Source organism: Salvelinus alpinus, chromosome 16 (assembly GCF_045679555.1).
Source record: "Salvelinus alpinus chromosome 16, SLU_Salpinus.1, whole genome shotgun sequence".
NCBI lineage: Eukaryota > Metazoa > Chordata > Actinopteri > Salmoniformes > Salmonidae > Salvelinus > Salvelinus alpinus.
This window is the reverse complement of record NC_092101.1, coordinates 9,866,156-10,124,313: the sequence shown is the minus strand read 5'-3', so window position 1 is coordinate 10,124,313 and position 258,158 is coordinate 9,866,156. Positions and strand designations below refer to the sequence as shown.

Below are 258,158 nucleotides of genomic sequence, written 5' to 3'. Positions count from 1 at the left end.
TTCCGTCAATGTCAATTTTGTCTGTGGGGGGCGGGTCGTCTGATAGAGCCGCAATATTAAAGCCCCCGACATAAAAACGCTCGAGATGGACAGTGAGGGCTTCGCTATATTAAAGTGTGTGACCCCCACAGCGGGAACTTGTCTCACACACACCCTCACACACACACACACCCAACACTCGGCTCCTAGTTTCAAAACCTCCCCGCGGCTCCGGGGACAAAAGTTACCCATGGCGGCCATTGTAGAGAGAGAGAAAGGGATAGAGGGAAGGAGGGATTGATGGAGGGAGAGTGAGAGAGAGAGATGTGACTGTAACAGTAAACATTCCCAGTCCGCTCGCCATGGAAACGGAAAGGGGGGTAGAGTCGGGACGGTTGATTGAGGGGCCGTTGTTTGTGTGCCTGTGCCCACTCTCCATACCTCCTACCCCCCTTTCCCCCTCTCTCATTGGCAGCTTTTTGGGAGAGTGAGTTTGGGGTGATGAAGGCAATGCCAATGAAAGAAGGGGGATAGGTGTTAAAGCAAAGCCAAATAAAGAGTGTGTGTGTGTGTGTGTGTTTGATGGGCACAGTGCCCGCGGGTCAGTGCAGTGTAGGGGGGTGGGTGGAGGCTACCATGGGAGCCCTGAGACCGCGGGGCTTAGTACCACACTGAGGACCCCGTGATGCCCTGCTCTCTGCCCGTCTATCATACCGTTCTCACACACCAGACACACACGGCCCGCCCCTTGTCATCCTGGGTAGACATATACGCCCCCTATATACAACATACATACACACACACACACACAGACTTGTCCTCCTCTCCTCACCCTCTTACCCCCAGGCTAATCCAACAAAGACATTGGTACACACACACAGCCCCAGTCCCATAGTAACGCCACTCCTCAGACAAGTCACACAGCCCTGCAAAGGAGAGACAAAGGGTTAAGTAAACTTCACGTACGTTTCACGCTGGCTAAAATTCACAAACACACACACACACATATCCGTCGTCTACAGTTGGATAGACTGCAGTGGCTTGATGAAGTGCCTCATGTATAGTGTCAATAGGTCTGGGATGAAGTTCAGATTCATAAGCAATGTTTCCAGTCAGAGAAGGAGTTTTATAGTTTTAGATATAGGAGTGTGTAGCGGGATGTAGAGCGTATGCATGCAAGTACGTGTGTGCGTTTCTGTGCGGACCTCTTTCCGTGGTGTGTATGTGTTTGCCAAGCCTAGCCCTTTTGTCTTTGCCGTGTGTGTGTGTGTGTGTGTGTGTGTGTGTGTGTGTGTGTGTGTGTGTGTGTGTGTGTGTGTGTGTGTGTGTGTGTGTGTGTGTGTGTGTGTGTGTGTGTGTGTGTGTGTGTGTGTGTGTGTGCATCTGCTTTTGTGTGTGTGCATCTGCTTTTGTGTGTGTGTGTGTGTGTGTGTGTGTGTGTGTGTGTGTGTGTGTGTGTGTGTGTGTGTGGGGTCAGTAAATTGGAGCAGCGGAGACCGTAGCCCTGGCTGCCCAGTCCTTTAATTCCCTCTATATAAAGGGCAAGCAGAACAGAACAGACAGATAAGACCTTTAATAGGCTCTTGTACTCTGTGTCAATTTGTCTACTGCGATGGCCCACAAACACCAGCCAGCATCATTATGGTGGCACACACACACACACAGACAGTCACCTCACAGCCACTTCTCTCTGAATATAGGACATTAGTACACGTTTGGGAGGGACGAATTAAAGGTGCAATCTGTAGCTTTTTGTTTTCCGGTCTTAAGGGCTGCCCCTACAATTAAACTGAGGGGATAAATGTGTATGAAAGTTACAGGTTTGCGCCCTTTAAATTGTTTATTTTGGGGCTACCATAAACATAATCAGCGTGTCATGTGTAAAGTCATGTTAGGGGTCACTATTTAAATATTTCGATTTTTTGGGGGGGATGCTCTGACCTGTCTACTCTCCCACAGTAATTATGATGCGTATTCTTATAAGCAGACCTGATAGGGTTGTCTAAGACAGCCACCTATCACTCATCAATGCAACTGTAGGGGCATTAATATTACAGCATCCACAGACCAGAAATAGCTAACGCTGCTAATAATGCTAATGACGAAGCATTACAACACTAGTCATTTCACTGATAGTCAGCTAGTTTGAGGTGTTGGTTCTAGCGTGCACTGAACGAGACCCACAGGATACTCTGGTAGTGTATCATAGGTCCAAAGTAGTGCCCTATAAAGGGAACAGGGTGCCATTTGGAACGCAGGCATAGTGTAAGGTGTAGTGTGTTGTAGTATGCTGATAGGTGTGCGTGTAAATAAGTCAGCAGGGTGAGTGTCTGCTCATCCCTCAGGGAGCTGTACATGATGGAGGGAGAGGAAAGGACAGAGACGGGAAGAGCGAGTGGGGAGGGGAGACCGAGGGGAGATGAATGGGTAGAGGGAGATGTGGAGGCTGGGGGGGGGGGGCAGAGAAGGGATGAGATGGAGAGAGGGGAAGACGGAGGTAGAATGAGTGAGATGGAAACAGTGGTGGAAAGAATGGCGGGGCTGGCAGAGAAGAGGCTGGTGGCGGAGAGGGTAGAGGGGGAATAGAGGGGTAGAGGGAAGGGATGTGGGGCGCGAGGGAGAGGTGGAATAGAGGGGTAGAGGGAAGGGATGTGGGGCGCGAGGGAGAGGGGGAATAGAGGGGTAGAGGGAAGGGATGTGGGGCGCGAGGGAGAGGTGGGGTAGAGGGAAGGGATGTGGGGCGCGAGGGAGAGGTGGAATAGAGGGGTAGAGGGAAGGGATGTGGGGCGCGAGGGAGAGGTGGAATAGAGGGGTAGAGGGAAGGGATGTGGGGCGCGAGGGAGAGGTGGAATAGAGGGGTAGAGGGAAGGGATGTGGGGCGCGAGGGAGAGGTGGAATAGAGGGGTAGAGGGAAGGGATGTGGGGCGCGAGGGAGAGGTGGAATAGAGGGGTAGAGGGAAGGGATGTGGGGCGCGAGGGAGAGGTGGTTTCATCAGCGCACCACTCTGGGTGCTGGGAGCTGGTTTGCATTACATGAGGCTGAACTCCTCTGAGATGACACTCATCTGCAGGCACTTTACCCGGCGGCCTGAGTCAGCACTTCTCCACGTGATGAGATTACTGGTTCCATTGAAAGGGAGTTTAAAGGAACAGGCCAAGATCCCACACCACACTCTTTCCCCGGGTGTGTGTCCTTCCTCCTAACTCCCCCTCTCTCCTCTGCTTCTCTCTCGCTCCACACTGCGCCATGCTTGACTCAATGACTCAAGTGTGAAGTGTGTGTGTGTCTGTCAGTCTGTGTGTGTGTGTGTGCACCAACCCATCCATATAAAACCAGCTTCACCTTGAAGGCGTTCAGATAGGACACCCAGACAGATGAGCGCAGAGCGGCTGTCTGTTACCTGCTGCTAGCGTCGTACTGTGCACACGCTCACGCACACCGATACGCGCGCACACACACAGACAGCCCCAGAGCAAACAGCTGCAGAGCTAGAGTGTGAGGGTTGGAATCCCCACCTTTCTCTCTCCCTGGGCCTGTGTGTTATTTACTGTTCCAACCCTGGGACTCTAGGTCTCCCTCTCTCTCTTTTTAATTTTTTTCTTTTTCTTTCTGTCGTCCCTTCTCGCTGTCTCTCGTATTAAATAGTTGCCCTCACCACCACCACCACTTTTACTGGTCTGGTTGTGTGATGTCTATCTATCTAGCCCCAGATTGGAGGTAGAAAGAATGTCCTGAAAAAAAGAGCAGGGCATAGATTCACAAAAACCTTCTTAAGAAGAAATCTCTTCTTAACTGCCATTCTTTCCTTAACTACAGACTTAAGAAGGAAGTTAAGCAAAGTTGCTATTCCTCAAAAAGGTTCTTGGAAATGTTCTCGTGCTATTTCTTATGTTTCTCCTTAAGCAAAACGTTAAGAAGAAGTCAGAAAATAAAGGTATTGCAAATGTTCTTAAGTCCAAGACAGCTAAACCTTTATCTTAAACTGGGCTCCCGAGTGGCGCAGTGGTCTAAGGCACTGCATCCCAGTTCAAGAGGCGTCACTCTCAGTCTCTGGTTCGAATCCAGGCTGTATCACATCCGGCTGTGATTGGGAGTCCCATTGGGCGGTGCACGATTGGCCCAGCGTCGTCCGGGTTTGGCCGGGGTAGGCCGTCATTGTAAATAAGAATTTGTTCTTAACTGACTTGCCTGGTTAAATAATAAGACCAAAAAATTCAAACTAAGGGCAGTGAGAGAAAAAGCTCATGAAAGCAATTTAACATGTTTAAATTCACTCACAAAATGAATCAGAAAGTTTCAGTATTGATTATTTTAAACCCAAGAACATGTTTTAGAACAGTAATCTCAGTAAGAAATATGCTAACACGATTGCCATTGCTAGCTAGATAACTAGCTAAAACGGTTGCCTAGCAACACACATCTTAAGAAGATTTGTAAGAATATATTTCAGAAGTTCGTAGGAAAATCATTCAAACTTAAGATATTGTTAAGGAATTGCACATTTTTTCATTAGAAGCTTCTTACGTTTTTTGCATAAGAAGTTTTTTTGTGAATCTGGGCCCAGGCTGTAACCACACAACATACCTGTAGGTCTCCAAACACTCTCTGTGTCTGAGTGGCAGAAACACCCAGGTCTGTGTCTTTACAGTCTTATGTCTCATTCAGGGAGAGAAAGACGGAAGGGAGAAAGAGAGGGGCATGGATTGAGTGAAAGAGAGAGGGCGAAGGATGGAGGGGAAGAGAGAATGACTGAAGTATGGTCTTGCCTGCGGTGGAGCTCCTCACCAGTTTGTGTTCCGTCAGACCACCGAATAAAAACAACGTTGCTTTTATTCGCCTCCCTCACGACGGACAGCGGGCACAGAGGAGTCTCTCCCTCTTTCTCTATCTCTGTGTGTGTACGTACATGCCTACGTGTGTGTTTGCCCATGTGTGTGCGGTCACTAGTGGCACATGGGGGGGTCACAAAGGGCCATTTCTCGCCCCACCTCCCTGTGCCCGCTCGGGCCCCACAACACATGGCATTGTTCATCCCCGACCGGGCATCTGGTGGGCATTCCTGTGGGCACTGGAACACACCACAGTGTAATGGTTAGAGTTATAGTGGAGCCCTGAGGCACCAGTTCCAGCTCCAACCACCCCAGTCTAGCCTAACAGAGCAACACATGTCCCCAATAACATCTTCCTCTGGTTCTACTAACAAGACACACACTGGTAATCAATTGAACGTGTCCGTCTGCTACTTGTGTGTGTGTGTGTTTCTTGCTTTCTTTCGTCATCCTTCGCTCTCTCACCCCCCCCCCCTCTCTCTCTCGTCCCCATTTTTATTCAATCATTCTGTGCTTGTAGTACTGTGCCCTGACAGTGTCTGAGTATTTGTATTCTAAATCACAAGTACCAGCACCAGTCCACTGTGTGGTAACACTACCCCACTGTCCACACACACACACACACTGTCTGGTCTGCAAGAGCCCGTCTCCCCAGGACAGGGGGAAGAAGGGGGGCGGGAGGGAAGTAGTGAAGGAGGGATGAGATGAAAAAGGAGTCCGGGGGGGGGGGGGGGGGGGGTGAAAGTTACTAGTAGACAAGGATGGGGGGAGGGAAGGAGCTGCACTGCAGAGAGAGAGAGAGAGAGAGAGAGAGAGTGAGCGAGGCAGAAAGTCCTAGCGTCAGCAACTTGTATTGATTAAAAACTAACCTTCCAGTCTTCTCTGCCGCCGAGCAGCAGCGTGCGCGGGCCCGGCAGTAGAATTTCAACGAGTCACGAGCCAGCACACTCACAGGCCTGGGCGGGCAGGAAAAGAGCGGCTAGCAACGTGCAGGAGCACACACACAACGCACAGGACAGACACCACACACATAATATACATAACGCACAAGCAGACACTCAAACAATACCTTCATTTGAAACACCAGGCCTTTCGTTTTAGCCTTGGGTCCTTTCACCCCTCTAGTCTCATGACTTAGTTTGATGCTTCTTTCCTCTATATGGAATACTTCATGTTCAAGATGATTTCATTCATTGTGTTTTGAGTACACGTGTAAGTGAACCAAAAAGGAGAGACGCTAGTCTGTTATTTGCTCATATTGTTTGCTTTCGTGCATGTGTATCAGAGTGCATGTGTGTGTGTGTTTTCACGTTGTGTGTGTGTGTGTGTGTGTGTGTGTGTGTGTGTGTGTGTGTGTGTGTGTGTGTGTGTGTGTGTGTGTGTCTGAGCTCCCTCTGAATCAGTAGCACAGTGTCTGCGGCAGCGTCTGGCTGCTCCGAACTCACGGAACAGTGACAAGGGAGAACACAGCGGGACAGGGGAGGAGGAGTGAGGAGAAAAGAGAGAGAGGGAGAAAGAGGCCGAGTGAGGGAAGAGAGGGAGAAAGAGGCCGAGTGAGGGAAGAGAGGGAGAAAGAGACCTAGTGAGGGAAGAGAGGGAGAAAGAGGCCGAGTGAGGGAAGAGAGGGAGAAAGAGGCCTAGTGCGGGAAGAGAGGGAGAAAGAGACCTAGTGAGGGAAGAGAGGGAGAAAGAGGCCGAGTGAGGGAAGAGAGGGAGAAAGAGGCCTAGTGCGGGAAGAGAGGGAGAAAGAGGCCTAGTGCGGGAAGAGAGGGAGAAAGAGGCCTAGTGCGGGAAGAGAGGGAGAAAGAGGCCCATTGAGGGAAGAGAGGGAGAAAGAGGCCCATTGAGGGAAGAGAGGGAGAAAGAGGCCGAGTGAGGGAAGAGAGGGAGAAAGAGGCCTAGTGAGGGAAGAGAGGGAGAAAGAGGCCGAGTGAGGGAAGAGAGGGAGAAAGAGGCCGAGTGAGGGAAGTGAGGGAAGAGAGGGAGAAAGAGGCCGAGTGAGGGAAGAGAGGGAGAAAGAGGCCGAGTGAGGGAAGAGAGGGAGAAAGAGGCCTAGTGAGGGAAGAGAGGGAGAAAGAGGCCTAGTGAGGGAGGAGAGGGAGAAAGAGGCCGAGTGAGGGAAGAGAGGGAGAAAGAGGCCTAGTGAGGGAAGAGAGGGAGAAAGAGGCCGAGTGAGGGAAGAGAGGGAGAAAGAGGCCTAGTGAGGGAAGAGAGGGAGAAAGAGGCCGAGTGAGGGAAGAGAGGGAGAAAGCGGGATACACAGGGAGGTATCCATGGGCCGGGTCTTGCTAATGGTGCATGAACTTCAACTTGGGGCAGGGAGGAGGGAAGTTGAGAAGAGGGGGAGGAGGGAAAGAGAGAGAGAGAGGAACGGAGGGAGAGGTGTCAGGGCGCTTGCTCACTGGAAACGTGAACAATGGAGAGAGCAATAAATATGGCATTTCACTGAAGGATGTAAACACCACCACTACACACACTCAATTCAATGTAAGGGGCTTTATTGGCATGGGGAATATATGTTTACATTGCCAAAGCAAGTGAAATAGATAATAAACAAAAGTAGAATAAACAATAAAACATTTCAAATGTCATATTATGTCTATATACAGTGTTGTGAGGATGTGCATATAGTTCAAGTACAAAAGTGAAAATAAATAAATATAGGTTGTATTTACAATGGTGTTTTGTTCTTCACTGGTTACCATTTTCTTGTGACAACAGGTCACAAATGTTGCTGCTGTGATTGCACACTGTGGTATTTCACCTAATAGATATGGGAGTTTATCAAAATTGGATTTGTTTTCGTGTTCTTTGTGGGTCTGTGTAATCTGAGAGAAATATGTGTCTCTAATATGGTCATACATTTGGCAGGAGGTTATGAGCACACTGCCCACAAAATGACTAGGGTGCACATAGCCTGTCTTCTCTTGAGAGTCAGGTCTGCCTTCGGCTGCCTTTCTCAATAGCAAGGTTATGCTCACTGAGTCTGTACATAGTCAAAGATTTCCTTAATTTTGGGTCAGTCGCAGTGGTCAGGTATTCTGCCACTGTGTACTCTCTGTTTAGGGCCAAATAGCATTCTAGTTTGCTCTTTTTTTGTACATTTTTTACAATGTGTTAAGTCATTATATTTTTGTTTTCTCATGATTTGGTTGGGTCTAATTGTGTTGCTGTCCTGGGACTCTGTGGGGTCTGTTTGTGTTTTTGAACAGAGCCCCAGGACCAGCTTGCTTAGGGGGCTCTTCTCCAGGTTAATTTCTCTGTAGGTAATGGCTTTGTTATGGAAGGTTTGGGAATCGTTTCCTTTCGTTTCCTTCCTTCACACCTGTGTTAACGAGAGAATCACTGACATGATGTCAGCTGGTCCTTTTGTGGCAGGACTGAAATGCAGTGGAAATGTTTTTGGGGGATTCAGTTCATTAATTGCAATTCATCTGATCACTCTTCATAACATTCTGGAGTATATGCAAATTACCATCATACAAACTGAGGCAGCAGACTTTGTGAAAATTAATATTTGTGTCATTCTCAAAACTTTTGGCCACAACTGTATAGTTTTTTGTGTGTTCTAGGGCAACGGTGTCGAGATGATGGAATTTGTATTCGTGGACCTTTTTTGGAACACCCATTATTTTTGTATTACTAAGATTTACTGTCAGGGCCCAGGTCTGACAGAATATGTGCAGAAGATCTAGGTGCAGGCCCTCCTTGGTTGGGGACAGAAGCACCAGATCATCAGCAAACAGTAGACATTTGATTTCAGTTTCTAGTAGGGTGCTGCTGACTGTTGTAGTGCCCTTGCCAATTCGTTGATATATATATATATATTGAAGAGGGTGGGGCTTAAGATGCATCCCTGTCTCACCCCCCCGGCCCTGTGGAAAGAAATGTTGTTTGTGTACATGGATTTTATAATGTTGTATGTTTTTCCCCCAACACCACTTTCCATCAATTTGTATAGCAGGCCTTCATGCCAAATTGAGTCGAAAGCTTTTTTTAAATCAACAAAGCATGAGAAGACTTTGCCTCTGTTTTAGTTTGTTTGTTTGTCAATTAGTGTGTGCGTGGTGAATACGTGGTCTGGCGTACAGTAATTTGGTAAAAAGCCAATTTGACATTTGTTCAGTACATTGTTTGCACCGAGGAAATGTACGAGTCGACTGTTAATGATGATGCAGAGGATTTTCCCAAGGTTGCTGTTGACGCATATCCCATGGTAGTTATTTGGGTCAAATTTGTCTCCAATTTTGTGGATTGGGGTGATCAGTCCTTTGTTCCAAATATTGGGGAATATGCCATAGTTGAGGATGATGTTAAAGAGTTTAAGTATAGCCAATTGGGATTTGTGGTCTGTATATTTTATCATTTCATTTAGGATACTATCAACCCCATAGGTATTTTGGGGTTGGAGGGTTTGTATTTTGTCCTGTAGTTCATTTGATGTAATTGGAGAATCCAGTGGGTGTTGCTATTTGATCATGTAGGGCTGAATTTCATGGCTGAAATTGTTCAGAGAAGAAGGCACAATGTGACTGGCTGGCTGGAGAGTATAGGAACACCATGGCAACTAGGTACTAAGTAGAGAGAGAGCAACGACTCTTGACAAAAAGGAACTGCGCGGGCTGGCGTATCAGACTCGGACATAACAATAGGACGTACTGTCTGCTTAAATGAACTTAATCTGAAATGTATGCTCTTCTTCTCTCCCTCTGTCCTTCTCGCTGTTTTGCAGTGGTACCTGGGATAAGGACTCCAGACCCCCTCGCCGCCCGCTGGACAGATCGCTGGACCCCCTACTTTCTCCCCTGAGTGCGACCCGACCTGAACCGACCAACACCCCGCAAACGTGCCCACGCATCTGACAGAGAGAAGCCCAACAGCCCGCCCCCCCCCAATCTGTCGCCGTCTCCTCACCCCCAGCGCCTGAGAGACTAGAGCATCAGCATGGCTACAACAACACCCCCCCCCCCCAGAAAACAAGAGGAGAGCTACTCACCGCTAGATACACTATATATCTATATAGCCCATATATATCCCCCATTCACATGGTTGGTTTATATGCCTATATTCATATATAGTACCAGTCACCTCAACTGTTTATTGGAAGAGAGCTAGCAGCCTATATATCCTGGGAAAGTGCACGTCGTCTTGTTCCTTTTCTTTCTTCTCGTCCACCCCACTTTGCCGCGGAGGGGGCATGATCATGTGACTAAATCAAAGAGCTTCCCTATACCTTTCGTCGTCGCAGCCGAACTTTGAAGAGGGTCCGGCGGGCGAGAAAGGCACAGAGAGCTATGCGTCCTGTGTACGTGTATGTGCCGAAACGAGGGGAAGATCAAAGCTCTTGTTTCCTCTCCGTCTTTGCCCTCTTTCCCCCTCTCTCTTGTTGTTTCCGGACTCTGTTGAGTTTGTTGGGGGTTATTGCCCCTGGTTGGGTGGCTCGCGGATGTGGAGGTTTTAGCTGGCTCGGATACCAACCAGTTAATACCTCTCACCCACCACCATCACCTCTCCCCCCCCCACCATCTCTCCACACCCCACCCTATCCCACACTCAACCCTGAGGAGGGACTCTCCCCCCACAGCCATACCAAGAGGCTGAAGGCCTTCACCCAGCCACATGGCTTTTCCAGGGACATCTAGCAGTGCAAATGGAACCCCATGCAGAGGAGAACAACCTACCAACCATCACACCGTGAACTCATAGGGCAGGGGACGAGGGAGGGGATGGGGTATTGATGTTTAATATCGGTCAATCGGGTGACATATTGAAGCTGGGAAATAGGCTGCAACGAGAAGAGAAGTATTTCAACGAGAGGCTTGTGAGAAAATAACTTCTGTCTGGGAGGCTTGTTCATGTTTCATTTTTGTATAAAGGTAATTTCAGTTCTTTCCGATCAACCCACAAACTAATGGTCTGTACGATGCTATACAATGCAAAGGGCAGGTAGAAGGTCTGTAATTCTACAAACTGACTAGACAGGAGACATCCGTGACTTACGTGAACAGTGGAATATTGAATTGAGGAAAGTGCAATTTCGTTGGATAGCGGTTGGATAGTTAAATGTCTTTGTAAGATAGGTCGTTGAAACAATTGGTGAAAAGTATATATATTTTTCTTCCTAGTCCTTTCACACCTCCGGGACTCTAAAATATCGGGGTACAAAAATAAACGTCAATTAGAACGATAGCCTTGTGAGAAAATAAGGGGAGCTGTATTTTTTGTTTGTTCATCTTGTAAATTTGTTAGTATTGTCGAACGAAAAATCCCTTTAAGAAATATAATTTTAAAGCATCTCTTGCAGCTTTAGACTGCGATTAATTTTTTTTTTTAAACGCAAAGTGATTCACTTATTTTAAGAAAGCACATGATTTTAAATCAAGAAGTAGCGCCTTAAATTTCTCACGAGGAAAAATCCGGAACAACTTTGTTGTAAAAATTATATTATATGGGCGTCCAAGTTCTGGTTTGATTGGCTAGACCTTCTCTAAGCCTTGTCCAATCGGAAGCACTTATTCCTGCAGTTGGCTTATGGGCTGGGGGTGGAAGTTCAGTGAGAAAGAGAAAAAGCAGAGGGACCCTCTGTGAGCATTTGTGTTGCGAACACGTTGATATCTACATGAAGGCAAGATCGCAACCAGACGGCGAAGCTTTTCAGTCGCTTCGCATGCAAATTACCATTTTATTAAAGTTTTGTTTTGTTTTTGTTTCCTATACTATACATACTATATATATACACTCTTATGACCGACTCATCCACTGTCGATCAAAAACGTATTAAAACTATTTAAAAAATCAACAACAAAAAAAATCTGCATGTTCTAGTGTTAGTGACAAATTTTTACATAGATTATGTAGAGTTAGTGAATAAAGACACTATTGTAATCCCAACATCAGGCACTTGCCAATAGTCTATATTTGTTTGGCCCCTCGAGGCTTTTTTTTTACTGCTGTCCTTCACAATCAACCAGCTGAACATCTTTAAGACTCTTATTCGCTTCTCATCATTTCTGAGTCGTTTTTCCTATTTCGTTCCCTCTTGAAATTATCAGTTCTCGTTTTTTTCTTAAAGTATATATATTTTGTTTGTATGTTCTCAAATTGCACGAAACAATTGTTCCTCATCAATGTGCCTTGAGCGATGGTCTAGTCCCGAGTTGTTGCACAATGTTCCAATGTGGAGAGTTACATTTTTTTTCCCCCTTTGGATTTATTTGTTTCATCCCCCACCTCCCATTGTGTAGGAGTGATCACAGTTGTAATACTGATAAGGAACATGAAATACAATGAAATTGCTGGTTATAATACGCAGTATTACATCTGCTATTTGAAGACCTCTCAGGCCCGTACAACAGTGCTTTTTCTCTCTATGATGCAACATGGAAGTGCTGTGTGAGTACAGGTTCTGACATACTATCTCTGTCTTGTACTGCTGTTAAACTAGGCCAGAGTCAATCACCCTGGTATGGCCCCATTTTTAGTCGTTCAGTGAGTAGGAATAGAGCTCTTAGCTTTGTATCTTGTAGATAGTTTAGTTAACCCCTAAGCCACCCCCTACCTGTAACCCATTTTTTTTGTGTGTTGAGAATACTAGTCTATTGATATTTATGGATGTTGCTGCAATTTCTAAATGGAAACTACTTTTTGTTTTGGAGTCTTCCTGTTTTTTTTTTGTTTTTGTTTTTTTCTCCCAGAAGTGAATAATGAGAAAGATATATGCAATACCTGCTTGCACTCATGTAGACATACACTAGTCCTTTTACTTAGTCGTTTTTTTGGTGATCTTTTTATTTGATTTTTTATAAAGTTAGCCTGCACTTGACTGGCTGCATGGTTGGGGGTCGGTCCATTTGGCAGACCCACTCATGGAGAACAAAGGTTTTGCAAAGCCTAGTCAGCCTCGCTCGGGTATTTTACTTTATTTGTATTCGACACGTACAAGATGACCGCAAAATATATTAGGGTTCTCCTTTTTGTATATTTCTGGTCACAAGCAAGCCTTTCAACAAGTCAAAGTTCCTCTCCATCACAAAATCCATTTTTCGACAGACTAAGAAATATGACGTCCAACAATAACAAAAGTCCCACTTTCTATATCCTTTACTTCAAACGGACTTCCAAGTTGCATATATATGAATTGTTTATCTGTCTATTACATAAATCATTTTAAAAACGACATTTTGAGTATTGGGAAGCCTTTCCCAAGGTGTCCAACGTGATGGTTGAGTAGTAACACTTGCGTGGGTTGTGTGTTTCATTTAGTAGGACCGTTTTGTTTTGTCTTTGTTCTTGCCTACCCTTTAGCGATGAGTTGGGCATTACTTTCTTAATTATCTGCACTAAAATATGAATTAAATGACAATAGTGAGAATTATTGAAAAACTGCTTCCAGTGCTTAAAAGAGCGAAGGGGGAAAAAAACAATTGCACGGACATTTTTGTCACAAAACCTTGTTGTGGACAGCCTAGCATCTAATCAGCAAGATTTGGCTGTGTGTAAAATACGACAAAATTGCACCCTTTTTAAAGAAAGAAAGAAAAAAAGAAAGACTAAAAGCAATAGTTTGGGCAGTTTTTGTTCTTGTGTTGTGTGTGTCATTTAGTTATGGGTACAGAAGTGGACAAAAGATGTGGTGATGATGAGAAAGAGAGTAAAAAGCTATGGAGCAAGCAGGGCCGAAAGGCCTGACTGTGGGAGACGTGGTGTTTGTATGTTGTATAGTTTTATTAATTACACTGATTTTAAAGCTGCCCTATTTTATAATGCAGGACTTTTGTAACATTAATTAAATGAGGAAAAAACTAGTGTTGTGAATTCTCTGATTGTTTGTATTAAGGCCACATTAATAGAACTGGTTTTGTTTGTTCCATGGGAACTGGATTTAAGTTGAAAACTTTCCTGTTTCCTTATCTTTTTCTTTTTTTTCTTTCCTTTTTGTATGTATTTAAGGACTTGTTCTTCTTTTGATGGTATACCGTATTCCTATACTTAAAAAGTATAGGGTATTGAGGTGAAAAGCCCATTGTAAATGGATGTTACAGTATGCTGTATGTTGAAGGTTATTTGTTGCATCAGTGTTGATGAAGCTAAATCTAGGTAATTCTGAGGAAATTGGTAAGAAGAGTGTTTTTTTTTATGCATTTAAAAATTAGTTTAGGCAGAAGACAATGACATAGACAGCCAAAGGATGCCCCTATTATAAATGCATCTCGGCATCTTTTTTTGTGTTCACCATTCCATGCAGGAAAATAAACAGCTTGATATGCAACATGGTTCTTTTTCACATATTTCTTTCCCTGTCCCACTCTCACCCACTTCCTCACCAAATGGTCCTCAGAAACCGTGGGTCCTCTCAAACCACTTCCCATTCACACACTCACGTGCGGTTCTTCATGGCATTTGCAAAACACAGACACAGTCAACACACACACAGCTCTTGCCTAGATAGAGGTGAGTTGTTCATCTATTGTCCAACTTTTGTGTAACTTTTCATCAAGGCTATGAACAGCCTATAAACTGGCGCTGCATGGGAAGGTGTTTGGCATAACCTGTACATCACTTATCTGCAGTCAACCTCTGCGCCCTGTAAAACAAACTGGGGACCTCGAAAGGTTATGACACTGAGGCGCTTGATGCTTAACTGAATCAGCAAAATGTCATTCACATTTGTGCTAAAAGAGAACCTTTTTTGAAAATCACATCCACAAATGGGAGTTTACAACAACCCACAGGGGCCTCGAACACTACTGACATTTTCCGTTATGCTACTTGGCTTCCCTCTCCTTGCGTTACCATATCCTAACCATTATCACACCATTCACCAGACCCACGGGCATTAACCACAAACATACACGCCTTTAACTCACTCAAGATGGCATGGCGAAGAGGAGGTTTTCCTTTTACATACCCACATCTTATTTTGAGCTTCTTATTCTCAACATTTTGCCAAATACTCCTCTGGAGTGTCTCAAATCTAGTTAATGAAAGATATAACTGGTCAATATCATCCAGTGCAGGGTGGAGTACCAAAACATGCCTGGCAATTGTCAACGGACGCACTCGATCTTTGCAATCATTGGACAGACCACCTTAAACCACACCTGAATGGTAGCCCTATGTGTAAAGTGCCATACAGAGTCTCATTTGTTAGCCCACATAGTCCAATAGTTAGGACCCCTAGCACTCTTTAAAAAGTATTCCCATATGAATATGCTGCTCAAGTTGGAGAAGTGGGGCAATCCAAGAGAAATAGAGGGGGACCAAACGGCTCATTTTGACTATCTGTCTAATCTGAGGCTCACATCGCCCCACTCCCTCCCTTTCCATCCACTCACATCGGCCCACTCCCTCCCTTTTCATCCACTCACATCGCCCCACTCCCTCCCTTTTCATCCACTCACATCGCCCCACTCCCTCCCTTTCCATCCACTCCCATCGGCCCACTCCCTCCCTTTTCATCGACTCACATCGGCCCACTCCCTCCCTTTTCCATCCACTCCCATCGGCCCACTCCCTCCCTTTTCATCGACTCACATCGGCCCACTCCCTCCCTTTTCCATCCACTCACATCGGCCCACTCCCTCCCTTTTCCATCCACTCACATCGGCCCACTCCCTCCCTTTTCCATCCACTCACATCGGCCCACTCCCTCCCTTTTCCATCGACTCACATCGGCCCACTCCCTCCCTTTTCCATCCACTCACATCGGCCCACTCCCTCCCTTTTCCATCCACTCACATCGGCCCACTCCCTCCCTTTTCCATCCACTCACATCAGTTAGGTTCTTAGTTCCATCCTCACGGAACGTTGATATCTGTTATGACCGGTGGTGGGGTCGTTACAAGAAAAATATTATATATTACCTTATATATTACCTAACACAAGTAGCCCAATAATGACAGACACAAGCATTTCCTGTACTACATTCCCAGTTACAAGCTTGTTCAGCTCTCCCTGGGGTACAGCCTGTTCTCCTGATTGATTAAAATCCAGCCTTGGTTGTTTGGATGAGGTTGGCTTACAGTCATCTTCAGCAGCAGTGGTCAGGCCTCGGGGGTCTTTTGCTGCGAGTTTTGTCTTGGCGTGTTTCAAGTGATTTGAAGTTGCGTTTTCAGCAGTGGAGAGGTGTTTCTCGCCTTGGCACAGTTTACATTTTGACCGTTATATTCTTATAATTTTGTCCCTTACCTAATCAATGTAATGGGAGTACTTCCACGCTGAGAAACTCTATGTTTAAGACACTTCTGCCATTTTTCATCTCCCTGACTGAAGCAGTTAGTCGTAGTGCATGCGAAGCTGGAATTTGGTGAGAGGATGTCAGACTCAGGATGAAAACAATTAGATTCTGGGACGGGGATTTTGAAATATTGCGCCCACAGAGGGAAGGAAAAAGAATCATCTGAAATATTTATTTGGATCAAAAACTGTAAAAGGAAAGGAATGATATCAAAAGTAACTAAAGTAACAACGACCTATCTTTGATCAGTAGCTGTAATATTATTACTCAAGTCGAACAGCACTCCGTTAGATTACTCGTTACCACCAAAAAAAAGTAATCTTATTGTAATGCGTTACTCCCAACACTGATTACACCTAACACGTTTCACTACACCTGTTGTTACTTTGATTTCTTGAAAGGGGGATTATGACCACTATTGAAGCTGTTCTTGAGGAATTCTACCACGCGATTAGGAAACGGTAGAATAAAGGCCTGGCTTTGCAAATGTACATCAAAGGCCTTTTGTTGTCGTTCGTCGGTCCAAATTATTGTGGGCATTGTTGCTGTATTGATTTCCCCTCAAATCCACTGTACTTGTAGAGTCTTTGGTTCAGGACCGAAGAAGCCTAATAGAATGTGGAAATGGCAGAATTTTTCAAGCTGCCACCACGGTATTTCTAAAATACACAACAAATAATACTTTCAATCAATTTAGAGACCTAAATATGTGAAATATACCAATGGGAGCGGTACATACAGCGAATGGTACTCGCTAACGGCGTTACAATCTGAGATACTTGAGATACTTGAGATACTTCTGTTCAGAGCTGAGCTCTTTTCTGTCTGACATTGAATCCAGATCGAAAAAGTCTGGCCATTCCTGTTATACCTGTGCCATTTCCCCTTTTGCTTTACTCCTTTGGCATAGTTTAGGGGTCGATAATATTTAGAAAAGGACAATTCAACTATTCAAAGAAAGGAACACATGTACACACTGTTGCCTGTTGATAGAACCAAATTCATTGGAAAACAGCATGGGACATATACTGTATGTTACGTTCTCTTTGAAGGGATAGAGGAAAGTAATTTGACGCGAAGAGTGGTAACATGGAAGATGTTCACTAGCGCTCCACTGTAACGAGTAAATACATTGTCGCTAATCCTTTGCAAAGATATTTATGTATCCTCTTGCAAAACCATTACATGGTGCTAAGTACTAAATCAAGCCGGGGCGAGGGGGGAGAGAAACGATAAAAGGGGACAATTTGAACTTACTATCATGCTTTCTGACAACGTATAAAGCATAGCAGTTTAATCTGCATGAGAACTATGCACTGATGAAATATATATCCATAAAGTATATATACACATATTATCCATGTGTATGTATATTTGAAATGGTGAACTTTGGTATCTACTTTGTTCAATTCAGCCTTTGCCTTCTTTTATGATCAATTCTTTTGTTTCGAGATCCCAGCTCAAGGACTGAACTAGTTATATGAAACTCAAAAAGAAAAATCAAAACAAACCAGCATATTACATGATATATGAAAAAGATCAAATGTAGTGCCTGTGAAAACTGTATATTGCTCTTCTGAATACAATAATTGTTTGTAATTGTTTAAATCTCTGAACACCAGTAGCCTTTGCTGTCTGTCAGACCCCTCTGATTATAGCTAATGTACAATAACCATAAATATATAACTGCATGATCTTCCATAATCGCCTAGTAAGATGTTATGAATATAACTAAAAAAAATCAACACACATCTGAATGCTATGTCTTTCTTTTTCCCCCCTTCCTGTCACTTCTACCCCCTTTTACCCCTTCTCTTTCTCACCACGCCCTAAGTATAACGTGTTTTCTTTATTTCTACACTTTGACTTTATTGAACCATCCTGACTCCATCCTCATCCGACGGAGTTTTTTGGAGGGTATTTGGCCTCTTGTGTTAGGTTGTGTTTTTGTTGGACTCCCTCCAATCAACCTCATTGACTTTAGCGATGGTTGTGGTACCATGATGACTGGGCCCCTGCACTCCTATACTGACTGACCATCGGCACTCCGCTCTCTCTCTGCTCTTCTCATGTCTGGGAGTACCATTGATGAGAACCATGAGAAGCGCAGCAGCTCCAGTGTGAATCTCCCATAAAGGCCCTTCCTACGGGTGGGAGGAATCAATGGCCGCAGTCATTTCTGCTCTGTTCGGCACTATCGACGACAGAATCCCTCATTGAGCTGCCAGGAGCCCCGAAGTTGGGCTTTCTGAGCGAGGCCTGCTCAGGCTCCCAGGGTAACACTTCAAAAGAGCTGTGAAACAGTGCGAAGGTGAATGGGTAAGGTCCATAAAGACGGCTTCGCACACCTAAGAGACTCTCAGCTAAACAATGCTAAGCCCCAATCCTGTTAGCTCGATTGGCTCATCTAACTCACCCGAGGATAGACTTCCCAATGTCTTAAAGCCCCATGTTCCAAACTGGTCAGCCCGTTAATGTGGGAAGCGGCTATCTTTGAAACCCAAAATTTAGGCAGTAGGCTATTTCAATCAGACGTGACTTACTTTCATAATAAAAGTGGACCTTAGTAGACTAGTGTTTTACTTTTTGGACGTCAAACTAGGAAGTTGAACGGCTGTAGATACTTGTTCATACGGTGTGTTAGTGAATATGGCAACTTCCCCCAGCCTTCAGTCTCAAATCTCCACCATGGTCAAACTAGTCGTAATGAAGACAATCTTGACAAAAGTCAGCTTGAGAGAAACTGAGTGACCGAGGGAGGAGATCAGTGAACTCCTGGTTCAGTCTGAGTCACACATCCCCATCACGGAGTCCTCCATTATCCCAGAATCCCGTCACTGCCTCCCCGCGTCCTCATAAACCACCATCAGACGTTTTATGATTCAACAGATAAGTGAAACTGACGAAAACCTTGTGCCTCTACTATGCTTTTATGGAACAGAAAACGATAAACCACTAAGCACCTATTGTTTGTTGGATGTTACTAGCTCCATTGTTGGTTGACTGTCATTGTATCCATCCTATGTTACGATGGGAGTTGTTGTTACCACTCAGTTGTCCTGGAAACGCTTTGTGACTGTTTTTCCATTTCCCTTTCTACTGTTGTTTCTTATTAAACTGGTGTAGAACCATCCCTCTCGGTCCGTTAGTGAAACCATCACATCCACGCAGACTCAATTACTGGGAGCAAGATGTGCATTTCCTATGCAACAACAACAAAAACATGAAATAAAGACGCTAATGCTGTATTTCACTGGCCTTGTTACTTATTTCACAAATGCACTGATTGTGATGGTCTGTAACGTGTCAAGTGTTTGTGTGAAACTGCTACTATTCACTCACTGAGATATTAAAGGGATGGAAAGGATCACAGATAGACAAAAATGATTCATTCAGGCTGATGTGCAGAGTAATGAAAGGTAGTTCAAACATAAACAGTATCACGCCTCTCTTACAAATGCGGAACTTCATAGATGTTGGTAAAATGAGTCTGCTTGATCACAACTTACTTTCTATCGCAATTGTGTAAGAGATCACCTGATGTTTGGTGGATATGTGCAGCATTAAAGGGCCTCTATGACTAATCCCAGCACTTAGTGGTTTGAAGTGCTGATGCCAGCTGTCTGAGAGGAGATGAAGCCTGCGCTCTGTTGAACGCTGCATGGCTGCTTCATACTGGTGTCTTACTCTCACGCCTCATTTCAGCCACAAGTGTTTCTTGGCTCAATCTCACTTTGGTGGTTAACCCCCCCCCCCCCTCCAAAAAAATGTGAAAGAGTTGCACATGTGCATAGTGATGGCATGAACTCTTTGACACACTCCTACTTTAAATCCCTTACTGTGCTTTTTTTCCCCCACGTTGGTTAACCACTTGAATAAATGTCCTGTGCAGGTATGGTGAGGTGAAACTTTTTGTATTGTGAGACAACCGTGAAGGAATACATTGAAATTCAAGTAGATGATTATACAGCGTTAATACATAAACTACCCAATGTCGAAAGGCTCATTTTATCACAGGGCTTCAAGAGACACCAACAATTTCCACTATGGGCACTCATGAGTATCAAAAAGGTCCCCGAATCTTAGACATCGTTGGACAGAAAAGGGCACACTTCTCCACCACACCCACAAGCAAAAGGTTGTGAATTTAGTTGAAGGTTTGTTAACCTAAAACTGAGGATTGTGTCGGATTTCGTTGATACAGCACATACATTTTGTTGTGATACAGTGCATCAGGTATTATATAGTATAAGACTACAGTTTGTCTGTCTTCAGAGATTCAGGAAGTTGATGGAAATATTTTGGACTAAGATCAAAGATGGAGAATAAATGAACATAGTTCACTCAGGCCTTTTACCATTGAAAAAAAATTGTAAATTCCGATCTACTCAGCTGGGTGTGTCTCCCACAGCCACCATTGCAGTAGGAGCTGGGTCTGGTCTACTTAGTTCATTCACTTTCATTGAACTAGAAAAAGACAGTGGGTGGGGTGTCTCTGCTAACCTCAATTTATTTTTTATTTTTTTTACAGCTATAAGACTCGGCAGGAAAGTATAATTTTGTTGTTGTCTATGGTCATCTACTTTAAGTGCTGCCTGTCTTCACAGTAGCCTACTTGGTGTGTGAACTGCTGACTGCTATTAACTTGCAGATGATTGTTGACACATCAAGCAGGATTAAGGGGCAAGGCAATTTGTGACTGTTGTTTTGGTAATCAGTGCCTGTTTTGGAGGGGGAGTGGTTTCTCCTCTTTTCTGGGTATGTAACCAGGTTCTCACGTTCCCGGGGAAGGCCTGCCCGCTCAAAGATCTCTCCTTCACGGTTGACAACTTCACGGTGTCCCCCTCCCAGAGTGCAAAGAAACTTGGCGTGATCCTGGACAACACCTTGTCATTCACTGCAAACATCAAAGCATTTACTCCTTTTATTTACATTTACATTTACATTTAAGTCATTTAGCAGACGCTCTTATCCAGAGCGACTTACAAATTGGTGCATTCACCTTATGATATCCAGTGGAACAACCACTTTACAATAGTGCATCTAACTCTTTTAAGGGGGGGGGGGTTAGAAGGATTACTTTATCCTATCCTAGGTATTCCTTAAAGAGGTGGGGTTTCAGGTGTCTCCGGAAGGTGGTGATTGACTCCGCTGACCTGGCGTCGTGAGGGAGTTTGTTCCACCATTGGGGTGCCAGAGCAGCGAACAGTTTTGACTGGGCTGAGCGGGAACTGTACTTCCTCAGAGGTAGGGAGGCGAGCAGGCCAGAGGTGGATGAACGCAGTGCCCTTGTTTGGGTGTAGGGCCTGATCAGAGCCTGAAGGTACGGAGGTGCCGTTCCCCTCACAGCTCCGTAGGCAAGCACCATGGTCTTGTAGCGGATGCGAGCTTCAACTGGAAGCCAGTGGAGAGAGCGGAGGAGCGGGGTGACGTGAGAGAACTTGGGAAAGTTGAACACCAGACGGGCTGCGGCGTTCTGGATGAGTTGTAGGGGTTTAATGGCACAGGCAGGGAGCCCAGCCAACAGCGAGTTGCAGTAATCCAGACGGGAGATGACAAGTGCCTGGATTAGGACCTGCGCCGCTTCCTGCGTGAGGCAGGGTCGTACTCTGCGAATGTATTTATTTTTATTTCACCTTTATTTATCCAGGTAGGCCAGTTGAGAACAAGTTCTCATTTACAACTGCGACCTGGCCAAGATAAAGCAAAGCAGTGCGGCAAAAACAACAACACATGGGATAAACAAACGTACAGTCAATAACACAATAGAACAATCTGTATGCAGTGTGTGCAAATGAAGTAAGGAAGGAGGTAAGGCAATAAATAGGCCAATAGTGGCGAAGTAATTACAATTGAGCAATTTACACTGGAGTGACATATGTGCAGATGAGGATGTGCAAGTAGAAATACTGGTGTGCAAAAGAGCACAAAAACAAGTATGGGGATGAGGTAGGTAGTTGGTTGGATGGGCTATGTACAGCTGCAGCGATCGGTAAGCTATTCTGACAGCTGACGCTTAAAGTTAGTGAGGGAAATGATGATGATCAGTGAAATATACCTGCTGGAGAGTGTGCTACGGTTGGGTGATGCTATGGTGACCAGTGAGCTGAGATAAGGCGGAGCTTTACCTAGCAAAGACTTATAGAAACAGATGGCACTGTGATAGACTGCATCCAATTTGCTGAGTAGAGTGTTGGAGGCTATTTTGTAAATGACATCGCCGAAGTCAAGGATCGGTAGGATAGTCAGTTTTACGAGGTTATGTTTGGCAGCGTGAGTGAAGGAGGCTTTGTTGCGAAATAGGAAGCCGATTCTAGATTTAACTTTGGATTGGAGATGCTTAATGTGAGTCTGGAAGAAGAGTTTACAGTCTAGCCAGACACCTAGGTATTTATAGTTGTCCACATATTCTAAGTTAGAACCGCCCAGAGTAGTGATGCTAGTCGGGCGGGCGGGTGCGGGCAGCGATCGGTTGAAGAGCCTGCATTTTGTTTTACTAGCATTTAAGAGCAGTTGGAGGCCACGGAAGGAGTGTTGTATGGCGTTGAAGCTCATTTGGAGGTTTGTTAACACAGTGTCCAAAGAGGGGCCAGATATATACAGAATGGTGTCGTCTGTGTAGAGGTGGATCAAAGAATCACCAGCAGCAAGAGCGACATCATTGATATATACAGAGAAAAGAGTCGGCCCGAGAATTGAACCCAGTGGCACCCCCATAGAGACTGCCAGAGGTCCAGACACCAGGGCCTCTGATTTGACACACTGAACTCTATCTGAGAAGTAGTTAGTGAACCAGGCGAGGCAGTCATTAGAGAAACCAAGGTTGTTGAGTCTGCCGATAAGAATACGGTGATTGGCAGAGTCGAAAGCCTTGGCCAGGTCGATGAAGACGGCTGCACAGTACTGTCTTTTATCGATGGTGGTTATGATATCGTTTAGGACCTTGAGCGTGGCTGAGGCGCACCCGTGACCAACTCGGAAACCAGATTGTATAGCTGAGAAGGTACGGTGGGATTCTAAATGGTTGGTGATCTGTTTGTTCACTTGGCTTTCGAAGACTTTAGAAAGGCAGGGCAGGATGGATATAGTTCTGTAACAGTTTGGGTCTAGAGTGTCTCCCCCTTTGAAGAGGGGGATGACCACGGCCGCTTTCCAATCTTTAGGAATCTCAGACGATACGAAAGAGAGGTTGAACAGACTAGTAATAGGGGTTGCAAAAATGGCGGCGGATCATTTTAGGAAGAGAGGGTCCAGATTGTCTAGCCCAGCTGATTTGTAGGGATCCATATTTTGCAGCTCTTTCAGAACATCAGCTATCTGGATTTGGGTGAAGGAGAAGTGGGGGGGGGCTGTTGGCCTGGGGTTGGGGTAGCCAGGTGGAAAGCATGGCCAGCCGTAGAGAAATGCTACACCACAACCCAAGCACTCCATTCTTGGCCCTCCCAGCTGCCGCTCAGCCCCGTCCAAGCTCCTCTCTGTCCTGACACCACAATGGTGGAACCAGCTTCCCCCTGAAACTAGGACAGCAGAGTCCCTGCCCATCTTCCCCAAAACATCTGAAACCCTACCTCTTCATAGAGTATCTTAAATAATCTCACAGTCCCGCCCCATAGTACTTTCTATGCCTATGATATGTGGTTGTCCCACCTAGCTATCTTAAGATGAATGCACTAACTAAGTCGCTCTGGATAAGAGCATCTGCTAAATGATTAAAATGTCAAATGTGAGAAGTATTCTTCCTATTTTAAAGGTGGCAGTGCGGCATGGTGAAGTCTTACGAGTCTTTTATATATATTTCCACACTATGAGGTTGGAATAATACTGTGAAATTGTAAAAATTATGAAAAGGGCGTTATCACTAAAAGGGCTATTTGAAAAGACTGTTTTGGTGAGATGGAGTTTTGGCCTGCCTGGTGACATCACCATGTGGTTAATTAGTTAATAGACCAATAAGAAAGAGAGTTCCAAACTACTCTGCCAATAACAGCTAGTTTTCCTCTCCCCACTCAGACCTCCCAGACAGTCCTTTAACTCTTTGCTAAGAAGCTATTTTTGTTTATTTTTAACCATTTTAATTGAAAATAATCCCAATAAACTACTTAATTGTTACCCAAAAAGAATGTAATATTGAGATAAAACAGCTGCATTGGGCATTTACGTGATCTGTCTGTTTCTGGACCTGCTTTGTCATGAACTTCACTTGATTGCCAATTATGCTAACTGTGTCAACCTCTTAGGACGTCAACCCTGAGGAGTGCAGTCTCTCTCTCCATCCCTCTCTCTTTCTCTTTCTCTCTCTCTCCCCCCCTTCCCTCTCTCTCTTGCTCTCTCTCTCTCTCCATCCCTTTATCTCTCTCTCTCCTTCCCTCTATCTCTCTCTCTCGCTCTCTCTCTCTCTCTCTCTCTCCGTAGGCACTTTCTCCGAGACGCGGTGCGGTGGGGAGTGAACTTGGATTCTCCTGGGGGAGCAGTGCAGACTAAGCGTTGGGTTTCAGGACGAGAGACAATCCTGAGACGAAACCGCAAGAGGTGCTGTGAATAATTCACCAGTAACAAAGGGCATCACGTTTCCCCCCCACGGTGACCTCACACGCCCCCCTCTCAGAGGTGCCCGTAAGTAAGCATTTCACTGTTAGTCTAAACCTGTTGTTTATGAAGAAAGTGACAAATAACATTTGATTTGATTCGACAAAAGGTCAGAGGTCATGTGTCCTGTTTGAAGACTTTGGAAATGCTTCCTTTCTCCCTTTGTTCCTTTATTCCTTCCTTCCTGCTTTACTACCTAAAAGTAATCTCTTAAGCCTGGCATGGATACACACACAGACCCTTTCACAAGTCCCATAGTGACAGATCTGCAGCACCATCAAGGATCGAAGGACAGATGGATCCCTTTTCAAAGAAAGTTTTAGCCCACACTTTACAAACTTTATCAATAGAAAAAATAATTTATGGATTCCATTGACTGATAGTCAGTCACTTGAGTTAGGAGCCAGATGCAGAGCAATCCCTCATTAAAACATAGATCATAAATTGAGGAGGATCTGGAGGGGGCTAATCTGGGATGTAAAGCCCTCCTGGCAAAATGATAATTAATTTCCCTTCATTTGCTTAGCCGATCTCACACAGAGACAAAGCCTCTCCAATGTGGGCATGACTTGTGGCAAGGTTTTTAATTCTTTAACAAACCGCTTAGAGACTAGATCCACACCTACTGTAGCTAAATGAGTTGTTAAAACGTATTTTCTTAAGATTGATTTATTTGAAAGGCTTAGTAAAGGCACCTGTGTCCTATATCCGTGTATATAGCCAAGTTATCATTACTCATTGTGTATCTATTCCTCGTGTTATTATTTGTTCTATATGGTTCTCTCTGCATTGATGGGAAGGGCCGTAAGTAAGCATTTCACTGTTAGTCTACACCTGTTGTTTACGAAGCATGTGACAAATCAAATTTGATTTGATAATCCCCATTGCCGCTACATTGATATTGGCTTGACCATTACTTTAGTTCCATGGCATCAAATGTTTCTCGAGGTAGGACCTTTTCTTAGCATATGTGTGATGTGTCTACAACGTGGTCTCAGGGAAATTCGTATTATTCTGTACGAAAACCTGTGATACCTTTTGGTATGATAGATTAAGTTACATTACGAATCGAATAGCGGTTGTACAATATCATACGAATTATAGGACGTATAGTATCATATGTCTTACCCGGTCATACAATAGCATACGAATTGGATGAAGTACCTTATCATATGTATAGTATTATATGTCTTTCTCTGAGACCAGGTTGTGCTGTAACAACAAAGGAGAATTAAAGCCAATTTATGCTTGATCTGTTTATGTGGTCGGAGGCTTCGTTTGGAGGGTGTGATGCAATTGAGGAGTCTCCCCGGAGACATGCAGATGGCCAAATCAGGCTCTGTACCGCATCGCCGCGCGCCTCTCAAATTTTGTAACAATGCGGGGGGCTCCATATTAGCTCCACATTGACATGATTGGTTGATGGTAGGTGGGGGCGTCATGTATAAACTTCCTGTACAAATACAAATGTACTTCTTTGACGACTTACTTCACAATAGATCTGCTCCGCTAAGCGCAAGAAGTATGAAATCCCTGAAATCTGCGTAGGCTGCATCGCAGTAAATAATGTACGGCCTCTTCAGACGTCGATTGACCATGCAAAGCCTTTTACGTGGAGAATTTACGTTGGTGGTTAGGGGAATTAATGACAAAGGTCAGGATAATTTATGTCAAAGGTTAGGAGAACTAAAACGACAAAGGTGAGGAGAATTTACGTAGCAGGTTAGGTGAAATCAGTTAAGTTTAGCTAACATGCTACTGTTGTCCCCGAAGCGACTCAAACTTTTGGATTGCTAGACGTCGCGGATTACGCCCACCCATCCTTCCTGACCAACCTCACTGCTTTAATTTCTGTCTAACAACATAACTACACCATTAGTAAGTACCATGCATTTTGGAGGTGCTCAGAAATACAGAAAGTATATTTTAGTATGGCTCTGAGGCCAGGCTGGTGTCTGTCTGTAAACACACAACAAATAAATAGCCCAAGGGGTCTGAATCATCAGTGTTCCTCATACCCAGCACCTGGTTGGTGATGCGGGTCCACACACGGGATGTGTTCTTACCTCAGGCTAAACTGGGCGTCAGCGTTAACGAACTAACCCCCTCATTAGAGATCAGACGTTGTTCAGACGTTGTTCAGGTATTGTTCAGACGTCAGAGTTGTGATCAGACATTGTTCAGACATTGTTCAGGTATTGTTCAGACGTCAGAGTTGTGATCAAATGTTGTTTAGACTTTATTCAGACATTGTTTAGGCGTTGATCAGACGTTGTTCAGGCGTTGTTCAGACGCTGTTCAGTTGTGGGGCATAGAGATCCTATAATTCACAGTGATTCTATTTGTAATTGAATGCGATGGGGCCTGTTTTAAACCTGCACATTCCAACGCCTCTGACTAAGTGGTGCTACAGTACAGTCACTCATTTGCCTTTCACTGAGTGTAATCAGAGCATGAGATTACAATCCCATAGAGTAATCAGAGGAGAGTTTGAACGCCTTATAATTGTATTACCACAATAGGCCATCAGTGTAGGCTTGAAGTGTAATTTTCTAGCTTCTTCCACAACTCAAAACAGATGTTACTTATTATGGCCTGACGAGTGGTTGTGGTCCAATAATCATATAGTTCTCTCTCATACAGCAGTCTGTTTCAATATGATTTCTAGTGTGGTGGTGTTGGAGGGAAACGGAATACAGAATCTCAACATAAAGGAGTGGGAAAGCGGGGAATGAAAGAAACAAATGGTCTGAGAGAGGTTGTAAGGAAGAGATGTGAGGAAAAGAAACTCCGTGGTTCCATTTTTCTTTATTTGACTACTGTGGTTGTATCGGTTTTAACAGCTTGTGCCACGACAGGACAGACACAGAACCCTGTGTTATGGGGCCATTGCTGTGTATGTGTGTGTGTGCTTGTGTGTACATGTATTGCACGTGCACATGCACCGGTGTGTGTGTGTGTGGCTAACGAGTGGTGGTGGGGAGAGCTACACCGGGGTTGCACCGTTTTTAATTATCGGATGTAAAGCGTCTGTAATTCCACCTGTGCCTTTTGTTGCAGAGCGCTCCACAAACGAGAGGGATTCCGTCTGTGGCCTGTCCCGCGCGCTCAGGATTACCACGCATCGTTAATCAAAGGCAACGCTGCAGGACCGAGTAGGGACTCTGCGCCGCAGAGAAAAGTTCGCCCCAGGTGATAGCAAGCTCATTATCATATTATCGCCTCAGGCACAACCATTAGAGTGGAAATTGCAGACAAGCGTTTTTTGAGAAACGGGGAGATTCATGCGGAGATCAGAGGAATGACTTGGAACCCCCCTCGAACCCTCTCTCTCCCTCTCTCTCTCGAGTGCTCTGTGTCCTCTGTTTCTCTCTCTTGCTCTATTTCTCTCTCCCAGTTGTCTCTTTTCTTTTCCACTTTCTTCCTGGTTTCTTGTACACTTTTCCAACTATTGAGCTAAGGTGAGCTGTACTGCCCTGGTTTGGTTATGCTGTACTGCTACAACCATGCTGGACATGACAACGTGAACCAGCATAGTCTTTCTGTGTCCTTGATTTATTCTACTTCAGTTTGGTTCAATTCAAACAAAATGTGCCTTATTGGCACAACAGGTGATACGCTTCATCTCAGTACATTTGACATTTTAGTCATTTAACAGACGCTCTTATCCAGAGTGACTTACAGTATTGTATACATTTCAGTACACTGTAACGGAAAACTGTAAATTCTACTGTAATTTGGGGCATTATCAACAGTAAAATACTATTTTTTGCTGCAGTATACTGTAAATGATGGTGCATTGTGAGAAAATGTTGTGGGCCGGGCAAATAATTGCTGTATTTCGATTGGTACTGTAATTCCACCCCACAGAATACAGTACCCTACCATATATTTGGAGTGCCAAAAAACGTTTGACCACTCGTGGTTTCACTACATGGTATTGTTGTTTCTGGCCCATTAACATATTTTCAGGCGTGCCTTGTAAAAGGCTATTTGAGTTGCACCCGTGATTGAGAATTAACTCCTATGTGGTTATAATGCCCCATCAATTTGTATAGGGGACAGATTGGAGTGGTCTTAACCTTAAGTCTTAACCTTTAAATGGTTGAGCATTTTCTCATGTCCTTTTGGGTCTGTTTTACCCTGTAGTCGCTGCCAGTTTGGAAGCCTTTGTTAAGGCCTCTAGAAGTGCAACTGACATATAACACCAAATATTCATTAATATATAGTAATGTGTAAACACTTTACCTAGCAGCCAACCTGCTTTCACCAATCCCTTGCAATTACAGTAAAATACTGTGAAATACAAACTCCTTTCCAATAAAGAATGGTTGCTAAAATAAAAATTGGGCCCACGCTGCAGACGGCTACATCGGTCAGTTAATACAGGACTATTAAAGGCCCAGTGCACTACTGTAGATGATTTCATATGTGTTATTTCATAGTTGTGATGTCTTCACTATTATTCTACAATGTAGAAACAAGTAAAAAATAAAGAAAAACCCTTGAATGAGTAGGTGTGTCCAAACCATATATTTTTCAATTCAGATTCAATACAGGGGGTACCCTCAGCACCCCTACCTTCCGCGGCTATGTTCAATCATCCATGAATTTATTCCGATTATGGTTAGCATTTACTTCTTTACAGTATAATAGTCCCATTTTACAATATCGTACTGTGTGTTATTACACAGTACTTGCTTTGATACCGTATTTATATTACAGTAGCTGTACTGTAATATGAAATACAGAATTTTACTTGCCACCGAGCTGCCTGTAAGCTACAGTCAAAGTCACAGTAACCCCTTTACAGTGTGTATATATCGAAATATCTACAGTATACTGCAATATCACATGTTCTCCCTGCCTGTCTCAATTTAAACTGTGGGCTTTATTGCGGTGGCAGTTTTCGTGAAGAAGTCCAGCCTACATCAGCCTATGGATACACTGGATTTGACGTCCTTGCGCGACATGTGAGATGTATTTCCAGTCACTTTGCATCTTAACTGGAACTTCCAGCCAAACCCCTCAGTGAGATAGCTATGGCACCATGGGCCCCTGTCCCCAAAATGAGCATTGTGTGGTTTGGCCCGCCCCTTGGACCTTTCTGGCCTCATCCATTCAAGATGGGGGGGATACCCCACAGTGATGGAGGGCCCTGGCCACGCCTGGACCCCTAATGAACGGGCAATTAGAGAGGAGACCTATTGCTCCTGGTGTAAACAAAGAAATTAACATTAATCAAAGACTAGGGCTGGGTGGGGTGTTGCGTGTGTGTGTGTGTGTGTGTGTGTGTGTGTGTGCAGGCGCTTGTCGTATGTGCACGTGTGTGTGGCAGGGGGGCCATGACACAGGCGCTGGTCACATCAGGGGCCAGCGGTCAGGCCGACACATTGAATAGCAATGAGAGGCTTAGGAGAGGCCAGCGCCCAGCTTGAAACCCCTTAATTGCTATTATTGTTTTTGGAAAGAGGGAGAAGATCAATAGCTAACCCAGCACGTAATAACATAGAGTCTGTGTCGACAATGGGACCCTATTCCCCATGTAGTGCATTACTTTTGACCAGGACCCAAAGGGTATCCCATAGGGCTCTGGTTAAAAGTAGTGCACTATATAGGTAGTAGGGTGCCATGTGGGACTCAGACGGACTGGGAGGGGTAATGACTGGACACGCTAGCAGGTGCGGAGAGACAGAGAACATGGGCTTTGAACTGCTGCACCGCAGTTTAAAACCAATCAACTCATGGCTTGTACAACGTGCGCCATCATCGTTTCAGAACTCACTCAGACGTTTTTTATCTGAGGCCTGAGCGATTGAGTAAAAAGAAATGTCACATTTTGGCCCAAAGTTGCTTTTATGACCGTGATTGTTATTATATTTCATGCTCATTCTTGGTGCGTTCGTGAGGCTCCATCTGTATGTAATGTAGAAAGTGGTGCTATTAAAATATCTAATATAGAGATGATCAGAGTGGGGTGGAGGTGGTGAGAGTGAAGGATGGGGTAGTTTCCCCTCACTGTCTTCTTGGGATGAACAACATCATGATTATGGCCTACACACATGTGGGCATACACACGCACACACACAAAGCCCCCCCCCCCCCCCACACACAAACACACACACCACCTCTCTTACTTTTATGTCACATAGGAGTTGGGTTCAAGTATGACCGACTAGTTCCTAGAGTCCAGGTTCAGTGAGTTCTCTATGTGGTGTCTCAGGTTATAACTCACCAATAGGGGGCCTTCTAAATACCTTCAGACACTGCAAAGAGTATAGCGTTTCAAACGAATGACAAGCTGGACACTTTGAGAAGAAAAAAAAGGGGGGGGGGGGGGAAATCACACTTTTCAATCTTACCCTTGCTCCTTCAAACAACGAGCCGAGTATGAAAAGTCCTCGTCTTTAACTTTAAGACAAGTCTTAGTTAAATAGGAATTATTTCCCCCTGGTGTAGCCTATACGTCTGACATTTACACTTTGGGTCAATGTGTCCCAGAGGGGCATAATTCAGTCCACTGTGAGTGTGTGTGTGTGCGTGCATGTTTGCCTATGCGTGTGCGTGTGTCTGTGTGCGCGCTCACTGCCCAGGCCTCCTGTGGCTAGCCCTCAATATGATTTATGGCTAGCTGACTCACTAACCGCCAGACTCACTGAGGTACTGTGTACTGTACCGTTTAGCCTAGTGTGGAGTGGAGTCACTGCATGTGTACTGTGGACTGTAGGTTTAGTGTGTAGTGTGTGTGTGTGTTTCTAAGGTGTATTTGTCATATTTTCATTTGCGATTAGGGATATGTATTCTGTCTGTAGGTAGTTTTTATCTACTGTGTATTTAGTATGTATCTAGAGTGTTAGTGTGTATTAAACATGTATTAGGGTGTGTCTAGAGTGAAGTAAGCATATGTGTTTTCTAATGTGTATTTAGTGTGTATAGAGTGTTTTGTGTATCTAGAGTGTGTTAGTGTGTATCTATGCTGTATGTGTATCTAATGTGTATTGTGTATCTAGGGTGTTTTAGTGTGTATCTATGCTGTATGTGTATCTAATGTGTATTGTGTATCTAGGGTGTTTTAGTGTGTATCTATGCTGTATGTGTATCTAATGTGTATTGTGTATCTAGGATGTTTTAGTGTGTATCTATGCTGTATGTGTATCTAATGTGTATTTCATGTATTAAAAGCCTCAGCTAGCTGGCCAGTGTTCAGAGGCTGTTCCACCAGGGAAGGAAAGTGGGCAGTGTGGTTTGAGAACTGTCTGCTTTCTATGATCTGAACAGCAGGAGAGAGCCAGTGTGGTCACCCAGCCAGCACATAACGTTCCGAGAACCATATGTTTCTTAGAGCTTGGTGAGTTCTGGTTATTTTGGTGAGTTATGGTTATTTTGGTGAGTTCTGGTTATTTTGGTGAGTTCTGGTTATTTTGGTGAGTTATGGTTATTTTGGTGAGTTATGGTTATTTTGCATACAACCTTCCCATAACGTTCTGGGAATGGTGCAGAATAGTTTCTTGTCTTTGGAACATTCTCAGCACATTTAAGGAACTTGACAAAATAATGTTATTTTCTTGGTACAGTATTTCATTACTTTAACAGAGTGTTTCCTAAAAGTTCAAACATTGTTCCATTTAATTACATTTTTGGTAATGTTCTACGAAACTGGGATAGTTTAGAGAGCGTTAAGAAACAACGTTCTTCTGTGGGAATTTCAGTACTTCAGCATAATGGTTTCTACAGGTTTTCTCATGGTTCTATTTAAAGTCATATTCTCAGAACATTAAGACAACTTTTCTATTAAAAAAAGCACAAGAAAACAGTAGTAAAGTTCAAAGAACGCTGTTTAGAATGATATTTAGAAACATACATTCCGTTCTCAGCGTTAACGAGACAGAGGATAGTGAGTTTTAAGCTGTGTTGGCTGCGCCCACTAACTGGCCACACCTGATCTTAATGAGTGTTTGTTTCCTTTGAAATGGGGTCTGTTTGAATAGACTAAAATGAACAGCTTTGTATGTGTTGTTAACATGGCATGCTAGTGTAACGGATGTGAAATGGCTATCTAGTTAGCGGTGGTGCACGCTAATAGCCTTTCAATCGGTGACGTCACTTGCTCTGAGACCTTGAAGTAGTGGTTCCCCTTGCTCTGCAAGGGCCGCGGCTTTTGTGGAGCGATGGGTAACGATGCTTCGTGGGTGACTGTTGTTGATGTGTGCAGAGGGTCCCTGGTTTGCGCCCGGGTCGGGGCGAGGGGACGGACTAAAGTTAAACTGTTACACTAGCTCCATCCTGGTGGCGCAGTGGACTAATTCCATGGATAGAGAACAGAAGATCATAAGTATGAATCTCACTGACGCTGTGCCACAATAAAAAATACATTTGTTTGCATGATTAATGTGCCCTGTCTGTGTTTGGAGTTCAGAACAGTTAACTCAAACTAAGCCCAGCAGTGTTATTGAAACATTCAGAGAAAGTTTTAAGGAAGTTATTCAAAAACCTCCAAATAAACTATAATTTCAGTTCTCAGAACGTTAATAAAAACTCCCAGGAAAACTTTCAGGGAACCATAGTAAAACGTTCTCAGAACCTCCCTGCAACTTAAAAAATGTATGTTCCCAGAACAGGCTAAATGTTCACTTCCTTCTCAGGAATATATTTTTTTTCTAAATTTTACCGCTCAGGAAACATATGGCTTCGTTCCCAGAACCAATGGGAAGCCAAAAACGTACGTTCCTACAACTTCCAAGGAACATAATGTGCTAGCGGGGCACAGAGAATAGGTGGGAGGTGTAGAGGTGGAATGGGAGTGAGAGAGCAGGACAGAGCGAGAGGGAAAGGAAGGGTGTGTGTTTGCCTGTGTGTGTGTCAGAGAGCGGGAGAAAGTGTGAGGAGAGAGAGCATGTCCAACATACACTGTGCATTTCACCAAGTAATCCACAAACAAATCCAAACATCTCAAACCGTCAACCATGCTTCAGTACGGTTACCCACAGAGTTTTACCCACAGAGTTTTACCAGGACACTGACGAAGTGCAGATCGTCTCACCGCGACCCAGACACAGTGAAACTCAATGGCAGTCACTCTGGGCCTAAACCGAAGCCGGGGTGTGGGATACAGTGTGTCATTGGCGTGTTGTTTTCTCTCGTCAGGGTCCATGGGTTCTTGCATGACATTTACCATTCAGGCTTACTCAGTGTTAATGACACACCGGAAGCAGAACTTGCCCTTGAACAATTCTCTAGGAAACACGGTCCATGCTCTGATAAACATGGTCCAATTGAAGAGATTAAGAATTAAAGAGATAGCCAACCCTTGGTTCACGCCCGAACTTGCTGAGTTAATTCAGCTAAGGAACAAAGGCTTGGTCTGAAGCTAGACACACTGGTAGCACTGCTAACTGGCTCACCTTCAGACGACTTAAAAAGATTTACTGCTTCCATGAAAAAAAGGTTTCATTGGAATTATTTCATAAATTCCATTTCTGATCCTCGTAGCGATCCAGCTAAGTTTTGGAAGGCTATGACGTTTGTAAAAAGAAGCAGACACACTTCTCTGCCCAATGAGGTTCTACTTAACTCCAATACTATAACAGACAAAACTGAAATAACTGACACGTTTAACCAACATTTTATTGCAGCAGGCCGTTTCTTTGAAAGGGGAAATAGCATCAATATGGACAACTTTGAAAAGACTGTTCATGATCAACGCTCATCTCTGATGTACCCCTGTTTAGTCACAGACTTGCCTGCTACTATAAATGATGACCCATTGTTCTCTCTTCTGCAAGTCATTACTAGGGACGTTCTGGGCGCTCTCTTAGTTATTGATGTAAAAAAAATCCGCTGGGGCAGACATGCTTGCTTTTAAGGCTCTCTGATTGTAGAGCCCATGACACATACTTTTTATCTATCCATTCTTTTGGGTATTATTCCTAAGGTGTGGAAAGCGGCCCTCATTCTCCCGCTCCACAAAGGTGGTGAACCCTGCGATCATTATAATTATCGGCCAATTTCAAAACGTTCATGTCTAGCGACAATATTGGATCACTACTGGCTATAAGCGAATGAGTGATGCGCGTTTGGAGCAATACTGGCTGTATCCAAGTCTCAGCCAATCGTTCACATAACAACAGAATGCAGCAAGCGACTGAAGAGAGACGAGACCACCGATTTGCTAGTTACAGCATCAGCGCACGCTCTGGAAAGACAGCAGAGAGTGGAAAGGCAGTTTGCCAGTTACAGCAGCGCGTCCCCTGAACGATAACGAAGAGGTAGGTGAGAAGCCTGACCACGGAGACGGGGGTGAGGTGATGAAGCGTACTTCATGAGCTGTAACCAAAAAACAACTGGCATTTGGATCGTTTGAGGTGAGGGAGAAGTGTGGTGGAACAAGAATTGTTAGCATTGTTAAGTATCTTGCTACAGTAGGTGGATCGAATTCTCCGTTAGCTAGCCAGAGAAATGTTGAGCAACATTAGCCAATTTAGCTGATCAAATAATTGAGTTTATGGTGTGAAAATTTGCTGGCTAATAAAGTCAGACCGCTAGCTAGCTAACGTTACAACATCAGATGAGCTAACACTAGTAACCTAACCAATTCGCTATATTATTAACTGGTATACGACTCCTTGCCATTCCTCAAGCTATAACGTTAGTTTCTTACTGGACCCTGGCAATGTTAACTAGTTAGCAAACTAACTAATATCTATGAACTAGTGTTTTCCCTCTACAGTAATAATTTTCAGAATGAGAAAATGTATTGAAAATGAGGCGTTGCTTGTTAAACAAGTGTAGCTGTAGCTGGGCCTGGCTTAAACTGGATGCCACTATAGAGGTGAAAGGAACACCACATAAGTTACTTTCCTTCTTTCAATACAGTGGATAAAAAGAGGTATGCCAGGAGTACTCTCTGCCTGAAAGAGATATATTTTGCCAACAAAGGGTCTCATGCTCTGCTGGCACGTTGTATAACAGATGTCCACAGCAGGCAGAAAGTGTACAATGTAATAATGTGCAGTGTAGCCCAAAGATATTGCTTTTGTTGTGTTGAACTTGACAGTAACACGTGTCTGTGTGAGTGAGGGGGGGTTATTACATGTTTTACTCGGTGAATGTTATTTTTGCACACATGTAGCCTTGTACACTTGATCGATGTCTACTATAGTGGCCACTATAATAGAGCAAAAATAGAATGCCTGTTTGTTTCATTCTATTTCTACTTAAGATGTTTTTTTCCTAAGTGCAATATTTAGATGTGTGTGTGTGTGGTCACAAGCGTTCTATTATAAAGGCTGTCATGTCTAACTGCAATATTAGTGCATTGTTTTTTCTCAAGACTTGAGTGTCATTTCCATTCAAGTCTAGGCAACAAATAACATTGGTTTGCTTTCCTTACATTTTTTTTTAGCTTTGAGTTAGGCTCACACTAACCACTTTTATGGTTAGTGTTTAATTAGTGTTTAATTAGTGTCACCTTTTTGGACCCTCACCAGTTTGCATCCCTGGACCCGAATGACCTACAGGTCACTCTAAAACTTGATTCCTTGGTCCCAAAGGGGGAATTTAGGGCTCTGATAAAAATGTGACCGATGAAAACTGCACTTGTTTTCATTGATTGTATCTACTTCTACTGCTCTTTTGAATGTAACGTCAATTTATTTGAAATGTTGTAACTGTCATTTTGTAGGGATCCTTCTTAAATGTGTTGCTCACGTTCCTTGAACTGTTGTGCTCAGGGCACCATTGGAGATTAGACCCAGGTCTCCACCGGTTCTCTTGGTTTAATAAAGTTGAATGACCAAAGAATAAGAGCTGGAAATAGCGTTTACTCACGCCATGCCGCAGGGTCCAGGAGAGTATTGCACCGCTTCATGACCGTGTAGATATATATATATATGAATGAGAGAGAGTGAATATATATATATATATATATATATACATACATTGTTGGTCATGACCTGTGAATCTGAATTTGAATAAGAGCCAAACTGTAAAGGCCTACAACCAGACAGCTTCTTCAGACTCATTGAGTGATGTAACACAGTGCCTTGTTTTAATGTCGGTTGACCAAATGTCTTTACCCTGGTGCTATGCTTGTGTGTGTGTGCGCCATGCTCGTGCTCATGCATGTGCATGCATGTCTGTTTCTGTGCATGCGTGCCTGTGTGAGTGTGTGTGTGCACCTGTGCGTGTGTATGTGTGTGCAGTGCGGCTGAGGCAGTTGAGGGGAAGCTGTGTCCCTGTCACTGTCCCCTCTGGTTCAGCTCCATTAGCTCTCCCTGTGGCCTTGGCTCTTAACCCTCCTCCATGCCTCCTCACTGGGCCGTGACCACACCCCGACAGCCCAGAGCAAGGTGTGGGGCGTCCCCTCCACACACACACACACTCTGCATTCACACACACTGTCACACTCCACTGGAGCTCTCCCCGTCTGACAAATGACTCCTCTCCCCTCCTGTCGCTACACAAACACACACACACAAACACACACACACCCATCCGGAACCTGAGTTTACATTCCTGTATGGATTGAGTTACTCTGAGCTGTCTTGGTGTTTGTGCGTGTGCATATGTGTGTGTGTGTGTGTGTGTGTGTGTGTGTGTGTGTGTGTGTGTGTGTGTGTGTGTGTGTGTGTGTGTGTGTGTGTGTGTGTGTGTGTGTGTGTGTGTGTGTGTGTGTGTGTGTGTGTGTGTGTGTGTGTGTGTGTGTGTGTGTGTGTGTGTGTGTGTGTGTGTGTGTGTGTGTGTGTGTGTGTGTGTGTGTGTGTGAGTGTGTGAGTGAGTGAGTGCACCTGCCTGCTTGCCTGCAGCCCTTACAGGCCCAGGTCTGGTAAGTTTTTATAGGGATACACTTGTCACTGTTTGTCTTCCTCTTCTTCTTTCCCTATTTTCTGTCAGCGTGGAAGGTGGAAAAAGGTGTTGTTTTTTCATCAGTTGCCTGCTGTATTTTTCTTTCCTTATAATAAATCTGTATCCTGTGATAGGCAATGGAGAGGACTGGAGAGTCCATTGGAGGTGGGATACACTGCCCCCCGTAGGTAGACTGTATTACTTCAATTGTTGAGACAACATAATACTGTGGTGTATGTAGTCCGTCTGTTCATCCATCCCAGGGCAGCCTTGTCTATTAAAGTCACAGAAACCCCCAATATTTGTTAACAATGATTTCTATTCCCTCCTATCTACTAACATTTTGAGAGAGACATTACGACAAGGGGAAGTATTTTAGTAAGGTGTTATTTATGACGGTCCAAAGAGAACTCACAAGACGATTAAAATGGCCTGTGCGAACACTGTGAGAAAGGAGGAGGCATTCGACAACAGAACTCTGTTTCACATGTCGAGCTAGGTTGCGTACCAAATGGCATCCTATTCCCTATATAGTGCACAACTTTTAACCAGGGCCCATTGGGCTCTGGTCAAAAGTAGTGTACTATGTAGGGAATAGGGTGCCATTTGGGACGAAACACTGAAAGAGGTGTATTTCCCTTAGTCATTACTCTTCATTGGAATCCAATAACTCTCCTTTTAGTGGGGTCGAGTGAGGTCAGTTCACCAGTCTGTGGTAAAATGGATGACGCACTCACGGGCACACACACACACACATACACACTTATCTGCAGCCGCTTAGTTGAAGTTCTGTGCCTTTAAACTTGTGCTCTCTATCGCTCTCGCTCTCTCCCACCCTCCCACTCTGGTGAGAGGTAAGACCCAGGAATTCATTAGTCCCATTTCATAATTTGTCTTCTTAACAGTGACCATTCACATCTTTTGCAGGCTCAGTGAATTTTTTATTTCCATTTCTACCGGACCGAGGTCCTGAAGGTTAGCCCTCTTGTTGCCAAAGGTAGAAGTATGCAACGTATTAATGCAAGGGCCCGGCTTGTTATTATTCTCCCAGAGTCCAGACCCAGACATAGCGAGAGAGTAAAAAAGAGCTAGCAATCCATTTCTTTGTAAAGTAGTGCTGTCACAGCTGGAATTAATGTCCAGTCCCGTATGTTGGTAAGAAGAGAGAGGTGCTGCAGATCTGGCTGGAAAGATATGCACAGCAGCAAGCATGCAAGCAAGAACACACACACATGAAACACACACACAAGAAACAACACAAACACGTGAGGCGCAAGTATGTGTATGTGTGCGTGCGTGCGTGTGTGTCTGTGTATGAGCCGCCCCCAAAACAGGTGCTGCTTATTTCACGCCCGCTGCCTGTTTTTAAGTGGCTTGGCGGTCACGGGAAGGGATTAAATGGAAGACTTTGATAAAACCCACGTGTTATAGGTTTTCTGTATTCACTCTCTTGTTCTTCATATTGTGTCATTGAGCTATTGTTAATATCCCAGCCCACTTACCCCATGTGCATTATAGTCTTATTGATGAACTTATGGATGCACATGTGGTAGCAAAAAGATTGACTCAGATTGACTGAGATCAGGGCTAGGATGAGTCTTTGCGCCCCCCCCCCCCCCCCTTTTGAGGGGGGCCGTTACAGCACACACCCCTACTGCAGTTTGAACCATTACCATGTATCCTGCTCAAAACTGCCTCCCTGCTACCATCAGAGACTAGGGTGATCACATTTCAAATATAAAAATGCATGACAACGGGTTGTTGTAGCCGCATTCTATTTTTTGGACTATTCAGCTAAGCGTCCTAAAATCTGATATGTGAGGTGGTGTTTTCGGTGGAACAGTAATGTTATACTACGCTATTATATTTGGTTATGTTATATAGAATACTGATGATCATCCAAGACATTGATTCAGCTTTGATCTAACTTTAAACGAGCGCCATTGTGAGAAGTGGCGGAGCGACGCTCCGTGGGCTCCGGACCCCCTGCTGTCTGCTGCAACGAATAAGCAATTGAAGCGCACCTAACCGACTGTTTTTGCCTCGCACAAAATTTGGTGATGCAGAAAGGAGAGACGACGTGTGACCGTTTTCATGAAAATCTGTGAATATTCGGCCAAGAAAACATCGAGTGAAGTAGCAAATATGTTGAATGAGTTACTAATGAGCATGGAGATCCTCACAAGTTTGACCAAATGACCTTATCTTTCAGTCTAATACGGCTATTTACTTACTGTTGTAGCTCTTCATCAGAAACACGCTTGTTGTAAGTAGTTAGGCCTACACTGTCGTCTTCAAGTTTTGCTGGAATTCAGGACGAAAGCATTTGAGAAATATGATTGGTTGACGATGGGCCTATGACATTGGCCCACATCTCATCTTGCGTTAGGCAGAAAATCAGATCTCAACAATGATTGGATTAAAGAAGTGTTTAACAACATCACCAGCAGGCTTAGGCTACCACATCCTCATGATATATAAACTCAGCAAAAAAAGAAACGTCCTCTCACTGTCAACTGCGTTTATTTTCAGCAAACTTAACATGTGTAAATATTTGTATGAACTTAACAAGATTCAACAACTGAGACATAAGCTGAACAAGTTCCACAGACATGTGACTAACAGAAATTGAATAATGTGTCCCTGAACAAAGGGGGGGGGTGTCAAAATCAAAAGTTACAGTCAGTATCTGGTGTGGCCACCAGCTTCACTAAGTTCTGCAGTGCATCTCCTCCGCATGGACTGCACCAGTTTTGACAGTTCTTGCTGTGAGATGTTACCCCACTCTTCCACCAAGGCACCTGCAAGTTCCCGGACATTTCTGGGGGGAATGGCCCTAGCCCTCACCCTCCGATCCAACAGGTCCCAGACGTGCTCAAAAGGATTGAGATCCGGGCTCTTCGCTTGCCATGGCAGAACACTGATATTCCGGTCTTGCAGGAAATCACGCACAGAACGAGCAGTATGGCTGGTGGCATTGTCATGCTGGAGGGTCATGTCAGGATGAGCCTGCAGGAAGGGTACCACATGAGGGAGGAGGATGTCTTCCCTGTAACGCACAACGTTGAGATTGCCTGCAATGACAACAAGCTCAGTCCGATGATGCTGTGACACACCGCCCCAGACCATGATGGACCCTCCACCTCCAAATCGATCCCGCTCCAGAGAACAGGCCTCGGTGTAACGCTCATTCCTTCAACAATAAACACGAATCCGACCATCACCCCTGGTGAGACAAAACCGCGACTCGTCAGCGAAGAGCACTTTTTGCCAGTCCTGTCTGGTCCCGCGACGGTGGGTTTGTGCTCATAGCCTCTCTCAGCCTATTGAGGACAGTCTGAGCACTGATGGAGGGATTGTGCGTTCCTGATGTAACTCGGGCAGTTGTTGTTTCCATCCTGTACCTGTCCCGCAGGTGTGATGTTCAGATGTACCGATCCTGTGCAGGTGTTGTTACACGGGGTCTGCCACTGCGAGGACGATCAGCTGTCCGTCCTGTCTCCCTGTAGTGCTGTCTTAGGCGTCTCACTGTACAGACATTGTAATTTATTGCCCTGGCCACATCTGCAGTCCTCATGCCTCCTTGCAACATGCCGAAGGCACGTTGACACAGATGAGCCGGGACCCTGGGCATCTTTCTTTAGGTGTTTTTCAGAGTCAGTAGAAAGGCCTCTTTAGTGTCCTAAGTTTTCATAACTGTGACCTTAATTGCCTACCGTCTGTAAGCTGTTAGTGTCTTAATGACCGTTCCATAGGTGCATGTTCATTAATTGTTTATGGTTCATTGAACAAGCATGGGAAACAGTGTTTAAACCCTTTACAATGAAGATCTGTGAAGTTGTTTGGATTTTTACGAATTATCTTCGAAAGACAGGGTCCTGAAAAAGGGCCGTTTCTTTTTTTGCTGAGTTTACGTATCTTATCATTAGCGCAACGTGACTGCAAGAGACAGGTTGGAATGTCTGGCTGAAATGAGACAAAATCAACCTTTTTTTCTAGATCAGTTGTGCTTGAATTTTTTGATAAAATGTGGGACATGATTGTTTGGTTGCAGGACAAAGTGGCAAAAGGCGGGACTGTCCCTCACAATCCAGGACATGTGGTCACCCTATCAGAGACCTGACTGGACTTGAAGACACATATGTTTCCATCGTGGTTTAGCTGGACACATCCCTTAAGACCAGATCCAGATGAATTTTCTCTCTTTTATTACATCTAAATGTTACCTCATTTGAAAAGAGAGGGTTGAGGTATAGGCAAAACAGATTGGGAGATCTGCATATAAGGAGAGGGGGCAACCTCTGCCCAAAGCTATACGGGCTTCATAATAACAATAAACCATAAGTCACCCACAGGCGAACAGTCACCCACCCACCCGTTGTGACATTGTGCCTGCGGCGCCACTCTCATGCCAGCCTCCGCCAGCACCAGCTTCCTGCTGGCAGGGAAGCCAAGCATCAGCTGAGACGCCATGCCATGCCTGAGCCCATGTGTTAATATTGAACTGGCTTATCTGGTGCCACGCCAGCCCGAAATGGGAAAATTAAAAGAATGGGATTAGGGAGAGAGGCCCGAGGATTTCTTTATTTATTAGCTCCCTCGATCAACACTTCGTGAAGCCTGTCACCTTATCGGCAAATTCCTCTCCCGCACTCGGTCACGAGCGATGTAACTGTAATTTCATGGCTTCTGTAACCCACGCAAATGTGCCAGTGATTGGTATTACGGGTAAGGGGGGGGGGGGGGGGGTTGTGCCCTGGGGAGGGTGTGCCCCCAGTTCCCAGTTTTCTTTAAAAAAACAAATACGAGATCAAAATGTGGGTGTTGTTGCTTTGCTTTTTCCCCCTACCCCACCAACCAACAAACAAACATCCAAACGAAGAAATTAATTCTTGTTTCAGTGATTAAACATCTCGTCTGCCTGGCGGATGACATTGTCATTCTTAAAAGGTTTAATCCCTGACCAATGTAGTCGAGTGGTGGAGTCATTCTTTTTTAAATCCATCCTAAACAGATTCTTATTGAATAGCAGATTCCATTAGGCCCAGTGAGGGATGCTTCCCTCTATGATAAGTAATGGAGTCGAGAAGAACAGACAGCCATGTGGGTGTAAAATAAAGGACCGAGCCTAGATGAGGAGGAGAGAGGGAGTGTGTGTATGAGAGGGAGATGAGGAGGGTATTGGATGCAGTGTTTCTAAACTACGGTCCTCAACTAGCCTATCCCCAAGATTGAACATTTTTGTTCAAGTGTGTAAGAGGAGAAAAAGACTGTGTGTGTAGAAGTGCATGCAGGGAAGAAGTGGCGTATGGAGCTGTTTCAGACCACACCCTTATCGCTGTGCACAAGGCCAAGATCCAATGAGACTGCAACATGACCTCCAACCCTCCAATCAGGACATGATCAGGAAGTAGAAATTAGTTGTGACAGAGTCAACGATCAGCTCTCACAAGGGTTGGCTATTCACATGCATCAGTCCTGACCTGCACTTACCAAACTGAACAGGGATAATGGAACTCCTCCCTAGGGCAGCTATACAGGCTGTGTGTGCGCTTACGTCGGTATGCATATGCGTTTGGTATGTGTTTCTGTGCATGTATGCTGTGTGTGTACACTACAGTACGCCCCTGAGTCGGAGGCTGTGGTCGGGACAGTGTGCTCACATACCTCGGAAAACCTTTAACACAGGAAGCAATTCATCATAACATGTATGTGGGAGATATTGTCTCCATATTGAACCAATTTGGGCCTGGCCGGTTTCATCATCCTCTATAACCTGGTTTACGTCCCAAATGGCACCCTATTCCCTACATAGTGCAATACTTTTGACCAGGGCCCTATGGATTGTTCCAAGCCCTGGTCAAAAGTAATGCACTACATGCACTAATAGGATGCAATTTGGGACGCAGTCCTGGTGCTGGTCTAAGAGGAGCTGAGGGGCTGAGGGGGCTCTGGAGCGTGGTACAGTGTAATAATTGAATTTTGATTAAACACACATGGCCCGTGACCCTGCATGGATATACAGAAAGCTGCGACCTACCCACTACGAGATTTCTCTCTCTCTCTCTCTCTCTCTCTGTCTCTCTCTTTTTTTCAGAGCTGAGAACTTGGCAGAAAACAGGATGTACTTAAGGAGTGAGGGAGGGATAGAGGGATGTAGGGAAGAGGTGAAGATGTATGAAATATATGAAAATCAGGGACAGCTGGGGAACAAAGATTTCTTTATGTCCGACTGGCCACCGCAGCTGTTTTGCTGCATTAGTGAATATGATGAGGTCTGATGTGGAGATCTTCACTGGTGTTCTACTGGAGCTGGAGAGTATGTCTGCATCCCAAATGGCACCCTGTTTCCTACATAATGCACTCCTTTTGACCAGGGCCCATAGGGGCACATGGGCAAGTGTACTATGTAGGGAATAGAGTGCTATTTGAGACTCATGCTACACTCACAACGAACCTGGATGATTTGGGGATGTCGATGGGATGGGGGGTTAAGTTAATGCGTCCTCACACACACACACACACACACACACACACACACACACACACACACACACACACACACACACACACACACACACACACACACACACACACACACACACACACACACACACACACACACACACACACACACACACACACACACACACACACACACACACATAGATCGGCTTACCACCAGCATGAAGGTCAAACCCAGTCAGTCTGGACATCAAAAGACTGACACCAAATCCCAGTAATGGTGCACGCCTTTACGCCACAGGTCCAATCCGGAGGTTCCATGTTGAGGTTGGAACCCAGAAGGAGGTCCTTAGGAATTTGATGTAGGTATGCATCCAAAATGGCACCCCATTTCCTTTATATTGCACTACTTTGGCCAAAGGTAGTGCACTTTATAGGTCAGTAGGGTGCCATATGGGACAGACAGCTGTAGATGTCCGTGTATCTGCTGCTGGTGTGTTGGTTAGGGGTAGTCATGAAACGTACCAATGTCTTCAAATGATGTATATAACGCCAAACACATTTACATAGAAAGATCCTAAATGTCCCTTGTCTGTCACAAACGTTGAATAAAATTATATTTAAACTTTGCTGATTGTCCGTGGTGTTCGTCCCTCAGCTGGTAGAAATTTTAGACAAAATAACCACAGGAAAGTATTATAAAACCAACTTCAAAATGCAGGTCTGTGTGTGGCAATTTAGCTGTGTTTTGCTCATGACCGAAGGCACGTGCACAAGTCGCAAGTAGACGCACGCGAACCATGCATACTAACTAAAGTCTTGTCGGTGTTTACATGGTTTTGCACAGAGGTGGAAAAAGTACCCAATTGTCATACTTGAGCAAAAGTATAGATTTCTTAAAAGAAAGTTACTCAAGTCACCAAGTCACCCAAGTGAAAGTCACCCAGTAAAATACTACTTGAGTAAAAGTCGAAAAGTATTTGGATTTAAATATACTTAAGTATCAAAAGTAAAAGTATAAATCATTTCAAAATCCTTATATTAAGCACAGTGAACGGCACCATGTTCTTGATTTTAAAATGTATCGATAGCCAGGGGTGCACTCCAACACTCCAACATTATTTACAAAAGATGCATTTCTATTTAGTGAGTCCGTCAGAACATAGGCAGTAGGGATGACCACGTGTTCTCTTGATAAGTGCCTGAATTTCACAATTTTCCTGTTCTGCTAAGTATTCAAAATGTAAGGAGGACTTTGGGTTGTCAGGGAAAATTGTATGGAATAAAAAGCACAATATTTTCTTTAGGAATGTAGTGAAGTAAAAGTGAAAGTTGTCAATAATATAAATAGTAAAGTACAGATACCCCCAAAAAACAACATAAGTACTTTAAAGTATTTTTACTAAATACTTTACACCACTGGTTTTGCGCCAGTGCCAAATGATAGAAATGTCAACTTCAATACCGGTGCTCTAAAAAGTCAGGTCAACAATACTTTCCTGTGGATATTTAGTGAAACATTTTGATCATTTGAAGGACCAACACCACAGACAATTGGCAGAGTAAGTTCAAATATAATTTTATTCAACATTCCGGCTTGTAGAGGACCTGAGAGGACCATTTCCAGAATCAACACTGTCATGTTCCAGAAGTTGAATTGAGAAATTCACCGTCTGGTCCCCAGGCAAGTTTAGGGGCTGGTTGTGTTTTGTTAAGTGAAACATTATTCTCCACTCTTTCTTAGCCACAGTGTTCGGTGTCCTTTTATAGTTGCCTAGTGAATTATGGTAGACCTACAGTACAGTTAACATTGGGTAAGTGCAAATGGGAATAGTGCAAACACTTAAGTTTGGCTCACCAGTCCCTTTTCAAATACTGTACTTGGAGAACAGCAAAAACGACCCCAGCCATTATCACATTGCTTGCTGTAACTTCATTCACCTCAGTCGATCTACAAACTCATAGCCTATTAGCCATATAATTAGCTGCTACACATTAAATGCCCAATGCACTCAAATGTGATTTTTGTATACAGTTGAAGTCTGAAGTTTACATATACCTTGACCAAATACATTTAAACTCAGTTTTTCACAATTCCTGACATTTAATCCTAGTAAAAATTCCTTGTCTTATGTCAGTTAGGATCACCACTTTATTTTAAGAATGTGAAATGTCCGAATAATAGTAGAGAGAATGATTTACTTTAGCTTTTATTTCTTTCATCACATTCCCAGTGGGTCAGAAGTTTACATACACTCAATTCGTATTTGGTAGCATTGCCTTTCAATTGTTTAACTTGGGTCAAACGTTTCGGGTAGCCTTCCACAAGCTTCCCACAATAAGTTGGGTGAATTTTGGCCCATTCCTCCTGACAGAGCTGGTGTAACTGAGTCAGGTTTGTAGGCCTCCTTGCTCGCACAAGCTTTTTCAGTTCTGCCCACAAATGTTCTATGGGATTGAGGTCAGGGCTTTGTGATGGACACTCCAATAACTTGACTTTGTTGTCCTTAAGCCATTTTGCCTTTGGAAGTCAAACTTTGGAAGTATGCTTGGTGTCATTGTCCATTTGGAAGATCCATTTGCGACCAAGCTTTAACTTCCTGACTGATGTCTTAAGATGTGGCTTCAATATATCCACATAATTTTCTTTCCTCATGATGCCATCAATTTTGTGAAGTGCACCAGTCCCTCCTGCAGCAAAGCACTCCCACAACATGATGCTGCCACCCCCCCATCACGGGTGGGATGGTGTTCTTCGGCTTGCAAGCTTCCTACCTTTTTCCTCCAAACATAACGATGGTCATGATGGCGAAACAGTTCTATTTTTGTTTCATCAGACCAGAGGACATTTCTCCAAAAAGTAAAATTTTTGTCCCCATGTGCAGTTGAAAACCGTAGTCTGGCATTTTTATGGCGGGTTTTGGAGCATTGGTACGTCTTTGCTGAGCAGCCTTTCAGGTTATGTCGATTTAGGACTCGTTTTACTCTGGATATAGATACCGTTGTACCTGTTTCCTCCAGCATCTTCACAAGGTCCTTTGCGGTTGTTCTGGGATTGATTTGCACTTTCCGCACCAGAGTACGTTAATCTCTAGGAGACGGAACGCGTCTCCTTCCTGAGCGGTATGACGACTGCGTGGTCCCATGGTGTTTATACTTGCATACTATTGTATGTACAGATGAACGGGGTACCTTCAGCTATTTGGAAATTGCTTCCAAGGATGAACCAGACTTGTGGAGGTCTACAATCTTTTTTTCTGAGGTCTTGGCTGATTTCTTTTGATTTTCCCATGATATCAAGCAAAGAAGCACAGAGTTTGAAGGTAGGCCTTGAAATACATCCACAGGTACACCTCCATTTGATTCAAATTATGTCAATTAGCCTATCAGAAGCTTCCAAAGCCATGACATCTGTTAAAAGGCACAGTCAACTTAGTGTATGTAAACTTCTGACCCACTGCAATTGTGATATAGTGAATTATAAGTGAAATAATCTGTCTGTAAACAATTGTTGGAAAAATTACTTGTGTCATGCACAAAGTAGATGTCCTAACCGACTTGCCAAAACTATAGTTTGATAACAAGAAATGTATGGAGTGGTTGAAAAACGAGTTTTAATGACTCCAAACTAAGTGTATGTAAACTTCCGACTTCAACTGTATTTCCACACTATGAGGTTGGAATAATACTGTGAATTGATGATAATGCCCTCTTAGTATAAGAGCTGTTTGAAAAGACCTGACATTTCTGTATGTTTTGGTAACATGGAGTTTTGGCCTGCCTAGTGACATCACCAAGCAGTAAATGAGTTAATAGACCAATAAGAAAGAGTTACAAACCTCTCTGCCAATAACATCTCATTTTCAATTTTCCCCTCCCCACTCAGACCACTCCCAGTTTCGAAATTGCACCTTGTTGATTCTACAATTCTAACTTTCATCAGTAAATTGAGACCCCGATGAGTTCCTAAAAATGTATTTTATTTTTTTATATTCCAAAAAATGTCAGAAGTACGGACTTCAGTGTCCTCATATGTAACTACGGCCCTGGTTGCATGAACATTCATGTTTCGCACAAAACACACACAGAACATGTTCTGAGAATATAAGATATTAATGGTCGAGACAAGTTCCATGGGAACACTGCAAAACACATTCCTGTGTCCAATGACACTTAAAACATAGAACGCTCTGTCATTGTCCCCTGTTTTTTTTTTGACTAGTTCCCAGTTTGTTCCGGGACGTACCTAAATACATGTTTAGGACGCCGCCTGATGGTCCCAAATAATCGTTCTCCAAATAAACCACACTACCCATTGTACTGTTGCGGAGCCCATCAAGGCCCTGATTGGTGAACCACTGATCTATTTACAGCTCTTTGCCTGTTGGCAAGGTTCGGGACACCCATAGACACAAACAGTGCTTTTAACATACAATGTTTTCAATCAAACATTTCTTGAACAATTCAGCGATACAGATTTAATATAGCCCTCCCATTGGGCACACACTGGTTGAATCAACGTTGTTTCCACGTCATTTCAATGAAATTAAGTTGAACCAATGTGGAATGGACGTTGAATTGACGTCTGTGCCCAGTGGGCTAACCAAAACGCCTAAATATGTTCTCAGGGGGTGTTTGCTAACATACATGAAATGTTCCTGTAACTAACTGGTCACTCAAATATCAGGGGAACATTACGGGTAACGTTACACAGCAGCAGTTTGGTTTAAACGTAGGGCTCTAATCAATCCGCATCGCAGAAGTTCAGCTGTACAGCGTGAATGAAATGTAAAGCCGACGTTCCCACTTTAGCGTAGACTGCATTCACAGTGAACGCTGCATAGGTCGGCTGCATATGTCGGATCGATCAGAAATGACCGTTACTTTTCTATCGTGGAATCTGTAACATGCTGATCAAACTGACTCTGCGCGTGTATCTGCGTGCGCATGTTGATTTTTGATCTATCCCCACCAGGGACCTCGTTTCTAAAAATGTTCTTAGATTTATACTTGAACTTAGTCGTAAAATCATTTCCGACGGTGTGCTTACGTTCGATTCATAAAAGACACTGAGCATAAAAATCTAGTTTACGCAGGTTTTAAGAAGCCCGTTTGTAATTTACGCACCTGTGATCTATAAATCTCAAATTAACACTAAACTTGACGGCACCTGACCGTGCCTTACAATCAGAGATTTCCCCTTATAGAATGCTAGCACAAATGAGGGTTTAGTCAGGAATAGCCATGGATCATCATGTGCAAAAAAGTCATTCCGGTCTCTGAAAACTCTCACCTTCTAAAAGCACGGTTTTCAATGTCTCCTAATAACGCAAGAACAGCCATGGTTACTTTTTTCTAATTTGACACACTATTTATAGAACATCGCATCCTGTTTTTAATTCAAAACGCCGTGCGTCTGGCAATTAAATCCTCACACCTTTACACATCCTCACACATTTATAATTCCTAACAAATTGTTCATAAACCTAATGCAAATTTCACCACAGGCTTGGACGCATTTGCGTCCCAAACGGCATTAACCCTACATCATCAGCAGGAAAATCCCTTACGGCAAGTCTAGACTTTGCGTAGAGATAAGATCATTTCCATGTCAAAGCAAGGTTTTATAAATAACTACTTATATGTGGTTTTCTGCGTGAGTCATACTTAAGATCAAAATGTATCGTAAATCCATTTTAGAAATGAGGCCCCAGATGCATTTATGACAGGCAGGTTAAAATCCCGAAACCAACTGTGAATTCATTAATTTGAAGACAAGTCGAAACACACATGAAACATTCATGGACATTTAGCTAGCTTGTTGTTGCCTGCTAATTTGTCCTGGGAGATAAACATTGGGTTGTTATTTTACCTAAAATGCACATGGTCCTTTTTTTTTGCTGGATCTTTGTCAAATTTTGACCCATTTTGAGGTCACACAAAATCCTGTGTTATCTACTCCGGTAATTAATCCACAGATAAAAAGGGGAAACCTAGTTCGTTTTGAGTTAGTTTGCTTTGATTAATCTCTCCTCGTTCATCTTTCTTCTTCTTTTGTGGATTTTATATGGCGGTTGGCAACCAACTTTAAGGTGCATTACCGCCACCAACCAATGAGTAGATGGGAGAGAGGGGACTTACGTGTCAAGCGTCTAAAATAGAACCAAGTTCTAAAATAGAACTGACCACGCAGACGCCCGCAAGCAGTTTGGATGAAATTATTGAATGACATCTGTGTAAATGTATTTTGCAACGTGGCTGGTTTGGTCAGCGTGTAACGCTTCAGGTTTACAGGTTGAATAGAGCCCTTAATGTTGAAGGCAGTGTTCAGTCTGGTTTAACCACTGTAACCCAATCAGCTGGGAGACTCCCTGTGTCACTTTATGATTTCACTCACTCGACTTCTATAAAGACAAGCAAACGTTACTGCCCAGGGGCCGGTGACCTCACCCCAGCCTTCCTGTTATTCCAGTTTAGGCTTTTCTCACAGACCATAGCAGAGGTGCCTATAGGGGACAAGTTTCTGTAGGGCCTCTCTGATATTGTGTGTGTGTGTGTGTGTGTGTGTGTGTGTGTGTGTGTGTGTGTGTGTGTGTGTGTGTGTGTGTGTGTGTGTGTGTGTGTGTGTGTGTGTGTGTGTGTGTGTGTGTGTGTGTGTGTGTGTGTGTGTGTGTAAAAAAGAGAGATAAGGGATGCAGAGTCTGGGGAGTGGAGAGGTTTTGTGTCTGAACTCCTTGACACCAGGGTTTGCTTGGGCGTCTGAGTGTGTAAATCAGTGTGCCTAATAATGGAGCAGCTAAATCCTCCCTAGTCTGATCCAGCTAACACACACACACACGCACACGCACACACACACACACACACACACACACACACACAACTATTCTTCTCATCTCTCCCCCCTCTCCACTCTCCCTTGTCGGGCTGTGGGTGCAATCAATGGAGGCTGCAATGCAGGATTATTTATCCAAAGGGGTTGAGATTGTTTTCGGTGGAGCAGTAGAGGGTCCGCAGTGGACGCAGGAAAAGACTGTCGCTCCCCTCTTCTAAACTGTGTGTGTGTGTTTGTGAAAGAGAAAGATAGAGAGCGAGAGTGTGAGCATATTTGTTTGAGTGTATCTGAGTTTGTGTGTGTGTGTGTGTGTGTGTATATATATGTGTGTGTTCCGTAATATCAGTGCTCCACACTTGTGGAGTTAGTGGCTATAAAGCACTCGGCCATATGAGGAATGGCCTCCTCTCTGTCGGGTGAGTGGAGGGAAGGTTAGGCCCAGCTCAGCCTCTACTCTGCAGCTCTCCTGGGAAGTGCCCTATAAATCTCCCAACTCTTATCCTTGTGCTGTATTGATAAGCCCTGCTAAGACAAAATACGAGGAATTGTGACAAAATGGGGGCTTGTCCGGCATACTGTTTCCCATGAGTATGGTAGTCGCTCTAGTCAGCTACTAGGAAGCTCTGCTGTGCCCAGATATGAGTTTTCAAAATACACTTTTGGGTGGAGCTTCTGTCACTGACATCCACCTTGAGAGGTTATAAGTTGGTGGCATAATTTAAGTTGGACTTTAAGTTGGAAGCATTTGTGGAAAACCCTACATGTGAGATAGATAAATGTACAAAGGCGAATCTGTCTGTTGTTGCAAAGCATTTATGACCTCAAAGTGCCATCTAGCGATCCAAAAGCAGTAGTCAAAGAGTTGATCAGTGCTGCTTTGGTGGAGGAGGAAATCCTTCTGCAACTACAAGAGTTAGAACGAAAGGCAAAATTTGGAACATAAATTTGTTAGAGCACAGGGGAAGACAAGAGCATGCCGCCAGACAATAAGAACAGGAACGTGAACACGCCATGCGACTATGATAGATAGATCTGCGAACACTCCGAATCCAGTCAGGGCATCCTTCACCCTCAATAGACTCTGATCTTGGTCGGAACAGCCAGGTTGTACCGCCTTTCAATGAAAAAGAGGTGGATGTACACTACCAGTCAAAAGTTTGGACAACTATTCATTCAAGGGTTTTCTTCATTCTTACTATTTTCTGCATTGTAGAATAATAGTGAAGACATCAAAACTAACATATGGAATCACGTAGTAACCAAAAAAGTGTTAAACAAATCTACAGTTGACGTCGGAAGTTTACATACATTTTAGCCAAATACATTTAAACTCAGTTTATCATAATTCCTGACATTTAATCCTAGTAAAAATTCCCTGTTTTAGGTCAGTTAGGATCACCACTTTATTTTAAGAATGTGAAATGTCCGAATAATAGTAGAGAGAATGAATTATTTCAGCTTTTATTTCTTTCATCACATTCCCAGTGGGTCAGAAGTTTACATACACTCAATTAGTATTTTGGTAGCATTGCCTTTATATTGTTTAACTTAGGTCAAACGCTTTGGGTAGCCTTCCACAAGCTTCCCAAAATAAGTTGGGTGGATTTTGGCCCATTCCTCCTGACAGAGATGGTGTAACGGAGTCAGGTTTTGTAGGCCTCCTTGCTCGCACACGCTTTTTCAGTTCTGCCCACATATTTCATATTTCATAGTTCATTTACATAACTATTCAGCCCCTTTGCTATGAGACTCCAAATTGAGATCAGCCTCATCCTGTTTCCATTGATCCTCCTTGAGATGTTTCTACAACTTGATTGGACATGATTTGGAAAGGCACACACCTGTCTATATAAGGTCCCACAGCTGACAGTGCATGTCAGAGCAAAAACCAAGCCATTAGGTTGAAGGAATTGTCCATAGAGCTCCGAGACAGGATTGTGTAGAAGAACAGATCTGGGGAAGGGTAACAAAAACTGTCTATAGCATTGAAGGTCCCCAAGACAGTGGCCTCAACCATTCTTAAATGGAAGAAGTTTGGAACCACCAAGAGTCTTTCTAGAGCTGGCCGCCTGGCAATCGGGGGAGAAGGGCCTTGGTCAGGGAGGTTACCAAGAACCTGATGGTCACTCTGACAGAGCGCTAGAGTTGCTCCATGGAGATGGGAGAACCTTTCAGAAGGACAACCATCTCTGCAGCACTCCACCAATCAGACCTTTATGGTAGAGTGGCCAGACGGAAGCCACTCCTCAGTAAAAGGCACATGACAGCACGCTTGGAGTTTGTCAAAAGGCGCCTAAAGGAGCCTGATCACAAGAAACAAGATTCTCTGGTCTGATAAAACCAAGATTGAACTCTTTGGCCTGAATGCCAAGCGTCACATCTGGAGGAAACCTGACATCATCCCTACGGTGAAGCATGGTGGTGGCAGCATCATGCTGTGGGGATGTTTTTCAGCGGCAGGGACTGGGAGAATAGTCAGGATAGAGGGAAAGATGAACGGAGCAAAGTACAGAGAGATCCTTGATGAAAACCTGCTTCAAACCACTCAGGACCTCAGACTGGGGCGAAGGTTCACTTTTCAACAGGACAACAACCCTAAATACATAGCCAAGACAACACAGGAGTGGCTTAAATGACAAGTCTCTGAATGTCCTTGAGTGGCCCAGCCAGAGCCTGGACTTGAACACGATCGAACATCTCTGGAGACCTGAAAATAGCTGTGCAGCGACGTCCCCCATCCAACCTGACAAAGCTTGAGAGGATCTGCAGAGAAGAATAGGAGAAACTCCCAAAATACAGGTGTGCCAAGCTCGTAGCGTAATACCCAAGAAGACTTGAGGCTGTAATCGCTGCCAAAGGTGCTTCAACAAAGTACTGAACAAAGGGTCTGAATACTTATGTTAATGTAATATCAGTTTTGTTGTTATATAAATTTGCCAATATTTCTAAAAACCTGTTTTTGCTTTGTCATTAAAGGGTATTGTGTGTAGATTGAGAGAATAATATATATTTTTTAATATATTTTAGAATAAAGCTCTAACATTGCTGCCTCATTCTAAAATGGAGGATTATTATTTTTTTTTTTTACACACAATACCCATTAATGACAAAGCAAAAACAGTTTTGAAGAGTTGCAATGAAAAAGCCATATCTCAGACTGGCCAATAAAAAGAAAAGATTAAGATGGGGAAAAGAACACAGACACTGGACAGATGAACTCTGCCTAGAAGGCCAGCATCCCGGAGTCGCCTCTTCACTGTTGAGACTGGTGTTTTGCGGGTACTATTTAATGAAGCTGCCAGTTGAGGACTTGTGAGGCATCTGTTTCTCAAACTTGACACTCTAATGTACTTGTCCTCTTGCTCAGTTGTGCACCGGGGTCTCCCACTCCTCTTTCTATTCTGGTTAGAGCCAGTTTGTGCCGTTCTGTGAAGGTAGTAGTACACAGCGCTGTGCGAGATCTTCAGTTTCTTGGCATTTTCTCGCATGGAATAGCCTTCATTTCTCAGAACAAGAATAGACTGACGAGTTTCAGAAGAAAGTTCTTTGTTTCTGGACATTTTGAGCCTGTAATCGAACCCACAAATGCTGATGCTCCAGATTCTCTGTACGCCTATGTAGATATTCCATTAAAAATGAGCCGTTTCCAGCTACATAAGTAATTTACAACATTAACAATGTCTACACTGTATTTCTGATCAATTGGTATTATTTTAATGGACCAATTTTTTTTGCTTTTCTTTCAAAAACAAGGACATTTCGAAGTGACCCCCAACTTTTGGATGGTAGTGTACATATATATCAGTTAAGAACTAATTCTTATTTACAATGACAGCCTTCTGGGGAACAGTGGGTTAACTGCCTTGTTCAGAGGCAGAACGACAGGCTACACACACACACACACACACACACACACACACACACACACACACACACACACACACACACACACACACACACACACACACACACACACACACACACACACACACACACACACACACACACACACACACACACACACACACACACACACACACACACACACACTTTAAATTGTTTTTATTATTACCTAAAACTGAAGTTTGAGAAACGGGTAAAATAAAGTATGTTTCTATAACTTTCATTCTCTTGGAACGAGACCAAACAAAACTCATCTCCAAAATGTGCAGTCAAAGTAAATTGTGAGCCAGGGCAACACATTGGCTAAACATAAAACTTATTGACTGCCCACCCTTGAGAGAAACAGCAATGAAGTTGTCCTTACCACTAACATGTCTGATTTCAAGGGGCAACTCCTGCAATATCCATAGTAATTTTCCTCTCATGATTTTCCAAAGTGACACGAGTGTTAACCATTATGGTTAAGAGAAACTGGTTACCACTCTTGGCTTTGGGCAAAGGACCAACACAGTCCACCAGAAACCTGCTGCTGAAACATTTGTCAAAAGCAGGAATACGCTGCAAAGTTGCAACCGGAACAGCTTGGTTTGGTTTACCGTTCCGCTGGCAAACGGAACAGGATTTACAGTTAGACACGACATCCTGTTTCAGACCAAGCCAAATTAAGTTACGCAAGATACAGTCATACATCTTGTTGACCCCAAGATGGCCTGTCATACTACCATCGTGAGCCAACCTCAGTATCTCTTGTCGAAGCGTAACTGGAATGACAATTTGAGATACAGTGGGCCAATCGTCTTGCCTGGAAGTGACGCAAGAACACCATTTCCTTATTTAAACACCATCTCTGTCAAAGTAACGCACACGAACTTAATCAAACTCCGCTTTTGGACGTATCTCAGCAAAAAGAGGGGAGAGGGAAACATCATTACTCTGATCAGTAATCTGCTGGACATCCTAGACATCGAAGTGTCAACTGTAGGGACCCTCTCTTCCTTCAGCGGTCCTACGAACCTTTTGGGTTTTCAAAGGAGAGGTCAACTCAGGAGGTTTAGCGAAGTCAAGATCACCCATAAATGTCTCAGACAGAACGACCATGGCGGGATCGCTGACATCCTCAACACTAGACTTTCTCCCGGCGACTTTCTTAGACATTGCACTTGTAGCACAAAATGGGAACATGCTAGGCTACTTTTCCGATAACCCATCAGGTTCCTCTACTTTGGGTTCCTTACAAACGACAGGATTTGGCACGACCTTCCCACCAGCCAAATCGTTTACCAAAATGAATGAGACCACCTTCACCGGTAGGCTAGGTCTCACTCCATCGACAAATAAGATCTGACTCGAGTTCCACATTAAACAAAAAGGATCTTCCACGCAACACATATCCACGCCTTGTACTAACACACTGTAACCAGTTGCTGAAGTGTCAGAGGCAAAATACCCTCAAATATTTAGGAGATACAGCAGTCCCAACCAGAGACTTAATGGGCTGGAGTGCTCCCACAAGAAGAAACAGCATTTTCACATTCTCAATGTTCTGTTTCAACGTAGGACACTAAGAGCTCATGTGTCCTTTCTCTACAGCAGTAATGACAAACTGGTGGATACGAAAAACAGTTTTCTGCCGATCTTTATATTTGGGCACTGTAGAAATGGACTGAAACCTCAGAGTAGCAGTTAATTTCTCTGGATTGCTTTTTGAGTAGGGATAACTACTGGGTGCTTTGTTTGTGAAGGTAGTTGTATGTGTCAACACAAACTCATCTGCAAGAACTGCAGCTTTCGCAAGAGTGAGATCCTTGTGCTCATAAATGTAGGTCGCAACCTTTTTGTGAAGGCAATTCTTGAACTGCTCGAGAAGTACGAGTCTTTAAATCCTCAAGGTCCTCGACCTCTTGAGAACGACACCACCGATCAAAAAGACATGCGGACTCAGTGGCTTTGTGATTCTGTCTTTTGTAATTTACATCAATGTTGTCGGTATGCTTCTGGGACTAACTCATAACCCCGAAGGAGAGCAGCATTAACAGTGTCATAATCTGAACTCTGGTCAAGAGATAAAGCGGCATACACTTTCTGAGCCTATCCCACAAGAACACTTTGGAGGAACAGTGACCAAATATCTCGCGGCCATTTTAGGGATGTGGCAATCCGCTCAAACAGAGTCAAATATACATCCACCTCGTTTTCATTGAAAGGCGGTACAAGCCGGCTGTTCCGACCAAAATCAAACTATTGAGGGTACAGGATGGCCTGACTGGATTCGAGTGTTTCCAGATCTATCGCTCTCTTATCCCTCTTTGTCTTCTTTGCCTCTCATCTTTAGTCCACAGAAGTGAAAAAGACGTTTGGCCTTCTTTATGATTTACGTAATATATAGTATATTGTCTAGCTCGGAAACTAGTTGTGTTGAAACTTGCCGTTCAATCTGACACGGAGTACACTATCAGCAGTTCAACGGCAAACGTTGAGCCCATTGGAGGAACTATGTGTGCAGGGATGGAACTATGTGTGACCATCCCTGCATGATGATTGGCAGTGACCAATCATCCTGCGGGGATTTCAGAGGTCAGGGAAATGACACGCTAGGTCTCAGCATCCATCCTGCAGATGAAGACAGATCTTCTCCCCCTGAAGTATCCCTACTGTCATCTTTATTACAAAGGCTGCAGCAGGGGTGCTTGGGAAAAGTCACAAGGCAGAGCCATCTCAGCTTTCTGCTGAGGTCTGGGGTGTGTTGCCCTGCTGTGCGTCTGCGCGATGGGGGACCCGGTGTACTCTCACTGGCCTGATAGATGAGCTACATGAGCCTGAAAGCCATCTTTAAAACATATGGGTGTGACACTCCTAATCTACACAGTGCAACAGAAAGTGACGGGGAGAATGTGTTGTACAGTAGGTGGGCGGGCTGGATATTCTAGATGTGGTATCAGTATGGATATCCGACACTGCTACGGTGAATACAGCGGTTCATCGATTTGTTATAGCCAGAGTTGTGTTGCAGCGGGAGGTTGCTTGCTGTGGAGGGGGTTCGTTGTGAGGACTGTTTGAGGGCATAGGAGCGGAGTGTGTTCCTTTATGAAAGTCATTTTAATGGAGGGATAACGTCATTTACAAAAGGCGGCCATGTTCATTAAATGATCACTTTATTTACAAAAATCTCAAATGACAAATGAAAGCAAAAAGACAGTCATACAGTACAATTAGTTCCCTTGCTGCCAGACATACTCAAAAACCACAGATTACATTATATTTACAGTACACCGTTCTCAGTGCAGATTCTAGATTCTCATAGGAGTATAACAACGATGACTTGAAGCACTATGGTGGTGGTCATCAACCCACTGGTACTGGAGAGCTACACAGAGTGGGAAATGTTGTGTTGGAACAAATGCCTGTAATGTAACCCTCTGGGACCTGAGCTTGTGACCACGGGTGAATCTCAAGTCTTTCCTTGTTTCCTTGTATCCTCATCTCCTCAGATTTGATCTTCAAATGCATTTTGAGGAGAAGACAAGGAATGAGGGACAAAGAAGCAAGGAGAGACTAAGTCTCGCTTCACAGGCTCTACTCCTGACATTGGGGGTACATGCAGACAGGAGAAGTGGACTCGGAATAGTTCGTATGTACTGGTCGGGTGAAAAATAGGATGCCAAGAGGGGCATAATTTAAAAACGACAGCATTCAGACAGCATGTTGTTGTTTTTCACTTTCGCCCTGAAACGACAGAAAAGAGGTTGCATGCAGTATTTTGTTGTTGTTGAACTTATATATTTGATAGAGTCCATGTTAAATTCCCATGTGATGCCTAGCAGACTGTACAGTGTGGGCTCATGTACATGTCATTTTGAATGTCATACAGATGTAATAAGTGGACATCAAAATGACACACAATATATACAAAAGTATGTGGACACCCCTTCAAATTAGTGGAATCGGATCACGCCCTTTCCTGTTTCAGCAGGACAATGCCCCCGTGCAAAAAGCAAGGTCCATACAGAAATGGTTTGTCGCGATCGGTGTGGAAGATCTTGACTGGCCTGCACAAAACCCTGACCTCAACCCCATCGAATAACTTTGGGATGAATTGGAATGCCGACTGCGAGCCAGGCCTAATCGCCCAACATCAGTGCCCGACCTCACTAATGCTCTTGTGGCTGAATGGAAGCAAGTCCACGCAGCAATGTTCCAACATCTCGTAGAAAGCCTTCCCAGAAGAGTGGAGCAAAAGGGGGACCAACTCCATATTAATGCCCATGATTTTAGAATGAGATGTTCGACGAACAAGTGTCCACATACTTTTCGATATGTAGTGTATGTACACCGTTAGGTGAAAAGACGTGCAAACTGTTATAAAGAGATCTCTCGTGGACAGACTTCATAACATGAAAATGGTAGCTGATGCAGTTACATGACATGTTTGTTCTGGGTTTCCACAATTACACCACGAATGACTCACCAAAGCCTGTTGTCTCTAACATGCTACTAGTGTACCCCGGTGCGGCGTGTCTAACATGCTATACTCGTGTACACACCCTCAGGGTGAGATCTGGGTTCTTCTATAGGTGTCGTTGGTAATGGAGAGGCGTGTGAGTCTGGCACCGTAGTGGTCCACTATGTAGTCAGACTTATCCGATGGACCCACTATCTAAAAGGAAGGAACAGAGGAAAGACATCAGGTTACACACGGTGAAAACCTGGGTCCAGCAGATAATACACTTCTGATTTGGTACTCAGGAATCGCAGCGGAGTGGGACCAGTGAACTTACACACACACCTGAGTGTGTAAAGGGCGCAGAAGCTGAGTCCAGCTACAGCTGGGCTACTGGTTAACCCTCTGATAATGAGTTTGTGACTAGAGTGTGTTGTATCCAAGTAGATCAACATTGGCGAGGCATTCCAGCCTTTTAAGGGACTTTGGCCAGATAGAGGCTTTCTGAAGTGTTAAATCAGACTGGCAGATTTAGAAATGGGCAGGCCGGTGGCATGACCGATTCAGTTCAGACAGCACCCACAACCGGACTGACAATTTCCATGTCAAGTGTCAACTCCCTCAATCCAAGACTCTCTGCTGTACAAACCAAACACACCTCAGAAGGCTCTACATGGAAATCCAAGACCTTCAATTGCTTGAATCCCTGTCTGATACCCATTTAAAAAACACACTGCTCCAACAATCCACGTCCCATCTATCTATCACCTGTGTCCGTCTCTGCTCTACCTAGTTTGCAAATTGGAAGTTATCAGACATAATTCATCTGGCGTGGACCTCTGTATTTCGAGAGAGAGAGGTCCCAAACCAACCACGTACAGCTTCCTCCTCTCCCCCAGTCATAATCAATGAATATAAATTATCACATGTCCCAGGTGTTTACTCATTACTTCTCAAAGATGCATTTGCCCGCTCTGACGTTGCTTTTAGTCGAGGTAGTTAGCCGTTAAAATATGGGGCTTTAGCGTGACGTCTAAATGGGCTGTCCGGGGACGCGGAACTCTTTATCAAAATTGTCACTCTTTAAAAAGGCGGAGAACGAGAGAACCTGGACGCAGCCTATACAGCTAATTGAGAATGTAAGTGTTTTGCTGTGCGCGACAGCCGAAGCCGCTTAAAAGCATTGCTCTCTTAGGGCCTTCAATAAGAAATTAGGAGAACAATAAACAGTGCGCCCGTCGCCTCGCTTAATCAAAGTGGCCGAACGCACGCCAACGCCCCTTTCTAAGGAAATAGCGGCTTTATAAAGGCCTGGGGAGGACGAGAAAAAGAGGTAGGTAACTAGCGAGAGAAAGGGTATACTGTTTCTCTATCACGGTTTGTGTTTTTGTCTCAGATGTGATACAGGGAACTGTTATGGTAAAATTCTGGAAAGTCGCATTCATGACGCACAGTTCTAAAATGACACACCACTACTATTCTATACGGTAAAAACATATTTTTAAGTATAAGGACACGGGTTTCATTCAACATGTTTAACTATAATGAACAAACCAAACAAATAAGTGTGCTTTTCGTTCTAAAACATCCGGCCATGTTGACAATGAGTTAAAGCTAAAGGCTTGCTCTGTCCACGTGGACCGTGGTCTTATTTACAACCCTAAGTGTATACCGTAGCAAAAGTGTTTGCAACAGAAAGCGGAAAAAATAGTTACTTTCCCCCCCCCCAAGTAGTCCTTCCCTGTTTTGGCCGACTTGCTTCCATTTGGTTCCTAGTGAACATGAACCATGTATGGCATCCTGCAAACACTGGTTCCTTAATGGAGACGGTGAAGGTAAAGAGGGGTGAGCTGAGGCCCTAACAGGATGACAAATGGACTGGCCTCTCTTTGTCAGGCTCGGGGGCCATAAATGGGGGGTTAGGGGGGACCGAGGAGGAGGGGAGGATGGGGCTAGAGAAGCCCCTTTGCGAAAACACACCACAGTCTCATTAACCCCCATTCATAGAGAGGTTAGTGCTGAGCAGAGGGCCACACAGACACAGGTGCTCTTCTGAATACAAACAGACACACACACACACACACAGCGTCTTCCTGACTGGCTTGGCTATGCTTCTGTTCAGTGTTACGTGGCCTGCTCTGATTAGTGTGTGTGTGTTGCGTGACCATTGCATCAAAGCCCAGGCTGTTCTGTAAAGACCAACTTTGCTCCACTCGTTTGATTACCATCACTGTTAGGGTTCAGACACACCAGCGCGCTGAACTATCGCCAGACAAACGCTACATCCCACATTCGGTGCGACTTGTGCGAGCATTTAGCGGAAGAGAGCGACTGTTTATTGACGGGGGTGCGCTCAAATTGAGAAACTTCTTTTGAAATCGTAGAAATAGCTTTGTAAAACATACAATTATCATACTGATAACACCACAGTGGTTTCCTAAATTCTGTTTGCAGTGTGACCCAACAAGTATTTTAATGTTTCTTGTGGCCAACCAATGTAGTCATCTGCTGTGACCCAAAAGGAACCAGCTTCTACCCACAATTAGGGATCACTGACCTAACACACCCTTGTCACCGCCGCATTGGATGCATAAACAATTACTTTCAATGTCACTGTGAGAAGACCATGGATTTTCACACACATAACCAACAGATAGAGGGATTACTTAGCAGCTCTGTGTTCCACAGCTGTTCCCTGAATGCCACTTACCTGCATTGAGATCAACATGAAATCCACCAAGCTCCCAATCCCACAGAAGCCCACAGTGCAGAACTTGAGCAGCCCTAGAGAGAGGGAAAGAGAGAAGCAGAGAGAGACAGAGAACGAAAGGGAGACACATAGTCAAAGTGGGATGAAGCTTAAAGGGGCACACCATGTCTCTTTAAAGTAGGCATAAATAAAAATCCTGCCTGGCCCCTAATCACAATTTGCTACCTATTGTGTGAGCAACGCTTCGTTGTTTACATGAAAACTCTCCCATCCAGGCGACTGGGCAACGTTTCAGTTTATCCCCCGTGTTCCGTTCCAACTTTGCCCGTGTGTCGCTGAATGGGAAATTAACTTGCGAGGCGAAGGTGAACAATTTGGAACGCTTTCAGTGCTGGGTGAATATGTGTCTGAGTGGAAAGGGTGTATGTGTGAGCGTGTGTTTTTTTTTGCTGCCTGCTTTGCTTTGAGAGAGAAATGGTGCTAAGTCAACTTTGTTTCCAAAACAACGGAGGATTGTGAACAACAGGTCTTTATCGGTGAGAGGGGCAGTGAAGTGGAGTATGAGTGTGTGCAGGTTGTGCTTTAACTGTGCAGTGAGTGTGAATTGGATGCATGAAAGCCCAGAGCAAGGGCGGTCATTCAACTAGACACATTCTCCTTTCAACATTCAAATATCACTAGCCTACAACATAGTCAAATCACCACACTACCCATTTCTTAGGGGGGGGGGGGGGGGTGACATCCCTGGGCAAAGGCTACTGGTGCTCACTAGCCCCACATCTTCCACACGCACACAGCTAAATGATGAGAATCTTAAATTACAGGCAAATTCTGGAAACGGCAACTCTTGTGATTAAAACACAATTACTCCAAATCATTATTAACAACATTGTACATTTCTCTATTGGGGGGGGGGGGGGTTACATAGGTAGCTTTGTTGATTTTTAAAATGATGGCCATCAGGTGTCTGCTCTACAAAACCACGGCCCATCTTGCCAGCTTAATATGCCACTGTTCCATGGTGATGCCCACGCCAACCGTGCCAACCCACGCGCTGCTAAGTGCAGCCTGTAAAGCTTGCTCATGCCTGTCCACAGTGTGGCTCTGCGATGCCTACGTACCCCATACTAGTAGGAAAAACAAAAAAGACCCTAAAATGTGGAGAATCTTGGATGTATTTTTACAGCAAATAAGCCTTGCAAATACTTGAATAGAATATATAATAGATACATAGCACACCAATACTCATCCTGAACTTTACAGCAGGGCTCTCCAACCCTGTTCCTGGAGCTCTACCGTCCTGTAGGTTCACTTCAACCCTAATGTTACGTTCCCCAGTTTCTGTGTTGTAGTTTGTGTATTTGAGTGTGTGTGTTTCAGGAGATGGCTTCCTGAATTCTCCCCAAGCAGCTGATTGGTCAGCCCCATTGATGATTGGAGCTGACCCCGCCCCCTCGTCAAATTACAGCTGTATCCGATTAGACTCCTTCTGAAGCTATATAAAAGCCAGTGTTCTATTCAGGAGAGAGATGATTGCTGAGAGAAGAGGCTGATGGCTGTGGGTTATTTACTGTGTTGGTTGTTCTCAGCGGGAGATGATTAGTATGTCCTGTGATTTCTTTGTTGCCAGTATATTTGTAGCCGGTCCTACTAAGGTATGTCTATAACAAAAGGACTGTGTTTTTGATTGTGAAATGGTGTTTTGTTTGTTCCCAGGGGGGATGGGGAAGGCACCTAGGGAGTGCTTAGTCAAGAGGCCCGCGGGCATACATATACCCGTAGTACATTCACTGTCTAGGCACACTAGGTAAGACCTGGGCGGACCACCCCCTGTATTTTGGTTAGCGCACCAGGTGGTGCTAAGTTAGGTAAGTAGTGGGTGGGTAAGCAGGTAAGGTAGGAGAGGGGGCTTTGATATTTACTTTTTTTTCTTTGGTTCCGTCCAGCACCTTTTCCCCAAAATTACTGTGTGACGGAATAAAATCCTTGTAAACGGTACAATTCTCTGCCTTTTGTCATCCTTACTCACACCTACAGTCCATACCTCTTTCACTTCAAGGAGAGTTGAGTTGTAGCAGGGTGTTGCGTTCCCTCTTCATATAGGCGTGCGTAACACCTAATAATTACCTGGTTGATAAGCTGAATTAGGTTAGTTACAACTGGGGTTGGAATGAAAACCTACAGGAGTGTAGCTCTGCTTTACAGCAATGATAAGTCAAAGGTCATACTGTAAACCAGGGGTATTCAAATCTTACCCTACGAGGTCCGGCACCTGCTGTTTTCTGTTCTGATATTGAATTGCACCCACCTGATGTCCCAGGTCTAAATCAGTCCCTGATTAAAGGGGAACAATGAAAAAACGCAGGGGAACTGGCTTCGAAGTCCAGAGTTGAGTTAGAGGCCTACCTAAAGCTGGGTATCCCAGGTAGAAGCGATCAGCTCCTAACCACCCCAGGAAGAGGGACAAGGCCACTGCTATTTTGTAGGAGTAACCGCTCCTGCAAAGAAATCCCATTTTAGTTTGAAGCAGCTCACTAACGCTTTACATGTGTAGACATCACATACGATGGGGTATTATTTAGGCTAATCAATATTAAAAAATACTTTCAGGGTCATATTCACTAGGCATGAAACAGGAAGGTACTATCTGGTGTGTATTAACTTGGAACAAAATGAAAGCAAACAGAACAAGGAGGGACCTACCTGACTTTTCCCAATATAAATATTTTGCTACGGTGTGCACTAATGAATACACCCGACCATGTCCAAATAAGAAATGTTTGTTTCGGTTTTCCGTTGCAAAACGTTTTGCTATGTTGTGCCCTTATAAGTATTCAACATTTCCACAGTGCCGAATGTCTGGTAATATAGATACATACACATTCCTGCAGGGGATGCTCTGGTTGAAGCCCACTTCCTCTCCGCTGAACCGAAACTCTGTCCCGTTGGACAAGCGGCAGCTGACATTCGGAGCAGGTAGGCATTCCACTAAAGAGAACAGATAGGCTAGGCTAAATCAACACAAAAAAACACGTATGCACACAGGAAAAACATGTGTCGATTGATTGTGAGTTTGGGTACTTACACACAGACACAGATTCAGAGCTGTCATATATTATATAGATTTTTGTATAGATTTTATATACAGTGCTTTCCACATTTTGTAACGTTACAGCCTTATTCTAAAATGTATTGAATTGTTTTTTTCTCATCAATCTACACACACTAACCCAAAATGATGAAGCAAAAACAGGTTTAGACATTTTTGCTGATTTATATAAAAAAAACTGATATGACATTTACATAAGTATTCAGACCCTTTATTCAGTACTTTTGTTGAAGCACCTTTGGCAGCGATTACAGCCTTGAGTCTTCTTGGGTATTACGCTAAGCTAGGCACACCAGTATTTTGGGAGTTTCTCCCATTCTTATCTGCAGATCCTCTCAGGCTTTGTCAGGTTGGATGGGGGAGCATCACTGCACAGCTATTTTCAGGTCTATCCAGAGATGTTCGATCGGGTTCAAGTCCGAGCTTTGGCTGGGCCACTCAAGGACATTCAGAGACTTGTCCCGAAGCCACTCCTGCATTGTCTTGGCTGTATGCTTAGGGTCGTTGTCCTGTTGGAAAGTGAACCTTCGCCCCAGTCTGAGGTCCTGAGCTCCCTGGAGCAGGTTTTCATCAAGCATCTCTCTGTACTTTGCTCAGGTCATCTTTCCCTCAATCCTGACTAGTCTCTCAGTCCTTGCCGCTGAAAAACATCCCCACAGCATGATGCTGCCACCATGCTTCACCGTAGGGATGGTGCCAGGTTTCCTCCAGCTGTGACACTTGGCATTCAGGCCAAAGAGTTCAATCTTGGTTTCATCAGACCAGAGAATCTTGTTTCCCATGGTCTGAGAGTCCTTTAGGCGCCTTATGGCAAACTCCAAGCTGGCTGTCATGTGCCTTTTACTGAGGAGTGGCTTCCGTCTTCCCACTCTACCATTAAGGCCTGATTGGTGGAGTGCTGCAGAGCTGGTTGTCCTTCTGGAAGGCTCTCCCATATATATCCACAGAGGAACTCTGGAGCTCTGTCAGTGACCATCGGGTTCTTGGTCACCTCCCTGACCAAGGCCTTTCTCCCCGATTTCTCAGTTTGGCCAAGCGGCCAGCTCTAGGAAGAGTCTTGGTGGTTCCAACCTTCTTCCATTGAAGAATGATGGCGGGCACTGTGTTCTTGGGGACCTTCAATGCTGCATACATTTTTTGTGCCCTTCCCCAGATCTGTGCCTCGACACAATCCTGTCTTGGAGCTCTACGGACAATTCCTTTGACCTCGTGGCTTGGTTTTTGCTCTGACATGCACTGTCACCTGTGGTGTGTGTCTTTCCAAATCATGTCCAATCAATTAAATTTACCACAAGTGGACTCCAGTCAAGTTGTAGATACATCTCAAGGATGATCAATGGAAACAGGATGCACCTGAGCTCAATTTCGAGTCTCATAGGAAAGGGTGTGAATAGTTATGAAAATAAGGTATTTCTGTTTAAACCTGTATTTGTCATTATGGGGTACTGTGTGTAGATTGATGAGGGAAAAATGAATTTAAGCAATTTTAGAATAAGGCTGTAACGTAACAAAATGTGGAAAAAGTCAATGGGTCTGAATACTTTCTGAATGCACTGTATAGCCTATGTATTTCAGTATGCATTTTGAAAATGAAGGACATATTAAAAATGATGTGTCCTACCTAATCAGCAACCATAACAATTCAGTTTTAAAAACAATATTTCAACTCTTATAGGGAGGACCTTGGGTCACCCAAAGACAATTCATGTTACCCACAAAATACCACATACATTGAAATGCATAACCACTCACCCCAAGCTATCATGTCCTTGCAGTTCGCAGGTTCTTGAGTGGCATCATCTATCCGTGGTTCTTTGCAAAGATACTTGAACAGCATTAAGGCAATGACCAAATAGGAACGATCACTCATATTAATATCGCATATTAAATAATACAACATATCAAACAAGTTGTGCTTGTGTCATGATGTTGATATGCTGCACCCATTCAGTCAGTCATTATCATCAGCATTCTGAGGAACACTACATTACACAACAATAATGTATAGAGGTAACTAGTTATCTAGCTAGCTTTTAGAGCAAGATGTACTCTTAAGGAGCCTACTGTTACTCCTTAAGGTCCAAGGACCATATGTTATTTTCAGAGAGACTGGCTCTGGCAGCCATAACAGCCAAATACTCCATCTAAACGTGAATCGATTCTCAATTGCAATATGGTTCTAGAAACATAAAGCCCTTTACTTTCATATCACATTAAAATAAATCAACAAATGCAAAATGTACACTGTTTTAACCGGCTCTATCACAGTTGCAGCCAACAGTATTTTTCAGTGAAAAAATATTTCTGGCGGCCTTCTTCCGTTACACACTAGATCATTGCTGCGGAATAGATACATTGAAATAATTTTGCCAAATTAGGCTAAAAAAATAAATAATGTCCACTAAATATTACTCATGTCTATACAGACATAAATAAAATAATTCAAAATAGGCTACCACACTAAAGAGCATAATTTATCTACAGAGATCAATGGCGCCTAAAACTAGCTATGGATTAAGTTATATCACAAGCACTTAAAGTCGGGAAGGCTGTAATTTGGGCAGTGTGCTTACAAACTGGTGTAAACGTTCACAAGTTTTGAACAGGCTATATTTCAGAAATTACCAAGAGAGACTAGCGTCTACCATACCCAACAATTGACAGCAATAGGCTTATGATATTTATTTTACAAAAGCCTACTTACAGGCCTAACCTATCTTAAACTAAATACGGAGCACACAATTAAAGACTGATCAAACTTAATTTAGCCAACGAAAATGTCTCAACAGAATGAAACAAAACACGTTTTATATATTTAAAGAACTGGTTTAGATAAGTAAATAGGCCTACATTAATAACAATGACATGCAATAATAACAATGATAAAACAAATGATTATGAATATGAACAAATTAATAAAGTTCCAAAATTGTATCCTACCTGAATAGCAAGTTGCACAGTAGCCTGCATTTGGCAATTTGTGTGGTATAAAAATAAATTCTGCTCATGTCTTCTATCATGTAAATGACGTAGAACTGCATGACATTTGTTTTTATGTAATGCCAATGTTTTTCCAGATCATGCAAAAATAATAATAATGGAAATCCTAAATAAGTATCTGCTCAACTGTATGCCACTACGTCAATGTGATTATAGATGCATGCAATGCTTTATTACAGATGTTTTTTTTCTCTCTCGCTGTAACGTGGAGATATGGCTTGTGGGAACAGAGCAGTACACTAACCCTGTTAAAGATGTGTATCAATTTAAACTTTTTTATTTTCCCCTGGTATTAAAGATCCGCGTATGCTTCCAAAACCGTACCGCAAGCAATGCATGTTAATGTTCAGATCCGAGACCGTTTCACAATTTGATTAGTTAGCTATATTGTTTCCCAAAAGTACACACTATGCAGGCTTATGTAGTCAGCTATCCAAGCAAAATCATGTTAACAGATAGAGCTAGACAGATAACGTTAGCTAGCGAACTTGAATAAAAACCCTGTCATCATTGTCGTGATTTGCTAAAAATTCAATGTAAAAAGATATTGTCCCAAGCGTAGACTTTTACAGCTATCGACATCATTTCCGAGAACAAGTTGAAAATGGCAATACGTGCAGTAAAAGAAGATGCTCAACGATAGAGTCCGTAAACAAAACAGCCGACTCCTGTGAGACGCCATGTTGAATGTTGACAACACGCCCACACTTCGTCACGTGACATCAGAAGTTTTTAAAGCCACACATCTGAGTACTGTATCGTCCAAGACCCAACTCCTGTGATTTCGTACCAGTAAGACTTGTTTTCATCTTTAAAAGTAGTTGAACTGATAACTTTGAACTTAAGCATTCTTACCATTCAAGTGAAAAACTAATTTAGTGTTGTAATATGCAAAAAACAACATGCTAATGCTATGCTAGCAAATACGTTTATGAATCGCAACAGCTTACGTTATTAGCTAGCTAACAACAAGTATAGTACTACTGACAGTAGGTAGCTGACTCACTGAAGTTGGCTAGCTATCTAACGTTAGCTGAATATTTCGAGAAGCTCTGGTAGCATTTATCGTTACAAGTTGTTTTATGGGGTTATATTATCGCCCGACAAAAGGCAAAGCTGTGTTGTTTTAAGAACCTAGCTAGTTAACCGTACTTACTCAAACAAACGTTTTTTTTAAACTTCATGCTTTGAATTAGTTATTCAACTAACGCTACAGCTACGCACGACCAATAGAAACAGATGATGATTCTGTGCACCTGTTGCATGTAAAGCAAAACAGGCGTTACTCCTTTAGCTAGCTAACGCTACGTCTCTAAAGTTATTAGGCCTTTACAGTATAACGTTAAACCTTTCTGATTTTGTGGATCCTTTTTGCCAGTACTGTACTTTATTTATCTTTCGCTTGACTTTGCTGCTCAGCTGATTTAAAAATAAATAAATTACTTCCTGCTTCAGGTAAGGTGCGGATTCGGTGATAAACTTCCGCCGTACAGGTAGGGTGTGAAAGAAAATATATCGCTAACTGTTACAAGATAACTTTAAGCTTATGTTGCTTCATCGTCTTTTGATTTTAGCTAATATAGTAGCCTAACTTCCTCGAGGTTTGTCAACATAATATATTGCCACAAAAGCTAGCCTGTGTCTGTCGAAACTTGTTCACTGGCAATGTAAATAACCCATGGTGTTGCTAACAAAAGGACGATTGTGTATTTGACAAAGGCACATTGACCCACTTTTAGTTGCCACCAAACTAGAGTTTGAATTGAACATAGAAGACTTACAGTACTTTTGTATAGTGTTCAAGACATGTTGTTTAGGCCTAGACTATTTGATTGACCGAGCTCAAAATCAGTTCCACTTTGCCCCTACTACATAATCAGTTGTATTGTTCTTGATGGGCCTTTTATTTTATGTATTGTCAACTGCCTAAAGGTGATTCATTGTTCTATGTTGTGTGTTTCATGTTTGCACCTCTCCTCTTAATTCCTTACAGGTTGCATCACAAAATATACCCAGACAGAGGGAGGACAATGTATGAAAATGTTCCAACAGGTACATTTATCTGCTCTCATTATTGAACTGTTTAATGAACAAAAACGATGTGCAAAAACGATGCTTTTCACAATTATCAAAAATGTTGTGTATGTGTACATGCATGTTTCCATGGGCCTGTGTGTGTGCCTCAGTCTCCACAGTGGAGCGCCAGCAGGTGCTGCAGGCCTTGGAGCGGCTCCAGGCAAAGATGGCCCAGAGGGAGGAGTGGACCCACAGTGAGAGGCTGGGGGTGCTGAGGGACGCCCTACAGAGCCCACTGCTAGGACACATCCTCACGCTGCAGCACTCCATCAAACAACTCAAAGACCAGGTAATAATCAGAGAATTACGTGCAATCTGTCTTTGAGGACCCATGGCTTCGGAATGGAGCATAATGATGATGGAGTGAGATATGGACATTTTAATTTGTTATGTGGCCCATTTATGATCAAGGCTTTGTCGGATTATTTGAGTTTGTAACCCAACTTATAATAGCCGACATTTATCCCAAGTTAATATATCCCAAGAGAAAGTTGATTGTTAATGCCTTGTAACATTTCTGATTTGTATAAAAATGTTGAAACCCCTCAATGTCAGTGTTTGTTCAGTCTACAGAACACAGCATTCTGAACCTTTTTCTTTAGCTGAAAAGGAGGCGTCAAAAAAAGCAGCCTGGCACTTTCATTCATTTGTATTCTGATCACGTTTTTATTGATGTAAAAAAAAACGCCTTACTAACAATAAACAATCCACATGCCAAATTAAGATAATGGCAATAACCGATGCCTGCCTTCATATTCTAAGTGCTGCGAAGGTCAGCCGAGTGTCTATGAATGCGTCAGGTGAAAACCTATAGCGGGATAGAGAGGCGGAGGTGGTGGCACTGGTGGGTCGGCTCTTTTGTGGATCTATCAAGCTTTAATATCTACTGTCTGGGTTTGAGTAACTGCCTTGTCGGAGATGTATTGATGAATTGGCGGGGGAAAGCTGCTCCGTCAGCCTGGGCTAAATAAACAGGAGACTGATAACTTTCCACAATGTGAGTCTAAAGGTCATTAATACATTACCTGTTTGGGACCGGCCAGAGCTGCTACTGCTGCAGAGGAATCTATTGATTTTGTTACCCCCCCCTTTCTCCCCCCTTTATTTTTCTTCTTTTAGTTTGCAGACGTTGTCTCCACATGTAAAGGCACCATTGTTTCTCTTGCTCTTGTATCTACTGCAACGCTAATCTGCGGCCCTTTTTCCTATCGTGGGAAAATTGGATGTGAAAGAATGCAGCTTACGGTTGCATTTTGGTTGAAGAAAGCAGCCTAGAATGGCAGCATATCCTTTTTTTGTGTGGCTTTATCCAATTAGATATCTCTCAACTTGTATTTTTAGTCACATAATCACATTACCCCCCTAGAGTCGATTGACTCACCTGTATGTCAGTCTAAGTAACATTATAAAAAAAGCAAAATCCACATCAAAATCCACCAGTTTAAGCAAGAGAGATGTTTTTTTTGCATTGCCTGCGTCTCAATCCACCGCATCTGCCGATGTAGCGCTCCCACATCTGCTGTGAAAGGTGGCAGAGCTAGACCGGTGATTGTCAGACCGTGAGACATCCCGAAAATCCGTCTTCTCACAAAAAAGTCAGTAGCGTCCAAACAGTTTAGCCCACTTTGGAAAGGGGTGACTCCCACCCCAAACATATTTGGCTGTCCTTTTTGCCAATTATGAATGTGTTATTCAATGCTTTTCTATGGGCTATAGAGTAGTAAAGGCCAAAATCAATATTTTATCAATACATGTTTTTATATATACCTAAAGGGGTTCTAAAATTCAAATTCAAATAGCTAATTGATCTGTAGTATGACCATCTTTAAACAATTCCATGTGTCAGCTAAGCACCCCCTCACCCAACGTCTTAGACTCTAAAGAATTAACAACAATTATTTTACTATATCTTTTTTGTAAACAAAGTGGCGCTACCATAGCTTCCTCCTCATTATCCGCCACAGTGAAAAAACCCACCAAACCTCTCTTCTCCTCCTCTCCCCCCCAGCTGAACTGCATGCCTCCCGACACCTGCAGTGAGTTCAGCTTCTCCAGGAAGGGCCAGCTGATCGTCAGTGCCAGCCGCGTGGCCAGCAGCCTGTGCACATCCGGCCCCGGCTCGGTGCTGTCCAACGGCTCAGCCCTCTCCTCAGTGGGCCTCCGCTCCCCCGACCAGCTCCAGGGATGGCTCGGCGCTGCCGCCAAGGTTCTGCACCTGTTCTGCCCACGCACACGCCCACCTGATGCTGTTGTCACAGCTAGCTATGATACTACCACGGTTATGGCCATGTGTACTAGGTCTGGTGGTGGATAGATGGTGGTTTTAGACTGTGTCACCTGTGTATTGGTGTGCAGTATTCAGTGGAGAATTAAGATACTGTGGTTTTAAACAGTTTTACCTGGGTATTTAATTTATTGTTTTCAGTGGAGTTATAGCTTTAAACATTTACCTTTTGTATTTTATGTACTGACTTGAGTTTTAAAGGGATACTTGGGGATTTTGGCAATGAGGCCCTTTATCTACTTCCCCAGAGTTAGATGAACTTGTGGATATGGTTTTTGTGTCTCTGTGTCCAGTATGAAGAAAGTAAGAGGTAGTTTTATCTGACTCTGGGGAAGTAGATAAAGGGCCTCATTGCCAAAATCCCCAAGTATCCCTTTAAATTGATGTATTTGAGACGTCTTCTGTACATTTAGAATATTTATGACCTGACCTATGTAGTAATTGTGTCTTGTGTTGTAGGGGAGGCCAACTGAGCACATCAGCCTGCCCAAGCCCCTGTCTGGAAGCCTGGGCTTCAGTGTGGTAGGCCTGAGGCCCGAGGGGACTGGGGGCCACGGGGTCTTCATCAGACAGGTCCAGCCTGGGAGCATCGCACACAGGTACGCCCTCCTTCTCTTTTACTACCCCTAGTGTTCATTTGGTTCTGGTTAGAGTTTCAACATTCTGGTAATTTCCCTAAAATTCCTGGAATCAGGATGGAATAAGCAGGAAATGTGGAATCTTCCAACCAGGATTTCTGGAAAACCTGAGATTTTTCGGAGAGTTATTGGAATCTTGCAACTCTAGTTCAGACCAACTCTACGACAACATTCTGCAATATTACCAGATAATCTAGTCAAGGACACCTTAATATACGCATATTAGAAGGTTGCCAACTCTTATTAGGCCCCCTTCCAAGGATAACATTACACAGTCATAAACAATGCATAATATGCTTGTATCAGCTTATGTCAACAACAAAGGGTATGTAGAGACATTTGTAGTTAATTTAACACTGCTTGTAAAGGGCACTGCCAAAAATGGGAAACACAGACTACGGACAGGTCACTGTGCTGTTATAGAGAGACCTTATGAGCAAAGAACCCCTTTAAAACATGTCTTAATCTCTATGGGACTTCCTTGCTAAATAAACATGACATAAAAACATACAAGGTACACATTCCTTGTTTCTTCTGCTTGCTCTTTGATGAGGTCTAGATGACCATTTCTGATGTAAAAAGGGCTTTACAAATGATATATTCCTTATTTGTATTGTGTATGTGTGTGTGCCGGTAGGGATGGGCGCATGCTGGAGAACGACCAGATCCTGGTGATCAACGGGACCCCCCTGGACCAGAGTGTCACCCAGCAGCAGGCCATCACTCTGCTGCAGCAGCCTGGGGACAGAGTGGAGCTGGTGGTGGCCCGGAACCCATCAACTGCCACACAGCACACGCCACTGCTCCCGCCCGGACCCATCATTCAGAATGTAAGTTCAAAGTTCAAAGTATTTATGTATCTCAGTAAGAAAATGTCTTCATATTTTGATATATGTTCTACAGACCACTGTCATGTCATGGTGCTACATTGGATTTTGGTCCTTTCGAATACATACATTAAAGGCAATGTGCTTTCACTGTTTTGAGCGCTGCATGACTGTGTTTGAGGTTGATTCAGATAACCCGTCGGAAGATATTCATGGGTCGCACGTTTCGTCACAATATTGTTTTGAACGTTCTCTTGAGGACTGATGGCCAACTGAAGATTCTACTCAATGCCTTCTCAATGGCCTCTGATGAAGATTTAGCCTAAAGTGCATTATAGAAGCTTGGAAACAAGGTGACATTTCAGAAGGAGGCAAATAATTATGACATTTTGTCATCTTTATGACGTCGCCAGATTGACCTTAGATGCAGTGTAACTTCAGCTAGCTAAGATTGAGGGGACAGCACCACATTTTTACTAGGTAATGTTAGCATTGCTATCTAAACTGAAAAAATATATAAATGCAACATGTCAAGTGTTGGTCACATGTTTCATGAGCTGAAATAAAAGATCCAAGACATTTTCTATAGTTACAAAAATCTTATTTCTCTTAAATTTTGTGCACAATTCTTTTTACATCCCTGTTATTGAGCATTTCTCCTTTGCCAAGGTAATCCACCCACCTGACAGGTGTGGCGTATCAAGAAGCTGATTAAACAGCAGGATCATTATACAGGTGCACCTTGTGCTGGGGACAATAATAGGCCACTAACATTTTCAGTTATGTCACACAACACAATGCCACAGATGTCTCAAGTATTGAGGGAGCGTGCAATTGGCATGATGACTGCAGGAATTTCCACCAGAGTTGTTGCCAGAGAATTGAATGTTAATTTCTCTACTATAAGCCACCTCCAATGTCATTTTAGAGAATTCGTCCAACTGGTCTCACAAGCACAGACCACGTGTATGGCATTGTGTGGGCGAGCGGTTTGCTGATGTCAACGTTGTGAACAGAGTGCCCCATGGTGGCGGTGGGGTTATGGTATGGGCAGGCATAAGCTACGGACAACGCACACAATTGCATTTTATCGATGGCAATTTCAATGCACAAAAAAAACAGTGACCTCCCGAGGCTCAGTAAAATCTATGAAATTGTTGCATGTTACGGTAATATTTTTGTTCAGTATATTTTTGACTAGCTTTGCTAGCTAATAGCACCAATGCCATCAAGTAAATTTGACGATGTCATAATGATGGCAAAGTTGTTTCCTACTTATTATTTGCCAAATTTAACAACTGCATCGTATTTCCACGCTACTGTAGTGTAATTTAGACGAAAGTCATTAAGCCATGTTCAGAATGACTGGGCATCAGTCGGGCACCAATATGGCTGTGGCGTCTGTAGGAGCGTTCATAACAATATCAACAACGCGATGGAGGTGCAATCCATGATTAGGAGGCAACTGTTTCTCGTTTTAAAAGTGGTACTGTTATTGATTTAATGTGGTTAAAAATGTTGAAGTGCTTGCCCTCGTGGCCTTCTTATGCTTTTTAACACTGTCATAAAGGCCAAGGCTTTTTCCTGTTATTCTGTAGCCTGTCACAAAAACAGGCACTTGACCATCACTGGAGAGTAAATGGCATCAATCTGGTTTGGAGGTCAGGTTTTAGGTGATGCTACTTGACTCTGTAGGAGTCCAAATTCTGATTTGAAATTCATATTTATGCAGTATTTTACTACCCGTGGGCTGTTGACATTGAGTCTATGATGTTGATGTCCTTATAGCCTGAAGGAAATCAAGTTAGTGCTTCACTTGCAGGATTGCCTCCTGACAATATGTATTTAAGTCACTGTGCGCTAGCTCAATCAATGTAGACCTGGAAGTCAAGGAGAGGAAAGAAGAGTTCGGAGACCTAATGCATAGAAAAAGTTCATCATTGATTTGTTGTTGGGTAAAACAGTCAAAATACAAGTCTTTAAATGGTCATCTAAGACTATAAGAAGCTCTGTTTTTAGTTGATACATTTTTCACGAATTCAAACTGTTCAATGAAATTTTAGCTTTCCTCTGGTTATTCAGTGTCAGGTAACCTACACTGAACACAAATATAAACACAACATGTAATGAGTTGGTCCCATATTTCATGAGCTGAAACAAAAAGTTTATTTCGTAAAAATGTTGTGCACATCCGTGTTAGGGAGCATTTCACCTTTGCCAAGATAATCCATTCACCTGACAGGTGTGGCATGTCAAGAAGCTGATTAAACAGCATGATCATTACACAGGTGCAGCTCACTAAAACGTGTGGTTTTGTCACACTACACAGTGCTACAGATGTCTCAGTTTTGAGGGAGCATGCAATTGGCATGCTGACCGCAGGAATGTCCACCAGAGTTGTTGCCAGAGAATTGAATGTTCATTTCTCTATCGTAAGCCTGCGTCGTTTTAGAGAATTTGGCAGTACGTTCAACCGGCCTCACAACCGCAGACCACGTGTAAGAATTTCTGCACAAACTGTTAGAAACCGTCTCGGGAAGATCATCGGTGTGCTTGTCGTCCTCACCAGGGTCTTGACCTGACTGCATTTCGGCGTCGTAACCGACTTCAGTGGGCAAATGCTCACCATCGATGGCCACTACCATGCTGGAGATGTGTGCTCTTTACAGATGAATCCTAGTTTCAAGTGTACTGGGCAGATGGCAGACAGCATGTATGGTTTGCTGATGTTAACATTGTTAACAGAGTGCGCCATGGTGGAGGTGGGGTTATAGTATTGGCAGGCATACGCTACGGACAACAAACACAGGATTTTATCGATGGGAATTTGATTGCACAGAGATACTGTGATGAGATGCTAAGGCCCGTTGTTTTGCCATTCATCTGCCGCCATCGACTCTTGTTTCAGCATGCACAGCCCCATGTCGCAAGGATCTGTACAGAATTCCTGGAAGCTTAAAATGTCACAGCTCTTCCATGGCCTGCATACTCACCAGACATGTCAACCATTGAGCATGTTTGGGATGTTCTGGATCGCCGTGTATGACAGCGTGTTCCAGTTCCCACCAATATCCAGCAACTTCTCACAGCCATTGAAGTGGGACGTCAGGCCATAATCAACAGCCTCATCAACTACAGTACCAGTCAAAAGTTTGGACACACCTACTCATTCAAGGGTTTTTCTTTATTTTTACTATTTTCTACGTTGTAGAATAATAGTGAAGAAATCAAAACTATGAAATGACACATGGAATCATGTAGTAACCAAACAAGTGTTAAACAAATCAACATATTTTATATTTCAGATTCTTCAAAGTAGCCACCCTTTGCCTTGATGACTGCTTTACACACTCTTAGCATTCTCTCAACCAGCTTCACCTGGAATGCTTTTCCAACAGTCTTGAAGGAGTTCCCACATATGCAGAGTACTTGTTGGCTGCTTTTCCTTCACTCTGCAGTCTAACTCATCCCAAACCATCTCAATTGGGTTGAGGTTGGATTATTATGGAGGCCAGGTCATCTGATGCAGCACTCCATCACTCTCCTTGGTCAAATAGCCCTTACATAGCCTGGAAGTATGTTGGGTCATTGTCCTGTTGAAAAACAAATTATTGTCCCACTAAGCGCAAACCAGATGGGATGACGTATCGCAGCAGAATGCTGTGGTAGCCATGCTGGTTATGTGTGCCTTGAATTCTAAATAAATCACTGACAGTGTCACCAGCTAAGCACCGTCACACCTCCTCCATACTTCACGTGGGAATCACACATGTGCAGATCATCTGTTCACCTACTCTGCGTTTCACAAAGACATGGCGGTTGGAACCAAAAATCATCAGACCAAAGAACAGATTTCCACTGGTCTAATGTCCATTGCTCGTGTTTCTTGGCCCAAGCAAATCTCTTCTTCTTATTGGTGTCCTTTAGTAGTGGTTTCATTGCAGCAATTCGACCATGAAGCCTTGATTCACGCAGTCTCCAATGAACAGTTGATGTTGAGATGTGTCTGTTACTTGAACTCTGAAGCATTTATTTGGGCTGCAATTTCCGAGGCTGTTAACTCGAATGCACTTATCCTCTGCAGCAGAGGAAACTCTGGGCCTTCCTTTCCTGTGGCAGTCCTCATGAGAGTCAGTTTCATCATATCGCTTGATGGTTTTTGCGACTGCAATTGAAGAACCTATTGAAGTTCTTGAAATTTTACGGATGTCAACCCTTCATGTCTTTCTTTGCTTATTTGAGCTGTTTTTGCCATAATATAGACTTGGTCTTTTACCAAATAGGTTTATCTTCTGTATACCACCCCTACATTGTCACCAGACAACTGATTGGCTCAAATGCATTAAGAAGGAAAGACATTTCACAAATTAGCATTTAACAAGGCACACCTGTTAAATGAAATGCATTTCAGATGACTACCTCATGAAGCTGGTTGAGAGAATGCCAAGAGTGTGTAAAAAAGCTGTACTCAAGGCAAAGGGTGACTACTTTGAAGAGTCGAAAATATATTTTGATATAACACTTTTTTTGGTTAATACATGATTCCATATGTGTTATTTCATAGTTTTGATGTCCTCACTATTATTCTTCAATGTAGAAAATAGTAAAAATAAGGAAAAGCCCTTGAAAGAGTAGGTGTATCCAAACTTTTGACTGGTACTGTGTATGCAAAGGAGACGTCGCCCTGCATGAGGCAAATGGTCCAGATACTGACTGGTTTTCTGATCCATGTACCTACTTATTTTTCTGTATCTGTGACCAACAGATTCATATCTGTATTCCCAGTCATGTGAAATCCATAGATTAGGTCTAAAAATAAAAGACCTTATATGAACTGTAACTCTTTGAAATGATTGCATGTTGCGTTTATATTTTTGTTCAATGTACAAGCAGGCAAAGATTGGTAGTTATTAATAAAGAATTATTGCCATTAAACTCTATTGGCGTAAATAGGTTGAATTTTTTATCTGAACTGACATGTGAAGGGAGGTGTAGAATGAGCAACTTGCAGCGGGTGAAAATGAGACCGGCTATATCAACACTGGGGTGACGGATACGATTAACCTGAAGCCCCGACAACAAACATATGGCATATATTTGTTATAAACAGAAACAGTCCTAACCGCTGCACATTTAATTAAAGGCCCAGTGCAGTCAAAAACATGATTACCCTGTGTTTTATATGCACTGAGTGTACAAAACATTAAGAACATTTTCCTAATATTGAGTTGCACGGCACCCCCCTTTTCACCTCAGAACAGCCTCATTTTGTTGTGACATGGACTCTACAAGGTGTTGAAAGCATTCCTACAATGCTTCCCACAGTTGTCTAGTTGGCTGGATGTCCTTTGGGTGGTGGACCATTCGAGATACACACAGGAAACTGTTAATCGTGAAAGACCCAGCAGTGTTGCAGTTTTTGACAAGCTGGTGCACCTACTACCATACCTTGTTCAAAGGCACTTCAATCTTTTGTCTTCACTATTCACCCTCTGAATGGCACACACACACAATCCATGTCTCAAAATTATTGCATGAGAAATTGCTCTTAAGCTGTTTCAGTTTTAAATTAACAATCACAGTAATGTACTTAATTGTTACCCAGAATCTTTTTGATATTGAGATAAAAACAGCTGCATTGGACCTTTAAATAACCACAAAGAAAAGCCCTCAGAAAGAAAAAGAAAAAAAGTTTAATGCAAATGAGACGACAGACAAGTTAGGCCTAGTTCCAGCCATTGAGGTCATTATCGTGTGCTTTTTCACTATTCCTGTTTTTAATCCAGTTTGGATTGAGGCCATATCCTGCGTACGTATCAAGCCGGGGCCTTGCTTTACCTTGTGTTTTATTCATGTTTCTCTTGAGGTCGTGTTTAATGGAGCGCTGGCAAAAAAGAAGAAAATCTGGAGTTGATTTTTATTGCAGTTTTCCCTGGCCTATCTATCACCCTGAGCCAAGATTCCGCCTCTACAAAAACCCAGACACCGCTCCCTGATTCTCTTGAATTGTCAGCTTGGCATTAGGGCTGTGACGATACCAGTATCGCAATATTTTTTCCCCGTGGCAAAAATAAAACACGAAGCGGATCCAACTGTTGGGTCCTTTTAAAGTCCTGCTGTATGTAAAATATTGTGTGCTATAACTTGGAAAAAAGATACATGTGACTGGATGAAAACATGTTTGTTTCTGACATTAGGGCTGCCTTCCAATAAGTAAAATCTGCTTTGTGTTTTGTTTCTTTGCTATGATCCTAACGAGTATCGCGATACGAGTATCGGCCCTGCCCTACTTGGCACCACTCTCTCTATTCGTTCTCTCCATTGGGTTATGTCGTGAAAAAGTGACATAAAATCTCTTTACTTTTTGAGGTACGCCAAAAGCAACTTCCGCAAAACGGTTCTCCTGTCAATCAGAGGTCACGATGTCATTCGGCCCCTCGTCCCCGATACCCATCAACTGAATCTTCCCCTTAAACAAATGTTCCTCAGCTCCCAAGCTCCTCTTTTAAACAATCCCCCCCCCCCCTGCCTTCTGTCCATCCAGACTAGCTCTCTTATCGTGAGAAGCTGAGAGAATATTGACCTAGGTTGGCTTCAGGGATTGGTTTACTTCGTTCTGTACCTTAAATTGCAAATTGTACAGATGCTGTTGTTGCTCAGGTGCGTTCCCCTCTCTCGTCCATCCACCTCATACCTGACATTCGCACTAAACATGGCTTCTGGAGCTTCTGGAGCACGTTGGCATAATCTTAAACCCTACGTTTTTTTGAACATTTAAAAAAAATGTCTGACATGATACACTTCTATACTGTAATGAGATGCCTTATCCACAAAGTCTGAGTGTTGATATAGGATACATTTTGAATCATAATGAATAAGATTACATGGACAGGGGGGGACCTGATGCCAGATCAGCATTCCTATTCCTAATACGGACCTTGCTTCCAGGAGAGATGATCTGGGAGGCATGTTGTTCCAGGCTCCCAGTAAAACAGTTTTTCTTCTCTGAAACTGAGTGCCTGGGTTGCACGTTCCCATTATGGCTTTCTCATTAAAACTGTCATTAACCCAGACCTGTGTTTGTTTGGGTTTCATTAGACAACTCTTTTGTCTGATAATTATTTAACCTTTCATGGGGCTGAACTGTCAATATGGAAGGAAATGCACTTTGGCCCACTGTTTTCCCTGAATTGTTTTTCAGTCCCTGCTCACAGCATTTGTGGGATTGAGAATATCAAGGGTATGTTAGGTCTTTAGTTACATTAATGAAGTTGTTCAAATAATGTTTAATTATCTCATGATGAATAGTTATTGTTCCAACAGTCAGAGTTGCTAGGCCTATATTAATTATGATAATTTGGGCTCTGTTTAGTTGCCATGACAGAACGGTAGCATGTAAACATACATTTTATGTGATAAAATCAATTAGCCTAAGCCACTGAATGGCGCTGAAGGAGATGGCTGCCGTTTTACGATCCCGTAACCAATTGTGTACATTTTTGTTAGTTATTTGTAAATAATTTTGTACATAATTTCCCTGCCCCTACGTCTTATGACCAAAAGAGCTTCTAGATATCAGGACCGCAATAACTCACCCTGTACTGGAGGAATACTTTTTCTTCAACGAGTCGGACGCAAAGGATTTACTTCAGACGCCCGTCAAGGCCCTCATCCCCGTCATTTGCAAGAGAAAGAGACGGAGGTATCGGTTCTATTAGCCAATGTACAATCAATCGATAATAAAATAGACTAACTACGGTCACATATCCTGCCACCGGGACATTAAAAACTGTAATCTTATGTTTCACCGAGTTGTGGCTGAACGACAACATGAATAACATACAGCTGGCGGTTTTTAAGCTTTTTCGGCAGGATAGAACAGCGCCCTCTGGTAAGACAAGGGGTGGCGGTCCATGTATATTTGTAAACAACAGTTGGTGCACGATGTCTAAGGAAGTCTTGATGTTTTGCTCGCCTGAGGTAGAGTATATCATATCAAGCTGTAGACCACACTATTTACCAAGAGTTTATATCTGTATTTTTCATAGTTGTCTATATACCACCGCATACTGATGCTGGCACTAAAACCGAGCTGTATGTTCGGCCATAAGCAAACAGAAAACGGAGCCACTAGTGGCCGGGGACTTTAATGCAGGGAAACTCAAATCCGTTTTTACCTCATTTCAAACAGCATGTTAAATGTGCAACCTGGGGGGTGGAAAAACTCTAGACCACCTTTACTTCACACACAGAGATGAGTACAAATCTCTCCCTCGCCCTCCATTTAGCAAATCTGCACATAATTATAACCTCCTGATTCCTGCTTACAAGCAAAAACTAAAGCAAGTAACACCAGTGACTAAGTTAATAAGAAAGCTACAGGACTGTTTTGCTAGCGCAGACTGGAATATGTTCAGGGATTCTCCCGATGGCATTGAGGAGTACACCACGTCAGTCACTGGCTTCATCAATAAGTGCATCGATGACGTCGTCCCCACAGTGACCGTACGTACCCTAACCAGAAGCCATGGATTACAGGCAACATCCGCACTGAGCTAAAGGGTAGAGCTGCTGCTTTCAAGGAGCGGGACTCTAACCCAGAAGCTTATAAGAAATCCCGCTATGCCCTCTGACAAACCATCAAACAGGCAAAGCGTCAATACAGGTCTAAGATTGAATTGTATTACACCGGCTCCGACGCTCGTCGGATGTGGCAGGGCTTGCAAACCATTACAAAATACAAAAGGGAAGCAGAGCCACGTGCTGCCCAGTGACATGAACCAACCAGACGAGCTAAATTACTTCAATGCTCGCATCGAGGCAAGTAACACTGAAACATGCATGAGAGCATCAGCTGTTCCGGACGACTGTGTGATCACGCTCTCCGCAGCCGATGTGAGTAAGACCTTTTAAACAGGTCAACATTCACAAGGCCGCAGGGCCAGACGGATTACCAGGACGTGTACTCCGAGCATGCGCTGACCAACTGGCAAGTGTCTAAACTGACTATTTTATTTTATTATTATTATTATTATTTTATTTTTTTTCTCCCTTTTTCTCCCCAATTTTCGTGGTATCCAATCGCTAGTAATTACTATCTTGTCTCATCGCTACAACTCCCGTACGGGCTCGGGAGAGACGAAGGTCGAAAGCCACGCGTCCTCCGAAGCACAACCCAACCAAGCCGCACTGCTTCTTAACACAGCGCGCCTCCAACCCGGAAGCCAGCCGCACCAATGTGTCGGAGGAAACACCGTGCACCTGGCCCCCTTGGTTAGCGCGCACTGCGCCCGGCCCGCCACAGGAGTCGCTGGAGCGCGATGAGACAAGGATATCCCTACCGGCCAAACCCTCCCTAACCCGGACGACGCTAGCCCAATTGTGCGTCGCCCCACGGACCTCCCGGTCGCGGCCGGCTGCGACAGAGCCTGGGCGCGAACCCAGAGACTCTGGTGGCGCAGCTAGCACTGCGATGCAGTGCCCTAGACCACTGCGCCACCCGGGAGGCCCCTAAACTGACATTTTCAACCTCTCCCTGTCCGAGTCTGTAATACCAAAAATGTTCAGGCAGACCACCATAGTCCCTGTGCCCAAGAACACTAAGGTAACCTGCCTAAATGACTTCCGACCCGTAGCACTCACGTCTGTAGCCATGAAGTGCTTTGAAAGGCTGGTCATGGCTCACAACACCATTTATCCCAGAAAACCTAGACCCACTCCAATTTGCATTACACAGATCCACAGATGATGCAATCTCAATTGCACTCAACATTGTCCTTTCCCACCTGGAAAAAAGGAACACCTATACGAGAATGCTATTCATTGACTACAACTCAGCGTTGTAGTGCCCTCAAAGCTCATCACTAAGCTAAGGACCCTGGGACTAAACACCTCCCTCTGCAACTGGATCCTGGACTTCCTGACAGACCACCCCCAGGTGGTAAAGATAGGTAACAACACATCCTCCATGCTGATCCTCAACACGGGAGCCCCTCAGGGGTGCATGCTCAGTCCCCTGCTGTACTCCCTGTTCACTCATGACTTCATGGCCAGTCACGACTCCAACTCCATCAAGTTTGCTGATGACACAACAGTCGTAGGCCTGATCACCAACAACGGTGAGACCGCCTATAGGGAGGAGGTCAGAGACCTGGCCATGTGGTGCCATGACAACAACCTCTCCCTCAACATGATCAAGACAAAGGAGATGATTGTGAACTACAGGAAAAAGAGGACAGAGCACGCCCCCATTCTCATCAACAGGGCTGCAGTGGAGCAGGTTGAGAGCTTCAAGTTCCTTGGCGTCCACATCACCACCAAACTAACATGGTCCAAGCGCACCAAGACAGTTGTGAAGAGGGCACGACAAAATCTATTCCCCCTCAGGAGACTGAAAAGATTTGGCATGGGTCCTCAGATCCTCAAAAGGTTCTACAGCTGCACCATCGAGAGCATCCTGACTGGTTGCATCACTGCCTGATATGGCAACTGCTTGGCCTCTGACCGCAAGGCACTACAGAGGGTAGTGCGTACGGCCCAGTACATCACTGGGGCAAAGCTTCCTGCCATCCAGGACCTCTATACCAGGCGGTGTCAGAGGAAGGCCCTAAAAATTGTCAGACTCCAGCCACCCTAGTCCTCTCAGCTGCCCACTGCACCGAGGCTAGGAAACACTGTCACCACGATAACTCCACGATAATGGAGAATTTCAATAAGCATTTCTCTACGGCTAGCCACACTTTCACACAGCAACTGGCCCAAGCCCCCCCCCTTCTAAACCGCATCTACCCCCAAGCCATAAGACCTGAACAGCTTATCAAATGGCTACCCAGACTATTTGCATTGCCCCACCCCCACCCCTCTTTTATGCTGTTGCTATTCTCTGTTATTATCTATGCATAGTCACTTTAATAACTCTACCTACATGTACATGTTACCTTGACTAACCGGTGCCCCCTCACATTGACTCTGTATCGGTACCCCATGTATATAGCCTCGCTATTGTTATTTTACTGCTGTTTAATTATTTGTTACTTTTTTTTTTTTTTTTTTTTACAGATATTTATTTTTTATTTTATATATTTTATTTTTTAAATATATTTTATCTTTATTAAACTTCTGGAAGCATTTTTGGTTAAGGTCTTGTAAGTAAGCTTTTCACTAAGGTCTGCACCTATTGTATTCGGTGCATGTGGCAAATAAAATTTGATTTGAATGCCTTTGTAGACTGTTAAACACAGCAGATACTCTTCACATCTAGATGCTCTCAGTTTTCAGAATAAGATGTGTTCACACGGACTGTAGAAGTTGTAAACAAGTTTAGTTCAATCTGCTTCCTTACTCTCACAAAGTTGCTTATTGAACTTAACCAAGCCTGCTTACAACTCTCCTCGTAAGTGAACAAGCAACACTCGTTCATTTGGCCTGAAAGCTCAGACGGAAACCAGCCCTCGCCACAAAACACATCTGTGTTGCTGACTGTGAAGCTCCACTTCTTATCTGGGAAATGGCTCTTCACTTTTCTTCAGTAAGCGGGATAAGCAGTGAGCAGGAGGGGTAGAAAAGCTTTGTCTCCCCAGGGGCTGCAGTACGTAGGACACCACAATGAGGTTTCATTAGATAGAGAGCAAACTGCAGAGGAAGTCACCCATCAGATAACGCCGTGTAATAAGAGAAAATAGCTGTTCTGATTGTAGCAGCCGATTGGTTGGTTAATAAAACGCCATGGAGTAGACGTCGTGGTGATTAGGACGGGATGGGGGGGGGTGGACTGGGTGTGTGATCAGGGAGGAAGGAGGCTTGAGAACAGGACCCAAGGGACTCACTGACCTTCACATTGATCAGCCACTTCGTTTATTTTTTGGACATTTTAGCGAAAACCATTAAGTTGGGCCCAATATTTCCCCACACCCATGTGCACCCAAGTTAATATTGCAGGTCACGTATGAACTGATAATTGATAAGGCTTACTCTGGCAGGCCTCAGACTAAGGGTCGTTTTCACTCTAGTCCTGGTCTAAGAAACACTTTTAATGAAAAATCTTTATTGAACATGCTTTTTTGTCCAGAACCACAGTTCCAATCTAAAAAAAAAAAAGAAGGTTTTCTGAGACCTTTGCAACCCATGTTGCAGCAAGCACAATTCTGTGTCTTATTACTCAACAGGATTAGCCTTCAATCACTGATTCTATCACAGCCCTGCTCACACACATTGGGTTTATATGAATCAATCATTCACTCTTGTCTTTCTCCCTCACTCGCTGTATCGACCGTCCAGGAGCAGTGGGGCCATGTGGAGGAGATAGAGCTGGTGAACGACGGCTCGGGCCTGGGCTTCGGTATTGTTGGAGGCAAGGCCACAGGAGTGGTGGTGAGGACCCTGGTGCCAAACAGTGTGGCTGATAAGGTATATTAGACGTAACCTATACTCATGCTTTCAAAGTAAATGCAGGTAACTGCAAAAATAAAGTGAACACCATCATAAAGTGTATGGATATGGTGTTGGGCCACCACAAGACCCTAGAACAGCTTCAATTTAACTTGGTATAAATTCTTCAAGTGTCTGTACCTCTATTGGAGGGATGCGACATCATTCTTCCAGGTGAAGTCCCATAATTTGGTGTTATGTTGACGGTGGTGGAAAACGCTGTCTCAGGTGCAGCTCCAGAATCTCCGATAAGTGTTAAATTAGGTTGCAATCATGCCCACCCACCCTTTAAACCTCGACCTACAATGGTTGCGCCCCGCGGAAACCGAATTAACATAACAAAAACATCCCCATCAAAATCTGTCTGTTTTTAGCTAGAGATGTTTTTTTTTGCATGGGCTGCGTCTCAATCCACACCAATATCCTTCTGCATTTGAGGTAAAAGGTGGCAGAGCTAGAGTGGTGTTTGTCAGACCATGAGGTCACACAAATGTGTTTAGTGTCCTAACGGTTTGGCCGACACACTAATATGACCCCTCTGTGGAAAGCTGAGACTCTCACGAACACGATGGCTTTCTCCCTAGGATGCCCACAAACCACACAAGACTCATTCGAAGGTCCCCGTTAATAGTTAAAACAATTTATGGAAGTATATGTGGAAATAGTTTAGTGCCTAAAATAAGGGGATAAATATATATAAAAATAAGTCTCCTAAAAAATAATTGTATCTCAGATATAGGACAGACACTTCAGAACAAACTTCTTGTTTCTTTTGGGGGGGACTATCTGTTTCATGTAGTGAATCTGTTATTCGATGTGTTTTTATTGGTTTATTTCTGTAAAGCCAAATTCAATGTTTCATCCAATAATTTTGTAATACTTTTTTTTTTATACCTTAAAGTTCAAAATCAAATATCAAGTTGATCCTTGGTATGACCATCTTAAAATAATTCCATATATTAGCTTAGAACCCCCCCCCCCCAGGGATATGGTTAAACCCCCTATCCTCCTTTGACACCCTTCTTTCAAAGTCACTGAAATCTCTTTTTCGAGCCATTGTAGCCAAGATAATGGGCAACTGTTTATACATGACCATAAGCATGATGGGATGTTATTTTCAGTTATCTGTAGATGGAGCAGTCCGTTAAGAGGTACGTTTGCAATTTTATGTGAACTTTCACAAAATTTCAAGGTTTTTCAGAGAACCCATTTGAAGAATTTCCAGGTTGGAGGATTCACTTGCAGCTATTCCCTCCTAATTCTAAAAATCCTCCAACCTGGATTTCTGAAAATCTAGGGAATTTTGGAAAGTTACAGGAATTTTCCACCCTAAACAGAGGTATCTGAAGATGCCCACATTTAATAGATGTTTCATTTGTGTTTTCTATTCTATTTGCCAACTCTTGTCATGGGATAGTTATTTTAGCTGTAGAATTCACTCAATTAGTTATGCCAGTGGTCAATATTATTTGCTCCATCTCAAAGAAGCACATGTCCCTTAATGTTGATGATGTGGTTGTTACTGACAAGGAGCACATGGCTGAGCTCTTTAATCACCACTTCATTAAGTCAGGATTCCTATTTGATTCTGCCATGCCTCCTTGCACATCCGACATTTCCTCATCTCCCACCCCTTCTAATGCGACTATCCCTGATGTCTCTCCCTCTTTTTCCCCTGCCCCGCAGCAAAGTTTCTCCCTGCAGGCGGTCACTGAGTCTGAGGTGCTAAAGGAGCTCTTGAAACTTGACCCCCAAAACACTAATGGTTCAGATGGTTTAGACCCTTTCTTCTATAAGGTTGCTGCCCCTATCATCGCCAAGCCTCTCTCAGGACCTTTTTAACCTCTCTCCTCTCTGGGGAGGTTCCCATTGCTTGGAAGGCAGCCACGGTGTGTCCATTTAAAAGGGGAGTTCAAGCTGATCCTAACTGTTATAGGCCTATTTCTATTTTGTCCTATTTGTCAAAAGTGTTGGAAAAACTTGTCAATAATCAACTGACTGGCTTTCTTGATGTCTATAGTGTTCTCTCTGGTATGCAATCTGGTTTCCTCTCAGATTATGGATGTGTCACTGCAACCTTAAAGGTCCTCATAGATGTCACCATTGCCCTTGATTCTAAGCAATGTTGTGCTGCTATTTGTATTGACTTGGCCAAAGCTTTTGATTCGGAAGACCATTCCATTCTTGTGGGCCGGTTAAGGAGTATTGGTGTCTCTGAGGGGTCTTTGGCCTGGTTTGCTAACTACCTCTCCGAGTGCATTGTATAAAGTCAGAACATCTGCTGTCTCAGCCACTACCTGTCACCAAGGGAGTACCCCAAGGCTCAATCCTAGGCCCCACGCTCTTCTCAATTTCCATCAACAACATAGCTCAGGCAGTAGGAAGCTCTCTCATCCATTTATATGCAGATGATAGTCTTATACTCAGCTGGCCCCTCCCTGGATTTTGTGTTAAACGCTCTACAACAAAGCTTTCTTAATGTACAGCAAGCTTTCTCTTCCCTTAACCTTGTTCTGAACACCTCCACCGGTGTGTTTACTACCCCTGAGGGTTTAGCGCTTGAGGTAGTCAGTCCATACAAGTACTTGGGCGAATGGCTAGACGGTACACTGTCCTTCTCTCAGCACATATCAAAGCTGCATGTTAAGTCAAAACTTGGTTTACTCTATCGTTATCGCTCCTCTATCACCCCAGCTGCCAAACTACCCCTGATTCAGATGACCATCCTACCCATGCTAGATTAGAGACATAATTTATGGATCGGCAGGTCAGGGTGCGCTCAAGCAGCTAGATGTTCTTTATCATTCGGCCATCAGATTTGACACCAATGCTCCTCATAGGACACATCACTGCACTCTATACTACTCCGTAAACTGGTCATCTATGTATACCTGTTGCAAGACCTACTGGTTGATGCTTATTTATAATACCCTCTTAGGCCTCACATCCCCCTATCGGAGATGCCTACTGCAGCCCTCATCCTCCACATACAACACCCGTTCTGCCAGTCACATTCTGTTAAAGGTCCCCAAAGCACACACATCCCTGGGTCGCTCCTCTTTTCAGTTTGCTGCAGCTAACGACTGGAACAAGCTGCAAAAAAACACTCAAACTGGACAGTTTTCTATTCATCTCTTCATTCAAAGACTCAATCATGGACACTCTTACTGACTTGTGGCTGCTTTGTGTGATGTATTGTTGTCCCCACCTTCTTGCCCTTTGTGCTGTTGTCTGTGCCCAATAATGTTTTGTGCTTCTACCATGTTGTGCTCCACCATGTTTTGTGCTGCTACCATGTTGTGCTGCTACCATTTTGTGTTTCTACCATGTTGTTGTCATGTTGTATTGCTACAATGCTGTGTTTTCATGTGTTGCTGCCGTGCTATGTTGTCTTAGATGTCTCTTTATGTAATGTTGTGGTGTCTCTCTTGTCGTGAAGTATGTTTTGTCCTGTATTATTGTTTAATTTTTCATCCCAGCCCCGTCCCCGCAGGAGGCCTTTTGCCTTCTGGTAGGCAATCATTGTAAATAAGAATTTGTTCTTAAGTGACTTACCTAGTTTTAATAGAGGTTCAGTAAAAATATGAAATAAATGTATGCGTAAACGGATTAGTCAATTTTGAAAAGTCAAATTAAGAATTTGAATAGACGATTCAAGATGTCGGCTGTGACCCCTTTTTTTCCATTGCCCAATAGTCCTCAGCAGTAGGCCTACTACACCATTACATACTCAGAGCTTCGCTTTAACAATCTTCCAGACCGGTCATCCCCTATGAATAGTAACAGCCAGTTTAGCTGAATTAATGCCGAGCGCGTCCCACAAAAGGCTCAGTTACATTATAATAGCCATTGAGCCGGAGGGGAAAAAAAAGAATCACCTTGTAAGGGGATTACATCCTGGCTACACAGAGCCCCACGTCCGGCTCGAAGGACTGCTTTTCTGTTCGCAATTACAGAGATGTTCACCAAAGATTTACTTGCATACGCCCAAAGTCCCTGACACAGCCGATGCTCATTTACAAGCGTCCCCTTTCTTTCTTCTCCACTTCCACTCAACGCTTAGCTTTTTTCCTTGGGGTGTATTCAGTTTGAGTTAACATGGTAACATGTCATTTGATTTGTTTAAAAAAAAAACTCTCAATGTCGGTTTTAACTTCTAAGAAAGTGTTATCCAGGAGGGATCTGGATATAAAAAAACACTGTCCCTTGTTTTTGAAAGCCCCTTGCACCAGTCCTCCCCTCTCCCCCCCTCACTCTTTTTTTATTTTAATCTACACTTTTTTCTCCCTTTTCTTTCTTGCTGTTTCTCTCCTCTGTTGCTCCCTCTCTCTCTTGCTCTCTCGTTCTCTCTGAATGTCCAACAGAGCCCATGCACAGTCAACAAAACCCTGCTTGTTCAAAAGGCACACAGTACAGCATTTCACACATGACTGGATTTTATGCTCCAAAAACGCTGTCAAAATTGGGGCTTTGTTAGACCCTGGCGTTTCCCATTTCAACGTTTAATGGCTGCGCCTGTCTTCCTTCCATGAGCCCCTGTTGTCCCGTGCACAGACCCAGGGAGAGAAGTTGGGGAGATTTTCTGCGGCAAGTTTATGCATCAAATGATTTTCATCTGTCTTTCCACAAAGGCTGCCATTCTCCCCATCTCTTTGTGGATCATGATCTCTTTTTAGTCTGAGTTTATTCTGCTTGACCTGCACGTCGGGGAATAGATTTCTTAGTTTAGCTGCGCGGGCCAGGCCAGACCAGGGTGGGACTAGCCTGTTCAAGTGGGGTGTAAAATGCATTGGACCACATTGGCTGAAATGGTCTGATGAGGCTACTGAATATGAGCAGAGTTTCTGGGTGGTTCTTTCATGTACTGGCACACTTTTACAAACTATAAGAAATTATGTGAAATACATGGAACGTGTGGTTATTCCTAGGCCATGAATTATAATGTATGTATGATCTACAGTAAGATTTCAAGTTAGTTAAAATTTTGTTCAGAAATGTTCTCTCTCCCTCTCTCCACTCTCTCCTCTCCCTATCCCGCCTCCCCCCCCCCTCTCTACTCCCCCTCCTAGGATGGGCGTCTGCGTACCGGCGACCACATCCTGCGTATCGGGGAGACCCCCACGTGGGGCCTGGCCAGTGACCAGGTGGTCAAGGTGCTGCAGGGCTGCGGGAGCCGTGTGCGCATGCTCATCGCCCGTGACCCCTCGGGACAGCCCTCCACCTCCTTGCCGCCCCCTCCCCCGCCCGCTGCCAGTCCCGTTTCAGCCCTGCCCCCACTGCCTGAAGTCGGACCCAAGCGCAGGCTCAGCAGGACTGTAAGTGAGACTGGGGATGGGGAACACACGCATGCATACGTTCTCACCATGCACATACCTCCTGTTGCCCCTGCCTGTCTCCGCACACACCCACACACCAAAAACAAAGTATGTTTTTGGGGCTCCAGAGTGGTGCAGCGGTCTTAGGCACTGCATCTCATCGCTAGAGGCGTCACTACACACCCTGGTTCTCTTCCGGGCTGTATCACAACTGACCGTGATTGGGAGTCCCATAGGGCGGCGCACAATTGGCCCAGCGTCGTCCAGGTTAGGGTTTGGCCGGGGTAGGCCGTCATTGTAAATATTAATTAGTTCTTAACTGACTTGTGTAGTTACTGCTCTATGTCTCTGTCTGTTTCCCTATTTGTTCCAGCCCAACCTGGAGGGTTATGAGATCCAAGAAGTGCCTCTGATGAAGAAGGAGGGCCAGAGCCTGGGCATCTCCATCATCGGTTACAATGCCTTTACCAGTGAAGGTAGGCCGATGCCCTATACCATGTGAACTCCTAGCTCCTAATCCTAGTCACTAATCCTAGTCCCCTAGCCCCTAACCCCTATTGCACTCAGATCTGTTATCTAATGTCACTCAATGCTTTGATGACACTGTGGTTGCGATGGATCTAAAAAAAAATGTTGTCTTGTTGCTTTATTCCCCTCCATTTACCGCTCTTTCTCTCTTCACCCCTTTCTCTCACTCACTGATCTCTCTCTCGCTCTGATCTCTCTGCTCTTTCTCGCGCTCTTGCTCTCTGTGTGTCTCAGACGCGTTGGGAGTGTTTGTGAAGAACGTAGTTCCTGGGAGTGCAGCTGAGCAGAGCGGAAACATCCGCATCCACGACAGGATCATAGCGGTGAGACCTGTAATCAGCTTTTAATGAGTGCCACCTTAATTAACCCCTAGGTGTGCATGTGCACAGTGAGGGATAGTGGCCTTTTCCACCCTTCTTGAAATGTCCCAACACAGCACTTAACACCTGATTTTAGATGATTCAATCTGAGTCAGGTTTGTTTGGGCATGGCTAGGACTCACCTAACCAACAAAACCCATACATCACAGTATAACACAACCATATCAGGCCTTTATTGTCAGGTTTCTATAGAAAAAAGATAGTGTTCTCAATGACTTGAGTCATGTTGGCCTGTTCAATTGTGTCAGATGAACGGGCTGAGGTAAGTACTGTTGGACTCTTCCATTGTGTCTGATGGATAGGGTGAACTAAGTAATTTTGGACTGTTCCTTTGTCAGATGGACGGGGTGAGCCTGCAGGGCTTCACTAACCAGGAAGTTCTGGAGGTGATGAAGCAGACGGGCCAGATGGTCCACCTCACCCTGGCCAGGAAGATGGCCTCGCCCAGACCCTCACTGGAGAGGTCCCTGGACAAAGGTAAGGACTATTCATCAGTCATCTGTGCGCATGAATGTATGTGTATGTGTGTGTGTATTACAAACGTGTCACTACCCCTTCTACAGCACTGTACTGTAAATCCACTAACTTCATAGAAACTATGGGCATTTCCCTTAGCGAAGTCGACAGAAATGCCAACTTCACCATCCTAACTCCACTGTCCTGGGGATCGTCCCAAATGGCACCCTATTCCCTACAGTGCCTTCAGAAAGTATTCTTGCCCCTTGGCTTATTCCACATTTTGTTGTTACAGCCTGAATTCAAAATGTATTAAATATATATTTTTTCTCACCTATCTATCGGCACACAATACCCCATAATGACAAAGTGAAAACATGTTTTTAGACATTTTTGCAAATGTATTGAAAACTAATTACAGAAATATATCTAATTTACATAAGTAGTCACACCCCTGAGTCAATACATGTTAGAATCCCCTTTGGCAGCGATTACATCTGTGAGTCATTCAGTCTCTTAAAAGAGCTTTGCACACCTGGATTGTACAATATTTGCACATTATCCTTTTAAAAATTCTTCAAGCTCTGTCATGTTGGCTGTTGATCATTTCTTGACAGCCATTTTCAAGTCTTGCATTGATTTTCAAGCCAATTTAAGTCTGTACTGTAACTAGGCCACTTCGTAACGTTCCATGTTGTCTGTGTAAGCAACCACAGTGTATATTTGGCCTTGTGTTTTAGCTTGTTGTCCTTCTGAAAGGTGAATTCCTCTCACAGTGTCTGTTGGAAAGCAGACTGAAACAGGTTTTCTTCTAGGATTCTGCCTGTGCTTAGCTCTATTCCGTTTCTTTTTACCCTAAAAAAAGCGCCATAGACCTTGCCGATGACGAGCATACCAATAACATAATGCAGCCAGCACCATGCTTGAAAATATGAAGAGTGGTACTCAGTGATGCGTTGTTGGATTTGTCCCAAATATAACTCTTAGTATTGTATTTTCTCCCCAATTTTGTGTTATCCAATTGGTAGTTAGTCTTGTCTCATCGCTGCAACTCCCGTACGGACTCGTGCCTCCCCCGAAACCCAACCAAGCTGCACTGCTTCTTGACACAATCCCCACTTAACCCGGAAGCCAGCCGCACCAATGTGTCGGAGGAAACGCCGTACACCTGGCGACCGTGTCAGCGTGCACTGCGCTCGGCCCGCCACAGGAGTTGCTAGTGCACGATGGGACAAGGACATCCCTGCCGGCCAAACCCTCCCCTAACCCAGATGACGCTGGGCCAATTGTGCGCCGCCCCATGGGTCTCCCGGTCGCGGCCGACTGCGACAGAGCCTGAACTCTAACCCAGAATCTCTACTGGTACAGCTAGCACTGCGATGCAGGGCCTTAGACCACTGCGCCGCAGTTTCTTTGCCATATTTTTTTGTAGTTTTACTGTATTGTGGAATAACTAGTTAGTATTGTAGTATAACTACGTTGTTGATCCATCCTCAGTTTTCTCCTATCAGAAGCCATTAAACTGTAACTGTTTTAAAGTCACCATTGGCCTCATGGTGAAATCCCTGAGTGGTTTACTTCCTCTCCAGCAACTGTTAGGAAGGACATCTGTATCTTTGTAGTGACTGGGTGTATTGATACACCATCCAAAGTGTAATTAATAACTTCACCATGCTCAAAGGGATAAAATACGTCTTACGCAAAAACTTAAGAAGCTTCTTAAGAAAAAAAAGAAATTCATAAGTACAATTCCTTAACAATATCTTAAGATTGAATGATTTTCTTATGAACTTACAAATCTAATGAAGATGTTTGTTGCTAGGCAACCGTTTTAGCTAGCTAGCTATCTAGCTAGCAATGGCAATCGTTTTAGCATATTTCTTACTGAGATTACTGTTCTAAAACATGTTATTGTGTTTAAAATAATGAATACTGAAACTTTCAGGTTAAGTTAGTTGCTTTCAGGAGTTTTTTTTCTCTCACTGCCCTGAGTTTAAGACAAGGGTTTAGCTATTTTGGCATTTATAACATTTCCAAGGACTTTATTTTCAAGAATCTAAGTTCTTAAATTTTTGCTTAAGGAGAAACATAAGAAATGGCACAATAACATTTCCAATAACCTTTTTGAGGAATAGCAACTTTGCTTAAGAAGAAAGTTAAGTCTATAGTTAAGGGGGAAAAGTAAGTTAAGAAGAAATTCCTTAAGGTTTTGTGAATCTGGGCCCTGTTCTTTGTGGTTGAATCTGTTTTTGAAATTAACTGCTCGACCTTACAATTATCTGTATGTGTTGGGTACAGAGATGAGGTAATCATTTAAAATATCATGTTAAACACTTATTGCATACAGAGTGAGTCCATGCAACGTATTAATTATGTAAGTTGTTCAGCACTTATTTAGGCTTGCCATAACAGGGGTTGAATACTTATTGACTCAAGTCATTCATTTCAGCTTTGCATTTGTAATACATTTTTTTTTTACGTCTAAAAACATAATACACCTTTGACATTATTGTGTATTGTGTGAGAGAATCTCAATTTAAACAATTTTAAATTCAGGCTGTAACACAACACAATGTGGAAGAAGTCAAGGGGTGTGGAATAGTTTGCCTAGGCATTTTATAGGGAATAGGGTGCCATTTGGGACATGACCCTGTACAATAAGTTCATACTCCTTCCGGCCATTTCCAATTACCACCCAGCATCACAGGGGAAGATTGCGATAAGGAATGTGTTTACTTGCTGTAATTTCCAAAAAGTATCTCGTCGGCAAAGCGTCCCAAGATCTATGACCTAATTTCCTGCGACTTCTACGAGTCCGTGTCCGGTACTATTGGTCAGCCGAGCGGTGCGAGAGGTGATTTAGAAGAGCAAGTTAAGCCACAGTGGGATTCTTATCTCTCCTGGACTGCTATTGTTTCATTACACCGGTGGGGGAAAGGCATACAGTGCTAACTGAACACTGCTAGCCTTGTAAAAGTAGCGCTCCATTCTATGTACACTAGTGTTGGGCAGCATCCAGATTTTCATACGCTATTGACGCCTTTCAAAATCTTACTGACTGTATTTCAAAATACCCCCCTGGACGGTATACTGCCCATGCCACACACACACACACACACTGGCCTTCTGTCATGTAGTCCACTTGACTTGTGTAGTACTTGGAGGGTGTAGTATACAGTGCCTTCAGAAGGTATTCACATCCCTTTGTCCACATTTTGTTGTGTTACAGCCTGAATATAAAAATGATTATATTGAGATTTTTTTGCCTACACCCAAATGCCCCACAATGTCAAAGTAGAATTTTGTTTTTAGATTTTCTTTTCAAATTAGTAAAAGCTGAAATGTATTTTAGTCAATAAGTAGTCAACCCATTTGTTATGGCAAGCTTAAATAAGTTCAGGAGTCAAAATGTGCTTAACAGGTCACTTAATAAGTTGCATGGTCTCACTCTGTGTGCAATAATAGTGTTTAACATGATTTCTGAAGGACCGCTTCATCTCTTCACCCCACACATACATACAATTATCTGTAAGGTCCCTCAGTCAAGCAGTGAATTTCAAACACAGATTCAACCACAAAGACCAGGGTGGTTTTCCAATGCCTCACAAAGAAGGGCATCTATTGGTAGATGGGCCAAGTTATTCATTGCACTTTGGATATCAATACACAGAAACTACAAAGATATAGGCCTCCTCCCTAACTCCCTTGCCGGAGAGGAAGGGACCCATTCAGGGATTTCACCATGAGGCCAGTGGTGACTTTAAAACCGTATGACAACATTGTAGTTACTCCACAATAATAACTTAATTGACAGAGTGAAAAGAAGGGAGCCTCTACAGAATAATAATATTCCATAACAGCGTTAAGTAACTGCAAAAAATGTGGCAAAGCAATTCACTTTTTGTCCTGAATACAAAGTGTTATGTTTGGGGCAAATCCAATAGAACACATTACTGAGTACCACTCCATCTTTTCAAGCTTAGTGGTGGCTGCGTCATGTTATGAGTATGCTTTTAAACGTACTTTCCACCAGACACTGGGAGATGAATTCACCTTTCAGCAGGACAATAACCTTAAACACAAGGCCAAATCTACACTGGAATTGCTTACCAAGAAGACGGTGGATGTTCCTGAGTGTCTGAGTTGCAGTTTTGACTTGGATCTACTTGAGAAATCTATGGCAAGACATAAATAGTTTTCTAGCAATGATTAACAACCAATTTGACAGAGCTTGAAGAATTTTTTAAAGAATAATGGGCAAATGTACAATACAGTTGTGGAACGCTCTTAGACTTACTGAGAGAGACTCGCAGCTGTAATCACTGCCAAAGGTGCTTCTACAAAGTATAGACTCAGGGGTGTGAATACTTAAGTAAATAAGAGATTTCTGTATTTCCTTTTCAATAATTGTGCGATCATTTCTAAAAACAGGTTTTAATTTTTCACGGGATGTTGTGTGTAGGGGGGGGGGGGGGGGTCCTTTATGATCAATTTCAAATTCAGGCTGTAACACAACAAAATGTGGAAAAAGTCAAGGGGCATGAATACTTTCTGAAAGCAATGTATACTGGACCGGGAATCAGAAATGATTGGCGAGGACACTCCGCTACAAATATTCCCCCGGGTCGCGTATCTAGGATGAAGTAACTAAAGCACTGTGAGCAGTGAAATTATACCACTTCCTCTCAGGACATCCAAGCTGAAACTGGATATTTTTCTCCAAAAGCCCACAACCAGATTTCTTCTGAAAACGTGTATTGTTGGCAGTGGGTGTAATGTCGTTGAATGTGGTCGCACTCACGTGCACGCGCACACACAATGTGATTGAGTGTTCATTTGTGCAAGGCCTGGCTCAAATTGACCACAAATATCCCCAACACATGTCTTTCCAACCAGCCTTGTGTTCTGACCAGTACACTGTTTTGTCTGGCTGCTGGTGTTTCATTTGATATGTCAGAACTGCACCACAGATATGACTAAATAAACAGATACTGTGTGTGTGTGTGTGTGTGTGTGTGTGTGCTGTAGTCCAGAGAGAGCCGTCCCGTGTGTCTCTGAAGAGGTCTGCAGAGATCAAAGCTCGGTCATCAGACCTGCAGAGGGCCTCCAGCGTGGCCTCCAGCGTGGCCCCCCTACTGGAGCCCACTGAGACACTTCTGATGAGCACCAGCAGAACACAGCTGGCCAGTGGTGAGCTCATCCAGCCGTCGGTCCGTCCATTAATTCGTACATTCATTCATCTAGCCATCCGTCTCTCTCTCATTCTGTCACCTCATCCTCCCAGTGCCTGGGTCAGATCATAGAACACATGCCTCACCACCCTGCATACCACTGCTGGCTTGCTTCTGAAGCTAAGCAGGGTTGGACCTGGTCAGTCCCTGGATGGGAGACCAGATGCTGCTGGAAGTGGTGTTGGAGGGCCAGTAGGAGGCACTCTTTCCTCTGGTCTAAACAAAGATCCCAATGCCCCAGGGCAGTGATTGGGGACACTGCTCTGTGTAGGGTGCCGTCTTTCGGATGGGACGTTAAACGGGTGTCCTGACTCTCTGAGGTCATTAAAGATCCCATGGCACTTGTCGTAAGAGTAGGGGTGTTAACCTCGGTGTCCTGGCTAAATTCCCAATCTGGCCCTCAACCATCACGGTCACCTAATAATCCCCAGTTTACAATTGGCTCATTCATCCCCCTCCTCTCCCCTGTAACTATTCCCCAGGTCGTTGCTGCAAATGAGAACGTGTTCTCAGTCAACTTACCTGGTAAAATAACGGATAAATAAAAATAAAATAAAAATTACTCCGTAGACGCACTCCCAGTCAGTCATCTGTTGTCTAGAGGGAGGCAGCTGCCACTTACACACACTGCGTAAACACAGCGCTGCTAGCTGACTGTTGGATAGTCGGCCACTAGGGGTCAACATCCCGGTCAACTGTTACAATGTCAGCCAACCAGGTAATGTGTCAGTACCTGTTGCACGTTAGTGACAGAACGACAAGTCACGGTGAGCAAATATTGCTTGTCCAGATGAGGTGATCACTTTCCTTCTCTTTTATAATCCTCCCCCCATCGGTGGTCTGGCTGTTTTTCTTTCTCTTTTTAAACAGTCAGTCACTACATAAGCACTGGAACCTGATCCTGTATTACCCCCCCCCCCCCCCCTCTCTCTCTCTGGGTCCAGGTCATCGGCTGGCCACGCAGTCATTCAAACCCAACCATTCCATCCCCGTACCCCCCCCTAAACCACTCCTCCACCCCCTCTTTCGTATTCCTCCACAGCAGGCTTGTTGGGCACTGTTACAGACATGCTACACATCCACCCTGCAGGATATGCATATCAAGAAAGGCGAGCAGGGAAGAGAGGGGGGGTAACGGAATAGCAGGAGGCTAGAGAGGGGGTAACGGTATAGCAGGAGGCTAGAGCTGGGTACAGGGGGAAGAGAGGGGGTAACGGAATAGCAGGAGGCTAGAAAGGGGGTAACGGAATAGCAGGAGGCTAGAGCTGGGTACAGGGGGAAGAGAGGGGGGTAACGGAATAGCAGGAGGCTAGAGCTGGGTACAGGGGGAAGAGAGGGGGGTAACGGAATAGCAGGAGGCAAGAGCTGGGTACAGGGGGAAGAGAGGGGGTAACGGAATAGCAGGAGGCTAGAGCTGGGTACAGGGGGAAGAGAGGGGGTAACGGAATAGCAGTAGGCTGGAGCTGGGTACAGGGGGAAGAGAGGGGGGTAACGGAATAGCAGGAGGCTAGAGCTGGGTTCAGGGGGAAGAGGGGGGGTAACGGAATAGCAGGAGGCTAAAGCTGGGTACAGGGGGAAGAGAGGGGGGTAACGGAATAGCAGGAGGCTGGAGCTGGGTACAGGGGGAGAGAGGGGGTAATGGAATAGCAGGAGGCTAGAGCTGGGTACAGGGGGAAGAGAGGGGGTAACGGAATAGCAGGAGGCTAGAGCTGGGTACAGGGGGAAGAGAGGGGGTAACGGAATAGCAGGAGGCTAGAGCTGGGTACAGGGGGAGAGTGTGTGTGAGGGGGGCTCACGTTACACTTGGCCCTAATGAATCCTGACAAGACCCTTTACATGTCAAATCTCCAAAATAAAGTATTCTGTTGCCCAGGGGAACCAATACAAGCCCCATGGACAACAATGACGGCTTGTCAACGGCTTATTTCTCTGTATGCATTTTGCATACATGTGTTTGTGTGCGTGCAAAATCAAAACACCATTTGTTTGGAATCGACGGTCATTTTGTTGTTGTGTATAATTATTAGGGATATAATCAGTGACAGACTCATTAGGCATCACGGTTTGACCATGGTTGACATGTGATTTGGGCAAAGAGAGAAGGTTTAAGATATTTGTCTCTCTATTTAAAGATGATTGCTTTGGAAGTATCACCTGAAGCAGAAATACCAAAGACATGGGATATGTCCCAAATGGGCCTAGTGGTTAGAGCGCTGGGCCAGTAACCGAAAGGTTGCTAGATCGCCCCGAGCTGACAAGGTAAAAATCTGTCGTTCTGCCCCTGAACAAGGCAGTTAACCCACTGTTCGTAGGCCGTCATTGTAAATAAGAATTTGTTTTTAAATGACTTGCCTAGTTAAATAAAGAATATTTTCAAAAAATGGGACCCTATGACCCTATGGACCCTGGTCAGAAGTAGTGTACTATAAAGGGAATATGGTGCCATTTGGGATCCAGCCATACTTTGTTATGTGAGTAAGAGTCATTGAAAGTTGAAGATGTGAGAAAAGGATTCTTGTCCAGTCCACTGCAGAGCAAATGTTGGCCGCTTGTAGGTGTTGTGATCTGGGCTTTTGTTGTGTTAATGTAGTTCAGTGTAGCAGCACGACACCTGTTAATGGACGCCTGAACCGTCGACGTTCACAGTACATTACACTACACGCTTGCAAAAACAATATTTTATGGTAGCGCCACTGTGCCAGTAACTCAACAGTAACTCAACACTTGAACCAGCCTGATTGTGCTTGTCCAACCTAGCGCCAACACACATTTGTTCTCGGTCTCTCCCTTTTCTCATTTTTTTTCTTCCCTCCTTTCCCCCCCCCCCTTTGCTAAACGACTGAAACGCAAGGTAAGTGTTTAGGTTCTGTGTGTGTGTGTGTGTGTGTATGTGTGCTCTCCTCTCCACTCTCCTCTCCACTGCCTGGCCAACAGATGTCCCTTCCCTTTCTCGACATCCCAAAACAATGTATTATCCTATTTATTTAGTGAAACGTTGGAGAGTAATTGCGCCGCGTCGGCGAGTGGTTAGCGACGCTAATTTATTCATGTCACAGGTCTTTGGGTTTTGGTGCACTGTGTTGAGCGAGAGAGCGAGAGGGGCACGCAACCCGCTGCTCAAACGGTTCCGTGTGTGTGCGGGGGGGGTGATTGTGGTCGATTCAGAGGCGCTAGTACGCTCTCAATGTTGAGGAGTTTCTCTTTTACATCTTTACACTGGTCATGAACACGCAACATAATATCTCCCTCCTCGACATCCTGCTGCTGATCCCCCCCCCCCCCCCCCCCCCAGGTTCGTTGTAAAGAGAGGCTGTTTCTCAGACGGTACCCTATTCCCTACCAAGTGCACTACCTTTGGTGCACTATATAGTAGCATTTGGGGCAGAACCCTTACGGTACAGTTCTGGGGGGGCAGGAATCATGCCTATTCATTTGCTTGGACTCGGAGCTACTTGTGATCCAGGAAGCAATCTTTGTCCCAAGTTTGATTTCTCACCGTGTTAAGTTTAACAGCCATGTTGACTTGGAGCCCCAAAAAAATTGTATTCCTCTGTGTTTAACATTTCAGTCGTGGTGCTATCTAAGTGGAGGGAATGAGTGTCTCACTCGCACTAGGACAGGCCATTTCTGCAGAGGCGCGCACCACACACACACACGTGCGCACGCACTGCACCGCATGCGCACAGAATTGTTTTCAACCTTGAATCAATCTTGTTTGATTAATTTCAGATGGCGAAATCTCACTCAAAAAAGACTACTTTAGCAATGTCATCGTATTTCCAGGCACTATAGTGTAATTTCGACTAAACAGTAGTTAGCCTCGTCATAATAATGTAATTTTAATGGATACACCACAGACTGTGTAAATGGAATAGAATGAAGTGGAACACATAGAGTATCTCTGATAGTGGGCAACATGTAAAAACACGTCTTCAACCGACCATCGTAATGGCACGGTCACTTTCAATTCACTCAAATGCACGAATCGCCTAGTTATTTTGCAGCCTGGGTGCCAATCTGTTTCTGCTCTCTTGCCAACTCCTTTTGGAATTGTCATGTTTGGCTTGACAATGGAGTAGGCAAAAAGCACAAACATATCTGGGACCAGGCTAGCTCTTTTTACACAGAGACACACACACAAACCTCAACCCAATGTCCCGTCCCTGCACCCCAATGTCCCAATACATGCATCTCTTGAAGATACTTATGCCACAGTTATTAACATTCCTCCTAGCGTCAACACTGTCACTGTGTCTTTCAGCTATGGAGGGAGTCTCTCTGTCTGAGCTGGAGCTGAGGGCCAAATGGGAGCAGGCCCTGGGGCCAGAGTACGACGTTCTGGTAAGCAGTTCGTTAGGCGGAGTAAGCACTGTTGGTAGCTTTTTTTATTTGCTGACGCATGAGACTGGGTCAAGCCATAGTGTCTGCGTTGTCATGGAAGGAATTATATAGTGCCATTGTTTGTGTCCTTCCCAGGTGGTTGAACTGGACCCTGTCATCGAAGATGACGCTGAGCTACAGAAGTACTCCAAGGTTACAACCAGTTACACGCTCAAAATGAAGCCAAATGCCACACAGTTCCCCTTATTAAAAACCTCCACAGTTCTCCAAGGCCTAATAAAGTATTCTATTCTTTTCTAGCTTCTTCCCATCCACACCATGCGCCTGGGGGTCGAGTTGGACTCGTTCGACGGCCACCACTACGTCTCTTCTGTGGCCCCTGAGGGCCCCGTGGCCAAACACGGGCTCCTGAGACCAGAGGACGAACTACTGGAGGTACTGTACTGGCAGGCATTACTGCCTCCCATCAACACACACGTCTGATAACACACACTAGCACTTAGGGCAACATTTTCCTTGTCCAAGTAAATTGAGGGGGTGAGGGAGGGGAGGGAGAGGTAGAGCGGGAGGGGGGAGAGAGGGAGGCAGTAGAGGCGAGGAGAGAGACAGGCAGGCAGGCAGGAGAGGGAGGGATGGAGAGAGGGGGAGACTTTGTGCTACCCCCTACCTATTCCCTCTTCCTGCCCCCCTCCCTGGCACGGCTTGGTGCTGCTTCACCACTGTGCCCTCAGCCTGTTGCTGTTGGCAGTCCTGACATAAGCAGAGGCAACCACCATGGCACAGGAGGGGGAAATCCTGGCATCAGAGGGGAGGAGAGCCAAATCCATGGATTAAAATGCCTGGTTTTTACACGACCATAACCCTCTGTACTAGTGTAGCTCGATCTACACCTGCGTTTTTCGAGCAGGTCTGAATTGAACGCAAGTCTCCCAGTAACACCGGAGGGTTAGGCCTGGTCTCCCCTACATCGCTGGGCAAATGGCACGTACAGTAGCAGCCATCGCCGGGCTCTCCAGTCACTCCCGTGCAACCCGTTCCATTAAACAGCAATCAAGTAGACCAGCGGCTCCCTGAGTCCCCTCACTGAGAATAGTGCCATACCTCTGTGGCGGCCCCTCTGATCAGCCCACACACACACACACACACACACACACACACACACACGCAAAGGCGCGCGTATGAACGCACACACGCACAGAGGTGCACATACGAACACACACCTACAGTATACTCCCACAACTCCTTTGTGCTCCTACATCTCTTTTGGTTCACTTCATTACGAGAGAGCACCTTTGTTGAGGGGTGTTTGAAGTCACAAATTGACTCCATTCATTCCAGCCATAAACTGTCCATTAGCTGATGTCTCTTCTTCCCTTTTGAAAGCAGAGCATAAGACTGTTGTCTTTGGTGCAACAGCCTATACACGGTTGGCTGTGTATTTACTCGAAGTGTGTGTGCACGCTCTGCAGGTGAATGTAGTGCTTCTCTGTGTGTCTTGCCTATTAACGAGGTGTGTGTGTACGCCGTCTTAAGTGAATTTCATGTACAATGCACGTTTACTTAGGGAAGGTGTGTGTGTCCAGGTGAACGGGGTGCAGCTGTACGGCAAGTCGAGGCGCGAGGCAGTGGCGTTCCTGCGTGAGGTGCCCCCTCCCTTCACCCTGGTGTGCTGCAGACACCTGACAGAGGACGACTCAGACTATCAACCAGACCGCCAAGACGAGTGGCGCTCGCCCAGCCCTGCCGTCAGCTTGTCTGAGGTCAGCACGCACACATACACAGGAACACACACACTCCCAACTCGACACACACACAAATTATAGTCTATGTCCTCCTGTGTTCTTCTAATCTAGCTTGAAGCCAAGCTGTCCTCTGTGTTGATAAGTCAGGCCTACCTCCGGGACAATGACAGTGAACAACCTCAGGTAGGCTAGTTCATAACTTCTCCTCAAAATGCTGACTCATGCTGTATCGTACGACTCATAGATAATGACAGTGACCAGGATAGGTTGAAGTCACTGTTGTAGCACTACAATACCCACGATGCTCTGCACACCATATCAAGATGTTCCTGAAGCTAACATTATGGTGTAAATACGTGTGTATCCTCTCTTCCACCCACCAGGACCACGTGACCCTGCAGGAGGTGTCGGATGAGGAGCCGGAGGAGCCAGCGCCCACGTACCCCAGCCACCAGGAGGAGATGCAGCAGGGGAAGAGAGGGGAAGAGGAGGAGGAGGAGGAGGATGAAGAGGGAGAGCTGGCTCTGTGGTCCCCAGACATTCAGTTGTTGGAGCTGGAGAAGGGAGAGAGAGGCCTGGGCTTCAGCATCCTGGACTACCAGGTAGGGAGTTGCTGCTGTACCTCCTCCGCCCCTCGCACCCCTCTTCTCTCTACATCTCTCCAACTGTACCTCCCTTTCTTTCCAGGTTCTTTCTCCCCTTTCCCTCTCCTCCCTCCCCTAGCTCCTGTCTTCTTCTCTCTCCTCCTGTCAGCTCTCCCTCTCTTCCTATAATTTGGGAAGGAATGTGAACTGTAGAAGGGAGAACGTGAGAGCCTGATCTCCATACCAACATGGGTGACCCCTGCAAAGGGCTCTGCAGACAAATTGATCAATTAATTAATGACAAGGCTTAGGGTGATCAAGGGCGGATGAGTACCGGTGGAAGGTGGGGGTGGTGAGGGTGCGAGCTCCAAGGGACTGTTTGAGGTCCCATCTGTGACCGGAGTGGGAAAAAGCAGAGTAAAGCCTAGGTTGTTTTCATTAGAGCACACGGCAGCAAAGCGTTGTGCAACGGAAATCGAAAAACAAGCGTTTTATTATTGGACCACGCCTTGGTATTCTCTCGCCGTTTGTTTTTCTTCTTCCCTTCGGTGCCTAATGAATACGACCCAGACCAAAGCCCAGTGGTGGTTAAATTAGTCAATTGTCATACTTGAGTAAAAGTTAAAGATACCTTAATAGAAAATAACTCAAGTAAAAGTGAGTCACACTGTAAAATACTACTTGAGTAAAAGTCTCTTTTCGCCTGTCGTCCGATCACAGAAGGGAAGGGAAACGTGCATGGCAGTGTCACTAGTCATCAGGTTAGGGACAACAAAATGAAATGGTCTGTTGTTGGGCTTGGCAAGGTTCCGCGGTGTTACCTGGAGCCGGGCCAATCCCAGACATCACACCCGTCAGAGCCAGGCACCCAGCTCCGTCGGGTTTCACTGTGACTGGAGAGTATATGAACTATAACAAGGCTCTAACCACAGGCAGTATGCACAGTAGAACTGTAAATGCACTATGATCACTACATTAGACCTTTGGGCGCTGTTCATTCAAAACCTGATAACCAAGTATCCTTGATAAGTTATCTTTTCTTTATAACAGAACGTAATTAAAACGTACTGTTAATATAAATAAAATAACAATGTGCCTCCGGTGTGAAACAAAGAACTTGCCAATAAGCTCACTCAAAGGCAAGGGAAGAAACCCCAGAATCTGTATATCGAAGCATTGTCACTTTAACTCTACCTACATGTACATATTACCTTAGTTACCTCGACTAACCAGTGCCGCCGCACATTGACTCTGTACCGGTACTCCCTGTATATAGCCTCGCTACTGTTATTTTACTGCTGCTTTTTTCCCCCCTTATCTATTTTCTACTTCACACTTTTTCTTAACTGCATTGTTGGTTAAGCATTTCACTGTAAGGTCTACCTACACCTGTTGTATTCGGCGTTTATGAATTTTTTATATTTTTTTATATATATATTTTTTTTTCTCCCCAATTTTCGTGGTATCCAATCGCTAGTAATTACAATCTTGTCTCATCGCTACAACTCCCGTACGGGCTCGGGAGAGACGAAGGTCGAAAGCCGTGCGTCCTCCGAAGCACAACCCAACCAAGCCGCACTGCTTCTTAACACAGCGCGCCTCCAACCCGGAAGCCAGCCGCACCAATGTGCCGGAGGAAACACCGTGTACCTGGCCCCCTTGGTTAGCGCGCACTGTGCCCGGGCCGCCACAGGAGTCGCTGGAGCGCGATGAGACAAGGATATCCCTACCGGCCAAACCCTCCCTAACCCGGGCAACGCTAGGCCAATTGTGCGTCGCCCCACGGACCCCCCGGTCGCTGCGACAGAGCCTGGGCGCGAACCCAGAGACTCTGGTGGCGCAGCTAGCACTGCAATGCAGTGCCCTAGACCACTGCGCCACCCGGGAGGCCCCCGAGTGTGAAAAATTAAAAATGTATTTGATGTACAGCGGTTGATTGAATAAGGTCCTTAATTACACTGAACAAAAATATAAATGCAAAATGTAAAGTGTTGGTTTCATGAGCTGAAACAAAAGATCCCGGACATTTTCCATATGCGCCCCCCAAAAAATGTACACAAATTTGTTTACTTCCCTGTTATTGAGCATTTCTCCTTTGCCAAGATAATCCGTCCACCTGACAGGTGTGGCATATCAAGAAGCTGATTTAACAGCATAATCATTACACAGATGCATCTTGTGCTGAGGGCAATAAAAGGCCACTCTAAAATGTGTAGCTTTGTCACACAACAGAAGGCCAAAGATGTCTAAGTTTTGAGGAAGTGTGCCATTGGCATGCACACTGCAGGAATGTCGACCAGAGCTTTTGCCTGATAATTTAATGTTCATTTCTCTACCATTAGCCACCTCCAGCGTCGTTTTAGAGAATTTGTCAGTACGTCCAACCGGGCCTCAACCGTAGACTGCGTGTATGGCGTTCATGTGGGCGAGCAGTTTGCTGATGTAAGTGTTGTGAACAGAGTGGCCCGTGGTTTTGTTACGGGCAGGCATAAGCTGCGGACAACGAACACCATTGCATTTTATCGATGGCAATTTGAACGCACATAGATACTGTGACGAGATCATGAGGCCCGTTGTCATGACATTCATCCACCGCCATCACCTCATGTTTCAGCATGATCTGTACACAATTCCTGGATGGTGAAAATGTCCCAGTTATTCCAGGGCCTGCATACTCACCAGACATGTCACCCATTGAGCATGTTTGGGATGCTCTGGATCGACGTTCACAACACCATTTCCCGCCAATATCCAGTGATTTTGCAAAGCCATTGAAGAGTGGGACAACATTCCACAGGCCACAATCAACAGCCTGATCAACTCTATGAGAAGGAGATGTGTCGCTATGTATGAGGCAAATGGTGGTCACACCAGATACTGACTGGTTTTCTGATCCACGCACCTACCTTTTTTTTTTAAGGTGTCTGTGGCCAACAGATGCATATCTGTATTCCCAGTCATGTGAAATCCATAGATTAGGCCCTAATGAATTTATTTAAATTGACTGATTTCCTTAAATGAACTGTAACTCAGTAAAATCTTTGAAATTGTAGCCTGTTGGCGTTTATATTTTGTTCTGTATACTTCCCACCAGGGTTGTATTCGAGGTTTACAACAATTCAATTCAAGCAGAAAGGATGTGCTTTGAATAATCATCTCTCTCCTAATATTTACCTAGAGGCCAGTAAATGACTGAAATGTAATGACGCAGCTCCCGAGTCTGAAATCAGCCAAGTTGAACACTAAAGATCACACTTTAATGACACCACATTCTTCTTCTCTATCGTGGGATCTAGCTAGTACAAGGGATAGTTTGTGAACGCTGATAGAATGACATTGCTGATTTAATAGCGGTAAGATGAGCAGCAACCATTCAATACGGTCATTATGGATGAAAGAAATCACAAAGAACAGAGTCGAACGGAGTCGCTCACAAATGAACTGAAGAAGAATCCATTGGACACATAAACTACATGACCAAAACTATGTGGACACCTGCTCTTCTAACATCTCATTCCAACATCATGGGCATTAATATGGAGTTGGTCCCCCCTTAGCTGCGAAAGCAGCCTTCACTCTTCTGGGAAGGCTTTTCACAAGATGTTGGAACATTGCTGCGGGGACTTCCATTCAGCCACAAGAGCATTAGTGAGGTCGGGCACTGATGTTGTGCGAATAGGCCTGGCTCGCAGTCGGCGTTCCAATTCAGCCCAAAGATGTTCGATGGGGTCGAGGTCAGGGCTCTGAAGGCCAGTCAAGTTCTTTCACACCGATCTCGACAAACCATTTCTGTATTGACCTCGCTTTGTGCATGGGGCTATTGTCATGCTGACACAGGGAAGGCCCTTCCCAAAACTGTTGCCACAAAGTTGGAAGCACAGAATCGTCTAGAATGTCATTGTATGCTGTCGCTTTAACATTTCCCTTCACTGCAATAGTCCCAGACCATTATTCCTCCTGCACAAAACTTTACAGTTGGCACTATGCATTGGGGCAGGTATGCCCAAACCTAGATTTATCCGTTGTACTGCCAGATGGCAAAGCATGTTCTATCACGCCAGAGAAAGTGTTTCCACTGCTCCAGAGTCCAATGGCGGCGAGCTTTACACCACTCCAACCGACGCTTGGCATTGAGCATGATGATCTTAGGCTTGTGTGCGGCTGCTCGGCCAATAAAACCCAGTTCATGAAGCTCCCGACGAACAGTTCTTGTGCTGACGTTACTTACAGAGGCAGTTTGGAACTCGGTAGTGAGTGTTGCAACCGAGGACAGAATATTTTTACGCAATGCATGCTTCAGCACTTGGCGGTCCCGTTCTTGTGTGGCCTACCACTTCGCGGCTGAGCCGTTGTTGCTCTTAGATGTTTCCAATTCACAATGACCACTTACAGTTGACTGGGGCAGCTCTAGCAGGGCAGAAATTTGACGAACTAACTTTTTGGCAGGGTGGCATCCTACAGTGCATTCGGGAAGTATTCAGACTCCTTGACTTTTTCCACATTTTGTTACATTACAGCCTTATCCAAAAATGTATTAAATGTTTTTTTCCCCCCTGTCAATCTACACTATCCCATGATGACAAAGCACAAACAGGTTTTTAGAAATGTTTGCAATAAACTGAAGTATCACATTTACATAAGTATTCTGACCCTTTACTCAGTAATTTGTTGAAGCACCTTTGGTAGCAATTACAGCTTTGAGTCTTCTTGGGTATGATGCTACAGGCTAGGCACACCTGTATTTGGGGAGTTTCTCCCATTCTTCTCTGCAGATCCTCTCAAGCTCTGTCAGGTTGGATGGGGAGCATCACTGCACAGCTATTTTCAGGTCTCTCCAGATATGTTCGGTCAGGTTCAAATCCGGACTCCGACTGGGCCGCTCAAGCCACTCCTGCATTGTCTTGGCTGTGTGCTTAGGGTCGTTGTCCTGTTGGAAGGTGAACCTTTGCCCCAGTCGGAGGTCCTAAGCGCTCTGGAGCAGGATTTCATCAAGGATCTCTCTGTACTTTGCTCCATTCATCTTTCCTTCGATCCTGACTAGTCTCCCAGTCCCTGCTGCTGAAAAACATCCCCACAGCATGATGCTGTCACCGCCATGCTTCACCGTAGGGATGGTGCCGGGTTTCCTCCAGGCGTGACACTTGGCATTCTGGAATGTTCTCCATCTCCACAGAGCAACTCTCACCTACCTGACCAAGGCCCTTCTCCCCCGAATGCTCAGTTTGGCAGGGCGACCAGCTTTAGGAAGAATCTGGGTGGTACCAAACTTCTTCCATTCAAGAATGATTGAAGGCCACACCTTCAACACTGCGGAAATGTTTTTGTAGCCTTTCCTAGATCTGTGCCCCGACACAGTCCTGTCTCGGAGCTCTACTGAGAATTCCTTCCACCTCACGGCTTGGTTTTTGCTCTGACATGCACTGTCAACTGTGGGACCTTATATAGACAGGTGTTTGCCTTTCCAAATCATGGCCAATCTATTGAATTTACCACAGGTGGACTCCAATCAAGTTGTTGAAACATCTCAAGGATGATCAATGGAAACAGGATGAACCTGAGCTCAATTTCGAGGGTTTGAATATTTATGTAAATAAGGTATTTCTGTCTTTGTTTTTGCTAACATTTCTAAAAACCTGTTTTTGCCTTGCGATTATGGGGTGTTGTGTGTAGATTGATGAAGAGACTTTGATTTACTCAGTTTTAGAATAAGGCTGTAACGTAACAATGTGGAAAAAGTCAAGGGGTCTGAATATTTATTTTGAGCCAAGGCCACAAATAAGTCACTCAGCGTTATGCTGACAAATATAGCTTTATGCTGCAAAATAGCCTACTAAATAAGCCAAGTCTAAACAAATATATTAAATTGTCTAAATAAAGTTCTATGTTTCAAAAATAAATGAAGTATTTCAGGTCTTGAAAATATGGCCAACCTTTTTCCCTTCCCTATCCTCGCTGGACTCTCTTTCATTCAGTTTTCTGCAACGGAGGACCCACTTTATGTAGAGAGGCTATCACTCTTTCACATTGTGGTAAATATAGCCAGTTTGTTATTTATCATTATTTCTTTGTTTTAGAGGGAGAGAAACCAAAAGGCCACCATGCCTATTCTCGAAAATCGTCAGTCCACATGTCAAGTGTCGTTGCGCCATTGTATTTACCCAAATTCTCTCTCTCAACTCCGCCAGCAATTATTTTATACAAGCTCCCCCTTGTGGTAGTGAGGTGCAATGACAGAATGCCACCTTCTTCCACAAACGGTCGCGGCATAAGCTCAAAACTTTTAATTGTGGAACCACTGTTCTTTCTGAAGGTGCTGTACATTCAAAAATATAACATTTAAAATGTAATGACGTTGAACTCAAAAGACATGTCTGGATCAAGTGCCATTCTGTAACTTTGGCTAATACGCCTTATTTTTTTCCCCGCGGTATCGTTTTGGTATCGAGTATCGTGATGGTATCTAGTATTGTGATACTCAACCTGGTATCGAAGTAAAAATTCTGGTATCGTGACAACACTACATCTTTCTATAACAGACATACCTCTTCCCTTCTTCGCTTTGTCAATATGACTTGACCATGATAACTGACCCATCCAGTGTTAGTCCTAGGAGTTCAGCTTTTTCAACTTGTTCAATGGTCACACTCTTTATACACAACTCCAGTTGAGGTTTAGGCCTAAGAGAATGCTTTGAACCAAATACAATGCTTTTGGTTTTAGATGTATTTAAGACCAGTTTATTGTTAACTACCCATTCTGACACTGACTGTAACTCATTGCTAAGAGTCTCTGTGAGCTCACTGGCTGTAGGTGCTGATGTGTAGTGTGTGCAATCATCAGCATATGTAGTCATTTTAGCTTCTTGTCAAGTGGCAAATCATTTGTAAAAAAAATAAAATAAAATAAAATAAAATAATGAAGAGTAACAGCCCAAGGCAACTGCCCTGAGGGATACCACACTGTACATATCTGATGTTAGAGAAACTGCCGATTTTAAAAATACTCTTGAGTAATTTTGGGTAAGTAACTCTCCAGCCACGTGATGTAAAGCCATAAGTGAGTTTTTTTTAAATCAAATTATGATCAATAACACCAAAGGCTGCACTGAAATCTAATAATACAGCTATCATCTTATTATCCGTTTATTTTAGCCAATTATCAGTCGGTGCATTACAAGTTGAGTGCCCTTCCCTATATTCATGCTGTAAGTCAGTGTGCACACGGAGGAGAGAGAGAGGTGCATTCTGAAGGCGTCTGCATACATACAGTGCCTAAAAGTATTCACACCCCTTGACTCTTTCCACATTTTGTTATGTCACAGCCTGAATTTGAAATTGATTAAATTAAGATTTTGTTTATGGCCTTCACACAATACCCCATAATGTCAAAGGTGCTTTTACAAATTATTGCCTCAAAGGTGTGAATACTTATGCAAATTCCACATTTCTGTATTTAATTTTCAATACATTTGCAAAATTGTTTAACATGTTTTCACTTTGTCATTATGGTGTATTGTGTGTAGATGGGTGAGCCGTTTTGTTTTAAGACATTTTGAATTAATTCAGTAACACAACAAAATATGGAATAATTCAAGGGGTGTGAATACTTTCGGAAGGTACTGTATGTGTGCCACATCATTTCTCTCTGTCTCTCTGTGTGTGTGGTGTGCATCTTGCTAGCTGTCACTCAAATGGTGAGGGACTGAAGCTCATTGGTTCAACTTGAGTTGCTAGGGGGGAAATGGTGCAGCACAGCTTCCAGAAAAACTGTTGCTTTCAAACTAGGGATTTCGTGGCTAATTGAGGTAAGACTAATTCTGATCATAGATTATACATGCACGAACTACACATTGACATATCCAGCCCAAAGCGGGAGGTTTAAAAAAATACGTAGTCGTTTTCAAAGTTCCAGATCATGACTTGAATCTGCACAAATGACAAGTTAATTAGTGTGTAACCGAACGTGGCAGGTGTAACAGAAACGCCTGAAACTAGATACTCTACGTACTCGACGAGACGATAAAACACTGTTCAACCAATCCGGTATATGTGTCGCCTTTTGTTAACGTCCAAAAGCGTAAGTCGCGTCACAGGCTCTGCGTCACAGGCTCTCTTTCCATTTCCCCTGAAAAGCATCCGGTTGTTGGGGGCATGGCAGAGCCTAATAAGTGGGTGATGGTGATTTGAGAACCGAAGTGGGGGGACAAGAAACAGGCTATATTGGACAGATCCATCTTATATGGCTCAATCAGGAGCAGATTTTAATTTAGAGTTGAGCATGTGTTAACGTAACAAATGTCAGTGCATCAAATCGATTCGTTCTCTAATCAAGCCGAATCGCCTCAAACTAAAGCGTGTCGTTCCTGTATCGTACCAGAGCCCATGTATCTAGATGCATATCGAATCGTCTTGAAAGGGCACATCCCTAATGGCTACCTCTTAGGCACGGTTCAAAATCTTTGCTGATGGAGCAAGAGATTTGCGATGCGGCATGTTGGGCTACCACTCGTACATTTTTGAGGTTTTACCGATTTGGATGTCACTGAACTTTCATCGGCGCATACTGTCCTCTGTGTCGGAGCCTCCGAGGGATTATACTGTTGGGACTACCCTGGCTTCGGAGAGCATGTCTGTGATATGGGAGTTGGCCACATCCCGTTGTGAGAAATGGAATGACAATTTGAAATAGAAATGATGGTTACTTCCGTAACCCCGGTTCTTTGATAATGGAGTGAGATGTCTCACCGCTGCAAGAGCGCAAGGAAGAGACGTGCTTGATAATGACCAGAGGGCGGGCGAGTGGCGCCTTATAACGAGGGAGGGGTCCCCTCATTTGCCACTCGACCTGTCTGTCTTAGCCAGACGTTGTGTGATTGGGCCTTCCCAGTAGTGATCTGCCTATCAGCGAATCCCAATGTGAGACATCTTACTCTATTATCAGAGAACCGGGGTTACGGAAGTAACCCTAAGCTATAAGGCCCCTTGTGTTTCAGAGTAACCGTATCCTGGGGCCTTAAATCCTTAAATATAGGCATAGCTTCACCTCCAGGACCTCATTCACTTCCCTCCCTATCCTTCTCTCCCTCTCCTCCATCCCTATATCGGCCAGCTGAGCCCTCACTGTCGATACCACTCTGCCTGCCTGTCTGTCTGAAAGTGGCGGTGTTTGTGTATATGTGTGCTAGTGCTGAGCGATTTAACCGACATTTTAAGTTTTTTAAACTATTGTCCGACATCGGTTCAATTACTTGAATTCCATTTTGTTTTTGTTTTTCTGTGAGCTTAATGCCCAAATCGCAAAGTATCTCTAGAGGTAAATCAGATCCAGCGTGAACTGTGTGACGTTGTAGTTTCCAACAGATCAATATTTGACATAGTTTAGCGCATACAACAGGGTAATGAACTACAATGACCATAATCCATTGCACATCTGCTTGTCCGGTCTGTGTTCTCTTTAACGACTGCTTCGGAAGGGAGAAGAATACGAGATTGGGAGGTGATGTAGAGCGCAGGTATCTCTACCTGAAAATACATGATCTAAGTGATTTGATAGTTGGTATTCAGCAGTCATAAATGTATGCCTTATTTACTTTGAAGACCTACAAAATAGGAATTTTGTCAGACAGCAGCTCTATAGAGAGGAGATGATGACTTGGAATGAAATAATAAAGTCAACAAATAAGGCATACAGTGATGGTTAATAAGTGATAAGCAGTAATGGGCGGTCACTTACCATCATGGGACTTGTATTAATTGTTTTGTTCTGCGTTACAGCGTTCAACTCACATAATGCATAGCGCATTTAATGGTTACATTTGTTTTATCGAAAAACTGATTTATTTTTTAAATAATCGAACCGAAATCGAACCAACCTCAAAAAGCACTAATCGCTCAGCGCTACCGTGCGCGCGTGCGGGAAAGTGGACCGCTAATGTATAGGTGAGGGAATAGAAAGGAAAGTGGTCATTTGGTTTAAGAACAGGCCCAAAGTGGTGGTTCACATGATTCTAAGATAAGCTAATAGAAGTTAACACATCACTGCATATACTTATTAAGGATGAAGTGTTTTTAGTTCCCACCGTAACGAATAGGAATGAGAGGGACCTTTGGCCATAGAAAATAACAAGAACATAAGTGTTATCATACCACTACTACTACATAGTTGAAGTGTCTGTCTTGCCTTATCGCTCTCTGTCTGTCTCTCACTCTCTTCTAATCCGTCTCTTGCTACAAGCCGAGGCAGTCTGCCCTGGGCGAGAGAGTGGATAGATTGTTTTGGGGGGGGGGGCACACCTACGTGTCTCCGGTGGAGGCTTTGGGCTGATGAGACTGAATGGGATCCAGTGCACTATTCAGTCTGCAGCACTACTGCCTGTAGACATACTCTGGGCTCTAGTCTGCTGTACTGCATGCCCTGGCTGGCTGGCTGCTAAACGAATGCTGGGGTCAACAGTCCACATGCACTATCCCAAGAAATATACAGCACGATACATTCAAAACACCCATAGGACAATCGTACAGTTACTAGAAGTGCATGTATGCATGTAAAAAATAATAATTCGTAGTACTACTGGTTTACATTTATAAACGGCCTGCGTTTAATCTATCAATGTTACTGATTGGCTGGAGAGTACACACACCTGGATCTTCAGGTAGAGTAGGGAAAAGGATGGAAACCAGCAGGACCGTGGTCCTTCCAGAATCGGAGCTGTGTACTCCCGTTGTTAACCTTGTTTAGACAGTGTCTGTTCCTTCTCTCCTCTTTTCATTTTTCAAGAAATGCATCCCGGAGTTCAGACCTGAGGGCTGTGCTACAAAGCCGGATCAGAGTTAGCCAGCTAACTTGCCAAAATATTCTCATGTCCTTTAAAAAAAAAAAATATACAAAATATGTAGGCTTGAAGTTGGCATGGTCTAATTGAATCAACAAACAAAACAAAAAATAAATAATTTTTAGCTTATTTAATTTACCCCAAAAAACAATAGTTAATTCATTTTTGCGTATCAAAATTAGCTAGCTAACTAATTGATCATGCTTTGTATTATACCCCTCTGGTTTCCCAGAACTAAAGCAGACCACCTCCGAGGTCACTGTGGAGTGGTGGCTAGTTATGCTATACATCACTTCAATATTTACATGTATGAAACGGACTACATCATAGTCCGACATTGTATCATATGGCGTTACAACATGGCCAGCGACAGCAGCCGCACGCTCTCTCGAGGTCATTAACTAGAAACATCCCGCCGGGAGGAGCTGCACGACCCGAATCAGACTGTCACACTAGTATTCATGTAACTTCGACAGCAAGCGGCTTTTTATATGTGAGACGTGTGACGGCCATCATTATGAGCGATGGGTGAGGGGCTAATGATTGGGTGGGGGTGGCTGTCGGTATCTCCTGTGTGTCTCCCATCTCCGGCACCCCTTAATGGAGATGGATGGCGACTTTTGTGGTTTTCAAACGGTCTTTTGGCGGGGTGCACCCTGGCTTAGTTTCACTTCAGTGGGATCAGGTTTAACCCAGCTGTTCGTACACTCCAGCCATTTAAAAGTCATTCTTCTTTTATTCTCCCCGGAGAGAATTTGAAGAAAGCTGGCGTAATCCATGAATTCGTAGGATTTCTTTCTCTGTAAAGGATCTTGATTGAGGACCCTATGTGTGTCTTGGGAGGGGGTGAAAGTGAGTGTGTGTGTTCAGTGTCACTAGGTCCAACAGGATTTAAAAGGCAGCTTAGTGTTTTGATAATCTTTCTCACACACACACACACACACACACACACACACACACACACACACACACACACACACACACACACACACACACACACACACACACACACACACTACTGTATTTGAGCCGAAACAACTGCTTGTCCTCATTGGCCTGTTCACCTCTAGTATACAATGGAGTCATGGCAAAAGTTAACTTTGTAAACCGTTTCCAAAAAAGTGAAACAAGACGGGGAGGTTTCCTCTCCTTGTAGGCTGTGACGACAGCCAAATGTCTCAGAATGGCACCCTGTTCCCTATATAGTGCACTACTTTTCGCCTGAGCCCTATGGCCCCTAGTCAAAAGTAGTGAGCTACATAGGGAGTAGGGTGCCACAGACAAAATAAATGTACCTCAGACCTCATAAACCAATGGTTTGTTCAGTTTACTTGTCTCTATATAAATCACAGTGTGTGAGACAGTGCATTAGGTTACGTTCCCGATGTGGGGACAAATATACATTACCTACATGGCCAAAATAATTCACTGTGAGAAATAAGAAGCGGAGAACTCCGTCTGAAATGGAATCCATTTATAATTTTCGCCGGGCACTAGAAAAATAGCCTCACCTGCACATCAATAGAGCGTTTAGTTTCGCCAGGCAACGATTTAGCCGAGAAGCATAAATCATTCTCTGGAATGTATTATTTATTTGTTATTACTTATTTATTCAGTTGTCTGTAGCTACGGTAGAATCCGATCAAAGAAATGTTATTTAAGTGAGAGGCCCGCTGGTAAATAGCTGAGTAAGTTGAATTGGATCACGGTGGACTTTAAAGCACGTTGCTGACCGGAGAGCTACGTCACACACGGCAACGATAAACAGCAGTCTGCACGGTGTTAGTCATGCTCAAGGTCCGAAGCACAGATCTAGGATCAGATAAGCCAGCCCCAAAGCCTAACCTTAACCTAGGAGGATTAGATCTGATCCTGGACCAGTTAGGGGCACCTGCTCTTATTTAGTGTGTCTGTATGACACAGGTTCCCAGCATACACGTAGCGGGGATGTTAAAGGACGAGGTGCGTGCGTGTGTGTGCAATTGCACTGTGTGTAAGAGTTAATTTACAGTCTTTGTCAGACCTGCATTGACCATGCTGCAGGAGCCCTGCCATACGTACATCGACCCTTATATCTGCGTCTGGGCCAGTGCGTTGTACTGGAACACTCAGCACTATGATCTACTGCGTATGTAGACATCCCATAAATACTTGAATACAGTAGGTCAACTACCACCGGTCACTATAGACCCCTACATATCATGTCCAAATATGCATGTCAAACTGTGTTCATTGACACAAACCGACTCACTTAAAAAAAAAAAAAAAACATTTTTATGTTGATCTTCTTCCCCCACCCCCCCCCTGGTAAAATAATAAGGGATAAATAAAGGAGGACTTTGGTGAAGCAAAAGGTTTCATCTCAAACAACATTCTCACTTGACTTTATTCTCCTCTTACTACCTCTGACTTTGCTGATAACTTTTTTTATTGCGGAAAAATGGACTTACTATCACTGTGATATGTGGTTGTCCCACCTAGCTATCTTAAGATGAATGCACTTGACTGTAAGTCGCTCTGAATAAGAGCGTCTGCTAAAGGACTCAAATGTAAACGCCCTTGCCAAGCACTGCAGTGAAAGGGTTAACTGGAATCGTAGCTAGCCGTTCCGCTAATCTTGTCTCAGTCACCGCTAGTGGCTTAGTCATCCACCACATACCAACCTGAGATTGTCAGCCCGTTTCAAACTCTTCGTTCTCCTCCAGAGACCAACCACGGAGGGAACAAAAACAAACCCAGAGACAGTCCGGCTGAGATGGATGAGCAAGAGAGAGATCGAGAGTCAAAGAGATGGATGGAGAGAGCTGGATAAAGAGAGGGGGGTGGAGGAAGGCAGATGGATGTAGAGAGAGAGAGAGAGAGAGGGGGGAGATGGAGGAAGGCAGATGGATGGAGATGGATGGAGAGAGAGATAGGGGGGATGGAGGAAGGCAGATGGAGAGAGGGGGGATGGAGGAAGGCAGATGGAGGGGGGGGGGGCGATGGAGGAAGGCGGATGGAGGAAGGCAGATGGAGGGGGGGGGGGGCGATGGAGGAAGGCGGATGGAGGAAGGCAGATGGAGGGGGGGGGCGATGGAGGAAGGCGGATGGAGAGAGGGGGGATGGAGGAAGGCGGATGGAGAGAGGGGGGATGGAGGAAGACAGATGGATGGAAAGAGAGGGGGGGAGGAAGGCAGATGGATGGAGAGAGAGGGGGGGAGGAAGGCAGATGGATGGAGAGAGGGGAGTGGTGGTGGAGGAAGGCAGATGGATGGAGAGAGAGATAGGGGGAAGGCAGATGGATGGAGAGAGAGGGGGGATGAAGGCAAATGGAGAGAGGGGGGATGGAGGAAGGCAGATGGAGGGGGGGGGCGATGGAGGAAGGCAGATGGAGGGGGGGGGCGATGGAATGGAGGAAGGCGGATGGAGAGAGGGGGGATGGAGGAAGACAGATGGATGGAAAGAGAGGGGGGGAGGAAGGCAGATGGATGGAGAGAGAGGGGGGGGAGGAAGGCAGATGGATGGAGAGAGGGGAGTGGTGGTGGAGGAAGGCAGATGGATGGAGAGAGAGATAGGGGCAAGGCAGATGGATGGAGAGAGAGGGGGGATGGAGGAAGGCAGATGGAGAGAGGGGGGATGGAGGAAGGCAGATGGAGAGAGGGGGGATGGAGGAAGGCAGATGGAAAGAGGGGGGATGGAAGAAGCAGATGGAGAGAGGGGGGATGGAGGAAGGCAGATGAGAGAGGGGTGGAGATAGAGAGAGACAGACAGATGGATGGAGAGAGCAAGAGTTCCAGGAATTGCGTTGAGGGAGATTTGCAGAGGAGCCGAAGCGTCACTCATGCAGACAGACAGGCAGACTCTAAATAGTAGTGGAGCAGACAGATGACTGGACGTTGGTACTTCCAGATTTGACTGTCTGTTAGTCTGACACCATGCCCCACCGGTGGGTAGCCCCACCGCTACCCCACCATAAGGCCTGGCACACAGCAACAGCCTTGGCCTGTTTCCGGTACTCCTGGAGTCCTCTCTACAGCCACAAGCTAACATAGCTAACTAACAGGTCTTGGCTGGGGAAGATTAAGGAAGGGGTGAGTTATCCCCCATACAATGCAAACCACAGTGGGGTTGTGTAAAGGGTTGCTCTCTGCTGGAAGAGCTCTGGCTGCTCTCCTTGTTCCTGAGATTATAAGATTATTAGACTTGCACTATCACGCTCATTTCCTGCTGTCAGTGAAAGATCTCTAGTGTCTAAGATGGTAGTCAGACCACCCAATATAAAGCAGCCTTCTCCTGTGGGCCCTATTTTGACAACACAAATGAGCGGTTTTCATGTCCAATGGGTCTGCGATAGCCAACTATGAATAATAGCCGACTGTTATGGAGTAAGCTCAAACTGTTGGCCCTAAAATGTTCTCTGTTCGATCGGGAACCGAAAGTATTTGCCTCGAGTAGTTTACGACGCTCATGACGTCTTGTGGCATTGTTATGTACACAGTAGAAACTTTATGTAATTTAGCCCGAATTTTCTACTGCGGAGAAAAGGGACAGTCATAGTGCACTACCCAACGCCATAAGTTGTCATTTTCTACGTCACAAATGGCACCCTATTCCCTACATAGTGCTCTACTTTTGGCCAGAGCCCTGTTATTTTGGATGAGAACTGACCTCAAGGTTGTTACATGGAGAGCAGCTGTTCCCTTTACCAGAATCACCCCCCAACACCCCTTCAACCCGGTGAGACCCAATTTTATTAGAGCCTTAAATCTCCTCCGCACTTGAGCAGAAACATTAAATAAGGAATGACCAACTTATTTCAAGCTGACAGGCTTGGACGTTGGGCCCGTCTCTCTCTCTGTCGCTCTCGCTCTCTTGCTCTCTCTCGCTCTTTCTCTCTTGCTCTCGCTCTTTCTCTCTTGCTCTCGCTCTCTCTCGCTGTCTCTCGCTCTCCCTACTTTAAGAGCCACTCTGCTGACATCATGACGAGTGTGTGTGCGCGTCTGTGTTGTGAGCGTGTTTGTGTGTGTAACGGGGGCGAGGCGAGGTGAAACACGCTTGGCTGAAACTCCAGAGCCGGACAAAGCGGCCTGTGTCTCTGGAAAGGACCAGCTGGAGTAGAACTTCAACCCCCCCCACCCCGTCCCAACTTTTTCCCTGTCTTTTTTTTCAACCCTGCTTCTTTTTATTCTTCCTCTACTTCTCTATTACACTGGATCCCAGTGCTTGTTCTCCTTTCCAGGCCTCAGTTCACCTCTTCCCCTGCATGTCTCTCTCTCTGTCTCTGTAGTATAGTGGGTAATCACAGGGTTCAGTACAGTAATTGGACCTGGAGTTCTGTAGCTCGCTGCCTGCCCCAGTTCTGTGGTGAATCTTGATAATAGGGCCTTGTTCTGGTCTTGTCGGTGTTTAGTGTGTTAGTGATGTTAGCTGTCTGTCAGGCCCTCTTTCCACAGGAGGCAACAGGCTCTGTTGGTAGGAGTCTCCCCTGATCACTGACCTGGGATCAGATATTGTTTCATCCTCCTAATGGTTAAATGTGAAGAAATAAGGATTTTGGCTGGGTAATCTGATCCTATAGCTGTGGTTAGAGGCAACTTATTTTTCCATCTGAAGAATGGCATAGTAGAGGCCGTGTCACTTGATGTAGAAACTCTGGAACCAGGTTGCTAGGCGTGTGTGTAGGAGCATGTGACTGTGCACGTGTGTTTAGATGCGTGCCATGTTCTGCTATGGCCTTACAATCTGTGAGCCCTCATGTGGGCACCCAGTCATGTCCCCCCCCCCCAACATGCCTCTCCCATTGAGCTGCTCTCCTCCCTCAGGAAGTCTCTGTCAGCATTCCTTATCCTCTGCCCATTTCTCCCCTTCCCACCTGTTCAGCGCCACACACACACACTATGATGGGATTTGAATTTGGATGCACACACACACACACACACACACACACACACACACACACACACAATCATGCATGTACACACACTAGGATGCGCAATCACAGACACACACACACACACACACACACTTGATCCCTCTCGCTCGCTCTCCACAGATAATAATAATAGAGTTATAACTCCTTCTCTCTTCCCGTAGACAGATAGCTGTCCCCGACTCTTCCCCGCTAATTAGCCTTGTACAGCTTTAGTTTTTATATCGAAATAACCACTTGTTAATCACTTTTATAACCAGCGCTAGTCACATAAAATGACGCCCATATGGGTCGTCAAAATGCATTGTGGGAGGCATCAAATTGATGCTGAATTGCAGTTTTATGGCTCGGGCTGCCCGGGCCGTGATTGATACCAGTCACACTTGGGATGAGAGGGGAAGTGTGGCTTTGTTGGGCCCTTCGATACATTTACGTAACTGTCAGTAGGACGGTGATGGCGTGAGCAGAGCTTTTTTACTAGTGTTCTCATACTTCCCAATGGCTCAGCATGGGGCTAGGCGAGCAAACCAGTCAGGCGAGTTTGATTTTAGGTCAGACAGACCACAGGATTTGCACTTTTGGGACTACTCCATTGGTTCCATTTCCCCCCCGGGCGAGCTCGATCAAGCGTACCTAAAGTATTTAAAACAAAATTAGTTGTGGTTCCAATTCAGTTACAATGAATTCCCGCCTCGACAGTAAATGTGCATTGTAACATTTATATTGACCAGTTACGTGCTCAGCAGTCAGTACAGCACGTGCCTCACATCAGCCTGTACAAATGCACTCATAGGTGTTCGTCCCAAATGGCACCCTATTCCCAATGCAGTGCACTACTTTTCACCAGGGTCCTTTGGGACAGAACCATGACGCAGAACACACTGGTGGTTCATTGGGACAAGGAAGTGTTGCCAGAGTGTCTCGAGGCGCCATGGCGTTGCCTGCGTTTTGCGTTGAGGTGATTTCTGACTTTGTTTTGGCTGGCCGTGCCAAGCCTCCTTCCTGTTGTGTTCCTGTGCTGATGGAGTCAGCAGGCCTCCGAGATGGATGGAACCTGGGCTGTAGACACACTGAGACGTAAGCACACACACACACACGTTTGTTTTACTGTCCTTGTGGGGACCAAACAATTGATTCTTATTGAAAATTCTGTTTTCCCTAAACCCTTAACCTAACCCTAGGTCTAACCCCAATTGTAAGCCTAAAATAGCCTTTTTCCTTGTGGGGACTGGCGAAATGTCCCCACTTGTCCAAATTGTCCTAGTTGTACTATCCTTGTGAGGACTTCTGGTCCCCACACATGTAGTCAAACCATAAAACACCCACCATATATTAGACAGTACAGCTGGAAAAGCATAATCCACTGTGCTCAGCTCCATCATCAACAGCTTCTCCCCAGAACGGCACGGTTCACCTTATATGCTTTATTGGCGATGGACTGTTCAAGGACACGGCCAATGTTGCCAAAGTGCTTACTGTTAGCGAAGTGAAGTGACTCGTCAGAAACCTGTCACATTTTGAGTGAAAGATAGAGACATCTTTTCTGTAATTACCCTCTGCTGTTTCTCCACATCCACAGATCTCACACACACACACACACACACACCTCATTTGGCACAGGGGGCAGGAATCGTTGTAGTATACTTCAGCAGAATGGTTTTGTCCAACTCATCAGTTGCTTTAAATCTGTAAATGAGAAGCCAGCAAGACAGTGCCCTAATGTGCTGTGTAAGAACATGTGAGTGTGTGTATGTGTTAGTGTTTGCAGGCTTGCGTACTGTGTGTTCATATGAGTGTGTTCATGCGTGTGTGTGTGTATGTCTCTCTCCCCCCACTCTCTCTCCCTCCCCCTCTCTCACTCTCCCTCCCTCCCCCTCTCTCTCTCTCCCTCCCTCCCCCTCTCTCACTCTCCCTCCCTCCCCCTCTCTCACTCTCCCTCCCTCCCCCCTCTCTCACTCTCCCTCCCCCTCTCTCCCTCTCCCTCCCCCCCTTTCTCGCTCTCTCACACACACTTTTTTCTCCTGGTCTGTGTCGCCCTCTGCAGGATCCTCTGGACGTTGCGCGCTCCGTCATCGTCATCCGCTCGCTGGTGCCCGGCGGCGTGGCAGAGTGCCATGGGGGCGTGCTCCCAGGGGACCAGCTGGTGTTTGTCAACGACACCTACCTGGACACGTGCACCCTGCCCCAGGCCGTGGAGGTGCTCAAGGCCGCCCCGTCTGGAACCGTCTACTTGGGCATCTGCAAGCCATTAGTGGTACGTACCGCGGCGATGTGTCGGGAACTTCACTTAAGTAGATTTGTTATGACAGGGATAATGCACATTAAACATTTGACTATTTTTTTTTTTTGTTGACATTTCTTTTCACGTTTTCTTTTTGCTTGACTTTTTGTGTTCTTTTAAACTTGTGTTAAAAGGTGTTGGTGCTTGATGCCACGTATTAGTGACGCTATTGACTTGTGATGGAATTTACTTTTTTATTTTTGAAGAACACAGCCTTGAATATCTGATCCTAGTTGTCCAAAAAAACGTCTGTTGCAGGGGCGTGATGACCTGTTTTCAGCTTCTGTAACTACAGTATATTGAGAGTGTGTAGTCTTATAGGAAATCCTGACAGTGTGTGAATGGTGCCACCTGTATGTGTGTCTCCTTCTAGATGGAAGGAGCAGAGGAGAGGGGACATGGGGACCTGGCGCTCCGGAGGACAGAGGGACAGAGCAGGGGCCGAGAGGAGAGTGTGTCCCTCTTGCTTACACACTCACTTCTGCCTGTTTCCAAGGTACTGTAATAGCACCACGGTAGTATGTTTACAATACAGCACATTTTTAACATTACGCTCAAAGCTCTAATATCAGGATTAGGATCACTACATAACGAACAGAAGGAAGTAACCCTGGCTAAGTACCCCTGGCTTAGCTTTGACAGGCCGCCACTAGTATTGGGTATGTGTGTATGCGAAAGAGAATGAGGCCCAGCCTTTCATTGCTCTTCGAAGCTGTTTTGTCACACATCAGAAGGTTCTGATAGCAGTGATAAAACGGTCAGGTAGTCTTTTGACACCCGAGGTCCCTACTGACCTGAGTGATGTTGGGTGTGTTTTCGGTTGGATGTACACTACCGGAGAAAAGTTTTACAACACCTACTCGTTCAAGGGTTTTTCTTTTCTTTTTTAATCTTTTTTCTACGTTGTAGAATAGTAGTGAAAGCATCCAAATTATGAAATAACACATGGAATCATGTGTTAAACAAATCAAAATATGTTTTATATTTGAGATTCTTCAATGTAGCCACCCTTTGCCTCGATGACAGAGTCGCACACTTTTTGCATTCTCTCAACCAGCTTCATGAGGTAGTCACCTGGAATGCATTTCAATTAACAGGTGTGCCTTCTTTCCTACTAAATGCGTTTGAGCCAATCAGTTGTGTTGTGACAAGGTGGGGGGGGGTATACAGAAGATAGACCTATTTGGTAAAAGACCAAGAACAGCTCAAATAAGCAAAGAGAAACGACAGTCCATCATTACTTTAAGACATGAAGGTCAGTCAATCCGGATTTCAAGAACTTTGAAAGTTTCTTCAAGCGCAGTCGCAAAAACCATCAAGAGCTATGATGAAACTGGCTCTCATGAGGACTGCTACAGGAAAGGAAGACCCAGAGTTTCCTTTGCTGCAGAGGATAAGTTCATTAGAGTTACCAGCCTCAGAAATTGCAGCCCAAATAAATGCTTCACAGAGTTCAAGTAGCAGACACATCTCAACATTAACTGTTCAGAGGAGACTGTGTGAATCAAGGCTTCATGGTCGAATTGCTGCAAAGAAACAACTACTAAAGGACACCAATAAGAAGAAGAGACTTGCTTGGGCCAAGAAACACAAGCAATGGACATTAGACTGGTGGAAATGTGTCTTTTGGTCTGATGAGTCCAAATTTGAGATTTTTTGGTTCCAACCGCCGTGTCTTTGTGAGACGCAGTGTGGGTGAATGGATGATCTCCGCATGTGTAATTCCCACCGTAAAGCATGGAGGAGGAGGTGTGACGGTGTGGGTATGCTTTGCATGTGACACTGTCTGTGATTTAGTTGGAATTCAAGGCACACTTAACTAGCATGGTTACCACAGCATTCTGCAGCTTTTTGACCAAGAAGGAGAGTGATGGAGTGTTGCATCAGATGACCTGGCCTCCACAATCCCCCGACCTTTACCCAATTGAGATGGTTTGGGATGAGTCAGACCGCAGAGTGAAGGAAAATCAGCCAACAAGTGCTCAGAATATTTGGGATCTCCTTCAAGACTGTTGGAAAAGCATTCCAGGTGAAGCTGGTTGAGAGAGTGTACAAAGCTGTCATCAAGGCAAAGGGTGGCTATTTGAAGAATCTCAAATATAAAATATATTTAATTTAACACTTTTTTGGTTACTAGATGATTCCATATATGTTATTTTGTAGTTTTGATATCTTCACTATTATTCTACAATGTAGAAAATAGTAAAAATAAAGAAAAACCCTGGAATAAGTAGGTGTGTCCAAACTTTTGACCGGTAGTGTAGATCTATGCAGGGGTTGTTCAAACAGGTTGTTCTTGAAGCATCTTTTGTAACCACTTAACACCACTTTCACCCTTCTATTCCTTAAATACTGGGCCCAATTTTAATCTCTTGCAGCTGAAGTGAAATCATACTGTTGAAGTGGATCATAGATGTGAAAATCATCTCACCCGCATGCTTTCCCTCTTGTGAACGTTGTCATTGGATATTGACACAATAGTATGTGTGTGTGTGTGTCCAGGGCTTTGCTGATGGCTCCATCCTCCCGGAGGATCTTGGACAGGAAGAGGACGAACCCGAGCTGATCCTGGATGGTAGCTTCCCTCGCTACACCTCACCTTTGACCCCTGCCTTAACCATTAACCCCACCTTGACCACTAGGAGCCTTAATCCCACCCCAACTCCCACCTTGACGCCCAGCCCAATGGGAGAGGAGAGGGAGATGGCCGTGGATGATGAAGAGGTTGGAGTGGAGGTGGAGGTTAGGGAGGGGCAGGTGGTGGACTCCTACCCCAGAAAACCCCCACCTTCGTGGGGAGAGTGGGAGAGAGACAACAGAGGCCCCGTCCTGCCGGCCTCTGTCCACTCTGGAGCTCAGGAAAAGGTGAGTGCTCTACTGTGTTGTGCGCTGGCAGGTCAGGCAAGAGATGTCTGGCTTCCTTCCACCTCTACATCTGACCAACAGGGTACGGCTGTAACACACCTGACTCCGCTCATCTCATGCAGTCTTCAAGACCACTCAATCAGTATTATGTTCCGAAATAATGCTACACATCACAGTGCGTCCCGTTATTATTTAGGTAAGTGTGTCTGGGGACAGGATGATACCATTTTAGTTTTGCCCTCCTAAACAGGTGGAGGAGGTGGAGGAGATGCCCAATCCAGACCTGCAGCCCAGAGCCCTTCTTGACCAGCTCACTCTGGGTCAATCTGTGGACTCCTGGGTGGAGACGGGTGGGGACAGTGAGGCAGACTCAGACTCCAGGAACGGAGGATCAGAACTCACCCTGACTGACACGGACACCGAGTCAGTACCTCTCTCTCTCTCGCTCTCACTCACATTCTGACACCTATTTACCCACAACAATTGATTTCTACAAAAATGTGGGTGAGAAGTTGAACCAATACTGCAGGTGTTTCAAAAAATACCTGAAATCATATCATAATAATAGTAATATACGCCATTTAGCAGGCACTTTTTTTTAGTAAACTGCCTTGAGTGTTCATTGACGTCATATCTCGTCTTTAGTGGGTTGAGTAAGATTTACATGCAATTACATGTATCTTTGAGGTAATGGATTCATTTCCTTTTCATCTGCTGATAAATTGGTCTGCACATCCTGGCTCTCTAGTGGGCTTAGCGCCCCCTCTGCTGGTAAAAGGGTGGTATAGCAGGCAATGACCCCAGTGATACTGCCTTTAATTTTAATTTTTTTAAGTAGGCATTGCGGTTAAGAACAAATTCTTATTTTACAGTTATAGCAAGAATAAAGTCATTTGATATACAGTGCCTCCGGGAAGTATTCAGACCTCTTGACATTTTCCACATTTTCTTACGTTACAGCCTTATTCTAAAATGGATTAAATATAAACATTTTCTCAGCAATCTACACACAATACCCCACAATGAAAAAGCAAAAAAAAGGGTTTTGGAACTTTTTGCAAATGTATAAAAAAACAAAAAACATATCTTATTTCCATAAGTATTCAGACCGTTTGCTATGAGACTTGAAATTGAGCTCAGGTGCATCCTGTTTCCATTTGACCATCTTTGAGATGTTTCTACAACTTGATTGGAGTCCACCTGTGGTAAATTCAATTGATTGGACATGATTTGGTCGAAGGAATTGTACGTTGAGCTCCGAGACAGGATTGTGTCAAGGCACAGATCTGGGGAAGGGTACCATAACATTTCTGCAGCATTGAAAGTCCCCAAGAACATAGTGGCCTCCATCATTCTTAAATCGAAGAAGTTTGGAACCACCAAGACTCTTCCTAGAGCTGGCCACCCGGTCAAACTGAGCAATCGGGGAAGAAGGGCATTGGTCAGGGAGGTGACCAAGAACCAGATGGTCACTCTGACAGAGCTCCAGAATTTTTCTGTGTAGATGGAAGAACCTTCCAGAAGGACAGCCATCTCTGCAGGACTCCAGCAATCAGGCCTTTTTGGTAGTGGCCAGACGGAAGCCACTCCTCAGTAAAAGGCACATGACAGCCCGCTTAGAGTTTGCCCAAATCAAATTTTATTAGTCACATAAGCAGATGTTATTGCGGGTGTAGTGAAATGCTTGTTTTCCTAGCTCCAACAGTGCAGTAGTAGCTAACGATTCACAACAATACACACACATCTAAAAGTAAAAGAAGGGAATCAAGAAATATATACATATTAGATTGAGCAATGTCGGAGTGGCATCAACTAAAATACTGTAGAATATAATACAGTATATACAAATTAGATGAAAGGCGCCTAAAGGACACTCAGACCATGATAAACAAGATTCTCTGGTCTGATGAAACCAAGATTGAACTCTTTGGCCTGAATGCCAAGTGTCACGTCTAGCGGAAACCAGGCACCGCTCATCACCTGGCCAATACCATCCCTACGGTGAAGCATAGTGGTGGCAACATCATGCTGTGGGGATGTTTTTCAGTGGCAGGGCCTGGGAGACTAGTCAGGATCGAGGCAAAGATGAACGGAGCAAAGTACAGAGAGATCCTTGATGAAAACCTGCTCCAGAGCGCTCAGGACCTCCAACTGGGGTGAAGGTTCACCTTCCAACAGGACAACGACACTAAGCACACAGCCAAGACAACGCAGGAGTGGCTTCGGGACAAGTCTCTGGGTATCCTTGAGTGGCCCAGCCAGAGCCCGGACTTGAAGCCGATCGAATATCTCTGGAGAGACCTGAAAATAGCTGTGTAGCGAGGCTCCCCATCCAACCCGACAGAGCTTGAGAGGATCTGCAGAGAAGAATGGGGAAACTCCCAAAATACAGGTGTGCCAAGCTTGTAGCGTCATACCCATGAAGACTCAAGGCTGTAATCGCTGCTTCAACAAAGTACTGAGTAAAGGGTCGGAATACTTATGTAAATGTCATATTTCCATTTTTGTTTTGTTTTAATACATTTGCAAACATTTCCAAAAACCTGTTTCTGCTTTGTCATTATGGGGGTGTTGTGTGTAGATTGCGGGGAAAAGCTGTAACCTATTAAAATGTGCAAACGGTCAAGGCGTCTGAATACTTTCTGAATGCACCGTAGCTGCTAAACATTCTGTATCTGCAACTGAGTCTATGTAAACCTCCAATTGTCTTCCAATATCCCTCCCACGAAAGCATCCCCCATCCCAAAAGACGGTGTTGTCCCTGACGAAACATAACAAAACAAATGGTAAAGCAAAAAAATAACATAGATATAGAGGAATAAATTAGATAGTACTGAGGACAGTAAGACCGGGGAAATCAACAGATGCCCATAAACCCGGTGGCTAACTGTTACATGTCCGCTCCTTTGGGTCCCTCGGACCAGGATTGGGAAATACTGGGATAGGAAAATTCGGGGATGCCAAATTTGCATTCAGCCCTTGCAATCACACACACATTCTTCTGAACCTTTACTTATGAATTTGTTCCACCTTTTTATGTGCAAACTTTCCGCAGTAATAGAGCTTTGGCCCGACACATCACAAGAGTTTTCTAACACTACATGAAAACAGAATACATTTGTGGTTTGATCTCCGCAAGCGTTCTCAACCACAAAGCACTTTCAAATCCCACTCAGCCCAATTTCACAGTGCAGGATCAAGTACGAAGCCGATATCGCGGTCTTGAGCAGTTCCTTTTTGAATTTTTCTCCTCTCGTCCGATTTCTATTAAACCAAAAAGAGCCCAAAGGAAGTTTTGACTTCTCCTCACGTCCCTAACAGCCTCATTCATACTCGCAATCGTGGTTTTGACCGCATCTCTTGCCGCGTGAGATGAATATCGAATTCATTTATCAGCTCTCTCTTCAGGACGGGGAATTGCTAGGGACCTCACGATACTTAGGTGCCGATACAATATGTATCGCGATTCTCACAATTCTATATGCATTTCGATTCGATACTGCGATTTGATGTTAAAAGCATATTGCTCAGTATATCTGCTGCAGAAAGACGAGAGTGCATGAGAAAATGAGTTTTGATCAGTCATGGAAGTAAAAGTGCTGAAAACATGTTGGCTCACTATTTATAAAGATTGAGGCCAAGCTATAGGATGCAAAATACCGGTCTTTTGGTGCAGGTACAGCCGACTAGCGCTAGCTAACACTGAAGTGACACAAGTACCCACACATATTCAAACGTGACGCTGTTATTTTCAGTGCTACCGGTCGCTATGTCAGATGGGCAATTACACTTTGTATCTGCACAGTTCTTCCTCTAAATGTGTTTTTGTCAACTTTTCTGTGGAAATTGTTCAAAGTAGTCATGTGCGTAGAGTTTTATGGTTTGTTAAACTTTGAAGTCAATGTTTTTTGTTTGGTATATATTTTAAAGGCATACCTCGGGATTTTGTACTTCGCCGTGGAAATTGTTCAAAGTAGTCATGTGCGTAGAGTTTTATGGTTTGTTAAACTTTGAAGTCAATGTTTTTTGTTTGGTATATATTTTAAAGGCATACCTCGGGATTTTGTACTTCGCCAGAGTCAGACGGTGGATTCCATTTTTATTTCTCTGCGTGCAGTTTGAAGGAAGTTGTTAACTAGCGTTAGCGCAATGACTGGAAGTCTACGATATCTGCTAGTTAGCAATGGCATGCAAAACTTCCTCTGACTTCCTTCATACTGGATGCAGAGACATAAAAATTATATGCACGAGTTTACCTGTCTCTAGGGAAGTAGATAACGGGCTTAAATGACAACATCCCGACGTATCCCCTTTGAAGTGAAAAATCTGTCTCGCAGCAAAATCCCATTATCGTGGAATTGCCCATATCCTCATGCGCCACATACACATACGGTATCATACTCCATATGCACACCTACAACTTCAGAACGTAAAAGAACAGTGTATTGTATTAAAGTACATATTTCTGGGACAATATAATGATTGATTGATCGACCTAATGGTTGATTTGTTCTCCTGTAGCTCGGTGCGTTTGGTTGACACGGAGAGGAGGAAGAGGGGCCAGGGTGGAGGAGGAGGACACAGGTAGGAGAACACAACACATCTGTAGAGACAGGTTCATTAAATTCCCTTCATACGCTACATTCACCATCGACCCTCTGGTTTTCATGAAACCTTTATTGTATGTAATGTATGCCGTTCGAGGTTTAGAGACCTTGCAGTGGTCAGCGGGAAGCAGGCGGCGTGTAGATACAGGAAAATAGAACATACAGGGACAACAGAGTTGGTGGTCGACAACATTTTGCGTGTTTTGCTCTTAGTGATCTACCTGAGAGGGAGGAAGGAGAGGGAGAGGAAACCCCTGCGTTCAGCCACTGGGGACCGCCACGCAGGTGAGTGTCTCTGCTGTATTACAGACAGTGTCTTTTCAATGAGAACCTGAACAGGTGCTCTTTAGCAGAGGCGTAACGGTTCACTAAAATGGGTAGTTGGGATCATGGGTGCGCCTGATTTTGGACGAGCAGAATTTGAAACCGTGCCTTATTCACCAATATTGGCACACCTGTGCCTATCTCCCCTCAGCAATTTAGAATGCACTGTGACCGGACAAAATCCTGCGTCGGTGTCATTATTATGGATTATAAAATTCAGCTAGTTTGTGGTTTCTGCCTGCATAATCTTGGAAACCCACAACTAAAATATTCTGTAATTGCATCAGATGCTTGATTAAGTTGACAGGGGAGACGCGTTAGAAAAGATACTAAAACGAGGAGCAGAAGCAGGAAGCGGAGCGGTAGCTCCACCCCTCCCCCCCCCCTCTCTCTTTGCAAGTTCCGGACAAGTCTAATGGACAAATGATTTCGCATGCGAGGCTGTCCAATATCATGAATATAGTCTTAAATAAATTAGTTGATGAACGACGCCGTTTACCTGTGACTATATTTCGGATATAGCATTGTCTGTTATGCCTTATTTCTTGGGGTAGACAATGATCAATTCAAATCAGATGCACATATAGGTCATTATCAATAAAACTTCACAATACGGTGCAGAGCATTCGATTTGACTGCTGGGGGGCCAGCTTCTCTAAAACCATTAACAACTACGTGCCGTTTTCAAGGGATTGTCCGATTTATTCCAACGCAAAACAATTGCGCCCATTTAGGTCTGTCAGAGTTATACAGCATGTAACTGCATGTTTTTCATGATCAGTAAACATCAATTGGTCATTTATTTTCAGATACGTGATGGTAGCCTATCCATTTGGCATATGGCATGTAGCTAGCCAGCTAAGCAAACAGCATGTCATTTAGCTTTTGATAAGAGCTTGATCGGCAAGTCCTCATCCTGGTAAAGTTGTCAGTCGGAGTACTGTCATCACCACTAATATACTGTTGGTCCCATGTTTCATGAGCTCAAATAAAAGATCCCAGATATTTTCCATTTCTACAAAATGCTTATTTCTCTCAAATTGCGTGCACAAATTTCTTTGTAGCCCTGTCAGTGAGCATTTCTCCTTTGCCAAGATAATCAATTCACCTGACAGGTGTGGCATATCAAGAAGCTGATTAAACAGCTTGATTATTACACAGGTGGAACTTGTGCTGGGGGCAATAAAAGGCCACTCAAATGTGCAGTTTTGTCACATAACACAATGCCACATATGTCTCAAGTTGAGGGAGTGTGGAATTGGCATGCTGACTGCAGGAATGTTCACCAGAGCTGCAGAGAATTGAATGTTTATTTCTCTACCATTTGCCGCCTCCAATGTAATTTTAGAGAATTTGGCAGTATGTCCAACCGGCGTCACAAACGCAGACCACGTGTAACCACGCCAGCCCAGGACCTCCACATCCTGCTTCTTCACATGTGCGATTGTCTGAGACCAGCCACCCGGACAGCTGATGATACTGTGTAAAAAAAAAAGCCCATTTGTGGGGAGAAGCTGACTCTGATTGGCTGGGCCTTGCTCTCCAATTGACTGATTTTCTTATATGAACTGTAAAGCCATCTAGTTTATCTCCTGAAAGTTTGTTTAACTATCCATATTGAAGTGATCTGTTATAAGCGAGCTAGCCAATTTGACGTAGTCCATCAAGCAATCGTGATGAAACACTCTTTTAAAAGCAATATTGAACAGGGGATAACATTAGCTAACTTTGCTAGGTAGGCCTACGTTGGTCGGAGAACAAAAGTACATTAGGTCTAGTACTAGGACTAGACAACTGTATAAAGTTTCTACCGGTAGCTCGCGAAGTAAACCTAGTCAACTAACAGAACATCTGCAAATGCGTCCTTATGTTGCTTGACAGGCAGAGGCCACAAAGTATGGGAAATTAGCCTAAACTGCTCAAACTTGTCAGGTTTAGTTAACTTTTATTTTATATCACTCAAATATCCAATTAATGTGGGCCAATAATGAGCAGTATGGTCAGACTACTTGTATACTACTCTACAGGTAAATCAGCAATTGGCCACCAGGTGTCACAAAAGCAAGTAAATGGATATTCCACACAAATAAAGACTATAATAACCGTTTCCAAAATGTCTACATAATAAGCGTTTTCCATACAATTGTAATTCAACCATAAATCAACAAATATAAGTTTTGGTACATTTGCTTTTCTAATTTACAAAATAGGGTAACACTTTACATGACGCCGTGTCATTACACGTGATTTCACAGTCATAACCATGTCATATGTCGTAACAGCTGACATAACAGGTCATAAACCTGTTATAAAATGGTCATGACACTATCATGATCCATATATTTAGACTATCTTGTCACACAGTGCGTTATTTTATGGCACCTCCATAAGTGTCAACCCACATTTATTCAAGTAATTTTTTTTCCCTGACAAGAAGTTTCCTTTCATTTTGAAAGTTAGTTTCTCAATTCCTTTTGTTGTAATGAATTCTTTAGTCATGTTTTTTTTTTTCTTCATCGTATTTTAAACAACTTGTAGAAAATACGCTGTACGACACTGTCATGAAGCGTTACGACCATCCTGTGTCACTTTACTTGGACTAAGAAAGTGCAGTTGATAACTGTCAAGAAGCATTATGACCATCGTATTCATTTAAGCCAGATAGGCCTATCACGTACATGCCCTTATATCAGTCATCAGTCAAAAAGAGGGTGTCTTGTCCTGCTCCTGAAATCTGCTCCTGCGTTCATCCCAGTCATCAGCAACAGCATTGCAATAGGTGCGTGTCTGACATCAAAATGTGCACAATTATAACGATAATTCCGTATGGTCAATTAAAAAAATAGATGTATTTAACATTAACACACTGTTGACAAGTAGGCTACGGTGTAATCTGATGTTTTGCTGGTGTGGTAGGTTCTGGGGGTTTTGACACTCTTATATATGTGTCATAACCAGCCATAAAATAACGCAATATATGTCACAAAGGTCTAAATATAATGGTCACGACAGTGTTATGACCATATTATGACAGGTTATGACAAGTTATGTCAGCTGTTATGACGGTGTCATAATGTGTTATGACGCCGGATGTGAAGTAAAAGCATTACCCAAAATAGCTCTAAACAGCCCGACGTGATATCTTTGTCAAATAAGCCTCCTTATCTGAGCTGACCCCCCCCCCCCCCCCCTCGTTGTTTTGGATTAGGTTAACTGCCCTGGTGGTTGAGTCTTCTGATAAGAATCTACGAGACAGTTGGCTAGCGATTCATCAAAATGGATGAACACTGAAGATGATCTATTCAAATCCTCAGTTTATAAAGGAGGTAGTTTGACTGGTGACGCGGTCTATTTAGACGGGCGCTCACACGCAAACAAAATGTTACAACTTAGTTATTGACGCTAGTATGTGATTTATATCACAGTTAAAAGAGAAGTCAAGCTCATGGTCTCTCTAGTAGGGTACCTCCGTCTGTGTGTGTGTGTGTGTGTGTGTGTGTCGTGCACGCCTCTTCCATGGAGAATTCTTGCCACTTGACTCGAAGATATTAAATGGCCTTTCTTTTTTTTGTTGTACAAAATGAATGTAGGCAAGGTTGCCTGAGTGATAGAGATCACAGGCTTGGTGTGTTTGTGTGCATAGGTGTGTTTGTGTGTGCGTGTTTGTGTACTTACCCTGGCCCACGTGCTTCCAGAGTGGAGGTGTGGCAGGAAGAGGGCGAGTCCCTTGGCATAAGCATTGTGGGCGGGCACAGCGTCATCAAGAGACTGAAGAATGGAGAGGAACTCAAGGGCATCTTCATCAAACAGGTGACGCCGTTCTCCCCACCTCACTCCCTCCCTCCCTCTCTCTTTTAAGCCTAAAGCTACAGTCAGTGATTTGTGAAGCGGTGTAACAAAAGAATAATGGGAACCCTTTTTATTTTTTATTTTTTAAATCCCAGAATGTAGCTTTACGTCGGTGTACTGATGCAGATATTTATTTTGAACTTGTCTCCTTGTATGTTTTGTAGAAAACATTTATGAATGAATTAAATGAACAGGTACTGCCGGAGAGCCCAGCGGGACGCACTTGCGTGCTGAAGACCGGGGACAAGATATTGCAGGTGAGGAGGGGAACACTATCACAACGCTAAAGCAATGACACAGCAATGATACAGGAATGCTAATTCAACACTGTAGCAACGGTAGTGGAACACTACTTACGACACCATGTCAATGCTACAGAAATGTAAATGCAACGTCACAACGATTCCGGACAGGTTGGTGTGACCTCTGTTTGTATCATCTCTCTCTCTCCCTCTGTCGTGTTTTCTCTCTCTCTCTCTCTGTCGTGTTTTCTCTCTCTCTCTCTCCCTCTGTTGTGTTTTCTCTCTCTCTCTCTCCCTCTGTCGTGTTTTCTCTCTCTCTCTCTCCCTCTGTCGTGTTTTCTCTCTCTCTCTCCCTCTGTCGTGTTTTCTCTCTCCCTCTGTCGTGTTTTCTCTCTCTCTCTGTCGTGTTTTCTCTCTCTCTCTGTCGTGTTTTCTCTCTCTCTCTGTCGTGTTTTCTCTCTCTCTCTGTCGTGTTTTCTCTCTCCCTCTGTCGTGTTTTCTCTCTGTCGTGTTTTCTCTCTCTCTCTCTCTGTCGTGTTTTCTCTCTCTGTCGTGTTTTCTCTCTCTCTCTCGCTGTCGTGTTTTCTCTCTCTCTCTCTCCCTCTGTTGTGTTTTCTCTCTCTCTCTCTCCCTCTGTCGTGTTTTCTCTCTCTCTCTCTCCCTCTGTCGTGTTTTCTCTCTCTCTCTCCCTCTGTCGTGTTTTCTCTCTCCCTCTGTCGTGTTTTCTCTCTCTCTCTGTCGTGTTTTCTCTCTCTCTCTGTCGTGTTTTCTCTCTCTCTCTGTCGTGTTTTCTCTCTCTCTCTGTCGTGTTTTCTCTCTCTCTCTGTCGTGTTTTCTCTCTCCCTCTGTCGTGTTTTCTCTCTGTCGTGTTTTCTCTCTCTCTCTGTCGTGTTTTCTCTCTCTGTCGTGTTTTCTCTCTCTGTCGTGTTTTCTCTCTCTCTCTCCCTCTGTCGTGTTTTCTCTCTCTCTCTCCCTCTGTCGTGTTTTCTCTCTCCCTCTGTCGTGTTTTCTCTCTCTCTCTGTCGTGTTTTCTCTCTCTCTGTCGTGTTTTCTCTCTCTCTGTCGTGTTTTCTCTCTCTCTGTCGTGTTTTCTCTCTCTCTGTCGTGTTTTCTCTCTCTCTCTCTCTGTCGTGTTTTCTCTCTCTCTCTCTCTGTCGTGTTTTCTCTCTCTCTCTGTCGTGTTTTCTCTCTCTCTCTGTCGTGTTTTCTCTCTCTCTCTCTCTGTCGTGTTTTCTCTCTCTCTCTCTCTGTCGTGTTTTCTCTCTCTCTGTCGTGTTTTCTCTCTCTGTCGTGTTTTCTCTCTCTGTCGTGTTTTCTCTCTCTGTCGTGTTTTCTCTCTCTCTCTCTCTCTGTCGTGTTTTCTCTCTCTCTCTCTCTCTCTGTTGTGTTTTCTCTCTCTCTCTCTCTCTCTCTCTGTCGTGTTTTCTCTCTCTCTCTCTCTCTCTCTGTCGTGTTTTCTCTCTCTCTCTCTGTCGTGTTTTCTCTTTCTCTGTCGTGTTTTCTCTCTCTGTCGTGTTTTCTCTCTCTCTTTCTCTGTCGTGTTTTCTCTCTCTGTCGTGTTTTCTCTCTCTCTCTCTGTCGTGTTCTCTCTCTCTCTCTGTCGTGTTCTCTCTCTCTCTCTGTCGTGTTCTCTCTCTCTCTCTGTCGTGTTTTCTCTCTCTCTCTCTGTCGTGTTTTCTCTCTCTCTCTCTGTCGTGTTTTCTCTCTCTCTCTCTGTCGTGTTTTCTCTCTCTCTCTCTGTCGTGTTTTCTCTCTCTCTCTCTGTCGTGTTTTCTCTTTCTCTCTCTCTCTCTGTCGTGTTTTCTCTTTCTCTCTCTCTCTCTGTCGTGTTTTCTCTCTCTCTCTCTGTCGTGTTTTCTCTCTCTGTCGTGGTTTCTCTCTCTGTCGTGGTTTCTCTCTCTGTCGTGTTTTCTCTCCCTCTGTCGTGGTTTCTCTCTCTCTCCCTCTGTCGTGGTTTCTCTCTCTCTCTCTGTCGTGGTTTCTCTCTCTGTCGTGGTTTCTCTCTCTGTCGTGGTTTCTCTCCCTCTGTCGTGGTTTCTCTCTCTCTCCCTCTGTCGTGGTTTCTCTCTTGCCCATTTATTAAATTTTTCAATACCCTTCCACTTTCCATCTATTTCCTCTCACCCCTCTTTCTCATGCTTTCCCTTTTTTATTTCTCTGTTATCTCTGTCCTTCCCTCTCTCTTTCTCCCCCTCTCTATGCACACCTGTGTGTCAGGTATCAGGTGTGGACCTCCAGAACGCCAGCCATGAGGATGCGGTCCAGGCCATCAAGGCAGCTCCCAGTCCCGTGGTCTTCATCGTCCAGAGCCTCACTGCCACGCCGCGGGTAAACACACCACACACACACACACACACGTCTGTGTGTACCCACATAGGTACACGCGCGCACACAGGAGCACAACCCAAATATATACTTTGATGTCCCTCTGATGCTCAAGTGGTTGTCTTTTGGAAAGGCAGAGGTACCCATGCCCCCTTCTTTGCCTTAGAGAATTGGTTTGGTGGCATTCACACCACGTTTCCTCTGCTTCCCTTGTAGGTTGTACTTTCTGTCAGAATGTCTTGTAGTTGGTTTGTTATTTCGGGCTGGTGCTTGGTGTCTGTCCTCTAAGCATGAATGGCGTTTGACGCTCTTTCTGTGTGCCTGTGCGTGTTTGTGTGTGTGTGTGTGTGTGTGTGTGTGCGCGCGCACCTATGTTTGCATGTGTCTTTCTCTTTCCAGCCTGTCTCGCTAACCGCGCCCAGTTACAACAAACACAAGGCAAAGAGGAGAGTCATGCCGGTAAGCAGCCCCCACTTTCTGACAACATTTTCTGGTGGTGGAAATGTGGCGGGCTTCGTTATATCTTCTGAAATAGTTCAACTCTGTCGTTTGTGTGTGAGACCCATTTCTCTAATTACAATTATTATTATTTTTTTTACTGTTGATGTCTTTGCTTTAGCATCAGTGGCCTTGTCATTCATGCTAATAAAGTTTCTCAGAGAGGAGGTAGAGCGAGGAGGTAGAGCGAGGAGGTAGAGCGAGAGGAGAGTTTCGACACTGCGACCCAGCTTCAGGAAATGACTGATCTCAATCGAGAGCCAATCAAGTCTCATCACTCTAACTTCCCTAGCGAGACTAGCTTGATTACGACACCGTCAGCCGGCAATTAATTGAAACCTTAATCATTTGGCTTTAACAGACCCAGATTTGATTTCTATTAGGGTCACGTCCGCCTCTGGAGGACGAAGGTCTGTTAAACACAACGAGGAAGACGTTTAATTACATCGAGATACTATGATTACCTTTTTTACTCCTGTGTCCCAAGTCCAACTGTGGACTACAGTGTCTATCTCCCTCTGGGTAATGTGGGAGGAGGGAAGTGTATGAGGTGGATGGGGACCTACACTGCCAGTGAGCGATGTTCGGGAACGTTAGAGAATTGACCTCATTTTAGAGGTCTGAGAATGTAGACAAGGAGCACTTTCACATTTCCGCACATGTACAGCACAGTTACATTTCCCAAACACTTTATTGCGATAGGGAGATGCTTGAGTGCTGTCGGGCAGATTCACACACACACGCGCGCCACATTTCATCCTCCTTCCCTTTTCCCTCACTCCTGGAGGCGCAGGCCCTCTCTCTTCTCCTGTTTTTTTGTCCTTCTCCAAGGCTGCTCTTTGACATTTCCGAGGACAGAGTCACCTCTCATCTTGGGTGAACACTTCCTCAAGCAGAGAGGTAGACGTTCAAGTCACCTGTACGGTTCCTTCCGATTCGGTGCAGATTAATGGTAGGAGGTGAGGAAGAAAGCTACTTTCGACTCTGTCGGGGATGGATCACTTTGATCCTGACAGCCGTAACACCGGTTCTATGAACTAAGCTGCGCATTTAGTTGGCTACTTTAAAAATAAACGAAATCCACAGCAGGCGGCTTTTTAATTGGGTGGCGGGCTGGTTCTGGCCCGCGGTGCAGTAGTTGTCCTGTGTCTACCCTAGCCCCACACCTGTGATTCATATCTTTGGTGTTTCTGAGAAGCATGGTGTCTTTGCCCTAATCTGCAGAACGCAGCAGTAGGAGGCGCCCCTCCCCCGATGAGACTCCCCCCGCCCTACCGGCCCCCCAGTCAGCTGACAGAGGAGCAGGACGAGGAGCTGGAGGAGGCCAAAGGTCAGTCTTTGCTCTCTCGACCAATCGTAAACTGTGTTGCCTCTCTGACCAGTTGTCAACTGTGTTCTTGGGTACGTCCAATGAAAACTTTGCCTTGGTGTGTGTGTGTATATAAGCCTTAAAGGGATAGTTCACCTAAACAGCATTACTTGAATATTTATTGTATCTTGGAAAGTCATTTGAGCATTTGGTTAAACTATCCTTTTAAGTGAAAGTCAATCAACTGTCCCTGTCTGGCTCTGAGCTCCACTCTATTGTCCTGGTCCCTTCAGACTTCAGACCCTCCATTAGTGGTGTTGACGGGGGTTCAGCTAGCCTGGATTCCCGCAAGGTAAACAATGGTGAAACGGAGCATTATAGTTGGATTCCAGGCTAGACTTCCAGCACCCATACAATGCCAAAGTGCTTTAAGCCCCCGGTGTAAAAACACTACACAAACCCAATCTATACTTACAGTGTGTTCCCTAGTCACCTCCTCCGCCAATTTCCCAACAACCAAGAAAGTCAGTGAAGCTGGAACTCTTAGGGAATGGAGGTGAGCTCATTGCTGTGTTTACGTTCCAACGCTTCCCCTCCCCTGAGCTATTGAAGTGGGTGACTAACGTCTGTCTGTCCGGTGGGCCCCGAAGGGTTGCCTCTTTCAGTGGCTCCTCCACATGGGAGAGCGCACGCACAAATAACACACACACACACACATTATAAAAGCTTTTCCTTCTGACAACTTGTGGGGCGAGATGAGGTAAAGGTTGGAGTCGTCTCCACCGCAATCAATGCTACATTCATTCAGTAGATGTCACAGTGATGGTCGAAATGGAATTGTTAGGAAGGACTGGTACATTTTAAGACTTTCTTGAATTATATTTTTTTACCAGACACACACACACACACACGTTTGTTCGCATGTAATGGGGGAATTTGCAGTCGCCTCTGCTACCATCATTTCTGCTTTAGTTCTGTAAATGTTAGCTCAAGCTTTTAAATGGCATTGTAAAGACAGGTACAGCGATGGAGTGGAACGTGTGTGGGACTATGGACATTGGCAAACACTGATCCTAGATCAGGACCATGGGCGGTAAATGGAAGGGCTGCGCTGGGGGCGAACTGACACGGCATACTGATTCCAGACCTGGGTTCAAATACTATTCGAAAACATTGAAATACATTCGCGTGAATCTGCCTTACTCCAAGGGTTTGCCGTTTTGTGACTATGCTGTTGGCCCGTTACGCCAGGTAAGGTCCATTGAGCACAGATAAAGCGTGACTATGCTGTTGGCCTGTTAAGCTAGGTAAGGTCCATTGAGCACAGATAAAGCCATTTTGAAATGATTTTGAATAGTGTTTGAACCCAGGTGTCATGTGGAAATGAAGACTCACAGTAAATCCTCCACAAAGATGAGAGCTTGTTTGGCAAGGTTTATACTACGGTACGTGGAGTGGCTCTGAATGAATGCTGTGACGTAATCCCAAGAAACGTGTCCGTATAGGCTACGAGGCAGCACTCAACATCTAGTGTAGTCAAATCTAGGCCTAGAGGTACTTAATAGCTTGGCCGGAGAGAGTTTCGGTGGCACAAAGTTTTGCTACGTTATGCCCGAATGAATATGACCCATGTCCATGTGTATTGAATATGACCCATGTGTATTCATTAGAGCGCACAGTAGCAAAACTTTTGCACATTGTTTTTCTTATTGGACATGGAAGTCTCCTCTGGTGTCCCAGGTCTCAATCCCTGAAAGAAGGGCTCATGTCAAAAGTAGTCCATTATGTAGGGAATAGGTTGCCATTTGGGACATTCATTTGTTTTTTATGTTGATGTAATAAAGATTTTATGAATTTGTCATGACTGGTCAGCTGTAATCATGCAATAATCACTAGAACACAAAACGTACATTAGCATAATGCCTGTTGTCCTATGCATGAATAATTTGTTTGGCCGGCTAGATAATTGCTATCAGGGACAGGCACTTCAAATAGGCATATACATCTTTTTAAAAGTCCTCCGTTATAGCTCCAAAATTGTTGTAAAATTTCATTGAATTCTACAAAATTGGCGAGACCCAAGAACCACACACAACATCCCCAGTCCATTCTCCCTTGTGATGTACGTCCCTGAGTTATAGTTTCTGGGATGCCAAAGTATTTTGGACTGAACTGGTGTGTGTGTGTGTGTGCACTCTGAATCAATGTGTGCAGCGTTACTGTAAATGAATGCCACCATCTGGACCACGGTTCTGGTTGGAAAGAACACTGCGGGGTAGACTATTCACCAGTGGCCAGGCAATGGAGGAGGGAGAGAGAAATGTGTGTTGCAGCCAGAGCTGGCATTTATCCCAGCCTGGCAACATGTCTTCTAGCTGTATGAATAATTGAGGAGGCAGCCAGCGCCGTTTGGGTCCTGGATGCTGATTGACTGAAACATATCAGACAATATACCACGGATATGATGCAAAAATATTTGTTTACAGTTCTATTAATGTTGGTAACCAGTTTATAATAGCAATAAGACACCTTAGGGGTTTGTGGTATATGGCCAATATATCCCCAGCTAAGGGCTGCGTCCAGGCACTCCGCGTTGCGTCGTACGAAAGAACAACCCTTAGCTATGGCCATATACCACACCCCCTCTGGCCTTATTGATTAAATATACCACACCCCCTCTGGCCTTATTGATTAAATATACCACACCCCTTCTGGCCTTATTGATTAAATATACCACACCCCCTCTGGCCTTATTGATTAAATATACCACACCCCCTCTGGCTTTACTGTAACCTATAGCCTACAGAATATGCATACTATGCATGTACTGTGCATTTGGAACGTATTCAGACCCCTTGACCTTCTCCACATTTTGTTACGTTACAGCCTTATTCTAAAATGGATCAAATAGTTTGTTGCCCCACGTCAATCCTCACACAATAGCTTACAGTGACGAAGTAAAAACAGGTTTTTAGAAATGTTAGCAAATGTATTACAAATAAATAAAACATTTTACTTAAGTATTCAGACCCTTTACTCAGTACTTTGTTGAAGCACCTTTGGCAGCAATTACACCCTCAAATCTTCTTGGGTATGACGCTACAAGCTTGGCACACCAGTATTTGTGGAGGTTCTCCCATTCTTCTCTGCAGATCCTCTCAAGCTCTGTCAGGTTTGATGGGGAGCGTCGCTGCACAGCTGTTTCCAGGTCTCTCCAGAGATGTTTGATTGGGTTTAAGTCAGGGCTTTGGCTGAGCCACTCAAGGACATTCAGAGACTTGTCCCAAAGTGTGCTTAGGGTCGCTGTCCTGTTGGAAGGTGAACCTTCACCCCAGTCTGAGATCCTCAGCGCTCTGGAGCAGGTTTTCATCAAGGATCTCTCTGTACTTTGCTCCAATCAATTTTCTCTCGATCCTGACTAGTCTCCCACAGCATAATGCTGCCACCACAATGTTTCACCATAGGGATGATGCCAGGTTTCCTCCAGACGTGACGATTGGCATTCAGGCCAAAGAGTTCAATCTTGGTTTCATCAAACCAGAGAATCTTGTTTCCAAGCTGGCTGTCATGTGCCTTTTACTGAGGAGTGGCTTCTGTCTGGCTACTCTACCATAAAGGTGAACTTCTGCAGAGATGGTTGTCCTTCTGGAATGTTCTCCCACAGAGCACCTCAAGAGCTCTTGTCAGAGTGACCATTGGGTTCTTGGTCACCTCCCTGACCAAGGCCCTTCTCCCCCGATTTCTCAGTTTGGCCGGGCGACCAGATCGAGGAAGAGTCTTGGTGGTTCCAAACTTGTTCCATTTTAAGAATGATGGAGGCCACTGTGTTCTTGGGGACCTTCGATGCTGCAGAAATGTTTTGGTACCCTTCCCCAGATCTATTCCTCGACACAATCCTGTCTCAGAGCTCTACGGACAATTCCGTCGACCACGTGGCTTGGTTTTTGCTCTGACATGAACTGTCAACTGTAGGACCTTACATGTCCAATCAGTTGAATTTACCACAGGTGGACTCATATCAAGTTGTAGAAACATCTCAAGGATGATCAATGTCGAGTCTCATAGTAAAGGGTCTGAATACTTGTATTTCTGTTTTATTTTTAATACATTTGCAAAAATGTCAAAACCTGATTCCGCCTTGTCGTTATGGGGTATGGTGTGGAGATTGATGAAGGGGGAAAAAAACTATTTAATCAATTTTAGAATAAGGCTGTCATGTAAAAAGTCTGAATACTTTCCAAATGCACTCTATGTAGAGCCAAGAAGACGCACACTTGTCGCGCAAACTGTTTATGTACACACACTCAAACTGATACACACATTGCTCAAATGCAAACTGTACCTACAGCATTCTATATGAGAAATTCAGAGCCACAGGGCTTTGCTCAGACATTGGAGAACTCAGTAGAGCGACAAGTATCTCACCTACAGTACTACTGTAATAAATAAGACCTCAGATCTTTTCTGTCCTGGTGTGTTTGGAGATTGTTTTATTTGATAAATGGCCTTGCCCCCAGTGGATCCACTGTCCTTGGAGAAGATAACAGTTGGGATCGCACTGTAGTGTGGAGTCACTGTAGTCTTGCAAAACCAGAAATCATGTTTGAGTTAGTACGTAATTGAGTTTGTTTCATACTGTGAAATTGGTGTCGGATTGATTGTTGTGCGTGCCTGCTTGCTTGCGTGTGTGAGAGAGCGTGTGTGTGTCGGTGGTGTAAAAAGTACCCACTTGTCATACTTGAGTAAAAGTAAAGATGGCTTAATTGAACATTTCTCAAGTAAAGGTTCACACTGCAAAATACTACTTGAGTAAAAGTATTTGGTTTTAAATATTCTTAAGTATCAAAAGTAAATGTAATTGCAAAAACATACTTTAGTATCAAAAGTATTAGTAATTTTAAATTCCCTATATTAAGAGAACCAGACTTTTTGTTTTGTTTTTGCGGATAGCCCGGGGCACAATCCAACACTCAGACATCCTTTACAAATGAAGCATTTGTGTTTAGTGAGTCTGCCAGAATTGTGGCAGTAGGGATAACCAGGGATGTTCTCTTGATAAGTGTGTGAATTGGATCATTTTCTGTCCTGCTAAGCATTCAAAATGTAACTAGTACTTTTTGGGTGTCAGGGAAAATGTATGGAGTAAAAAGTACGTCATTTTCTTTAAGAATGTAGTAAAGTAAAAGTTGTCAAAAATATAAATAGTTAACTACAGATACCCCCCAAAAATACTTCAGTACTTTTCACCACTGCTGTGTGTGTAGTTTAACATATCGCTGTAACATAATTGGTGTGTGTGTTACATGTAACTGGTCATGTTTGCAGTGGCTCATTGTAAACCAGCGAGACTTAAGGAAACGAACTATGTGTCCCCAATGTGCAAGAGAACAATGTGTGTTGGTATAGTACAGCCTCTGTTTTCTTGATTGATTCTGCTGTCATTGCATAGGAAAATCAATAAATGACACATGGCAGAGGCGTATAGAAGTCGCTGCAAGGCAAAACACACACTGGTCTAGCACCCTGTCGCTGTGAGAGCGAAGAAGAAAGTTGACTAGATGCTGAGGGCTGTAGTGTGTGTGTCTGTGTGTTCTCATATTCTAACAGCAGTGTCCATCGAGAGGCTTGAGTGCTTATCCATGTACCTCCATTGTTTCTTATACGTCTGTGCACATTCCTGAGTTCAGTCATGTACTTAGATGGCACAAGGGGGATTCCCTGGTAGGTGTGTGTGTGTGTGAGACACTTGGTAGTTTAGGCTACCTTTTCAGAGGAAGTAGACTGTTAGTGATTCAGCAACACCACTCGAGGGGCTACCGTCCACACAATACACTACTGCACCACACTCGCTCCTGTCTACTAGCTAGTAGCTACATTTCCCTCTCACATGGATGCAAACAAGTCACTTTTCGGGGCGAAATTCGCCGTTCTGAATCCAAAGTAGGTGACCTACGTGATTCGTGTAGATCCAATGAAAAAAGTTTGGGAGAGGGGTGTATCCAAGGCTCAGCTAATCGTTCACATAACAACAGAATGCAGCAAGTGACTGAAGAGAGACGAGACCACCGATTTGCTAGTTACAGCATCAGCGCACGCTCTGGAAAGACAGCAGAGAGTGGAAAGGCAGTTTGCCAGTTACAGCAGCGCGTCCCCTGAACGATAACGAAGAGGTAGGTGAGAAGCCTGACCACGGAGACGGGGGTGAGGTGATAAAGCGTACTTCACGAGCTGTAACCGAAAAACAACTGGCATTTGGAATATTTAAGTTGAGGGAGAAAGTGTGGTGGAACAAGTATTGTTAAGTATCTTGCTAGCTGGATCGAATTCTCCCTAAGCTAGCCAGAGAAATGTTGAGCAACATTAACCAACTTAACCTCAATTATTTGATCAGTTATGGTGTGAAAATTAGCTGGCTAATAAAGTCAGACCGCTAGCTAGCTAATGTTACAACATCAGATGAGCTAACGTTAGTAACCTAACCAATTCGCTCCAGTATTAACTGGTAATGTTGCCGTTCCTCAAGTTGTAACACGTTAGTTGCTTACTGGACCCAGCCAATCTGTGTGAAATGTTAACTAGCTAATAAAGTAACTACTATCTGTGAATTAACAGTAATGCTTTCCCTCTACAGTATGTGGTTAATTTGAGAGAATGAGAGAATTAGGTGACAATGAGGCGTTGCTTGTTAAACAAGTGTAGCTGTAGCTGGGCTTGGCTTAAGCTGGATGACACTATAGAGGTGAAGGAACACCACACACTTTCCCTCTTTCTCACTTTTTCAATACAGTGGATAAAATGGGGTATGCCAGGAGTACTCTCTGCCTGAAAGAGATCAATTATGCCAACAAAGGGTCTCATGCTCTGCTTGCACGTTGTATAACAGATGTCCACAGCAGGCAGAAAGTGTACAATGTAATAATGTGCAGTGTAGCCCAAAGATATTGCTTTTGTTGTGTTGAACTTGACAGTAACACGTGTGTGTGTGAGTGAGGGGGGGTTATTACATGTTTTACTCGGTGAATGTTATTTTTGCACACATGTAGCCTTGTGCACTTGATCGATGTCTACTATAGTGGCCACTATAATAGAGCAAAAATAGAATGCCTGTTTGTTCTATTTCTACTTTAAGATGTTTTTTTCCTAAGTGCAATATTTAGATGTGTGTGTGGTCACAAGCGTTCTATTATAAAGGCTGTCATGGTAACAAGCGTTCTATTATAAAGGCTGTCATAGCTAACTGCAATATCAGTGTATTGTTTTTTTCTCAAGACTTGAGTGTCAAATGACATTATTTTGCTAGCTTTGAATTAGGTTCACATGAACCACTTTTTATTTTACACACAGAAGCTGATCGTGTAGATCATATTCTTTGTTGTTTAATTAGTTAAAATCTGCATTTCCCCCTAGCAGGGATTTTGTTTTGCATGTTTCAGTGCGAAAAGAAAGAAAAAAGGTCACCTTTTTGGCCCTTCAGCAGTTTGTGTCCCTGCTCTCAGCTCCGACAGTGACTCTAGTCATGTTTCTGCCCGTTGGCAGGTGGCTGTGTGTGTCTTTCATCACAACACCCTACCTAGCATTAATGAACGCTGCCCCAAACATCATATTGAGTGTGAGACGACGGAACGTTAATACCACCACAGTGGTTTGTAATCACACAACTGTCTATGGGGCCTGAATCCTAGCATCCACGTCATTCTCCCATTGGCATCAATGCATGACTAAGTGGAAGTTAGGGTTCAGCCCTTAATGAATATAGCCTGGCCTATATGATAACAATTATACGTTATAATAAATGGATCCCACGTGTCATAGTGTGATGGGTGATTGATAGTGACGTTAACTCCCTGTCCATATGTAATGTGAGCTGAGTGATTGATAATTGCTGCGGCGAGGAGCGACCGGTGGCGGAAGGAGGTATGGATTTCTTGTTGCTCTCTAATTACGCTGGCCACTCACTTTGTGTGTGCGTATGTGGTTCTCTGTACGTGTGTGTGTGTACGCCACTCAGTGTGTGAGTGTGAGGTCTCCAGTGTGTTGTGGTCCTGGACAGCGTGTGTGTTAAGGATTGAAGTGGGTCAAGAGCCAGCTATACCCCAATCATTGTCACAATGACTGGTACTAAGGCCCAGCCTGTCTGTCTGTCGAAGAGTCTGTCTTCCTGTCTGTTAGTCTGTCTGTGTCTGAGAGTGTCTGTGTTCCTAGTCCGTCTTTGTCTGTCTGAGAGCCAGTCTGTCTGCGTTGTCTCTCACTGCAGGGGAGGAGTACCTTAAATGACATTTTGCTGCAGTCACAGCCCGTCTCAGTCTCTCCGCTGCTGCAGTCACAGCCTCTCCGCTGCTGCAGTCACAGCCTCTCTGCTGCTGTCACAGCCTCTCTGCTGCTGCAGTCTCAGTCTCTCCGCTGCTGCAGTCTCAGCCTCTCCGCTGCTGCAGTCACAGCCTCTCCGCTGCTTGCAGTCACAGCCTCTCCGCTGCTGCAGTCACAGCCTCTCCGCTGCTGCAGTCTCAGCCTCTCCGCTGCTGCAGTCACAGCCGCTCCGCTGCTGCAGTCACAGCCCTTCTCAGTCTCTCCGCTGCTGCAGTCACAGCCTCTCCGCTGCTGCAGTCACAGCCCTTCTCAGTCTCTCCGCTGCTGCAGTCACAGCCTCTCCGCTGCTGCAGTCACAGCCTCTCCGCTGCTGCAGTCACAGCCTCTCCGCTGCTGCAGTCACAGCCTCTCCGCTGCTGCAGTCACAGCCCTTCTCAGTCTCTCCGCTGCTGCAGCCACAGCCCTTCTCAGTCTCTCCGCTGCTGCAGTCACAGCCTCTCCGCTGCTGCAGTCACAGCCCTTCTCAGTCTCTCCGCTGCTGCAGTCACAGCCTCTCCGCTGCTGCAGTCACAGCCCTTCTCAGCCTCTCCGCTGCTGCAGTCACAGCCTCTCCGCTGCTGCAGTCACAGCCTCTCCGCTGCTGCAGTCACAGCCTCTCCGCTGCTGCAGCCACAGCCCGTCTCAGTCTCTCCGCTGCTGCAGCCACAGCCCTTCTCAGTCTCTCCGCTGCTGCAGTCACAGCCCGTCTCAGTCTCTCCGCTGCTGCAGCCACAGCCCTTCTCAGTCTCTCCGCTGCTGCAGTCACAGCCCTTCTCAGTCTCTCCGCTGCTGCAGTCACAGCCTCTCCGCTGCTGCAGCCACAGCCCTTCTCAGTCTCTCCGCTGCTGCAGTCCTGCTCTGTGGCTCACATAGTGCTTTTGGACTTGTTGGAATGCTAGGGTACTAGAGAACTCTAAACGATAGCAGTTCAGTTACGAGAGCCCTGGTGAGGGGGCTATAAGACAGAGCAGGAAAAGTATTGGCTTTAACATGATGGTAACACACGGTCTGAGTCCCAAATGGCACCACATTCATTTCATACTGTCGTTCGCTACTTTTCTATAAGGCTCCTATCAAAAGTAGTGAACTATATAGAGAATAGGCTGCCGTTTGGGACCGGCCCACTGATTTTGTCGTTCATTCACGTCCTGATACTTTACAATATCTGATGTTTATTCTGGTGTGGTGTGAAATGGTTGTTTCTACGTTGATTTTGGGGTGAACTGTCCCTTTAGCTGGTGTTTGGTGTGGGTACCTAGGGTGGTGACGGGAGCTCAGCTTTCTCTTGGTGTCAGGGTGTGGGTGTGGGGATGTGTGTGTGAAGGGTAGGTCAGCCAGTGTTTTGTCAAGCGCTGGGTAGGAAAATTGATGTGATGTCTGAAGAGCTGTTGCTGTTCTCAATGTTGCTTATAAGCTAGTCAATGTGCATAGCTTAAAAAAACACTTTTCGGCCTCCCGGGTGGCGCAGTGGTCTAGGGCACTGCCACCAGAGACTCTGGGTTCGCGCTCAGGCTCTGTCGCAGCCGGCCGCGACCGGGAGGTCCGTGGGGCGTCGCACAATTGGCCTAGCGTCGTCCGGGTTAGGGAGGGTTTGGCCGGTAGGGATATCCTTGTCTCATCGCGCACCAGCGACTCCTGTGGCGGGCCGGGCGCAGTGCGCGCTAACCAAGGTAGCCAGGTGCACGGTGTTTCCTCCGACACATTGGTGCGGCTGGCTTCCGGGTTGGAGGCGCGCTGTGTTAAGAAGCAGTGCGGCTTGGTTGGGTTGTGTTTCGGAGGACGCATGGCCTTCGTCTCTCCCGAGCCCGTACGGGAGTTGTAGCGATGAGACAAGATGGTAATTACTAACAATTGGATACCACGAAATTGGGGAGAAAAGGGGGTAAAAAAAAAAGAAAGAAGAATAAAAAAATAAAAAAACTTTTCAGAGTCAATCTTTAGAATGTTTTTTCCCTCCCTTTAGTTAGATAGAAGAGTTTCAAGAACCACCTGGATCTGAGCCATGCTTGCTAGGGCTGGGAATTGGCAGGGACCTCAACATTTGATATTATCACGATACTTAGGTGCCGATCCGATATGTATTGCGATTCTCACGTTTCTATATGCGTTTCGATTCGAGGCTTCGATTTTGTGATTTCATGGACCAAACATATTGTTCGTCATATGTCTGCTGCAGAGAGACGAGAGAGCATGAGAAAATGAGTTTTGATCAGAGAAAAAAGTGCTGAAAATCTGTTGGCTCACTATTTTAGTAAGTTGGAGAACAAGCTATAGGAGTTTTGGCACATGCACAGCCGACTAGCGCTAGCTAACGCTACCTACAGTAGTTATTTTCATGTTTATACATCGATACTCAAATCAATATAATATCGTCCATAAATAAAATTGCGATATTTAACTATCAATGTTTTTTTTTTCTCCCCCCGTCACGAATGCTTGGAGGAATAATGGAAATTCTATAAAAACTGCTCATTTGAATACCAAGGCATAAAGCCTTCGTCAGTGTGTTGGCCTTACCGAGACAGACCCGACTAGAGCATGATTGCGGTTTGTCTCTTTGTTTGTCCTGAGCCGTGATGCATGTTTCTGACATATTTAGCCCGACGTCGTCTTCAGTCTCCTTTAGTTCTGCCTTAATTAACAACAAGTAGGCCTAACGAGCAAGCAAGCAGCCACAGAGAAATAGTCACTGAGGAGCAACGCGGTTCTCCCCCTTTCTCCCTCTCCTCCCTCTCAACCCTCCAGTCTTCTCTCTTCTGTTCTCTCTTTCTGGTACCCTTCGGTCTGTCACTTCTGGTCATCCTCCTCCCTTCCTCTCTTCTGTCTCTCTCCCTCTTTCTCTCGCTCTCCCTTGTTTTTTTCTATATCCCCCCTCTCCTTCTTACCCCCTTCCATTACACATGCTACCTCTCCCCTGAGTCCGGTGGCGACAAGACAGTGGAGTCCCTCTCTCTCACCCTGTTCCTTCTTCCTTCCTCTGCGTGTTGGTTTGTGTCTAGAGAGCCGTTTAATGGACTGTTCCGCAGCTGGGAGCTGAATATCAGCATCTATCTGGCTGGGGCCGATAGCCTGACAACCCCCGCGCCGCCTCTGTATATTTAAGACCCAAACTAATCGCCTCTGCATTTTACAGACCGCGTCGCATTTATAGAAGGCAAGAAGACCCTGTTTGCAGCTGTCGATCCCTGTTTGCAGCTCTCGATCCTAACACTGTCAGGCTGAGTGTATTAGTTTTCCCTCATAGAAGGCTTAACAAACAAGGGCTAAGCCCATATTAGACATAGCAATTTTGAAAACAGCAACATGCACTATTAACTTTAAATGAAACACTAGTGATTTTTTTTTGTTGCCACATTTTAAGAGCTGGAGGGCTAGTGACCTTTTAATCCCTCCTTTTTTTTAAAGACAAGCTATTAACTTTTACTGCCTCAGAAACCCGGATCCGGGAGCACCCCCCACCCCCCACACACTGATTAGCATAGATAGCATAGCTTCAGAAGTAGATAGTAGCATCTAAATATCATTAAATCACAAGTCCAAGACACCAGATGAAAGATACAGATCTTGTGAATAAAGCCACCATTTCAGATTTTTAAAATGTTTTACAGGGAAGACAAAATATGTAAATCTATTAGCTAAACACGTTAGCAAAATACACCACTATTCTAACTCCATCAGTTTCTTACTCCTTCAGGTGCTATCACCAATTCGGCTCAACTAAGATATTGATAGCCAATAACCTATAAAAAAAACCATCAGATGACAGTCTGATAACATATTCATGGTATAGGATAGTTTTTGTTAGAAAAAAGTGCATATTTCAGGTAGAAATCACAGTTTACAATTGCACCGACCATCACAAATCCACTAGAATTACTAGATAGAGCAACGTGTATGACCAATTTACTCATCATAAAACATTTCATAAAAATAGACAAAGCATAGCAATGGAAAGACCCAGTTCTTGTGATTTCAGACCATATTTCAGATTTTCTAAGCGTTTTTCAGCGAAAACACAATAAATCGATAAGTTAGCATACTACATGTTCCAACGTTACCAGAGCATCGATTCCAGCCAAAGAGCGCTATAACGTAACCACCGCCAAAAGATATTAATTTTTTCACTAACCTTCTCAGAATTCTTCCGATGACACTCCTGTAACATCATTTTACAACATACATATACAGTTTGTTCGAAAAGGTGCATATTTAGCCATACAAAACCGTGGTTACACAATGAAAATACTAGGAAATCAAGCCTCAATATGTCTGACGTCATCTATCAGAGTGATCTAGTTTAATTAAAAGCTAATCATATACTTGACTAAAAAATACAGGGTTGACAGGAATCGAAAGACAAATTAGTTCTTAATGCAACCGCTGATTTACATTTTTAAAATTATCCTTACTTTTCAATACAGGGTTGGCCAAGTGAAGCTATACCAAACAAAATGGCGATATATGCGTTTAAAATATTTCGACAGAAACACGGTTTATCATATTAAATATTGCTTACTTTGAGCTGATCTTCCATCATATTCTTGGGCAATGTATCCTTTCTATGTTATAAACGTCTTTTGGTCGATAGATGTCCTCTGTCCTTCGAAATGTCCATCACCAACGACCGACACCCTAAAGCGTGTCCAAACTTTCAGAGTGCACGACAAAGAAATTCCTCAAAATCGCACTAAACGGATATAAATTGATATAAAACGGTTAAAATTCACTACATTATGATGTTTTTAACAACTATAACGACTGAAAACATGACCGGAGAAATACTGCTGGTTAGAAAACGATTTGGAACGAGGCAGGTCCGATGTCCTTTACGCTTCAGGCGCACGTTGAGAAAGGGTGGTCTCTGTACATTTTCGTCTTTTATAATGGCTGTGAACGTCCCATCGATTCCATTGAAAACGTGATGACGTACAGACACCCAGAGGAAGACGTAGGCAGTGTCGGTTTCTTCATAGCATTCACTGTCGCCTTAAAAACAGACCCCAGATCAGAGGTAAAAATTTCTGAAATCTGAACCCTGTCATGAAAAGTGCTGTAGAAATTGTTCTGTACCACTCAGAGACAAAATTTCAACTCCTATAGAAACTATAGACTGTTTTCTATCCAATAATAACAATAATATGCATATTGTACGATCAAGAATTGAGTACGAGGCAGTTTAATTTGGAAATGTAAAAAAAAAAATAATGCTAACAGCTCCCCCTATTGACAAAAGGTTAAGCGAAGATTTAGACCTGTTATTAGCCTTGCTAAGGAAGTTAGCGAGCAGCAAAGGAAAAGGCTTTAATCTGTGTCTTTCTCTCTGTCTTTGCAGGGGGGCGTATTGGCTGACTTGTCTGTTGCCAGGCGGCTAAGGGTGGGGCCAGGGATGTAACCTAACCAATAGAACGACTGTACTAACATGAGAGAGTGGGGAAAATGGCTGCCTTGTCCTGTCTCTGTGCACTGTGTGTTATTTCCCCCTTTTGGAGTCTGTGGCTGGTTGAATTTCTCCTCTAATAAAGTGTTTCTCAATACATTCCTGGGGCACCCCAAGGCTTTGTACTGTGTACACTTTATTTGAATCGAAGGCTTGGCGATGAGTTGAATAAGGTGTGATATTGCTGGGCTAGAACAAAAGGTGCACCACGTGGGAACTCCCGACTCCCGAGGGGGATGCAGGGCTAAGGCTTGAACTTTCTCTCTCCTTTCGGCTTGACTTTCGCCACAGTGACGTTACAATGCTTTCAGTAGTTTTCTGACTGGTTTTGGTGTTGTGACTATATGCTTCAAGGGGCTCACGAGACGTATGTGGCAGGGTCTACAGGAAGTCACGGACTACAATAAGAAAACCATCCACGTCACGGACTCCGGCGTCACGCTTCCCGACAAACTAAACACCTTTTCCCGCTTTGATGATAATACAGTGCCACCGTCGCGGCCCGCTAACATGGACTGCACCCCCCTCCCCTCCGTGTCCGACGTGAGTAAAACATTTAAACGTGTTAACCCTCGCAAGGCTGCTGGACTAGACGGCATCCCTAGCCGCGTCCACAGAGCATGCGCAGACCAGCTGGCTGGAGTGTTTACGGACATGTTCAATCGCTCCCTATCCCAGTCTGCTGTCCCCATATGCTTCAAGATGGCCACCATTGGTCCTGTACCCAAGAAGGCGAAGATAACTGAACTAAATGACTACCGCCCCGTAGCACTCACTTCTGTCATCATGAAGTGCTTTGAGAGACTAGTCATGGATCATATCACCTCCACCTTACCGGCCACCCTAGACCCACTTCAGTTTGCATACCGCCCCAACAAGTCCACAGACGATGCAATTGCCATCACACTGCACACTGCCCTATCCCATCTGGACAAAAGGAATACCTATGTAAGAATGCTGTTCATTGACTACAGCTCAGCATTCAAAACCATAGTACCCTCCAAACTCATCATCAAGCTTGAGGCCCTGGGTCTCAACCCCACCCTGTGCAATTGGGTCCTGGACTTTCTGACAGGTCGCCCCCCCCCCAGGTGGTGAAGGTAGGAAACAACACTTAGCTGACCCTCAACACTGGGGCCCCACAAGGGTGCATGCTCAGCCCCCTCCTGTATTCCCTGGCCATGCACGCCTCCAACTCAATCATCAAGTTTGCAGACGACACAGCAGTAGTGGGCTTGATTACCAACCATGACGAGACAGCCAGCCTACAGGGAGGAGGTGAGGGCACTGGGAGTGTGGTGTCAGGAAAACAATCTCTCACTCAACGTCAACTAAACCCGCCTATCCACATCGAACGGACAGCAGTGGAGAAGGTATAAAGTTTTAAGTTCCTCGGCGTACACATCACAGACCAACTGAAATGGTCCACCCACACAGACAGCGTGGTGAACCTCAGGAGGCTGAAGAAATGTGGCTTATCACCCAAAACTCTGACAAACTTTTACAGATGCACAATCGAGAGCATCCTGTCGTGCTGTATCACAGCCTGGTACGGCAACTGCACTGCCCTCAACCACAAGGCTCTCCAGAGGGTGGTGCGGTCTGCACAACGCATCACCGGGGGCAAACTACCTGCCCTCCATGGCATCTACAGCATCAATTTATTAAATGGATCACTAGTCACTTTAAACAATGCCACTTTAAATAATGTCACTTTAATAATGTTTACACATCTTACATTACTCATTGTATAAAATACAGTATATACATATGCTATCTATTGCACCTTGCCAATGCCGCTCGGCCATCGCTCATCCATATATTTATATGTTCTCAGTCACCCCTTTTAGATTTGTGTGTATTAGGTGGTTGTTGGGGAATCGTGATATTACTGCACTCTCTGAACTGGAAGCACAAGCATTTCGCTACACTCGCATTAACATCTGCTAACCATGTGTATGTGACCAATAAAATTTGAATTGGTTTTGATTTTATAGTTTTCTTTCTAAGTATTCGTCTAGCTGTATCAAACACAGGCTATATCTTCACAGTGGCTTACTTCCCTTCGAGTACCATCTAGTCTACTCTGTTTCCCCAGTGGCGAGATGTAGACATTGTCATGAATATTATCAACGTCCGTACTTGTTGGCGTTATCTCATGCAGTGCTTTGTATTGGCTCTTGTCAAGGACTACTACCATCCTCAACTACAACATTTTCCGTCAAGATAGAATTGCTCAAGGGGGAGTAGTTACAATCTACTGCAGAGAGAGCCTGCAAAGTTCTGTCATACTTTCCAGGTCTATGCCCAAACAGTTCGAGCTTCTAATTTTAAAAATGAATTTCTCCAGAAATAAGTCTCTCACTGTTGCCGCCTGTTATAGACACCCCTCAGCTCCCAGCTGTGCCCTGGACACCATATGTGAATTGATTGTCCCCCATCTATCTTCAGAGTTCGTTCTGTTAGGTGACCTAAACTGGGAAATGCTTAACACTCCGGGCAGTTCTACAATCTAAACTAGATGCCCTCAATCTCACACAAATTATCAAGGAACCCACCAGGTACAAATCTAAATCCGTAAACATGGGCACCCTCACAGATATTATCCTGACCAACTTGCCCTCCAAATACACCTCTGCTGTTTTCAATCAGGATCTCAGCGATCACTGCCTCAAACGACCACCCCTCATCACTGTCCAACGCTACCTAAAACACTTCTGCGAGCAGGCCTTTCTAATTGACCTGGCATGGGTATCCTGGAAGGATATTGACCTCATCCCGCCAGTAGAGGATGCCTGGTCGTTCTTTAAAAGTAATTTCCTCACCCTCTTAAATAAGCATGCCCCTTTCAAAAAATGTATAACTAAGAACAGATATAGCCCTTGGTTCACTCCAGACCTGACTGACCTCGACCAGCACAAAAACATCCTGTGGCGGACTGCACTAGCATCGAATAGTCCCCGCCATATGCAACTTTTCAGGGAAGTCAGGAACCAATACACGCAGTCAGTCTGGAAAGCAAAGGCTAGATTTTTCAAACAGAAACTTGCATCCTGTAGCTCTAACTCCAACAAATTTTGGGACACTGTAAAGTCCATGGAGAATAAGATGACCTCCTCCCAGCTGCCCACTGCACTGAGGCTAGGAAACACTGTCACCACCGATAAATCCACGATAATTGAGAATTTCAATAAGCATTTCTCTACGGCTGGCCATGCTTTCCTGGCTACCCCAATCCCGGCCAACCGTTCCGTACAACCCGCAGCTACTTGCCCAAGCCTCCCCAGCTTCTCCTTCACCCAAATCCAGATCGCAGATGTTCTGAAAGAGCTGCAAAACCTGGACCCGTACAAATTAGCTGGGCTAGACAATCTGGACCCTCTCTTTCTAAAATTATCCACCGCTAATGTTGCAACCCCTATTACCTCTCTTTCGTATCGTCCAAGATTCCTAAAGATTGGAAAGCTGCCGCGGTCATCTCCCTCTTCAAAGGGGGAGACACACTAGACCCAAACTGTTACAGACCTATATCCATCCTGCCCTGCCTTTCTAAAGTTATTGAAAAACCAAGTTAACAAACAGATCACTGACCATTTAGAATCCCACCGTACCTTCTCCGCTGTGCAATCTGGTTTCCGAGCTGGTCACAGGTGCACCTCAGCCACACTCAAGGTACTAAACGATATCATAACCACCATCGATAAAAGACAGTACTGTGCAGCCGTCTTCATTGACCTGGCCAAGGCTTTCGACTCTGTCAATCACCGTATACTTATCGGCAGACTCAACAGCCTTGGTTTCTCAAATGACTGCCTCGCCTGGTTCACCAACTACTTCTCCGACAGAGTTCAGTGTGTCAAATCGGAGGGCCTGTTGTCCGGACCTCTGGCAGTCTCTATGGGGGTACCACAGCGTTCAATTCTCGGGCCGACTCTTTTCTCTGAATATCTCAACGATGTCGCTCTTGCTGCGGGTGATTCCTGGATCCACCTCTACGCAGACGACACCATTCTGTATACATGTGGCCCTTCTTTGGCCACTGTGTTAACAAACCTCCAAACGAGCTTCAATGCCATACAATACTCCTTCCGTGGCCTCTGACTGCTCTTAAACGCTAGTAAAACTAAATGCATGTTTTTCAACCGATCGCTGCCCGCGCCCGCCTAGCTTCACTACTCTGGACGGTTCTGACTTAGAATATGTGGACAACTACAAATACCTAGGTGTCTGGCTAGACTGTAAACTCTCCTTCCAGACTCATATTAAACATCTCCAATCCAAAATTAAATCTAGAATCGGCTTCCTATTTCGCAAAAAAGCATCCTTCACTCATGCTGCCAAACATACCCTCGTAAAACTGACTATCCTACCGATCCTCGACTTCGGCGATGTCATTTACAAAATAGCCTCCAACACTCTACTCAGCAAATTGGATGCAGTATATCACAGTTCCATCCGTTTTATCACCAAAGCCCCATATACCACCCACCACTGCGACCTGTATGCTCTCGTCGGCTGCCCCTCGCTACATATTCGTCGCCAGACCCACTGGCTCCAGGTCATCTATAAGTCTTTGCTAGGTAAAGCTTCGCCTTATCTCAGCTCACTGGTCACCATAACAACACCCAGCCGTAGCACGCGCTCCAGCAGGTATATCTCACTGGTCATCCCCAAAGCCAACACCTCCTTTGGCTGCCTTTCCTTCCAGTTCTCTGCTTCCAAGGACTGGAACTAATTGCAAAAATCGCTGAAGTTGGAGACATATCTCCCTCACTAACTTTAAGCATCAGCTATCTGAGCAGCTTACCGATCGCTGCAGCTGTACACAGCCCATCTGTAAATAGCCCGTCCAACTACCTACCACATCCCCATATTGTTTTTATTTGCTCTTTTGTACACCAGTATTTCTACTTGCACAACATCATCTGCACATCTGCCTCCAGTGTTAATTTGTTAAATTGTAGTTACTTCGCTACCAGGAATTTCTGCTTTTAGCCTACAAAGGCTGTTGTAAGGATCTATTTTATTTAACCTTTATTTAACTAGGCAAGTCAGTTAACCCCGTTCCGCTAGCGGAACCCCTCGCCAACAGCCAGTAAAATTGCAGGGCGCCAAATACAAATCAACAGAAATCTCATAAGTCAAATTTCTCAAACATACAAGTATTAGGCACCATTTTAAAGATAAAATTCTCGTTAATCCAGCCACAGTGTCTGATTTCAAAAATGCTTTACAGCGAAAGCTCCACAAACGATTGTTAGGTCACCACCAAGTCACAGAAAAACCCAGCCATTTTTCCCGCCAAAGAGAGGACTCACAAAAAGCACAAATAGAGATGAAGTTCATCAAAGGTTAGTGATTAATTTTATCAGATGACACTCATAGGACTTCATGTTACACAATACATGTATGTTTTGTTCGGTAAAGTTCATATTTATATCCAAAAACCTTATTTTACATTGGCGTGTTAGATTCAGTAGTTCCAAAACATGTAGTGATATTGCAGAGAGCCACATGAATTCACAGAAATACTACTAATAAATGTTGATGAAAATACAGCTATTATACATGAAACTTTAGATACACTTCTCCTTAATGCAACCGCTGTGTCAGATTTTAAAAAAACTTTACGGAAAAAGCATAATCTGAGAACGGCGCTCAGAGCCCAAACCAGCCAGAGAAATATCCGCCATGTTGGGTAGTCAACATTATTCATAAATAGCATTATAAATATTCACCTACCGTTTGATGATCTTCATCAGAATGCACTCCCAGGAATCGCAGTTCCACAATAAATGCTTGTTTTGTTAGATAATGTCCATCATTTATGTCCACATATGTCCAATAGCTTATTTTGTTAGGGTGTTTGGTAAACAATCCAAAAGAGCGATCTGGTCCATTCGGACGAAACATTCAAAAAGTTATATTACAGGTCGAAGAAACTTGTCAAACTAAGTATAGAATCAATCTTTAGGATGTTTTTCTCATAAAAGTTCAATAATGTTCCAACCGGAGAATTCCATTGTCTGTAGAAAAGCACTGGAACGAGAGCAACCGCAAGTGAAAGCGCGTGACTGAGAACGAGGCTGTAGGCAGACCCCTTAGTCTAACAGCTCCCATCCGGCCCCCCTTCACATGAGCAGCCTGAAACCATGTTCTAAAAACGGTTGACATCTAGTGGAAGCCTTAGGAAGTGAAAAATAACCCATATCCCAATGTGTATTCAATAGGGGTGAGTTCAAAAACTACAAACCTCAGATTTCCCACTTCCTGGTTGGATTTATTTCTCAGGTTTTTGCCTGCCATATGAGTTCTGTTATACTCACAGACATCATTCAAACAGTTTTAGAAACGTCAGAGTGTTTTCTATCCAATACTATAATAATATGCGTATATTAGCATCCTGGACTGAGTAGGAGGCAGTTCACTCTGGGCACGCTATTCATCCATAAGTGAAAATGCTGCCCCCTATCCCAAACAAGTTTTAAGAACAAAACGTATTTACAATGACGGCTTACCCCGGCCAAACCATAACCCGGACGACACTGGGCCAATTGTGCGCCGCCCTATGGGACTCCCAATCATGGCCGGTTGTGATACAGCCTGGAATTGAACCAGTGTCTGTAGTGATGTTTCTAGCACTGAGATACAGTGCCTTAGACCGCTGCGCCAATCGGGAGGCCGAGTGAAGGTTTTATAACACGTCTCAGAATGTATTTTAATGGCTCTATAAATGCATTCATTATTTAACAGGTCTTTAAGGTCTTGATCATTCCGCCTGGACACCTAGTCAACATACAATCAACACGACCATGTGTCAACAATACGACAAGGATCGACCGGGATCATATCTACCTTGGTGTTCCACAATGGCTTGTATCGGTGCCCTGTTGATGCAAATGCATTGATTCCAGACTCCATTTTAAAATGATTGACCTCCGCTAAGGTGAGATTCAACAACAGTGGCCTTGTAAAAAGGGAGCTTGTTCACCTTCCCCTCCCGCCCTCTTCCTGTTATGTCGCGTTGCCACGACAATCAGTCACAAAATCAGTCACGATGACCTCTGTTGCTGAAGCAGTTCTCTGCTCTCCTGCCATATTGCTATCTCACCATATTTTTCATGTCCATCTACTTGATGTCCATTTGTGCAATCAATCATACTCGTTGTTACTTGATGTGGGGCATTTCTTTAGAGCAATCTAACGTCTTGTTATTAACCCTTAGAAACCCAGAAACAGTTCTCCTTGCATGAACTTTAAGCAGTGATTAGCACTGCCCAAGGAGAGACCAAACGACACTTTAATGGAGAGAGAAAAAAAGTTTGAGCAATGCGTTATAAAATGTGTGGTTTGCAACACTTAATGCCCAGAGTCTCTTATGCCATTTGAACATTTCAATTGACTATACTTTGCCAAAAAATGATGATTATAAAAAAATGTGTATATACTCCGGTGTCTCTGGACACCTTATGAGCTTTTTGCATGCATTTGATTTCAGAAACCCAACCCTGGTCTAAACCGTGTGGCGAAAATATCTAAGGGGTCAACAGACATATTTTGGTCAAGGGTGCATTGTAGGCCTCGCGAAACTAAAAAATGAAGCGCTGCTCTACAGACGTTTTATTCAGACGTTATTTCGGAGACCTGCCGCGCTCTACTCTCTCGCCGAGTGGCCACGGATGCAGCTTGGTTGACTTTTTGAGTGGCAGTCCTCTCGACATGCTTTTCCACTCGTGCCGAGCAGTTTCAGGAGGAGGAGAGCGGGATGGGAAGGGTGAAGAGTGACTGAGAAGAATACTGTATAGCTGCCCGTCTGTCAATATTGAAGGCAGGCAGACTTAACTCCCCAGTCGTTCTCATGCAGGCTCACTGTCACTCAAGTTCACTCAGCGGGATACTAGAATAAACCCACAATACCAGGGCAGATGTACTGCGAAGGGAGGAGACGCTCAGACCGTGGCCTTGATGCACCCTTCTACCTCTATGCTATTGACAACGGTACACCCAGGTTGCATGGTAGTACTGTGATAGTACGGTGTGTGTCTGTGTGCGCATGCGTGTTGATAGTACTTTGTGTGTGTGCTTGTGCGTGCGTGTTAACGCTTGTCCAGTAATTACACTGCAGTGTAAATGGGAGTTGATGGCAGAGCTGCAGTATGTGCCAGGCTTGGTTGATTGGCCTGGCAGTGCCCGCTACCCTGGGTGGACTGGCAGCCGGCTCTCATCCATCAACCCGGCTGGCAGGGCGCCGGGTCTTATTTCTCTGTGCCCTGGCACCTGGCTGTGATCAGTGCCGGCCTCACCCACGTAATGCCAGACTGATGAGCACAGCCTACCTCACCCTACCTTAGGCCCTGCATATAGTACACATGGGCATGGGCACACACACTATGACAGACACACACGTTATGACATAGATACACACACAAACACTGTATGACAGACACACGCGTTATGACATAGATACACGCACACACACCCACACATTAGACACGTACACATTAGACAAGCACACACAACCCCTATAACTGACACACACACACACACCCTATCGGTAAGCCTGAAAGACCGCAGCTTATCACTGCGTTGCGCTCATTTCACTTTGTTCTCACCCCTTGTACAAACAAATTCAGGATCACACACACACACACACACACACACAGATGTAAATATTGAAGCACCCACAAACTCTCCCCAACACACACAGTACTAGGGATGTGCATGAGTACTCGAAAGGACGTCAAAATTCGATCTTTAACCAGAGATGAAAAAAAAGAATAATCTTGGAATGGAATTATTATGTGGAATTATTAGGTGGAATGTTTCTTTGTGGCTGCCGGAACGGGCAAGTGAAATGTTGTCTCTTAAGTTTTTTTTCTTGAAGACTATGTTCATTTGCTTTGACTCTTGTGTTCCATTTGTATATGTGCATTTGCGGGGCACAACCAAAAAGAAACCAAGCCAAGCATCACACAGTTCTTCTCCCTGAATTCCCTTTCCCCTCCGTGTCTGTCACTCAACTGTGTTCTGACCGCTCTCTCTATGCACGCGTGCTGCTGAGTACAAGCTCCCGTAGGCCTGCAGAAATAAATGCCTAGAAAAACGCATCTACATTCCTTGACAAATGACGACAGTTTTAACACAAATAAATTATTATTATTTTTATTTTTATTTTTTATTCTTCAACCTCTGTCAAATTGGTTGTTGATCATTGGTAGACAATCATTTTCAGGTCTTGCCATAGATTTTCAAGTAGATCTAAGTCAAAACTGTAACTCGGCCACTCAGGAACATTCACTATTTTCTTGGTAAGCGACTCCAGTGTAGATTTGGCCTTGTGTTTTAGGTTTTGTCCTGCTGAAAGGTGAATTCATCTCACAGTGTCCGGTGGAAAGCAGACTGAACCAGGTTTTTCACTAGGATTTTGCCTTTGCTTTGCTCCATTAGGCTTGTTCTTTATCCTGAAAAACTCCCCAGTCCTTAACAATTACAAGCATAACCATAACAGGATACCGTCACCATTATGCTTGAAAATATGGAGAGTGGTACTCAGTAATGTGTTATATTGGATTTGCCCCAAACATAACACTTTGTGTTCAGGACTTTTTTATTTCTTTGCCATATTCTTTTAAGTATTACTTTAGTGCCTTGTTGCAAACAGGCACTATTTTTTGAATATTTGTATTCTGTACAGGCTTTCTTCTTTTCACTCTGTCATTTAGGTTAGTGTTGTGGAGTAACTACAACGTTGTTTATCCATCTGTAGTTTTCTCCTATCGCAGCCATTCAACTCTGTAACTGTTTTAAAGTCACCATTGGCCTCATGGTGAACTCCCTGAGTGGTGTCTTTCCTCTCCTTCAACTGAGTTAGGAAGGACACCTGTATCTTTGTAGTGACTGGGTGTATTGATACACCATCCAAAGTGTAATGAATAACTTCACCATGCTCAAAGGGATATTCAATTTCAGCTATCTACCAATAGGTGCCCTTTGTGAAGCATTGGAAAACCTCCCCGGTCTTTGTGGTTGAATCTGTGTTTGAAATTCACTACTCGTTTGAGTGACCTTACAATTATTTGTATGTGTGGGGTACAGAGATGAGGTAGTCCTTCAAAACTCAATGTTGATACACTATTACACTTTTTGCGTGACTTGTTAAGCACATTTTTACTCCAGAATGTATTTTGCCTTGCCATAACAAAGGGATTGAATACTTATTGAGTTGACTATTCATTTTTGTAAAAAATTTGAAGAACATATTTCCACTTTGAATTTATGGGGTGTTGTGTGTAGGCCAGTGACAAAAAAAATCTAAATGTAGTCCATTTTAAATGCAGGCTGTAACACAAAATGTGGAAAAAGTCAAGGGGTGTGAATTCTTTCTGAAGGCACTGTATATGTTCCAACAACGAGCTGCATCCCGTCGATTTTCCACTTAGGCCTCTTTGCGAACTGCTAGTGCCGTTTAGTATTGGCTAGCCTAGGCTGTAACTTCCCCTAAACATAGGCAGGTTCCACACTGAAAATGTGCAAAAACATTTTGATATAGACAGAGCGTGTTTTCATCAATCATTAAGCCGAAGGCCTATTCACCGAACAGATGTCGTGGACGTAATTCCTCACCATACGGTGTTCAATGTGGAATTCTTCATCCATTTTGAAAATTCCAAAGAACAGGCAGAATAAACTACATCAAACGTTTCTATTTGAAAAGGAAAGCGATTTTGCTTTGTAACCCTGAAGAAATTGTCTTTCAACTCACCAAATTATCACAGTTTGAGAATAACAGTCCCAGATGCGAGATGTGAATCACTAAGCACGGGCAAATGTTCTATTCTATGGTGTTATATTATATATATTTTTTTTTTTACATATACAAAATTGAAATATGTGTGCCTTGACTGTGATACGGGCTTGGGAAATAAGAGTGTCACCAAGGATTTACTCTGATTTTCTCAGTTTGTTGTTTTCGCCCACAACCCATTTGTTCCAAATGTCATCCCTGTAGTGCACTACTATTGACCAGGGCCATAGGGTGTCCCATAGGGCTCTGGTCAAACGTAGTGCGCTACTTAGTGACTGGAGTGGCGTTTGGGATGCAGAAAGGGTTGTGTGTGGAAGGAAGGGAGAAAAGTTCTGGGTGTGTAACTGAATAAACCGGGACACAACAATCAGGTCAAGGCTGGCGCTCTGCCGCTGTGTAGAATCCTCCCAGACACAGACACCACCGACTGGGTTTAGAATAGGACCACTGCCAGCACACGTGTAATCCAATTCATTTCTTCAAAACGCACACGTGCACACGAATGCATTCACACGTACGACCAGTCGGCCGTACACACACATCTGAAGGTATAAGCCATCATCACGTCTAGTCTACAGGTAGATGGAAACCTGCAAAGTTTTATAGGAGCTCGAGGCGAGGGCGACCACGTTCGCCGGCGCCATCTTGCTGACACGCCACATGCCCTTTGTAGCGACTCAGGTTTTCCAGCCAGCCGTCAGGCCCCAGTGTCAAATCCAGAGCAGACGCCCCAGATGTGCGCAGACACATGGAATGGAGAAAGTGAGACCCTTAAATGAATACTTGTCCTCAAACTCAATGTCAAATCATTTTTATTCTTCCTCTTTCCTGTTCTCCCTCGTTCTCCTTCACGTCTGAAGAGCCCCTCAACTTTCAATTCGAAACCTTTTATCCTCCCCCCCACTCCTTTTATCCATGACTCAAATAGTCCCCCTCTTTCATGTGCAGTTATGTCTACCTCCTTTCTGTATTCTTTTGTCCTTCATTTATGACTACAATGACATTTTGTCACAGCTTGTATGGTGAAGTGGGTTAGTGTGATAGAACCAAATAGGCTGTCGGAGTCGTATATGATAGTGTTCCTCTTAACTGATTATCGGACATAGCTGCCTGTCGAATGACTGAGGCTGGGAGGCTGCAGTGTTCTGTAGACACACACACACACACACGGGTATACAGTCTCAACCTTTAAATATTTAATTCAGTTAGGCATATACTGTATGTCATTCTAAACACACACACTTACCCCATTCCCTAGTGATTCAATTGTCCTTGTAATAGGTCTCCTCTCTTCTCCCCATCCTACCTCAGTCATCCGTCCCTCCTTCTCCATCTTACCTTCCTGCTTCTCTTCATCTTCTCCCCTTCTCTCTCTCCCTCGTTTCCTTTCCTCTCCCACTTTGGTATTGAATGTCCTCACTCGGTTCTTCTTAAAGCCTTGGCCGAAGCCTGCTTGCATCGCACGCTCTCACACACACTCAGACATTCCCTGTCCCAATTATCTATGGACCTATCCATCGTACACAAGGCAGCCAGAGGAGATACTGCCGTTGACGAGACCGCAACTGTGGGATCGGTCATTGTGAGATGGTACTGACAACCACAGGCTACATTCAAAGAATCTCTCTTGTTAGCGTATGCTGCACAAGACTGCATTTGCAGTCTACACTGTCACTGTCGCCACCTGCCTGAGATTGTTCCGAGTTAATTTACTGGAGTTTTGTAGCTAGTGCTCTTTCCTATTTTAGGTTTGACCATGTCAAATTGTCAGTTGAATGCATTTAGCCATGCTGCAAAAGGGGAAAAAGATAGTGCATTCAGAAAGTATTCAGGCCCCTTGTTCCACATTTTGTTACATTACAGCCTTATACACACAATACCCCACAAAGACAAAGCAAAAACTTATTTTTATTTGCCCCCCAAAAATAACAAAAAAATTAACAGAATTATGACATTGACATACGTATTCAGACCCTTTAGTCAGTATTTTGTTGAAGCACCTTTGCCAGCGATTACAACCTTGAGTCTTCTTGGGTATGAGGCTACAAGCTTGGCACACCTGTATTTGGGGAGTTTCCCCATTCTTCTCTGCAGATCCACTCAAGCTCTGCCTGTAACGGCTGTCGTCGGAATGAGACCAAAGCGCAGCGTGGAAAGTGTTCATGATTTAATGTTCAAAAAACACTCAAACAAAAGGTGAAAACGAAAGCGCACAGTTCTGTCAGGAAAAACCACTAAACAGAAAACAAGATCCCACAAAACCCAAACGGAAAATGACAACTTGTATATGATCCCCAATCAGAGACAACGATAGACAGCTGCCTCTGATTGGGAACCACACTAACATAGAAATAAGGAAACTAGAATGCCCACCCTAGTCACACCCTGACCCAACCTCTGACAGTGTCACGCATTGGCCATAGAGAGGTTTTTATTCTCTATTTTGGTTAGATGGGGAATGTCGCTGCACAGCTATTTTCAGGTCTCTCCAGAGGTGTTCGATCGAAGTCCGGGCTCTGGCTGGGCCACTCAAGGACATTCAGAGACTTGTCCCGAAGCCGCTCCTGCTTTGTCTTGGCTGTGTGCTTAGAATTGTTGTCCTGTTGGAAGGTGACCCTTCGCCCCAGTCTGAGGTCCTCAGCGCTCTGGAGCAGGTTTTCATCAAGGATCTCTCTGTACTTTTCTCCATTCATCTTTCCCTCGATCCTGGCTAGTGTCCCAGTCCCTGCCACCATCATGCTTCACCATAGGGATGGTGCCAGGTTTCCTCCAGTCATGACGCTTGGCATTCAGGCCAAAGAGTTCAATCTTCAGACCATAGAATCTTGTTTCTCATGGTCAGAGTCCTTTAGGTGCCTTTTGGCAAACTCCAAGTGGGCTGTCATGTGCCTTTCACTGAGGCGTGGCTTTCGTCTGGCCACTACCAGGAAGGCTTGATTGGTGGAGAGCTGCGGAGATGATTGTCCTTCTGGAAGGTTCTCCCATCTCCACAGAGGAACTCTAGAGCTCTGTCACAGTGACCATCGGGTTCTTGGTCACCTCCCTGATGAAGGACCTTCTCTCCCGACTGCTCAGTTTGGCCGGGCGGCCAGCTCTAAGAGGACTCTTGGTGGTTCCAAACTTTTTTCCATTTAGGAATGATGGAGTCTAATGTGTTCTTTGGGACCTTCAATGCTGCAGACATTTTTTGGTACCCTTCCACAGATTTGTTGCCTTGACACAATCCTGTCTTGGAGCTCTACGGACAATTCCTTCGACATCATGGCTTGGTTTCTGCTCTGACATGCACTTTCAACTGTGGGACCTTATATAGACAGGTGTGTGCCTTTCCAAATCATGTCCAATCAATTGAATATACCACAGGTGGACTCCAATCAAGTTGTAGAAACATCTCAAGAATGATCAATGGAAACAGGATGCACTTGAGCTCATAGCAAAGGATCTGAATACTTATGTAAATAAAGTTTGTTTTTTATAAATTTGCTCAAATTTCTAAACCTCTTTTCGCTTCGTCATTATGGCTTATCGTTTGTCAACTGATGATGGTAATAATGATTTAATCCATTTCAGAATAAGCCTGTAATGTAACAAAATGTGAAAAAGGGGTCTGAATTATTTTTGAATGCACTGGTTTTGTAGGACCTCTCTCTAAATATATATATTTTCTAAACTGTTAATACCAATTCCAATGCATCAGCGGTTTGAGTAGTCATAACCACATCCATTATGATTTATCTGTAATTGGGGTGTGTGCGCCTGCATGCGTGTGTGTCTGGCTCTTCATTGTCACTGTTCCCTCTGATCCCTCTATGACGTTTCCTCTTCTCTCGTGTTTAAACGACAGGTTCATGCCGTGTGTGCGTGTGTCTCTTTTGCTCTCTTTCTCTCACTGTTTCTGTCTCTCTGAAAGGAAACCGTAAACACACACACACACTCTACTGGGGAATTGAGCTTCTGTCTCACCCCCCCCATTTGTAGTGGCATGAAATAGCCTTGATCAACCCTCAGAGAACCTTCTGGACTGCATTCCGCTCTCCTCTGGTTTTGTCTGCAGTGCTCTCGTCCGTCCTTTTGCCTTTTGTTTTGCTTTGTCTGGCGTGCTGCTAGTTGAAAATCCTGACTGAGGAAATGTACTGTATGTGTCTCTGATGCCTTTGCAATTCTCATCTCCCAAGGTGGCAAATAACAAAATAACATGCTCCTTTAGTCTGAAGCTTACATTAGGATGCTTTTTTTGAGATCTAGGACAGAGACTAATATTTCTCCTCGGTGTTCTATTTATACAGTGGGGAGAACAAGTATTTGATACACCGCCGATTTTGCAGGTTTTCCTACTTACAAAGCATGTAGAGGTCTGTAATTTTTTATCATAGGTACACTTCAACTGTGAGAGACAGAATCTAAAACAAAAATCCAGAAAATCACATTGTATAATTTTTAAGTATTTAATTTGCATTTTATTGCATGACATAAGTATTTGATACATCAGAAAAGCAGAACTTAATATTTGGTACAGAAACCTTTGTTTGCAATTACAGCGTTCATACGTTTCCTGTAGTTCTTGACCAGGTTTGCACACACTGCAGCAGGGATTTTGGCCCACTCCTCCATACAGACCTTCTCCAGATCCTTCAGGTTTCGGGGCTGTCGCTGGGCAATACGGACTTTCAGTTCCCTCCAAAGATTTTCTATTGGGTTCAGGTCTGGAGACTGTCTAGGCCACTCCAGGACCTTGAAATGCTTCTTACGGAGCCACTCCTTAGTTGCCCTGGCTGTGTGTTTCGGGTCGTTGTCATGCTGGAAGACCCAGCCACGACCCATCTTCAATGCTCTTACTGAGGGAAGGAGGTTGTTGGCCAAGATCTCGCGATACATGGCCCCATCCATCCTCCCCTCAATACAGTGCAGTTGTCCTGTCCCCTTTGCAGAAAAGCATCCCCAAAGAATGATGTTTCCACCTCCATGCTTCACGGTTGGGATGGTGTTCTTGGGGTTGTACTCATCCTTCTTCTTCCTCCAAACACGGCGAGTGGAGTTTAGACCAAAAAACTCTATTTTTGTCTCATCAGACCACATGACCTTCTCCCATTCCTCCTCTGGATCATCCAGATGGTCATTGGCAAACTTCAGACGGGCCTGGACATGCACTGGCTTGAGCAGGGGGACCTTGCGTGCACTGCAGGATTTTAATCCATGACGGCGTAGTGTGTTACTAATGGTTTTCTTTGAGACTGTGGTCCCAGCTCTCTTCAGGTCATTGACCAGGTCCTGCCGTGTAGTTCTGGGCTGATCCCTCACCTTCTTCATGATCATTGATGCCCCACGAGGTGAGATCTTGCATGGAGCCCCAGACCGAGGGTGATTGACCGTCATCTTGAACTTCTTCCATTTTCTAATAATTGCGCCAACAGTTGTTGCCTTCTCACCAAGCTGTTTTTCTATTGTCCTGTAGCCCATCCCAGCCTTGTGCAGGTCTACAATTTTATCCCTGATGTCCTTACACAGCTCTCTGGTCTTGGCCATTGTGGAGAGGTTGGAGTCTGTTTGATTGAGTGTGTGGACAGGTGTCTTTTATACAGGTAACGAGTTCAAACAGGTGGAGTTAATACAGGTAATGAGTGGAGAACAGGAGGGCTTCTCAAAGAAAAACTAACAGGTCTGTGAGAGCCGGAATTCTTACTGGTTGGTAGGTGATCAAATACTTATGTCATGCAATAAAATGCAAATTAATTACTTAAAAATCATACAATGTGATTTTCTGGATTTTTGTTTTAGATTCCATCTCTCACAGTTGAAGTGTACCTATGATAAAAATTACAGACCTCTACATGCTTTGTAAGTAGGAAAACCTACAAAATTGACAGTGTATCAAATACTTGTTCTCCCCACTGTACATCCTCTCATTTTGTTCAGAAATCTGTATTGTTGGGTTCTGATTCATTTGCTCGTTCATATTCTTTTTGGGTCTATAGTGGCATTCACCGAATTCTGAGTTATCTTTTCCCAAAATGTCGCACTTCTGAAAATCATGCTGAGGATTGTTTGGATACTTGACAGTCACTCTGTAGCCTTTTTGGATAATGTGTATAGCTGTTCAGGTCTTCTATTTATTAAAGGAACTGCCCATATTTCTATGAAATATAACCTAAAATGACTTCCAATATGAGTGAAATAGTTTTCCGTCCCCAATTTATTGACTATGTTAAAAACTTCTTAGGGCTGCAATCCCGTTAACGGGATCGATATGACAACAGCCAGTGAACGTGCAGGGCGCCAAATTCAAACAGAAATCTCATAATTAAAATTCCTCAAGCATACAAGTATTTCACACCATTTTAAAGATAGACTTCTTGTTAATCCCACCAGTGTCCGATTTCAAAAAGGCTTTACAGCGAAAGCACCACAAACGATTATGTTAGGTCACCACAAAATCACAGAAAAACACAGCCATTTTTCCAGCCAAAGACAGGCGTCACAAAAAGCAGAAATAGAGAAAATGAATCACTAACCTTTGATCTTCATCAGATGACACTCATAGGACTTCATGTTACACAATACATATGTTTTGTTCGATAAAGTTCATATTTATATCCAAAAACCTCAGTTTACATTGGCGCCATGTTCGGAAATGCCTCCCAAATATCCGGAGAAATTGCAGAGAGCCACATCAAATAACAGAAATACTCATCATAAACTTTGAAAGATACATGGTTTACATAGAATTAAAGATAAACTTGTTCTTAATGCAACCGCTGTGTCAGATTTCAAAAAAGCTTTACGGCAAAAGCACAATATTCAATAATCTGAGAACAGCGTTCCGCCACAAAAGGAAGCCATACAGTTACCCGCCAAATTGTGGAGTCAACAAAAGTCATAAATAGCATTATAAATCTTCACTTACCTTTGCTGATCTTCGTCGGAATGCACTCCCAGGACTCCCACTTCCACAATACATTTTCGTTTTGTTCGGTAATGTCCATCATTTATGTCCAAATAGCTACTTTTGTTAGCGCGTTTGGTTAACAAATCCAAAGTCACGAAGCGCGTTCACTAAAAGCAGACGAAATTTCAAAAAGTTCCGTAACAGTCAGTAGAAACATGTCAAACGATGTATTGAATCAATCTTTAGGATGTTTTTAACATAAATCTTCAATAATGTTCCAACCGGAGAATTCCATTGTCTTCAGAAGTGCGATGGAACAGAGCTCACTCTCATGTGAATGCGCATGGTCAGAGCATGGTCAGCTCATGGCAGACCTTAATCATTCCACTCTCCTTTCGGCCCCACTTCACAGTAGAAGCATCAGACAAGGTTCTAAAGAATGTTGAAATCTAGTGAACGCCGTAGGAAGTGCAAACTGACCCATATCCCACTGTGTATTCGATAGGCGATGAGTTGAAAACCTACAAACCTCAGATTTCCCACTTCCTGGTTGGATTTATTTCTCAGGTTTTTGCCTGCCATATGAGTTCTGTTATACTCACATACATCATTTGAACAGTTTTAGAGACTTCAGAGTTTTCTATCCAATACTAATAATAATATGCATATATTAGCAACTGGGACTGAGGAGCAGGCAGTTTACTCTGGGCACCTCTGGGACCTTTTCATCCAAGCTACTCAATACTGCCCCTGCAGCCATAAGAAGTTAAAAAGCAGCTTTTCTGTGTTGGAATGGTGTGGGCGTACCCTAACAGAATGGTGTGGGCGTATACCGGTCATAAAAAAAAATATTCATGCAGGTAGACTGCTGGTTGGCCAGCTCATCCTCCTTTAGACCGCTGATTGGCCAGCTCACTCTTCTAAGGGAGATTACATAATGTTCTATGAGGAAATAGCAAGTCTTTTTTTTTTTACTGTATTAGATACTAGTTTGAGGTGGGGTTTTTGGAAGAAAAACAAATTCTCCAATTTTATGCTTTGGCCACAAATACGAGTATAGGACGAGTCAACAAAATTATTTGGATATGAGTGAATAGAATATTAACTTGTAAAAGTTCGATTTTCACCGGGCAGTCATTTTAAGCCGACACCACGCTACATGATTGGCACCACAAAGTTAATTGGATGCACTTACAACATCCAGATTTTACTAGACATTTTATTTGGAACGCTGTTGCGCAATTATTGCTCTTTTAAAAGTTAATGAAGAGCTGTCTGCCAGCTCTTGTCTCTTGCTACGTCTGGATCAAATATCAAAATATATTTGACATTTACATTTCCACTGAGGCAAATTCAATGAAATGCCTGACTGTCTGAGCCAAAATATTTAAAGTGGGTGTTGGAACCAAAATAATTTTCCTTTTGTTTTGAACAGAACCAAATTATTTTGGGGTTCCGTTCCACTGTTCCAACCAGCATAATAAAGCTCTAATCCGATTCGACCTAGAAAAAAGTACCGGTTTATATAGTTCCTTTTTTAACTTGTCATATCGATGTTAGTTTGAAAGAGTAATTGAATTAACTAAATGTCAATCAGTGCAGATAGAGCAGCTTTTTATGGACCGGGCAAGCTAGTTGTTTACATGCCTGATGGACAGGGTCCAAGATGTGGTGCGGTGTGATTAGAGAGGGATGAACATGGAGGAGGGTTGACTTGGAAGCGCTGGGCATCATGATATGACGTGTATTATAATGTTTTTACGATATTAGTAGTAGGCCTGTCATGACGTCACTGAATTACGTAGTTGCATACCAGCTAGATGCGTACGGACGAGCGGCTAATATGGAGGAACTTTGAACGTCCGAGAGTGCTCTCAACGCCGAGGCAAGCTCAACGCCCTGGACCAGAGCTAGTTAACAAGTTTGTGTGCAGCGGCACCAGAATTCAAATCACGTCTTACCTTTTTCATAGTTAATATTTTTTATTATTAATTTATTTAACCTTTATTTAACCAGGTAGGCAAATTGAGAACACGTTCTCATTTACAATTGCGACCTGGCCAAGATAAAGCAAAGCAGTTCGACACATACAACAACACATAGTTACACATGGAGTAAAACAAACATATAGTCAATGATACAGTGAAAAATAAGTCTATATACAATGTGAGCAAGTGAGGTGAGATAAGGGAGGTGAAGGCAAACAAATATATGTATAAATAAATAAAAATATAAAAAGGCCATGGTGGCGAAGTAAATACAACACAGCAAGTAAAATAAAAACTAAAAACACTGGAATGGTTGGTTTGCAGTGGAAGAAAGCGCAAAGTAGAGACAGAAATAATGGGGTGCAAAGGAGCAAAATAAATAAATAAATACAGTAGGTAAAGAGGTAGTTGTTTGGGCTAAATTATAGATGGGCTATGTACAGGTGCAGTAATCTATGAGCTGATCTGACAGCTGGTGCTTAAAGCTAGTGAGGGAGATAAGTGTTTCCAGTTTCAGAGATTTTTGTAGTTCGTTCCAGTCATTGGCAGCAGAGAACTGGAAGGAGAGGCGGCCAAAGGAAGAATTGGTTTTGGGGGTGACCAGAGAGATAAACCTGCTGGAGCGCGTGCTACAGGTAGGTGTTGCTATGGTGACCAGCGAGCTGAGATAAGGGGGGACTTTACCTAGCAGGGTCTTGTAGATGACCTGGAACCAGTGGGTTTGGCGACGAGTATGAAGCGAGGGCCAGCCAACGAGAGTGTACAGGTCGCAGTGGTGGGTAGTATATGGGGCTTTGGTGACAAAACGGATGGCACTGTGATAGACTGCATCCAATTTATTGAGTAGGGTTTTGGAGGCTATTTTGTAAATGACATCACCGAAGTCGAGGATTGGTAGGATGGTCAGTTTTACAAGGGTATGTTTGGCAGCATGAGTGAAGGATGCTTTGTTGCGGAATAGGAAGCCAATTCTAGATTTAACTTTGGATTGGAGATGTTTGATGTGAGTCTGGAAGGAGAGTTTACAGTCTAACCAGACACCTAGGTATTTGTAGTTGTCCACATATTCTAAGTCAGAGCCGTCCAGAGTAGTGATGTTGGACAGGCGGGCAGGTGCAGGCAGCGATCGGTTGAAGAGCATGCATTTAGTTTTACTTGTATTTAAGAGCAATTGGAGGCCACGGAAGGAGAGTTGTATGGCATTGAAGCTCGCCTGGAGGGTTGTTAACACAGTGTCAAAAGAAGGGCCAGAAGTATACAGAATAGTGGCGTCTGCGTAGAGGTGGATCAGAGAATCACCAGCAGCAAGAGCGACATCATTGATGTATACAGAGAAGAGAGTCGGTCCAAGAATTGAACCCTGTGGCACCCCCATGGAGACTGCCAGAGGCCCGGACAACAGACCCTCCGATTTGACACACTGAACTCGATCAGAGAAGTAGTTGGTGAACCAGGCGAGGCAATCATTAGAGAAACCAAGGCTGTCGAGTCTGCCGATGAGGATGTGGTGATTGACAGAGTCAAAAGCCTTGGCCAGGTCAATGAATACGGCTGCACAGTATTGTTTCCTATCGATGGCGGTTAAGATATCGTTTATGACCTTGAGCGTGGCTGAGGTGCACCCATGACCAGCTCTGAAACCAGATTGCATAGCGGAGAAGGTATGGTGGGATTCGAAATGGTCGGTAATCTGTTTGTTGACTTGGCTTTCGAAGACCTTAGAAAGGCAGGGTAGGATAGATATAGGTCTGTAGCTGTTAGGGTCAAGAGTGTCCCCCCCTTTGAAGAGGGGGATAACCGCAGCTGCTTTCCAATCTTTGGGAATCTCAGACGACACGAAAGAGAGGTTGAAAAGGCTAGTAATAGGGGTGGCAACAATTTCAGCAGATAGTTTTAGAAAGAAAGGGTCCAGATTATCTAGCCCGGCTGATTTGTAAGGGTCCAGATTTTGCAGCTCTTTTAGAACATCAGCTGACTGTATTTGGGAGAAAGAGAAATGGGGAAGGCTTGGGCGAGTAGCAGAGGGGAGGGCAGTGCTGTTGTCCGGGGTAGGGGCAGCCAGGTGGAAAGCATGGCCAGCCGTAGAAAAATGCTTATTGAAATTCTCAATTATAGTGGATTTGTCGGTGGTGACAGTGTTTCCTATCTTCAGGGCAGTTGGAAGCTGGGAGGAGGTGTTCTTATTCTCCATGGACTTTACAGTGTCCCAGAACTTTTTTGAATTTGTGTTGCAGGAAGCAAATTTCTGCTTGAAAAAGCTAGCCTTGGCTTTTCTAACTGCCTGTGTATACTGGTTTCTAGCTTCCCTGAAAAGTTGCATATCACGGGGGCTGTTCGATGCTAATGCAGAACGCCATAGGATGTTTTTCTGTTGGTTAAGGGCAGTCAGGTCAGGAGAGAACCAAGGGCTATATCTGTTCCTGGTTCTAAATTTCTTGAATGGGGCATGCTTATTCAAGATGGTGAGGAAGGCATTTTTAAAAAATGTCCAGGCATCCTCTACTGACGGGATGAGATCAATATCCTTCCAGGATACCTCGGCCAGGTCGATTAGAAAGGCCTGCTCGCTGAAGTGTTTCAGGGAGCGTTTGACAGTGATGAGTGGAGGTCGTTTGACCGCTGACCCATTACGGATGCAGGCAGTGATCGCTGAGATCTTGGTTGAAAACAGCAGAGGTGTATTTGGAGGGCAAGTTTGTTAGGATGATATCTATGAGGGTACCCGTGTTTACGGAATTGGGGTGGTACCTGGTAGGTTCATTGATAATTTGTGTGAGATTGAGGGCATCAAGCTTAGATTGTAGGGTGGCTGGGGTGTTAAGCATGTTAAAATTTAGGTCGCCTAGCAGCACGAGCTCTGAAGATAGATGGGGGGCAATCAGTTCACATATAGTGTCCAGAGCACAGCTGGGGGCAGAGGGTGGTCTATAGCAGGCGGCAACGGTGAGAGACTTGTTTTTAGAGAGGTGGATTTTTAAAAGTAGAAGTTCAAATTGTTTGGGAACAGACCTGGATAGTACAACAGAACTCTGCAGGCAATCTTTGCAATAGATTGCAACACCGCCCCCTTTGGCCGTTCTATCTTGTCTGAAAATCTTGTAGTTGGGGATGAAAATGTCAGAATTTTTGGTGGTCTTTCTAAGCCAGGATTCAGACACGGCTAAAACATCCGGGTTGGCAGAGTGTGCTAAAGCAGTGAACAAAACAAACTTAGGGAGGAGGCTTCTAATGTTAACATGCATGAAGCCAAGGCTATTACGGTTACAGAAGTCATCAAAAGAGAGCGCCTGGGGAATAGTAGTGGAGCTAGGTACTGCAGGGCCTGGATTCACCTCTACATCACCAGAGGAACAGAGGAGGAGTAGGATAAGGGTACGGCTAAAAGCTATGAGAATTGGTCGTCTAGAACTTCTAGAGCAGAGAGTAAAAGGAAGTTTCTGGGGGCGATAAAATAGCTTAAAGGAATAATGTACAGACAAAGGTATGGTAGGATGTGAATACAGTGGAGGTAAACCTAGGTATTGAGTGATGATGAGAGAGATATTGTCTCTAGAAACATCATTGAAACCAGGTGATGTCATCGCATATGTGGGTGGTGGAACTGTGAGGTTGGATATGGTATAGTGAGCAGGGCTAGAGGCTCTACAGTGAAATAAGCCAATAAACACTAACCAGAACAGCAATGGACAAGGCATATTTACATTAAGGAGAGGCATGCTTAATCGAGTGATCAATAAGGGTCCAGTGAGTAGAGGTTGGTTGGGGTCACGGCGATCCAGACAGCTGGCCGGGTAGATGGCTATCGGTAGCAAAATAACATAGTATGGAAGTCTATTTGTAGATACCTCGTGCGTTTCCGTCGGTAGGTTAGTGGGGTTCCGTGTGGTAGAGGGGATCAATCCAAATTGGCAAAATAGATATAGTGACCCAAGAAAAAAATAAATAATAATAATAATAATAATAATTGTCCGATATACTTATTCAGATAGCAGCCGATAAGACAGCTAACGGTTAGCGGGCCCCAGGTGAGCGTTCAGGTAACGTCGGGACGGAGGTGCCAGTTGGATAACTCCCTCGGGCAGATAACGTCGGCAGTCAGTCGTGAAGGCCCGGTGGTGCTCCGTATCTGCAGCAACAACAAAACAAAACAAAAACAAAAAAAAACGGGTCCGGATAGGTGACTGTAGCCCAGGAATGGCTGATGGAACTCCTCAGCTGGCTAGCTCCGGAATGATTTGAGTTTGCTCCGGGATCGACGTAAGCCAATAGTCACACGGTTTGCAGCTAGCTAGCCTCGGACGATTATGTCGGCAGACCAGTTGTGATGGATTGGCAGGGCTCTGTGTCGGCAAAAAAAGGTCCAGGCCAATTGGCAAAATATGTATTGTAGCACAAGAATTAGCCGGAGGACCTCTTCGGCTAGCCGGGAGATTGGCCTAGCTCGAGGCTAGCTCAAGGCTAACTGTTGCTTGCTTCGGGACAGAGACGTTAGCCAGGAGTAGCCACTCAGATTGCAGCTAGCTATCTGATCCGGTGTAAAGGTCCAGAGCTTGCGGTAGTAATCTGGAGATTTGGTAGAGAAAAAGCAGTCCGATATTCTCTGGGTTGATATCGCGCTGTGCAGACTGGCATGTATTGACCAAGCTGAGGCTGGCTGGTGTCCGAGTTAACGGTAAAGACCACTAGCAGTGACTAACTGATAACTAGCTAGTAGTTAGTTAGCTGGCTAGCTTCTGATGGGGGTTCCGGTTCTAAAGTATAAAAATAGCAGATCCGTACCACATTGGGTGTTGGGGGTTGCAGGAGAGTATATTCAGTCCGTAGATAGAAAGTGAGATTAAAATATAAACGGAAAAAACGAGGAAAACGATTATTTACACGGGACAAGACAAAACACACGTCCGACTCCTACGCCATCTTGGAATCAATCATATGAAGAACAAACATTTTCCAAATGCATTTAGCCCTTCTAACAGCTTTCATATGTCCGGTTTCATCTTGTGATCAACTTTTGTTGCCACTGTAAATCCAATGTGAAACGTGAGAACTATAGTATCATTAACTAGCCTAGAAAACTAGCTGGCTGGCAGACAGTGGAAGGAGATGTTTTTCTGAGTGACCGAGTGCTTTGCATAAGTGCTTTGATGTTTTTTTTTTGTGTGGGACAAAAACAAAATGTGGAATGTTAGTTATTAACCGGTTCCCATGCTTTAGATAATCATGGTTCCGTTCCGGAACACTATAGATCACTTTCGTTTTCTGTTCTGTTCCCTGAACCAGTTCTAAACCCTGGTTTTAAAGGTGACATCCCCGCATCTGGTGTCTTTTGAACTTTTAAACTTTCTCCAGGTCTTGTAATATGAACAATAATGTTACTATGGGGTTTCAAGAAATCCTTCCAGTTTCGTAAGATAACCCAGAATTGAAATATATTTCAAATTGAAACCTAGATTTCTCATCTTCTAATCTAGATTGAAGTGGGACTGTTTCTGCTGCTGAAGTTTTTTTTGTGTGTTTTCTATTCTGCCTATTCTCTTTTCCATTGTGCTGTTTAATAAACACAATTGTCAAGCAATGAGTCCAGGCGTGCATGATGAAAAGCAGATTCACCACTACAGAGCCCTTGGGAACCCCCCTGGTTTATAGAGGCCATTGGAGCAACAGAGAGCTATAATAAATGTCTGTGTATCAGTCAGGCATGACTAAAACCGTTCAAAAGCTGAGCATGAACCTTTGACTCTATTAAATCCTTATTGGGCAAGAGCATAGAGATACAACATAGAATGTATTATTTCATTCCGTGGGTAACACCACCATGGAACAAGAGAATGCTTGATAAAATAGTGTTTGTGGCCATATTGAGTGACATTTCCTGCACTGATTGCCCCCAAATTATTGCATTGTCATTCTGTGCCAAAGGCTTCTTACACTGTCTTTTTGCTCGCTAAAGTCAAAATGATGTAGGCCTATTCTATTTCCTTCGTCCTTAAATACTCAGTGTATTTCCCTTGGAGAAATGAGGTATTGATACTGAGATATGTAATGGAGAGATGCTGATTACTCGTCCCGCTATGTACGCAGGCCGGAGGCAAAGTAATGGAGTTTTAAAACAGCCCGTCTCTCTGTGGATTGGTAATTCTGCATCGCTGTTCAACTGAATGACTGGCTAATTGAAGTGCAGAGCAGCGATCACAAAGCTCCCCAAAATGACTTCATTCGGCAATCTTTTCTGAAAGCGGTTCGCTCAAACGAGTTGTCGTGGGCGGTTTAGAAAAAACACAAACCAACATTAATTTGGGGTAATTGCGACTGTCAGCATGCGTGTCTTTAATAAACAGCTCCTTGATTGAAAACGGGATGATATGCTGTCTACGTGTGTGTGTGTGTGTTTTCGTGCATGTCTAGGATGCTGCAGCAGACTGTAAACTCGGGTAATTGAGTGTGTGCTGATATCAGATAATGGAAAATAGTGTGTTCGGGCCTATTTGATGTAGGTATGACTCATTTGGGGCAGGGGGGGGTGTTATCTATTTGTATCTTTATCTCCTTAACATGTTCATGTCACATGACTGAGCCCTTAGGCTCTGAATAACTGTTTGACAGTGAGAGGCATCGCTTGTGTGTGTGTGTTCAGTGGGTGGACTGGGCTGTCATTGTGAAGTGACTGATCAATAAGCCATCATAATGTGCAAAATGGATTGTAATGAAACCATCAACCCCACCCCACACACTATTCCCCTTAATCTTGCCTAATGAGCCCTTTGTGTGTGAATCTGAGTGTCTGTGTGTGGTAAACGGTGCCCACACACACACACACACACACACACACACACACACAGCCCCGGATCTACCAGCTAGAGCAGTGGTGCAGATCAACCTCAATCACCAGTTTTCCTTGTCACCCCACCCCCCCAACCTCCCTTCTCTCTTCTACTGCAGCGAAAGCCCCCTTCTCTCTCTCACACACACACACACACATACAGAGTCCCACACACACGCAGACACACTCCCCCAACACACACGCAAGCTCACACACACACAATCGAATCCCACGTTTATAAATAAAGAGACCAGCAGTAACAGCCACATGCAGGCACACAAATTCTGACACATATATATATATATATATACACACACACTGAATCCAATCAACCCAACCACATGCTCAGGGAGAGCAGTAGACACAAGTAGCGAGGGCAAGATTAGAGTAAAATACAGGCTAATTATTCTTTATGGAGCGTGTGGGAGAGATAAGACTCGTTTTGTTCCATCTTCTGTAGCTTTGAGATCAGATGGCGTTAAGGAAGAGAGGAGAGGAGGAGGAGGGGGGCTGCTGAAGCTTGTTAGCGTGCTGGTGCATTCGGCACAGGAGCTGGCTGGCATGCAGTCGCTCTCCTATCTCTCTCTCTCCCCCTCTTCTTCTCCTCTGACCGTGTGTTCTCCGCAGCTCACCGTATTTCAGCATGCCTGCTCAGCCTGGCTCAAGGCAGCGCTGCCGCCCAACGCCGCGAGTCTGACAACGGACGCACGCGCACAAGCTCACGCACGCGCACAAGCTCTCGCACAAGCTCACACACGCACACGCGCAAGGGGATGTTAAGCTCCGGATTGCTGGGAGAGTGAAGCATGGACCATGGTGCCAGGTCAGTGTGTGTCTTTTAATAGGCTTGTAGAATGAAGAAAGTGTGTGCGTTCATGCGTAAGAGTGTGTGTGTGGGCTGTCACTGCCGGTCTCATGTGAAGCCATCCCTTAATTTGTATACGTGGGTTTCTAGTGTGTGTGTTGGTGTCCTTGTGTGCTCTGAGGGCAATTTTAAGCCTTCCACTGTGTAGTACTATAGGGCGACGAAGGAGTAGTATAGAGGGTGTCCATTGGGTTGATGTGCGTGCATCTGAGACTGCAAAATGCAGATATTAAGCCCACTTCGTCACACGTGCGACCACTCAGAAAATAGCCAAGAGTCACCCAGGGCAGCGTCGTCTCTGTCCATCTTTCTGCCCAGTTCAGACTGCCCTGGTGAGACTTTGATACCCTTTCATCTCTGTCCCTCTCCGCCTGTTTTACTCTCCTAATAAGATCTCTCCGGTGCTCGCTCGCTCGCTCTCTCGCTCTCTCTCGTTGAAGCATCACCCTTGCAGGGTTATGACATTGAGCTCAGTAGAAACAGGTGGGAGTTGGATAACTCTCTCAGATAAACATTTGTCCTTACCCTGGTGTTTCACCTCTACTAAACCAGGCAATCATGCACACATGACCTTCTGGAGGACTCGCAAACTCCAGCCTGGCGTGTGTGTGTGGTAGAGATCGTTTAACCTAGTGAGTTTTATCCTTGTCTGAAATTGATTCTAACCAGTGAGGGTCAGAGGCAAACACGTGTGAATTCTTACATCACAAGAGAAGGCACTTACATTGAGTTTTTTTTCCATCAGCGTGTTGAAAGGTGTGTGTGTGTGCACGTGACTCAGATAAGAGAAAGAAAATTGAATTGTGTTTTGGGACAATGTGTGCTTGGCAGCCTGTGTGTGTGTGTCCTTCTGTCCATAAGTGTGTGCATTAGTCAGCCTATTTGTGTGTGTGCAGCTTTTCTGTGTGTGCGTGTATGTGTACCTGTTTACCTGCCTGTCTCTCTCTCTGTCCCCCCCACCCCGTACCCTCCCTTCCTTTCCCACTTCCTTACGCCCCCACACCTGTGTAAATCAATGCACTGTGGGAGGTTTATACAGTACATGATGATCAGTCTACTGCTGATCACTAGGTTAGATGGACTTGGCTTCCCCCCCCGTTGATGCTGCAGCACTCATTTATGTTGGAGGGAGCACAGACTCACACACATTCATCTTGGAGGAATCACTCTGTCAGCGTTGACTTACAGCACATTAAAACCCCACTATGGAGTGCTCGACTGTGCGCCATATATTTACATGACTTTGTTTGTTTAAGGCTCTGGTGTCTGCCAGCCTCTGTTTGCATCGCAAATGGCACCCTATTCCCTATATAGTGCACTCAATTTTACCAGGGCCCTGGTCGTATGGGGTACACGATATTATGTGAAATAGGATCCCGGTCAAAAGCAGTACACTATATAAGGGGATAGGCTGCTATTTGGGATGTATTGCCAGAGCCATATATATTTACGTTGTGTTGTCTATATGTTCTCTGGTATCTGGTTCGGGGTTGGTGGTTGAACATTCTTATTGGTGTTGGGGGGGAAAAATTGCAGTTCTCTGTCCTTTTCAACAGCGACCCGGTGTGCTGATTTTCCTTCCTTTCTAGCATGGTCAGATGGTGACAACCCGGTGGGCGCTGCAGTGACGGTGCAGCAAGGACAACTAGGGAACAGCTAGGCTGTAGATGGTTAGATAGGCCGTGTACTCTGTACAAATAGCAGTGTTTGCTGAACATAATCAAAGCCAAGGAGCACTACACCATCCAGCTGACTGAACTGTCTCCGTCTCTCTGCCTCTCCTTGGATGGTTGTCCCCAGCCTATTGGGGCGGAAGTGTCTGGGAGCGGCATTAGATGATTCCCGTTAATTGTCCCGCAAAATCCCCCTAAACGTTCCGTAAATGCTTTATCAGAGCGCTTTATGCACTTGAGCCGTGCTTAGCACTCTCCTCCACTCTGGGCGCTCCGATGCGACAATTGAATAGCAACGTTTCGACTACCAAGCTGTCTTCAACAGGATAGAGCGTTCTCCTCCTAACTTGAGCATTAGTTCCGAGGAAGCAGCAGTGAAGCTCTTTAATAGAAATGAGCATTAATCCTCTCTGTTGGATGGTAGTAGAGCTACGGAGGACAATGAGGACCATACCACAGCATGCTAGTCTGCCTCTTAAGGATTAGACACTACAGTTCACTGGCAGTACAGTGGGCTATGCTTATTGGAGGCATAGAGCATCTTTGTAAGTTATTTGGACCAGTGTTTCTCAGCTGTCGTCCTGGGGTAGACACAAGGTTGCCCATTCTTCCTTGAGGTAGTATATCAAAAGCAGAGTGAGCAAAAATAAAAGCGACAGGGGACCTCCTGAGTGGCGCAGATGTCTAAGGCACTGCTTGACACGTCATTACAGACCCGGCTGGCTTCCGGGTTAAGCGAGCAGTGTGTCAAGAAGCAGTGCGGCTTGGCAGGGTCGTGTTTCGGATGACGCATGGCTCTTGACCTTCGCCTCTCCTGAGTGTACGGTAGTTGCAACGATGGGACAAAACTGTCACGACATTGGGGAGAGAAACGGGTAAAAAATACAAGACTGGCAAAGAGCTCCACAAGGCCGTGTGGTGCCAGGACAACAACCTCTCCCTCAACGTGATCAAGACAAAGGAGATGATTGTGGACTACATGAAAAATAAGCCCGAGCACGCCCCCATTCTCGTCGACGGGGCTGCAGTGGAGCAGGTTGAGAGCTTCAAGTTCCTTGGTGTTCACATCACCAACAAACTAACATTGTCCAAGCACACCAAGAGAGCCGTGAAGAGGGCACGACAAAACCTATTCCCCCTCAGGAGACTGAAAAGATTTGGCATGGGTCCTCAGATCCTCAAAAGGTTCTACAGCTGCGCCATTGAGAGCATCCTGACTGGTTGCATCACTGCCTGGTATGGCAACTGCTCGACCTCCGACCGCAAGGCACTACAGAGAGTATGGCCCAGTACATCACTACAGAGAGTATGGCCCAGTACATCACTACAGAGAGTATGGCCCAGTACATCACTACAGAGAGTATGGCCCAGTACATCACTACAGAGAGTATGGCCCAGTACATCACTACAGAGAGTATGGCCCAGTACATCACTACAGAGGGTATGGCCCAGTACATCACTACAGAGGGTATGGCCCAGTACATCACTACAGAGGGTATGGCCCAGTACATCACTACAGAGGGTATGGCCCAGTACATCACTACAGAGGGTATGGCCCAGTACATCACTACAGAGGGTATGGCCCAGTACATCACTACAGAGGGTATGGCCCAGTACATCACTGGGGCCACGCTTCCTGCCATCCAGGGCCTCTAGGATGGCGTCAGAGGAAGGCCCAAAAAATTGTCAAAGACTCCAGCCACCCCTAGTCATAGTCTGCTCTCTCTGCTACCGCACGGCAAGCGGTAACGGAGCGCCATGTCTAGGTCCAAGAGGCTTCTAAACACCTTCTACCCCCAAGCCATAAGACTCCTGAATATCTAGTCAAATGGCTACCCAGACGATTTGCCGTGCCCCCCCCCCCCCCCCCCCCTTTACACCACTGCTACTCTCTGTTGTCATCTATGCTTAGTCACTTTAATAACTCTACCTACATGCACATACTACCTCAAATAACCAGTGCCCCCGCACAGTGACTCTATATCGGTACCCCCCTGTATATTGTCTCGCTCGCTATTGTTATTTCACTGCTGCTCTTTAATTACTTGTTACTTTTATCTCTTATTCTTATCTGTATTTTTTTTAAACTGCATTGTTGGATAGGGTCTCGCAAGTAAGCATTTCACTGTAAGGTACACCTGTTGTATTCATGTGACTCATAAAATTAGGTTTGTACTGTGTGGAATATACACACTGTACTCAATTCCTGCTGTATTGTGAATAGAGAGGAGAGACTGTTTGCCAAGGCAGCAACGGTTCAGCTACATAATCAAGGGCTGTTGTCATGCAAAATGTCTGAATGAGCTTTCATAGTGAGACATGCTCTGCTCTAATATAACGCTATGCTAATTTGGCATGCAGCGCTATCCCTCCAGGTAGCCCTCTTAATGAGACACCCTGCTAGCTGTCATGCTAATGTAGCATTAGCGAGCAAGGTTTCTGAATGAGGATTTATTTGAGGTGATATTACCTCAGTCGTCTAGTAATCACATGTGAGTGACCTGTAAGCCTACACAGCTCTTTCAAACGATCAAAGTTTGATGGTTAGTTGATTATTGGAATCAGCTGTGTAGGTTAGAAATGAGCTGCTGCTTCACTGGGAGACATTCTGCAGGAGAGAACTGCTGCGTCTGTGCGCAAGCCAGGGTTTCCTTAGCCGGTAATTGCCGGCTAAGGAAATAAAAATAAATAAATAAAAGCCCATAACTTCAATTGTTGCAGGCCATATTGACCAGGAGAAAAAACAGTGGTAGGCAGGTTATCAGCGCATCATCTTACAATGGGAGCTGGATGCGGTAGCCATTTTGAAAACATACTTAATTGTTTGAAACCTGAATGTTTTACTTATTATTATGAGGCATGTCTTTCCTTGCTTAAAAATCCAACCGTGGAAACGTGGAGGTGATTGTTTTATACAGGCTGTGAGCTTAGGGTCGTTGTCCTGGTGGAAGGTGAACCTTCGCCCCAGTCTGAGGTCCTGAGCGCTCTGGAGCAGGTTTTCATCAAGGATCTCGCTGTACTTGGCTCCATTCATCTTTCCCTCGATCCTGACTAGTCTCCCAGTCCCTGCCATTGAAAAACATCCCCACAGCATGATGCTGCCACCACAATGCTTCACCGTAGGGATGGTGCCAGGTTTCCTCCAGACGTTTGGCAAACAGGCCAACGAGTTCAATCTTGGTTTCATCAGACCAGAGAATCTTGTTTCTCATGGTCAAAATGTATCAAAATAATCACCTCACTTTTATCCTACAATGTAGAAAATAGTAAAAATAAAGAAAAATCTTGGAATGAGTAGGTGTGTCCAATCTTTTGACTGGTACTTGCTTAATTCATTTGATTAATATTATGTTTATCTATTCCAAGCAAAACGAAAAACCCTCTGGGTTTACATTAGGGTGGAAAGGAAATTATGGCGCTGTTCAGCGTGACGGTCATTAGTACAGTACTGGGCTATTTAGCTAAAGAATCCCCGCAGGGCACAAGGAAGAAGTAGGCTGTCCTGACTTGCCTAGTTAAATAAAGGTTACACTAAGAGCATAACATTTCTGCACCCTAATTTTCTAGTTCTTGTCTAACCAATACCCAAATGGAGATTAAGTGAAAATAAAAATCTCATCGATTTATCAAGACCAGTCCCCATGCTTGCCTCAGTGACACGAAACGGTGCTAAAATAGTTGTAGGCTTTTGCTTCCAACTTCAATATGCTCTTTAAATAAATAAGGCCTACACCATTTTTAACAGCACATTACTGTACTCAACACTAGTGAGACTCTATTCGCCTATGGTACGTCTACAGTATATCGGGGAAAAAAATAATTCAATGACTCTCCGCCAATTACATTTAGAGGATTGGAGGATTCTAAATTAATATATAAGGGGCATTTTCTGTTAGGATCTGTGAGAATATCTAAGGGGCTTTTATGTAATTCTAAATTAATTAATAATAATGATAATCGCTTTGTTTAAAAAGTAACAGTGTTTTGGAGATTTAGTTTTCATTTAACCTAGAGTGAGTGAGAAATATGCAATTCTTGGACATGGGGTGAGACATTCTCACTGATTTGTAAATAAAGCCAGTTTGTTATTTAGAAAGGTTTATCCAGAAATAAATCAAACTTGATTACTTAGCACACATCACTTGCTTATATTCGACAAGCAAAGATGAACTGGTCAAGGCCATCAAGATGTTTTGGCTAGAGAAATTGACGATACAACAATGCAACAAATACATTGATCATCTCAGCAAGGTTTTACCTGTGGTCGTGGAGCTGGGTGGAAGTGCGACTAAAATGTAGTTTATATAAACATCCGCATTTGAATGTCATTTTTCCTCATTATTCCTCACTACTGTAATTAAAAACACAGCATCTTGTTTACATTCTTTGTGTCCCACATCATTTGTATCTACCTTTCCAATTACTTTGTTTGGGATTTACAAATGTGCACTTTTAATTATTAGTTACATTGTTTAAGTCGAAAGTGCAGACCTTTTTTTCTTTAAATTATTGTTTTGTGTAGGATGCTACATTTTTGACCAGTTAACTTGTAAGTAGGCCTTAATAAAAAAAAAAATCTACTTCTGTTAAGCCTCATAACTTAATAACGAGTCACAAACCCGGATCCGGGATCCCCCCATCAAAAAAAGCTGACTAGCATAGCCTAGCCTAAAGCCACAGGGATATCATATAATAAAATGTAAATGAAATCACAAGTCCAAGACACCAAATGAAAGATACACATCTTGTGAATCCAGCCATCATTTCTGATTTTTAAAATGTTTTACAGGGAAGACACAATATGTATTGATATTAGCTAACCACCATAGCAAAAGACACAACTTTTTTTTCTCCACCCTTTTTTCCCCTGCGTAGGTAGCTATCACAAATTCGACCAAATAAAGATATAAATAGTCACTAACCAAGAAACAACTTCATCAGATGACAGTCTGATAACATATTTATTGTATAGCATATGTTTTGTTTGAAAAATTTGCATATTTCAGGTATAAATCATAGTTTTACATTGCAGCCACCATCACAACTCTCACCAAAGCAACTAGAATAACTACAGAGAGCAACCGTGAATTACCTAAATACTCATCATAAAACATTTATGAAAAATACACAGGGTACAGCAAATAAAAGACAAAGATCTTGTGAATCCAGCCAATATTTCAGATTCTTTAAGTGTTTTACAGCGAAAACACAATTTAGCATTATATTAGCTTACTACAATAGCCAACAACACAACAGCATTGATTCAAGCCAACAGTAGCAATAACGAATAAACCAGCAAAATATATGAATTTTTTCACTAACCTTCTCAAACTTCTTCAGATGACAGTCCTATAACATCATATTACACAATACATATATTGTTTGTTCGAAAATGTGCATATTTAGCGGCACAAATCGTGGTTATGTGTGTGGCTCAGTTGGTAGAGCATGGCGCTTGCAACGCCAGGGTTGTGGGTTCAATTCCCACGGGGGGACCAGGATGAATATGTATGAACTTTCCAATTTGTAAGTCGCTCTGGATAAGAGCGTCTGCTAAATGACTTAAATGTAAATGTTATACAATGAGAATAGTAGCCAAGCTGCCAACAAAATGTCGGGAGAAATCTTGGGAGAGGCACCTAATCTAATCAATAACTAATCATACACTTGACAAAAAAATACAGGTTGGACAGCAAATGAAAGATACATTAGTTCTTAATGCAATGTAATTTTTTAATTTTGTAATAATGTAATTTTTTTAATTAACGTTACTACGACATACAGCGTGCGCTAAAGCGAGACCGCACCGAAATTCATGGCCGAATAATAGTTTTACATTTTTCAACAGAACAACGAATTAACATCATAAATAGTTCTTACTTTTTGATGAGCTTCCATCAGAATCTTGGGCAAGTGGTCCTTTGTCCAGAATCATCGTTGCTCGGTTGTAGAATGTCGTCTTCAACTTAGGAATTAGCAGCAAACATTAGCCATGTGGCGAAGACGTGTCCAACTCACCATAACGCAGGACAAAGAAATATCCGAAAATCGCAATATACTGATATAAACTGATATAACTCGGTTTAAAATAACTACATTATGATGTCTTTAACACCTATATCGAATAAAATCAGAGACGGATATATCTAAGGCCTATAACGAGAGCTTTCAGAATGCCATCCTGAGGTCCTCCTCTGCGCCATGACGAACGTCGAAAAGAGCGCACCTCCGGTTCCATGAGACTTTATATGGCCTCAGATCTGCCTAGCAACACAATTCCAATTCTCACTGCTTACTGACATCTAGGGGAAATCGCATGCAGTGCATGTCGACTCATAGATCACATGCAATTTAATAAACTGATCCTGGAACAGAGCATCGATTTCAGATTTCTCACTTCCTGACAGGAAGTTAGCTGCAACTTGAGTTCTGTTTTACTCACAGATATAATTCAAACGGTTTTAGAAACTAGAGAGTGTTTTCTATCCAATAGTAATAATAATATGCATATTGTACGAGCAAGAATTGAGTACGAGGCAGTTTAATTTGGGAACGAATTTTTACAAAGTCGAAATGGCCCCCCCTATTGACAAGAAGTTAACTGGCTGTGGTAGGCTATTTTATATAGGTCTAGGCTCAGAGGAAATTGACTCCAACTAAGCACTCTTGTTGTTTGTAAAGTCAAATTAAAATGAAGATTATTGTTGAAATGAATTGCTCGATTGGTGTAGGTTTTCGCCATCTGTTGGTGTGCAATATTTGCATAACAAGTTAGCTACAGTTGAAGTCGGAAGTTTGCATACACCTTAGCCAAATACATTTAAACTCAGTTTTTCACAATTCCTGACATTTAATCCTAGTAAGAATTCCCTGTCTTAGGTCAGTTAGGATCACCACTTCATTTTAAGGATGTGAAATGTCAGAATAATAGTAGAGAGAATGATTTTTCAGCTTTTATTTCTTTCATCACATTCCCAGTGGGTCAGAAGTTTACATACACTCAATTAGTATTTGGTAGCATTGCCTTTAAATTGTTTAACTTGGGTCAAACATTTCGGGTAGCCTTCCACAAGCTTCCCACAACAGAACATGTCTCCTTCCTGAGTGGTATGACGGCTGCGTGGTCACATGGTGTTTATACTTGCGTACTATTGTTTGTACAGATGAACGCGGTACCTTCAGGCATTTGGAAATTGCTCCCAAAGATGAACCAGACTTGTGGAGGTCTACAATTTTGGCGGATTTCTTTAGTTTTTCCCATGATAGGCCTTGAAATACTTCTACAGGTACACCTCCAATTGACTGAAATGATGTCAATTAGCCTATCAGAAGCTTCTAAAGCCATCACATAATTTTCTGTAATTTTCCAAGCTATTTAAAGGCACAGTCAACTTAGTGTATGTAAACTTCTGACCCACTGGAAATGTGATACAGTGAATTATAAGTGAAATAATCTGTCTGTAAACAATTGTTGGGAAAATTACTTGTGTCATGCACAAAGTAGATGTCCTAACCGACTTGCCAAAACTATAGTTTGTTAACAAGAAATGTGTGGAGTGGTTGAAAAACAAGTTTTAATGACTCCAACCTAAGTGTATGTAAACGTCCGACTTCAACTGTGTGTGTATGTATACTTCTGACTTCAACTGTGTGTATGTATACTTCCGACTTCAACTGTGTGTGTATGTATACTTCCGACTTCAACTGTGTGTGTATGTATACTTCCGACTTCAACTGTGTGTGTATGTATACTTCCGACTTCAACTGTGTGTGTATGTATACTTCCGACTTCAACTGTGTGTGTATGTATACTTCCGACTTCAACTGTGTGTGTATGTATACTTCAACTGTGTGTGTATGTATACTTCAACTGTGTGTGTATGTATACTTCAACTGTGTGTGTATGTATACTTCAACTGTGTGTGTATGTATACTTCAACTGTGCGTGTATGTATACTTCAACTGTGCGTGTATGTATACTTCAACTGTGCGTGTATGTAAACTTCAACTGTGCGTGTATGTAAACTTCCTTCAACTGTGCGTGTATGTAAACTTCAACTGTGCGTGTATGTAAACTTCCGACTTCAACTGTGCGTGTATGTAAACTTCCGACTTCAACTGTGCGTGTATGTAAACTTCCGACTTCAACTGTGCGTGTATGTAAACTTCCGACTTCAACTGTGCGTGTATGTAAACTTCCGACTTCAACTGTGCGTGTATGTATACTTCCGACTTCAACTGTGCGTGTATGTATACTTCAACTGTGCGTGTATGTATACTTCAACTGTGCGTGTATGTATACTTCAACTGTGTGTGTATATATATATATATGTATATATATATATATATATATATATATATATATATATATATATATATATATATATATATATATATATGTATGTATATGTATATATATCATTAATCGCGTGTAGGTAGATATGTGTGTAGGTAGATGTGGAAAGATAGATTGAAACGATTTGTTGCAAGTTGGCGGGGGGAGGGGGGAGGTTGTTCACACCTAGCTCAAGTTGGAGGGGGGGTTCACACCTAGCTTGGCTATTAAACAATTCTTTAGTAAAGGTTGAATAGTCTATTGTTCAGCTAATAGCTCATTCTGCTACGCTTGTGAAAAAATAACTATAATCCTTTTCCACGTGTTAAAGATTCCAATTTATACAGTGTTTTTAGCCACAATCTGCCCCAACCCCAATGAATACATTTGGGCACAGTCGATAGCGTGCACGACTTCAGGCTAGAATGTTGAGGGTTCGAAACCTTTTCCCTGCTTGTTTCATTACATTATTATGCTGGTCTCAGAGCAAATAGCCTGGATTTTTACTCCCATCTCGTTCCTCACTCCATTCCACGCGCCATTCTCCGCCTGAGTGGCTCACTTGTGGTTGTCCTGGCAGGATCTACAGTTTTTTTATTCTGTATATATGAATTACAAATCAGCCTATACTTAAATCATGTTTCTAGTCTATTGCATAGTTACAATGTGTAATCATTGTTCCAGGAGCAGGAGTTGTAAACACTGTTGAAGTGTATAATTGTAATACATATATGCAGACACAGCGTCATTAAAAAAATGGAGTTTGATACACCTGGTATTGGATATGACTGGAAAAAAACTTGCTAAATAGCGATTTTTGTAAATTAACTCTGACAAAAAAAATATATGCACAATCGTTTCTCTACATTAACTGACATTCCTCTCAATTGTATTTTTTTTGCATGACTCGTTATAACGTTATAATTACTTAAATTAGCTTCCACCGTAATGGTGTGTCAGCCATCTTTGAGATATCAGCTGATGTAAGAAGGGCTATATAAATACATTTGATTTGATTTGCTGAAGAAGGTCACCAGGGACAGGTGGCTCGTGTCAAATTCGTCATTGGAACCACTCGATATGATTGGTCATATAAAAACCTTGGGACCCAAATGCATAATGAGTGCTCTAACTCCCCCTTGTGGAGGTCTGGAGCAATGAAGCCGTGACGCTGGGTACCTCTTAGTCCCGCGGTGTAAGCTCGCAACTTTTTAAAAGAGGAGCCGCTGTACGTGTGCAGTCAAAGCGTTTGTGTCTTTGTGTTGTTCATGTGTGCTTGTCAAGTTTCCCTTTCTTTCATCACTATACCACTGTCCCAAATGGCACACTATTCCCTATTTAGTGCACTACTTTTGAACAGGCCCATAGGGTTCCGGTCAAAAGTAGTGCACTACATAGAGAAAATGATGCAATTTGTGTTGCAACCTGTGACTGTGCTGTGTTGCCAGGCCTGCTGTTAGCCATGTCCAGCGTTTAAGAGCCATGGCATGTAGGCTGGTGTTGTAGCATTGGAGGGGTGTGTGTGTGTGTGCGAGAGAGACCCATTGGTTGAATGTAGAACATTCTAATCACTAGCTACGTTATGCCATAACTCACATTCTGGGTCACCGATTCTCTACTGTAGCATCCAGGGGAGTGAACGCTTATTGTAGAATGATAGCAGTTATGTGTTTTGAATATAAATGCGTGTGTGCTTTCCATTCCAGAAAGCAGACTTGTCACAGCGCATCAACACACACTTACACTCCAGGGGCCAACTAGACCATTTGTGCATGAACCAAAAACACACTGAGGAGTTTCTTTGTGAGTTCACTGGATTGGATTTTAACATGTTCTGTGTGTATGTCAAATGCTTTGTAAACAACAGGTGTAGACTATCAGTGAAATGCTTACCTACAATGCAGAGAACAAATAATAAAACACAATGAATAAATACACAATGAGTAATGATAACTTGGCTCTATACCAGTACCAGTACCGAGTCGATGTGCAGGCACTGGCGTAACGCATTTTCTCTGGACCCCCGCAAGGTCGGGATGGGGGGGGATCTGTGTCAGCCAGACAGCCACTCACAAAGTATAGACTACCGATCGCTGTCCATGGTGCTGAAATTGTGACATGTCTATGCGGCTGCGTGTCGAATCGATGATGGGCTTTCTGTAGTGCCAGGGCATGTAGCTTACAGCTTTGGTTCAGCTGATAATTGTTTATTGGTAGGCTTATTTGGTCGTCATTCCCTCAGCCTACATTTCACGAAGCTGTACATGGTGTCGCAGGGAGTCCATTTAGGCTGGTGGCAATAGTGTAATTTCTTGTTCAGTAATTAAAGTTGGAAATTCAAACATTTTAGAGTCTTTAATTCTCAGCTCACTGGTCACCATAGCAGCACCCACTCATAGCACGAGCTCCAGCAGGTATATCTCACTGGTCACATCCAAAGCCAATTTCTCCTTTGGTCGTCTTTCCTTCCAGTTCTCTGCTGCCAAAGACTGGAACGAACTGCGAAAATCTCTGAAGCTGGAAACACTTAACTCCCTCACTAGCTTTAAGCACCAGAGCAGCTCACAGATCACTGCACCTGTACATAGCCCATCGGTAAACAGCCCATCTATCCACCTACCTCATCCCCATACAGTATTTATTTATTTATTTAGCTTGCTCCTTTGCACCCCAGTATCTCTACTTGCACATTCATCTTCTGCACATCTACCATTCCAGTGTTTAATTGCTATATTGTAATTACTTCGCCACCATGGCCTATTTATGGCCTTAACTCCCTTATCTTACCTCATTTGCACTCACTGTATATATACTTTTTGTTTTCTTTTGTTCTACTGTATTATTGACTATGTTTTGTTTATTCCATGTGTAACTCTGTGTTGTTGTATGTGTCGAATTGCTATGCTTTATCTTGGCCAGGTCGCAGTTGCAAATGAGAACTTGTTCTCAACTAGCCTACCTGGTGAAATAAAAAATACAAATAAAATGTAATACATTTTCAATACAACAGCCTACTAATCAGCAACCAATTGATTATCTTTATTTTATTTTTTTAAATGCAACTGTCCTGTATAGCCTACCTGAACCTGCATGACATGAGCCGTCCTCGCGCTCTCGCCCAGCTTGGATACAACGTTGTGAGTAAAACCAATCGATTTATGCCAATCTCTTTTTTTTCTATGTAGAGGCCTATAGAACTACATGCAGTATGCGACTGCGTCGCATGTTTTCACCATGGCCTGTAGATCTAGGTTGCAGACCCGACTGTTTTCTATTCGGACTATTCTGAGACGGTGTGTTATACTGTCCATATAATGTCCATTGCGCTGCACTCAATTTACTTAGTCTTAAATGATGCATGCCAAGATATACCACAGATAAGGGGCTGTTGATATTGCAACCACACAACTCAAACGCAGGTTCACCACCTGGCAAGTGTCTTCACTGACATTTTCAACCTGTCCCTGACTGAGTCTGTAATACCTACATGTTTCAAGCAGACCACCATAGTCCCTGTGCCCAAGAACACTAAGGTAACCTGCCTAAATGACTTCCGACCCGTAGCACTCACATCTGTAGCCATGAAGTGCTTTGAAATGCTGGTCATGGCTCACATCAACACCATTATCCCAGAAACCCTAGACCCACTCCAATTTGCATCCCGCCCCAACAGATCCGCAAATGATGCAATCTCTATTGCACTCCACACTGCCCTTTCCCACCTGGACAAAAGGATCACCTATGTAAGAATGCTAATCATTGACGACAGCTCAGTGTTCAACACCATAGTGCCCTCAAAGCTCATCACTAAGCTAAGGACCCTGGGACTAAACACCTCCCTCTGCAACTGGATCCTGGACTTCCTGACTGGCCGCCCCCAGGTGGTAAGGTTAGGTAACAACACATCCGCCACGCTGATCCTCAACACGGGGGGGCCCTCAAGGGTGCATGCTCAGTCCCCTCCTGTACTCCCTGTTCACTCAGGACTGCATGCCCAGGCACAACTCCAACACCATCATTAAGTTTGCCGATGACACAACAATGGTAGGCCTGATCACCGATAACGATGAGACAGCCTATAGGGAGGAGGTCAGAGACCTGGCCTTGTGGTGCAAGGACAACAACCTCTCCCTCAACGTGATCAAGACAAAGGAGATGATTGTGGAATACAGGAAAAAGAGGACAGAGCACGCCCCCATTCACATCGACGGGGCTGTAGTGGAGCAGGTTGAGCGCTTCAAGATCCTTGGTGTCCACAGCACCAACAAACTAACATGGTCCAAGCACAACAAGACGGTCGTGAAGAGAGCACGACAAAGACTATTACCCCTCAGGAGACTGAAAAGATTTGGCATGGGTCCTCAGATCCTCAAAAGGTTCTACAGCTGCACCATCGAGAGCATCCTGACTGGTTGCATCACTGCCTGGTATGGCAACTGCTCGGCCTCCGGCTGCAAGGCACTACAGAGGACAGTGTGTACTAGAGGTCGACCGATTTATGATTTTTCAACGCCGATACCGATTATTGGAGGACAAAAAAAAAGCCGATACCGATTAATCGGCTGATCTGCGTGTAATGAACGCAAGAGAAGTGACACAATTTCACCTGGTTAATATTGCCTGCTAACCTGGATTTCTTTTAGCTAAATATGCAGGTTTAAAAAATATATACTTCTGTGTATTGATTTTAAGAAATGCATTGATGTTTATGGTTAGGTACACGTTGGAGCAACGACAGTCCTTTTTCCGCGAATGCACACCGCATCGATTATATGCAACGCAGGACACGCTAGATAAACTAGTAATATCATCAACCATGTGTAGTTAACTAGTGATTATGATTGATTGATTGTTTTTTAGAAGATAAGTTTAATGCTAGCTAGCAACTTACCTTGGCTTCTTACTGCATTTGCATAACAGGCAGGCTCCTCGTGGAGTGCAATGAGAGGCAGGTGGTTAGAGCGTTGGACTAGTTAACTGTAAGGTTGCAAGATTGAATCCCCGAGCTGACAAGGTACAAATCTGTCGTTCTGCCCCTGAACAAGGCAGTTAACCCACTGTTCCTAGGCCATTATTGAAAATAAGGATGTGTTCTTAACTGACTTGCCTAGTTAAATAAAGATGAAATAAAGGTGTAAAAAAATATATTAAAAAGTCGGACAAATCTGTGTCCAAAAATACCGATTTCCGATTGTTATGAAAACTTGAAATCGGCCCTAATTAATCGGTCAACCTCTAGTGTGTACGGCCCAGTACATAACTGGAGCCAAGCTTCCTGCTATCCAGGACCTCTATACCAGGCGGTGTCAGAGGAAGGCCCAAAGACTCCAGCCACCCTAGTCATAGACTGTTCTCTCTGCTACCGCACGGCAAGCAGTACCGGAGTGCCAAGTCTAGGTCCAAAAGGCTTCTTAACAGCTTCTACCCCGAAGCCATAAGACTCCTGAACAATTAATAAAATGGCTTCCCAGACTATTTTCATTGCCCCCCCTCTTTTACGCTGCTGCTACTCTCTGTTATTATCTATGCATAGTCACTAACTCTATCTACATGTACATATAAACCTTATTTACCTCGACTGACCGGTGCCCCCACATATTGACTCTGTACCGGTACCCCCTGTATATGGCCTCGCTATTGTTATTTTACAGCTGCTTTTTAATTATTTGTTACTTAAAAAAATAATTTACTTAACTGCTTTGTTGGTTAAGGGCTTGTAAGTAAGCAATTCACTAAGGTCTACACCTGTTGTATTCAGCGCATGTGACAAATACAATTAGATTTGATTAACAATTTGTTTTTGTTTGAGCCCTCAAGAACCGTTATCCACTAAAGATGATAATCTGTTTGCATCTGCCCACGTATTGTCTGTCCAGTATCCAGACAACCTGTCCCAGAGCTTCCTATACAGTTAATCTCTTCCAGTAACGTGTCGAGGCCGGCAATTAAGGACAATGACAGAGGCTCAATTAAAGACGTTGCGTATCTGCTGTATTTGAAGCACCCCACTCCCTTCTGCCCAGTTTCCCTGATAATGTTAAGGCAATAGCAATTAAGCTGTTTGTACCATCCCTGTAATTGTTGCATCTGCAGAGAGATCGTTTTCAGAACTAAAACTCAAAGAACTACCTAAGAAGCATTATGTTTCTCGGTCTGATATGTGCTTTTGAACACCTTCAATCAGTGTAGATGAAGAGGAGGAGACGGGTTAAAGATTGATTTTTTTTAAAGCTTTGAGATATGGATAGTGTATGTGTGGCATTCAGAGGGTGAACAGGAAGACAAAAGATTAAAGTGCCTTTGAACGGGGTATGGTAGTAGGTGCCAGGCGCACCGGTTTGAGTGTGTCGAGAAATGCAACGCTGCTGGGTTTTTCCACGCTCAACAGTTTCCCGTATGTGTCAAGAATGGTCCACCACCCAAAGGACATCCAGCCAACTCGACACAACTGTGGGGAAACATAGGAGTCAACCTTGTAGAGTCCATGCCCCGACGAATTGAGTCAGTCCTGAGGGCAAAAGGGGGTGCAACTCAATATTAGGCAGGTGTTCCTAATGGTTTGTCCACGCGGTGTATGTGATGAGTCAAAAGAGTTAGTATGTGTGCTTCAGTATGTTCAAATCGGGCAGTGTTAATTGAGACATTACTGTGCCACAGCGTCAACACTCCAGAGGCTCAGCCACATTGCCTCTCCATGCGATACCCCAACCCCCCCCCCCCCCCCCACTACTGTCTTCAGTCACTCTGCTTGTGTGCGTTTCATTAGTCGTATGTACGGGATACACATAGTATACAAATGCTTACTTGTAGGTTCCTTCTCGGCAACAGTAAGAAACAAGGCAGCAGTAAACATGCCGTCCACACGAATCCTCCCTCGTGGGGACATATTCCACGTGCCCATTAGGACAACAGCTATTTTAAGCTTATGGGTTAGTATTAGGGTAAGGGTTTTAAGGGTTAGGGAAAATAGGATTTTGAATGTAAATAAATGTTTCGGTTCCCACGAGGATAGAACACAACGAGTGTATGCTAGCATGTGGTTATCCTTGAAGACGAGGTGATGGACTGAGTCATAGGTGTTAAAGACCTACTGTTGGCCTAACCTTCATATCCAGTCTAGATCGTTTTCGCTCATGTTTGGTCTCGGGGGAGGTTACCACAGAATTCAAATAACTCGTTGTCACTGGCGGTTATATTTGCAGCTTTACAACCAAGTGTAGCGGTTAGCCTGAGGGTCTACCTGTTTGTGCCATCATGCCAACTCCCTGGCCCTCATTTGTCATGCTAAATGTTTGCCTTGACAATGACAGCAAGGGTGTTGGCAAGAATACAAATAGACCTGGGACCAGGTTACAGGGGCTGTGCTTCTGACTGGAAACCAACGTTATAGATTATAGGCTCTATTTTAACAAACCTAACACAATGGTGGATCTAAGTGCTGGCACTAGCGCTATACATCTGGGGGGGTGTCAGAAATATTTGATGCTATTTTCACAGCCGTTACTATGAGCGTAATAGCTGGCGGTAGTGGGAAAGGGCTAGGTTTTGATGACTAAACGTGTCAATCAAGGCGTTCCGTGGCTTAATACTGCATGCTCTCCTGTCAAGTTGTAATGTCACATGCACAGCGAAATGTACAGCGAAATGCTTTAAACCCCAAAATGCAGTAATCAATAACAAGAAATAAGAACACAAGAAAGTAAGTAAGCATACTATATACAAGGTCAGTCAGTTCCAGTAGCATATTTACAACGTGCAGGGATAGTTATATTTGTATAGGGGTAAGGCCATCACGATATATGATAAACAGAGTTCTGTAGGTTATTGACGGTCTTTGCGTTGTCATCAACTCCAATTCGTCTGGGGGCATGGACTATTCTCATCCTAGTCCATTGTGGATTGCTTGATACTACAGACCAAACAGCATTGGGCTACACTAACGAGTGATAGCAGCAGTACAACCCCCCCCCAACCCTAACCCTAACCCTAACCCCACAAAACCATCCTGTGTTTGCTCAATATGTTTGGAGTGTTTGACAGCTTCAACGAGTCTAGTCCTTTACGCATTGCACTTCTCCTCAAATAAATAATACTGGGCTCCTGTAAATTGTATTGTGTGTGATGCACGTTCTCATTAAGCAAGATATCACCTAGGCCTACCATTATAGGACAGAAACAATTTTAATAGCCTGTTTGGAGGAGCATGTGTTTGGTAACCGGACAAGAGGCTTTGTAAGAGGCTTGGGAATGTGAATGGACACAAGCTGAATGGAGTGTGCACTGCAGGTAGGCCTGTGTGACGAATGCAGAAGCATGTTTGGTCGAAAGCCTCACGAATATACCGCTTAGAAACCTTTTATGGATAGGCTCCTTGGCTAATGCATGGCCAGGATAAGAAAGTCACCCGACGCATTGCTCTTGAACCAGCTTTCGTTGTTGTAGGGTAAGGGTAGCCTGTAAGGGCTTGTTTTATTTTAATTACGCAAAACTGAAAACAAGCAATTGTTACAGGACAATAACTTAAATGTTTCTAAATACTCTAGTTCCATGATAGCCTGCATGTATTCTTTTTTTTTACGCACATCCAAAATATTTACAGGATCTGTTAATAGCCGACATATACTGAACAAAAATATGAACAAAATATAAATGCCACGTTTCATGAGCTGAAATAAAAGATCCCTGAAATGTTCCATACTCACAAAAAGTATGATCATTACACAGGTGGACAATAAAAGGCCACTCTTAAATGTGCAGCTTTCACACAACACCATGTCTCAAGTTTTGAGGGAGCATGCAATTGTCCACCAGAGCAGTTGTCAGATAATTGAATGATCATTTCTCTACCATAAGCCGCATCCAACGTTGTTTTGGAGAATTTTGCAGTAAGTCCAACCGGCCTCACAACGCCAGCCCAGGACCTCCACATCTGGCTTCTTCACCTGCGGGATCGTCTGAGATGAGCCAGCTGGACAGCTGATGAAACTGTGGGTTTCCACAACTAAAGAATTTCTGCACAAACTGTCAGAAACCATCTCAGGGAGGCTCATCTGCGTGCTCGTCGTCCTTACGAGGGTCTTGACCTGACTGCAGTTCGGCGTCATAACCGACTTACGGGCAAATGCTCACCTTCAAAGGCCACTGGCACAATGGAGAAGTGTGCTCTTCATGGATAAATCCCAGTTTCCACTGTACAGGGCAAATGGCTGACAGCATGTGTTGTGTGGGCGAGTGTTTGCTGATGTCAACGTTGTGAACAGAGTGCCCCACGGTGGCGGTAGGGTTACGGTATGGGTATGGGCAGGCATAATCTACGGACAATGTACACAATATTTGAATTCAGAGATACCGTGACGAGATCCTGAGGCCCATTGTCATGCAATTCATCCCCCGCCATCACCTCATGTTTCAGCGTGATAATACACAGTCCCATGTCGCAAGGATCTGTACATAATTCCCGGAAGCTGAAGATGTCCCAGTTCTTCCATGGCCTGCGTACTCACCCACAAATCCATAGATTAGGGCCTAATTAATTAGTATAAATTGACTGATTTTCTAATGAACCGTAGCTATGTAAAGTCTTTGTTGCTTGTTGCATTTATATTTTTGTCCAGTGTAGATAAAAAGGGGATATCCACTCACTGTTCTCTGTTCTGCTGCCGCCAAACTTGATCTTTTAATAAAACCTTGGTGATTTAAGATTTATTTCAAAGAACCAAAGCCCTTTATCGTTAGTCTTGACTACTTGGTGAATGCATTGTGTATGACAAAAAAAAAAATCCATTGGGAGGATATGCGTGTTTTTTAATGAAATTCAACTAAAGGGGGAAAAAACATTTAGCTTACGTTTCAAAATACGAGGTTTACAAAAAGAATATCTTGTGGTGTGAACCCTCCCCTCTGTCTCCGTCCCTCGATAGCTCACTATGAAAGATGCAAGTGCAAGTAGCACGCGCTCCAGCAAGTGTTTGTGTTCTCGGAAGTACGGCAACTAATCGGTCTCCTCCGTTCCAAAAATACTGAATCTCAGAAATTTTGACACTCGGAAATGGGAGTCAACACCGGAAGTCGACGTGCAAAGAGTCGAGGAGTCAATTATTTTGAGTCGACTCTCCACCACTACGTCACCGTTGTTAGAAGTTAGAAAAATGGCAGAGAAAGGCACGCGGCAGAAGGGAAGTCCTCTATGGCAAGACTTTGAGAAGTTAAATGAGAAGGAAATGCGAACAGTGCAAGGTGGAATTCAGGTACAGTAATGATGGTACAGGTGCAATGCATTCAGAAAGGGAGGCACCGTGAGACCCAAAGCATTGCTGGCAGCTGCATTGTGAATTCACCTGTAATTGTATTCATTTCTCTTTGTAAAACTTTTTTTTAACTTTTTTTTTTTAAATGGCAGTTTAAACGTTAAGACATTTTTGGCTGGATAGGCTGCCCTTCCACTGTCAAAATCCATGCCCTAACCAACCGCTTTACCGATATTCAACCAGCTTTCGGTTGGCCTTAAATATCCCCACCAGTGCATACTGAAATTGGCACTTTGGAGTACGTTTTTTAAGGACACACCTCAGCGCAAGCGAGCTCATATAAAACGGGCAAGTTACCAATCCTGGCGCTAGGGTTTGAAAATAGAAGATCCCCGGCTTTAACAGGTCGAAATTGCGAACAAGCATACGTTTGACAAATGCACTGGTTTAACACCAGACACGAACACTGTCATGGTCCTTTTTCCTTTGAGTAAAAAAACACTGTTGGTAATCTCTTCACGTTGTCATTTTTTGTTTGTTTTCTTTCGTCCCATCTTTACGTCCCAAATAGCACCCTATTCCCAATACAGTGCACTACTTTGGACGAGAAATAGTCAATAGGGTGCCATTTGGGATGCTGACCTTTTCTGGCTTGGCTACATTTCTGTGGGCCTCCCTCATCCCTTAATCCTCTCCTCCAATAGAGATAATCTCACCTCAATTGAATTGACCTCGTGGGGTAAATGATGGAGAAAGGAAATGATCCCTAGTGTGTATGAGACTATTAGCTGTGTTTGTGTGTCTATTTGGGATCAGGCCATTGGTAAATCGACAGCCCAATCATGGCTGGATTATTGCTGTCTCCTTCCACCCACCTTGTCTCAGCTGGCCGCCACCCCCCCCCCCCCCCCCTCCTACCCACATGTTTGTGCCAGATGCAGGCTGTGCACACACACATATATACACACACACCAGTGCATACAGACTTGCTCGCACGCTCTCGCTCTCTCATTAACTCACTTATGTGCATATACATCCTCTCACCTCACACGCACACACACACACACACACACACACACACACATAGCAACACAGCGTTCCCTGCGTAAAGCAGAGAGCTCTAATTAAAACATCAGCAGCTGTCCTGCCTCCCACCCTACTGGGTGGAGTGGACTGTTATGCTATAGCACTCCTGTGTGTGTGTGTCTCTCTCTCTGTGTGTGTGTGTCTCTGTGTCTATCTGTCTGTGTCTCTCTCTCTCTCTGTGTATGTGTCTCTCTCTCTCTGTGTGTGTGTGTCTTTGTCTCTCTGTGTGTGTGTCTCTCTCTCTGTGTGTGTGTCTCGCTGTGTGTGTGTGTGTCTCTGTGTGTCTCTCTGTGTGTGTGTGTGTGTGTGTGTGTGTGTGTGTGGGTCACGAAGAGGGATGAGTTCACGATATGTATTCTTATCCAAACCCCCAGTCTATAAAAACTATCATAAATTAACTGTAAATTAACTACACTGCTCAAAAAAATAAAGGGAACACTTAAACAACACAATGTAACTCCAAGTCAATCACACTTCTGTGAAATCAAACTGTCCACTTAGGAAGCAACACTGATTGACAATACATTTAAATTTAAATAAAGGTGGAGGTAGCGGTCCTGCTGCTGGGTTGTTGCCCTCCTACGGCCTCCTCCACATCTCCTGATGTACTGGCCTGTCTCCTGGTAGCGCCTCCATGCTCTGGACACTACGCTGACAGACACAGCAAACCTTCTTGCCACAGCTCGCATTGATGTGCCATCCTGGATGAGCTGCACTACCTGAGCCACTTGTGTGGGTTGTAGACTCCGTCTCATGCTACCACTAGAGTGAAAGCACCGCCAGCATTCAAAAGTGACCAAAACATCAGCCAGGAAGCATAGGAACTGAGAAGTGGTCTGTGGTCACCACCTGCAGAACCACTCCTTTATTGGGGGTGTCTTGCTAATTGCCTATAATTTCCACCTTTTGTCTATTCCATTTGCACAACAGCATGTGAAATTTATTGTCAATCAGTGTTGCTTCCTAAGTGGACAGTTTGATTTCACAGAAGTGTGATTGACTTGGAGTTACATTGTGTTGTTTAAGTGTTCCCTTTATTTTTTTGAGCAGTGTATTTACATCATTGGATTCTAGGCATTCTTCATAACTCAGACTGTCAACAAAGCATTTTAACACTACAATAACTTGCAGGCTTTTGACCTTTTTGTTCTCTGCGGCAATGTGTTTTCAATTCAATACCGAAATTGGTCCCCACAATCAAACGGCTGACTGCGATGAAAGCCTCTACTGCCAACCGGACTCAAATATCAAATGGTTAGCGAAAAAGACAGAAAAAAGAATGAACACCCTGTGCACAGCAGAGTCTCTAGACCCAGGTGCTGGTTTTGGCAGGAACAACTAGTCTGTAGGGAATAGTGTGCCATTTTGGATGTGCCCATGGTACGTGTTGGAGATGCACACATTCTTCACAATCAACACATCTTCACAGTGCCTGGAGAGGAAAAGTATTTCACTTATCAACGTGGTGTAATATTCTCATTCTGTGCAGAATGTGTCATGAACACACACAGACAGATGAGCCCAAACACCCCCAAACTTGAGACCAATGGCGCGAACATGTTAAAAACCCCATCGTCTTTTTAATTGTATTTTTTTTTTAATAATCTTTAACAGTGATTTATTAGACATAGTTATTTCATGAAAATAACTCAAAATATATTTGTAAATCATTTATTTCCCTGAACCTCTTTTTGCCATTGAAATGCTCAGTCTGATTGTGTGGGTGTATTGATATTAATATTTACATACACAGCCCTGATTGGTGGATTGGATCATCTAGACTGGAGCCTACCCCGCTTACCCCTTCGAAGTAGGAGGATACATATGCAAATAAAAGGTGACTGGTCATTTGTCAGAATAATCCAATTGTGATGTCATGATCTGGTCCAAAAACTCCATCCTACCTGAACAGGCTGAACCCCTCCCCCAAACAAAATCCCTCCACGAAGAGTGGACACACCTACTCATTCAAGGTTTTTTTTCTTTTTTCTAATAGTGAAGACATCAAAACTATGAAATAACACATATGGAATCATGTAGTAACCAAAAAAGTGTTAAACAAATCAAAATAGATTTTATATTTGAGATTCTTCTTCTTTGCCTTGATGACAGCTTTGCACGCTCTTGGCATTCTCTCAACCAGCTTCACCTGAAATGCTTTTCCAACAGTCTTGAAGGAGTTCGCACATATGCTGAGCACTTGTTGGCTGCTTTTCCTTCAATCTGGGGTCCAACTCATCCCAAACCATCTCGATTGGGTTGAGGTCGGGTGATTGTGGAGGCCAGGTCATCTGATGCAGCACTCCATCACTCTCCTTCTTGGTCAAATAGCCCTAATACAGCCTGGAGGTGTGTTGGGTCATTGTCCTGTTGAAAAACAAATGAAAATCCCACTAAGCGCAAACCAAATGGGATTATGTATCGCTGCAGAATGCTGTGGTAGCCATGCTGGTTAAGTGTGCCTTGAATTCTAAATAAATCAGTGTCACCAGCAAAGTACCCCCACACCATCACACCACCCCCTCCAAATTTCCACCTGTCTAATGTCGGTTGCTTGTGTTTCTTGGCCCAAGCAAGTCTCTTCTTATTATTGGTGTCCTTTAGTAGTGGTTTCTTTGCAGCAATTTGACCATGAAGACCTGAGTCACACAGTCTCCTCTGAACAGTTGATGTTGAGATGTGTCTGTTACTTGAACTCTGAAGCATTTATTTGGGCTGCAATCTGAGGTACAGTTAACTCTAATGACCTTATCCTCTGCAGCAGAGGTAACTCTGGGTCTTCCTTTCCTGTGGCGGTCCTCATGAGAGCCAGTTTCATCATAGCGCTTGATGGTTTTTGCGACTGCACTTGAATAAACTTTCCAAATTGACTGACCTTCATGTCTTTAAGCAATGATGGACTGTCGTTTCTCTTTGCTTATTAGAGCGGTTCTTGCCATAATATGGACTTGGTCTTTTACCAAATAGGGCTATCTTCTGTATACCACCCCTACCTTGTCACAAGACAACTGATTGGCTCAAATGCATTAAGAAGGGAAAAAAATCCACAAATTAACTTTTAACAAGGCACACCTGATAATTGAAATGTATTCCAGGTCATGAAGCTGGTTGAGAGAATGCGAAGAGTGTGCAAAGCTGTCATCACGGCAAAGGGTGGCTACTTTGATATGTTTAACCTCTAATTCCTCCCAAACCCGGATCCGGGAGCACCCCCCACAGTAAAAAAGCTGACTAGCATAGCCTAGCATAGCGTCACAAGTAAATACTAGCATATAAATATCATTAAATCACAAGTCCAAGACACCAGATGAAAGATACACATCTTGTGAATCCAGCCATCATTTCTGATTTTTAAAATGTTTTACAGGGAAGACACAATATGTAAATCTATTAGCTAACCACGTTAGCAAAAGACACCACTTTTTTTACTCCACCAGTTTTTTACTCCATCAGTAGCCATCACTAATTCGACCAAATAAAGATATAAATAGCCACTAACCAAGAAACAACTTCATAAGATGACAGTCTGATAACATATTTATTGTATAGCATATGTTTTTTTAGAAAAATGTGCATATTTCAGGTATAAATCACAGTTCTACATTGCAGCTGCAATCTGAAATAGTGCCGAAGCTGCAAGAATAATTACAGAGACCAACGTCAAATACCTAATTACTCATCTTAAAACATTTCTGAAAAATACACAGCGTACAGCAAATGAAAGCCCAACATCTTGTGAATCCAGCCAATATGTCAGATTTTTTAAGTGTTTTACAGCGAAAACACAATATAGCATTATATTAGCTTAGCACAATAGCCAGAAACACAAGCAATTTACCAGCAGCACAGGTTAGCGATCGTAACAATACAGCAAAAGATATATAATTTTGGACTAACCTTGATATACTTCCTCAGATGACAGTCCTGTAACATCATATTACACAATGCATATAGGTTTTGTTCGAAAATGTGCATATTTAGCAGCACAAATCGTGGTTATACAATGTGATCAGTGGCAACAGGTCATGCATTCTGGCCGGCGCCATCTTGGAAAGGCACCTATTCTAATCAATAAATAATCGTAAACTTGACTAAAAAATACAGGTTGGACAGCAAATGAAAGATGCATTAGTTATTAATGCAACCGCTGAGTTAGATTTTTAAAATTAACGTTACTAGACATACAGTGTGCGTTACAGCCAGACTAGTGCCGCAATAATGGCGGACAAATGCGTTTACATTTTTCCACATAAATACGGAATAACATCATAAATAGCTCTTACTTTTGGACGAGCTTCCATCAGAATCTTGGGCAAGTGGTCCTTTGTCCAAAAGAATCGTTGCTTGGTTGTAAAACGTCGTCTTCAACTTCGGAATTAGCAGCTAACAATAGCTATGTGGCCACAACATGCCCAAATCCTCAAAACGCAATACTAAGGAAATTCCGAAAATAGCAATATACTCGCATAAACTGATATAACTCGGTTTAAAATAACTTCGTTATGATGTTTCTAACACCTATATCGAATTAAATTACAGACGGATATAGCTAAGGCCGATAACTGAGCGTTTCAAAATGCCATTCTGAGGTCTTGCTTTGCGCAATGACGAACGACGAAAAGAGAGCTCCCCTCGTTCCTTGGCCTTTTATAAGCTCTGAGAACTACGTAGAAACTCCATTCCACTTCTCATTGGTTACTGACATCCAGGGGAAGGCGGGTGCAGTTCATGTCGACCCATAGGATACATACAGAGCTTTAAACTGATCTGAGAACAGAGCCTCGTTTTCAGACCTTCGCAGTTCCTGTCATGGATTTCGCTGCAGAAAGAGTTCTGGTTCACCCACAGACATAATTCAAACGGTTTTAGAAACTAGAGATTGTTTTCTATCCAATAGTAATAATAATATGCATATTGTACGAGCAAGAATTGAGTACGAGGCAGTTTAATTTGGGAACGATAAATGTCCAAGTTGAAACAGCACCCCCTGTAGTGTCAAGAGGTTTAACACCTTTTTGGTTACTACATGATTCCATATGTGTTATTTCATAGTTGTGATGTCTTCACTATTATTCTACAATGTAGAAAATAGTACAAATAAACAAACTCTGGAATGAGTAGGTGTCCAAACGTTTGACTGGTACTGTATATTTTTTATGTAAAATCATGTTTTTGACTGCACTGCCCCTTTAACATTTTGTGGTTTGTGATGAAGCTAGCCAACACGCGATTAGCATTAGCGGCTAACGTGATTTATTTTACCCACAACTTGCTGAGAAAGGACAAGCCTAGCTTTTTGCGGACAGTAAAATACACAAAATAATAGTGTGATTATAGAGCACTTGTGAATTTATTTTAAGAAGCAAAGTGGAAAGCAGCGTCATTGTCACCATCTGCAGCATTGCATCTGCACTGCAGCGTTGACCATGCAGACTGACTCGTGGTAGTGCAAGAACTGGTCTCCTTGAGTGACTGGAGACGGGGCTTGGTGTGTGTGTGGAGGGAGGGGGAGAGAGAGACGACTCAATTAGAAAACCGAGTAAACTATGAAAACGAACATTGCACACGGCCGCGTAAACATATTTAACAAACATTGAAATACCATTATACAAGATAAATTATAAACCCAAATCCTTATCCATTTATCAATACCGGTATATAGTTAAATAGGGCATACTGCCCAGCCCTACGATGGTAGTGGAGCACTGGACAGTGGAGGAGCCTCATTAACCAGTAGATGCTGACGTTGATGACCTGACACTCTATCCCATCGTCTCTCCCGCACGTGCTTGCTCCCTCTCTCTCTCTCTCCCCCGCCCTCGCTCTCCGACTGAAGTCTTAAACACAGCTACTATGCCACAGCTAAGTGTCGAACTAACGGGGACTAGCTTCTGTCAGACACTCCTTTTCCACTCCTTCTCTCCACGGGATCATTCACAGGTCCTCTTAGCCAGCAGCCTCACTAAGGGCCTATTCAATCAAATACGGTCATGCCACTCAATTCCCCTTTTTCCTGTCATCTACACACACACTCTCTCTCGCTCTAGCCTTTTGGGGGCCTTAAGGCATTTTGTTGGATGTAGAGAAATGTCGTTTTAGAATTGCAGCAAACTTTAGACATTTGCCATGGTCGGTGAGAAGATTTTACAATTTTCTAACTCATTTCATGCAATTCTACACATTTTGCCATGGGGCGGAGAGAAGAATGTGCAGTTTTTAATATATCTGAGTGACTTAACAAAGGGGGGGCCCTCTGTAATTCGCATGATTACCTCTAGTTTAGGTAGCTGGATAGACTATATCCGGCTAGACGAATTTACCAATTGAAAAATTGTTAATTGACATGGGCTAATTCAATGACTCTCGGTGACTGTCATAACTAGAGAAAAACTGTTGAAATTGCACCTTGTGTATTCTACTATGCTAACTGTCCCTCCCAAAATCCCGTGTGTCTGTTGGATGAAGTTATGGTTTTGTTTTTTCCACAGCCAAAGCGTTGTCACTAAAACCACTGATACAGCCAGTAACTGTTTTAAACCGCTCCTAATAAAACGTTCTGGCAACGTTTCTGAGGTTGCGGTTTTCGGACCAGAACGATGCGCCTCCATTTTCACGTTCCTCATTTTCTCTCTGTCCGTATCTCTATCTTGCTACCTCTCTTAGGACTGAAGAGAGGCAGAGAAATGTCTCATCTTCCCTTTCTCAACCCATCCAATTTCTTCCATCTCTTCCTTTCTCTTTCCCCTTAGTTTCTTTCCTTTCTCCCCCTCAACCCATCCGCCCTCCCTCTTTTCCTCTCGCTTCTCCATATCTCAACCCATCCACAGTTACTATCTCAAAGGTCTCTTGTTCTTTTCACTTCTTTCCCCTCTCTTTTCCACTCCTACGCTTACATTCAACCCATCCATGTAGTAAGGTATCTCTCTTCCTCTTTTCCCTTGTCCCCCCCCCCCTGCTCATGGAGTGATTCTCTCCCCCTCATTTTTATCGGTTGGAATTTATGGACCTCTTTGGGCTTTTAATTACTCTTCTCACGGCGTGACTGGAATGTAGATCTCTCTCCCTCCCTGTATCTCTCCCTCCTTCCCTCTGTCTCATCCCCCCCCTCACTCTCTCCTTCCTCCTTCCCTCTGTTTCCATCTCTCTCTCTGCAATAAAAAAAGAAAAAGAAAATTAAAACATTGAGGGCCGCCTCAAAGGTCACAGATATCATCCCTCCTTGTTATGTCACTCTCTTCTCTCTCACCCCCTTCATGTTTACTGTGTTTTTAATCAAAACAGGAGTGAAAAACTATGCTGGACAGAAAGGAAAATAAAAAGGGAGGAGAGGAAAGGGGGATATTTAAGTGTGCATCATGTCATAGGGCCTGACGGCATTATGAAAGGTGAGGAGTTTTGTGAGCAGGGTCATTAATCCCAGTCATCCATCAAAATGTTGGAATAATGTTGGCTTGTTATTGTCGGGAGGCCTCAATAACGTTGCGTTGTGGTTTGGGAAGCATCCATCCCATTTGTCTCCGCCAAATAACGACCCGTGTGAACCTGTTTGCTGAATGGACGATCAGGTGATGGGATAAATGAGTTGGACGGAGGAATCTGTGTGCTATCAAGTTAACTCTGGAGTGGGTGGCTTTTTCATGATGTTGCCAGCAGGACCAAATTCCCTTTTGAAAGTGTTCTCTCTTCCCTACTCTCACGCACACACACAACATAGATGCACAGGTTTGTGTGTATCAAGTAATCAGTTACGACAATTGCAGTTACATGTCTTTTACTTTTACTAGTGTATGTGTGAGAGAGCAGATGCTTGGCTTGTGCTTTTTAGTTGAAAAATGCCTCTCGAAACGTTTTCAATTGAATGAAATGCTGCGCATGAGAAGTAACCGTCTCTCTGCGGTTGGTTTGATTTAAAGGGGTAATCAGAAGTGGAAACAATAACAAAGCGGCCACCCCGCCCCTGGTACGGTGAAAAGCTGAGGGACAGGGCTGGAGAAATGTAACCACTCTAAAAATTCATAGACAGATATGGATGCAAGGACTTACCATCCATGATATCAAAATTATAGTTTTAACCATGTTTTCATGTGTGGGCAGAACTAAAAAAGCGTGTGCGAGCAAGGAGGCCTACAAAGCCTGACTCAGTTACACCAGCTCTGTCAGGAGGAATGGGCCAAAATTCACCCAACTTATTGTAGGAAGCTTGTGGAAGGCTACCAGAAACGTTTGACCCAAATTAAACAATTTAAAGGCAATGCTACCAAATACTAATTGAGTAAATGTAAACTTCTGGCCCACCGGGAATGTGATAATAATCATTGAAATAATCATTCTCTCTACTATTATTCTGATATTTCACATTCTTAAAATAAAGTGGTGATCCTAACTGACCTAAGACAGGGAATTCTTACTAGGATTAAATGTCAGGAATTGTGAAAAACGGAGTTTAAATGTATTTGGCTGAGGTGTATGTAAACTTCCGACTTCAACTGTATATAGTGTTTTGTTGACGTTTTCAAACTGAGTAAAACAAGCTTGTATTTTGGTTCTCATGAAGTGCGACAGTTAAACTGAGCTCATGAGGCATTTCTAAGTTAATGGTCTTCAAGTATCACTGGATACACAGCATTCATTTAGTCCAACGATGGATGTAGCAACTGCTGATTGTCCCTTTACAGGTGTTGCAGCAGGACCAAGTTTCCTTTGAAGATGTTCTCTCTGCCCTCTTTCTACACACACACACACACACACACACACACCCCCAGCGTACATGCGCAGGGCTGTTTGTTCAGAAAGCAGAAGATGTGAATGTAATTTGTTTTGATAGGATTAGATTTCCCTCAAAGGCAGCTGCCTATCACGTAAGATGGGCATTCAGTATCTTCAATGGAACACACAGCATCGCCATCAAAAGTCAACGGGCGTGATTAGTTTCCATGACACGTACACACACACACAAACCCACTGAAGGATTTCAGTCAGGACCTCGGCTCTCCCCTGCCTTAGCCGTTGACCGAGGGGGGGGGGGAATAAGAAAGGTAGAGAGATGAGAGAACACACAGGCCTGTGGTCTGCCCGGCCATCCCTTTACCCACGCCAGAGGATTACAGTAAATAACAGCTTATCTAACCTGGCACCAGTGTAGATCTATCAGCTCTACAGCGGGACTCGGACACAGCCCTGGGGTACCCCAGAATGGATTGATTTGTACAAAAAAAAGCACATGCAGTGGGCCAAATAAATGACTACTTTTTGAAAAGATGGAATGCAATGGTAGCCTGCTCCCTGTTTGTGCTATAATGTTAACTCCTTGCCATTCCAAACATGACGTGTCTGGCATATGATGGCACAAACAGACTGGTACCCAGGCTAATGCAATGGTGCATCCAAAGCGAGTTTTGAATACTGCTGCAATAGGGATTATTGGATTGCATGCAATTACTTTTCGTCCTCGGCGATCGAGAGAAACTAGCAAGCATTATAAAACTGGAACGCAAAGCTTAGACTTTAGCTAGAGAGCAGAGATGAAAAGGTTCCTCTGTGTATTGGAGGCAGCCCTGTGGCTCTTCAGAAAGTTGGGAGATATGGTCATTATAATAATTGCACTCGTGTATAATGGAACAGGCCAGGGTATTCCACCGGCTGGACAGGTCAAATTGTCATCACAGTAAAGAGAAAGAAGAAATGTGTGTGTGCCGCCTACGGATGTGTGTGCCAAGAATTCAGTCAGGAGGGTTGCCTTTGAGACCTCTTCTAGTGTGTGTGTGTGAGACTAGATAAATGGTATGCCGGTGTAATCTTTCCCCTCCAACTTTCTACAACACTGAAACACAGTATTAGAAATAACCACCTGTCTCTCTTCCTCTCCCTCAGAGCGGATCAGGCTACGCTACGGGGAGCTGTGCGGGGAGCTGCTGTGTGTGGAGCTGGACAAAGAGCGCCAGGGCCTGGGCCTGAGCCTGGCGGGCAACCGCGACCGCTCCTGCCTCAGTATCTTCGTGGTGGGCATCAGCCCCGGGGGCCCCGCTGCCAAAAACGGAAACATCCGTGTTGGGGACGAGCTGCTGGAGGTGAAAGGGTCACACACACACCTGTGCGAACTCACACATGCATATTGTCTCACATACGTGTGCGAAAAGACAGTCATACGCACACATGAGCCAATTGCAGGGGTTGATTAGGTGGACAAGGTAGTATAAAAGAGGCCATGTTGGATAGTCTGCCCTTGTTCTTTCACCTCTCTTCATTCCCTCTTCCTTTCCTCTTTTTCTCTCTCTCTCTCTCTCCCGTCCCCTGCGCATGCATTCTTTCATTTGTGATCGTCACAGCCCTTTCTCTCTCTCGCTCCCTCCCTCCCTGTAATAGTCTTATCCTGTTAAGCCCTTGAGGGAGAAAATGAAACGGCTCCATCACTGTCACTGTTGATGCCGAGGCCAGTGCTCCTCTCAGGCCACAGAATCCATCACAACACATCACGTGTGTGCGAATAGGGGCTGTGTGTGTGTGTGTGTGTGTCTGCCTCAGAGAAACGCAAAAAAAGTGTGCCTCTATACTTACTTATACTGTATCTGTTTCTCTACTTTTTAGTTTATTTTCTCTCTCTCTTTCTGTCTTTCTGGGAAGATTGCGAAAAAGCATTTGCTCTTGCTTCCTCAACGAATGAAAATAACTTGAGTGTGGGCCTACTACTAATGAATCTAAGCGGGGATTAGTCATGCAAAATAGATGCGATTAATTCTTCTGGTTGATTTAATTCTTCTGGTTTGATTAGAGTCGTTGCTGGGATTGAGCTCTGGGACTGGCAGAGTAAGTGTCTAATGAATGCAGTGAATTATAAATGTGTCAGTCTGGGGCTGAAGTGTTCTGTCGGTTTTTCAAAACGCTCGTCTGAGATGGTCTTCCACAAACATTGACACTAACGTGGAAGAGCCTGAATTGGAACTGACGTGTTGTCAGCTGACCTTAGTCTGTTACTATGACCTCTTCATTTATTTTTCTCATTCCATCATATCACGTTCTCCTCCCTCCAGCAACCGTCTGTTTTTTTTCTCTTCTCTCCATTCCTCCCACCCTCTCTGTTGTGCTCACGCTGCTCATTACAACAATGTCACTGCCACCATGAAATGTGGACCGCCACAAGCAGCGACAGCGGAGGGAGGGAGACCCGACCCACTGCAACACACAGGCTGATGCGCGCGTGCACACACACACTGTCACAGACTGATGCACACACACATGCAGTGCCTTCGGAAAGTATTCAGACCCCTTGACTTTTTCCACATTGTTACGTTAGACTTATTCTATAATGGATTAAATAAAAACATATCGTCATCAATCTACACACAATACCCCATAATGACAGGTTTTTAGAATGTATTCAGTGTAAAAATTACAAACAGAAATACCTTATTTACATAAGTATTCAGACCCTTTCGATGAGACTCGAAATTGAACTCGGGTGCATCCTGTTTCCATTGATCATCCTTGATCATCCTCCAATTCTACTTGATTGGAGTCCACCTGTGGTAAATTCAAATGATTGAACATGCTTTGGAAAGGAACACATCTGTTTATATAAGGTCCCACAGTTGACAGTGCATGTCAGAGCAAAAGCCATGAGGTCGAAGGAATTGTCCGTAGAGCTCCGAGACAGAATTGTGTCGAGGAACAGATCTGGGGAAAGGTACAAAAAATGTTCTGCACGATTGAAGGTTTGCAAGAACACAGTGGCCTCCATCATTCTTAAATGGAAGAAGTTTGGAACCACCAAGACTCTTCCTAGAGCAGGCCAAACTGAGCAATCGGGGGAGAAGGTGCTTGGTCAGGGAGGTGACTAGGAACCTGATGGTCACTGACAGAGCTCGAGAGTTCCTCTGTGGAGATGGGAGAACATTCCAGAAGGACAACCATCTCTGCAGCACTCACCAATCAGGCCTTTATGGTTGAGTGGCCAGACGGAACCCACTCTTCAGTAAAAGGCACATGACAGCCCGCTTGGAGTTTGCCAAAAGTCACCTAAAGGACTCTGACCATGAGAAACAAGATTTTCTGATCTGATGAAACCAAGATTGAACTCTTTGGCCTGAATGCCAAGCGTCACGTCTGAAGGAAACCTGGCACCATCCCTACGGTGAAGCATGGTGGTGGCAGCATCATGGTGTGGGGATGTTTTTCAGCTGCAGGGACTGGAAGACAAGTCAGGATTGAGGGAAAGATGAACAGAGCAAAGTACAGAGAGATCCTTGATGAAAACCTGCTCCAGAGCGCTCAGGACCTCCGACTGGGGCAAAGGTTCACCTTCCAACAGGACAACGACCCTAAGCACACAGCCAAGACAACACAGGAGTGGCTTTGGGACAAGTCTCTGAATGTCCTTGAGAGGCCCAGCCAGAGCCCGGACTTGAGCCCGATCGAAAATAGCTGTGCAGTGACACTCCGCATCCAACCTGACAGAGCTTGAGAGGATCTGCAGAGAAGAGTGGGAGAAACTTCCCAAATGCATGTGTGCCAAGCTTGTAGCGTCATCAACAAAGTACTGAGTAAAGGGTCTGAATACTTATGTAAATGTGATATTTCAGTTTTTATTTGAATAAATTAGCAACAATTTATAAAAACAGTTTTTACTTTGTCATTATGGGGTATTGTGTGTCGATTGATGAAGGAAAAAAATGAGTACATTTTAGAATAAGGCTGTAACGTATCAAAGTGTGGAAAAAGTTAAGGGTTCTGAATACCTTCCGAAGGCACTGTACTGTAAACACAGAAAAACACACACTCACAGGCTGGTACACATTTTACACACACACACACACACACACACACACACACACACACACACACACACACACACACACACACACACACACACACAGTCATAAGCAGAAATGCAGACACACACACAGTCATAAGCAGAAATGCAGACACACACACAGTCATAAATACAGACACGCACGTACACTGTTAGTCACAGGCTGACCCACGTGCTCACACGCAAACACACACACTCCCTCCCTCACTGATGAACACTGTCACCCCACACTAAAACCCTCACAAACAAGGCATACGGTGTCTCTGAGCCCATCTAAGCCCCAGTCGGGATATGTGCTGTTCCACCAAAGCAAGGTGTTGGGGCTGTGTGCTGGCCATTCGTATCTGCAGAGTGCTGAATTGCCTATTGATTTAACATTTGGAAGTAGCGGATACGACTGAATGTGCTCATTTGAGTAGCAGGCAGGTGTGGATTGTAGGGGGCTAGCAGGCGAGCTCAATGACCTTTCAGTAAAATCTGTCTCAGTTAGGGGGGGGGTAAGTGAATGTGAGTGTGGGTGTGTGCCCACATCAGTAATCATGTGCTAACGGCTGCTGCCACTAAACACTGTTGTCACACTTGGGCGGAAGCATCATGCTCATTGTTGCCATCTAGAAGGTTACTGTGTGTTCTGCTGCACACGTGTGTATTTGCTTACGCCTGTATGTGTTTATGCATGTTTGAGTCTTTTATGTTGCTATGTGTTTGTCAGAGAGAGAAATACATTAAATCCATCCCTTCTTCCTGTTTATGATAAATACCTGGGTTGTGTTCATTATGCATCAAGGTAAGAAAACGGACTGAAACAGTGAGGGGCAAACCTGAACTTATCCAATAAGAAATCTTCGTTTTTTTTCCTCTGTTGAAAACGTTTTGTTCCGTTGTGCCATAATGAATATGACACGGATTGTAGTTCAACTCTCTCCTTCCCTCCTCCCCATCAGATCAACAACCAGGTCCTGTATGGCCGCAGCCACCTGAACGCCTCCGCTATCATTAAGAGCTCCTCGTCCAAGGTCAAGATTATCCTCATCAGGTAAGCTAGTCAGCCGACCCTGGGGCCAAGGGCGTCAACGCCTATTCAAAAGGAGGGGACACCTAAAACCGGTAGTTATTTTGTTCATTAAATCAGACAAGACGCACTTAGGCTACCATGAGCACAGTCAACACAAATATATTTTATAGTAGGCTAAGAATATAATGAAATATAACCGACTGAAATGGAATCGCTGTCATATAAAAAAATAAAAAAAGGTTCCATTTTGAAACAGCCCAAGGCAAGCCCTTGCTTTTTAAATCTGCGTTTCATCTCTTTCCCACCCTCACTCCACGTTTGTTAGGGAGCAGGCGTTGAGGTCATACATTGAGAGTATCTTCATCATGATACCCATACAAAATAATAGCAATCCTGTTTTATAAAATCATGCGAGTCTCTTGTTCATATTTCACGACCTCCGATGGGCTTTCCGCGATCGAGCAAAAACAATGGCCAACACTTGATCTAAGGCTACATTAACCTATTGCACGCTAAATGTTTCTGATCAGTGATAGATTGGCAAATAAATTGATGCCCTATACCACTTCCTCTTATTTGCCCAGCCAGAGAATTAACCAAATATACAGAGGGAGATTCAGTGAAACAACATCACGTTGATTGATTAAGACAAGTCGCAGGCATTTGGTCGGGAGTAGACCTAGGCTAATAAGTGACTGCGAGTCAAGAGGAAAATAATTCACTTGGTAAGCTACATAACATGCTGAAAAACATTTTTGCCACTATACAGTCTCCATATACAGGGCCTTCGGGGAAAGTATTCAGACCCCTTGACTTTTCCCACATTTTTTGTTACGTTACAGCCTTATTCTAAAATGGATTCGATACAAATTTTCCCTCAGCAATCTACACACAATACCCCATAATGACAAAGGGAAAAACAGGTGTATTGAAAGTTAAAAAAACAGAAATACCTTATTTACGTAAGTATTCAGACCCTTTGCTAGGAGAATCGAAATTGAGCTCAGGGGCATCCTGTTTCCATTGATCATCCTTGAGATGTTTCTACAACTTGATTGGAGTCCACCTGTGGTAAATTCAATTGATTGGACATGATTTGGAAAGGAACACACCTGTCTATAAGGTCCAACAGTTGACAGTGCATGTCAGAGCAGAAACCAAGCCATGAGGTCGAAGGAATTGTCTGTAGAGTTCCAAGGCAAGATTGTGTCGAGGCACAGATCTGGGGAAGGGTACCAAAACATTTCTGCAGCGTTGAAGGTCCCCAAGAACACAGTGGCCTCCATCCTTAAATGAAAGAAGTTTGGAACAACCAAGAGCTGGCCACCCGGCCAAACTGAGCAATCGGGGGAGAAGGGCCTTCGTCAGGGAGGTGACCAAGAACCCGATGGTCACTCTGACAGGCTTCGGGACAAGTCACAATGTCCTTGAGTGGACCGGACTTGAACCCCGATCGAACATCTCTGAATGTTCGACCTGAAAATAGCTGTGTTTTATTTTTAATACATTTGCAAAAATGTCAGTTTTTGCTTTGTCATTCTGGGGTATTGTGTGTAGATTGATGAGAAGAAACCCCGATTTAATCCATTTTAGAATAAGGCTGTAACGTACCCAAATGTGGAAAAAGTCAAGGCGCCTGAATACTGTTCAAATGCACTGTAGTTATCGTACTACATTGTCCATGTACTTTTTGGCTTGCCATAACAGGTTAAGCCTCGCCACTCCATTCAACAAAAGCAGCCATAGTTCAGCATTTCTTCAGTTTTTTTTACCCGTTTAACTCCCACAAGCATTCCAGCACAGGCTTCTTCTTGAGACAGGGATGAAGGAGTTCATTTTGTGCTTGACCACCTTAACGAGACGCCTTGTGACGCAGCTGGAGGACATTTGGAAGTCACTCCGACGTACCGTTCTACAACACAAAAGTACTGAACCACGTGATGTTTTATATGGACATTGCTCTCTAAATGGAGGCATGGCTCAATGGACCAAAAAAATCTAAGATAAATTGCTTTCTCTTGAAATAAATGTGTAATTCTATTGACGATAACGTTTACTACAGCGGCAAGGGTTACAAGGGGGAATCGAAATGCGATCGTTTTGTGAGGCAGTTAGCTGAGGTAAAAAAATTGCACACCAATTGTTTCTGCTTACAAATCTGAGGTACCTGTATGTTGAGTTATCATTTTAATTAACTGAAGGAGGGAGGGAGACAGAGCCTACATTTTACTCCACAACTGCTGTTTATGCTCCCTTTGAGTGAGCGAGCAAAGTGATGCTATTTTGGTACCATCCTTTCTCAGTGTACAAGCTGTCGATTACGGGGGCGAACAGTATTGTAAGTCGCTCTGGATAAGAGCGTCTGCTAAATGACTTAAATGTAAATGTAAATGTACTAGAGGACAGTTGTACCTCCTTTCTTTATTTCCTCCTCCACAGTCGTGCCAAATAACCCTCCGCTCTATAGAAATAAGATATTCTACCCTTCAGGGGGACGTTCTTAGAACCATTTTAACATTTGAAGGCTATTTTCTCCCTCAGCCAACGTTGACAGAATGCATATGTTACGCTCTGACAAGACCATTAGGCTGGTGGCACCATCGCTCCCCGTCATCTATGGCCACTATTACCCAAGGAAGGCAAATAAACCCCACGCACGACGACAACCTCTGTGTAATTTTGGGGATTTGTCTTATCGGCTCATGTGGAAGGGAGAGGATGAGGGAGGCAGAGAGAATGAGGAAAGGAGAGAGGGAGAAGTGGAGTCTCATTAACTGGGCTTCAATATCCGTCCACTCAAACACCAGCTATGAAGCCAGCCACTGACCTTCTACATCCTAAATCGCACCCTATTTTCTATATAGTGCACTACTTTTGACCAGGGTCCACAGGGCTCTATATAGGGAATAGGGTGCCATTTGAGACGCAGAACTGACTGCACTCGCTCGGTTCCGTCTTATTACTCATTATTTCTTGCTCTACCGCTCCCTCTCTCCTTCTCTCCCACTCTACTGCTCCCTCTCTCCTTCTCTCCCGCTCTACCTCTCCCGCTCTACCTCCCCATGTACCTCACACTCTACCGCTCCCTCTATCCCTCTGTATCTCACTCTACCTCACACTCTACCGCTCTACCTCACACTCTACTGCTCCCTCTCTCCTTCTCTCCCGCTCTACCGCTCCTTCTCTCCCGCTCTACCTCCCCATGTACCTCACACTCTACCGCTCCCTCTATCCCTCTGTATCTCACTCTACCTCACACTCTACCGCTCTACCTCACACTGCTGCTCCCCTCTCCCGCTCTACCTCACACTCTGCCTCTCCCGCTCTACCTCACACTCTGCCTCTCCCGCTCTACCTCACACTCTCCCGCTCTACCTCACACTCTGCCTCTCCCGCTCTACCTCACACTTTACCTCTCCCGCTCTACCTCACACTCTACCTCCCGCTATTTATTTTTGCTCTCTCACGTACCTCTGTCATTCTTCCTCCCTCTCACCATAGCCGTCCCCCGCTCTCAAACCTTCTGTTTCTTGTCTTAATCGCTCTTGCAAACTCTCTCTCCATCCCTCTCTTTACCTCTTCCATATCCCCCCACCCCCTCTCACTGCTGCCTCTAGTGCCTAATCATCTCTCTGGGGAGCGAGGAGCACACAGAGCACGACGGCGACGCATCACCTAATTTCCTCCCCATGCCATGCGCCGCTTCTTGCCATCCTTAAGTCCCTGTAATTGAACACAGTGGGCCGGAGCCCAATCACCTGTGTTTTCCACACATATTAAAACATACTGAAGGGAGAGAGAGAGGCCTAGGATGGTGTCTAGGGCCCATATCCATAAAGCATCAGAGTAGGAGTGCTGGTCCCCCCTGTCTGTCATTTTATTCAATATGCTTTAAAAGGCAAAAGTGATCCACACTCTGCGACGCGTTGTGAATACTGGCCAAGGGAAGTGCATAAGCAGGCTGTTATGACGGCTGTCAAAATGTGAACGACAGACATGGCATCAGTGAGCAGCACATCCATTATTCCTGAGCTGCTGACGGGAAAAAGGCTGCGGAAAATATAACAACATGCTGATTTATGCATCGCCGACGTGAGGTTCTCTGTTGAAGTGTCTGGCCGCTAGGCAGCCTCTTTGGCTGACAACTAAAACGTCATGTATAGCAAGCACGGAATCAGTGTTTAAGGTGTCCTTTTGGTATTCCACGGAATTGACACGTCCATGGTGACACTTCATGGAACACGGCAGTGCTGTCATTCTGAGCTTGTGGTTATCGGCGCAGCTTTCAACCGCGTCTGTTAAGTTATGCGTCTCTCGTGCCAATGGCAGAGTCAAATAATGGGTTTTACTCTAAGATAAGTCCGTGTCTCAAATTACACCCTATTCCATATGTGTTGACACTCCGAAGTTCCAATGCGGCGATTGTTTGCTAGCGGAGGACTATTTGTGTAACCTTTATTTAACCTTTATTTAACCTTTTATTTAACCTTTATTTAACCTTTATTTAACCAGGCAAGTCAGTTAAGAACAAATTCTTATTTACAATGACGGCCAAACCCGGACGACGCTGGGCCAATTGTGCACCACCCTATGGGACTCCCAATCACAGCCGGCTGTGGTACAGCCTGGAATCGAACCAGGGTCTGTAATGACACCACTAGCACTGAGATGCGCAGCGGTCTAAGGCACTGCCACTCGGGAGCCACACTCAGTTATGTAGCAAACAAATCTCAATTATGCGCAAACTTATGGTGAAAAAGCGAATGGGAATTTTCTCATTCTCCACTCCTATGGTAGGACTCTGCTCGGGGCTAATGGATGTGTCCCTGCCTTGTCATCTGTCCCTATACGAATGGCCCGTGCTACCTGGAACTTGCCTGCCAAGGAAGTCCCGTGTGGCTCAGTTGGTAGAGCATGGCGCTTGCAACGCCAGGGTTGTGGGTTCATTCCCCACGGATGAATATGTATGAACTTTCCAATTTGTAAGTCGCTCTGGATAAGAGCGTCTGCTAAATGACTTAAATGTAAATGTAAATGTAAGTCGTTTCCATCTACTTCTCCTCCTCCATCCTGTCGTGGAGTAGACAGAGAACAGCAATAAGAGTGTTTCGATCAGTGCTGGTCCCATGTCACTATTCGTGGAACCCGAAGGCAGCGGCATGCTGCTAAGCAGACGGGAGTGATCTGCGAGAGGTTTGGACCAGATTGACATACAGTGCCTACGGAAAGTATTCAGACCCCTTGACTTTTTCAACATTTTGTTACGTTACAGCCTTATTCTAAAACTGATTACAGAAAACATTTCCTCAATCTACGCACAATACAGCATAATGACGAAACGAAAACAGGTTTTTAGAAATGTTTGCAAATATATTAAAAAATAAAAACAGAATGACCTAATTTACATAAGTATTCAGACCCTTTTCTATGCGACTCGGAATTGAAATTGAGCTCATGTGCATCATGTTTCCATTGATCATTTTTGAGATGTTTCTACAGCTTGATTGGAGTCCACCTGTGGTAAATTCAATTGATTGGACAGGATTGTGTCGAGGCACAGATCTGGGGAAGGGTACCAAAGATTCTGCTGCATTGAAGGTCCCCAAGAACACAGTGGCCTCCATCATTCATAAACGGAAGAAGTTTGGAACCCCCAAGACTCTTCCTAGAGCTTGCCACACAGCCAAACTGAGCAATTGGGGGTGAAGAGCCTTGGTCAGGGAGTTGACCAAGAGCCCGATGAATAATAAATACCAATACAAATGTAGTGCACTACTTTTCATCAGAACCCTATGTGCCCTGGTCAAAAGTAGGGCACTATATAGGGAATAGGGTGCCATTTGGGATGCAGACATATTGTCGCTGTCCGACCCACCCAGGTCTCAAGTGCAAGAGCGCAAGTTACCGAGGTAGAGCGAACAGGAAGAAATCGCTTGGTCATACTGTTGACATTTGGAGGACTTTGTCCTTCAGTGTCCCTGAATACTGTTGATTTGTCATAAACATGAGGAGAGCGGACACATCTCAATCACACGCATGCATGCGCACACACACACACACAAAATTAGGTTGATAGGGATTTTCCATCCTCATCAGATGTTGGTTTTCAGATTTATTGAAATTCACTTTTTTCTATCCCACTGGTCGTGTGCACTCTGCTGTCCAGTATTCAGCGTTTTGTTTTCCTCCGTTTGTCTGGGGGAAAATCCAGGTTTCACAGTAGCTGTGATTAGATTGCAGCCAATTCACAGTAGGAGCAGAATAGGTCAGTACGTGCTCAGGGGTTTGGTGACAAACTCCTTTAAAAAGGTTGGTGGGAGGGGTGGCTCGAAAAATGCTATATTGAGTCAAAGTTCGTTTGGCAATGAGCGGTGGGACGTCGAAAGGATAGGGCGCCTCGTAGCCATATCGCCATGGAAACATCAGCTGGCGCCGGCCAGGCTGCAGACAGGAAGAAAAAGGTCCGACTAGGAATGCAAATGGTAAAGTGTCAGCCCACCCAGCGCCCGTTCGCTCATCCAGCCTCGCATTGGAGTGAGTTAGTGCTGTGACGCCAGTGAGCGTGTTCGTTTACGCACACACACACACACACGCAAACAACACGTTCTACGACTTTGTCAGCTTACCATGGATTGGCCACATTTTCTTATTTTAGTTGTGGGAGAACGGGGATGTGTGGGGATAAGGCAACACAAGAAACTGATTGATTGATTGATACATTTCCACTGTCCCTACCATCCCCTTGGTGGAAGAGGGAACAAAAGCATTAACTGTAATTGGAAAAGGGTCACTTACTGGGCGTAGAGAATAACAGTGGAGAGAGGGAGGAAGAGAGTGGGGGAGAGGGAGGTAGATAAATGGCGTGAGAGAGGCGGAGAAAAAACTGGAGTATCGCGAGAGAGCGGGATAGAGAGAGGCGAAGATGGGGGTGGGAAGAGGGAGAGAGGAGGGTACCTGCACACATGAAGTGGGGGAACCACCACACAACCACTTGAGGGTTGAGCTGGAAGGATAGCTGGATATCATCACTGACTGCTGGTCTGGGCTAGCTGAGGACCCTCCTTGTGGATTGGAGAAGCCAGAAGCTCCTGCTTTTCTTGGCTGTGTCTGACCGTCTGTCTAAGAGAGGAGAGGACAAAGTGAAGAGAAACCACGGGACAGATTTATGAGCGCACCCCCACCGGTTTTGACTGAAACCAGATAGAAGGGGGAGATTACAAGAGAGGAGATGAGAGGACAAGGGACGGCAGAGCGGTCAAGACACGGTCCAAAGACAAGTATCCTCATCTTCTTCCTCTTCTTTATCTCTGTGGGTCTCTAACCTACGCATACTGAACCACCCATTAGACTGACAGTTGATGACCTCTTTGACGCTGCCTCCAGTGACATAATGTATCACACGGCAAAGAAGGAACTATCCTATAGGACGACCCCGGAAGAAATGCATGCACTCACTCTCTTCTGCTGCACATGGTGAACCACTTTTACCTCTCAACAGTCCATAGCACCTGCCGGCCCTATTTCGCTCCCTTCCCGTTGGCCCTAATCCTTCAATTTGTGCAGATCTTAATGCTCTGCGTGGGTATAAGCAGTGTAGTGGTTGATCGTCCACCACATTGCTTCCACCTTACAGACATAGGGCCATGGTGAAGGGGTACGGAGCAAATTGGAACTGTCTCTCTCTTTACTTGACCCCGTTCATGTGTATTTCTGGTAATAGAAACTAAGACACAGATGGTTAGACTACGTAGAAAAGTTCATAAATCAAGCAACTCCTGTCAATTACCCCATGGGCTTTTTGCGCATGCCTCGCAAATCCATGAAGGTGTCTCCTCTGCCATCTGCAGACCATTAGTAACCCGAAAGCTTATTGTCGAATCCACTCGGAGCCGTTTGCATACAATAGGGAGTGATTGTTGACTCGTCTTCTCCTCCCTCATCCCGTGTCTCTCCGGCACTCACCTGGGGTGCTCTGTCATATCTGTCGGCTTTGACATTTTTCGTGTCCTTGTCTCGCAGTAGTCCCCTGAGGTGGCGTGAACAAACGCGTCGCCAAACTGTTTTGTTTTCCCCTTGTTTGCTGTTCCAAGTGTACACACAATTTCAACAGCTGTCTTTGAAGAGTGCGCGGACTGGTGACAGCAGTGGGATTCACGCGCACTGGCGGCAGCGGTGGAGCAGATTTCTTCTTCTCCGAGAGCACATGAATGACTGGCTTCGTCAGTTGCCGCCGGGAGATTCCGTTACCGCACAAACGGAGAGGGAATGAAAGAGGTTTGAACAAAAGGAAAGACAAAAGATATGCAAAATAGGTCCCATGTAGGCGGTGAGGAAAGGAAGACGTAAAAGAACTGGAGAACGCTGGCCTGTGGAGGGATACATATTTGTGTTGCCGATTCCTTAAAAAAAATATTTTAAAAAGTACTTTTTTTTATTTTCCCCCCTGAAGTGACTGACTTGAATTTCATAGCACATTGACCGTAATTATATAACTTCCTCAACTAATTATCTTTGCTATTGGTAACCGATACAGGGTAATTGTTATCAATATAGCTATAATCGTTATCAATATAACTGATTATTATACCAATTTGTGTCAAGCCATTGTTTTCAATGGAGACCATTCTCTTCAGAGAAAGAGTGAGCATAAAGTCTACTCTGACCATGCAATGTTGAGCACGCGTGTTGTACGGGGGTTGTGTTGGGCTCAGGTGGTGCTATCGCAGCCGTCGAGTCCAAATCGCCTGATGTGAGAGATGATGAATGTCTAGCCTGGTTGGCCCTCTCAATCCCAAACCGAGCATTACTCTGGCTTTCTCCATCCTAGCTTCCATTTGTCCCCTGCAGATGTTACCAGAATCACAAGCCTCAACCCCCAGAATCACACCCTCAGCCCCCCGAGGCACTCCTGTAAATCTGAAAGGATTGGATATGTATAAGCATATAGTCAGACATGTCTAAATGCTAATTCGGTGTCCACAGTTGCAAAGGCGGCGGCCCATTGTGACATACTGTATCTACGCGGCTCTGAGACCACCGTCCGTGGGGGGACCCACTGCCCCAACCGTGCACCTCCCCAAACTTCCTAACCAATGCGGCTCCGCTTAAGCGGCTTCTATTCATTTGAATTGCTTGAGCCACGCTGAGATTCTGAGAAAGTATAAAAGGCAACAGTCCCAAAATTCTAGAACACGGCTGTGCGGATGCGTACACATTTTGAACTCCTCTGATTAGCACTTTAGTCATCATTCCACAAGTGCAATGGTGCAAGTTGTCCATTTTGAACTGGGCCTGTGGCCGGCTGTGTGTACCTGAGTCGTATTCACTAGGCACAAAATGGAAGAAAAACTGACACAGGGAAGAGCTAACCAAACGTCCAATAAGAAACTCCCGTTTTTTGTTTGTTGCTACAGTATGAATAATGAATAGGACCCTAGCTTCCTTTCCCATTGAGCTTCCTTCATATGTTTCCCTAAGGTCAGGGGGATATTGATCTAGATGAATGGAAATGATGTCCTTGATCAGCTTTATACCTGATGTCTCTCTCTGCTGTCCTGACCAAGCACCACACACACACACACACACACACACACACACACACACACACACACACACACACACACACACACACACACACACACAGTCCGTGTTAATACCACACTCTGGTACACAGGAGGAGATGCTCCCATTAACCTTGGCATCCCTTCCAATGCAGCGGTCTTCACCTCACACTCTCCACACCATTGATTACTGCTAATACAATTCTATTGAATAGCACCTTCTCTATCTCTCTCCCCTCTCTCTCTCCATCTCTCTCTCTCTCCCGCCCTATAGGAATGAAGATGCTATCAACCAGATGGCCGTTCCCCCCTTCCCAACTCCACCTTCTGTCCTCTCCTCCACTGAGGTGAGTCTTATTCACACACACACACACACACACACACACTCTTATGGCCGTGTGGTCATCCAAAAGCTGAGAGAGCGTGGCACTAGCCATGACGTTATGCGATAGCATCTGCTTGGGGCTAAACACACACGCACTTCCAAAAGCAAACAGAACAACAACTGACATCGAGCTGAAATCGTAGGCCCTTGGTCCAAAACGGAGCCTTATCCAAAACATGCACGTTTTGATTTGTGCATGTCCGATCAGTGCACTTACCTGAAGATATGGACTGTTATTCAATTGAAGGAAATGACAGTGCTGTTGACAACGTTCTACTTTTGAATGTGTTTTTCCCCCCATGTATCACCACCATAATCATCATTATGATTATCATTGTCCCAGGCTCATCCCCCCACACCACCAGCAGCAGCAGCGGTATCAGCCTTGGCCCCCACAGAGAAGCCCCAACCTCCAGAGAGCCTGGTCCTCAGCAGGGGCCCCCTGGAGTCCTCCATCTCCATCAGCAAGGTAAGAGGCTCCACTCCCCACATTCTTACCTGTCCTGGGTTGTGTTAATTAGGCACCAAACGTACGAAAGCGGACGGGAACAGGAAGGTATTACCTGGACCTGGTCCAATAAGAAATGATTGTTTTCCGTTGCAAAAAAAAAGAAGGTTTTTGAAGTGTTCCATCTGTCTCATTTTCGTAAAAATGTCTGCCAGTGTGGTGATCTTTCTGTGGCTCGGACCTCTCTCACACACCACTCACACACACACACACACACACACAGGGGCAGTCCAGTGTCGGCTCCAGTGGGAGCACAGCTACGGAGCTCATCTCCAGAGAAGCAACACTGAAGAGCCTCCGAGAGGGAGAGACCGCCTCCAAGGTCAGCTGACAGGAAGCTCCCGTGACACTTCCTCTTTGCACCCTACACGTCTCGTCCAGCTCTGTGAGCCTCAGTGTGCAGACTTTTGCAGCTGACTTTTTTTACTGACTTGTTTACGTACTTGTTTACTGACTTGTTTACGTACTTGTTTACTGACTTGGTTTCTCAGTTCTGAATTAGTTGAGCAACTTAAAAGTCAAGCATGAACACCAGGCAGACACTTCAGCACCCCCCCTAAATATACTTTCCTTTTAAGTTTTCCAGGCATAACTTACATACATAGACATAGGGCACTAGTCAATTCAATCCTGTGACCGTGTGTGTGTGTGTATTCATGCATGTACCTCTATGTGCTTTCCGCAGAAGCTCAAGGCCTCTGAGAAGGGGGCTGAGTCTTCGGAGAGTGTGCCTGTGCCGGATGCCAAGGCCCTCCTGGAGCAGGTGAGCATGACAGTGGATTTGGGTAACCTATTATACACGAGGCAATGTAGGGCATTCCACAGCACTGCATGTAGGCCACTGGACTCCACTCTGTGGGGAAGGGAGAGTGAAGCAGAACGGGCTCATAGTATCAGACAACTCGTGTTTAAAATTGAACAGTAAAATGCATTATTCAGTTATTCACAACTCGTTGTCTGGGCAAAGATCTGGTAAAATATTGACTATGATTTCTGTTCTGCGTAGACTGCCAGCCTGTCCAAGGTCTCGCAGAGCTCCAGTAAGGTGCCAATGGTGAGCGGTGTGGACGGAGGGCTGGTGTCCCCCCATGCCGCCTCCCTGCTCTCCTGCACCGGTCCAGACTTTGAGTACTGCAGCAAAGGTATGGACCCCCCCCTCTAACCCTCCTAACCTCCTCCCTGGAGTCACACTCACAACTAGCAGTCCATTCACAGTACAGGCCTGAGCCTTTTACTCAACTGTCTAATATTCAATTCTCTGTGCAACACCTTGTAAGTCAACATCTGCTTTTAAATTCCTTAGAAATATGACGCCGTCCAACAAAAATAGCAACTCTGTTTGCCGTGACGTTTTATTACAGAATCTCTCTCTCCATCTTTCCTCCAGTAGACCCAGCCACGTGTCCTATCGTTCCAGGCCAGGAGGTAGTCATAGAGATCGCCAAGGGTCGCTCTGGCCTGGGCCTCAGCATCGTAGGGGGCAAAGATACACAGCTGGTAAGATGACTAACTCTACTCAGGGGTGTGTGACTGGTTAGGTGAACTGGTTTCTATGTCAACAACGGTCACCAAGACGGACGTTAGCTTGACATTGGAATTTGATATGGGCTAATGAAAACGGCATGACACGAGCCAAGGTCTGCCTTTATTCAAATAAAGTGTCAACTTTTAATTGATTTGCTGTTTGCCCAGTCTGTTGTAGTTGATCTCTGTTCGGTTTATTTGAAGTTACAGCGCATTGTCTCAGCCAGAGGTGAGAGACACACTGCAGAGAGTGGTCTAGCTCTCTCTCTTTCTCTCTCTCACTGCCATTCTCCTTAGTCTTCTGGGAACACGCAGCAGCCTCAGGCCACCGCAGAACAAAGGAGTCGCCTGCTATTTAATTGAATGTTCTGTAGCCGTGTTGCCCAAGGACGAGCATTGAGAGAAGCATTCACTTTGTTTCAACTGATCTTTCCAGAGGCTTTCAGTGCAGTTAGTTATATCGCCTAGCTTTGATTCGTTTGTCTCTCGCTCTCTCTCTCTCTCTCTCTCTCTCTCTCTCTCTCTCTCTCTCTCTCTCTCTCTCTCTCTCTCTCTCTCATTCAATATGCTTTAATGGCATGAATGACAAGGTCAATGTTGCCAAAGCGAAGTGATACACAAAAAAATTATGAAAACAACAGCGACAACAATAAGAATCGTAGCTATAATACTAAAGAGAAAAAAATATTTGTGTATATATATATTGTCGGTCGGAACCGGTACCAGAACAATGCAGCTTACATCTAAGAGGTTGCCTTAAGTAACCTTTTGTCTTATGTTACCATACCAAACCCTTCAAATCATACTAATTTCTGAGGCTCTGATTTTATGTTTACTATGTTACGTCTAGTCTATGAGACCGGGCTGATATTATATGTGGTTGGAATACTGTCCGATTGCATAACAGTGCAAAGATGACACATTACACGTGCATTCGCAAACTCTCAAGAGATGCTGAAAGAAAGAGATCCTATATCTCCACTCCTGTTCCTGAGACAAAATTAACATTTGTTCTATAAATATACCGCAAGAAATGCATAATTTTGCAGGAGTTATTCATATATTATGTTACATGTTATAGGCCTACAGTCAGTGTCCGTATTTCAGTTACTATTCAATTTAACCCATATTCTTAGGAATAGGAATATTCTGTTTATTCATGGATGTCAACGGTGCATGTAAACAGCTTATCCCAAATAAGACCTTGAGCGGGATATGAGCTACTATCCGGAATACTTTGTGCATGGACACTACCGTTCAAAAGTTTGGGGCCACTTAGAAATGTCCTTGTTTTTGATAGAAAAGCAATTTTTTTGTCCATTTAAAATAACACAAAATTAATCAGAAATACAGTGTAGACATTGTTAATGTTGTAAATGACTATTGTAGCTGGAAACGGCTCAAAATGGCCAGAAACAAAGCACTTTCTTCTGAAACTCATCAGTCTATTCTTGTTCTGAGTAATGAAGGCTATTCCATGCGAGAAATTGCCAAGAAACTGAAGATTTTGTACAACGCTGTGTACTACTCCCTTCACAGAACACCGCAAACTGGCTCTAACCAGAATAGAAAGAGGAGTGGGAGGCCCTGATGCACAACTGAGCAAGAGGACAAGTACATTAAAGTGTCTAGTTTGAGAAACAGACGCCTCACAAGTCCTCAACTGGCAGCTTCATTAAATAGTACCCGCAAAACACCAGTCTCAACGTCAACGGTGAAGAGGCGACTCCGGGATGCTGGCCTTCGTAGGCTCCGACAAAGTTCTGACAGTGTCAGAAATCTTTCCCAAACTCAGCTGATTCATATAATCAACTAATCATCAAGCTTTAATCATTTGAATCATCTGTGTAGTGTTAGGGCAAAAACCAAAACGTGCACCCCTTGGGGTCCTCAGGACCGAGTTTGGGAAACGCTGCTTTATCGTGTAGTGTGGCTGGTGTTACGAGCCGATCCCGGTGACTGACCAATAGGAACATGGCCGGCATTGAGTATGCATAAAAAATAATACGATTAGCCTATTGTGAATAGTATGATTCATGTAATAGTTTGATTTTAACATTTACATGCTTTGCAAGAAGAACGAATCCCCTGTTAATCTTGGTTACATGACACATCTGAAACCAAGCTACCTTGATAAATGCAGAAACTCAGTATAAACGTTTTCTTTCCTTCCTTCCTTCTTTCCTTCCTTCCTTTCGTCACACCTTGTCTAACAAGACAACGTTTGTATGTGACAACTATTTCGAAGATTCATTTTTCCAGTGTTTCTGAACTCACTTCACTCGCGCATAATCATAGAGAGAGGCTTGCGCTGCTGGTGTCGGCACATGCGCAGATCAAACGCACCGCTGCAGTTGGCGCAGCCTACGTCGGCTGCGGTCGTCCTGCAAGGCAATCGCAGAATGTGACGACAAAACTAAAGCAAATTGTACCATTTGGCCAGGTTGATATCAAGATTTAAATGTGGTAAGATCGCACAGTGTGACATAATAACCGTAAAGGGCTGAATCCGACATACAGTGTGGAAAGGCCTTAAAGTGAAGTCTCCTTCCAATGTTCAATCGCATTCCATCTTTCTCTGACCTTCAACCTCACTTCCCCAATAGTTGATGTAGGTTTTCTTATTATTCTCCTCCAGCAGTCTAAACTTGGTGTTCATTTCAATGTTTTTGTTTTTGGGCCCGTTTTGTTAAGGGTTCACTCTGGTCAGAGACAGTTCTCCATTAATGCTCTCTGCTTGTATGACCCTTTGTTGGATTGGTTGCACCCAGAATGTGCATGCCCTTTTTTCAGTTGGCAGTACAAGTGGAAGTCTTCCTAATGTTTTTGCGAAATTCAAGCTGCTGTTTTTCTGTGGATGTTTTGTGGGTGGGAGCGCTCTCCCTCTCTCTCTCTCTCTCTCTCTCTCGCTCTCTCTCTCACAAGAATCGCTGTTGAGGGTTCATATAAATTGCTGATGTTTGAAAGTGCTGTAAATGAGAGCGGTATAGGCAGGTGTGAGTGGTTGGGTCTAATAGTCGCCATAAGCAGTCCAAATGTCCTATTCACTGTCATATCTCCTCTTTTCTCTCACTCTCTACCCCACCCCCCTATTCTACCTCTCTCTCTCTCTCTCTCTCTCCCCCTCTGTCTCGGACTCTATCTAGGATGCCATAGTGATCCATGAGGTTTATGAGGAGGGGGCGGCGGCACGGGATGGACGACTCTGGGCTGGAGATCAGATCCTGGAGGTTAGTCTCTCTCTCTCTCACTCACACCTTGTCTAACAAGTCTGTTAGCTGTGCAACAGAGAGGAAAATAGAATAATCACAGACCTCACTGCACCTTTTCCATCAATGCACATGGTAGTGTCATGCTCCCCAGTGCACTAAACTAAGACAACGTCTCCCTCTACTGGCTTTCACTGAGATCAAGGAGTAGTTGAGTGAGTGACAGCGTGAGGTCTGGCGTACCGGGCAGCCCCTGCAAGGCGGGGAGGACCACGAGCTCTGGGTGCTAGTGCGCCTGTCATCGATGTCTATTTATTTTCATTTTTTTATAAATAATTTTGACAGTAACGCTCCAAAAAGTAATTGGGTTGGCAATACTCCGTATAGAAAACTGCTGGACCTGCAGGCTGTGGTGAAAACACTTGCACCCAAAAAAGGAGGACTTCAGGGGAGTTTCAAGTTGGATTTCATTTGATTTAATAAAATGGACCTTGAATGTTGCATCCCATTTGTGTAGACTATTTGCCAGACAAAACCCGCTAAGTTAAACAATAGTGGCTGAATGTATCCTCAAGCCGAGTACTTTTTTTCTTAATTGTTAGGCTATTTGATGTGCAATTTTTATATAGTTTATAAATAGCAGCTAAATACTGTATATAGGTGGGAGAACTGCGACCAGAGAAACTGAGTTACACCAGTGTACGTGTGTATGTGTACGCCCATCCAGGTGAATGGCGTGGACCTGCGCAGCGCGGCCCACGAGGACGCCATCACAGCCCTGCGGCAGACCCCGGCCAAGGTGCGTCTGACGGTGCTACGAGACGAGGCGCAGTACCGCGACGAGGAGAACCTGGACGTGTTCAGTGTGGAACTGCAGAAGAAGGCCGGCCGCGGCCTGGGCCTCAGTATCGTCGGCAAGAGGTACAGTTGCTACTCTGACACCCGGGCCTGATTTCTCACAAAGTGTGCACTACCTCATTTGCACACTCCCCGTCTTAGATTTAACAGTGGTGGAAACTCCCTCAAGCCAATGCTTACACCAATCCGAAGCTTTTAAATCCATGACGGGATTTATGCAAATGCACACTTTGGGAGGAGGGTGGAGAGTTGGGATGCGACCTCCTTGTGTCTCCGCTGCAGGAGTTTCACCCCTATCAGGAAGTGTAATGTTAACTAGCAAGACATGTAACAAGGAACTGCTGTAGCCGTTCGCACTCGCTTGCTTGTTAGCTACAGGATCTCCATCAAACGGCAATGAAGGGTTAACCAGCATTTTCTCAGGCTTACAATGTCAGATGGATTTAAAAGCTGGAAAATGTTTGTTGGAATTATTTTGCAATACATTGGCTCGGCACCTGTTCAGATGGCTGTTGGTCTGCGTGCACTGTAGGAATGGCACCGGGGTGTTCATCTCGGACGTGGTGAAAGGGGGCGCCGCCGAGCTGGACGGCCGACTGATGCAGGGGGACCAGATCCTCTCTGTCGACGGCGATGACATGAGGCAGGCCTCGCAGGAGACGGTGGCGGCCATTCTCAAGGTAAGGGGAGGGGCCAGACCTATAGGCTCAACGTCACACCAGACACAGACTAGTAGACACAGACTAGTAGACACAGACTAGTAGACACAGACTAGTAGACACAGACTAGTAGACACAGACTAGTAGACACAGACTAGTAGACACAGACTAGTAGACACAGACTAGTAGACACAGACTAGTAGACACAGACTTGATGTACCCAACGCACACACAAAACTGCCATTATAGACCAAACAAATACTGTGCAATTGCAGATCAAATAAACCACAACTGCAGTCACAGACAAAACAAAGAACAATGGTAGTCATAGACAAAACAAAGAACAACGGTAGTCATAGACAAAACAAAGAACAACGGTAGTCATAGACAAAACAAAGAACAACAGTAGTCATAGACAAAACAAAGAACAACGGTAGTCATAGACAAAACAAAGAACAACGGTAGTCATAGACAAAACAAAGAACAACGGTAGTCATAGACAAAACAAAGAACAATGGTAGTCATAGACAAAACAAAGAACAACGGTAGTCATAGACAACACAAAGAACAACGGTAGTCATAGACAAAACAAAGAACAACGGTAGTCATAGACAAAACAAAGAACAACGGTAGTCATAGACAACACAAATAACTACAGTGGTCCAACTAAAACCCATAACAACAGCTAATACTTGCCTCAAAAATAACACAAACAAACATCCCTCTTACCTTCACAGACCAAGACAATACCCAGCCTGTCCGTAACCACCAAACTTTCCTTCCTTCTACCACAAGGGGTCACCGTTGGTACTGTTATTGTCAAAGGCTGCAGTGCTCTTCAGAAGTGATGTGCTTTTAGCTGCAGCGGCGAGGCCTTCTGGACTGGTGGTTCTGGCTACAGTTGAGCACTTTGTGGAGTCCTTTTAAAGTGGGTGCTTTGTGGACAGTTGCTACAGTGGTGTATACCTTTGCCAGCGCCCTTACCAAAGTATATAGTAGTATTCAACGTCTTGCTTCCGTCTATGACCTGGAGTGGGTATCCTGGCTGCAGTTGGGCGTTAAATGGGTTGTATTGTTGTCTTTGTATTGCACTATGGCTGCGTACCAAATGGCACCCCTATTCCCTATATAGTGCACCATGTAGGGAATACGGTACCATTTTGGGACGCAGCCTGTGAAGTGGAGACCCTGTACGATTGAAGCGTGTGCCCTGTCCTCTGTCGTGGAGATCCCAGCAGGCTGCATCAGCCAGTAGTTAACTAGGATGTGGATGTAGACTCTGTAAGGCCTAGTCCCTAGCTGCTCTGCTCTGGTAGTGACGTGCTGTGCTGTTGCTGTTGCGTTACCTGTGCCTCTGCAGTGCGCCAGGGGGATGGTGCTCCTAGAGCTGGGCCGACTGAAGGCTGCCTCCTGGATCTCTTCCAGACACACCTCCCAGGGAAGCCAGGTGTGTGTGTGCGTGCGTGCGTGCGTGAACTCGCCGGAGGAGAGTGTGTGCGGCCATTCTCACCCCTGCTGCCTGGGAGCTTGCATGCAAAAGCTCAGTCACACTGACTCACCCTGGCTGCTGTGTCATTAATACCCACTGTCTCACCTCCTCCTCCTCGCTCCATTCATCTCATGCATGGGAGCCAAAATGGCCGCCTGCTGGACGTTTACCAGACTCATTCGGGTGTCAACTGTGTGTCAGTGACTCACTCACCTTGCCCAAAACAAACTCGCTGCCACCGGGCAGCATGCCTCAGTGTGTGTTTTTTCTCCTGACTGGATCACAGCTGTTTCCCCTCCCTCTCTCCCTCCCACAGATGAGCCACGTGATTGCCAACAGCACAATCGCCACGCCCCACCCCCCGCTAAACTCCACCCCTTCCACCTCTCAGCTCCTCAACAACGCCAGGAAGCCCATGACGGAGAGCATGACCTCATCAAAGAGCGCAGGTAGGACCACTTTGCTCCCCTGGATTGGAACCTAGCCTCTCCGTCTGAATGTTGGTACTGCACTTTTGGTCTTTTGGAGTGCTGAGCTCTGAGGACCGGGATTGGATACCAGTCAGTTCCCTGTGTAATGCCCGGCTGTCCCTCTCTCTGTGTTATAGGAGCAGAGATGGGTGTGCGCACTGTGGAGATCACGCGGGTAAATGGAGCGCTCCTCTTCTGTTCGGTTCATAGTGATTGCTGTGGTCATCAGAAGATGAGTCACCAACCAGACCAATCACCTTTCTCCTTCCCTCTCTCTCAGGGTCCTACTGATGCGTTGGGGATCAGTATAGCTGGGGGGAAGGGCAGTCCTCTTGGGGATATCCCCATCTTCGTGGCTATGATCCAGGCCAACGGGGTGGCAGCCAAGACACACAGGCTCAAGGTGCGTGTGTGTGTGTGTCAGTGTGTTACGATCCCCTTACTGTCTATAATCTCTCACCATGGTGTGTGTGTTTTTTGTCCTCCAGGTAGGAGACAGGATCGTGAGTATTAACGCTCAGTCTCTGGATGGCCTGTCCCATGGGGATGTGGTCACCATGCTGAAGAATGCCTACGGCAGCATCATTCTCCAGGTAGAAAAACACACACACTGCAAGCATGCACATGGAACTCATACACATGCACACACACACATATACACTCACTGGCCAGTTTATTAGGTACACCACCCCCTTCACGAAAACGGATCTCTCCTACAGACAGTGAGTCACGTGGCGGTGGCTTGCTATATAAAGCTTGTAGGTATCGAGGTATTCAGTTACTGTTTATTTGAGCGGTACAGGCTGACTACACCGCTTGCGTCGCAAAATAAATTTAGAAATCTATGTTATTCAATTATTGCACCCACACTGCTCGTTCGCGCCAACGAGCGTCTACATTGCCAAAGGCTAAAATAGAAGTCAGTTCTATTTCTGCTGCAGATTGCGCTGCAAATCCTGCCTCTCCCATCTCCTCATTGGTTTATAGAAGCAGATACCCACGTGCCATCTCCTCATTGGTTATACCCACGTGGGTGACTGAAAGACGAACGAGGTCAGTGGCGGTAATGCACCTAATTTATGAAAGTTGCCAATCGCAATATAAAGTCAAGAGAAGGAAAAAGCCTGGAAGGAGGAGAGATGACTAGAAACGATTCAGTTGACCGTTTTATGTGTGGATTAATTGTCGGAGTAGAGGACCTTGTGCATTTCAGGTAAAATAACAACTCAATGTTTATATCCCAGGACAAATGAGCTAGCAACAGCAAGCTAGCTAAATAGGACAAATTAGCTAGCAAGTGCAGGCTAGCTAGCTAAATTGCTTAAAATGTTTAATGCTTTTTGACCTGTCCCCAATTAATATAATTGGTTCAGAGTTTGTTTTGATATTTTAACCTGCGTGTCGTGATCGCGTTTGGTGTGTGTGGTAGATGGTGGGGGGGCAAAATCAATTTGTGCACGATGGCGCACGGGCTCGGCCGGGGTGGGTACGATGTAAGCGTGGTATGATCGTCGGTGCTAAGTGCGCCGGTTCCGGTATCTCAGAAACGTCCGGACTTCTGCGCTTTTCACGCACGACTGTGTCTAGGGTTAGGCCCGAGAAAGGTGCAACTAACAAAAAACATCCAGTCAGTGGCAGTCCTGTGGACGAAAACAACTTGTTGATGAGAGAGGTCGAAAGAGAATGGCAAGAATCGTGCAAGCTAACAAACAGACATAACTGTGCTGCACAACAGTGGTGTGCAGAATGACATCTCGGAACGCACAACTCGTTGGTCCTTGTCACGGATGAGCTATTTAGGGCTCCCGAGTGGCGCAGCAGTCTAAGGCACTGCATCTCAGTGCAAGAGGCATCACTGCGGTCCCTGGTTCGAATCCAGGCTGCATCACATCCGGCCGTGATTGGGAGTCCCATAGGGCAGCGCACAATGCCCAGTGTCATCCAGGTTTGGCTGGGGTAGGCCGTCATTGTAAATAAGAATTTGTTCTTAACTGACTTGCCTAGTTAAATAAAGGTTGAATAAAAAAATTGCAAACAAGAAGAAGTGGCTCTAGTGGGCCCGATATCACCAATACTGGACAACTGAGGAGTGGAAAAACATTGCCTGGTCCGACGATGCCCGGTTCCTGTTCCATCATGCTGATGGCAGAGTCAGGATTTGGCGTAAGCAGCATGTGTCCATCCTGCCTGGTACAGGCTGGTGGTGGAGGTGCACTGGTGTGGGGAATGTTTTCCTGGCACACGTTAGGTCCCTTGATACCAATTGAGCAACGAACGTTTCCAACACTTTGTACAATCCATGCCCCGAAGAATTCAGGCTGTGTAAAGGGATCCGACCCGGTACTAGATGGCTGTACCTAATAAACTGTCCGGTGACTGTAGACAGACATACGTACATAAACACACAGTCTTGTACAGCTAACCTTGTGGGGACACACAATTCAGTCCCATTCAAAATCCTAGTTTCCCTAAACCCTAACCCATACTCTTGCCCTAGCTCCTAACCCTAGACCTAATTCTAAACCTAACATTAATTCTAACCTTAACTCTAAACCCCCTAGAAATAGCATTTGACCTCGTGGGGACTAACAAAATGTCCCCAGTTGGTCAAATCTTTGTTGGTTTACTATTCTTGTGGGGACTTCTGGTCCACACACACAAGCACACTAATACCCCACCCCACTACTCATCTTTATATGGCCAAATAAAGTATCAGTTTTCAAACGTAACGACACATCACCCAATGTGACCATATAGTTTTTTAATTGCAGATTATTTTACCTCCATCAAATACATATTCCCTAATAATGGACAATGATGCCATTTTATTTACAGATATGTAAAAAATACATTTTCCAAATATAAATTCTTTAATTTTATTTGACCATGATGTGTATGTATTTATCAATGGGGGTGTGAGTGTGTATGCACATACATTCGCTATGTACCGTAGTGTGTGCAAAATACTGCCGTGTGCGCGCACACCCGCCCATGCACTGTGTGGTTATCAGCTCCGTGCAGCCGGCTGGCAGTTTGGAGAACTGGGCCAGATAATCCCAGGCCTTTATGCTAATGCAGCTTTATCAGTCCAGCTCCAGGAGCCTCAGCACTGGACTGTTAGACTGGGCTAGCCCTGCTGCATAGCGCTGATTACACCCCACCCACACACACACACACACACACACACACACACACCACCCAGGACACCCAGCAATTACTGTTGACTACTAACCCCCTCCCTCCACACATCTCTTTCTCGCTCAGTGTCTGACTCGATCTCTCCCTCTCTCTCTCTTTCTAGTTTGCTCTGTTTCCATCTCTTGCTGTCCCTCACTCTTTCTCACTCCTTTCTTTCTCTCCCTCTCTTTCTCCAGAAAGAAGGTGTCAGTAAGATTAGTGCAGGCGACGGCTGGGGAGCGTTCCACTAATGTTCCCTCGCACAGCCAACAAGTCGTCCGTTAATTAGCCTTTGTTTGTTGTTGTTTTCATATTTTTAATTGCCTCCCGCTTGATTTAAATATGGAAATGAACGGATGCTGACCGAACGTCGCCGCCCGCCGTAGTTGGCTGACTGACTATTTCGTTAAAAGAGAGGACTAAAACCTAACGAACCTGTTTTCCTTGCCAAAGTTGGAGAGAGTGAGAGGGGGGGAATGATCAATGATAACCACATTATGCTTTGTGTGGCTCTCTGTGACATTGAACCTAGACTTTGAACCAGGAGCCATATTTGTAGTACATAATTTAAATAAATAAAAAAAGTAATTCTATTCCATTTGAAACCCACATCACATGTGCCCTGAGACTCATCCCCGTCTATAACGCACACAAGCGCACACAGATTATACCCTGTGAATTCTAATGTAATAACTTAACACCTGAATTGTTTTGTCTCCTGTCATTTGTGCATACTAATTTGTGTGTGTTGCAGGTGATCGCCGACACCAACATCAGTGCCATAGCCAGTCAGGTGGAGAGTATGTCCACTAGCACCAGCCTTCCCAACAGCCCAGACACACAGCCAGGGGAGCCAGAGTGAGTAGGACGTAGTTGCTCCTAGACACTGATCTAAGGTCATTTTTGCATTCACCCCTAGTGGTTAAGGTTTGGATTAGGGGAGGGTAAGCTGACCCTAGAGCTGTACAATAACACTAAATTAAAGACATTCAATTAAAAGAAGAGTAAAAATAATGGGTCCCATTGTTTGAGCAAGTAGGACAAATTTACTCCTAGACACTGATTTGGGGTCAGTTTTGTGTTTTCTCCCCTTATGGTTAAGATTAGGTAATGGTAAAGCTGATCCTTGACCTGTTTAATAAAAGGCTCAGTGCCTCCTAGTCCTAAACCTCTGGTTCCTACATGTCTCTGCAGGGCCCCCAAGCCCAAGAATATCTCTCTTGAGAAGGGTTCTGACGGCCTGGGCTTCAGCATCGTAGGGGGCTTCGGAAGCCCTCATGGAGACCTGCCCATCTACATCAAGACTGTCTTCAGCAAGGTAACTAACTCCACTTTGCACCATCACACGTGCCTGCAGGGTAATGTGGCTTAGTTTGCCATAGGGCAGAGTGTGTTTTGAGTTCCCCTTTGGGACACCAGATGGCAGCAGATGTTCCTTCACCACATACACACACACACATTTACACACAAACATTTAATACTAACTAACCTTGTGGGGGGACACAATTCAGTCCCCATTCAAAATCCTATTTTTCCTAACCTTAACCCCAAAACCTAACCTTAACCCTAAACTAACCCTAAAAATAACTCTAGCTCCTAAACCTAATTCTAACCTTAACCTTAAACCCCCTAGAAATAGCAACTGGGGACTAAAAATGTTGGTCAAAACATTTTTCTTTTACTATTCTCGTGGATTAATCTAGTCCCCACAAGTATACTTAAACACATCCACACGATAACGCATTGAAAAACAGATCAGTGATTACTTCTAAAATAGGAAGTCCAATAAGGTGAATGCACCAATTTGTAAGTCGCTCTGGATAAGAGCGTCTGCTAAATGACTTAAATGTAAATGTAAATGTAGAACTGCCTGCGTTTTAGCAACATGTGATCTTATTAAACCACTGAGAAGCGGGCACTTAGATATGGTCATTTTCACATTTTCATACATTCATAGAATGTTTGGGAATGACGTATAGTAAGGCATTTGTGAAAATTCTAGCGCAATATAGAGTGGGAATGCAGCCGTGCGTTTGGACAATTAATAGACACTGCATTAAATAAAACCTAATAAAAACATCTGTCATGTCCAGGACCGGTGCGCCATAGCCAATCAGAGCTACAGTAGGCCTTTATGCAAATTAGCCGTTTGCCACACGGACCTGCCATTATTTATTTACATTTACAGTAGCAACAGCATGACTTTAGATCATTTAGAACGAGTTTGCCAAAAGCCACAAAATACACCTGAATGGATTTCTGCAAATATGTAAACACCATGGGAGTCCTCTTACATTTGGGAACTTTACAGTCCTATTGATCAAACAACCATGAAAAGGTAGGCTCCCTCTCCCTCTGTTATTCACATCAACAACTAATGCTAGCCAGAGTGAGGTAAGCTAAAATCTAACGAGGGAACATTAGATTAACCCTCGCAAACATTTTGACATCTGAATGGGAACTTGTCTGCCCATTTGATCGAAGTCAAATACATTTGATTGAGAACTAAGGGTGCGCTCCTTAATTGCATCCATTGTGTCAGAGTGCGCTCTGGTTTGTTAGTAAATTCAGAGCGTTGTCAGATTGTCTGTTCGTAAATTCAGTGTCTTTCACTCTCCGAGTGTTCTTTGCGCACACTGCGCTATTGACACTGGACGCTCTGGCCGAGGAGTAGGGTTGATCCGAGCCTTCCTCACAGCGATAGTCAAGCACCCAAGCTAACTACCTAAAGATGGCTAGCTTTCTAGCTACTTCCAGACACGAATGAGAGAACACCTCACTCTGACTGTTTTACTCGTCCTAGCAGAGCTGGTTAGGCTGTTTACATGTAATCTAGAGCGTTAGTGACCAACTGATGCTGGCAATAATTTTGGGGCGAAAGTTTACTGACACCAGTCATATTCAGCAGGTGTTGCGCGTTCATAAATTCATCAGATATTTTGCGCTCTGGCACACTCAGATGAGAGTGCTCTGAAATTGGAGTAGATAGCCAGAGTGATTTTACAAACGCAAGATATGCTAACTGGATAACAGTCGTTCAAGTTAAGCATAGCTTGCTAGCTAACCAAATGAAAGTTGGTTAGCTGTAGCCACCGAAAAGCTAGCTGTAGCCACCGAAAAACAATATGATTTATTTTTTTTAAACTACAAAACCTGTCACTCGCTCACCCGCTCCTCCAATGACATGACATCCTCCCAGCAGCTAACTAGCTAGATAACGTCACGCTCTTTGTTTTTAGCTTGCTAAATAAATAGGTAGATAAATAGATACTCCAGCCTATTAGCCACGTTATGACTGACTTGTAATCTTTGCCATTGCTAGTTTGATTGTATGGACATTCCCAGCCTTAGTTACATTCGCCCGTTGTTGTCCTAAATATTGAGTTATTGAAACTGAAACGGTGCATCCCGAATAGGTGGAGGCAGTAAACAATGTACCAGGCCAGCTGTGATGTACAACCTGATAGTAATATTTGTTTGACTACCAAGAAATGTATTGGTGAATTATATGAATCATACATTGAACTGCATCCATCTATTCTGCCAACAATGCCTTAGTGTACATCATGGAATGTTCAGTCAAATAGAACTTATCTTTAAAACCTCTTCTGAAGTTGCTTTTGTAGCATAAACAGGGAATTTGTTTTACTGATATTATGATTGTCTGTTTGTAGTTAAAACGCTGTCAGTTCCAAGGATCATAAGGTTGCTTCAAAAAAACATTTTATGTCTAATTTCCACCACCTTCCCCCCCACTTACTATGTGTGCTCCCCTGTTCTCCCTGCAGGGGGCAGCGGCGGTGGACGGGCGTCTGAAGAGGGGTGACCAGATTCTGTCAGTAAACGGAGAGAGTCTGGAGGGGGCCACCCACGAACTGGCCGTGGCCATACTGAAGAGACAGAGGGGGGCCGTCACTCTGGAAGTCCTCTCTTAGCTCACACACACACCTATACCCCCACTGGCAAAGCGACCATTATGGGGTTGAACTGGTTTCAACTTTCCAACGTGCAAAAAAAAAAACAAGACTGTTCCGTTAAGTTGGCCAACATCTGATGCCCATCTTCACCCTTATAAACAGCCCATTAACGAGAAGGGGGCATTGGTTCTGGAAGGATTCGGGTCACTAGGTGGCACTGCCAAGGAGAGCCCTGCCCTGTAGCGATGTAGAGAGAGAACATGTGTGTCACACTGCGTTCAGCTGTGCCCTCAAGTGAACCACGAGAAATAAGAGGACTATATCTGGGGGGCTGCAGGAAGTAGTGACACCTAACTTCCTGTGTGCCATCTTAGGAGCTTCACTGTGAGGGCGGTCCGATCGCTACGCTGACTGGATACACACCACGACTTAAAATGGCTAATGCTTGGATATTATACAGCAAGGAAACACAGGGAAGCTTTACAGTCTCTGTGCCATTTCAGCTTTTTTTTGTGTGATCGCACCCGTGCTTCCTTCATAGAACACTGGTAGAACAATACGAGCGGTTCAGTTGGTCTAGGTCTCTTCAACGTTAGCCTAGCGTTAGCTTAGCATCTCCCTGATCGGGAGACACTGGTTAGCTGTTAGAGATGTCAGCTTCATTTGCTGCTAATGTGTTAACTGTGAGGGTGAATGGTCTCGGCAGGGAACGGGGCTGCGACACACTAGACTGGAACAGGTCATTTAGACACACACACTGTATATACACACCCACACACAGTAGGCTAGTGAGTCACTGTCAGGTTGACGCACATCTTCTCATTCCTCATTATCCACACACGATTTAAACTCATAGTGTCATACTCTTACGCAAAGGTAGTACATTCAACAGTCTAGTCCCCTCAAACACAACTCTGGACCTTGAAGCTAGTTCCACTGCGTTTTCTTGCATTGTTGCCCTCTAATCAAGGGTCTCATTTAGACCTGGGAGGTGGGTGCAATTAATGATCAGGTAGAACAGAAAAGCAGGAGGCTTCAGACCTCGTAGGGTAAGAGTAGAATACCCCCTGCTGGTTTATCACTATGCAGTATGTTGTGTAGTCCTGCTAAGAGTTGTAAGCTTTTGTGCGTGTCACGAAGGAGTTTCGCCTTGCATATGCAGATGTGAGACAGGTTATTAGTACACAGTGTTGCCAAATTATCTGAACCCCCCCCTACCCCCCCCCTTGAATCCGAGACCGTTTAGCAAAGCGAGGAAAAATATATACACTATGCGTTTGTTAGCATTGTTGCGGCAGACACGTTTCTATTAGCGATACAATGTAATGTAGGCGAATCTCAGGACTTACATCGGGCATTGTCTGTTGCCGGGGCTTGCTTGCTTTCCCCTAGTGTGGGTTTGTATGGAGGTTAGCCAAATCTTTACCTCCTTCGTCGCTGACCCTGGAGTATCCCTGTGAGCCTATTAAGGTCCTATGAAATGGTGTCAAAATACATCCATGTCTTAACTAGTCTGGTCCAAGATATTTGTGCTCTACTCCCATGGTCATTGTCACACCAAACAAGACCGCACAAACAGGACTGGATCCAGGCTTTGTCTTAACTGATCAAAGGGAAAAGGATCATCCTGATGAATCTTTGAGTTGGACAATCCACCTCCTAGCCAATCCCGATCATTTTAACTTTGTGGACTGGACACGTGCATTTCAATGAAGTGCTATTACTTTTTGTTTTACCTGCCTTTGTCATTGTTTTTATTTGTGTCATGCGGATGGTACTGCATGCATGTTACTGTAAGCCTATTCTTTTGTTTAGACATGTCTTGGTAAAAACATATACCAACATTTCTGATCATTTGGGGCACTATCAGAAGCAATCAATTTCTTGTTGTGAGCCGTTGTCATCATGTATCAAGGGTGCATTCCTTAGGCATCAAATGGAAGAAAATGGACTGAAACAGGTAGGGACAACCTGAACTTAATAAATGCTTGTTTTTGTAGCAAGACATTTTGCTACGGTGTGCACTAATGAATACAAACCATGTGTGGCTGTAGCTCCACACTGTTCTGTCCAGCTGCGAGAAGCTCACCACGTCCAACAATTACAGGATATCCTGTCTCCCTCGGCTGGAGCCCGTCGTCTGTTTCCCGTGTTGCTGCAACCCCTCCACGCTCACAGGAAGTGACAACACGTTCCTCCAAGACACTTTGAGCCCCCCTCCCCCTCGGTTGTATTCATTAGGTCCCAAACGGGAGAAAGCAGACTGAAACAAGGAGGGACTACCTGAACTTGCCCAATACAAAAACACTTGTTTTCTGTTGCAAACCATTTAGCTACGTTGTGCCATAATGAATATGACCCCGGTTAACACTAAGGAAAACCCTGCATAGTAACTCTCGCGCCGTGCCTGTCTCAGTAAAAGTGGAAGTGCAATCTGGTGTGCGTCCTAAATACTTGCAAGGGGTCCTAGGATTTAGGGGAGGTCGGCCTATTAAGGGGACTGACTACTGCTCTGCCGTGAGTCGCCGATGTGCTAGAGTAGATTGTTGTGTGTGTTCATCATACATCAGTCTTAATTCTGTGAGAGCCTATTTCTGTAAGTCTTAATGCTCGATCCCTTTAAAGAGATTCAGTTTAAACTCACTGCTGCCTATTTCACTTGCTTCTTTTCCCTCTCATGCTGTGATCTCTCCATCTACTCTGGACTTTTAGATTTTGTCTGACTTTGTCCTATGCGTGTCAATCGGCAATAGGCTGTGTGTTTGTACACGTGTTCGTCAGAAGTTGGACTGATGATGATGATGATCCCGTCACGCCCAATAATCCCGTCTATAATGCCATCGATGAACTGCGCGCTCGTCCGTAGCGCCACAGAAAACGTCTTTCTTCACGTCATTGATCGATGGAACGCATTTTCAAATCCAAAGAAACCATCCACCCTTCCTATATATCGATGTGTGACAAACTCTGCTGTAATGACGTGTGGATACACAGTATATATATATAAATATATCTATAGAAAAATATATTGTCTATGATCACAAATGCAAGTCTCATCTTTTAAATGTGTGTAGCCTACTGACTGTGGTCATACACTGATACTCTTCGTGAATTCTGATGAACTGTTTGATGATGTTCCATGTTTTATTAAATACAAGAGGAGCACAATCATTTCCACCATGTCCTACCTCTGATCTCCAAGTGAATTTATTTCCTTAAGTTGTGATACCACGTGTCATTCATACGCTGATAGCAAATATTTCAGTTGCTTCCATTGTTATGAGAATTTTCCATTTTACTTTTCAGGTCTAAGCGTTGAATCACACTTTAGGCCCGTGTGTGTGTGTCCACGACAAACCCATACACATTGGTGTCTTGTGTTGGTTCTTATCGGTCACATGACAGTGACTTTGTCCTCCACCCTTTCAAGGGCCATGTTCTCATATGCACCCTCGTCATCGCCGTTCCTGTGGGACACACACCTATTAGAACACAACCCCTGCTGTAATTGCACACACACCCCAATATCTATGTATCTTTAGGTCACTAGTACCGTTTAGAAATGTAGACTACAAAACAACAGAAAATAAGTGTTTGTGGCATTGTTTGAGCATCTTACCTGACTGTATCCAGGCTGGTATTATAGTTGGTCTTGGCATAGCCAGTGGTCTCCACACACTCACATACTTTGGTCTCCAGCCTTCATGCAATTGAGAATGGTAAACGTTAGAATGCTGCCTTACATTCAATTAGAAGCAATTAGAACATCTGGTCAATCTCATATAGTTCGGTGCAGGTGGTGAAAAACGAGATTGTGCTAAAGACCCAAATTGTGTCTGTGGAGACCCAAAACTTGTCCCAATACTCTAATACCAAACATTAAGAACACCTGCTCTTTCCATGACATAGACTGACCAGGTGAATCCAGGTGTAAGCTATGATCTCTTATTGATGTCACTTGTTAAATCCACTTCAAACAGTGTAGATGAAGGGGAGGAGACGGGTTAAAGAAGTAAGGAATGGGATAGGATGACTTTAAACCCAACAAGGACAACACGAATTAGGACATAGATAAACAAATGCAAAACCAACAGAGGGAGAAAGAGGAAGGATTTCTGGAGGATAGTTCAGGCCTTGATAGGTAAACAAACATTCAGATAAACAAGCAAGCAAAATAGCACTTGGAAAGGAGGTAGAAAATTCTGAACACAGAGTATCTTAATTTAGGTGTAATGTATTTAATAGAAAAAGGCATTTATCTATAGGTGCATTATTTCAATAAGTGCTTTCAGCAAGAGGCATGTGCACATCATTTTAGAGCAGAGTGCATTGTTTAAAGAGGTCACCATGGAGATGGATGCATTCTCTTGCCAGTGTTTCAGAGACATTTACATTACATTTACATTTAAGTCATTTAGCAGACGCTCTTATCCAGAGCGACTTACAAATTGGTGCATTCACCTTATGATATCCAGTGGAACAACCACTTTACAATAGTGCATCTAACTCTTTTAAGGGGGGGGGGGTTAGAAGGATTACTTTATCCTATCCTAGGTATTCCTTAAAGAGGTGGGGTTTCAGGTGTCTCCGGAAGGTGGTGATTGACTCCGCTGACCTGGCGTCGTGAGGGAGTTTGTTCCACCATTGGGGTGCCAGAGCAGCGAACAGTTTTGACTGGGCTGAGCGGGAACTGTACCTCCTCAGAGGTAGGGAGGCGAGCAGGCCAGAGGTGGATGAACGCAGTGCCCTTGTTTGGGTGTAGGGCCTGATCAGAGCCTGAAGGTACGGAGGTGCCGTTCCCCTCACAGCTCCGTAGGCAAGCACCATGGTCTTGTAACGGATGCGAGCTTCAACTGGAAGCCAGTGGAGAGAGCGGAGGAGCGGGGTGACGTGAGAGAACTTGGGAAAGTTGAACACCAGACGGGCTGCGGCGTTCTGGATGAGTTGTAGGGGTTTAATGGCACAGGCAGGGAGCCCAGCCAACAGCGAGTTGCAGTAATCCAGACGGGAGATGACAAGTGCCTGGATTAGGACCTGCGCCGCTTCCTGCGTGAGGCAGGGTCGTACTCTGCGAATGTTGTAGAGCATGAACCTACAGGAACGGGTCACCGCCTTGATGTTAGTTGAGAACGACAGGGTGTTGTCCAGGATCACGCCAAGGTTCTTAGCACTCTGGGAGGAGGACACAATGGAGTTGTCAACCGTGATGGCGAGATCATGGAACGGGCAGTCCTTCCCCGGGAGGAAGAGCAGCTCCGTCTTGCCGAGGTTCAGCTTGAGGTGGTGATCCGTCATCCACACTGATATGTCTGCCAGACATGCAGAGATGCGATTTAGCAGCAGAGACAGAAGAGGAGAATGTAGAGAGGAGGGAGTGAAAGGATGCCAGGTCCGCAGGGAGGCGAGTTTTCCTCCATTTCCGCTCGGCTGCCCGGAGCCCTGTTCTGTGAGCTCGCAATGAGTCGTCGAGCCACGGAGCAGGAGGGGAGGACCGAGCCGGCCTGGAGGATAGGGGACATAGAAGAGAGTCAAAGGATGCAGAAAGGGAGGAGAGGAGGGTTGAGGAGGCAGAATCAGGAGATAGGTTGGAGAAGGTTTGAGCAGAAGGAAGAGATGATAGGATGGAAGAGGAGAGAGTAGCGGGGGAGAGAGAGCGAAGGTTGGGACGGCGCGATACCATCCGAGTAGGGGCAGTGTGGGAAGTGTTGGATGAGAGCGAGAGGGAAAAGGATACAAGGTAGTGGTCGGAGACTTGGAGGGGAGTTGCAATGAGATTAGTGGAAGAACAGCATCTAGTAAAGATGAGGTCAAGCGTATTGCCTGCCTTGTGAGTAGGGGGGGAAGGTGAGAGGGTGAGGTCAAAAGAGGAGAGGAGTGGAAAGAAGGAGGCAGAGAGGAATGAGTCAAAGGTAGACGTGGGGAGGTTAAAGTCACCCAGAACTGTGAGAGGTGAGCCATCCTCAGGAAAGGAACTTATCAGGGCGTCAAGCTCATTGATGAACTCTCCAAGGGAACCTGGAGGGCGATAAATGATAAGGATGTTAAGCTTGAAAGGGCTGGTAACTGTGACAGCATGGAATTCAAAGGAGGCGATAGACAGATGGGTCAGGGGAGAAAGAGAGAATGTCCACTTGGGAGAGATGAGGATCCCAGTGCCACCACCCCGCTGACCAGAAGCTCTCGGGGTGTGCGAGAACACGTGGGCAGACGAGGAGAGAGCAGTAGGAGTAGCAGTGTTATCAGTGGTAATCCATGTTTCCGTCAGTGCCAAGAAGTCGAGGGACTGGAGGGAAGCATAGGCTGAGATGAACTCTGCCTTGTTGGCCGCAGATCGGCAGTTCCAGAGGCTGCCTGAGACCTGGAACTCCACGTGGGTCGTGCGCGCTGGGACCACCAGGTTAGAGTAGCAGCGGCCACGCGGTGTGAAGCGTTTGTATGGTCTGTGCAGAGAGGAGAGAACAGGGATAGACAGACACATAGTTGACAGGCTACAGAAGAGGCTACGCTAATGCAAAGGAGATTGGAATGACAAGTGGACTACACGTCTCGAATGTTCAGAAAGTTAAGCTTACGTTGCAAAAAATCTTATTGACTAAAATGATATAGTACTGCTGGCTGGTGAAATAGGCTAGCTAGCAGTGGCTGCGTTGTTGACTTTGTTTGAAAGTGTAGCTGGCTAGGTAACCTCTAACTGGCTAGGTAACCTCGACAATTACTCTAGACTACACAATTATCTTGGATACAAAGACGGCTATGTAGCCAGCTAAGATCAAACAAATCAAACTGTTGTACTGTAATGAAATGAAATGTAATACTACCTGTAATACTACCTGTGGAGCAAAGCGGAATGCAACTACTCGCTCCAAACCAAACCGGGAGTGCGTATCATAGAGGGAGAGGCAATAGAAGTGTTGTTTCTTGTATTATTGTCTTTTGTGTCTTTAGAGGACTGCTTCACCTTAATGTCCCCTTTCCCTTTTCTTCTGTCCTTATTTTGTCCCACTTTGTCCCTTCTTTGTCCCTTCTTCTCTTCTGCCAACTAGACACTCCTTGTTAGCTAGCTAGCTTCTTTCAGGAATGTCCCTAGCAACTGCCTAGCAACAGGTAAACAACTTAGCTAGCTAAGAAAACGGTATAATTTTATGAAAAATTGTTACTTTTTCAAAAGCCTTTCTTCTTTGTTTGCTGCTTGTTTGGTCTCCTATTCAGTTTGCAGTTTTCTTTTGATTTTTTTTCGATGTACTTTACTCTAAAAAAAAACATTTAAATTTCAATATTTGTAGGAGCTCATCTTTTCAGCTGCTGCTGCTTAATTTGGAACTCCGGAACACTTGCCATCTCGTATCCTGAAAATGTTACAAGTGAGTCAGGAAAAAATGTATTAAAAAATAAATTGCTAAGAGAATCCCCAGAGACTCTGAGGGCAGACTTCATCCTAAAAGCGAACATGGAAATAGAAGGAGACCTTCTGTTCTACACGGATCATGCTAATGCACACAGCTCTCCGCAAGACCAACCATGAACTTAAAATGTCAGAGAACAGAACAATGGGGAACAACTATACGTTTGATTCCACACCCAAATGTAACATTCATATTTATAATAACGACACTGCGACGGCTCAAGGTTCGGAGGCCAATCTGGATCAATTTGTCCGCTACTTCGACCAAATACAACCTCTTGTTGCTCAACTTAAAACCTTCTCCACTGTCACTACCTACAACAGCCTCCTCTTCCTCTGTGCCCTAGTAAGTATTCCTATTCCTCCCTCGCCTGCAGCAGACACAGCCCAGAGCATGCCTCTCACACGGGACACATGCAGTACCACAGCATCTTCTAGAGGAGGAGATCAGCCTGGTGCACCAGCATAGGGAGGAGATCAGCCTGGTGCGCCAGCATAGGGAGGAGATCCAGGAACTGTAGTGTGCAATGAAAGATGTTGAGTACAACCAGGCTCTCAGGATGGAAGTGCACAGACTTACAGAGGAACTGTCCAGCGCAGTCAACACCAGTCACGTACACGACCTGCAGAAGGAGCTACCTGAGCTGAGGCAGGAATTTCTCAGCCACCACCATCCACTCTACAGCACAGCTCAACCAGACCAGGCCCCGTCTCAGCACAGCTCAACCAGACCAGGCCCGTCTCAGCACAGCTCAACCAGACCAGGCCCGTCTCAGCAGAGCTCAACCAGACCAGGCCCGTCTCAGCACAGCTCAACCAGACCAGGCCCCGTCTCAGCACAGCTCAACCAGACCAGGCCCCGTCTCAGCAGAGCTCAACCAGACCAGGCCCCGTCTCAGCAGAGCTCAACCAGACCAGGCCCGTCTCAGCAGAGCTCAACCAGACCAGGCCCGTCTCAGCAGAGCTCAACCAGAGCAGGCCCGTCTCAGCACAGCTCAACCAGAGCAGGCCCGTCTCAGCACAGCTCAACCAGAGCAGGCCCATCTCAGCACAGCTCAACCAGACCCCGCCCGTCACAGCACAGTTCTAATAGACCCGGCCCATCACAGCACAGCTCTACCAGGCCCAACTCAACTTAACCCAGCTCTACACAGCACTGACTACTACCCAAGGGTCTGGCAAAACACTGCCGAGGGTAGTGCACCACATGATATAGTCCACACCATGTATCATTCACATCATCAGCCCTCATATACTGAGAGTTTGAAGCTTCGCCAGCCATACTGCCCTCAACACCACCATCCTCAATTCCCCCCACAACCTCTATCCCAGGCTAGTTTTGGTTGGGACACTCATGCCCCCCATGGCAGCCCCAACCCTGCAACAGGAGCCACACCAAGGCCTCCTGTGCACACCCAGAATGGAGCACTGGCAGCCACTCCTATCCCCTGCAGCAGCTCCACTCCTTTGGCGGGAGCTTCATCCGGGTGGACTGAGCTCTGCCAACACTGCTCTCCCAGTTCCCGTCCCAGCCCCTTGCATCCAGCGACTTGAGGGAGGTCTGTCAAATGCTCAGTCTACTCTGCTCTCACACGGTTGGCCATGGACCTTGGCAAAGTCTCAGCTCACTCAACATAATAATCAATCGAATGCTCTTCTCTCTGCCAGCTTCTAGCTGACTCAACGGTTAACTCGTCAGCTGTGAGTCTTTGTTTTCATTTCAACAATTTACTGTCTGTTATGTGTTCGATACCTTGCTTAAGATTGATGTGTAAAAAAGAAATTAAAAAAAATCCACTGGGGCTGATATGCTTGATCCATTTTTGCTGCAGCTCTCTGTCCCCCAATTGCTAAATCATTAACCCATATTTTTAACCAGACAATTATTTCAGGTACTATCCCCAAGGTTTGGAATGCAGGCCATGTAAGAATCCTTGATTAATTCTCAGTTAAGATCTTTCTTCTCTTTGGAATGTATTCTAAATGTACATCAGTCAGGTTTTAAACCACGTCATAGCAATATCTCTGCTGCATCCCTAGTTATAAATGATGTGGTTAACTGTATGGATAAAAGGCAACATTGTGCTTCGCTCTTCATTGGCCTGTCAAAGGCTTTCGATACTGTTGATCACTCACTGCTAATTCGGAGGCTTTTCTCAATTGGCCTAGACCAGGCTGCATGTAACTGGTTTAAAAATGACTTGACAGAACTCAATGTGTATCTACTGATGGTGTTAAATCAGATTTCCTGCATATTACAAAAGGTGTCCCGCAGGGGTCGATTCTGGGTCCTGTACTTTTGACTGTTTACATTAACATTATCGACTTGTCTGTAAAAAACAGTAACCTGCACTTGTATGCTGATGATACTGTTGTGTATTCTATTGTCCCCACGGTTGACCAGGCTCTATCTGAACTAGTCTGCCTTCATTGTATTACAGAAAAACTCTATTGACCTGAAATTAGTATTGATTGCATGTAAAACTAAGTATATGTTGTTCTCTAGAGCACGTCAAAATAAAACATGTACTTTGGATGGTGTCCACATTGATCATGTCCCGGCTTATAAATATCTGGGAATCTGGATAGATGATAAAGCTGTCTTTTAAAAAGCATATTGATGAGTTAGTTCATTTTTCAGTCGACGTTCTGCCACTTAATTAAAGCCGTTAGATGCAGTTTATCATAGCGCACTGCATTTTATTACGGGCAACATTTTAAGTACTCATCACTGCGTTCTCTACTAGAAAGTTGGTGTTCCCTCTTTGATGTCATGTAGGTTGATACAAAGCTATGTTTTCATATATAAAGCTCTTTTACAAAAAGTCCCACTGTACCGAACATCTTTACTTAACTTTAGACATACGAGTCACCACACCCGGTCTCAGGGATGGTTAACTCTGGGAATTCCTTTGGTGTCTACTGAGTTAGGTAAGTCAGCTTTTAGTTTACTAGCACCTTATTTGTGGAACAATCCTTCAAAATGTTCATAAATGTGAAGTTTTGGTGCCTCTAGGGCAATTCAGAAGGCTGATTGAGGACCTTATTACTGATGAATGTGTTTTTTTTTTTTTTTTATGACCATTTTGTTCTTTCTGCTTACATATTGTTCTTATATTGATGTGTGTATTTTCTGTAATTTATGTCATTCAGAGCTCATCAGTAAAAGAGACCTTGGTCTCAGTATGACTCCCTGATGAAATAAAGTTACAAAAATTGGAGTCAGCATGGGCCAGCATCCCACTGGACCGCTTTCAACACCTTGTAGAGTCCATGCCCCGACGAATTTAGGCTGTTCTGAGGCCAAAAGGGGGGGTGCAACTCAATTTTAGGAAGGTGATCATGATGTTTGGTATACTCGGTGTACCTCAGAACCATGTCTGGCTACAGTATGTCTGAAATTGTTTGTTGTCAAATCCTTGCTTCCTTCATCCTTGTTTCCTCGATTCCTTGCCTCGCTCACAAAGCTAATTCGAGGAGGATGTCTGAGGGAGGAACCTTCAATCCTCTCCTCCGATGTGCTTTGAGAGGGAGGTGAGGAATTGCACAAAGGACAGAGGAAGCAAGTATTTTATGCCTATTAAAGTTTTCAGACTCAGCCTATGACAGTGTTGACTGTCCTACTACAGTAGCTGTATGGACTGGAGATGGTCAGGTGTCACAGCGATTTATAGGCTTACCTTGAGTCCTGACACCAGGCCTTGTTGACCAGAAACGCCACGAAGATGAGAAAGAGAAAGACGCCCACAGCTATGATGCCCGTCAGCCACTGGGGCAGTGCCCGCTCCACCTTACCTTTAAAAGAGTCAGGGCATAGACGGGTTAGCTGACAACGTCACGAAAACGATGCGCACGCTTCAATGGGGCAGAAGTCCATGTGTTGTTGTGATTCTGCATGGCCAGATAGCGATCAACAATCACAAGAAGCTGCCGTGTGGGGAATCGTAGGTGGCTCGTTTCAGCTAGATTTATTTAGTTTTTGATACCAGGTCCTGTTTTGAGGTGTTTTGACTGATATCATGTCTATGCTAATATGGCAAGAATTTGCTCATAGTGCAAATATATTTGTTTTCAATAAACATGGAGACAAAATATAGTTTACATGTTGACAAAAATCTAAGCCAACCCCGTCTGTTTTACCCCATAGTTGCGCACGCATCGGTTTTGTTAAACTTCTGACCCGCCTATACTTTACTTAACTTCTTATGGCTGGGGGCAGTATTGAGTAGCTTGGATGAATAAGGTGCCCAGAGTAAACTGCCTGCTACTCAGGCCCAGAAGCTAGAATATGCATATAGTTAGTAGATTTGGATAGAAAACACTCTGAAATTTCTAAAACTGTTTGAATGATGTCTGTGAGTATAACAGAATTCATATGGCAGACAAAAACCTGAGATAAAATCTGACCAGGAAGTGGGAAATCTGAGGTTTGTAGTTTTTCAAGTCATTGCCTATCCAATATACAGTGTCTATGGAGTCATATTGCACTTCATAAGGCTTCCACTAGATGTCAACAGTCTTTAGAACCTTGTTTCAGGCTTCTACTGTGAAGGGGGAGCGAATAAGAGCTGTTTGAGTCAGGGGTCTGGCAGAATGCCATGAGCTCAGTCAGGCGTGCGGCCGTGAGCGTTAGCTGCGTTCCTTTTCATTTCTAAAGACAAAGGAATTGTCCGGTTGAAACATTATTGAAGATTTATGATAAAAATATCCTAAAGATTGATTCTATACATCGTTAGACATGTTTCTACGAACTGTAATATAACTTTTTAAACTTTTTGTCTGAACTAAGTGATCACGCATTGAGCATTTGGATTACTGGGCTAAACGCGCGAGCAAAAAGGAGGTATTTGGACATAAATTCTGGACTTTATCGAACAAAACAAACATTTATTGTGGAACTGGGATTCCTGGGAGTGCATTCCAATGAAGATCATCAAAGGTAAGTGAATATTTATAACGCTATTTCTGAGTTTGTGACACCTCTCCTTCTTTGGAAAATGGCTGTATGTTTTTCTGTGACTTGGCGCTGACCTAACATAATCGCAAGATGTGCTTTCGCCGTAAAGCCTTTTTGAAGTCTGACACAGCGGTTGCATTAAGGAGAAGTTTATCTATAATTGTGTGTTTAACACTTGTATCTTTTATCAATGTTTATGATGAGTATTTCTGTAATTTGATGTGGCTCTCTGCACTTTCACCGGATGTTTGTTTGAGACAATGCATTTCTGAACATACCACACCAATTTCAAATGAGGTTTTTGGACATAAAGATGAACTTTATCAAACAAAACACACATTTATTGTCTAACATGGAGTCCTGGGAGTGCCATCCGGTGAAGATCATCAAAGGTTAGTGATTAATTTTAACGCTATTTCTGAGTTTTGTGACACCTCTCCTTCTTTGGAAAATGGCTGTATGTTTTTTTGTGACTTGGCGCTGACCTAACATAATCGCAAGGTGTGCTTTCACCGTAAAGCCTTTTTGAAATCGGACACTGTGGCTGGATTAATGAGAAGTTTATCTTTAAAATGGTGTATAATACTTGTATGTTTGAGGAATTTTAATTATGAGATTTCTGTTTTGAATTTGGCGCCCTGCAATTTCACTGGCTGTTGTTGTGGGACGCTAGCCTCCCACATATCCCAGAGAGGTTTTAAAGAATTTTTTTCAGTGCTTATATTCATCTAGGCAAGGCCAGGTGCAATATGTCTGGCACATGTCATTCTAATGTTCTGTAATGTCATTTTCATTCTCTTGAGTTATCATCCCAGTTGATGGGATTACTAACATGACATTCATGCTGTTTTTCTTTTGGTGCAGTCCGGACAGGCCTTAATTTCAATGTCCACAGATATCCGGTTCGGACCGGTCTATTTTTTTTCACAAACATACACTGCATTCAGTTAGTATTCAGACCCCTTCCCTTTTTCCACCATTTGGTACGTTACAGCCTTATTCTAAAATGGATTAAATAAATACAATTCTCATCAATCTACACACAATTTTAAAACTTATTTTGTACAATACCCCATAATGAAAAAAGCGAAAACAGGTTTTTAAACATTTTTGCTAATATATTAAAAATAAAAAACATACCTTATTTTCATAAGTATTCAGACCCTTTGCTATGAGACTCGAAATTGAGCTCAGGTGCATCCTGTTTCCATTGATCATCCTTGAGATGTTTCTACAACTTGATTGGAGTCCATCTGTGGTAAATTAAAGCTGTCTATACTGTATAAGGTCCCACAGTTGACAGTGCATGCCAGAGCAAAAACCAAGCTATGAGGTCGAAGTAATTGTCGGTAGAGCTCCAAGACAGGATTATGTCGAGAGAGGTGACCAAGAACCCAATGGTCACTCTGACAGAGCTCCAGAGTTCCCCTGTGGAGATGGGAGAACCTTCCAGAAGCACAACCATCTCTGTAGCACTCCACCAATCAAGCATTTATGATAGAGTGGCCAGACGGAAGCCTCTCAGTAAAAGGCACATGACAGCCTGCTTGGAGTTTGCCAAAAGGCACCTAAAGGACTCTCAGACCATGAGAAACAAGATTCTTTGGTCTCATGAAACCAAGATTGAACTCTGCACTTTCACCAGATGTTTGTTTGAGACAATGCATTTCTGAATGCTAAGCGTCACGTCTGGAGGAAACCTGGCACCATCCCTACGGTGAAGCATGGTGGTGGCAGCATCATGCTGTGGGGATATTTTTCAGTGGCAGGGACTGGGAGACTAGTCAGGATAGAGGGAAAGATGAACGGAGCAAAGTACAGAGCGATCCTTGATGAAAACCTGCTCAGGACCGCCGACTGGGGCGAAGGTTCACCTTCCAACAGGACAATGACCCTAAGCACACAGCCAAGACAACGTAGGAGTGGCTTCAGGACAAATCTCTGAACGTCCTTGAGTGGCCCAGCCAGAGCCCGGACTTGAACCTGACCGAGCATCTCTGGAGGGACCTGAAAAAAAGCTGTGCAGCGACGCTCCCCATCCAAATTGACAGAGCTTGAGAGGATCTGCAGAGAAGAATGGGAGAAATTCCCCAAATACAGGTGTGCCATGATTGTAGCGTCATACCCAAGAAGAGTCTGTAATCGCTGCCAAAGGTGCTTCAACAAAGTACTGAGTAAAAGGTCTGAAAACTTACGTAAATGTGATTTTTCAGTTTATGTTTAATAAATGTGCAAAAATATCTAATCCTTTTTTTACTTTGTCATTGTGTGTAGATTGATTTTTTTGTTATTTTTTAAATCCATTTTAGAATAAGTTTAACGTCACAAAATTTGGACTAGGTCAAGGGGTCTGAATACTTTCCGAATGCACTGTAGACTTGTCTAATCGTTTCAGATTTGGTACGATCGGGACCGGCCTTGATTTGACACAAACTTATACGTCTATAATTGGTTCAGATTTGTTCCAGACTGCACCAAATCGGAACCAATCGTAGACATCTATGTTTCACAAGTTTGGACAGCACAGTAGAGCACGTCGGAGTACCGTACATAGAAAAGTAGTTTGAAACCAGCTCTGTCTCACATCAGAGTTAGAAGTATATCCATGTTTCTCAAACGTCACATTTAGAAGTGTTTAAGGTTAAATTTAGGCATTAACTCTGAATGTGTAAGGTAAGGGTCAAGGTTTGGGATAGGCTTAATACAACAATCTCAAAAGCAACTTTCTAACGCTGGATTCAAACATGTAACCTTTGGCACCAGAGGCAGATGCTAACGCCCATCCCCTTGAACAACGACCTTGCAAAACCCAAACCTACTTGAAGGTAACAGTGCCCATTGTTGCCCCTAGTGGCCGGTATCCACGTAATCTCCCGACCTCCTCAGACATGGATGGACGTCGAAAACTGACTTGTATCACGGGTGACCTGGCTGTAAATGTGTTCTTGTTTGGAGGGCAGAGTGCATTAGAATAAAACCCAGCATGTTTAGTAAGTGTTTGTTTTTACATTTACATGTTGGTAATTCAGCAGACGCTCTTATCCAGAGCGATTTACAGTCAGTGGATTCATCTAAGGTAGATACACAACTACATATCGAAGTCATAGCAAGAAGAATACATTCTGTAACCGTTACTAAGAATGCTAATGTTGTTGAAGTGGTCTGTTTGTTCTGTGTGCAAGACAACTTTGAACATCATCGCTGCCAGGTTTTCAAAAAGCTAACGTAAGTGCGTGTGACCGATGGGAGAAATAATAAATATTATATGTTGCAATCTTCAGCCGGCTCCTCTTTCCTGTATTAGTAGGCTTGGGAAATTCTTATTGTAATGTAATGCTTACTTTTTTGAGAATTTGGAGTTGAAATTTGGCCATTGGAATATATGTATTTATAACATCTGTAAATTACGTCTTTTCAATGTCCGGAAATGATGTATTTTCACATTTTATTCAGCACTTAAAATGCACCATTTTGCTTACTGGGAATTGACAAGAGGGAACGAGTAAATAATAAGCAGATTCATTCTGGAATTTACTGTACAAGACTGAAAAAAAAGCCCATTGTTAGGGAATGAAATTACTTTAATCCTTCCCATCCTATTATCAACAGTGAATTGGACCAGCATGCAGAGTCACATAAAGGCAGCTACTTTCTTTATAGGGTACTATTAACTTTAAATAACCATGAGTTTCAGTTCTTACCTATTTGAGCTGTGACTACTCCCAGAGTTAGCATCAACCAAAGAATCCCTGTTGTCGCTCTACCCATTGTTGAGTCTTACTGAAAATCCCCAAATGTAGTTTTAGGATCACAAAAATGGGCTTGCGAGCAGCTCTTCAAAATATATGTGTGTACCGAAAGGCTTAGGATTGTTTTTGGAATGTAGAGCACACACATCCTGGTTCTGTAGTCAGTGAATGATTTACCCGAACTTGCTTAAA

The 258,158-nt window shown here is 44.4% G+C and overlaps 4 protein-coding genes across 22 annotated transcripts in view; 2 read left to right on the top strand and 2 right to left on the bottom strand.

Moving 5' to 3' along the window:
* LOC139540768 (nuclear factor 1 A-type) overlaps positions 1-19,293 on the top strand; it is a 186,909-nt gene extending 167,616 nt beyond the window's left edge. For all 10 annotated transcript variants that reach the window (XM_071344713.1, XM_071344712.1, XM_071344715.1 and 7 more), the window contains one exon: positions 9,542-19,293. In XM_071344713.1, the coding sequence (XP_071200814.1) occupies positions 9,542-9,556 (15 nt within the window). In that variant the 3' untranslated portion in view covers positions 9,557-19,293. The remainder of the gene's footprint in view (positions 1-9,541) is intronic.
* Positions 19,294-57,809: 38,516 nt separating this feature from the next.
* LOC139540766 (TM2 domain-containing protein 1) lies at positions 57,810-68,618 on the bottom strand. 4 transcript variants are annotated; one of them, XR_011668267.1, is made up of 7 exons: positions 68,481-68,613; positions 66,684-66,758; positions 64,702-64,810; positions 64,229-64,320; positions 61,823-61,896; positions 59,140-59,328; positions 57,810-58,397 (listed from the first exon to the last, which is right to left on the bottom strand). XR_011668267.1 is itself a non-coding variant. In XM_071344709.1 (7 exons), the coding sequence occupies exons 1-6, from the start codon at positions 68,611-68,613 to the stop codon at positions 59,218-59,220; spliced, it is 594 nt and encodes a 197-aa protein (XP_071200810.1). In that variant the 3' UTR covers positions 57,810-58,397; positions 59,216-59,217. The 4 variants fall into 4 exon arrangements, 3 of the variants coding, with proteins under 3 accessions (XP_071200810.1, XP_071200811.1, XP_071200809.1); XM_071344709.1 differs by having other exon boundaries at positions 59,216-59,328; XM_071344710.1 differs by having other exon boundaries at positions 57,810-59,328; positions 66,684-66,756; positions 67,872-68,618.
* Positions 68,619-68,634: 16 nt separating this feature from the next.
* LOC139540762 (inaD-like protein) lies at positions 68,635-245,045 on the top strand. 7 transcript variants are annotated; one of them, XM_071344701.1, is made up of 48 exons: positions 68,635-68,723; positions 69,925-69,983; positions 70,118-70,296; positions 72,016-72,213; positions 72,751-72,890; positions 73,567-73,759; positions 86,033-86,161; positions 91,252-91,497; positions 91,871-91,973; positions 92,260-92,348; positions 92,744-92,882; positions 97,890-98,051; positions 102,354-102,433; positions 102,569-102,625; positions 102,734-102,868; positions 104,017-104,193; positions 104,287-104,358; positions 104,559-104,777; positions 123,543-123,752; positions 124,153-124,275; positions 126,282-126,644; positions 126,895-127,067; positions 131,166-131,228; positions 131,465-131,536; positions 135,271-135,385; positions 135,619-135,681; positions 137,884-137,994; positions 138,391-138,450; positions 139,714-139,819; positions 212,153-212,349; positions 216,032-216,123; positions 225,937-226,009; positions 226,391-226,516; positions 226,779-226,877; positions 227,241-227,318; positions 227,562-227,697; positions 227,943-228,052; positions 231,226-231,309; positions 232,016-232,209; positions 232,679-232,826; positions 234,166-234,252; positions 234,611-234,743; positions 234,902-234,939; positions 235,045-235,167; positions 235,253-235,357; positions 238,696-238,799; positions 239,136-239,259; positions 241,730-245,045. In XM_071344701.1, exons 2-48 carry the CDS (start codon positions 69,962-69,964, stop codon positions 241,874-241,876), a joined length of 5,997 nt encoding a protein of 1,998 aa, XP_071200802.1. In that variant the 5' UTR covers positions 68,635-68,723; positions 69,925-69,961; the 3' UTR covers positions 241,877-245,045. The 7 variants fall into 7 exon arrangements, with proteins under 7 accessions (XP_071200802.1, XP_071200801.1, XP_071200798.1 ...); XM_071344700.1 differs by having other exon boundaries at positions 126,877-127,067; positions 227,946-228,052; XM_071344697.1 differs by having other exon boundaries at positions 126,877-127,067.
* Positions 245,046-245,135: 90 nt separating this feature from the next.
* On the bottom strand, positions 245,136-247,185 carry LOC139540764 (uncharacterized). The gene is made up of 3 exons (XM_071344707.1): positions 246,474-247,185; positions 245,478-245,558; positions 245,136-245,325 (listed from the first exon to the last, which is right to left on the bottom strand). Exons 1-3 carry the CDS (start codon positions 247,151-247,153, stop codon positions 245,253-245,255), a joined length of 834 nt encoding a protein of 277 aa, XP_071200808.1. The 5' UTR covers positions 247,154-247,185; the 3' UTR covers positions 245,136-245,252.
* Positions 247,186-258,158: the final 10,973 nt, after the last annotated feature.

Coding starts and splice junctions, on each gene's coding strand:
- LOC139540766 (XM_071344708.1), bottom strand. CDS start 68,613: ATGGCGTCTCACAGGAGTCGGCTGTTTTGTTTACGGACTCTATCGTTG. Junction 66,759..68,480: donor TAAAAGTCTACGCTTGGGAC/AATATCTTTTTA, acceptor TAATGCTGTTCA/AGTATCTTTGCAAAGAACCA. Junction 64,811..66,683: donor CAAGGACATGATAGCTTGGG/GTGAGTGGTTAT, acceptor TGTTCTCTTTAG/TGGAATGCCTACCTGCTCCG.
- LOC139540762 (XM_071344697.1), top strand. CDS start 69,962: ATGTATGAAAATGTTCCAACAG. Junction 70,297..72,015: donor TCAAACAACTCAAAGACCAG/GTAATAATCAGA, acceptor TCTCCCCCCCAG/CTGAACTGCATGCCTCCCGA. Junction 104,778..123,542: donor TCAGCATCCTGGACTACCAG/GTAGGGAGTTGC, acceptor CGCCCTCTGCAG/GATCCTCTGGACGTTGCGCG.
- LOC139540764 (XM_071344707.1), bottom strand. CDS start 247,153: ATGACGGATCACCACCTCAAGCTGAACCTCGGCAAGACGGAGCTGCTC. Junction 245,559..246,473: donor AAACTCCCTCACGACGCCAG/GTCAGCGGAGTC, acceptor AATTGCATGAAG/GCTGGAGACCAAAGTATGTG. Junction 245,326..245,477: donor ACCAGCCTGGATACAGTCAG/GTAAGATGCTCA, acceptor TGTGTCCCACAG/GAACGGCGATGACGAGGGTG.